The sequence below is a fragment of the Moschus berezovskii genome, chromosome 9, assembly GCF_049115385.1.
Source record: "Moschus berezovskii isolate FMDL1 chromosome 9, NW_MosBer_1.0, whole genome shotgun sequence".
NCBI classification, from domain to species: Eukaryota; Metazoa; Chordata; class Mammalia; order Artiodactyla; family Moschidae; genus Moschus; species Moschus berezovskii.
The window spans coordinates 66261264-66505559 of record NC_142468.1 but is presented as its reverse complement, the minus strand read 5'-3'; the positions used below and the strand labels follow the sequence as shown (position 1 = coordinate 66505559).

Genomic DNA, 244296 nt, shown 5'->3' with positions numbered 1-244296 from the left:
TTTGCAATAAAAGATATCAATATATGCATTATTTGTATAACTTCATCATGGATGGAATTTGAATCAGTGGTATAAACATGTTGCAGTCACTAAATATAGATCATCATCACAGTGAACCAAAATGCATAGTTGTTACGAAATGACAAATGACCACTAAAGGGTGAACTCACAGCCCATACACCAACATAATAAATTAATTATACAGATATATGTTTTCCTTCACTGCGTCATTAAAATTCCTGCCAGCCCCTCACCAAACATTAGAAAAACAGAGTCTTGGAGCCAATCTGTTGAACCAGTTCCTCCACATAATACACTATAGAAAATAAAGTGACTTTTTGCTCATTTTTAAGTAAACTTCATAAGCTTTAAAATTGTTTACAATGATGAAGGCAAACAATGAGGATATTTGAACATAATTAGAAATCCCTTGGGCTGGGGGCAGCACTGAGAACATAAGTTCATCTACAGTGCAGAAATCTGAGTCAACCTCAGGAAATGGAACTCAACAGGAAACGGGTTCTTTGGCAGAAAAGACCTGACTGGCCACTGCAGGATAGTCCCTCTGGCAGCTTGAGAGCCTAACTCTAGGATTTATGAAGTGGATAGGAAAAGGCTAGAAATGAAAAATCAATTTATCTTTGCTAAACTGGGGCCAATTGATTAGGGCAGAAGTGATCATCTTCTGTTTCCCAGACAAATGGCTCAAACTTTTCCAGAAAATCCATCCAACAGAATTATATAAGAAATAAAGGGAAATGCAATCATTTAATCATACTGGCAAATTTGACAAACTGAATACTGAAATTTCTAATCCTCACCCATCACTAGTTATAAATTGTTCACTAGAGTTGTATCTATTAATATTTCCTGATATTTTCTGAATGATAATTATTCAAGTAGAAAATCATGATTGTGATTCTGATACTTGTTCATGCCAATCCCTTATTGAAAAATCCAGGCTTTCTTATGTTACATAAAGATACCAAAAAACCTAACCCCAAATGTGCATCATCAATTTGCAAATATATTTTTATTTGCTTGCTTTTGCTGAACAGAAAGAAAGTAGGAAAACATTTAAACACATATGACCATGGTCACCAAAGGCAAAATAAGATAGTCTTTGAATGCATCTTTCAAACTTCTAACTTTATCCCAGAGACAACAGAAGCTAAAATATAAGATCTCAATTTCACTTCTGCCTTCTGTTTCATATTACAAGTTCTTGATATAAAAAGGTAAAAGCCAAGAAGTCTATGCACAGATTCAGGAGAGCTCTGTTATTTATAAACAAGATGGCTCAACCACAGCATGTTATATATAATAGGACACAGACCACTGATCACATGGCTTTTTTGGTTGGTTGTACGCATCGTCTACCCAGAGTTTATGAAAAATTTGCACACAGATAACAAATGAAGGATCTGTCTTACAAAGACATTAGAAGGTTACAGAACAGGCTTAAATCTGATTGTTCCAATTTACATCCAATGCTTCACTCATTGGGGGAATTTTTTTTACCTCATTCTATGGATAGTTTAAACAGAACTGCAACAGGTTTCTGAATTAAATACAGTGCCACAATCAAGAGATAAGTGAACTCATTTTAGAAACTTGCCTTTGTAAAATAGAAAGTATAATTTCAAAACCCAACAAAGCTAATCCTCACCATCAGAAGTGAGGATTGCAGGCTTTGTCACATCAGGGATAAATAATGAATACATTATCCTAACTGTCTACAGAAATTTGACCTCAAGGAAAAAAAGCTTTTCCATACCAGCAGAAATTTGCTGTAGAAATGGAAACTCCATAGAGAAATTTAATTTCTGACTGAAACAATAAATGCAACACGAGGGGCATTTCCTTAAGAGAGAAATATTAATAAAATGTTTACTTTTTAGGAAACTTTCTCAACTGAAGTATACCACATGGTTTCTGAATTCCTCTTTAGCTGCAAGGAAGACTATCACAGATCATTGAAATCTTGTCAGTGATCCATTAGCTAAACCAAATTTGGTGGAAACACCAAATTGTAGAAGAGTTAAAGAATATATAAGAATGCTCGCCAACTGCTTGATGTGACTTCACTTTTCAGATGATGGAGTGAAATGGGACAGGTGATGAAGGGAAATGAGTTTTCTGGAACTATTAGCAGAATCAGACACTTGGGGTGAAGAAGAAATTCTTTAGTGTTCTGGTACATAAAACAGATTAACCTATTTTTTTTTTCCCCTTTTAAGCATTTGTTTGCTAACTGAAAGAAATACTCCATTAAGGAATATTTTATTGATGTATGTGAATCTGGACATGGAGCAAAAGACCCTCCAACCCTTCCCCAGCCTTCAGCAAGGTCTCCATAATTTTTAATCAGTCTTCATTCCTGTCTTCATTCGTGATTGTTCCAAGGTGGAGCTGGAGCTCACAGTAACTGCCAGTTGAATCCAAATAACATCTGATTAGTTTCCTGGCTCCTGGCAATCTCTTCTATGATGCAGTGCTGTTGCCACACCAAATGGAGCTTCCGATACCGCTCACGAGATAAATGGAGGGGGTTGCCCCTCCTTTAGGAGAAAATAACAAAACATGTAAGTTTGAATCAAGTAACTGTCATATCTTTATTGTTTAAATTATACTGAATGTTTGAGATGCTCTTGGAACAGGGTGGAATCACCAGGACAAGGTTTTAAAAAGTATATTTTCTCTTCAACACTGATCACTATGACCTGGATCAGTCCCTTGGCTAATGAAGCAGACACCTACTTCTTGATTCAGAAAAATAGGTCAAGTATACCAGGTGACTCAGTGGTAAAGAATCTGCCTGCACTGCAGGAGATGCAGGAGACTCAGGTTTGATCCCTGGGTCATGAAGATCCCCTGGAATAGAAAATGGAAACCTAGTCCAGTATTCTTGCCTGGAGAATCCCATGGACAGAGGAGCCTGGCGGGCTACAGTCCACAGGGTCACAAAGAGTTGGATGTGTCTGAGCATGTATGCATTGTGCTAGGAAAGACCAAATACATTTGGGTTTCCCTGGTGGCTTAGATGGTAAGGAATCTGCCTGCAATGCAGGAGACCTGGGTTCGGTCCCTGGGTTGGAGATATCCCATGGAGAAGAGAATGGCTACCCGCTCCAGTATTCTTGCCTAGAAAATTCCAGGGACAGAGGAGCCTGGCGGGCTACAGTTCACTGGGTCACAAAGAGTTGGACACTACTGAGAGACTAACAATTTCACTTTCACATACCATGGGCATTATGGGACCTCATTTAAGTCGCCAGAAAGGTTTATAACTTGACTCAGTTCTATTCAATTTTGAGTGCTAGCCTAAGTGGGTCTTTAATGGCTTTTTGGCCTCATCCAGTTTATTCAGTTTTGATTTCTGAACTTATAATGGTAGACATTAGATGTGAGGTGTCACATTAAGCCCTCAAATTATATGCTGTTCCTCAGAAATATTTGGTTGTTATTGTCTTTATGACACAACAAACTTGCTGGTGATTAGCAAGTATTTAAATAAAAGTACTCCACACCAATTCTAAGGTCACACAGATTGTAACACTGTGTAACAACTAATCCAAAATGACCGAAGTTTGTCTATTGCCAATGATGGAAAACTGTGAGATTCTCAGTCTCGAGGGCCTCACATGTCTCATTGGGTTGAGTACTTTCATATCACCTAACTAATTTAAAAATTCTGCTTCTTCACACCTTCCTGGAACAACTCAGACCTATCTTCAATCATTAACTACTTTCACCACCTAGCGTTTTTCTTCCTGAATCCAAAGACCTCCTATATACAGGTTAAAAGCTGTTACAATAAAACACAATTTCCTTTATGAACAAAGAAATTCCAAACCTCATTTAATAAACCAATTCATATTGAGTAATACACTTCAAAAGAACAAACTTTCAGTTAAACAAAGAGAGACAGTTTACGGTAAGGGGAATCTAAACTTTATCTAGATGTTCTTTATTTTTCTCATACCCATGGGTGGTACTCCAGTTGTTAACATCAGTGAGTGAGTGAGTGAAGTCGCTCAGTTGTGTCTGACTCTTTGCGACCCTGTGGACTGTAGCCCGCCAGGCTCCTCTGACCATGGGATTCTCCAGGCAGAATACTGGAGTGGGTTGCCATTTTCTTCTCCAAACATCAGTGAAGGATATAGAAAATTTCAGGATTCTAAGTATTTTTGCTAATGCTTAGGAGCAAAGGGGGCTGACATAGCTGGCTAATAAAAAGTTTCAAGTATTACAATGGAAACTATGAATATACATTTTAAACCAAGCTCCCTCACTGGACACCACAGATTCTTTTTTCTTTTATATATGTTGATATATATAATTAATATATATAAATTAAACCTTTCAAGTAATTCTAAAGAAAGGCTGATTAAAAATAATAGAGGATTCAAATTTTAGGATGACTTGGGTCTAAAAATTTTGGAGAAGTTATTACCTCAATTTGTTTTCTGTGTTTTTAGGGGGCCTCCAGGGGCATATAGGATCTTGGTTCCCCGAGCAGGGATCAAACCTGTGTCCCCTGCAGTGGAAGTGGGGAGTCTTAGCCACTGGACCGCCTGGGAAGACCCTACCCTCAAATTTTGGAGAAGCACAAAATTGTTGAAAATTATCTGTTAAACAATTTAGGATAGCATCATATTTAACATTTTCAACTTATAGCTATTTAAAATATCTCTAAATATGTAACACTAGATTTTGTGTTTAAAGACCTGCTACCATCCACGTACAATAATATGAGTAAAATTTAAAAAAAAAACTTACTTCAGGCCAGGATCTGTTTCTCCATATTCATCTAAATAAGGGGCTGGATAGGCACAGCCTCTGGCTTTACCTTCAACCAGGACCACTCTACACTCTCTGATTCTGAAGGACAAAACAAATGACAGGAATATTAGGAAGTGCGTGTATGCAAATGACAGGCACTGCATCAAGTTAATCTAGAGAAAAGAAATGGCCACGGGTGTCTTGTTAGGAATTCAGTATAAAGATAATATAAACATAGACAAGTAGACTAAAGTGTGCTTTGTCTAAATAAAAGAAAATGAACATTGCTGTTTTTGTTGACGCTACGGGAAAGGATCCATGGATTTAGGGAAATGGGGTCAGCCAGTTCGTTCCGTCGCTCAGTCGTGTCCGACTCTTTGCGACCCCATGGACTGTAGCCTACCAGGCTTCTCAGCGCATGGGATTCTCCAGGCAAGAATACTGGAGTGGGTTACCGTTTCCTTCTCCAGGGGATCTTCCCGACCCAGGGATTGAACCCGGGTCTCCCGCATTGGAGGCAGACGCTTTAACCTCTGAGCCACCAGGGAAGCTGACTAAATATACTGAAGAAAGGAAAGAGGTTGTCCTGTCTGAACCATAGGTACCCTGGAAAATAGTGGCTAGGGTTGTTTCCGCCCTCTTTCCTGACCTATGACCTTGAGGTGGGGGAGGGAACTTAACCAAAGAACAGAACATCTCCTAGTCTGATAACCCTGGGCCAGAAGAAGGTCATCTATGGAAGTGTCATGCCTTTTCTGGTTAGAGCCAGCCTCTAGGAGTACACATTATAAAGAACCACTGCAAACTTGAAGATGCCTGGGACTCTTAGAGCAGAGAAATGGAAAAATAAAAAATAATGTTTGTGTAGGGGTAAGTTCTCTAGAGAGAAATGATAAAATAAACAGTTGGAATAGGTAGTAGGTGACTTGCTGTAGATTCCTTAAAAGAAAACAGATGTTTGAACATGGCTTCCATGCACTTATTCCCCTTGTTCCAACAGATGCTGAGAAGCAGTGATTATATATTCCCCAGTGTGTGAGATGTTTGGGTTTATGTAAACAGAAACTATATTACATAGAGAGAATGGAAAGAAAAAGCACACGCATTGACTTTGAATTCCCTCTCTCAGGAACCCTTCTTTCGTAGATATGAGAGATTACTCGTCTGTTCTCAGTCATTTGCTAATACACCAGGGAAAACAATGGTTGACTGACAGCAAAGTGAAGAAAATTAAAATGTTCAAAGGACAATATAAAGTAACAATTTACACGTCCTTTGAAAATGTAAGTTTTAAGACTCTAAACTCTTTCACTCTATTTTGAGTTTTACACACTAGCAGAATAATCAATATAAAGTTTCATATTTAAGGTTTTCCACAAATAATAAAAATGTGAATAGATTCCTATTTTTTAACTACTAATTTTTGAAACTATTTCAATTGCATGTGAATAACAAGTCTATGCTCTAACTTCTGACAGATCATATCCTATCAACATACTGTGCTGCCATAATGGCCTCTAGACTGGACTCAAATTCCCTCAGTTCATTATGAAGCATCCTACTTACTTTAGGAAAATGCAGACTCCAGCACCACAGTGAAGTGCATGAAAAATGCAAGCTCCCACCTCTTCCCCATTTACGATTTCTTGGCAACAAATGTTCTGAGAACATAGTATGGCTCCGCAGAAAAGACAGAGGACAGGGTGCTTTCGCTCGTCATCTGCAGACCGTGGGCACCTCAAAAGGGAAGAAAGCATTTAATATGATGGAGAAACAATAAAAGCAAGATAACCAGTTAGCAATGGATATATAATATTTAGCAGTGTTTCAGATGTATTAGCAGTGCTTTCAGCACTGGCAGCTTTGCAGTGAAGCAAGCTCTAAAAGACAAGGAAATGTTTAATTAGATGATTCTTCTTTAATATTTCTCCTTAAGACAACAAAAAGTCTTCTGATTAATCCATAGTAAGAAACTATTTTTGAATATGATTCTGGTGATTTCCCATAGAGTCTGGCAATTAAATATGCCTTGAGATTGAGATGCATTTAGAGAATTCAGTCTTCATTGGACATGACTGATTTATAGCCAATTTCCCCCCTCTGGATTGGTTCAGTCAAGTTTGTGTCCCTAATGTTGGCGCAATATGACCTTGAAGGTATATATAGCTGTGGCGGTTGTTTTAACCACAATTTTTAGTAAGGGTTTGAACATATTTCCCCAACTTCTTTGGAGTATTAAGATCTTTAGACTTGAAAAGGGGAGACTGCAGTCTTTGAGTTGAAGCACCTTCCAACCCAGAAACACAGTCAAGTCTTTGGAAGGAAAAAGTAACAAAGTTGATTTGCTTGAACTAAATAAGTAGTACTATGAGATTTGGCCATTTGACACAGTGATATGACAGATCTTTGCTATAAATGACCCCTAAGGGGTGTATCACTCTATATTAAAGTGATAATTGCTATCTCTGAAAAGGAGCGCTTTATATTCCTATCTGCTATATAATGGATATAAAGCAAACATCAATTTGCACAGCAAAAAATAAATGCAATCCCAGGAAAGATCTAGTGATGCCCACAGTTGGGTTAGAATAAAGAGCACCAACACAAATTTTTATTAGGGTATTAACAATTTATTCTCTGAAGTCCAGTGTCTTAGGCAAGATAAGAAAACCACCATTGTCTATACAGGAGCAGGGGGACTCTGTGCACAGGTATTCCATTCCTGTCTCCTACAGATGTGGGGATTAGTTTCACTTCCAGTATGTTGCTCTTTTTGGATAAAGCCAGCATTTTCTTTCACATTTAGCACAGAATGACTGAACTCCATCCTATAGAGGAAAATGGGGATGATGCCTAAAACACAGTCACTGAGCAGCCACACTTCTACCTAGAAATGATTCAGTTTTAATGAAAACTGGTAGTAAAAATAAAACTGGAAGAGAACATAATATTTATTTTCATTTTTACTTGAAACCAATAATATCTAATATCACCCAGGAGAATCTTCACTTGGATTAATGATTAACATTCTTCTCAGATCTTCCTAAGAGCCAACTGCATGACACTCTTGAATGAAGCCAATATTTATTCACTGGACCTCTGTGGTACCAATGCAGCCCTAAGATTAGGACAATCACTGAATTTGGATCTGGATGCAATCTTTGAAATCATCCAGCTAATTTTTCAAGGGCTGAGAGGTAAGTGATAAAACCACTTCTTTAGCTGGCTGACTTTAATCTGCATGAGACAAGCAGCAAGGAAGCTGATATTGAAGTAAATTCTAACTGGGAATAGAGGCTGAGGAATGCGCTGCCCAAGCTCCTGCTGGGTGGGCCAGTTATATCCCCTGGCTTTGTGGCTCAAATGCAATGGCTATAACTAAGTAAGACAATTTTGTTAGTCATCCTGTAGGGCTGTGATGCTCAGAGCAGGCCAAAGGAGGGCTCTTCAAGCCCTTAAAATGACCCTAAAATGCAATCTCTCCTTTGGTTCCTTCAAGTGACAGCAAGTTATTTAACATATAACTAAAGACTACTAATAAGTCATCTTACAGATAGAGGCAGTCACCTGGAATTACTAATTGGTATCCTTAAATTTGAGAGTTATTTATGTTTAGTGAGAGACCTAATTAGATTTACTAAGAAGTTTAGTTGTTGCACAATGCTTGGGAATATTATAAAACACCCAACTGAGCTTTGGAATTTCTGCAATTTGGGGACAGGATGCTTCATTAACGGTACATTCTCAACTGAGTCTTGAACAGGCTTTGATTTTCAGACTACTGGGATTCTTGCCTTTTAATTATAAGTTACTGCTACTTTCATGTCTGATTTGCTATGGGTGTTGTGTGTAATGCCATTGGAGCATCAAGGATACATAATTGAATCAATTGTAGCTTTGGGTCATTATTTCCAAGATGATGCACTATGATTCCAATATGAAATATTCACACACCGGTGGCTAGATATGAATTTGATTTCTCCATTCAGTGACATTTTACCGGTGCTGTGCTGTTCTTCATCTTATGCTAGTCAAATAACTTGCATCATATTAAAGATGGTAATTGCAAAATGAAAATTACTGTTAACTTCATAGAACATAATTTCATCATATAGAAATATGGGTTTAAGCTCATGTTGTTCTCTTACAGAAGTAACTAACAGGTAATTCACACATAGTATTAGCAATGAATATAACGTAACTTGTTTATACTGCTTCTCACTAGTCTTTATCAGACAATATTTTTTGATTTGGAAGTGATCAATGAAAGGGAAGAAGATAAAAGGAAGTTTGAGAAACACTGCTTTAGAACAGTGTTTAATCTGATTGAGGTGGGAGGAACATGGTGCCAAGAAAGGAGTGTATTCCTCTTTCCAGTACCCAGGCTCAAATCTGAATCACAGGGTTATCTGTCTTACTGTTATAATTACTGTTACATAATACTGGGCTTCCATATAAGATTGTGTCTGGAAAAAAAAAAGAATTCTTCAGCGTTATTTCAGTGCATGAAAATGGTCACCACAGTGTAATGCATGGAAAACAGTGTCTAAAAACACATGTATAAAAGATATTTCCAAGAGTGTTACTTGCTTGCGAAGCTGAGAACAGCGCGGTTCCTCTACCAGAACAACTACTAATCTGGTAAAAACTGTCTGAAGCAATTATTTTGGGAACTGAGTCTGGACAAACACTTGCAGTGTCCAAAGGAGTGCCTGACAGAAAAGAGGCTGGTAACTTTCAGCGAATTTTGGCATTTTATAGAGAGATTATCATCCTTATCCCCAAGCTCCATAGCAGGTAGCTATGGGGGTGGCTGCCCACAATCATGGTGCAGTGTGTTGCTGCCAAGGTGGACAAGAAGGACCTTGTCCTAAAAAAAATCAGGGTTGTAAGCTTAATTTTGCCTGACAGTTCACTGAGGGGCTGGCACAGGGACTGGCCATTGTTTCAACTCCCATGGGCTGAAGCAGCTTTCTTGGCAATGATGATAGTAGAGAGGATTTAATGAGGCAAAACAGTCTATATTTTTCATTCTCTTTTTTTTTTTTCTTATTGGATCCAGGCATTTAAGGAAATCTCTGTCAGTTATTGGCTGACCACAGAGATAATGGAACAGAGATTTTAGTTCCAGAACACACAACAGTGAGTAGAGTCTTTGCAAAAAAGGCTTGGAAAAGTCACTAAAACAAATGTAACTATAGCCTTTACCAGCAACAATGGCAGTTCCTAGGATGGGGGGGGCTCTAATTTCCAGAGTTATTACATGACAATACTCAAAATGTCCCATTCTCAGGAAAACTTACAAAGAAATGGAAAAGTATGGCTCACTCATAGGAAAAAAAAGAGATTGAAAGAAATTACCCCTAAGGAAGTCCAACACACTAAAAACAAAGACTTTAACTCTCTTAAATACGCTCTTTGAAAGAAACCATTGATTAAAAAAAAAAAACTAAGGAAATTAGGAAAATATATGAAAGAGTAGGGAATATCAGTAAAGAGTAATTATAAAAAGGAAACAAATGGAAAACACAATAGCAGAAATTAAAAGCTTACAAAGGGGTTGAATAGAATGCAGAAGAAATAGTAAATTTTCAGTTCAGTTCAGTGCAGTCAGTCAGTCATGTCCGACTCTTTGCGGCCCCATGAACTGCAACACGCCAGGCCTCCCTGTCCATCTCCAACTCACAGAATTTATTCAAACTCATGTCCATTGAGTAGGCGATGACATCCAACCATCTCGTCCTGTTGTCTCCTTCTCCTCCCGCCTTCAATCTTTCCCAGCGTCAGGGTCTTTTCCAATGAGTCAGTTCTTCGCATCAAGTGGCCAAAGGATTGGAGTTTCAGCTTCAACATCAGTCCTTCCAATGAATATTCAGGACTGATTTCCTTTAGGATGGACTGGCTGGATCTCCTTGCAGTCCAAGGAACTCTCAAGAGTCTTCTCCAACACCACAGTTCAAAAGCATCAACTCTTCGGTGCTCAGTTTTCTTTATAGTCCAACTCTCATGCATACATGATCACTGGAAAAACCAAAGCTTCTACTAGATGGACCTTTGCTGACAAAGTAATGTCTTTGCTTTTCAATATGCTGTTTAGGTTGGTCATAACTTTTCTCCCAAGGAGCAAGTGTCTTTTAATTTCATGGCTGTAGTCACCACCTGCAGTTTTTGGAGTCCCCAAAAATAAAGTCTGTCACTGTTTCCACTGTTTCCCCATCTATTTGCCATGAAGTGATGGGACCAGATGCCATGATCTTAGTTTTCTCAATGTTGAGTTTTAAGCCAACATTTTCACTCTCCTTTCACTTTCATCAAGAGGTTCTTTAGTTCTTCTTCGCTTTCTGCCATGAGGGTGGTGTCATCTGCATATCTGAGGTTATTGGTATTTCTCCCGGCAATCTTAATTCCAGTTTATGCTTCATCCAGTCCAGCATTTCTCATGATGTACTCTGCAAAAAAGTTAAATAAGCAGGGTGACAATATACAGCCTTGACATACTCCTTTTCCTCTTTGGAACCAGTCTGTTGTTCCATGTCCAGTTCTGACTGTTGCTTCCTGACCTGCATACAGATTTCTCCAGAGGCAGGTCAGGTGGTCTGGTATTCCCACCTCTTTCAGAATTTTCCACAGTTTGTTGTGGTCCATACAGTCAAAGGCTTTTGCAAAGTCAATAAAGCAGAATTAGATATTTTTCTGGAACTCTTGCTTTTTCGATGATCCAGAGGATGCTGGCAATTTGATCTTGGTTCCTCTGCCTTTTTAAAATCCAGCTTTCACGTACTGTTGAAGCCTGGCTTGGAGAATTTTGAGCATTACTTTACTAGCATGTGAGATGAGTGCAACTGTGTGGTAGTTTGAGCATTCTTTGGCATTGCCTTTCTTTGGGATTGGAATGAAAACTGACCTTTTCCTGTCCTGTGGCCACTGCTGAGTTTTCTAAATATGCTGATATATTGAGTGCAGCACTTTCACAGCATCATCTTTTAGGATTTGAAATAGCTCAACTGGAATTCCATCACCTCCACTAGCTTTTTTTGTAGTGATGCTTCCTAAGGCCCACTTGACTTCCCATTCCAGGATGTCTGGCTGTAGATTGGTGATTACACCATCGTGATTATCTGGGTCGTGAAGATTTTTTTTGTATAGTTCTGTGTATTCTTGCCACCTGTTCTTAATATCTTCTGCTTCTGTTAGGTCCATACCATTTCTGTCCTTTAGTGTGCCCATCTTTGCATGAAATGTTCCCTTGGTATCTCTGATGTTCTTGAAGAGATCTCTAGTCTTTCCCATTCTATTGTCTTCCTCTATTTCTTTGCATTGATCACTGAGGAAGGCTTTCTTATCTCTCCTTGCTATTCTTTGGAACTCTACATTCAAATGGGTATATCTTTCCTTTTCTCCTTTGCCTTTCACTTTCCTTCTTTTCATAGCTATTTGTAAGGCCTCTTCAGACAACCATTTTGCCTTGTTGCATTTCTTTTGCTTGGGGTTGTCTTGATCTCTGCCTCCTGGACATGTCATCCATCCATAGTTCTTCAGGTACTCTGTCTATCAGATCTAATCCCTTGAATCTATTTGTCACTTCCACTGTGTAACTGTAAGGGATTTGATTTAGGTCATACCTGAATACTAAACCATTTCCTTATTTTTTCAATTTAAATCTGAATTTGGCAATAAGGAGTTCATGGTCTGTGCCACAGTCAGCTCCTGGTCTTGATTTTGCTGACTGTATAGAGCTTCTCCATCTTTGGCTGCAAAGAATATAATCAATCTGATTTCAGTACTGACCATCTGATGATGTCCATGTGTAGAGTCTTCTTTTGTGTTGTTGGAAGAGAGTGTTTGCTATGACCAGTACGTTCTCTTGGCAAAACTCTATTAGCCTTTGCCCTGATTCATTCTGTACTCCAAGGCCAAACTTGCCCTTTACTTCAGGTATTTCTTGACTTCCTACTTTTGCATTCCAGTCCTCTATAATGAAAAGGACATCTTTTTTGGGTGTTAGTTCTAGAAGGTCTTGTAGGTCTTCATAGAACCGTTTCAACTTCAGCTTCTTCAGCATTACTAGTCGGGGCATAGACTTGGATTACTGTGATACTGAATGGTTTGCCTTGGAAACAAACAGAGATCATTCTGTCATTTTTGAGATTGCATCCAAGTACTGTGTTTTGGATTCTTTTGTTGACTATGATGGCTACTCCATTTCTTCTAAGGGATTCTTGCCCACAGTAGTAGATACAATGGTTATCTGAGTTAAATTCATCCATTCCAGTCCATTTTAGTTTGCTGATTCCTCAAATGTCGATGTTGACTCTTGCTATCTCCTATTTGACTACCTCCAATTTGCCTTGATTCATGGACCTCACATTCCACATTCCTATCCAATTCCAGGTTCCTCTGTAGGTTCCTAGTGAATTTTAAGGCAGGGCAATTGAAATTATGGAGTCAGAGGAACAGACCAATAAAAAAGGATGAAGAAAAAGGAACAGAGACTAAGGCATTAATGGAACACCATCAAGCACACCAATATACACATGCATTACAAAAGTCCAAGATAAACAGAGAGGAAGAAAATTTGAAGAAATACTAATAATGGCTAACAACTTCTCAAATTTGTTGAAATATACGAGTCTACACATCCAAAAATCAAACTGAACTACAAGCAGGATAAATTCAGAGATCCACACTTAGGCATGTTATAACCAAACTGTTAAAAGCCAGGACAAAGAGAGAAGTTTGAAAGCAGCTAAAGAGAAGCAACTTATCCCATACAAGAGATCCTCAATAAAATCAACTGCTGGTTTCTCATCAGAAACCATGGAGGCTAGAAAATAGTATGATGACACATTTAATGTGCTCAAACTAAAAAAACTATCAACCAAGAATCTGATATCTGGCAAAACAATCCTTCAAAAATAAGGAAGAGAGGTGGTCCTAAGATGGCGGAGGAATAGGATGGGGAGACCACTTTCTCCCGCACAAATTCATCAAAAGAACATTTGAACACTGAGTAAATTCCACAAAATAGCTTCTGAATGCTGGCAGAAGACATCAGGCACCCAGAAAAGCAGCCCGTTGTCTTTGAAAGAGGTAGGAAAAAATATAAAAGATAAAAAGAGAGGCGAAAGAGATAGGGATGAAGATCCATCAGGGGAAGGGAGTCTTAAAAAAGAGAGAAGATTCCAAACACCAGGAAACACTCTCACTGGCAAGTCTGTGGCGAGCCTTGGAACCTCAGAGGTTAACATAACCAAGAGGAAAAATAAATAAATAATTAAAACCCACAGATTACATGCCCAACGGTAACTCGCACAGGAGAAGCAGCGCAAGCACCCGCATCCGCCACTAACGAGCGGGGGCTGGGCAGGGAAGTGCGGGCTACAGTGCTTAGAGTAAGGCCTGAATGGCCTGAGGGCAATCTGAGGGAACTAACTTGAGATAGCAAACCAGACTGTGGGATAGCTATCCCACAAAAAACCCTAACCTAAGACACTGCCAGGCCCGCTCAGAGAACCAAGGACTGATCAGAGCTAGCCGGCTGTGGACTGGCCCATCCCCCGCTGGAGACAGGCAGGCGAGGGCAGCCAGAGCCAGAAGCGGGCAATCGCAGCACCAGAGAGGCATCATCTACCAAACTGCAAGCAGGCTTTGTTGCTAACCAAGACTTCTTGGGATTCTGGATGGTTGACACCCACTGGGAGGGTCACAGCCAGAGATCAGCTCCCCAGAAGAGACATATGGCACACCTGAGAAGGTGCGCCAGTTGTACACCCACAAAACCGGGTGGCAGGGACGGGGGAGGCGATAAGTCGCAGCCTTCAATTGGGGTTGACTGTGCTCGCCAAGCACCTGGTCACCTGAGCTGCTTGGACCTGGGAAGGGCACAAAACGCAGGCCCAATCGAGTGTGCCTTTGTGGATATCCGAGTACCTGAATCTGAGCAGCTTAGACCTGGGAAGTGCATACAACTCAGGGCCGGCCTCAGACAGTTCCCAGCAGAGCAACCTAGAGCCTAAGCAGTGTAGACAGGGAAAGCACACACGCCGTGAGCGGGGGCAAATCCAGTGGCCGAGACACTGCGAGCACACACCAGTGTTATTTGTTTGCAGTGTTCCTTTCTCCCCACAGCACAACTGTGAGCCTAAAAAAGTGTCCACCACCGCCCCCTTGTGTCAGGGTGGAAATTAGACACTGAAGAGACCAGCAAACAGAAGAAGCTAAAACAAACAGAGGGAACCGCCTTGGAAGTAACAGGTGCAATAGATGAAAAACCTGTAGTTAGCACCAACTACATGGGAAGGGGCCTATAGATCTTGAGAAGTATAAGCCGGATCAAGGAACTATCTGAAAATGAACTGACCCCACACTGTCCACAACAACAACAGAGAAAGTCCTAGATATATTTTTACTATTATCATTAAAAAATTTTTTTAAACAAATTAAAAAAAAATTTAAGTCCTCTCTTGCTCCTTTAATTTTCATTTTTATAACCTACTATTACTTTGCAAAAAAAAGACCCTATTTTTTAAAGCAAACTTCATATATGTATATATTTTATAATTTTTGTGACTTTGTTTTTTTCTTTAATATTTTATTTTTGAGAATCCAACCTCTACTCTAGATTTTTCATCTTTGCTTTTTGGTATTTGTTATCAATTTTGTACCTTTAAGAACCCAAACTTCAGTACCCATTTTTACTTGGGAGCGAGATTACTGGCTTGACTGCTCTCTCCCCCTTTGGACTCTACTTTTTCTCCACCAGGTCGCCTCTAGCTCCTCCCTCCCCCTTCTCTTCTCTACCCAACTCTGTGAATCTCTTTGTGTGTTCCTGACTGTGGAGAACACTTAGGGAACTGGTTACTGGCTGGATCTGTCTCTTTCCTTTTGATTCTCCCCTTTATCCTCCTAACCACCTCTGTCTCCCTCCTCCGTCTTCTCTTCTCTGTAAAACTCCATGAACATCTCTGAGGGGTCCAGACTGGGGAGAGCACATAGGGAAGTGATTACTGGCTAGCTTGCTCTCTCCTCTTTTGATTCCCACTCTTCTCCTCCTGGTCACCTCTATCTCCCTGCTCCCTCTTCTCTTTTCCATGTAACTCTGTGAACCTCTCTGGGTGTCCCTCTCTGTGGAGAAACTTTTCATCTTTAACCTAGATGTTTTATCATTGGTGCAGTATAGATGGAGAAGTCTTGAGGCTACTGTAAGAATAAGACTGAAAGCCAGAAGCAGGAGGCTTAAGTCCAAATCCTGAGAACACCAGAGAACTCCTGAATCCAGGGAACATTAATCAATAGGAGCTCATCAAACGCCTCCACACCTACACTGAAACCAAGCACCACCTAAGGGCCAACAAGTTCCAGAGCAAGACGTACTATGCAAATTCTCCAGCAACACAGGAATATAGCCCTGAGCTTCAACATACAGGCTGCCCAAAGTCACACCAAACCCACTGACACCTCATAAACTCATTACTGGACACTTCATTGCATTGAGAAGATGCAAGAAAGTTTAACAAGGACCTAGACGAAATAAAAAAGAGTCAATATATAATGAATAATGCAATAAATAAGATAAAAAACACTCTGGAAGGAACCAACAGTAGAATAACAGAAGCAGAAGATAGGATAAGTGAGGTAGAAGAGAGAATGGTAGAAACAAATAAAACAGAGAGGAAAAAAGAAAAATGAATTAAAAGAAATGAGGACAATCTCAGAGCCCTCTGGGACAATGTTAAATGCTCCAACATTCAAATCATAGGAGTCCCAGAAGAAGACAAAAAGAAAGACAATGAGAAAATAGATGAGGAGATAATAGTTGAAACGTCCCTAAAATGGGGAAGGAAATAATCACCCAAGTCCAAGAAACCCAGAGAGTTCCAAACAGGATAAACCCAAGGCAAAACACCCCAAGACACATATTAATCAAATTAACAAAGAGCAAACACAAAGAATAAATATTAAAAGCAGCAAGGGAGAAACAACAAATAACACACAAGGGGATTCCCATAAGGATAACAGCTGATCTTTCAACAGAAACTCTTCAGGCCAGGAGGGAATGGCAAGACACACTTAAAGTGATGAAAGAAAATAACCTACAGCCCAGATTACTGAACCCAGCAAGGATCTCATTGAAATATGAAGGAGAAATCAAAAGCGTTACAGACAAGCAAAAGCTGAGAGAATTAAGCATCACCAAACCAGCTCTCCAACAAATGCTAAAGGATCTTCTCTAGAAAGGAAACACAGAAAGGGTATATAAACTTGAACCGAAAACAATAAAGTAAATAGAAACGGGATCATACTTATCCATAATCACCTTAAATGTAAATGGGGTGAATGCCCCAACCAAAAGACAAAGACTGGCTGAATGGATACAAAAACAAGACCCCATATATGTTGTCTACAAAAGACCCACCTCAAAACGAGGGACACATACAGACTGAAAGTGAAGGGCTGGAAAAAGATATCCACGCAAATAGAGACCAAAAGAAAGCGGGAGTAGCAATACTCATATCAGATAAAATAGACTTAAAAAAAAAAGCCTGTGAAAAGAGACAAAGATGGACACCACATAATGATCAAAGGATCAATCCAAGAAGATATAACAATTATAAATATATATGCACGCAACATAGGAGCACTGCAATATGTAAGACAAATGCTAACGAGTATAAAAGAGGAAATTAACAATAACACAATAATAGTGGGAGACTTTAATACCCCACTCACTCCTATGGATAGATCAACTAAACAGAAAATTAACACGGAAACACAAACTTTAAATGGTACAATAGACCAGTTAGACCTAATTGATACCTATAGGAAATTTCACCCCAAAACAATGAATTTCACCTTTTTCTCAAGCACACACGGAACCTTCTCCAGGATAGATCACATCCTGGGCCATAAATCTAGCCTTGCTAAATTCAAAAAAATTGAAATCATTCCAAGCATCTTTTCTGATCACAATACAGTAAGATTAGATCTCAATTACAGGAGAAAAACTATTAAAAATCCCAACACATGGAGGCTGAACAACATGCTGCTGAATAACGAACAAATCATAGAAGAAATCAAAAAAGAAATAAAAATATGCATAGAAACGAATGAAAATGAAAACACAACAACCCAAAACCTGTGGGACACTGTAAAAGCAGTGCTAAGGGGAAGGTTCATAGCAATACAAGCATACCTCAAGAAACAAGAAAAAAGTCAACTAAATAACCTAATTCTACACCTAAAGCAACTAGAAAAGGAAGAAATGAAGAACCCCCGGGTTAGTAGAAGGAAAGAAATCTTAAAAATTAGAGCAGAAATAAATGCAAAAGAAACAAAAGAGACCATGGCAAAACTCAAATCAATAAAATTAGAAATGAAAATGGAGAGATCACAACGGACAACACAGAAACACAAAGGATCATAAGAGACTACTATCGGCACCTATATGCCAATAAAATGGACAACTTGGAAGAAATGTACAAATTCTTAGAAAAGTACAACTTTCCAAAACTGAACCAGAAAGAAACAGACAGTCTTAACAGACCCATCACAAGCATGGAAATTGAAACTGTAGTCAGAAACTTCCAGCAAACAAAATCCCAGGAACAGAGGGCTTCACTACTGAATTCTACCAAAAATTTAGAGAAGAGCTAACACCTATCCTACTCAAACTCTTCCAGAAAATTGCAGAGGAAGGCAAACTTACAAACTCATTCTATGAGGCCATCATTACCCTAATACCAAAGCCGGACAAAGATGCCACAAAAAAAGAGAACTACAGGCCAATATCACTGATGAACATAGATGCAAAAATCCTTAGCAAAATTCTAGTAAACAGAATCCAGCAACACATTGAAAAGATCATACATTGTGACCAAGTGGGTTTTATCCCAGGGATGCAAGGATTCTTCAATATCTGCAAATCAGTCAATGTAATACACCACATTAACAAATTGAAAAATAAAAACCATATGATTATCTCAATAGATGCAGAGAAAGCCTTTGACAAAATTCAACATCCATTTATGATAAAAACCCTCCAGAAAGCAGGAATAGAAGGAAGATACCTCAACATAATAAAAGCTATATATGACAAACCCTCAGCAAACATTATCCTCAATGGTGAAAAACTGAAAGCATTTCGCCTAAAGTCAGGAACAAGACAAGGGTGCCCACTCTGACCACTACTATTCAACATAGTTTTGGAAGTTTTGGCCACAGTAATCAGAGCAGAAAAAGAAAAAGGAATCCAAACTGGAAAAGAAGTACAACTCTCACTGTTTGCAGATGACATGATCCTCTACATAGAAAACCCTAAAGATTTCACCAGAAAATTACTAGAGCTCATTAATGAATATAGTAAAGTTGCAGGATATAAAATCAACACACAGAAATCCCTTGCATTCCTATACACTAATAATGAGAAAACAGAGAAATTAAGGAAACAATTCCATTCACCATTGCAACAAAAAGAATAAAATACTTAGGAATATATCTTCCTAAAGAAAGAAGGACTGATGCTAAAGCTGAAACTCCAATACTTTGGCCACCTTGTGCGACGAGTTGACTCACTGGAAGAGTCTGATGCTGGGAGGGCTTGGGGGTGGGAGGAGACGGGGATGACAGAGAATGAGATGGCTGGATGGCATCACCTACTCGATGGACATGAGTTTGAGTGAACTCCGGGAGTTGGTGATAGACAGGGAGGCCTGGTGTGATTCATGGGGTCGCAAAGAGTCGGACACGACTGAGCGACTGAACTGAACTAACTGAAAGAAAGAAAAGACCTATATATAGAAAACTATAAAACACTGTTGAAAGAAATCAAAGAGGACACTAATAGATGGAGAAATATACTGTGTTTGTGGATTGGAAGAATCAATATAGTGAAAATGAGTATACTACTCAAAGCAATCTATAGATTCGATGCAATCCCTATCAAGCTACCAATGGTATTTTTCACAGAGCTAGAACAAATAATTTCACAATTTGTATGGAAATACCAAAAAACCTCAAATAGCCAAAGCAATTTTGAGAAAGAAGAATGGAACTGGAGGAATCAACCTGCCTGACTTCAGGCTCTACTACAAAGCTACAGTCACCAAGACAGTATGGTACTGGCACAAAGACAGAAATACAGATCAATGGAACAAAATAGAAAGCCCAGAGATAAATCCACACCTATAGACACCTTATCTTTGACAAAGGAGGCAAGAATATACAATGGAGAAAAGACAATCTCTTTAACAAGTGGTGCTGGGAAAACTGGTCAGCCACTTGTTAATGAATGAAACTAGAACACTTTCTAACACCATACACAAAAATAAACTCAAAATGGATTAAAGATCTAAATGTAAGACCAGAAACTATAAAACTCCTAGAGGAGAATATAGGCAAAACACACTCCAACATGAATCACAGCAGGATCCTGTATGACCCACCTCCCAGAATATTGGAAATAAAAGCAAAAATAAACAAATGGGACCTAATTAAAATTAAAAGCTTCTGCACAACAAAGGAAACTATAGGCAAGATGAAAAGACAGCCTTCAGAATGGGAGAAAATAATAGCAAATGAAGCAACTGACAAAGAATTAATCTCAAAAATATACAAGCAACTCCTGCAGCTCAATTCCAGAAAAATAAACGACCCAATCAAAAAATGGGCCAAAGAACTAAACAGATATTTCTCCAAAGAAGACATACAGATGGCTAACAAACACATGAAAAGATGCTCAACATCACTCATTATGAAAGAAATGCAAATCAAAACCACAATGAGGTACCATTTCACTCTAGTCAGACTGGCTGCTATCCAAAAGTCTACAAACAATAAATGCTGGAGAGGGTGTGGAGAAAAGGGAACCCTCTTACACTGCTGGTGGGAATGCAAACTAGTACAGCCACTATGAAGAACAGTGTGGAGATTCCTTAAAAAACTGGAAATAGAACTGCCATACGACCCAGCAATCCCACTGCTGGGCATATACACTGAGGAAACCAGAATTGAAAGAGACACGAGTACCCCAATGTTCATTGCAGCACTGTTTATAATAGCCAGGACATGGAAGCAACCCAGATGTCCATCAGCTGACGAATGGATAAGAAAGCTTTGGTACATATACACAATGGAGTATTACTCAGCCATTAAAAAGAATGCATTTGAATCAGTTCTAATGAGGTGGATGAAACTAGAGCCTATTATACAGAGTGAAGTAAGCCAGAAAGAAAAACACCAATACAATATACTAACGCATATATGTGGAATTTAGAAAGATGCAAATGCTAACCCTGTTACGAGACAGCAAAAGAGACACAGATGTATAGAACAGTCTTTGGGACTCTGTGGGAGAGGGTGAGGGTGGGATGGTTTGGAAGAATGGCATTGAAACATATATATTATCATATGTGAAACGAATCGCCAGTTCAGGGTCGATGCATGTTATAGGATGCTCGGGGCTGCTATGCGGGGATGACCCAGAGGGAGGATAAGGGAAGGAGGGAAGTGGGAGGGGGGTTCGGGAGGGGGAACTCATGTACACCCGGGGCGGCTTCATGTCAATGTATGGCAAAACCAACCAATATAATATTGTAAAATAATTAGCCTCTAATAAAAATAAAAATTAAAAAAAAAAACACAGATAACTGGCAAAGGTAAAAAAAGCTAACATAAAAGCTAATACTATTGTAGTTTTCGATACAAAACTCTTTTTTGTTGCCTGTATGATTTAAAAGGCAAATACATAAAACAATCATTAGAAATCTATGTTAACAGGCACACAGTTATAAAAATGTTAAGTCTGTGATTTCAAGAACATGAAGAGGGGAGAAAGAATCAGGAAGGAAGAGAGTTAATGTATGCTATAGAAATTAAGTTGGTATTAATTCAAACTAAACTTGGGTTGTCATCCCTATGGACACCCAGCAAAGTTGCAGGGTACAAGATCAACAGACAAAAATCAGTTGTGCTTAAATACATCAGCAATGAACAATCCAAAAAGGAAATTAAGAAAACAATTTCATTTGTAGTAGCATTCAAAACAATAAAATACCTTGGAATAAATGCAACCAAGGATGGAAAGTCTTGTACTCTGAAAACTACAAAACATCACTGAATAAAAGCAAAGAAGGCATAAGCATGGAAGGCATCCATGCTCATGGACTAGAAGACTTAATACTTACTGTTAAGAAGACAACACTCCAGAAAGTGATCTATAGATTAATGCAATCTCTATTAAAATCCCAATTGCCTCTTTTGCAGAAAAGAAAAAGTTAGTTCTCAAATTCCAAGGTCGCACATGACCTCTAAGTAGTCAAAATAATAATGAAAAAGAAAAACAAATTTGGAAAGCTCTTATGTTACAACTTCAAAACTTACTTCAAGGCTACAGTGATTACAATGATGTGGTACTAGCATAAGGATAGACATACAGAGCAATGGAACAGAACTGAGAATCCAGAAATAAAATCAAATATGTATGACCAACTGATTTTTAAAATAGGTGCCAGACTATTTAATGAGATGGCAACAACAGTCTCAAAAAATGATGCTGGGGCAACTGGAAACCAGATGAAAGAAAGAATGAAGTTGTACCTCCAACTTTATTCCAAAAATTAATTCAAAATGGATCAACAGCCAAAAGAGAAGAGCTAAAACTACAAAATTATTTGGAAAAAACATAGAGATATATCTTCATGACTTCAGATTTGGCAATAAATTCTTATACCAACAGTATAAGCAACAAAAGAAAAAATATAAAGTGGACTTTTATATATCAAAGGACATTATGAAGAATATAAAAACAACTTACAGGAGAAAATATCTGCAAATTAAAGTCTGGTAAGGGTTTAATACTCAGAAAATAAAAAGAACTCTTAAAACTCAACGACAAAAAGAAATAGTTATAAAATGGGCAAAAAACTTGAACACACATTTCTTCAAAGAACATATACAGATACATAACAAGAACACAAAAAATGTTCCACATCACTGGTCATTAAGGAAATGTGTATCAAACCACAGTGAGCTACGACTGAAGCGACTTAGCAGCAGCAGCAGGATGGCTTTAGTTAAAAAAACAAAAAAACAGAAAATAGCAAGTGTTGATGAGAATATGGAGAAACAAGGGCCCTCATACATTCTTGTGGGAGTGTAAAATGGTGCAGTCATTGTGGAAGACAGTTTAGTGGTTCCTCAAAATATTAAACATAGGATTACCATAATGATCCAACATACTACTTCCTAGGAATATATAACCTAGAAAAATTAAAATATGTGTCCAACCAGAAACTTGCACACGAATGTTTATAGTAGCATTGTTCATAACAGTCTAAAGAGGGAAACAACCTAAATGCTCATCAATGGATCAATAGATTAATAAATTTTGGTATACACGTATACAACGGATTATTTAGCCAAGAAAGAAATGAAATACTGATACATCCTACAACTTGGATGAACCTTAAAGGGATGTTAATTGAAAAAATCCAGACATAAAAGGTCACAGATTGCATGATTCCTTTTATATAATGTATTCAGAACAGGCAAATCCATGGAGATAGAAAGCAGATTATCAGTTACTAGGGAACTGGGAAAGAACGGGATGGGGAATGATTACTTAGTGGATGCAAGGTTTTTCTCTGGTGTGCTAAAAATGTTTGGAAACTAGAGAGAAATAGTTACTGTACAATATTAGCAATACACTAAATGCCAATGAATTATACAAAATTATATGTTATGTGACTTCTTCGTCAATTAAAATTTGCTAGTGGTGGTATTTACCAAATGCAAGCTCAAAAAAAAAAAAAAATTCTTCTTACCTGAAATGAGAAGCTTGATTTAGGAGGCAGCTATAGTCATCAGGAAGCTCTATCAAACTATTTCTTTTTCTAGGGTACCTAGAAATGTAATTTAAATGGCAATGAATAAACAAGCCTAGGTCAAAAACAGACCAAGTAATAGAATGGTGAATGTTTTAAAACTAATGAGAGAAAAATTCCCTAGTGGTCCTGCTTCCAATGCAGGAGGCACAGGTTCAATCCCTGGTCAGGGCACTAAGATCCTGCCACATGGCACAGCCAAAAATAAAACAAAAACCTTAGGGATTCATTTTTGCAATCCATAGTAATTTCCACTGTTGTCTAGATTTATATAAACTTTTCAGTCTAGAATTCCAGATCTTTCATCAGCAGGTTTCCTTTCCAAATCCAACTCCTACTATTTCCTAAGACTAAATTGTTCTATTATTTCTATACTGTCTAGGAAGTAATATAAAGTAGCACTTAAAAACACAATCTTTGAAATTAAACAGGCCCAGTTACAAATCCTAGATTCTGACACTCGACAAGCCACTGAACCTAACCCTGTATTTGCTGGTCTGTAGGGAGGCCTGGCGGAGAGGGCAATGGCACCCCACTCCAGTACTCTTGCCTGGAAAATCCCATGGACGGAGGAGCCTGGTAGGCTGCAGTCCATGGGGTCGTGAAGAGTCGGACATGACTGAGTGCCTTCACTTTCACTTTTCTCTTTCATGTATTGGAGAAGGAAATGGCAACCCACTCCAGTGTTCTTGCCTGGAGAATCCCAGGGACGGGGGAGCCTGGTGGGCTTCCGTCTATGGGGTTGCACAGAGTCGGACACAACTGAAGCGACTTAGCAGCAGCAGCAGCAGGGAGGCCTGGCGTGCTGTGATTCATGGGGTTGCAGAGTCAGACACGACTGAGCGACTGAACTGAACTGAACTGAAACTGAGAATAAATATATTATGCTCCCTCAGTCATAAGGTAGACTATCAATTTAGTAACACATTTTGTTTGGGGATAGGGGTGAGGAGAGAAACAGTAAATACTCATGCTGACTGAAAAAATGTTAAATGTGAATAACAGTATCAAGGAACCTCAAAGGGCTGTTGAGAACTCAATTAGATACTGAAGCAAAACATAATATACTTAGTAACTAATACATGTTTGTAAGTGTTATTTTTCATTCTCACCATACTAATAACAAAAGCCTTGCATGTATGCCCTGGGAAAGGTCATTTGAATAATATGAAATTATTATTTCATATAAAGGTCATCTGAAATAATATGAATAGTATGAAATTCTCTCCTTTAAACCCCAATCAATTCAAATTCTGTAATTCCTTCTGTGTGCAGCAAAAATTATGTCCTCTAAGGCTAAACTTATATCATTAAGAATATTTACTCTTTAACTTTCTATTAGTATTAACAGTATATTCCATATATTATTACACTTTATCTTATCTCTTGAATTTATGAATATAAATAGACTATAAACTACCTAGACCAAAACCTGTATATGCTATATATCCTTTAACTCTCCAGGAGTAATGTTAGTTTAGTACCATGCTGGGGAAACAGCAGATGTCTAACAGACACATAATGACTTTTGTGAGGCTAATAGTCCTAAAATATGTACTCATCTTTTAAACCCTTCTTGGTGATGTGAATACTACTGCCTCTGAGCACAGAAGGTGGAGCTATAATCTCTAAATCGCTAAAATTGGTTAATACATATGAGAGGAAATGTTAGCATAGGTTTCAGGGAGAAGGTAATATTTAAATTGGTCCTTAATGAAGAGATGGATTTTGATTAAGCCAAAACTTAAACGAGACAGGGGGGCTGAAGAAAACTTTTGTTGAGTAGTCTCCAAGCATATAGAAAGGAGGAGATGGGGAAGAGGGAATAGTTTTACTTATATTTTCATTCTCAAAAGGAAAAAAAAAAGTGATTTACATGAATACTGTCACTACCCTCTCATTTTAATAAGTAGTAGCTCCAAGAAACCATCTCTTCCTTTGCCTTTTAACAGGTATGCATTAGCTTAAGAAACAGGAGTTGGTAGTGCCAGACAATTTAAGAGGGAAAGGACAGTCACTCCAAGAAAAAAATCAATTGTAGGAAGAATCGAATTTTCAGCAAGACCTAACAGAAATGTAAGAAATAGTATGCTGAGTGAGAATGAAAACAGACTAGAAAGCATACTCATCAGCTAACTACTTTTGGAAACACAACTTGTAGGGAAGGACTGAGAAGTAAAACCAACCTGACTGCAGTGCTTTTTTGCTTCAAACAGTTGAGTAAGGCAGGGTCTGTACACCACCTGTATGGGAAGCAGAGAGAAAAGCAAATGGGTCATCACAACTTTAGTGCAACATTCATCGAGCCATCCTCGCTAAGCCTCTCAGCCCCTCCTTCCCATGTACTCTCTGCTAGACTTCTTTTACCTTACATCTTGCCTCTTCTTTCTTCTCCTTTTCTTTTCTCCCCTTCTGTTTTTATGTCTTCCTATTTGCTGCTGCTGCTGCGTCACTTCAGTCGTGTCCGACTCTGTGTGACCCCATAGACGGAAGCCCACCAGGCTCCCCCGTCCCTGGGATTCTCCAGGCAAGAACACTGGAGTGGGTTGCCATTTCCTTCTCCAATGTGTGAAAGTGAAAAGTGAAGTTGCTCAGTCGTGTCCGACCCCCAGCGACCCCACGGACTGCAGCCTACCAGGCTCCTCCATCCATGGGACTTTCTAGGCATGACATCCCTTCTATCCCAAACTCTATCTGATAAAACTATTCCCATTTCCTTTCCTGAAATGCTATACAACGACAAACACTCCACGGCACACGTATGCATCCCACAATTGTTAAACACTATCCTGTGGTTTTGTTTTTGTTTGCTTTTGCGAGCGAGCTCAGTTGTGTCGAACTCTGCAGTCTCATGGACTGTAGCCGGCCAGGATTCTCTGTCCATGGAATTGTCCAGGCAAGAATACTGGAGTAGCGGATCTTCCAGACCAGGGATCAAACCCAGATCTCCTGTGTCTCCTGCACTGGTAGGCAGCTTCTTTACCACTGAGCCACCTGGGAAGTCAAACACTATCCTACCTACCTCAGGTTAAAATTACTCAGTTTCAAATGTATTTCTTGTTACTACCATCTAAAACAATTTTTCCCCTCCCCATCAAATTTCAGTAGGGGAAAACAAAAAACTCATGGGACATATTAAAATGAATATCAGAATAACTCATTTTAATATGTACCACAAGTCAAAATGTTTACATTTACCATCTTTTCAAAATTAGGTAGTTACTGAACTCCGGGAGTTGGTGATGGACAGGGAGGCCTGGCATGCTGTGGTTCATGGGGTCGCAAAGAGTCAGACACGACTAAGCAACTGAACTGAACTGAAAGCGAGTAGATATTAAAAGTTCTTATCACTAGGAAAAAATTTTTTCTCATGTGAGGTGACAACAGATGCTAACTAATTTTAGTAATCATATATGTATATCAAATCACTATGTTGTACATTTGAAAATGATAGTGTTATATGTCAATTATATCTTAATAAACCTTGAAAAAAAAGGCAACTTATGTAATTTGTTGATTTGTTGCTGTTATTGTTCAGTCACTAAGTCATGTCTGACTCTTTTGCAACTCCATGGACTGCAGACTGCCAGTCCCCACTGTCCCTGGAATGGAGTGGGTTTCCATTTCTGTTTCCATAATGATCCAGATCTTCCCTACTCAGGGATTGAACCTGCGTCTCCCACATTGGCAGGCAGGTGAATTCTTTACCACCAAACCACCAGGGAAGCTCCTAAATTTGTGTTAATAGACATTCCTTACTCTATCTTTTAACACATAATATGACCAATTATAGAGACTTTAAGTATTCTGTATTCTGTTCATTCCTATATTATTTAAATTCTTTCCAGTTTTACTAAAGTATAACTGACAAAACCTAAGATATTTAAAGTATACTATGTGATGATCTGAAACACTGGGAAAAGATACCCTTCCTCCTTCGATCAACACATCTATATCTCACATATTTAGCCCTTAAGGAGGGGGTTGAAGGAGGGGGCTAGAACATTTAAGTTCTAATCTCTTAGCAAATTTCAGTTATATAATACAGTCTAATCAACTGCATCATTAAGTTCTTAGACTTTGTTATTTCCATTTTTAAATAAAGATACGTTACTTTTACTAGCAAGAAAAAGCAATATAAAAATTTTCATCTGTATTAACTGGGTTGCTTTCCAAAGAAGGCAGTAGTTCTATCCCCCAGAAGGAATTTTAAGGCATTAAATGTATTATATATCTATTAATATTACTGAAGGAAGAGGAGAAATTTAATTTGCATGCAGCCAGGAACTAAGAATATAAAACTCCCACTACCTAACTTGCAACAAATAAGATTAATAAATACAATAAAGATGTATTTTAACATCTTTAAGTTCAAGTCAGGAACTCACACACACTGACGGGAATTTAAACTAATAAAACTGATGCCGTTTACTCAACAGTTGCATCTATATCAACAGAAATGCATACATATATTAAAAGACATCTAAAATAATGTTCATTGCAACACTGTTCATAAAAATGAAATGGAAATAATCCAAATACCTATCAATAGGAGAATGGAAAAGTAAATTGTGGTATATTTATACAACTGAAAATTATACAGAAATAAAAATAGCAAACTACTGTTACATGTAATAACATGAACAAATCTCAGAAATATAATAATCTCAGAAAAAAACCAAATAGACACACTTCAAAATAGCTTCACTAAAACCCATCAACCATCTTTTCATTCAGATATAGCCACTCAATGAGCTTTTCACAATCATTAAGGACAGTAAAAGGATACTGAAAACATACATTTTACTTTAGCCTTTGTGAGATATGAAATACCTCAAAGAAGAGCTGCCCTGTAAGTTTGTCAAATCTACTTTCAATAACGTCTCAGGCGTATATATTTCTGTATTTATAATTTTTCAAAGAAAGCACACTATACTGCCCAAGTACCTGTTACCAAAGTTTTTTCCAGCACTCAAGACTGTCTGATAGCATCCTGTCTTCCTATTTATCCTCCCCCAAATCTTGTTAATTTCTTTTTTAAAGGGTTTATCTATTACTAGAAAAACTATGCTCAGTATTTTAACAAGAGGGAATCTAATAACAGAAATTGGAAATAAAGGCAACAGAAAGGCTGAGAAGCCAACCAGGAGACAAAAAAGCAAGGCAACAAGAAGGTCAGTCAATAACAGGAAGCTACTACCCTTGCCAGGCTGGAGGAACAAAACAGTATTTTTGGAATGGTATCGTTGGAGCTAAGGGTCACTGGTGTGTATCAGATGAACCAGTGACCAAAACCACCTGCACTGGCTTTGCACTACAGTATCTACCTGTATGAATTATAACAGGAGGTCCTGGAAAGGAATGCAGATCTAACAAGCTACCACCAAATGGAAGAATTCAGGAAAATCAAAAGGAGATGCCAGTCCATACATCCCAGCAACCTCCCAGAATCCTTGCTAGACTCCATCTTGGCTGAGCGATGTAGGTGTCACCAGGAAGGACCCTGAGTCAGAGTGATAGGCCAGAGACACCCCGTAAACTAACTCAATTATCATAAAACCTGAGACATGGCAGAGCAGATCTCCTGAGTTCTCTTACCCTGCTGCTCTCCACCTGGGCGTCCCCTCCCAATAAAGTCTCTTGCTTTGGCAGCACATGTGTCTCCTCGCACAATTCACTTTTGAGTATTAGACAAGAGCCCACTCTTGGGCCCTGGATGGGGTCCCCCTTTCCTGCAGCAGGTAGATGCTGGAACTACAGTAGACTTGTCTGGTGGGAACTAGAGCCAGGGAAGAGCTATAGCTACTGTCAGGGATGCCCCACAAGGCAAAGAGAGGTGACCTAAACACAGGTTTCTCTCTTCCTCCTGGCTTCCAATATCCTGCCAGTGCCTCCCACAGGCTGAAGCCAACTTACAAAGGAGACTGGAAAATATGGCCTAGAGAGGTCAGTTCCCTGTCTTTCAGAGCAGATGATGAGGAAAGGCTTTGAGGCAAGCAGAGTCAGGAATGGTACAGACTTTGCATTTCAAACTTTGATGTTTTAACCTTAAACTAGAATGGCAAGCTAAAACTCCAACAAAATAAAAATAAAATTAGTATAACCTACTGTGATTGTACTCAAGACAAAGCATGGTACTGATTTTTTTGGATCCATCTGATTCATTTTTATCACACTGGAAATCAGAAGACCTCATGAGAAATGAAGAAACACGGAAAAGCACCCAAAAGGAGAGATGAGAATACAGAGAAAGATGGCCAGAGATGGGCAGACATTTACACAAATCCTGACTTGAGCACGCAGGGAACAAGACACCGATTAAAGAAAAAGGAGAAAAGAAAAGGGGAGAAAACTGAAATGACTAAAGGAAATCATGAGTGTGATACTGTGACTGATAATGTTAAAAAAAGAAATGAGAAGCCACAAATGAAATTACTTGGGCTAAACCTATGTCTATCAAACCAAGACTGAACACAAGTATGAGGGCTGGTAGCTAGGATAACTCACCACGTTTGGAGAGTTTCCAGGTTGGTGAACACATGTCAATTTGGGGACAGTGGTGTGCTCAGAGAGTGTGGAAGTTCTGCTCCGTTTTCCCCATACCTTGCCCTGTGTATCTCTTCTATCTGGCTGGCCCTGAGTTATATCCTTTTATAAAAAACGATGCCCTAGTAGGGAAAACGTTTCTCTGAGTTCTCTGAGCTGCTCTACAAATTAATCACGCTATATAACCTTTTGGTCAGCACAGGAGACAGCCTGGATTTGTGACAGCCTGGTTCTTTCCGAAGTATGTGATGTCAAGTTTTTAGGACTGAGCCCTCAGCCTGTGGGATCTGACACTATCTCCAGGTAGATACTGAGCTGAATTGTAGAACACCTAGCTAATGCTGAAGAATTACTTGTTGGATGTGTGGGAAAAACACCATCCCAAGTGTCAGAAATGGATGTCCAGATCTTTAATGGGGAAAACAGAGTAACACAATGAGAACTGACTATTAAAACCATGGTATATGTCAATTATATCTCAAAAAAAAAAAAAAAAAGATGGAAAATGGTGGTAGCAAAGATAGGGAGGGTTAGGAGACTAGAGATTTGAAGGGTAGAGAGTAAGCAAGCAGAAGGGTCAATTAAGTATGGGGGTAGAAAGAAATCTTTAATAAAAGAAAAGCACACTTCCCCATGGGAAATTTAAATGGATACATTTTTGAGTTACCAAATGACTTTTTAAAAAATTAATTTTTTTTATTGAAGGATAATTGCTTTACAGAATTTTCTTGTTTTCTGTCAAACCTCAACAAGAACCAGCCACAGGTATACATATATCCGCTCCCTTTTGAACCTCCCTCCTATCTCCTGCTCCAACCCACCCCTCTAGGTTGACAAGAGTCTCTGTTTGAGTTTCCTGAGACATACAGCAAATTTCTGTTGGTTATCTATTTTACATATGGTAATGTAAGTTTCCATGTCACTCTTTCCATGCATCTTACTCTTTCCTCCCCTCTCCCCATTCCATAAATCTATTCTCTATGTCTGTTTCTTCACTGCTGCCCTGTAAATAGATTCTTCAGTACCATTTTTCTAGATTCTGTATATATGTGTTAGAATATAATATTTATCTTTCTCTTTCTGACTTACTTCACTCTGTATAATAGGTTCTAGGTTCATCCACCTCATCAGAACTGACTCAAAGGCGTTCCTTTTTACGGCTGAGTAATATTACATTCTGACTTTTATTTCCTCCTCAGTCACCTTTCTTGGAGAGGTCAGAGGCACCCCACTCCAGTACTCTTGCCTGGAAAATCCCATGGACGGAGGAGTCTGGTGGGCTGCAGTCCATGGGGTCGCTGAGAGTCGGACACGACTGAGCGACTTCACTTTCACGCGTTGGAGAAGGAAATGGCAACCCACTCCAGTGTTCTTGCCTGGAGAATCCCAGGGACGGGGAAGCCTGGTGGGCTGCCGTCTATGGAGTCGTACAGAATCAGACATGACTAAAGCGACTTAGCAGCAGCAGCAGCAGCAATCACCTTTCTAAGATATGTGCAACCATATGAGATACGCTACTATTGTTGCCCCACTCTGGGTTCTTCTGATGCTTAACCGTGACTGTATGGCTGCTGACAACATGACTTATCCTTACTTCACCACCACCTCCACCACATTTAAAACTGGGATGAGACAGCAGCTGTGGGGAACTTAAGCACAATGATTGGCAGTCATGGTAGAACAAGTAGAAATCCTGGTGGCCCATTGCTGCTGGTCTTATACCCAACTTCTTCAGTGTGTGAATTAGGAACCTTGTGTATTTTTGCCACCCCCTTCAATTAATGGTAATCAATATAAAAGCTTAGCAAGTATTATAAATGTAAAATTTCCAAACTGTATAATAATCCAATAATGATATTTTATCCCCGCAGTACCTCTGGAGGAGGGGCCTCACAGTATCCCAATATTTCTGGAAAAGCAGGAACAAATTTGTGGGTAAAGATAAATAGCTACAGAGTGCATTGTACTCTCCTTCTGCAGCATCTACAAGAAAACAAAAATATATTTAATAAGTACATTATTCTTACCTGGTCATCCTGTGTCTAGAGTTTCTTCATTATTTATGCTCATTTCCATACTCTGACTATACAGAGTATACTTTGTACTCTGTAAAACTGTGGGTGACAAATAAGACACAGTGATCCTTTTAAATCTGAGTCATTTTTGAGTCATTCTCCTGATCAGACTTCTCCAACGTCAAACCACCCCCAAAATACAAAATACAAAAGTCCTTATCATGGCAAAAGGCCCTACCTGATCTGACTTCATCTCTTACCTGCCTCCCCCTGTTTATTAGGCTTCAGTCACTCATCTCTACTATTCTTTGATGACATCAAGCAAACACTTTGCATTTATTGTTCCGTCTGCTTACAATACTCTTCCTTCAACTCTCTATCCAGTTCAATACCACGTCTTTTTCTGATCTCTCTGCTCAATGTCTCCTCACAAGGAAGTCTTCCATGACTCTGCCCCAGCATTCTCTATTCTCATGACCTGCTGTATTTTTCTTTGCAGCACTTAGCACCATTTGACATTATACTATATGTATTTATTTGTTGGCTTATATTTCATCTCTTCTCAACAAAAGAAAGGACTTTATCTTATCCACTGCCATGTGACAGCACCAACAAGATAATAAATAATTTTTTAAAGAATGAAAACATAGATCTGTGCTGACAACCACTTGGAAAGAAAGCAGTACCCTATTTATACAGAATCAGAACAAACAAACCTACATCTAATGAGCCCTACTGAACAGAATTCAAGATAAAGAACCCTATTAAGGTTGACCTGAGAAAAGAACAAAAGAAAGCATCTCAAAGGAAATTTGATGACTCTTCCAAAATCATACAAACCTTCTGATTTTTACCCGTACAAAGCCACAAGGAAACCTTCTCTACCTTGATGTAGATTTAAGACAAGTAAAGAAGAAAGGAAATTATTCTGTTACTCAAATACACAGGGCCTCGGGTAACACAACAGGCTTTCCCAGCAGCATTTTATTTATTTCATAATAGATACAGTCAAATGTTCAAACTTCAAGAAACAGAGTATATTATAAAGCCAAACAGTTCTCTTTCTTTAAAGCCAATCAATCTTTATAATTTCTTATCTGTCCTGTACTGCATGAAGGCATTTTGTAAACTCAAATATAAAAGTTGTACATAGACAGGAGCCATGAATAGGTTTTGTAGATTATGAGGCTAATCTGGTTTCTGATCTCACCTTTTACCCACACCAGGGCAGGGGCACACACGTTTGGAATGAACACTGATGAAAGTGTGAGGAATAAAGAAGTGGTTTTGCCTGCTCTCACCCTCGAGGTTGAAGGTAACAAAAAAGTCTCTTATTTACTACTCTGTGATTTCATTTTCCTACTTACTGGTAAACAGTTCTTCAGGTGGAGTTACTCCAAGTAAATAGTGGAAAAACAATGCAGCACAGCGAAGATACGGGATGATGCCATTCTTCAAGGAGACCCATAAATACCAGCCAGGAATACCACACCCAATGCAGCTGAGAGGCAACAATTCCAGAAGAGAACAGAATACAAATCAGATGAACATCCAGATTGTAAATACATCCCCTTTCAAAAACACACCTCAGCATTAAATAATTTTTTATGCATTAATGTTTAAACATTAAAACAAAATATTTAATTAGCTATAGCTTCAGTCTTTAAATCTCCTAATAGTTTCTTAAAGCAAACCACAAATCTTGCATATTTTATGAGGTAGATTCTTAAGGGAAAGGACAACTTTTTTCTTTGTCCTAACCCTTGTAATGAAATGTGGAGCAAATGCATTTATCAGTAACTAACCAAAGCAGCTAAATTAGCTTAAAAAATTTAATACTTTCCTGACTTCTGTATTAAAACTGGTGATTGTCAGGGCAGTGAAACTAATAATCTATATGATACTAAAATTTTATAACACAAAGTGAGAACCTTAATGAAGACTATGAACTATATAGTTAATAACAATGTATCAATTCTGGTTCATCACCTTAACAAATGTACCACACAAATGAAAGCTGTAATGGAGAAACTGGTGATGAGAGGGAGGAAATTAAAATTATAATCAAACTTTTGGTTACTTTAAGCTACGAAGGAATCCCTGTACATTCTATGGGTTTTGACAAATTCTGTAAACCTAAAACAGCTCTAAAAAATAAAGTCTATTAACATAAAGATAAATACACATATATTTAGTACATAAACTGAAAAAAAAGTTGACTGATGAAGAAGATGAAAACAAAGAGGGAAACTTGGCAGCAGATGACGCTTGCACTTTTGGTTTTAACCTCTGTGTTGTCAATATATTTCACGTATTACTCACAACAGCCTTAAAAAAGCTTCTAAGTAGTTAAGTGTATTAACTGTATGAACTGCTTTAAAAAGACAACCTATTTTCAACTTTTTACATTTATTTAAAGTTTAACTGCTGCATCTTGTTAAAATTCTATCATCTTTTGCCTATATTCCTGTAACAGTTTATAAGAATAAAGCTGTGTCAAAACTTGTTTTCAGTCTCAGAAACAAATGAATGGGTAATTTTTATTTGTTGTTATTCCAAAAGCCTTTAACTGATTTTTAAAAACTGGTATTAAAATGGTTCAAGAGATACTGCCAAAAAGCTGAACAAAGATGTGGAATTATAAAACAATACTGAAATAGACTGGACTAATGGGCTGTTACTCACCCACTTGTATACTGAGAAACCTCTGCCAAGAAAGAAGATGCAGAACGAGCCTCTTCACTCTCTTCCTGTATTTCTGCAAGGGGGAGGCCTGAAAAAGAAATTCTGAAAGATAAATCTATGAATTTACTATTCAATTTATTAGTGAAACGTCAATTTCAGAATTCCCTGGTGGTCCAGTGGATAAGTCTACCAATGCAGGGGACACGGGTTTGATCCCTGGTGCAGGAAGATCGCACATGCCGTGGGGCAACTAGGCCCGTGCACACAACTACTGGAGCCCAAGTACCTAGAGGTCGTGCTCCACAACAAGAGAAGTCACCGCAACAAGAAGCCCATGCAGCACAACTAGAGAGTAGCCCTCCACTCGCTGCAATTAGAGAAAGTCTGTGCACAGCAATGAAGACCCAGCGCAGTTCAACATAAATAAAAATAAACAAATAACGAGTTCAGTATTTGAATATGATTTTTTGATTTGAGGTAAATTTTATAATGCAATAAAATACATAAATATTAAATGCAACACTTGATGAAGTTTGACAAATGCACACACCCATGTAACAATATCTTTTAAAATTAATCAACTATTTTTTTAAAGCAGTTTTAGGTTCACAGCAAAACTGAGTGGAAAGCACAGATTTCCCATATACCTACTGTTCCAAACACCTACAGTCTCCCCCACTATTAGCACCACTGGCACATTTGTTACAGCCTACAGTGACACATCATTATCACTCAAAGTCCACAGCTTACATTAGAGATAACTCTTGCTATTGCACATTTTATGGTGGTGGTTTAGTTTCTGTCGTGTCCGACTCTTGCGACCCCCATGGACTATAACCCTCCAGGCTCCTGTGTCTAAGGGATTCTCCAGGCAAGAATACTGGAGTCGGTTGCCATTTCCTTTTCCAGAGGATCTTTCCCACCTAGGAACTGAACCCTGGTCTTCTGCATTGCAGGCAGATTCTTTACTGACTGAGCTACCAGGGAATCCCTATACATTCTATGGGTTTTGACAAATGTATAATAGTTGTACCCACTATTATTGTATCCAGCAGAATAGTTTCATTACCCTGAAAGCCTTCTGCACACTGCCTATTCACCTTTCTCTCTCCTAACCCTTGCCAATCCCCACTGGCCATTTTACTAACTCATAGTTTTGCATTTTCCATAATGTCATATAGTTGGAATCATACAATATGTAGCCTTTTCAAATATGCTTCTTTCACTTAGTTGTATACACTTAAGATTCCTCCATGTCCTTTCATTGCTTAATAGCTCATTTCTTTTTAGAACTGAAGAATATTCCATTGTTTGGATGTACCACAGTTTATTTATCCATTCACAAGGACATATGGGTTGCTTCCAAGTTTTGGCAATTATGAATAAAGCTGCTATACACACGTGTGTGCAGGTTTAGTGTGGACCTAAGTTTTCAGTTCATTTGGGTAGGTATCAAGGAGTGTGACTGCTGGACTGCATGGTAGGAGTATGATAGTTTTGTAAGAAACTGCCAAGTAGTATCTCAAAGTGGCATTGATTTTATTCCTGCCAGCAAAGAATGAGAGTTCCTGTTGTTCTACATACTTGCCAATATGCAAATGCTGTCAGTGTTTTGGATTTTTCCCATTCTAATGAATGTATACTGTTATCTTGCTTCTGTCTTAATTTGTAATTCTCTAATGACACCTTACATCTATGGGGTCACACAGAGTCGGACACGACTGAAGTGACTTAGCAATGACACCTGATACTGAACATCTTTTCATATGCTTATTTGCCATCGGGATATCTTCATTGGCAAGGTGTCTGTTCAGGTCTTTTGTCCATTTTCAATGTTTTCTTACCATTGAATCTTAGTCCTTCTTTTCTTTCAATGTTTTCTTACCACTGAATCTTAGTCCTTCGTATATTCAGGATAACAGTTCTTTATCAGATGCATCTTTTGCAAATATGTTTAACCAGTTTGTGGCTTATCTTCTAATTCTCTTGATAATCATCTTTTGCAAAGCAGAAGTTCTGAATTGTAAGAAGTCCAGCTTATCAATTATTTCTTTCATGGATCGTACCTTTGCTGTTGTACCTAAAAAGTCATTGTATCCTCAAAATCACCTAGATTTTCTCCTATGTTATCTTCTAAGAGTTTTACAGTTTTGTATTTTACATGCAGGTCTAAAATCCATTTCTAGTTAATTTTTGGGAAATGTGTAAGATCTGTGTCTGTGTCTTACATGTGGGTATTTGGTTGTTCTAGCACCATTTGTTGAAAAGACTGTCTTTCCTCCATTTGTCTTCACTCCTTTGTCAAAGATTAGTTGATTATATTTATGTAGGTGTATTTTGGGCTCTGTTTTGTTCCACTGATTCATTTATCTGTTCTTTCACTAATACTACACTGTCTTTATTCCTACAGCTTTCCAGCAAATCTTAAAGTCAGCTAGTATCAGTCCTCTGACTTTGTTCTTCTCTTTCAATACTGACTTGGCTATTCTGAGTCTTCTGCCTCACCAAATAAACTTATAATTAGTTTGCTGATAATCAAAGAACAACTGGCAGGGATTCTGACTGGGAGATTATTTGGTTCATATTTAATTTTTCCGAATTTACTTTTGTGTATCTTCCTTCTTATACTGAAAATTCAGTTCCCAATGGCATTAACACAATCACTTACTTGATTTAAAAATTACCTAATTTCAAAATAATATTAGTACCACTGCTACTGCTACTGCTAAGTCACTTCAGTCGTGTCCGACTCTGTGTGACCCCATAGACGGAAGCCCACTAGGCTCCCCCGTCCCTGGGATTCTCCAGGCAAGAACACTGGAGTGGGTTGCCATTTCCTTCTCCAATGTGTGAAAGTAAAAAGTGAAAGTGAAGTCGCTCAGTCGTGTCCGACCCTTAGCGACCCCATGGACTGCAGCCTACCAGGCTCCTCCATCCATGGGATCCTCCAGGCAAGAGTACTGGAGTGGCTTGCCATTGCCTTCTCCGATTAGTACCACTGATACTACTAATTGAGTTCAAATTAAGATTTTTTTTTTTAGTTCCTCCATTATCAGAATACATCCTACTAGGAAAGTACAGTTGAAATACTGTTTTTTAAAGTCACTAAGCAATTTTTTTCTCAATATATTTCTTAGGTTCATTTGTTGTTTTCAACTGTCAAAAAATTATTTTTGCCATTCAGAATTTTTTTTAAGTATAATTAGAGTTCTAATATCAACTACATTAAAAAAAATTCATGAGAGCCTTTGCATAAATTCTTGTACTCTTAACAGTACCAGAGGTAACTGTTTTTCATTTTCCATTTATACTTCTGTCATTTCATTTAAAAAGAGCAAATATGAATATATGTAAGCATATATATGCATAAATACACATAAAATATCTTATACAAAGGGATTATAATTTCTGCTCTGTACCCTACTTTTTTTCACTTAATATCCTAGAGCTCACTTCTTCAGTAGATCTTATTTATTCCATTTTATAGCTGTACATCATTCTAATAATATGGGTACACCATAGGTTATTCAACCAATCACCCAGTTTTTTGTTATTCCAAATAATGCTACAATGAATAATCTTGTGCTTATATTCTTTCATATTTCTGCCAGTAGAGCTTTGGGGTAGATTCTTAGAAGTGGGACTGGTGGGTAAAAAGGTAGATGTGTATTTAATTTTGCGAGATACTGTTCTAAGATCACTTTAATTATCTGTCCTCTATATTATTTGAACTTTCAGTAGCCATTATTGACCAATGATACTCAAAACCCAATTCTGCTTTCTATTAAGAGCGGAATCTAAAAGGACAACTGTATCACAATTCCATGATGTTATATTACCCATGTATCTTCAAACAAGGATATATATATTTTTTCATCCAAAAAATATTCATTGAGTTCTTATTGGGTGTAACAAAAGTTGCCAAACATGTGAAGCTTATGAAGGAATATTCTGAAATTTGAATGTTCCCTATTCAAGAAGCTTACAGTAGGGATGCAGGAGAAGCAGGGAAAGGAGTGGAACAGCAGTAAGATATAACTATAAAATAAGACACCATGTGATAAATGCTATAAAATGAACCAAGTACTATTATTCCAGCTGGAGGAATGGACTGTGAAGAAAGCTGATCGCCGAAGAATCGATGCTTTTGAACTGTGGTGCTGGAGAAGACTCTTGAGAGTCCCTTATACTGCAAGGAGATCCAACCAGTCCATTCTGAAGGAGATCAATCCTGGATGTTCTTTGGAGGGACGGATGCTAAAGCTGAAACTGCAATAATTTGGCCACCTCATGCGACGAGCTGACTCACTGGAAAAGACTCTGATGCTGGGAAAGGTTGGGGGCGGGAGGAGAAGGGGACGACGGAGAATGAGATGGCTGGATGGCATCACCGACTCTGTGGACATGAGTTTGAGTGTACTCCGGGAGTTGGTGATGGACAGGGAGGCCTGGCGTGCTGTGATTCATGGGGTCGCGGAGAGTCGGACACGACTGAGCGACTGAACTGAACTGAACTGAACTATCAAAAGGCTCAGAGTATTTAGGCAGGGACAAACACTGGAGAGACTAATCTCCAACCCTGACCTTGAGGAATCTGAAAAAAAAAAAAAGGAGCGGGAAAAGCAGATCCAAATGGCCTCCCTTTGTACCTAGAGAGTAGCTGCAAGGGAGAGAATCAAGTGGTTTAGCTAATTATTCCTGTCACAGTTCTACCTTTCCCTTTAAACAGAATCTGAAAAGAAACAAATGAATGATCACTCAATAAGAGACATAATACAGAATGGTTAACCACAAGCATAATTAATTTTCCCAGTAAATCACGGGCAAATGTTATTTACAATTAACGATTGATGGGAGCTTTACCTGTGTCTATAGTAAGAAGTATCTGAAGCATGTGTGCCATGGTGATCAAATGGAAGAGATAAAGGTGGTTATAGGAAGAGCTAACTGGTGAAGGCTGCAGATCAACAGCATCATCCCAGTACAAGGATGGGAATGCTAACACAGTACCCACCTATGAGAGAAAATCGACATCAACATGGGTAGCAAAAGGACCAACACAAGTTAATCTCATAACTAAATGTAAAGAATACAAGATCCTGCACCGTGTGTGTTTTTAAATAACCACGATATTTTTCCTAATTATTCAACAGGATATTTTAGAATATAATATACCATAAACAGAGGATAAAAGCCATCATCAAACAGATTTATCCCTTTGCTGGGTTTACTTATTCTAGTTCTAGGTAATGGTCTCAACCCTGTGGTTTTAGGGGATTCAACATTACAACCATTTGGGGAGCTCTTAAAATAACATTGATACATAGGCCCCACCCTAGTCCAACCAAATCATAATATTGGGGGTAAGGTCCAGTTACCAGCATTCCTTTCAAGATTCCCATGAGAGATTTCAAAAGACAGTGGTGACAACCACAGGGTAGAGGATACTGGCTATCCTTGCATCCACAAAGTCCATGATCCTAACCTTACCACAGCTCTCTAGAAAGCTTGTCTTGAAGGAATGAAATCGTCACAGAGATGGAAAAACTGTACAAGAAATTCACAAAACAGTTGTCACTAACCATAGGTGTTTTGGGAAACACCTAGATGCGCCCATGGCCTGGTCCATATCATGAATAATTAACAATTTTAAGACAGCTCACACCATTATTCACTGCTTATAATGTAAACAAGTTGAGAAAAAGGGGAAGGGGGAAAACATATGATTAGAAAAAGTCTGCCTGTATAGACACTAACTAAATATAATCAACTAGACTACAATCTATTACAAAGTAAAGGGTAAATGTGGTTTCATCTTTAAAGTGATTTTGATGGTCTCAATCAAATCTGTATCTATTTGTAAAGGGAATGGAAAAAAGAGACTAAACTTTCAAGATCAGTATTTATAATCTTGAACAAAGAGCATAAATTTGAATGAGGAAAACACTTATAAACTTGAGTGACTTAAAAAGAAAATTTACTGAACACTTACCAAAACATGAAATAGATCTATGGATAGAAGGCAAGGTGTAGCTTCTGATTGCAGGTTAGGAAGAACAACTAAAAAACAAACAAACAAAAAACCTTAGTGTAATTCAGCCAGTAATACAGCAATGCAGTTAAATGTACTAGCATCTAAAACAAAACTTTTACAGGGTTATAATACACGAACTGATAAACTGGTCCATCGCACCTTTAAGACACGGGAACCATAACTAAAGATAAACTGAGAAAAGGCTCTAAAAAGCTCTGGATGCAATTTAATGGTTGAAAGATAAGATATAGGAGGAAAGGGTAAATAAGCTAGGATGACTGAAATAATAAATCGTTCGATAAGTATCACACTTGCTGAATGAAAAAGAATTACTTTTAAGCAATGTTCTCTACCACTTCCTACCTCCAACTACACATTTCTAAATATTCTGTGATACACGAAATACATGAACAAGTTTGGGGTTGGGGAGCAGGGAGAGCATGCAAATCGGTGTAAGTGAAAAGAGAATGGAGACAAACCTCCTGAACAAAACTAGACAACTGATAAGTGGAAGGAAATGCAGACAGCTCAAAAACTTTGCCTTTCTGATTTTGATCAGTCTCTAAATTCATAAGTCAGGGAAACAGTGATAAGGAAGTGAAATCAATAATTCAAAACAATAAGTGTTTATACATACATAACCGTGAGAATTAATTATATTTAAATAAAGCTATCATTTGGTTAAAATGAGGGAGAGAAGATTCTTTTCAGACTAGGTCAATTTCTTAACCCCAAATCCAAGATTCTGAACAAAAAACATAAAAGTTAAGAGCATGGGCTTTGGAGTCAGACAGAAATGGGGTCCAATACTTCCTATGACTATCTGTCACAGGCAAGTTGACTTCTCTAAGTCTCCAGTGTATACAGGATTGTTGGGAGGTTTGTTAACTTGTACATTCAAAGTACTTAACCTGAGTGTGGCATACAGTAACCACTATAAACACTATTAATACTGGCTCTATAAAATAAACTAAAGTGAATACAGGGCTCTGCTGTTAACTAGCTATGTGTTCTTTTTCAGTAATATTTTCAATACATTAGTCAACATGTTCATGACACAACCAACACTACCTACCTTATTTTCTTCTCAGTGCTAAAATATTTTGCTCCCAGGACATTTTAATAACTCCTAATTCCTTGCCCTGATTTTATTATCTTTTCAGTCAGTAGAATACTCTGTCATCAAATTTTGCTTACAGGCAGTTGTGAAACTTTTTTGTTCCCAGATGCTAAATGTATTTATTTAAAAAATTCTCTGAAATCAAGTTCATTTTTGGCATGCATATTTTCTTCCATTGGTAAAATCTTTCATTTATGCTAAATTAAATATCTCAGGGAAACTTAAGTGATATAGTAGGAGAAGCATAGGTTTTATGGTCAAGCTTGGGTTCAAACACTAGTTCTGCCTTTTACTGGTTTTATGACCTTGGTCAAGTCACAGAAGTTCTCTGTGCCTCAGCTTCTTTATCTGTAAATTGGGGAAATGATAATTTCCTTGAAGAATGGTAGTTAGAAGACATGATTATATAAAAAGATCCTTGTATAATGTACAAGCATCATTGTACAATGCCTGGCACACACATGGCAATGAACATTGTATGTCCTATTACTATTGGAGTATCAACATGTTAAAACTATATTCATCATCTTTCACATAAAACACTCTCTATTGTGGACTTCCATATTTCTTTCAATAGTCTAGTTATTCATTTTAATTCAAAACCTTGTTTCTACCCTTCCCAATTGCCTCCCTAATTTGTGCTACTATGTGTGTGTGTTAAGTCGCTTCAGTTGTGCCTGACTCTTTGTGACCCTTTGGACTGTAGCCTGCCAGTTTCCTCTGTCTGTGGGATTCTCAAGGGAAGAATACTGGAATGGGTTGCCATGCCCTCCTCCAGTATGCTACTATATACAGATACATATGTTACTTCTAATTTTTCCTTTTCCCAACCCAATCTATACAATATCTAGCCTTAGAATAATATTGTTCAAAATATTTCAAAAATCCCCAATAACCTAAAGTTCAAACTTCTCACTGGGGCATTTAAGACCTCTTTTTATCAAAACAACTTCATGTTTCTCTATCTATAGCTGCCACTATTCCTATCAAACCTGTCTATTTGAACTTACCACATGCTTTCCTACACCCTCAATCTCTGTTAAAATTGTGCTCCTGGCTTGGAATGCTATCTCTGTTTCTCTCAATGTATCTTTATATACCCTGTTAGAGCAAAAAAACAGCAGAGCCCCCAGAGTGATCTCTTTCTGTCTCAATTCGTGAAGCACATATTTTTACCATACATCCAGCATTTGTCTATTTTATAGTGTGAGTTTTCACAGAGGTTCTGCTTCTTTAATTCAATCATGAGTATTACAATGGCAGGGACCACATCTTGTACCTCTGCATAGAGTTTACAGCCCTAACACCTTGCAAATAAAGATATTCTCGCTAATAAATTTTCACATGACAAACTTTTACATAAAGGCACAAAGATATATTACAGAGCAAAAGAACATCAAGTTTATTAGTTACTGTCAATTAGACATTCCGTTCCGTTCCGTTCAGTCGCTCAGTCGTGTCCGACTCTTTGCGACCCCATGGACTGTAGCCTACCAGGCTTCTCCGTCCATGGGATTCTCCAGGCAAGAATACTGGAGTGGGTTACCATTTCCTTCTCCAGGGGATCTTCCCGACCCAGGGATCGAACCCGGGTCTCCCGCATTGGAGGCAGACGCTTTAACCTCTGAGCCACCAGGGAAGCAGTTTCTGCCATCTGTGATGATGTTAGTCTCCTTGCTTGGTATTTATTTTGAGGTGTTTTAAACATTGAGATGGTTAGATAGCATTCACCAACTCAACAGACATGAATTTGAGCAACCTCTGGGAGATAGTGAAGGCATGTGGAAACCTGGCAGGTTGCAGTCCATGGGACATGGACAAAGAGTTGGACATGATCTAGTGACTGAACAACAATCAACAAATATTACAAATCCCATAATCTGTGATGAATGTAAAAGCAAGAAGACTATTTGGCAGTGTTGGTAAAACAAGGTATCCAAATTATAACTGAAATGAAAAGAGGTAACAAAAATTAAAAACAAGCGAAACCAAAATACTACTATTCAAATAGATTAAACTGTTAACAATAGGAAAAGATCCTAAGAACGAGAAGCATGTGTAATATGTGAAAAATTCTGTGCCTTTGCAACTGATCAGTAAGAAAAAAAGTAAATGAAAAAAGAAAAAAAAATTAAGTGTGTAGTTAGGGAATAGCATTAATGTTAGATTACTATCAGCATGAGGTTAATTCAGGAGATAGCTGGAAATTAACTGGAAAATATAAAAGGTTAGCACGGTGGAAGTTCTAATGAAACTTAGGTGACAGCTTTGAATGGAGCCATGGAACCCCCATGTCATTAGTGACAGAAAGCTGCCCAGTAAATGCTCCCTAAGAAGTTTGTGAGACTCAACAAGGAGGAAGGTGACCTGTTTCAACAGACTTTCAGGATAAAATAGCTGGTCAACTTGGGGAAACAAAGTCTGTTTTCTAGCTAGAAAAAATTATGCATTCTTTTAAACCTTAAAAAGAGTGAATGGAAAGGGAGGAGGGAGGTGGGAGGGGGGTTCAAGAGGGGGAACTTATGTAAACCCGGGGCGAATTCATGTCAATATATGGCAAAACCAACCAATATAATATTGTAAAATAATTTGCCTCCAATAAAAAATAAATTAATTACTTAAAAAAAAAAAAGAGTGAATGGTTCTCTTATTTGGTAGAAACACACCAAGGAATCGTAAGCTTAAACCTCTTTACCGGTGACATAGTTAATTTTTGAATAAAAAGACATAAAGAGGGTTATTTAAGCTTGACCTATTTTAGATGCAAAGGACCTTCTGTGGTGCAAATACCTAAATGGAAATGCAGATAATCAAAATGAAAGTCAAATCATTCTACTATACATAACCTCTAATTTTTCTTTTTATTTTCACAGTGAGACCATCACATGAGCTTAGCTAATTTCTAGCTTATTAGAATCTAAAAAGAAAAAACAAACAAACAAACCCAACTCAGCTGATGTAGCCTGTCTCTCAAAGAAAAAGGCATGCATAGACCCACAGTCTGAGATTACCATAATTAGCACTTTTATCATTTTTATATGACTTTGATACACACCGGAAAAATGACATTTTTAAATGACCTATCCACATTACTGCTCCCTTTTCTAGCCAGACTGAGATACTAGTGATTAATACTAAGGATGTTAGTGATTGTGGATGTTGGTGCAAAAAGCCCTTGGGTGGGTATAAGGGATACAAGTTGACAACATTTGGAAAACACTTGGTTTTAAAAATTAGATTGCAGGTATTAGAGGGCAACCATGTATTTTGTTTTCTTTTTGTTTTTTCTTTTGTAAGGTTGCGGTAATGAGTGTCTGACATTAGTGTAGTGTGTTGTTTCCTAATACACTGCCAGAAATGCAATGGGAAAAAGACATGCAAATAACATAATAATTCAGAAAAGATTATACCTGATAGAAGACGAATCAGATGTTTCTGTATCAGGACCTGAGAACAGGTAATCCTTTGTGCAATGGCAAACTGCATTAATGCTTTCAGACCATTATGCTAAATTGTAAGAGAAGGGAAGATAAAAAAGATAAGTGAAGATGAAAGACCTAAGTCATTCACTGTATAAACCAATCCCACTCTGTAAGAACTAGTGTAGACTTACTATATACATTACTGCAAATTTAGTTACAATATTTTTAATACTTCTAAAAAGTTTTATCACCTCACTGAATTCTGTAATAGATTTTCCCATGACAAAGAAGTATTAAAGATACAATCATCTCAATCTAAGTACTCATTTCCCCCAGAGTCATTCTCTTAAATGTCTAGCCTACATCATTCTATTCAGGCCTGTGCAAATACATGTCTTTGTAGAAATTCTAAAATGATGGCAGAAAATCACTGAATTCAGGGAACAAATCTTCTGCTTCCCAGATGGAAGGATGGGAACTCTAGGGAAGCACGTGGTGGACTCCAAGTCCCCTAGGCCAGCTGTCAGAAAATAAGAGGAAAATGGCTAGGTGAGTGGTCCAGGGAATCCTCAGTTGCCCAGTTTGTTTTCACAGGGCTACTGAGCATACTTCTTAAGTACTGTTTGCAGGGTCCCCAAAGTTATAAGGCTTAGGCCTGAGGCAGGAGTATAGTTACAAAGAATCAGAATCTGCCTGTGAAGGAGTCATGGCTTAGTTTTATTCTGGAGTTCAGTATGAAGATTCATCTGAGTTAAGCCAGCATTACTACTTAATGTTACATGATGATGCAAAATTAGTGAGAAGGAAAATATAGGAGACATTAGGGTTCTGATTTGGAAATAAATGGAGAGGGAGATAAAAAGTAACCAAGTATTACTAGAAATCTTTCTGTGAATTACATTTAACCATCAAGACTGAATAAACTCTCCAAAGTGTATATAATGTTGGCCTTTCCGTCTCCTATGAGTTTGAAGTAGCTTTAAAAAAACCAAAACAGAATTCTACTTTTACAGAAAAAGAAGTGAATAAAGATTTTTTAAAATGGTAAATGTACTGAGGACTCCCTAAAAAAATACACCATGTGTACCCTGTTGGACTACATACCTGTCTATTCTGAAGTGCTCCAAACAAAGGTTTTCCTTCGTCTCCCAATAGGTTTTCTCAAAGAGTAAGAAAAAGAAAAATAATAAATTTTGAATACTGCTACAACTGTATACTTGGTTTCTGTCTATCAGATGTTCTTTAATTATATTTTTGACCAAATTTTCCCCTTCAAAATTTCATGTTTAAGTCTATGCCAAGATTTCCACATTTTTGAGCGATAGATAGGACACTGCAGAGGCAATGTAGATCATGGACAAACTGTTTTCATAAATAATAAAGCCCCTGGAACAATCTATAAAGAACACTCAGGAAAAACAAAGCATTCTGCTTCATTTATCCTCCTTTTAACATCTCTTCTATGCAAAAAGAAAAATCAATTTTAATTGAAGTATAGTTGACTTACAATATTATATTAGTTTCAGGTTTATAGTAATTGGATGCTTTTATAGATTATATGCCATATAAAGTTATTATAAAATATATATATTCCTGTGCTTCATATTACTTCCTTTTAACTTTAAATATACTTCCTTGTAAGTATTATATTACTTCCTTATAATAATGTTATACCTAGTAGTCTTTACCTCTTAATCTCCTTCACCTATTTTGCTCCTACCCCTACCGCTCTCCCCTCTGGTAACCAACAGGTTTGTCCTTTGTGAGTCTGTTTCACTACATTGGTTCATTTGTTTCATATTTTAGATAGCACATATAAATGAAAACATACAGTATTTGTCTTTCTCTGCAAAAAAAATTAATTTTTAAAATATAGTTGCAACCTATTTTGTTAAAACAATACATAAAACAAATGTAAGTAGCTTTATTGTTCTTTTAAGTACTATTAAAAAAGAATTAGATTTATAGAATAGAACAAGGTGAAGTTGAAAATACAAAAAACCCATGAGCTCAGAAATATATTTTGCTTTGTTATCTAGGGTATTTATTACTGAATCACTCTTATTTTCACTGATCTTTGGCAGCAAACACATCTATGAGGCTGAAAGGCTTATTTCCTATTTTCCTTTTCCATTTTTGAATGGACAGCAATAAAAGACCCTCCGTTTTGATTCCTCAACTATTTTTCATAACTATGCCAACACATCCTGCATATGTCTCACCACACCCACAGGAAGTGAGATAAGTTAGCCATTTATGTACTAGGAATAAAGCACAACCTAATATCCACTGGATGGAAAAAGCCCTATAGTGAAAACAACATAACTCTATTAATCAAATAATTTCCAATTACTATGTTACAGAAACACATATGAAGAATCAGTTTTATTCTCCAATGAACTTCTCATCCATTCTATGACAAAACTGTCACTTCTGAAAATGTTCAATGCCTAAATATAAATCTCCAATTCCTAATGCTTGTGTTCCCCAAACAGTCAAGTGTAAAGGTACCTTTACTGGCAATCTGCAGATATTTAATAGATCACGACTCCAAAAGAATGCTTAACATTTCATATCAAATTGTTCACATTCCATTTAAATCTCATTCTCCCCTTTTCTCCTTTTATTTAATAACAGTAAATTTAAACCTGTGTATTTATTTTTTACCCACAGTTTAAGTCTGATAGGTTTGGAAATGACTCCTAAAATCTGTTCACAGAGACTAATGCTGGCATGCACAAAGGGTCTGTGAAAGACGTAGCTTTGTGCTACTTAATTCAAATCATGAGACAGTGTCCTTTTACAAAACTTTATTTAAATGAAGAAAATGTGGTAGAACCATTAAAAACAACTTCCAAAAAATACTGGAAAATGAGTCTGAAACTGGCTTAAAGACAGTATGAAAGAATTACAATTCTTAAATGTTTTTCATGTAGTACTCTTATCTTGTGACTGTCATAAGCAAATATATTATTTTAAAAATTTGAGTGATTCTTCACTGCTTCATTTCCCCTAGCTTTAATGAGATATAAGACCATGTAAATGTAAGGTGCATAACCTGTTGATTTGATACACTTTTCTCTAAGAAGCTTTTACCATGGCAGAGAATCTAACAGTAGGCTTCCCTTCAGATTTGGGAGGTTTCTTGCTGTTAATCTCTTTCTCCTGATCACTTCAGTCTTCCTTTCTCTCTCCTGGTAATTTTTTAGGTGGTTTGGTTTACCTTTCTTTTTTCTCTCAAAGTATAAAAGAAATAAAAATTACTGGATATTTCTGGGTTGATTCTCCTTCCTTTGCTTTTTCTTGTATCTTCCATTGTTATACTGCCACCTTTTAAATATGGCTTGCTTCACGCTGTCCCTTTCAAGTATATTTAGTTTTCTGTTACGTATGCCCATTTTTGTAGTTAAAAGATATAAAAACAAAATATCCTCAAACTAAATGGCATCATGCCACCTAATCTACCGATATACCAAGAGTCCTTAAACAAGTCAAAGTATTCCAGGCCATTAGGTTGGGAAAAAAGGAATAATTTTTGATCAGTCAGTGTTAATTCTGTTTCTATAAAAGTTCCAAACCAGTTTTCTTATAGGCTTTACCAATTGCCTGGATAGTAAAAGCACATGTACTCCAGGTCATCATGGGAATTCGAGGATCCGTTTCATCAGGAGGCACTTTCAATCCAATTCTATAAATTGTTGTGGCAAAGAGAAGGACCATTTCCTTGATGCTATTAGAATAATTTAACCTAAAAATAAAACAAGAAAAATTTAAATAATGATTTAGTAAAAGGGGCTACCTACTGAGAAGTCCACTTAGGTACTGAAGCAAGAATTTAACTTCTTTTGAAGGTTTATTCATTAAGAAAAAAATGGTGAAAGCAGAACTGCAACTCCTATGGGTAGAAAAATGTATCTGACCAAATGGTAATGACCCAGATAACTTCTTATAAAAGATGCAGTAAATGATCACAGCAGAAAGGGTTGAGGTCCAAATTAAGAACAGGCTAGAAGTGACTTAGCAGCAGCAGAGAGAGGATTAAAAATCAGAGGAAACATATCTGACATAAATTTCAGTATATGAAAAGAGACCAAGAAGTACTTCTGTGCTGATAGGGGTGTATGTGTGTCTGTGTGTATATATAATAATCCATGTACTAGCAATGATAATTTCTGGTTTCCTGAACTTCTATTTGTAACAAGTAACAAGTATTTTCCGGAGAGGCAATGGCAACCCACTCCAGTACTCTTGCCTGGAAAATCCCATGGACGGAGGAGCCTGGTAGGTTGCAGTCCATGGGGTCGCGAAGAGTCAGACACGACTGAGCGACTTCACTTTCACTTTTCACTTTCATGCATTGGAGAAGGAAATGGCAACCCACTCCAGTGTTCTTGCCTGGAGACCCAGGGACGGCGGAGCCTGGTGGGCTGCTGTCTATGGGGTCGCACAGAGTCAGACACGACTGAAGCGACTTAGCAGCAGCAGCAGCAGCAAGTATTTTCAGTAGTGATGGGATATACAATGTAAACAAAGATCACAACTAGAAAAATGAACCTCAGATATTATTCATTAAATAATAGTATCTGATTTGGTTACATTATATTTTTCAAAGTGTCTTCACATAAATATCTTTTCAATAACCTGATGAGGTAAATTAGGAGACTACTGTCTCAATCTTACAAACAAGAAAATGAATTACAGTGGGGGTGGAGTGACCTGAAACTCCTCAGAAGTCACAGAGCAAGTCAGATGTGACTTTAAGTCTCTTAAATTCTGCTCTTCCTATAGGTGGAAATATATAAAAATAGCATTTTTATTGATTAAAAATAGTTAATTATAGGCATGGTTTGTCCTGCTGCTGCTGCTGCTGCTAAGTCACTTCAGTTGTGTCCGACTCTGTGTGACCCCATAGACGGAAGCCCACCAGGCTCCCCTGTCCCTGGGATTCTCCAGGCAAGAACACTGGAGTGGGTTGCCATTTCCTTCTCCAATGTGTGAAAGTGAAAAGTGAAAGTGAAGTCGCTCAGTCGTGTCCGACCCCCAGTGACCCCACGGACTGCAGCCTACCAGGCTCCTCCATCCATGGGATTTTCTAGGCAATAGTACTGGAGTGGCTTGCCATTGCCTTCTTCATGGTTCGTCCTAACACGTATTAAATACATATTATTCTATCTCAAATCACTTGATATCAGTACAAATAAAACTCTAGGGAGATGGAAACAAGATAAAAAAGGGATAAACAAAACACTTTCACAAATAAAGCAAGAAGGTAGAAAGGAAGAATTGTTCTTCACTCTTATTTTCACAACCATTTACAAACTTCTCTTGTTTAGATACTTACGAAGACTGAACTCCATAACTCAGAATAGAATGGAACTCAAGAGTAGAATCACCCATTCCTTGATCAAACAGGACTGGAATTGCTGGGTTTTCTCCTTACAAATTAAAAGGAAAAAGAAAAAAAATCACGGGAGTTTAGTGTGACACATACTTTTTTCAGCTTTTGTAAACTATATACACTTTAGAAATTTTGGATAATGCGAATAAGCAATAAATAATCATTCAAAATATTTCCACCCAGATAATCAGATAGCATGAGGGTGATACTTTTCTATTCTCCATATAAATGTTACACATGTAGATTCTTTTTTCTTAAAAGGATAATAACTCTAGCACCATTGGGTATCTTGATTTTTCATTAATAGAGCATATATATCTTCCACATCAGTAACTGTCCCTCTATATTTCTATTTTTAGTGAATGCATAGTACTCTGTTAGTAAGGCAGCATAATTTAGTGAATAAGAGCATAGGATCTGGAGCCAAGTTGCCTGGGTCTGAATCCTAGCTCTGCTAGTGACTATTACTAAGACCTTGGGTGAATACTAAACCTCATCAAAATTAAGACTGTCATTCCCACAAGTGCAATGAGTTGTTTTCTTCCTGGTGGTTCTTGAGATTCTTCATCTTTGGTTTCCAGAAGTTTGGGTACGACCTATCTAGGTATGCTTTTAAGTTTATGTGTTGGAAGTTCACTGAGCTTAAATTTATAAATCGAAGGCTTTCACCAATTTGTAAAGTTTCCAGCTATAATTTCTTCAAATATTTTTTTCAGTATCATCATTTTTCTTTTCAGGACTTCAATAACACAAACGTTGGGTTAAAGGGAACAAAAGAAAGTTCCATATGTCCCTAAGGCTATATGTTTTTCTCCATCACTTTGCTGTCAATTCTTCATTGCATAATTTCCCTTATCTAATTTCAAATTCACTGACTCTTATCTCACCATCTCCATTCTACTACTGAGCCCATTCAGTTAATTTTTCTTTTCATATAGTATTCTTTCAATTTTGTTATCTCCGTTTGGTCCTTTTTCTGTATATATACATTTTTACCCCCTCTGCTGAGAACGTCTGTCTTTCCATTCACTTCCGTGAATGTTCACCTTTAATTCATGTTTCATGATTATAAACCTGCTTTAAACTTTTTGTCTGAAAAGTTCAATATTTAAACATCTCAGGTTGGCACTTGGTTGATTGTTTCTTCCTTGAGAGTTGGTCAGATCCTCCTGGTTCTCTGTACCTTGAGTAATTTTGGATTTAGTTCAATTCAGTTCAGTCACTCAGTTGTGTCCAACTCTCTGCGACCCCACAGAATGTAGCATGCTAGGCTTCCCTGTCCATCACCAGCTCCAGGAGCCTGCTCAAACTCATGTCCATCAAGTTGGTGATGCCATCCAACCATCTCATCCTCTGCTGTCCCCTTCTCCTCCTGCCTTCAATCTTTCCCAGCATCAGGGTCGTGGATATTTTGAATATCCATTAAAAAAAGGTTTGCATTAAAATTCTCTGGAAAAATGTGCCTTTTTTGTTGTTGTTCTAGTAGGCAACCGACCCAATTAGGTTCCATAAGTTTTGTTTCACTCTATGAGTGGTGGTTCCAATGTTAGTTTTCAGAGCCTTTGTTAAGCTGTTTGGGTCTGCCAGTACATGTACTACTCAGAACTTAAAACTGGGGCTTGAGTGGTGGTTTAAAGTAGTTTCAGTCTCAAGGCGGCTTTTACCCTTCTTTGGGCCTGTTCTGCACCTGTGTACGTTGGAGGTGAGCTCAGGACTTGTGTTGGTCTCAAAAGTAGGAGATTCCTTTTCATAGCGCTCTCCTTTCTGGGATTTCCCCCTATTCTCTCCAGCTGCAGGGGGCCCTGTTTCCCATTTCCTCTAGTCAAAATGATCAATTTCTTTCAGCTTTATAGTCCCCTGTGCTGTCATGCAGATTCACATGACTGGAGTTAACCTTGGGATGAAGCTGTGAGGCAAAGAAATGGCTAAGACTCCACACTTCCAATGCAGGGGGCACAGGTTTGATCTCTGGTCAAGAAATTAGGATCCCACATGCTGAGTACTATGAACAAAAAAATTAAATAAAACAAAACAAAAACACCTAACTGGGAATTAAAAAAAGAAAAGAGGAGTCACCCCCAGTTTTTGGAACACAGTGGCCCCATTTCTCCCAGTTCTTTTGGCCAATAAGACTGATTTTCTCTTGGGATTTTAGATGTCTATGTGGCCACCATGGCAGTACAGTTCCATGACTAGAGATGGCCTTGGGAAAGAGCCAAAACAGAAAAAACAAAACAAAAACACGTGCAACAGGAATTCCCTTTACACTCTCCAGCTTCTGAGGAGCTTTTTCTCAAGTTCTCTGGCTAAAAAGACGGCATCTCTTCTGGGTTTTTTTATTGTTCATGTCCACTGCATAGTTCTGTGTCTCAGGCTATGCCGAGGTCAAAACTGGGGAATAAAGGAGGGACAAAAAACCCCAGGACACTCACTGCCTATACGAAACATTCCTCAGATTTGTACTTCCTCCCCTTGGCCTAAGGAAATCTCTATTTCCTAATATTTAATGAATCTGTATGTGCAAACCGTATTTTAGAGCAAAAAGTACTTTAAAAAATAAAGATTCTGACACTTAAATCTCAAGCAGCTAAATATAAAATAATTTTAAGCAAACCTTTAGCATGTTTCATATTATAACCTGTTATTCTGGCCAGAACAGTCTGTATCCATCGTTCCAGGGTCAAAAGTTGAGCAAGAGGTTCTGTATTCTCACTGAAAATTGATATTTGAAAGTTATTAAAGCCATTGGCACAGGTCAAACTGAAAAGCTGAATTTGTAGGGTCTTTTTGTGGATAAATAACTTTATGAAAAAGCCAAACTCCTCCAGATTAGCTTCCTAGGTCACAGAAACACACGTGTCTAAAAATGTAGTTTTGGGAGGGAGGAGAAATTTTAAAGTACAAAGAATAAGATAACACAATTACACCCATTTCCTGGAAGCAATAGATAAATGTCAGTAAGTGAAATCACCCTTTCAGCTGCTCAAGTCAAAAACTAGGTGTCATCACTGATGTATATGATTCCCTCAAATCCCATATTCTAATCTATCAGCTAGTCTTAGATTTTACTTTTTAAATATATCCCAAATTGATCACTTCTTTCTATCTCCTTCATGATTACCCTAATCCAAGTTATGTTATTCCTCACCTGGACTACTTCAGTAGACTGTTCTTCCTGCTTCCACGATGGTGTTTCTTTATTATCTATGTATTCATCAAACAACAGCCAGGAAGATTTTAAAAATGTAAATCAGATCATATCACTTCCCTATCCAAAACATTCCAATGGTTTTCCATTACACATAAAACACAATTCTAATTTCCAGTCTTGGCTCATAAGACCTTTTAGGATCTGGTTCTTTGCTTGCTCCGTCCCAAGCATACTGCCTTCCTACTGTGCCTTGAACTTGCTGCCTTCTTGCTATGTCTCCATCATGCTGATATGTTCCTACTTCAGGGTCTTTACTCTCAGTGTTGCCTGTGCTTAGAATTCTCTTCTTTCAGAGAACAGAACTGGTGACATAAAACAAATGTTACTATCTCAGAGAGGAGCTCTCTGCTGACTCGGTCTATAAAGAACCTCATGCACTGGTCTGTCCTCTGGCTCTTTATGCTTCTAATTTAGTCTTTCACACTATTTCTCAGTACTCAATACTCCATATTTATATGTTTATCGTTGGGCTCTCTTCTCTGTAATACAAATTCCATTGCACAGGAGCTTGATCCAAATGAACAACAAAGGTGGACCAGAAATGGTGTTATTAAAAAGAACTATAAAGTAGAAACTTGTCTACTTAAAGAGTTTTAAGTGAAGTTAAAATATACAATGAACTGTGCCAAAATTCTTATTTCTGGGCACAAATCTGACCTAAGAATTTTTTCAGTTCTCAGAAATGAAAGTATACTCTGATTTGTTATAATCAATTTCTTTAAAAATGCTAGCTTATTATTAGCTTTGATAAAGTTTTTTATATGCCCTTAACTTTAGTATTTGGTGGTGCTTTAGTTGCTAAGTCATGTCCGACTCCTGTGATCCCATGAACTATAGCCTGCCAGGCTCCTCTGTCCATGGGATTCAGGTTATACTCAAAATGACTTTCTAACAAAAGAGGCAAATATATTCCTACTATACAGGTAAGTTCAAATGCCTAATAAAAAATGTTATGTATAATTATGTTTTTCAGATCCTAAGTAACAAAATTGTTACTACAAGTGTCCCAGGGCTTGAACAGATCTACCTGTAAGGATCAGTCTAACTTTAGAAAGGACTGCCCTGAAACATCCTATTCTTAAAGATATCAAGGAAAGAAAGTGCTGAATATTCTTTAGAGAATAATTTACATGTTGATAATTCTTACTTGGGAAAGCACTGTGTAAAATAGGCTTGCACAGGCTAACAAGAAGTTATTACTTTATTTTATTATGATTTATTTTTTTTTATGGTTGTGGTTATTGCTGCTGTTTAGTCACTAAGTCATGTCCAACTCTTTGTGACCCCATGGACTGTAGCCCACCAGACTCCTTTCTCTATTGGACTTCCCAGACAAGAATACTGGAGTGGGTTGCCATTTCCTTCCCCAGGAAATCTTTCTGACCCAGGGATCGGACCCAGGTCTCCTGCATTGACAGGTGAGTTCTTTACCACTAGCCAACCTATGTATAGTTAGGTGAGGCTTTAGAGTTAGATCTAGGTTCAAATCCTTGGTCTGTCTTGGGACAAGTAAAAGCCACTCATAGTCTCCAATTCCTCATCTTTAAATGGGAATAAAAGTACCTACTTCATTAGACTATATTGAGAATAAAAAAAACATATAGTGAAGAATGCTTACAACATGTTAGTCAACAAATAAATCTTTCTGATGACACCTTCTTCCTAAAAGATGACATTCTATGTCCTAGTACACTAAGTGGAAGACAATTCAAAATTATGTTTTCTAATGACATGGAATAATAGAGACAGAGCAACTACTTACTGGCCCTGACTGCCAGTCCTACCACCTTTAACTCCTTTGTTGTGGAAACATGTTAAGTGTTTTATCAATAAAATAATTTTCTTGAGCAAAACTAAGATCACTACAAATTCACTGAGTTAAAAAAAACTAATAGCAACAATAAATATTAATACTACTATCATCATGTAGAATCATGAGAATATTGAAATAAACAATTAAGTGTTCTAGCTGTCATAAAAAACTAATAGTTATTTGCTGTTAAATTCCATTCGCAGATGGTCAGAATATAAGTTTAAAAACTTATTCTGAACACTAAAAAACTATTCATAGATGAACCTGTTGTTTTCATTTACATTTATAGTTAACATTTTGTCCCTATCTCTATAACTACAGCATTTGGGTCTTTAGAAAATAGAATAAAAATAATAATACAAAGATCTGAAGAGTAACCAAACTCCAAATAGCAACTCTAATGCTGGCAAAGTACTCTAAGAAAGGAATAGATATTCTTTGCAACTTTTTTCTTTCTCTGAGTGCTAAGATAGAGAGAAAAGTTCTATTGCTTTAGTGGCTATTAGAAGAAAGATGCAAAACATGTAGACAAATAAATAAACATTTCAGTTCTTTAAGAAACCAAAAATTGGGGCTTTTATCAATTTTAAAATTTGAATCCAAGTAATAAAATGGATTAGTATGTTACTTTAAATTGTAAGAAAAAAAGAAAGAAAAACTCATAATCTAATCAAAACAGTCACAATGAAAAAGATTAAAGATAACTTAAAAAACATTAACCAAAACATTAATTTAAATATACCTGCTTATCTTTTGATGTTGCAAAGGAATAATGGGGATCACAGTATTGCACAGAGACTTGCACAGAGGGCAAAGATACTCTCCACTCTCCAAGTCGAAAAGATCAACATGTATGCGCTGCTGAGAGCTCAGCTGTACAGCTTCAAAATACCTGAAAAATTCCAAGACACAGGTCCATTCGAAACTACACATTTATCTTTGCTCTAATCCAAGTGAGAAAATCTGGAATTTTTGCCTCAATAAACATCTTTAGAATCTACATGCAAAAATACACAAATTACAGAAGAAATAGCATGCCCATTCTTTTGGGGGTAAACTAGAGGACACATCAGGGCAGAAACAAATTTAAAATAGTTTTACGGAATTATATTGATAAACCTGTCTCCTGCCTCAACAGCATGGAGATATACAATATGGACACTATGTCCCTCTGTTTCCAATGACCAAGCGAAGTAGTAAGTGCAATTATAGGAAAATTATGTATTTTAACCTGATGCCAAAAAGGTAAACCTGATATAAAATATTTCCCAAGAAAAATATTTCTGCATTTTTATCTCTTCCAGACATATAACTAGAATTTCATGTCCTATTCTATCTCAGAGGTATTTTTCACTGTATGTTTTGAGGGGAATCGGATTTTTATAAGGATAACTACTTTTTATACAGATACTGATCAAGAAAGACTGATTCCTTTGGTAAAGAAAGTACAGTGAAAAATTTTAAGTTGATAATTTTACACACCAATTTCAAAGGGTGATACTATAATGAGTATCATGCAAACAAAATTAATAATTAAAACTGCTTCAATTATTCAAATAAGAAAAGTAGACATGAGAAAACATGCCTTTGTGTGGCCTTTAGAGAACTTCAATATTCCTAGCTTCTTTCAAGAACATGTCAGAAGGACAACTTACTTCTGCCAGCACACTGCATGCATTACGTGACCACAGCTTCCTGTGTAAGTTCCATATGCCAAGTCTGCATCCATGAAAAGTGGGTCCATGGTTTCTGATACGAAAAGACAAAATATGAGGTATATGTTCATCTGTTCTACAATCATAAAAGGAAACCAAACAAAAAAGAGGTTCTCACCTCTAACATTCTAATCATAAACTTTCTTAGGAATGTTCAAGAATATCAGGATAGTAGAATATATATTCAAATAGTTAAGTAAAAAGAGGAAAACAAAGCTAGACTTCACATGTGATTAGTGTGGATTAATGACAACTACTATTCATAATGTATATTTTTATCTTAACATTAAGTTTCAAGTTGCATTATTTTGGTTTCATTAGGTTTCAAGTTGCATTATCTTGGTTGTTGAAGTGATATTCTATGATTCAAGCACAATTTCTTCATCTGTAAACGGAGCAAATATTGATACCTAGATCACAGTGCTGTTATGAGCAGTAAGTGAGTGAATACACATAAAGCACTTAATCAGTGCCTAGCACACAGTGAGTAGTCATTAAATGTTAGCCTTTTTTCACAACTGTGCTGTAAGTATGGTAATACAGTAAAATGTTTGCTTCCTTGTATTTTCCAATGGCTTTGTAATAATAAAAGATCCTGTTAATTTAAAAAAAATTAGCCTTTTTTTATCACTTTTATTTTTCCAAAGGTATTTAAAATAAAGCAGATCACTCCTAATGTGATGTAAGAATTATTTAATATAGCACATTACCTAACTAGTACTCCAGCCAAGAAAACGTTTAACAAGAACCTAACCACATGGCAACAATCAGACAAATCCTCAATGTAAAAAACACTGTACAGGACAACTAACTAGTTTGTATTCTCCAGAAAACTTATTATCACAAAAAAAAAAAAAAAAGGAAAGGCAAGTGACTATTTTAGATTAAAACAGACATAACAAAAGCAACATATGAAACATGTCTGAATCCTAAATGGAAAAAAAAGTCTGGCTTAAAAAAAGACTCTGAGGACAGTTGGGAGAAATTTGAATATGGATTTTATATTAAAAGATATTCCTGAATTACTAATTTTCTTAAATGTTATACCCAGTATGGTAGACAAAGAATATTGGCTAGATTAGTTTTAGAAAATACACATGGAAACATTTAGGGATGAAATGCCATGAATTCTTATTTTCAGATGGTTCAACAGAACAAAATGGAGATGGAAGGATAGACAGACAGAATGAACAATGTGGCCCTGTGCTAACCAAAAATTTGAAAAATAGACAAAGGAGCCAACTTGGTATGTAAAAACTTAAGAATTTTACAAATGGATAAATTGTGATCTGACCAAATAAGGCTAAATACAACCTCACCTTTCAGACAGTAATTTTTCTAATTACACAGGAAAGAAAAGAAATGCTCAAAAAGACATTTATTAAACAATACATACCCCCTGAGAGTTCTATGGGTTTTCCCCTGTGCTGGGTTAAGGCGGTGGATTTCTGGACACAGGCTGATAATACCATGGCATTATTTTCTATTTTCACCTCTTGTTCTTCTTGGCAGAGGATGCATGTCAGCACCTCCTTTTCAGTAATTGATGGACCCCGTTTAGGACCCAAAGCAATTCTAGAGTAGTCACTGACTGCTGGGGTGCTACCAAGAGAAACGGCCAGAAATGAGGACACATGCTTTGGTCACCTGTCTTTATATTTTGGTAGATTTTAAGTAACTATTGGGCAAGAACTTTAAGAACAAAAATAATAAAATAAAAGTTATACTTATAAATATTACCTTAAAATCTCCCCCAATTTTTCTGACTTTTATCAGTTAATTTGCTTACTAGAAAATACATTCTGTGTTGCAAAGTGCAAAAAAAACCAAAACCAAACAAACAGATCACACAGTAGAATGTGTATTACAATTATACTTAACTTTAAACTGATATTATAAAAGTAATGCACGCTTATTAAGAAATTTTGGAAAGTCTAGAAAAGTATAAAGAAGAAAACAAAAAGCATTATATTCTCACAACGTAGAAATAACCACTTGTGTATTTCCTTCCAGTCTGCTTTCCAGTTACAATACTTTTTACATAATTAAGATCACATTATATATAGAGTCTGTGTCCTGTTTTATTTACTTATATCTTAGCTATTTTTTCATATCATAAAAATTGCTTCAGAAACATTATTTTTAAATGGCTGTACAGCACCCTCACTCTATGTACCATAACAGTTTTATCCTTTCCCACTTATTTGGCATTTAAATTTCTATTCTACTTTGGTAGCTATTAAAATTAAAAACATACGTCTTAATGATTTAGCAATTCATAAGATCCACTCAGTGTGTACAATAATAATAAAATAAATAAGAGCAAATATTTACAAAGCATGAATTTCAATATGAGGCACTGTTTCAAATACTTTAAAAGTTATGCTACATCATTGAATCCTTTCAACTATTCTATAAAGTAGGTACTATTATTATCTCTGTTTTTCAGATGAAGAAACTGAAGCCTAGAGATGGCATGAGACTTAATGATTCATCTAGCAAGTAATTGGGCAAGGATTTAACCTAGATGATCTGATTTCACAGGCCATGCTGCATAATGCTGCCTATCTATCTGCACAAGAAGCTCCCTGAAATATTATGTATCATTGAACAAACTGGAAATAAATGAAATGGTCATCATCAATGTAAGTGAAATTATGTAATACAGAACACTATGCAGTTTTTAAAAAGTGGGTCTCAGCTAGGTGTGGTCCTACATTCTAGGAGGCATCTAGCAACATGTAGGTAAAGTTAACCTTTTGGTTACTGAAGGCCTAGGGGACACTGCTGGACTTTAATGAGCATGCTAAACGTCCTACAATTTATCATGAAAAAGAACTGCTGCCCAAATGCCACTGGGCTTGTTTTATATGTGAGAACATACATATACAGATTTCCAAGACATAATATTAAATGAAAATGGGAAACTGAAGAATGATATGTACCTAATGCCATTTATGCAAATAAAACAAAAGGTTGAATGACACATTCCATGGCTACATATATTTGTATGTAACAGCACAGTGAAAATTCTCATAAGATAAACAGAGTAACTCTGAGGGAGGGCAAAAAGGAGTGCAGGATTTCGTTCAGTACTCAAGACAATATATTTGTTATCCTGGGATAGGAAAAGCCTTCTTAAACAACTAAAACTCTAAAAAGCCGACAAATCTCTCTTTATTAACACTGAAAGTTTGCTATACCTAAAATTTCATAATTAATTTTAAATAAACAGGGAAAAATATGGGAAACATGGAACAAACTTTAATATCTATAATTTTAAAAGACTTCTAGAAATCAGTAAGATAAAAGTAAAGGACCCAATATAGATGGGCAAAGGATACTTGGAAGACAAAATGTAACAGGCTAGTGAATAATCATAAGAAAAGATGCTCAACCTAGTACTAACTCATCAGGGAATTTCAGAATAGCACAAATTTATAATCTTGAGTATATCAAATATTTTCAAGTGCTGATAATTTTAAGTATTGGTGAGAATGAAAGAAATAGGAACTTTTCATACACTGTTGGGAGCAGACAACTGGTGAAACTACTTTGGAGGGTAATGTGGTAGTGGCTATTAAAATTTTAAATACTTATAATGCAGTCCTTTCATTTAATAGATTCCACCCTAGAGAAGAACTTGCAGAATTGCAAAAGGAGACAAATAAAAACATTCTGACACATTGTATTATGGGAAAATTGGGAAATAAGGGGGAAAAACACCTTGTGTACAAAATCTGATAAATACTGTATATCTATAATATGGAATACTATGCAGCAGTTCTGAAGAATGATGCAGAATCTATACTCCAGATCTATCAGTATTGACATGAAAAGATTTAAAAGACAGAGTGAAAAAGCAAGCTGAAGACAAAGTATGATAAAATTTTAAAAAGCCACTAAAACACACAAAACAAGATTCATTATTATTCACATACACATGTTTACTAATGTGTAGAAAGACACCTAGAACAACAGTTATTTATAACAATGGTTACAGATGAAGGACCAGGAATGTAGAGCATGGTTAAAGGGAACTTATTGTGTTACTATGAATTGTTCTCAATGAGAACACATATATTATATGTACAATATATACAATCAGGCAATAAAAATATTCTGAAAGCATTAGGGACACTAATTCTGAGTACATTTCTGCTTAAACCTCTCATTTAAATAAATATACAATAGTTTCTTATTCATTACTTTACAAATATTATATTGTTAATATGTAATATTGAGGGGGCTGGGACTTTTACTTGCTTTAAATTTTGTGTTAGTTTTTAGTTTTACTACTGCTGTCATCCCAGGAGAGTTTACCATCATATATACATATTTTAATCTTTAAAATATTGAGTCAATAATCTTGGTGATTCTTTGCCAGGGTGCTCAGCTTCAGGATTACAGATGTATTATGTATAGCATAATGTTCCTACTGTTATTGTAAAAGCATGATTTCCTAAAAGTATCCACAACTCACATCATTTTAAAGAGCATTGAAAGCTTGTTTTTAAAAATAAGCAGAGAAGGTATTTTCAATGTTTTAAATTGGAATGCTTTCAAAGTACCATTATTTTGCCTCCTCGCTTTTCTTACTGTATCTAAATAACAGCCCACAAAGCACTGCTTTCAGAAAGTTAACTCATTTCCCTAAGAGCACACCATAGTCAAATAGTCAGAAAACGAGATTAACTGATTCTTATTCCAATGTGCTTCCCAGGTGGTGCGGTAAAGAATCCGCCTGTCAATGCAGAAGATACAAGAGACATGGGTTCCATTCCTTGGTCGGGAAGATCCCCTGGAGGAGGAAATGGCAACCGAGTCCAGTATTCTTGCCTGGAGAATCCCATGGACAGTGGAGCATGGCAGGCTACAGTCCATGGGGTTGTAAAGAGTCAGACACAACTGAGCACACACACATGCATGCATATTCCAATGTGCTCTCCATGACTATAACTCTAAGCACTGTCTTCTTTTTTAGAAAAAAAAAAAAAGAAAAACTAACATGGTGAACAGCTGTTTTTGTTTCTTCCCATTCTATAGTAACAGCAGTCATTTTTATTGGAATTCATATAAAAATAAGGTGGAATATATGAACGAGAAATGCACCTCAAAAAGCCCCCGCATACAAGATAACAGGAGTTGATCTTTGCTGTTTCCATCTTCTTATCTTCTTGTGTGTAAAGATTCCTGACAAACTTTACTGAATACTTTAACTGCGTATCAACATAAAATTACATCCACTAAGATGTTTCACTGTGCCTTTGCTAGCTTAAAAGTAGTGTAATTGCTCTTACTTTAAAATATATTTTGAAAAGACACTGTTTAAAAGTGAATATGTAATTTTTCCTCCAGGAAAAACTGAATTGCTAATTTTTGGTTTTGCTTTGTTTTACCTCTCTTCTTCCATAATGGAGTCTTCTTTACCAGACATTTCTGACGTACTATCATACATGAGTTTGTGAGTTTCAATGAAGTTTTTCTGTAAGGCAGACATCTGAGCCATGATCTTCTGGCGATGCAGCCTAGCAGCTTCAGCTTTTCTTTTTCGTTCTGCTTTTTCTTTATCATGAGTAATCTGAGTATTAAGAGACCACAAAAAGTAGGTAAAATCCATTGTTAAAATTACATATACTATTCAGTTAGGAAAAATTTCCTATAGTAAACCTAGATTCAATCTGATGTTTCAAAATCAACATACGGGTTTCATTACATCATACAACAAACCGCTCTTTTGTTTACTTCAATACTTTAACTCATTAAAAAAAATGTTAACTTATAAGGCCAAGTTCCTTAAATATCTAACAAACTGCCTTTCATATTCAATGCAGGTATATTAAAAAACAAAATTAAACAGTAATTCTGAATCACCTGTCAACCATTTAACGACTGACATTTAATCAATTTAAAATCAACTTGGTGATGTCTAACAGTTACTCCTAGACCCACTGCTAAGAAAGAGAATTTTAACAACATTACTGAGATATATTGACATCTTTTTACTTATTTTAACTTAAGACCAGTGTTTTTCTTTTAGAAAAGATGGTTAATAACCACAGGTAAAAATATTTTAACAATTTTAAGACTGGAATCCTCAAAACCTGATTCATTATACTATGGAAAAATTTATAACCTACATATTACTGCATTTTATTGAATCTAAGATGCAACAGTCAGAACTGTACATGGAACAACAGACTGGTTCCAAATAGGAAAAGGAGTACGTCAAGGCTGTATATTGTCACCTTGCTTATTTAACTTATATGCAGAGGACATCATGAGGAACGCTGGGCTGGAAGAAGCACAAGTTGGAATCAAGATTGCTGGGAGAAATATCAATAACCTCAGATATGCAGATGACACTACCCTTATGGCAGAAAGTGAAGAGGAACTCAAAAGCCTCTTGATGAAAGTGAAAGAGGAGAGTGAAAAGGTTGGCTTGAAGCTCAACATTCAGAAAACAAAGACCATGGCATCTGGTCCCATCACTTCATGGGAAATAGATGGAAAAACAGTGGAAACAGTGTCAGACTTTATTTTTTTGGGCTCCAAAATCACTGCAGATGCTGATTGCAGCCAGGAAATTAAAAGACGCTTACTCCTTGGAAGGAAAGTTATGACCAACCTAGATAGTATATTAAAAAGCAGAGACATTACTTTGCCAACAAAGGTCCAAGGCTATGGTTTCTCCCGTGGTCATGTATGGATGTGAGAGTTGGACTGTGAAGAAAGCTGATCGCCGAAGAATTGATGCTTTTGAACTGTGGTGTTGGAGAAGACTCTTGAGAGTCCCTTGTACCGCAAGGAGATCCAACCAGTCCATTCTAAAGGAGATCAATTTTGGGTGTTCATTGGAAGGACTGATGCTAAAGCTGAAACTGCAATACTTTGGCCACCTCATGCGATGAGTTGACTCACTGGAAAAGACTCTGATGCTGGGAAAGGTTGGGGGCGGGAAGAGAAGGGGACAACGGAGAATGGGATGGCTGGATGGCATCACCGACTCTGTGGACATGAGTTTAAGTGAACTCCGGGAGTTGGTGATGGACAGGGAGGCCTGTCGTGCTGTGATTCATGGGGTCGCGGAGAGTCGGACACGACTGAGCGACTGAACTGAACTGAAGATGCACCATAACCCTGTGTCCCACTAGGAATGCTGCTTATTAAATAATAAGGCATGGATTGTAAGACATTCCAATTTCTGATATTAAAATACTTCAAAAATTAATAAAATATGGTATTTTTCAACAGAACTCCACTGAAAAGCAATTCCTCTGCTTTTCCTATATACCTTACAATAAAAAGGTTCCTTGTAACTATCAGAAGCAGCTCCCTCATGCCAGTGAAGTTCAAAGACAGAGATGAACATCTCTGTCATTATAATGTTATTACCTCATCATTTTTAATAGAATCTGATCCTGATGTAGTTGTTACAATTAAACAAGATTTTTCTCTTAATCGCTTCACGGTGTCAAACATCTGTGAAAAACAGATGAAATGTTAAAAAAAAAGTTGGTTAAAGTTTGGTTAAATTGAGCAGGAACAGAAAAATTTACTCATCTGATTTTGTCATGTTTCCAAATGTCTTTGACTTAAACTTAAGCTGTTCACACACACACTCACACACACACACACACGCATACACACAAACATATAAATACATAATAAGGAGCAATTCAGCTAAGAAGTTTGAAGATAGCAAAAATCAGCAGAATCATTCTGCAAGAATACGCATACCTCTGTTTTCTAGGGGAAATTTTTTTTTTTAATTCAAACAACATTGCTAGTGCAAAGACATAAAGACAAAGATATAATGTGGAAAGTGAAATCTTTTCTTCCTGATGATAGTCTCTCGCGCCCAAATCAACTAAATTTAAAGATAATCAGCATTTCTTTGCAGGAAAAAAAATTAGAATATATATTTCTTTATATATATTCTCATAAAAACTGATCCTACTGATTATATGTTGTTTCCTACTTTCCATTTTCACTGAATCATTTATCTTTAGAGGTGTTTGCAAGTAGCTTACACAGATCTATCTTGCTCTTTTCATGTCTGAGTTTTACGGTTTTATTGACACAACAGGCATATGTGTTGTGTACTTGTTGTCTTCACTGCACAGCCTGCCACAGGGATTGGTGACTTGGGTGGCCAGCTGGGCTGTTCTCTCCACAACTGTTTTGCAGTTCTTGGAGGAGACAGATTTGTTTGTACAATAAGATTTGATGTACAGTAAGATTTGTTGCATACAAGCAGCACCTCAAGCTCCTCAATGTTACGGACCAGGACCTTTCAGAAGCCACTGGGTAGCATGTGCTTTGTTTTCCTGTTGCTCCCAACATTATCTGGCCCTAGAGTCTTCTGGCATCCCACTGTCAATGCCTCTGGTTTTCTCTAGTTACATTTAATTTTGACATATTGGCCTGACTGGTGCCAGATGAACTTCTTGGTCCTCAGGTCCTCTTTTTGACAATCTTGGGCTTTATGAGAGTGGCCATGATGCCAAGTAGGAGATGGCTACTTCCACAGTCAGTGCCCAGGAAGAGCTATCTCATTCTTTTTTTTTTTTACTTTGTTTATTTGGCTCTGTGTGAACTCTTAGCTGTGGCATGTGGGATCTAGTTCCCTAAGCAGGAATCAAACCCAGGCCCCCTGAATTGGGAACACAGAGTCTTAGCCACTGGACCACCAGGGAATTCCCTCATTCTTTTTATTAATAATAAATATTAAGATTTCAGAAGATAGCACATCCATAAAACTTGCAGTATTTATATTTTGTTTTTTCTTTTTTTTCAGTATTTATATTTTGAAAGAACTTCAGTTTCATGTGGGAAAACCTCCCACAAGGAACTTACGAGAAAACTTTAACCATTTGGATAAAATATCGAATGTTTATAAGATCAGACATCTGTGCTTTTCATATAGTTTGACAATGAACTTTGGTATATAATAGAAAAATAAACTTTCAGGGCCAGATCTCCAATTTATAACACAATTTACATAGGATATAAATGTTGGACTAAATGATGGTTCAGTTTACTTTTTGTTAATTGAGGTTATCATTGGCTTATAACATTCTACAGGTTTCATGTGCACAATGTTGTATTTCTACATCTCTGTACACTATAGCATGCTCACATCAAAAGCTATGATACAGTTTGACTCCCTTTGCCCATTTCACTCTCCCCTTATTCCCTTCCTTCTGGTAATCTCTACTCTGTTCTCTGTATATATGTGATTGGTTTTGGTTTGATCTATTCATTTATTTATTTAATTTCATCAATTAATTCAATATTCCACATATGAATGAAATCTATAAAACAGTTATCCACTTCACTTCTTTTGTTTTTGTTTTATGTTTTAAAATTATCATATTGATAAGTTTAAGAAAAATACTAAATTATCATGAAATCTACTTTAAGAAAAATCTTGGTAATAACATGATCTTATAGTTACATATCAAACTACATCACACTTGTTTAAGACGTATTTCTGATTAAGTAATCAAAAGGACAGACTGCTTGAATTACAAAGCAGTACAAAGATCTCCAATTGATATAAATGTGGCAAAAACCACTCTATATTATAATTATCAAAATAATATCTAGCTGATAACAGAAAAATATTTTAATAAATACAGTGAGAGGAAACTTCATAACCTTGGTTTTATGTTTCCATTTGGAGGGTTTTCCATTAAAGTAACATTCCTGACCTCTCGATGCCTCATCAACTTCTCCCCAAAGGTACTGCCATCCACTCAATAGTTCAAGCTCCAAGTTAAACCATCTTTGATTTCTCTCATTCCTTCCATCAAATCTATCAGCAAGTTCTATAGCTCCTACTGTCACATTATATACCTGAATCAGTCCAGCTTCTTGCCATCTGCCCAGTAGCCTATGTCATGCTCATTTCTCATCAGGTTTACTGCAGTCATCTTTTAATGGTGTTCCTGTTTTTATTCTTGTCCCTACAATCCATTTACCCTTGATCTGTAAGATCCTATATGATCTGGCCCCTGGCAACACCTCTGACTTTGCTGCCTACCTTTCTCTACCTCTCCCATTATGTTCCAGTTACACCAGCCTTCTCTGTGGCCACCTCAGAGCTTTTGCGTTGCTGTCTCCTCAATCTGGAGTACTTTCCCAGATTATTTTAAGACTAGCTTCATGTCATTCAGTTCCAAGTTACTACCTAAAGCCAGCTTTTTCTGATTACACATATAAAGTTACCCCTACTCATCTACTGAATTATCCTGATATTTTTTTGTTTATTGTCTGTACCTCAATGTATACTCCATGATAACAAGCACCTTATCTGTCTTTTTCAGAGCCTAGAATTGAGCATGGCACATAGCAGGTTTACAATACATATTTATTGACTAATAAAATAAATTTTAATTTATTAAAAAGAGCCCTCCATTAAAACATAGGGAAATTAGTATTACTAACATGCAATGAGTTGACTCACTGGAAAAGACTCTGATGCTGGGAGGGATTGGGGGCGGGAGGAGACGGGGATGACAGAGAACGAGATGGCTGGATGGCATCACCGGCTCGATGGACATGAGTTTGAGTGAACTCCGGGAGTTGGTGATGGACAGGGAGGCCTGGCGTGCTGTGATTCATGGGGTCGCAAAGAGTCGGACACGACTGAGCGACTGAACTGAACTGAACTGAACATGAAAAATTACAAGTGACCATGAAGATCAGTAATAAATAATTTTACAATTAGCAAATACTATAATTTAATCTTAGAGGCAAGCAGAGGATTCTTAAATATTTAAACCAAAATATGATTCGTTTATTATTAGGTTTACCTGGAGTATCCATGTAATCATGTCCTTCTGGCCTTCTAACTGTGGAATCCCCTTGAGTTTTTCCAAAAGCATTTGTATATTCTGAGCATTCATGGCTGAACTTCCCAATCCTTTTTTAAAACACAAAAATTCTACATCATAGACATGTACTTCATAATTACATATAAATTTTAATTTACAGTTAATGTTATTCACATTGATTAAGTTTGGACTCAATCCCTTAACTGCATTAATTTTTCAATGGAAGAAACTGCAATCACACGAAATACCAAATACTAAATTAAATAACTTGAAAACTGAAATTACTTAAGGTCTCTCTTGTACATTTTCTACTGGGTCTGCGAAGTGAAAACTACCCTTAGTGATCTGTCTCTTGCCTTTCCTCTACTTTGCTCACTGTCCAGTAAAAATACTTACTGAGAACCAAAGCTCCCAAAAATATGGAAGTGAGAGCTGTCACATCTATAAATTGAATAGGTTTAGGCTGTATGCAAGAATCTAAAAAAAAAGTGTTTAAATAGAAAATGAGATGCTTTTCTCTTATTGATTTTATAAATCAAATGTTCCTAGAATGTGCTCTGAAAAAACTGTCTTAATGACGTAGCATTTAATAAAAATCTAATCTAAACCTATCCTGCTCTTCCAGGTTGAAAAACACATTATCATTCACTCAGACTTCTGCAATCATTTTAAATTCAGAAACATCAAAACTTTCATAGATGGTACTGTGAATATTATGGTTGATATAGCAGCATATATTTGATAATACTGTGACAAGGAATGAAAGTAAGAAACCTTCAACGTATGCAGCCCCCACAAAAGGTGGGTGAGATTGTGCAGTAAAAGGATTGTTGTGAGGATTAAAAAACATTATTTGCACTATTGAAAATTTTAAAAACTAAAGATGCTAGGAAAAGATTTAAAGCAATTTCAGAGTTTTCTGTCTTAAGGACTAACTAAACTTTATCAGAAACCCTCTTGCACTATTGGTGGGAATGTAAATTGACAGAGCCACTATGGAGAACAGCATGAAACCTAGGAAAACTATCATATGATCCAATAACCCCACCACTGGGCATATACCCTGAGAAAACCATAACTGAAAAAGACACATGTATGGTGGCTCGGAGGTTAAAGCGTCTGCCCCCAATGCGGGAGACCCGGGTTCGATCCCTGGGTCGGGAAGATCCCCTGGAGAAGGAAACGGTAACCCACTCCAGTATTCTTGCCTGGAGAATCCCATGGACGGAGAAGCCTGGTAGGCTACAGTCCATGGGGTCGCAAAGAGTTGGACACGACTGAGCGACGGAACAGAACATCCTAATGTTCACAGTAGCACTATTTACAGTAGGACAAGTAAGCAACCTAAATGTTCATTGACAGATGAATGGATAAGGAAGATGTGGTACATATATAAAACGGAATATTACTGAGCCATAAAAAAGAACACAGACTAGAGTCTGTTCTAGTGAGGTGGATGAACCTAGAGCTTATTATATAGAATGAAGTAAGTCAGAAAGAGAAAAACAAATATCATATATTAACATATATATATGGAATCTACAAAAACGGTACTGATGAGTCTATGTTCAGGGAAGGAACGGAGATGCAGACAGAGAACAGACTTGGGGACACAGTGGGGAAAGGAGAGAGTGAGGCAAATGAAGAAAGTAGCACAGATATAGGTACACCACCATGTGTGAAATAGACAGCTGGTGAGAAGTGGCCCAACCAGCACTCTGTGATGATCTAGAGCTGTGGAATGGGAGGAGGGGAGAAAAACTAAAGAGGGAGGTGATATGTGTATAATTATGGCTAATTTGCATAGCTGTATGGAAGAAACCAACACAAAATTGTAAAGCAATTTTCCTCCAATTAAAAAATAGATTAAAAAAATAAACAAGTGGGAAAAAAACTCTTATCAGAATTAAACTTTCAGTTACAAATTTGCAATTAGCTGAAACTGCTGAAAATGATACTAAAACATACTTGAGGCCTTATGGTAAAAGTCAAATGTCACTTCTTCTTCAGGAGATGTTTGAAGCTGTTGCTTTTCTTCTAGTAAGCCCAATGCTAGAATGTGAAATGCCTGAAAGAGGAAAATAGGACAAGATCTTTAAAACTGTGCTTCTTCAGGTAAGTATATTTTAAATAGAGGTATAAAAGTAATCAATCTGATAGGTAAAAAAATGTGCAAAGTTTATGAACAAGCAGTTCACAGAGAAAGAAATGATATATACACATATGAAAAATGTTCAACATTGGGAGTTCCCTGGTGGCCTAGTGGTTAAGATTCTAGGCTTCCAATGCCTTGACCTGGGTTAAATCCCTGGTCAGGGAAGTTCCTGCAAGCTGCATGACACAGTCAAAAAAAAAAAAACATTCAACCTCACTTAAAGAAATGTAAGTGAAACAAACAAGATCATCTATTTTTCACCTATTAAAATGGCAAATTTTAGAGCTTATTATAAAACACTTATAAAAGTGTTAGGAAGCAGGCATTTCTCATCACACTGGTAATGGGAAAGTAAACCAGTATAATGTTTTTGGAAGTCAATTAGACAATATCTATCAGTAATGTAAATGTACAGACCCAGAACTAGGAATCAGTGTGATAGATTCACTTACTTAAGTATACAAAGGTATTTATACAACATTCATTTTAGTGTTCTTTATTATGTGTGTGTGTGCTCTCATGAGTAGGATTATGTTGTTTAGTTGCTAAGTCATCTCCAACTCTTTGGAAACCCCATGGACTGTAGCCTGCGAGCCTCCTCTGTCCATGGAATCTTCTCAGCAAGAATACTAGAGTGGGTTGCCATTTCCTCCTCCAGAGATTGAAGCCACATCTCCTACACTAGCAGGCAGATTCTTTACCACTGAGCCACCTGGGAAGTGTTCTTTGTTATACAAAGACCTAAAAACAACCTAAAAGCCTATTAATAGGAGATAGTTAAATGTGTCACAGATGTCCATAATGGAATATGAAGCTACTGAGCATGTGTTAGGCCTATATGCACTAATGTGGAATGACATTTCCACATTAATGTGGAAAGACACAAACCTTTTAGATAGGGGGCTAGAAGGCAGAGAGAAAAATTTTAACTTTTTATTTCAAATATGTCTCTATGGGTTGAAAGTTTTACTGCATTTATTTACCACAGTTATTGAAAAAAACGTGAGACACACATAGAGTATGACATCATTTACAGCCTCTAGATAAGTAACAGTCAAGGAAATTCAGTTAGGCAGGTGCTAAATAAATATCCAATTACAGCTACCAAAGGTGACATTATTAAGTAACTTATCTATAACAGTATGGAGAAAAAAACAGTTGCTTCCATTTAATGAGCTAAGTCTCAAACAACTCTATGAAACAGTACATGTGAAATAAAAAATATAGGAAACTAACTGTAATACGATAATGACATGCCAATTTATTATTAGCAGGAATAGGCCTTTTCCATTTTTCCTCTGCTTTTATTTTTTTTAATGTAAATGATTCCCAAGAGTAAGGATCCTAAAAACCTGAGACTGTGTCACAAGGAAATCTGCGCCACATCTAAGCTGTTTCCAATGGCTTTTAGGTCTCAGGTGCTCTAGCTGTGGTTCTAACTGAAGGTCAGAAAGGTAGACTAGGGATCTTCTCCAAGCCCTCAAGACCTCTATGAAGTAGAGAAAGTATCTGAAAGAGAGAAAATATTTTCAGTATACATACCATCTGGAGCATTCCTTCAGTCCACAAGTTAGAATCTGGATCTACTGCCCGCTCAAATATGGTCCTGAGAATGTACATCATGATATCACAATTGAGAAGGTTAACTGCTTTGCTGAAAGCAGGGCAGAATTCAGGAGGTGGTGGTGGTGGTAATGCTAAGGTGGGTAGGAGATCAATATCAGAAGAGACAAACAGTTACTATTTTATTTGGGTTATCTGACATGCTAAATTTCAAATATCAGAATCATATACTATATGCAAAACAACACTGGATCTTTGTTATCTTGAAAGCACTGAAAACATCAATACTATGGGAAATATGAGTCACTATGTAAGTCACTCAAAATAAACTCCATTTGTTAAAATTTAAAATTGTATCAGCACTGATGTACGCTACGTGTTAATATGTCAACAAGAAACAAAGGGTTCTTTGCATTCCATTAGTTGCTCACTTAAAAAAACAACAAAAACAAAACACTATTTGCTTTGCTGCTACAAAATCAGAATACAAAGTCATTCAATTTAGAATCTCACTTTTTACCTTCATCTTTGTTTTCCTGTTTTCTCCTTTTCTTCTGCATATGTTCAGCCTATACACAGTAAAAAAAAAAAGGCCTATCTTAAAATATAACACTTGACAAGCATGAAACAAATGGAGTACTCTGAAGTAGGCAGGAAACCTACCAAAATACTTTACATACTGAAATATGTATTCAAATGCTACCTTATTCCAGAAACAAAATCATCGTCCTAGGGAAGGTCACTGAAAAATAGATGGTAATAATCCTCATCACTAATTTAGTTCCCCATTTCTTTCAGTCAACAATATTTACCTAGTGTATCTATTATATACAGGGCATTGTACTAAAAACTGGAAATTATTCATTTTATAACAACAAAGCCAGACATCAAACTTAACTGAATGATCTAACTTAACATCACTCATCACCTTAACTAAGTGATCTAACTTAACATCACCCTTAATAGGACAAACATTATGTGTCTACTCATGAGATACAATATGTCACTTATGTAGTATTCTTGCTCCAAAATGCTTAACTTGAATCTACTCATGGGAATAAAATTAAACATATTCAGAATATTGGATATTCTAAAAGACAACTAGCCTATACTAGTTGACATTGACAGAAATGTGAATTTATGAAAAACAAAAAAAGGCGAAAAGAGTATTCCCAATTAAAGGAGATTATACAAACATGACAGCAAATGAAGTGCATGATCTTTGACTGAATCCTCCTACCTGAACACAACTATAAAGAATATTTTTGGTATAATCAGGAAAATTTGAATAGTGACTACATACTAGATAGTATTATTGATTCAATTTTAATTTCTTGGGCAAGATAATGCCCTCTAATAATGAAAACCAGTATGAAATTACAGAAAAACCAAGCAATTGTCTATGGAGTTGGAAAGCCTAAAGCATTTTCGGTTTATTTACTGAAAAGGGTAACTTTTCATACCTTGCTATGCTGTGTTTTGGAGTAATGATAAAAGTACATGTTAAAGTCTTTCAGTGATTCATCCTTCAGTTCATAAACTCCATGGCCTGATACACCTGGTTTCCTAAAAGGACAGAAAATACAGAGGTGAACTGCACTGCTCTTAAAGTACAGAGTAACAAAAAGTAAGAACCTAAAAATTAATCTTAAAGTCAAGAGAAAGAAAACAATCATATCTCATTCAGATTGCTTAAATTGAATGACAAATTTCATTTCATGAAAATAAACTAAAAAATTTAACACTGTAAGCTCAAAGTCCTGGTAACAGTTGTGTCTCATAATTATGAAATTTAAACAAATATGAAAAAGTTTATTTTATATCATGTAGATCTGATCCCATGCCCTACTTAAATCCCTAAGGCTTTGTTTTTAGCCTCTGAAGCCTAAGACTGCCTACTCAACTAAAGCCTGCATTGTCTAAGGCAAAATCTAAAATAGTAGTTAAGATATCATGTCCTTAGGAAATTGTAAATGCAAATAAAATAGTGAATCCTCTATAGAGAACTATAAGGAAAAAGACTAAAGCCAAAAGGAGTATACTGCACATTAAATGGCTTTTGCTCTCTATCAAAGTAAGTGAAATATCTTACTGAATATTATTAGAGCATAAAAAAAGCTATATTCTATTTTTAAAGGTATTTGACACTAGCAATTTATCTATGAATTCATGACAATAACAAGAAGAAATTCATTACTAGTATCAATTATTTTAATTTCAAGAATTAAGCTTTTAAAATCTTATTTCCATTTTACACATCTCAAAGAATCAAACAATTGCAAAATATTTTAATCCAAGCAGAGAAAAATTTTAAATTAGTATACAAAATGAAAATTTAATAGAATAAGTGAAGTCATGGCTTAGAATTTATGGGAAAGAGACTATCAGAAAGGTTTACTTATTAAGTCACCTAACATAAAAGTGGATATCTCTCAATGATTTGCCTAAAAATACTCACTTCTTCAGCATACAGGTACTAACTGCCTACAGTCCACCCCTAGATCTCACCCTTTCTGTCTGTACTTGGATTTTGTTTTTAGGAGTTCAGGACTTCGGAACTTCTACAAGAATTCAAATTACAAGACAAAGATTGACCTACCTTTCAGAATAAGCATAAATAAGTACTTACTTAAAAGTGGCCACTTTGTTAATGACATTCTCTAAGCCAGTTTCATTATTTTCCTGTTGAAATAATATTTTTGTCATTTTTACCTTCACATAATGACTGTGTTTTCTCTTACTGTGAACTGAAATACCCTTTCAAAGCATTTCTGAGTGTTTTAAAAATAATTCAAAATAAGATCAATTTCCAATATTTAAAAACTAGGTTTAAAACTTATTAGCTTTGTTTTGAGGGATGGATTTCTTAACAGAGGTAAGATGCCAGTATAAACTGTTTAAGGAAGAAATTTAGTCTAAATTTGCCCTCAGATATGTATACACATATAACCAATAATTCAAAGAAACTGTTATTTTCTTTATCTAGTATGTTATTCACCCACATCATTTAAGCACATGTCCATGCTGAACTAATCCCTAAAACCAAGGTAACAAAATAAATAGGATCTATGGTAAAACACATATATAGATATCAAAATATACTCTGGCTTCTGCAATTATAATTTTTTTAAAATTGGCTTAAACATTTCATTTAACAAAAAAATTTTCTTTTACTTTTTGGCAAAGCTACATCCCATGTGGGATCTTAGTTCCTCAACCAGGAATAGAACCCAGGCCCACTCCAGTGGAAAGGCAGAGTCCTAACCATTGGACTACCAGGAAGTCCCAACAAGGAAACTTCTTTTTTTTTTTTAAATGAAGTCATTTAAAATAAGGATAAGGTCTTAGTCAATATACTAAAGCAAGCTCATAGGTTCCTATAGTTCTGCAAAAATTAAGATATTTAGCCTCCTTTAAATGAGTCCCTTGTACTGCAAGGAGATCCAACCAGTCCATTCTAAAGGAGATCAATCCTGGGTGTTCATTGGAAGGACTGATGCTAAAGCTGAAACTCCAATACTTGGGCTACCTCATGCGACGGGTTGACTCACTGGAAAAGACTGATGCTGGGAAAGGTTGGGGGTGGGAGGAGAAGGGGACGACGGAGAATGAGATGGCTGGATGGCATCACCGACTCTGTGGACATGAGTTTAAGTGAACTCCGGGAGTTGGTGATGGACAGGGAGGCCTGGCGTGCTGTGATTCATGGGGTCGCGGAGAGTCGGACATGACTGAGCAACTGAACTGAACTGAAAAATGTACTTGAAAACAGTGAAAAGTAAGGGTATACATTAAAGCTTGCTACTTTTTGTGAAATATGGTATGTATTTTTTTGGTATTTATTTATGGTATTTATTTACTTTTTGTATGTATTTATTTAAATATGGTATGTATTATTTTTGGCTCCAAAATCACTGCAGATGGTGATTGCAGCCATGAAATTAAAAGAAGCTTGCTCCTTGGAAGAAAAGTTATGTGCAACCTAGACAGCATATTAAAAAGCAGAGACATTACTTTGCCAACAAGGGTCCATCTAGTAAAATCTATGGTTTTTCCAGTAGTCATGTATGGATGTGAGAGTTGGACTATAAAGAAAGCTGAGCGCCGAAGAATTGATGCTTCCGAACTGTGGTGTTGGAGAAGACTCTTGAGGGTCCCTTGGACTGCAAGGAGATCCAACCAGTCCATCCTAAAGGAGGTCAGTCCTGATATTCATTGGAAGGACTGATGTTGAAGCTGAAACTCCAATCCTGTGGCCACCTGATGCAAAGAACTGACTCATTTGAAAAGACCTTGATGCTGGGAAAGATTGAAGGTGGGAGGAGAAGGGGACAACAGAGGATGAGATGGTTGGATGGCATCACTGACTCAATGGACATGAGTTTGAGTAAACTCCGGGAGTTGGTGATGGACAGGGAGGCCTGGCATGCTGCAGTCCATGGGGTCCCAAAGAGTTGGACATGACTGAGTGACTGAAATGAACTGAACTGATGGTATGTTTATCACTATTGGTATGTGAAATTGTTTTTAGGTGGCACAGTTATATATCCTTAAATTTTTGAACAGTTATTCATTTATCTTAACGTGTATTAAGAAAAAATTAATCTAGAATGTTAAATCTACTATTTCATTGTATTGTTGCTTAGAAAGATGCTAAGGAAAAATGTAAGTTAATTTTAAAATGTACTAGTAATTTCTAAAATTGGAAGACAGGTGTGCAGAAATTATGAAGGTGATATGGTTAAAGTCTGAGAATCAGTTAACAGTGAAACTAGAAAAGCACTATGGATATTTTGGAAGAAAAATGACCAAGAGTCAAGGCTTATTTCAATTCTACTCTCTGGAAAACCTTGATAGTAAAGGTAAGTTTAACCTCTTATAAGAATCATTGTTCTGATGCATAATTTTAAAATATGTGCTAAAAAATATGACTTATAATCTTTAGGATTACTGCTTAAATATCAACATTACTGAATGTAAATATCACCTGGGACGGCCATGAGAATGCACCCTGCAGACCTCCAGTTAGAGGAACAGAGACACTAATGCAGGCTCACTCAGGGAGGCATGGGAAGGCATCAAATCTTGACTGGACTACCCAGCAGTCCAGGACATTCCTACCTAATCTTCCTTCCCTCTTTCTTCATCTGGAATAGGACTTGCACTACAGTTTGATGGCTCCCCCAGCCTTTCCCAGCTCCCTAATCAATCCTCTCAGTCACTGCTCCTAATAAAACCTTAAATGTTTTGTCTTGACATCCGCTTCTCAGAAGACCCAGACTAACATGCCACCCAAATAGTTTCAGTATTTCACAAAGTTCTCTTTTCCTCTGGAGAAAATTTATGTTAAAATAAAAAAATTAAAGAGTTTATTGCTCTAAGGTGTTTTCTAGATAGCCAGAATATCTCTAAAATGTTTTCTAATGCCCCAAAGCCCAGAATTAAGGTTTATAGAAGACTCTTGAGAGTCCCTTGAACTGCAAGGAGATCCAACCAGTCCATTCTAAAGGAGATCAATCCTGGGTGTTCACTGGAAGGACTGATGCTAAAGCTGAAACTGCAATACTTTGGCCACCTCATGTGACAAGTTGACTCACTGGAAAAGACTCTGATGCTGGGAAGGATTGGGGGTGGGAGGAGAAGGGGACGACAGAGAATGAGATGGCTGGATGGCATCACCGACTCTGTGGACATGAGTTTGAGTGAACTCGGTAGTTGGTGATGGACAGGGAGGCCTGGCGTGCTGTGATTCATGGGGTCGCAAAGAGTCGGACACGACTGAGTGAACTGAACTGAACTGAACCACTAAAAAATTAATGGTGAGAACTTTATATCTGAAAATCAAAATAGATTTTCCTAAAACTTCAAGAGCTTCCAATTAGAGAAACAGAAGAAACTATCCCATCTTGATGTGAATGGAGTAAAAAAACAAAACTGGACTTACATTCTCAGGTAAATTTTTGGCAATGGCACTGTGTGGCATGGGTTCAATACAAAGCAAGTGAATAATTTCTCTCATTGTGACCTCTTCTTTGGTCACATTTCCCACTCCAGGTACGTAACGCTCTCCTAATACAAAAATGAAAAGAAAAAGTAAGAGTTAATTGCTTTCCACTTAAATCAAGAACACAACATTAAAATCAAATCTGTGAGAGTGACCAAAAGTTATTTGAACATGTTTCTAAACCTGAACAACAGTCTATATGCTGAAAAAGGAAGAAAATTACAGAGATCTGAGTAACACAGGGCTTGTCTTAAACATACACACATAAATATACACACACTCAAATATTATAAACAAAGCCTCTCAATTAAATAAGCATGTATTACCAATCAAAAAACAAAAAAGAGGGTAGTGGCCATCATGGGGCAACATGAAGTTAAAAGATGCTTGCTTCTTGGAAGAAAAGCTATAACAAGCCCAGACAGCATATTAAAAAGCAAAGATACCAATTTGCCAACAAAGGTCTGTATAGTCAAAGCTATGGTTTTTCTAGTAGTCATGTATGGCTGTGAGAGATGGACCATAAAGAAGACTGAGCTCTGAAGAACTGATGCTTTCTAACTGTGGTGTTAGACTCTTGAGACTCTTGAGAGTCCCTTGGACAGCAAGGAAATCCAACCAGTCAATCCTAAAGGAAATCAATCTTGAATATTCATTGGAAGGACTGAGGCTGAAGCTGAAGCTCCAATACTTTGGTCACCTGATGCAAAGAACTCACTCATTGGAAAAGACCGTGATGCTGGGAAAGATTGAGGGCATGAGGAGAAGGGGATGACAGAGAACAAGATGGTTGGATGGTATCACCAACACAATGGACATGAGTTTGAGCAAGCTCCAAGAGATGGTGAAGGACAGGGAAGTCTGGCATGCGGCAGTCTATGGGGTCACAAAGAATCAGACACAACTAAGCAACTGAACAACAGCAACAAAGGATCATGAAACAACAACTTTTCTTTCAAGATCTTCCTCAAGTTTGTCTCTACTTGTTATTTAAGAAAGAACAAAGTAAAAACAAAAAGACAAAATACTTAAAAATGTCTCTACAGGCTAAATGACAAAACAGTAATGTGTGTCAGGAATGGATACTATTTCCAGCATGCCCATATGATCAGATTTCTATTTTTTAATCTCAATAAACTGCCAAATGGAGAGAGAAAATAGCTAATTTTAACTATGGGAATGTCACTGGTATCAACAGCATCTAATTCCCAATGCCTCAAGCAGGCTTGATATATTTGATCTAATGTTACAGTTTTCAATAATTCAAAATCAATACTGATTTTCAATACTACATGTGTACAAAGTCTCGTGATATCTATAAGAGGGTAATTAGAGTACAAAGACAGGATTTTTTTTTGTGTGTGTAAGAGATCTGAATTCTACAAATCAGCAAAACAATGACATTTTGTTAATTTAATTCACTCTCAACAGATTCATTACTCTTTAAATACACTGTAATTTTCAATTTTTCACCAGAACAGTACCCTCTGTAAGTTTCATGCTAGAAAGAATCTTAGAGATCATGTAGATGACTTTTACACTTTACAGATCAAGAATCTGAGCCCCTGAAAATGTAAATGGCATGCTCTTGATAGTTTATAGCAAGGTCAAGATTAGATCTTATGATTCCTAATCCAAATCTTACTGATGTTTTCTCTGTAATATTATCAGAGATTTTACACACACATATACTTTTTTAAAAATGATGGCTCTTAAAAGTAATAAACTTGGAAATGTAGCAAGTATTAACTAAAAATAAAGTGACATAGAAGGAAGTATCCAATGAATTTAGGTAAATAAAATAACAGCAATATAATAGCAATAGTAAAATAGTGAAAATACAAAATACCAAAACCTATTGACAATTCTAATATATGGTATTAATAAGCAGTAGCAGAAATTCTTCATAGTATTCCAAGAACAATCACAAAAATTCCCCTCAAGTTTTTGTAATCTACATGAGTTTGCGTGAACTCCAGGACTTGGTGATAGACAGGGAGGCCTTGCGTGCTGTGATTCATGGGGTCGCAAAGAGTCAGACACGACTGAGTGACTGAACTGAACTGAACTGAATAAAGTATATCATCAACTTAAAAATATTTTGCACATTTTTAACTTGTCCATTTTTTCCAGAAGTTTCCTACAGAATACTCTGGAATTATTTCAGAAGAGTTGGTGCCTGGAAGATTTACATCTCACATGGCAATGAAGGTTTACCACACTTTCCGCTGAGACAAGCAGCTAGTCCAGCAACTAGCTCCTGACAAACAGCAAGTAAAATAAACCCATGTTTTCAGATTTGGCTAATGGTTAGAATCCTTACCAGGAACTATTAATACAAAGCAGTGTCTCCTACAGTAAAGTAAGAAACAAGAGCCAGAATAAGAAGTTAAGAACTTTTACACAGCTGGTAAAATGAAGAGATTATAATATAGAATATATAAAAGCAGAAGTAAGGCCAATATTGGCACAAAGTAATTTAATAGAACTGGATGAAAATACATCTTACTTAGATGCATATTATATTGAAATTTTACATATATAAAAAAAATTTTTAGCACCTAGCATATACTTGGAGAAGGCAATGGTATCCCACTCCAGTACTCTTGCCTGGGAAATCCCATGGATGGAGGAGCCTGGTAGGCTGCAGTCCATAGGGTCGCTACTAGTTGGACACGACTGAATGACTTCACTTTCACTTTTCACTTTCATGCATTGGAGAAGAAATGGCAACCCACGCCAGTGTTCTTGCCTGGAGAATCCCAGGGACGGGGGAGCCTGGTGGGCTGCCGTCTATGGGGGTCGCACAGTCAGACACGACTGATGCGACTTAGCAGCAGCAGCAGCATATACTTATTTTACATCTATGTTTCTAACTAGGATAATTATATTCCAGACCTCTACAAACAAGTCCAAACAATTACAAATCAGGTATTGAAAAATGAAGATGTAATAGCTGTGCTTTTCTAAAGGTGAGTTTCTAAACACATCAATCACATTAGTCACATCAATCTCTAGTATTCTCTGCTATATTTGGGAGAAGAACAAAGTAAGTTAGAGTTCTTACTAATGTTCTGTCTATAAAGTAACTCATGCTCTGTTTCAAAACATCTTTTACTCTTACCCACAATATAGATGAGGACTTGAAGCATTTCTTCTATTAAGGTATTATACTGCTTAACCAAATCCTGTAGAATTATAAAAGAAAAAAATTAGTTACATAAGAACCAAAAGCTGCCATAAAACACACATTTTTTTTTCAGGATCAGACTGACAGTCAGCCAATCCAGTATTTTCTTTCAGACCACAACAGCAGAGAATTATGCGATGAATAATTCCCTTTTGTTGACTTCAAATTCTACAAATTCACAATACTCGGCATGTAATAAGAACTCAATAACAATTGCTAAATATTATTATTGTTTTTATTATCCTTATTACCCATCAAGCCTTCAGTCAGCAAAACAATTCTAACCTTAAACTTTTCCTGTACTATGGCTTCCTTCTTATCAGGGTTGGTGAGACAGTGGCTACAAATACGTAACTAACGGCTATGGTGAGTGTACCCCTCCCTAAAACACCTGTTACTTAAATACTATAGTAAATTAGATACTCATTTTCACTGAGTATAAAAACATGACTAAAAATTAGCTTTGTATTTTGTATCCCATTCTTCGGGTCTTTGTAAGTGACTTCTAATTTGAAGAATAAAATAATGTAATTCATAAATTACAAAGGCTACTTTATAAACTGGTATGAAATATTAAAACAATGAAGAGGTGATAAAACTCAAGAGACAAACTATAAACTGAAAAAAGGTAATAAATACAAATAAAGAATATCTTGAGTAAATAAGGAACTTTTATAGAAACAGGAAAAAGGTGAAGGACAGGAACAGATAACTCACACCAAAATGGGGGGAAAAAAAAGGTCAATAATCATGAAAACAAAGTCAACCTCACTGATAAATAAAAAACTTCAAATGAAAATTAAACACCATCTTTCACATATTAGATCAACAAAGTACCAGTGCCATTATAGATGTATATACTGTTAGAGAGAGTCAGTTTGACAATATCTGTTCAGGAAACATAAGAAAGGGCATGCTGCATTCTCCAGCAAATCTACTCCTAAGAATTTACCTTAACAAAATAAGTAGGCAAGTATTTAAACCTTGAGGTGCAGAGATGTTTATAAGAGCAAAAAATATAAAAAAACCCCTTCAGCAATCGGAGACTAAAGTATAATGCAATCATAAAGTGCAATATTACATAGCCATTAAAAATTACATTAAAAAAGATGATGCAGTTATATACTTCTTTAATGCAAAGAAAAAAAACCTATTACAATATTTCATTAAGTGCAGGAAGCAAATTGCAAAATAGCACACATGAAAGATTCAATTTTTCCTTTAAAAACAAATGACAACAAAACTTTAAAAGTGATCATGTCTGGGAGGCAGAGTTCCATGTGATTTTCTTCTCCTTTTCGTTAATCTATATAGTCATCACTCAGTATCCTCAGGGGATTCTTCCAGGACCCTTGCAGATACCAAAATCCACAGATGCTCTTATATATACTGACTAGTAGGTCAGGATTCTGCATCCATGGATATGGAGGGCCAACTACATTCTAATTTTTATAGAGTAAAAAGAGTATATGTGTGTATATTCAGAAGTATATGTATGTTTTATATGTTTGGAGATATAATATATAAATAATCTTATATGTGATTAAAATAGTTAACAATAATATGTTCTTTGGATTAATTTACATATCAGTTTCTATCACTTACCTGGTCTTTTATGGATATGGTCTTGTTAAAAGCATCAGCAAGTTCATACCTCTGAAGTACCAGTAATAAGAATCTGTTGGGATCCATTAGAGATGCACCAATCTGTGAAAGAAATCAAGTTCCATAGTTCTATGTATTAAATGGAGAAACATTTTGTCTCCAGTAGTAGAGCTATGAGAAAAATTATAAAGTAAATCTGCAGAAGATAATGTAGCAGTCCCTTCTGCTTCTATGATTGTATATTCATCTCAACAGTGAGAAAAACTTTAGTAAATAAAAGTGTAATACAATAATATAATAAGTTATAAAAAAGTTATTATGTTATAATATCTTCTCCTATTATAAGGAATATAGGAAGGAAAGTTATGACACATAATCAGAACAAATTTAAATAGGTACCTGAAGCATAATGATATCTTTATCGTACATTTCTTCCCTGCATTTAACATCTTGGTAATAAAACACCTATAAAATAAAAGGTAGAACAGAAACTAAAAGAATCATTTTACTTCAAACAAAATTCTCAGCAAAAACTATTCTTTAATTTTTTTCTAAACTAGAAACCCGAAGAACTATTTTGTAGCAGGAGAAAAGAAAAGCTGTAAATTCATGAATCATTTTAAGGGATTTGGGAGGATGATGTGAGAAAATATGGCATGAAAATACTTCAGAGTTTAAAATGCTCTATACTAGTTATTATTCTCAAAATGTGTAACAAAATAATTGACTCCCCCCGCTCCATATTCAATTGTGAGAATTTCCTCAGTAGCTTAGCAGTAAAGAATCTGCCTGCAGTGCAGGAGACCCAGGTTCAATCCCTGCATCAGGAAGATCCCCTGGAGGAGGAAATGGCAACCCATTCCAGTATTCTTGCCTGGGAAATTCCATGGACAGAGGAGTCTGGTGGGCTATAGTCCATGGAGTCACAGAGTCAGACATGACTGAGCACAGAAAAGCATACTAAGTTTAAAACACCAACTTCAATAAAAGTAAACCAAATTTCTACAATCAATCAATGCCATTTTTCTCCCAAGCAGTATCTTTACAATCTGTTTCTCCATCTTTCAGGAAAAGCACTTCTTATTTGCTCCAAAACAGAGGGAAAAATTGTAAGATGCCGTTCAATTAAGACTGGTGGTAGGAAGTTTACAGTTTCTAAGTAAGATAATCTTCAGTAAAGATATATATTAGTGGGATAGTTTCTGGTGGTACTACCAGCTTTCACCTGACCTATCCACTTAACAGGATTAAGGAAAATGTCCATATGGTCACTAGAACTTCCTTGAGTTTACACAAGAGCTAGAAAACAAAAATACTGAGCAGAATCCAGGGATACAAATTAAATTTATATTAATAAAGGAAAAAGCAAGCAGAAAAAGAACACACAATATGAATAATACGCCTTGCCATACCTGGCTAATGAGAGAGAGTCCATTTCTTCGCCACATCTCAGCAACAACCTGGGCAACCAATACCAGACAACGCAAAGGATATTCAACCAGTACCTCTACTTGAAAATCCTCCTGAAACAGAGTGAGATCAATTTCAATATTTCTCAGAGGTTTGGATGCTATGGCACTATACATTGCTTCATTTTCTCATCTGTAAAATGGAAGGGGTTGAACTAGAGGACTCCAAGTCACCATGACTCAGGTTTCAATGTTCTATGACACAGACATAAAATTATTAACTGGGAATTATTCAGGTAGGTTTCAAAACATCTTTTTCTCCACTCAACCAAGAGGTATTTAGAAATAGAATATAAGCAAGTCAGAATTTAATAGTCACTTACAAAAGGCACAAATTCATGCAGTCTTGAAACAGCACCCAGCCTGCTCAAACGCACATGAAGACCTAAAAGTTAAAAAATGGAAAAGATGAGAAAGCAATAAACCCAGTTGATTTGTTTCCCAGTTAATTCATCAAGTTTGAAAACTTGTCAAATTTAAATATACATTAATTGAGCTTAGATATGACACCTCAGGAAGAAGGCACTGGTGACCCACTCCAGTACTCTTGCCTGGAAAATCCCATGGACGGAGGAGTCTAGTAGGCTGCAGTCCATGGGGTTGCTAAGAGTCGGACACGACTGAGCCACTTCACTTTCCCTTTTCCCTTTCATGCGTTGGAGACGGAAATGGCAACCCACTCCAGTGTTCTTGCCTGGAGAATCCCAGGGATGGGGGAGCCTGGTGGGCTTCCATCTATGGGGTCGCACAGAGTCAGACACGACTGAAGCGGCTTAGCAGCAGCAGCATGACAACTCAGAATGCAAAATTTTGATTTCTAATTTTGAAACACAGTATTACTAACATATTTAAGATCCTACACTGTATTATTTTTATATATATAAATACTATGCTGCTTCCTAAGAAATGATTTTCCTCACAAACCAAGTTTCAAAAGAAATAAAAACTGTATAGCACAGGGAACTGTATTAAATATCCTGTGATAAACCATTATGAAAAAAGAATATACAAATGTGTGTGTGTGTATCAGTTCAGTTCAGTTCAGTCGCTCAGTCATGTCCAACTCTCCGCGACCCCATGAATCACAGCACGCTAGGCCTCCCTGTCCATCACCATCTCCCAGAGTTCACCCAAACTCATGTCCACAGAGTCGGTGATGCCATCCAGCCATCTCATTCTTGGTCGTCCCCTTCTCCTCCCGCCCCCAACCCTTCCCAGCATCAGACGAGTCAACTCGTCGCATGAGGTGGCCAAAGTATTGCAGTTTCAGCTTTAGCATCAGTCCTTCCAATGAACACCCAGGATCGATCTCCCTTAGAATGGACTGGTTGGATCTCCTTGCGGTACAAGGGACTCTCAAGAGTCTTCTCCAACACCACAGTTCAAAAGCATCAATTCTTCGGCGATCAGCTTTCTTCACAGTCCAACTCTCACATCCATACATGACCACGGGAAAAACCATAGCCTTGACTAGACGGACCTTTGTTGGCATACATGTATATATATGTATATATAACTTAAGTAATTTTACTGTCCAACAGAAATTAAACACAGCATTGTAAATCAATAAAATAAAAAGAAATAAAAACTAATCTAGGTATTTCTTTTTGTAAAAATAGAAGTGACATAAAATCACATGTAAATTATATCACATACAAAAATTACCTAAAAATGATATCAGCAATCTGAACACAGGTGCTAAATCTATAAAACTCTTAGAAAATAACATATGGAAAAGACTTTGTAACATTGGATTTGATAACAATTTATTGGATATGACATCAAAAACATAGGTAACCACGGGAAAAATAAATTAGATTATACCAAATTAAAAACTTTCGTGCATCAAAGGACATGAATAGAGTGAAAAGGCAACCCACAGAATTGAAGAAAATATCAGGAAATCATATATCTGATAAGGAGTTAATATTCAGAATATACAAAGAATTCCAATAACTCAACAATAAAATCTGATTAAAAAATAGACAAAGGACTTGATCAGACATTTCTCCAAAGAAGAAATACATATGGCCAGTAAGCACAGGAGACAATGCTCAATATCACTAATCATTAAGAAAATGCAAATCAAAACCACAGGAGATACCAGTTCATACTCATTAGGATGGTTATTTAAAAGAAAAAATAACAAATGTTGATGAGGATGCAAAGAAACTGGAACCCTTGTGCACTGTTGTTGGGAATGTAAAATGGCACAGCTGCCATGGAAAATAGTATGGTGGCTCCTCGAAAAATTAAAAACTAGAACTACCTTATGACCCAGCAATACCACTCTATGGGTGTATAACTCCAGAACTGAAAACAAGAATTCAAACAGATATTTGGATATTTGTGTTCATGGCAACATTATTCAACAATTATCAAAAGTTGTAAGCAATCCAAGCATTTACTGGAGGATGAACAGATAAACAGAATGTGGTATGCATACTACAGAATATTGTGCTGTGCTTAGTCGCTCAGTCATGTCCGACTCTTTGTGATGCCATGGACTGTAGCCTGCCAGGCTCCTCTGTCCATGGGGATTCTCCAGACAAGAATACTGGAGGGGGTTACCATGCCTTCCTCCAGGGGATCTTCCCGACCCAGAGATTGAACCCAGGTCTCCTGCATTGCAGGTGGATTCTTTACCAGTTGAGCCACAGGGAAGCCCAAGAATACTGGAGTGGGTGGCTTATCCCTTCTCCAGGGGATCTTCCTGACACAGGAACTGGGGTCTCCTGCATTGTTGGTACATTCTTTACCAGCTGAGCTACCAGAGAAGCCCACTATGGAATATTATCCAACCTTAAAGGTGAAGGAAATCTTACACACATCACAACATGGATGAACTTTGATAACATTATGCTAAGTGAAATAAGCCAGTTATAAAAGGATACAAGTATGATTTCACTTATATGAGATACCTAGAGTAGTCAAGTCATAGAGACAGAAAATCTCTGTAGTGTACAAGGAATGAGAAGCTATGTTGAATGGGTACAAAATTTCAGATTGGGAAGATGAAAAAATTTCGAATATGCATGGTGGTGATGGTTGTATAACAATGTGAATATACTTAACACCACTGAACTATATACTTAAGCATGATTATGTATATATATTTTACCACAAAAATATTAATACATACACTTCTACAAAGTTGTTAAAAGAAAAAAAAAACTGACAGGGCCAATTTACATGAAAAAGCAAATCAAAGGATGATTAAAGAAAATCTATGATTTCTTTCTTTCAGTGATGAAAGGAATAGTGACAGAGTCAACAACTGGTGCAATCAGACAGACAAGAGGGTGAAAAAACTGCAACAAGATTTTCCACATAGGTTAGGCATATAAGTTACCAAGTTGGTCCTAAAGTGTATACTATGAGGATCCATGAGTTGACCTAGATAACAAAAGATCCAGGTAGACAAACACCCTGACATGTCTGGTCACAGCTCTTTGAAGGACAGTGACAGTTCTTAACTGCAGTATCTGATCTAAGTATGTGCTCACAAAAGCAGTACTGATTATAATATGACTATCTACAGAAAACAAAGCTAACAGAAACATGCAAGAACCAAATAAATACTCACCAGCAAGAGTCCTAGACAGTGGCAGATGTATGCTTACAAGATCTTCAGATACTTTGTAGGACTTAGTTTCCAAAGAATGACCACACAACTGTATTACTGTTTTGCTACTAGATTTGAAACCTGTACTACACCTCATCACAGCTTTGTGACATTCTTTATAAGCCACTAGTAAGAGTTCTTCCTAAAAGGAAAATAAGAATGCAAATAAACTGATAAGTTACCTACTTTATTATTAATATATCATTTAATAAATATTTACTATTAAATAAATACAAGCACAAAATTGTTCTATGTGTTATTAGAGCTACCTCAACAGGATCTGCAAACCTGTAGGAAACATTAAGACAGCCAGATAGACACACATACACAATCAAAGTAAAAAATTGCAAGCCAACTAATAACTCTAATAGGGCAAAAAAAGAAAAAAAATCACAAACAATTGTGAACACACATTTGTAAACATAGCTTTTGCGTGGGGTCTGAAAGAATACGCAGCTTAAGCATGGGGGGAAGATGGAGAGATGGTAGCAATGTAAGCAGAGATACAGAATAAACAAACAGAAATAAGGGGAAGTACAACTCCTATTCAGGGAGTGGAAAAGAATAAAATCTGGATAAATCAGAGGGCTTATGGATAGAATTAATGAGCCAGTAAACTGGAAATATGCATTGGCGCAGTCATGTGAATTTGAAAAGACTTGAGAGTATCCAATGTGTAATAACACAGTCAACGTACTGATTCAAGAAGAATTAGTGGGTGTCACTGAAGATGATGGATTGGAGGGGGCAATGTTAGAAGACGAGGAAACCAACAGAAAGTTTTAATACTAAGTTAACTGTAAGGTGATAAGGAACTCAGCAAGGGTGGGGGCAGTCATGGGGAAAAAGAATAAACTTACAGGAAATAAGTTAGGATTATAAAACAAATTTAGGAGGAGGAAGACTCAAATCTGGGTGAGAATGGGAGGGAGATGAGTCAAAGGTCACTTTTTAAGAGCATTTCTCACATGGGTTTTATTTTTAAAAAAGAATTCTATAGTTAAATAAATTTTGGGACTATTCCTCTTAGAAATGATTGATTAATCCATTGATTTATCAAAAGGTTTGAGAAGTTCAGTGGTTTAAAAAAATGTTTGATTTTGTTCAACCTAACGTTTTTCAATCTTACCCGAACACAAAACATTTTTTTCCCTCAAAGGTCTGTTAACATCTAGCACACAGAACTCAGTAGCTCTCAGATTTCCTGTATGGATGAATGCATGAATCATGGTGTTATGAACAGAACAAGAAAGTCAAAAAGGGAAAATGCAAGCTGGAAACAGAATGAAATTATGACAAATCAATTAACTATATATTGAGTTTGAAACAGAAATGTAGGATCTAAGCAGTCATGTGCAACACACAAACACAAGTGAGAATACAGCTTGGGAAAGTTATGAAGTTTTAATTGAGGTGGCAGAAATAAAAGATCTGTAAGAAAGAGAAGAAAATATTGGGGAATGTCTCTTTTACTAGGCAGAAGGAATTGAGGGGGAAAAGGCAATCATTGATTGAAACGGGTAAACAATAATAGAAATATTAGGATAAGAAGGCTTGTGAAAATCTGAGGGAAAGAGAATTTCAAAATGATTAATGTTCTCAAAAGAACACAATGCTACAGGTATTTAAGGAAGAGGGAAAAGACCTGAATTTGGTTACTAAATAGATCCTTTGAAATTTTTTCAAGACAGTTCCTATTAATTCGTAAGGACAGAAGCCTGGCTCTAAAGCAGTTTTAGAAACTAAAGAGTGGCAACAGCATATGTAGATGACATCAGATGATAGTAAATGTAGACATCTGCAGGTAACAAGATGAACACCACACACTGACCTCACCTCCAATGATTAACCATGCCCTCCACAAAGGTGAGGAGAGCCAAAAAACATGTGCTGTGACAGATAACTGGACAATATTTCCTGTCCTTACTGTTCTATGCAGCTACTGCGTTAGATTAAAGTCTACTGTGTCTGTGAGTGTAGCTGCCACTCTGAACACCAACTGCTGGTGGTGCAACAGAAAAGGAAAAAAGGGAGACAGAAAACTGTTTATAAGGTAGCAGTGCTGAGGGTTCTTTTATTCTCATTGTTTTTAAGGACAGTCCTGGTGTTTAAGGCAGATAAAGAGTAGGAAATACCAGAGGAAACTCCAGGAAGAAGTAATATAGATTGAGACCAAGAGCCTAGGTAGAGACAACACTTTTAGAAAGAAAGAGGTAAAAAGAAAGAGACCAATAGTGAAGATATATGCAGAAACTCAGTGAATAGACTATAGTGAGCGGTACAGAAAAACTGGAGAAGATGAAAAAATTTGACTGAGATAATGTTAATTTTCTCAGAGCAGAAATAAATAAGGTCATCTTCTCAAAAGGGAATCTGATTAGGATTATGTGTTTAAAGAGGGTTATGGTCTAAAATTATTGTTTAAGGAAAAACATTAGTTTTATATTTTAAAAGTAATATTTTTAATGGTTTAACATATATAACAAGACTCTTGATTGAATAGTCACCCACTTCCATTGTTGGACTATTTAAAAGTCTAATCTTAATTTTCATATTATTAATATTCATGTCCAAGGAAATAAATTTAATTAATTTATTAATTGATTAGTGTGTGTTGTATTTTCTAAACTCCATTCTTCCCAACAGTAAATGGAATACCATGGAGAACATTTTCTAACTAAGTGTAAAAAACAAATTTAATAAGACGATTCAAATATATAAGAAAATATCAGAATAAAACTTTACATCAAGGAAGTTGCAATATAAAACTGTGCTATTAACCATTAGAACACTTAAAAAGGCACTGATTCTACTAAGAAACTTTACTTACATCACAAGCACACCATTCTTGGAACATTAGTAAAATATTCTTCAACTGCATCTGTATAGCAATGGCAGCCTCCCAGTCAGGATCTACTTCTATGTGTTGCCCAACTTGCCTTCTGATTTCTTCCATTCCCTATAAGAAAAGAGTAGTTAATATACATACAGAGGCCCTCTTTCTTTGCTCCTCCATTGGCAAAATATAAAATCATCAAGGTTCATACTCCTGTATGCTTAAGGATTTTTTTTAAACATGGCTATCTAAGTCAGAATGCATGGGTTCAAACTCTCACTCTGTCACTCTCTAGCTGTATGATCCTGGTCAAATTATTTCTAAGCTATGATTCCCTTGTATGTAAAATGGGGATAATAATAGTAACTTCCTCATAAGGCTATGAGGCTCAAAAGAAATAATGTGTGAAAATATTTACAACAGTTATAGTATACATTAATAAACATTAATAGTAATAGCAGCAGTTAATTAAGGTCTTTGAAAGCAGGATCAGTGAGGCAGTGTTTAAATTTTACTTTTACTTTGCTACAGTTATTCTTCTTCAAAACCATAATTTGCTCAAAATATGAAAAATCGGGATTAAATTTTTAAAATAAATTTATCTTACTGATGTACAGAAGATCTATCATACCTGCATACAGGTAAGAATCTTCAAAAAAGATCGAAAGCCTTCAAGGAACTGCATTCTTAATCTTTCTGTCCATACTGTGGGCTTGCTGATCAGGATATATCTAATATTTCAAGAGACAAAGAAACATTTCACTTTCCTATTTTGAGATAATTTTAAGGTTCTCAGGGCTATAGACAATGTTGATTCATCAAAATTATGGATTCTAATTTCTTACAACTCTAGGCAGCACTAGATTTATGCCAATAAAATGTGAATGCTCTACCAGAGGCAGATGTAAAAGCTAAAGCCTGACTTCCCCGCTCAAAAATTAGGCTGATTAAGTGAACCTAGAAGGAAACTAGCTGGTCACAGATGGATAATCACAATACAATTTTTCTAGAAGAAATCATACCCTTTAGCTAAAGGACCAGATGAAATTCCCTCAGTCTCAAAATACATGTCAAAACTACCTGTGCAGGATGCCTGCTGTCTGTGCAAACTGTTTCAGTATATTCTATAAGTTAAAAACTAATTTTATTCATTAAAATGACACACTTTTACCCCTAAAGCATGTAGTCATAAGAATTATAGAAAATTTGCGACGCATATAGTAGTTTGGCCTGAGGATTCAATACCTTTTATTGTTGCTCCCCAGTATGACTAGAGATTTTCAATTTGGTGTGAATATTCTGGTACTGGTTACCAGAGCCATTCAGTCCTGCTATCTGATTTCAGTACCATAGATAAACTACTGCTGGTGGGTCAGGAAATTTGTAACAGACTTCCTACCTCCAGGCATTCTTTGCCCTGATCCCAGAAGAAGGATATAAACACCTATGTCATACTGGCTTACATATCAGAATATATTTGTTTCAAAAGATAAACAGACCCAATGTAGCCTACAATTTATAAGAACAATACTTCTTTTGGCTGTAAAGAAAATGACTGGTTTCACGTCCAATGGGAACAAGGTTTACCATGAAATAACTTCTCAGGAAGGAATAATTAATAACTGATAAAAATTATTTTGCACTCAGTCAACCCAAATCAATTCCTATTACACAACAGGTATCAGGAAAAGAAATATAGATAACATACCCAACCCTTGAGGTTCACAGTGTAGAGGGAAAAAACAGATATGTATCCTGAACACTGTAATCCAAAGTTAAGCTCCCCAAAAAAGGGCACAAAGGGAGTAATGCAGAACATAAAAGACAAGGCAAAAAGATGGATGAAAAATTAAGTTTTATTTGTAAAGATAATAAGGACTGTGGTTTAATTTTTCCCTTTCTTTAAATATCCATTAATATATTCAAAGTTAAAATACAATCATCTGGACTTTATCAAAGAAATAACTTTAAAGTATGTTAATTATATTCTAAACTTTCCCTTTAAAGTAAAAAAGACTAAAGTTTAAATTCTACCACAATGAATAAATGGCATCAAAGTTTGGCTGTTTTCTAGAGCACAATGCTACTCAAAAGGTTGGTTCACACACCAGAAGTATCAGCATCAAGTAAATCTTGAGAAATGCAGAATCTTGGGTTCTAGTCAGATCTACTCAGTCTGCCTTTTAACAAGCTCCTGCAATGATCTGCATTCATATTAATATTTGAGAAGCACTGATTTAGAGAAAAGAATTTATGTTTCTAGTTTCTAGTGATGTCACAGAGTTTACGCCTGACTCCTGTAGGAGACCTAGGAAGTAAAGAAGATGCAAGAGACAGGAAGAAAAGAAAAGAGTAAGGAAGAAAAGAAAACAACTAAAAGGCATTAAGTATTCGTGGCTATTTCTGATTTAAAAGGGTTTCAGGAAGAAGTGGTGAATGAATAAGGCTATGGGGAAATAATGACTACAAAATTTCTACAATGAGAGACTGAGAAATGGGGCTCAATAATTACTTGTAAAATGAAGGGCATATCTGATTGGTGTTTCAGGCCAGGTTTCAGAGAAGGCGCTGTTGCTGTTTATATAGTCTGTGAGTCTACTTGATGTAGTGAAAGGAACATGAGTATTACAGATAAATAGTGCTAGGTTCAAATCCTGCCACTTACTAGCTTTTTGACCTCAGGCAAATAATTATAATCTACAAATAAAGAATATATCACCTGCCTTATGAGAACATTGCAAGAATAAAATGAAGTAAAATGAGTAAAGCTCCTTAGCACACAATGGTTGCTAACAAATAACACAGGACCCTTGTGAGAGTGAATTAAATAAGTCCTCAAAAGACATTAGATTTCCCTTCTCCTTGTCATTAGAGATATGTCTACTTATATAAGGATGTAGGAGAGAAGTTGTGAGGATTAGAAGGGTGGGAAAACTTTAAAATTACCTTCCCAACCAAGGACCATAAAGCTTTACCATAGGGGTAGGCTTCCCAGGTGGAACAATGGTAAAAGAATCACACCTGCTAATGCAGGAGACAAGAGAGATGCAGCCTAGAGGAGGAAATGGCAACCCACGCCAGTATTCTTGCCTGGAAAATTCCATGGACAGAGAAGTCTGGCAGGCTACAGTCTATGGGGTCGCAAAGAGTTGAAGTAACTAAATTATTTACTGCAGAGAATAACTATAGTCAGAGATCCACAAAATAAAATAAAATATGGTAAAATAATGATGTGATTATGCACTACTTCTCTGGATAGAAAAGTAACTGTTATAAGAATACTTCAGAGTAAAGTACAGTAAAGAGATTTTTCCTATACAGCAGACCAAAGGAATGACAAATAGAATAATTTAACACTAAACATTAAGTACTGCCATTTGGAGTTTTTGTATATTTTTTGTTTGTTTTGTGTGATATAAATTATGTATAATTTGCAAATCACACTAGCTAAATGGTAATTCACTACTAAACTCATTGCCATCTCAACTTGTACTGAAGATATGATAACATAATAATTTACTGAATTTTAAAGAATGAATTACATGTTATAATTATGTTTAGAAACTGAGGAATTGGAAAAGATCTGGAAGTATTTTTCTCAGTATTGCCAAGGATCCAATGAATAGTTTCAGAAATTTTGTCAAATGTATTTTTCTAACTAAACTATTTCTAGGTTGGTTTGGAAACTTGTTTCTATCCCTTTATACCTTACATGGTCACTAGAGGAAATGGAAAAAAGTAGAGTGATTTTATGCCCCAAGGGACAAGAATAAATAATCATATATATCTCAGAGCTCTTTTTTTAAACAGCAAAGTAAATGAAACATATTTTGTCAATATATTCTTTTTTTTTTATAGGTAATGTAATTTTATTACAAATTTCAGGATCTAAAAAGTAACCTGTTACACTGACTAAGGTAGCTCTGAGATGCCCTGTCTCAGGTACGGTCCTGTTAGTGGCTCAACCTCACAGGAGAAGAGACACAGTTCCCCCGCCCGCCATGCGGGGCGCAGGCAGTGCACGGGGCTATGCCGTGTCCACGGCACACGCCGACCACAACCACCGTGGCCATCACTCTGGCATCTGGGCCGTGATGAGCTCCATGTGAAGGACAAGCAGGAACCTCAAAGGTGGCCTCTCTCCTGCTTTTTAACTTCAGTGGTATTTAGGAGACTGTGTGCTGAAGAAGAGTATGTCCCCTGGGCTAAAGCCCAGTATAGGAGCTCTTACTACAAGCAGGAGACAAAAGAGGGGCCGTGTGACCAGTGAGAAGTCTGCGGCCAGAACCCAGGCTAACCCAGGCTACAGACAGTGACTGTTGGAGAGATATCCCTGCCAGATGGCCACCAACAGAAGGGCTGGAAACCACCTCGGGAGGTCAGCCAAGCTACCCTCCTGCTTCTGTACAAGAAACAACTTGCCCACAGTCACGGGCACGGCCTGGGTCTCCTGTCTTATATTTACTTTTTAAAAGACTACAGGCAGCATCTTTATGAGGGGAGCTGAGGGAAGCATTGGGCAAGCCCTCTCCATGGGCTAGCAGGGACCCGGGCGGGGAGGGCAGGGCAGTACCTGAGAGGCGGTGGAGACCGCAGAGCACTTCGGCTGCGGGACCGACGGGAAGAACAGAGGAGCCTGGAGGAGGGGTCATAAAGCGCACGCTCTTGGCAGAGGGGAGGCTCCAGGCCGGAGCGTGTCAGCAGCCGGGGGGCCCACAGTCAAGCCCTCCTGCCTGGCCCCCCAGGTTCCCACGAGAACCCTCTGCCTCTGAGGTTGTGGCTCTCATGGGACGCGTTACCCCGGGGATGTTTGGCAACACTGGGGGGTGCTGTCACCAAAGGGGAAGGTGCTACAGGGGCTGACGGGGGAGGCCACGCACCCTTGGGGGCACAGGCGCTCACGGCCCGGGTTGCCCAGACGCCACAGAACAGGTCGAGGAAGCACTTTACACCCTAGACCCTGAATCTCAGAGGAGCCCAGGCCAGCAGACCGCACATGCAGCCTCTATCTCAAGCCCCGACAGGCGGGCCGCCCCTGCCGTGCTGACCCAGCCCCCTCACCCCAGAGCGTTCCGCGAATGTCCAACCAGCTGCTACCCATTCGGATTCAGTCGAGACAACTAACACCTTCCTCCTTGTCTTCTTTCTCCTGGGTCGCGAGTCCTGGCAGCAGGTCACGGTGGACCCCAGGAGGAAAACCTGTTTCTTCCGCAGAGCCAGTGCCAACCCGACCGCCACTGCTAGGATGGCCATGGCAGCCGCCCCTCCCAAGAGCAGCAGGGACTTGCCCTCGGGCAGTGGGCCGGCCTTCTCGAGGTCGTTAAAACAATTTTTTGAAGTTTATGATTTATTGAATACTTTATATAGCATAATCCTTACGGTAGTCACCATCTATTTTAAAAGAAATAGAAATTTATTTCCTTTTAGGTTCAATGATCCCAAATATGATCTATCATGTGATTTCAATTTCAGTTTAAAAGGAAACTCTATTCTCTTCAGGGAGAATATTTAATAAACCTTGGATGAATATCTATAACTTGATCATATGTATGAAAAAGGGAGGTAAAAAAATTCACATCAACAAGACTGTTTGAAACTAACCACAAAGAGACTATGCAAGAGAGGCAGAAGCAAAATGCATACGGGGAAGTGAGTGGAAGGCATGGTGACTATGATGGAGATCTATTTAATGATCCCAAAAAACCCTAGTTCCTATGAGAGGCCCTTCCTCAGTACCTTCTTTATTGACCTGATTTTAACTCTATAAGAAGCCTGCACTTAAGAGATTTACTGACAGTCACAGTTCTTTGTACTCATCATCACTAGATAACCAAAAAGATCAGATGTTTATTTATAGGATAGAATAATCCAACTGTTTAATAGGTACCCTCACCTTTTGACTCGAACAACTTACTTTAGATCACAAATTACTGCATATACTCTTCCCAATTTGTCTTGGCTATAACCCTGGAAGTTGAATTTACTGTTCCTATCCAAATACTCAGGCAAAACTTCCAGGAGAGTTTCAGTTATGACAGAGATAACATTCTGCTCTTCAATAAGATGTCGAGCCTGTAGAATATGTCAAGAATATTGTCATTAGTATTAACTCATTAGTGATTTTATCTATTCATTTGGTTAGTATATCATTTTGAGTAAATGTTTGCTGAGCATCAAACACAGTCCTTATTCTCACAGAATAACAATTTTTGAGAAATTATTTTCTAAAAGTTCCCTACCTCTCAGTAACTAGAAAACACCTGTCTGAACACCCCAAGCCCATTACACATGTTACTGACATGAATGTTTACCACTATTAATTATACAGTGAGTGAAGTAGAACAAACAGAAATACTTCACGCTTCTATCATATACGTTATGTATTCTGACATTTCCCCCTCACTCACAATTCAATTTCTCTTTCATATCCTTTTCTCTGGGCTTTGAAAAGAGAAAGCGGAAACCAAACTATCCATAAGAAACAGCAATGGTAGTAGTACAAAAAGGAAGCAGAATCCTTCACTCTCCTCCCAAGCCTTGCAGCACCATCTCCTGCAAATGCCTGACAGTCATATTCTCCCCTAGCCTTGCTGTATCTTAGGCTCTCCTCTCACCCCCAACAACAACAAGAGTAAAGAACAAAAGACTAGCAAAAAATACTTTTTTTTTTGGTATTAATAAGGCAGTGCTCCTAAGTTACTCTGCTGCTGCTAAGTCGCTTCAGTTGTGTCCGACTCTGCGCGACCCCAAAGGCAGCAGTCCATCAGGCTCCCCTGTCCCTGGGATCCTCCAAGCAAGACACTGAGAAACCAGCTCTGGTATTCCCCTGCAGAGATGAGGACTTTCAAACCAACTCAGAGCCATCACTCCCACTCCATGAGTTACCTAGTCCCTGGGAACCATTAAAGTATTCACATGCTGATACCACTGAAGAATTATTCAATTTTCCAAGCGGAATAGAACATAGTGACTCAGAAATTGTTTTAATTCAACATTAAATAAAAATTCTTTAAAAATAAAACAAATGTTACTTAGAAAGATTGTCAAGACTGATTAATACATACCAAAGTAGGAACAGTAAACATCTGAACTGAGAGTGCAGTTATAGAGATACTTCTGTCATGATCATCACTGATATAGTCTTTCTGGAGCTGCTTGTAATACTGAAAGATACAACAATAAGTAGAGAAGCAATTATAAATGACTAATGAAAACTTTTAAAATCCCAATTTTAACAGCTGCTATATTTGTTTCTATGTATAAGATGGCAAGTATTGTAATACCTATTTATTAAAGGGATATACTACAGTCAACAAAAATTTACTAAAAAAGCGAGTAACAAAAGATCGAATAGAAATTCAGCTATCCAATTTAGTATAGTAAGAAATAATGATTTTTAAAAACAAAACACACACATACACACAGAGGTAAAAATCAGAGAAGACTACAAAGGTGCAATATATCCTTTCTCCAAAGAGAATCTGGGGTGATCTTTAGCAGATCTTCTTCCCAATGAAATACAGCAGGGACTTTATTAAATGTATTTAAAAACTGATATGACCCAGAAAATCAATCATCAGATTCAATCCAGCCTTAAACAGAATGATGCCAGCTGTGCATAACTTCTTATCCATATTAGTGCATACCAGATGAAAATCAACCCTGATATCTTGTGAGAACAAAAACAATAATATATCCAGTCATGCCTCAAGCAGCTATTATATGTAAGCACAGTATTAGATCCTTGACCTACATATTTAATTCCATCCATTAGAATTCACACGAAGTTTAACAGGTAATCTTAAGGAGGGTGAACTGCTGTTGTATAAAGAAAAAACTTCATTTCAGATCACATACCTGGTCCTTTATTCTACCTCTAAAGAGTTTTTGAAGAATAGAGTTGATAATTTGAGTTGTCATCACCTTTCAAGAAACCAAATATCTTAGCTGCTTTTATCAGTCTAATTATAAAATGCAGGAAGTGCAAGTATCTTATCCCACAGTATCATTTACCTATGATAACCATTATTTCATGTTCTGCTTCCAATTCCATTCTGATTCTACCTCTGTCCTACGTTTTGCAGAATTTTGTGCAACTCAGAATAAACTAACAAGTATTTCTTGCATACCTCCATATAAGACAAAGTAGATTTAAAGAAGTACATGTTCTAACTAATTTAACTTGAGAGACAGACAAGAAAATACAACAGTATAAGGGATATACAACAGATCAACAAAACAATATTAAAAAGCGATAGAAGCAGTCCCAAGAAGGCGGAGGAATAGGATGGGAGGAATAGGACACTTTTTCTCCCACAAATTCATCAAAAGATCATCTGAATGCTGAGCAACTTCCACAAAACAATTTCTGAACACTGGCAGAAGACACCAGGTACCCAGAAAGGCAGCCCTTTAAAGAAGGTAGGACAAAACATAAAAGATAAAAAGAGAGAAAAAAGAGTTAGGAACAGAGACCGGTCCTGGGGAGGGAGTTGTGAAGGAGAAGTTTCCAAACAGTAGGAAACTCTCTCACAGGTGGGTCTGTGGGGAGTTTTGGAATCTCAGAGGGCAACATAATCAGAAGCAAAAAAAACAACAAAACCCACAGAATATGCGCCTAAACACAACTGCCAGTAGAAAAGTAACCCAAACGCTTGCGTTTGCCACCAGCTAGCAGAGGCTGGACAGGGAGGTGCAGGCTGCATAACTGGTGCTTAGGGTAAGGACTGGGCCTGAATGCCCTGAGGACAATCCGAGGGAGCCAACGTGAGAGAGCAACCCAAACTGTGGGATCGCCAGAGATGAAAAAAAAAAAGAACTTTCCCGTGAAAGGCTCTAAAGTGCAGCCTGTGCAGCTCACAGAACAAAGGATTGAGCCAGTACCAAAGGAGAGCTAGCCGGCTGTGTACAGGCCTCTCCCCTCTGCTGGAGGCAGAGAAGCAGGTGTGTGACAGCCAGAGTTGGAAGGCAAGGGGCTGCTCCAATCTTGGGCCCAGAGATGGGCATCCTCCACCAAACTGTGAGCAGGCTTCCAGTTGCTAACCATGTCTTCCTGGGATCCTGGATGGTTGACATCTGCCGGGAGGGTCACAGCCTGAGATCAGCTCCCCAGAAGATACATGTGGCACACCTGGGAAACCACATGGCTGGGACTGGGGAGGTGATTAAGATGCATGGCCCACCCGGGACAGTGCATTTACCAAACACATGGTTGCTTGGGCTGCTCAGAGCTGGGAAGGGCACAAAACGCACGCTCAACAGAGTCTATGCCCTTGCAGAGTACCCAAGAACCTGAGCAGCTTAGATCTGGGAAGTGTACAAACTGTAGGGCCTGCTTTGGACAGCACCCCTGCAGAGCACCCTGGAGCCTGAGCAGTGTAGACCTAGGAAGTACATGCTGCCGTGAGCTGGGGCAAACCCAGTGTGGTCCACACACTGCGAGCACTCCCCACACATGCCAGCAATAATTGTTTGCAGTGTCCCTCCCTCCCCACAACACAACTGAACAAATGAGCTTAAATAAGTGACCACCTTCGCCCCTTGTGTCAGGGCAGAAATAAGACACTGAAGAGACTTGCAAACAGAGGAAGCCAAAATAAAGAAGAGGGAACAGCTCTGGAAGTGACAGATTAAAACCCTGTAGTTAACACTGACTAAGCACTGGAGAGGGCCTTTAGACCTTGAGAACAAGTACAAGCTGGAACAAGGAACTATCTGAAACTGAACTGACCCCACACTGCCCACAACAGCTTCAGAGAAATTCCTAGATATATTTTCACTATTATCACTTTTTCATTTTTTTAAACTTTAACCTCTTTATTACTCCTTTAATTTTCATTTTTATAACCTACTATTACATTGCAGAAAAAAAAGACCCTATTTTTAAAGCAAATTTCATATATATATATTTTATAATTTTTGTGATTGATTTTGTTTTGTACTTTCAATATTGTTTTTTTAAAAGTCTAACCTCTACTCTAGATTTTTAATCTCTGCTTTTTGATATTTGTTATCAATTTTGTACCTTTAAGAATCTTCAGTATCCATTTTCACTTGGTGGGATTACTGGCTTGATTGCTTTCTCCCCTTTTGACTATCCCTTTCCTCCCCCAGGTCACCTCTATCTCCTTCCTCCCCCTTCTCTTCTCTTAACTCACACTTAACTCCGTCAATCTCTCTGGGTGTTCTGGGCTGTGGAGAGCACTTAGGGAACTGATTACTGGCTAGACTGGTCTCTCCCCTTTTGACTGCCCCTCTTCTCCTCCTGGTCACCTCTATCTCCCTCCTCCCTCTTCTCTTTTCTGTGTAACTCTGTGAATCTCTCTGGGTGTTCCAGATTGTGGAGAGCACTGAGGGAACGGATTACTGGCTAGACTGCTCTCTCCACTTTTGATTCCCCCTCTTCTCCTCCTGGTCACCTCAATCTCCCTCCTCCCTCTTCTCTTCTCCATGTAACTCTGTGAACCTCTCTGGGTGTCCCCTGCTGTGGAGAACTGCTTTACCATTAACCTAGCTGTTTTTTTCATCTGTGCTGTATGGATGGAGAAGTCTTGAGGCTACTGTAAGAGAAGGACAGAAAGTCAGAGGCAGGTGGCTTAGCTCCAAAACTTGAGAATATCAGAGGACTCCTGATTCCAGGGAACATTAATAGACAAGAGCTCACCCAAAAGTCTCCATACCTACACTGAAACCAAGCTCCACCCAAGGGACAAGTTCCAGAGCAAAACACACCACGCTAACACTCAGCAAAGCAGGAACACAACCCTAAGCATTAAAAGACAGGCTGTCCAAAGCCATGCCAAACCCATAGACACCCCAAAACTCACTACTAGACACATCACTGCACTCCAGAGAGAAGAGATCCAGCTCCACCCACCAGAACACAGACGCAAGCTCCCCTAATCAGAAAACCTTGACAAGCCACTAGCCCAACCCCACCCGCAGGAAGCAGGCTCCACAAGAGTAAACACAAACTTCCAGCCTACAGAAAAGGCACCCCAAACACAGCAATCTAAACAAAATGAAAAGGCAGAGAAATATTCAGCAAATAAGGGAACATGATAAACGCCCACCAAACCAAACAAAAGAGGAGGAGATAGGGAGTCTACCTGAAAAAGAATTCAGAATAATAATACTGCTGATCCAAAATCTTGAAAACAAAATGGAGTTATGATAAATAGACTAGAGACGAGGATTGAGAAGATGCAAGAAATGTTTAACAAGGACCTAGAAGAAATAAAGAAGAGTCAATCAATAATGAATAATGCAATAAATGAGGTCAAAAGCACTCTGGAGGGAACTAACAGAATAACTGAGGCAGAAGTCAGGATAAGTGAGGTGGAAGATAGAATGGTGGAAATAAATGAAGCAGAGAGGAAAAAAGAAAAAAGAATTGAAAGAAATGGGGACAACCTCAGAGACCTCTGGGAAAATGTTAAACACCCCAACATTCGAATCATAGGTGTTCCATAAGAACAAGACAAAAAGGGCATGAGAAAACACCTTCCCTAAAATGGGGAAGGAAATAGACATCCAAGTCCAAGAAACCCAGAGAGTCCCAAACAGGATAAACCCAAGGCAAAATACCCCAAGACACATATTAATCAAATTAACAAAGATCAAACACAAAGAGCAAGTATTAAAAGCATCAAGGGAAAAGCAACAAATAAGACACAAAGGGATTCCCATTAGGATAACAGCTGATCCTTCAATAGAAACTCTTCAGGCCAGGAGGGAAAGGCAGGACATACTTAAAGTGCTGAAAGAGAAAAACCTACAACCAAGATTACTATACCCAGCAAGTATCTCATTCAAATATGAAGGAGAAATCAAAAGCTTTACAGACAAGCAAAAACTGAGAGAATTCAGCACCACCAAACCAGCTCATCAACAAATGCTAAAGGATCTTCTCTAGAAACAAAACATAGAAAAGGTTTATAAACTCAAACCCAAAACAACAAAGTAAATGGCAACGGGATCATACTTATCAATACCTCAAATGTGAATGGGTTGAATGCCCTAACCAAAAGACAGACTGGCTGGATGGATACAAAAATAAGACCCCTATATATGCTGTCTACAAGAGACCCACCTCAAGCCAAGGAACACATACAGACTGAAAGTGAAGAGCTGGCCAAAGATATTTCATGCAAATGGAGACCAAAAGAAAGCAGGAGTAGCAATACTCAGATAAAATAGACTTTGAAATAAAGACTGTGAAAAGAGACAAAGAAAGACATTACATAATGATCAAAGGATCAATCCAAGAAAAAGATATAACAATTATAAATATAAATGCACCCAACATAGGGGCACCTCAATACACAAGGAAAATGCTAACAAGTATGAAAGGGGAAATTAACAGTCACACAATAATAGTGAGAGACTTTAATACCCCACTCACACCTATGGATAGATCAACCAAACAGAAAATTAGCAAGGAAACACAAACTTTTAATGATAAAACGAACTGGTTAGACCTAATTGATATCTATAGGACATTTCACCCCAAAACAATTAATTTCACCATTTTCTCAAGTGCACATAGAACATTCTGGAGGATAGAATATATCCTGGGCCATAAATCTAGCCTTGGTAAATTCAAGAAAATTGAAATCATTTCAAGCATCTTTTCTGATCACAATGCAGTAAGATTAGATGTCAACTACAAGGAAAAAACTATTAAAAATACAGCATATGGAGGCTAAACAACATGCTTCTGAATTACCAACAAAGCACAGAAGAAATAAAAAAAGGAAATCAAAATATGCATAAAAAGAAGTGAAAATGAAAACATGACAACACAAAACCTATTGGGTTCAGTAAAAGCAGTGCTAAGGGGGGCAGGTTCATAGCAACACAAGCTAACCTCAAGAAAACAAGAGAAAAATCAAATAAATAACCTAACTTTACACCTAAAGCAACTAGAAAAAGAAGAAACAAAGAACCCCAGGGTTAGTAGAAGGAAAGAAATCGTAAAAATTAGAGCATAAATAAATGAAAAGGAAACAATGGAGACTACAGTAAAAATCAACAAGACTAAAAGCTGGTTCTTTGAGAAGATAAATAAATAGACAAACCATTAGCCAGACTCAAGAAAAAAAGGGAGAAGAATCAAATCAACAAAATCAGAAATGAAAATGGAGAAATCACAATAGATAAAACAGAAATACAAAGGATCATAAGAGACTACTATCAGCAACTATATGCCAATGAAATGGACAACTTGGAAGAAATGGATGAATTCTTAGAAAAGCATAACCTTCCAAAACTGAACCAGAAAGAAACAGAAAATCTTAACAGACCCATCACAAGCACTGAAATAGAAACTGTAATAAAAAATCTTCCAACAAACAAAAGTCCAGGATCAGATGGCTTCACAGCTGAATTCTACCAAAAATTTAGAGAAGAGTTAACACCTATCCTACTCAAACTCTTTCAGAAAATTGCAGAGGAAGGTAAACTTCCAAACTCATTCTATGAGGCCACCTTCATCCTAATACCAAAACCAAGGATGCCACAAAAAAAGAAAACTATACACCAATATCATGATGAACACAGATGCAAAAATTTTCAACAAAATTCTAGCAAACAGAATCCAACAACCTATTAAAAAGATCATACATCATGACCAAGTGGGCTCTATCCCAAGGATGCAAGGATTCTTCAAAATTTGCAAATCAATCAATGTCATACAACACATTAACAAAATGAAAGATAAAAACCATATGATTATCTCAACAGATACAGAGAAAGCCTTTGACAAAATTCAACATCCATTTATGATAAAAACTCTCCAGAAAGCAGGCATAAAAGGAATATACCTCAACAAAATAAAAGCCATATATGATAAACCCACAGCAAATTTATCCTTAATGGTGAAAAATTGAAAGCATTTCCCCTAAAATCAGGAACAAGACAAGGGTGCCCGCTCTCACCACTACTATTCAATATAGTTTTGGAAGTTTTAGCCACAGCAATCAGAGAAAACAAGGAAATAAAAGGAACCCAAATTGGAAAAGAAGAAGTAAAACTCTCACTGTTTGCAGATGGCATGATCCTCTACATAGACAACTCTAAAGACACCACCAGAAAATTACTAGAGCTAATCAATGAATATAGTAAAGTTGCAGGATATAAAATTAATACACAGAAATCCCTTGCATTCCTATACACTGAGAAAAGAGAAAGAGAAATTAAGGAAACAATCCCATTCACAATAGCGACAAAAAGAATAAAATACTTAGGAATAAACCTACCTAAAGAAACAAAAGACCTATATATAGAAAACTATAAAACACTGATGAAAGAAATCAAAGATGACACAAATAGATGGAGAAATATACCATGTTCATGGATGGGAAGAATCAATATAGTGAAAATGAGTTTACTATCCAAAGCAATCTACAGAGTCAATGCAATCCCTATCAAGCTACCAATGGTATTTTTCAGAGAACTATAACAAATATTTTCACAATTTGTATGGAAATACAAAAAGCCTTGAATACCAAAGCAATCTTGAGAAAGAAGAATGGAACTGGAGGAATCAACCTGCCTGACTTCAGACTATACTACAAAGCTACAGTCATCAACACAGTACAGTATTGGCACAAAGACAAATACAGATCAATGGAACAAAATAGAAATCCCAGAGATAAATCCACGCACCTGTGGACACCTTATCTTTGACAAAGGAGGCAAAAATATACAATGGAGAAAAGACAATCTCTTTAACAAGCGGTGCTGGAAAAACTGCTCAACTACCTGTAAAAGAATGAAACTAGAACCCACTTTATAACACCATACACAAAAATAAACTCAAAATGTATTAAAGATCTAGATGTAAGATCAGGAACTATAAAACTCCTAGAGGAAAACATAGGCACAACATTCTCTGACATAAATCACAGCAAAATCCTCTATGATCCAGCTCCCAGAGTAATGGAAATAAAAGCAAAAATAAATGGGACCTAATTAAACTTAAAAGCTTTTTTGCACAATGAAGGAAACTATAAGCAAGGTGAAAAGATAGCCTTCAGAATGGGAGAAAATAATAGCAAATGAAGCAACTGACAAAGAATCTCAAAAATATACAAGCAGCTCATGCAGTCCAATTCCAGAAAAATAAATGACCCAATCAAAAAATGGGCCAAAGAACTAAACAGACATTTCTCCAAAGAAGACATACAGATGGCTAACAAACACATGAAAATATGCTCAACATCACTCATTATCAGAGAAATGCAAATCAAAATCACAATCAGGTACCATCTCTTGCCAGTCAGAATGGCTGCTATCAAAAAGTCTACAAACAATAAATGCTGGAGAGGGTGTGGAGAAAAGGGAACCCTTTTACACTGTTGGTGGGAATGCAAACTAGTACAGCCACTGGAGATAAGCATGGAGATTCCTTAAAAAACTGGAAATAGAACTGCCATACGACCCAGCAATCCTACTGCTGGGCATACACACTGAGGAAACCAGAACTGAAAGAGACACGTGTACCCCAATGTTCATCGCGGCACTGTTAACAATAGCTAGGACATGGAAGCAACCTAGGTGTCCATCGGCAGATGAATGGATAAGAAAGCTGTGGCACATATACACAATGGAATATTACTCAGCTATTAAAAAAGAACACATTTGAATCAGTTCTAATGAGATGGATGAAACTGGAGCCTATTATACAGAGTGAAGTCAGAAAGAAAAAGACCAATGCAGTACATTAACGCATATATATGGAATTTAGAAAGATAGTAATGATGACCCTATACGCGAGACAACAAAAGAGACAGAGATGTAAAGCTCAGACTTTTGGACTCTGTGGGAGAAGGCGAGGGTGGGATGATTTGAGAGAATAGCATTGAAACATGTATATTACCATACATGAAATAGATGACCAGTCTAAATTCGATGCATGAAATAGGGCACTCAAAGCCGGTGCACTAGGACAACCCAGAGGGATGGGATGAGGAGGGAAGTGGGAAGGGGCTTCGGGATTGGGGACACATGTACACCCGTGGCTGATTCATGTCAATGTATGGCCAAAACCACTACAATATTGTAAAGCAAATACTCCAATTAAAATAAAAATTTTTAAAGAGCTATAAATTTGTATATTCTAGCCTCAGATATGGAGAAGGAAATGGCAACCCACTCCAGTGTCCTTGCCTGGAGAATCCCAGGGATGGGGGAGCCTGGTAGGCTGCAGTCCATGGGGTCGCTGGGAGTCAGACATGACTGAGCAACTTCACTTTGACTTTTCACTTTCATGCATTGGAGAAGGAAATGGCAACCCACTCCAGTGTTCTTGCCTGGAGAATCCCAGGGATGGGGGAGCCTTGTGGGCTGCCGTCTGTGGGGTCGCACAGAGTCAGACATGACTGAAGTGACGCAGCAGCAGCAGCCTCAGATAGTTAAGTATAACTCTTAGCCATCAAATTTCTGCCTTCTTTTAGCATGTATATATATATCTGTTCCTTTTCCCTGCTGTTCTTTCAACTAGTCACTGTTCTTGTTACAATTTTAACTACAATTTTAAATGATTAGAAAAGATAAATGTACTCATAATTGTGACAACTTCCTATTGATTTGTCCAAGCAAATAACAGGTCATTTTCCAAATATCTCCTCTCTTAGGCTACTGTTTTCATACTTCCAAATGTGAAGATAAATGATGAACTTTTTGAAAAACAAATAAGCTGTAAAATTAAATTCCTGCTCTGTAATTATCCCCTTTGTTTCCATTATCTCACTTACAAAATGGTTTTCTATTTTCACTTGCTGACATCTGTTTATAAAGAGCAATTACCTTCACAAATTCCATAGCAAAGAATTTTTTGTATTCCATTTCCATAAAAAAACTGCTGAAGATCAACTCGTGAAGGATCTTACGGGCACCTAAAATCATTTTGGGAAGAAATGGGAGGAGCATTGCCAAGGCAAAGAAAACATTTTAGCTATTAGTAGTGGCAGAACACTATAAAAATATTTCACATGCTAATAGACTTCAAGGACTCAAATATAAGTGGCACTTATCACGTTAATATTTAAGAACTAGAATTTAAAATACATACATGTAATGCCTTTTCCCTTATTTTCTGTACCCCTCTCACTGCTGTACCTTACTTCATCCTACTTCGCCCAGCCTTTCTCCATTTCTTTTCATTCTGTCTTACTAAAAACTACCCTATGTACCATCCCTTCTCCATCCCCTTTAGCCTTTCTCTAACTTTTTACTTTTGGATCTTTGTTTAGATTTTAAAAATGAAAATTAACATGGCTTTTATAATGGCATTACTACATCAATACATACATACTCTGTTTTACTGGTTCTGACTAAATGAAAAGGCACTACAATTAAAAGGCAATCTCCCTGGGTTTTAACACAGAAGAATACATATTGACTGGTTAATCTCACCCTGAAAATATAATACCTCATCAAGTTAATTGATTTAATAAACAAAAGAGATCACAATTCCACTTTACAGCTATAATATTCCTTTGCTTCAAAGCAAGAAGCATAAGTAAAGATCTAACTACCTTTATAAAGCTTTGCATCCCAAAGCATTAACCTGCTTATGAGACAGGGATTCTCAGAGCCAGGTTCTTCTCTAAGGCAAGCTTGGCAAAAGATCTGTCTGAAGTCACCTACAAACAAAAGAAGTTACATAGTTTTTGTTCTTAAAGTATTTCTCCCAAAAATAATTTCCCATAAGAACATATGAAAAAACTAACAGTAAATCCTCTCATACTTGATGTCAAGAATAATTCTGTCAACATCAAAGAATCAAGAGCCAACAAAACATTATTAATAGCATTTGAAATGCAATACTGAAAATAATCAAAATGCATAAAAAACAAACAACAATCATTTTACTTTATACTTAACAACATTTTAAAATCTATGGCTATTTAAAAGGACAATATTTTATGAAAAATAAGAAAAACAGGCTATATGCTTACTTGAGTAGCTCATAATTTTATTCATCCAGGACCCCAGACGCAAAGCAAATTTCTGATGAGCCATAACCTCAGAGTGTAATACTTCTACATGAAGTGGATGTTGAGAGACATTTTCTGAATGACTCTACAAATGAAAGGAATATTGGAAACAAACTAGTTTTTAAATTTTTCTTTTAAAAGTTATCTATTCCTTAAAAAAACAAATCATATAACTGTTACATTTTCAAATCTCTGGGTCTAAATGCTCCAAACTTATGTTATCTTAGGATGTTAAACCACTTCAACAATATAACTGTTTTACTTAGGCTCTTGTACATTCCTCTTAACATTTTCATTTTGACCCTAATTCAGAAAATTACCTTTATATCTTCCTTTGCTTCCTGGCAAGCAGCAAAAGCACCTGCTTTAACAGCCCGACGGCCCTAATTATAGACAAACATGGGAATTAAGTAGTAGATTGACAATCCCAATCAATAAGTAATATAAAACCCAAAGACCCAACCAGCTCTTAATTATTAATCATTCTTGACCACCTAAAAATCCTAAGATTGATAACACCTATAAGATAAACAGAAATGTTTAGCATTAGCTACCTTCATGCAGCTTTAGAACTTTCAATGCCATAGTAGAGAATTTCTATACTTTAGGGACTCAGATTTCTTGCTTCATAAGAATGTCATTATTTACTTATTGCAGTGTACTCTATTAGATAACAATAAATTAGGTTTAATAAACTACTATCATTAATATATGCCTTAGATACTTTTCATGAGTGAAACTGAAATTCTTTAACATGTGTTACATAACACACACGTAGTCCACTAGTGGGTTAAAGGTATGGCCTAACGGATACTGACTTCTCAAGTCCTAGAATCACAATACCAGTAACTAGTGTCGTGATGCTTCTTCCACTGTCTTCCACTCCTCTTGAGGGTAGGGATTAGGTTAATATTTCTTCTGCCTATCTGAAGAACACATTTTGCTTTGGATGGGTGTTAAATAAAAGTTGAGTCATGTTATCAACATTATTCTATAAATAGTTTTAATAAATAATGTTAAACTAACCAACTTTTCAGGATTCATGTATTTAGTCATTTATTCAATAATTTACAGAAACAGAACTAAGGTTGAGCTGACATTCTTAACTGCTCTTTGCCAAATATATTCAGTAACTTTCTATTTAGACTAAAAAAGGAAAATAATAGTCATCTAAAACTGTAATATACACACACAGAAAAACCAAGTTTCAACCAATTTACTTAGGCTATAAGGAATAAATGAAGAGCATGGTTGTACCTAACACACTACTAAAGCACTTGGCAAGGGCTACAGAGCTACTTCACAACACCCAATTTCCAGGAAGCTGATGAAGACAGCATAATAATTCAAATGAAACTCACGAACCTCTTTGTCTATGGCAGTGGTATGCAACTGGGCCTCTGAAAGCTCACAGTCAAGAGCTCTTTGTAGACTGTATATGACATGGTCATATGAATGGTGTTCGTCATTGAAAAGGACACAGTAGTATCTATCATTTTTCTCCCTGTTTAAAACAAAAAATATTCAGACACTGCAACAAATAAGCTAAGGAAAACTAAAATAAAAAATAAAATAAAAAATGCCATGTGATGAGTAGCACTGTGTAGTTTCCTATATATGAGAAAAGTGAAAGTGAAGTCGCTCAGTCGTGTCCGACTCTTTGCGACCCCATGGATTGCAGCCTAAGAGGCTCCTCTGTCCATGGGATTTTCCAAGCAAGAATACTGGAGTGGGTTGCCATTTCCTTCTCCAAAGTACCACTCTAATACTAGTATAGGAAATGATTTTAAGTGGTACAGTGCCATAAAATTTTAAAACTCTGATAAAAGTATCAATTTTTCCATGTTTATCCCCGAATTCTTCTTACTTTCAGAAGTAATATGTTATTCTCATTAAGTGGCAGTATGTCTTTAATACCATTCATAACTCTTGCTAATCTCCCACTCTGACAAAGGGAGATAAGCCTCAGGCTCAGAACTTTCAAGCAGGGAATGATAAATAGTCAAGATTTCACTAACATTTAGTTTTTATTTATTTTTGTTTCTACCTTGTATTTATTTTAAGTAATACTGGTTTTATAGTACATTTAAGTTTTTTTTTTAAGGTGTATAGATTTTAAGTGCCAGCACTACCATTTGACTGCAAAACCTCAGACAAATCACTTAAGCATTTAATCTTGCTGAGATGATGATATCTTTTCCGTCTCTAAGAAGAGATGTATAATATCTCCATTTGAGTGTGAGGACCTTAAAAAATACGTGAAAATGGTTGTTGTGGGCTGCTGCTGCTGCTGCTAAGTCACTTCAGTCGTGTCCGACTCTGTGTGACCCCATAGATGGAAGCCCACCAGGCTCCCCCGTCCCTGGGATTCTCCAGGCAAGAACACTGGAGTGGGTTGCCATTTCCCTCTCCAATGTGTGAAAGTGAAAAGTGAAAGGGAAGTCACTCAGTCGTGTCCGACCCTTAGCGACCCCACGGACTGCAGCCTACCAGGCTCCTCCATCCATGGGAGTTGTGGGCTACAGCTACACAAATGTCAGAAATTAATACCAGTTTTAAATAGTTTATAATAATCTTCCACTAAATAGTCAATTGATCCTCATAACTCTAAGAGGCAGCTTTTCTCAAGCCTCTTGTAGCTTAGGAAATAAGAGACTCAAAAAGACTTCTCTTTCGTCTCAAAGCCAATAAACAATGAGAATTAGAAATCAGATCTGTGAATCTGAAGTACAGTGCTGTCTACATACATGACCACATTCAAGCAACCCACCCTTTTTAAACAGGCAGACTGCCAGAATTATGTTTGCCAACACAAAATTTCTTAAAGCATTTAACTGATGCTATCAATGTACTTGAAATTAAAACTTTTTTGGACATTATTTCTGATGACCTTTATTTTTCCAAGCAGTTTATGGTCCCGTAAAAGTCAAAATGATACCCCTGGAGAAGGAAACGGTAACCCACTGCAGTATTCTTGCCTGGAGAATCCCATGGACGGAGAAGCCTGGTAGGCTACAGTCCATGGGGTCGCAAAGAGTCGGACACGACTGAGCGACGGAACTGAACTGAACTGAACTGAATGTCTTTAAAAATTGAAATTCTTAAGTCTCTCTCCTAAAATAATACAAATAAACCCAGTAAACTCAAAAAACTGTATTTAGATTTGTGAAACTCCTAATATTACCAGGTAGAAAAATTCCCACAAGACCCAAACTGTATTTCATATCAGGTCTGGAATTCTCTTTCGCCGTTTGTAAATTAAGAGCCAATACTGCTGTCACTAAAAGACCTATGGTTGTTGGAAATTGCTGGGCTTTAGCTAAAAACAAAAAACCTCTCAAATTCCTACACGTGAAATAATCCTAGATCCCAAAGCACAGGACAAAGGGATATCTCCTTATTCTGACCATCAAAATTTTTGATCAAGAAAAGTGATAAAGATCTGGACTAATGGGAAACACACTGTTCTGAAGTCCCCACTTTAGTTCACGAACCTCTCAGGGAACCTGGAAGTTGGTCCAGGCCAGGATCAAACTGGACAATTTACTTCCTTGCTGGGATGAATGGCTGCTAAGTCCTTGTAAATCATTTAGAACAACACCCCCAAAATGTTTTTTCTTAAAAATCAGAAGCTCCTGATTAAGCCCTTCTTTTGCCTTAACTTCTGTATGATGTCTTAGCAGAGTATCTCATATAAATGGACACTTTGGAAAAATTCTCTATATAAAATTTTCATAATGATAGTTAAGATAAAGCAGTAGATAAAAGACATTTTTCAAATACTCATTCTGCAATATAAATAACCATCGTGAAAACTTCCCCCTTTATAAAAATCCCCCACCTTTTCTGGAGTTCAGGAGGCAGTTCTTTTTCTTCTTCCCATATAGTCATTTCTACAATGTATTTTATCACTGAAGGGAATATTTTCCTGGCTTGGGCAATTACCTCTTCATTCAACGGACAGCGTAAGTTCTGCAAGAAAGTATAGAAAAACATATTCTCAATGTTGTATACAAGTAAGTGGATAAGAATGATAATTATAATGTTCTTATAATTTATAAGAACAATATTAATGAGTTCATTTACACCATGCTCCAGGAATGAATTTAACTTCAGCCCAAGAGGTTGCTGTTAACATTGTTTAGCTGAATTCCTTGTGGCCAGGTTGGTGCTACAGATGACAGAAAGGAAAGGAGGCAAAATCATGGGAGCCTCCCTTATGATGCTCTTCCTTATGAATGTTCTTCTCTGCCTGAGTAAACTAATCATATCAGAGAACAACAAGTTATAGCGTTTGGTTATTCCCTACAGTTTACAAAAACATTTCTTATTTAATTTATTCCAGCCGATCCTTACAGCCACTCTGTTAAGACAGAAAATTTATGGTGTTTAAAAGATAAAGATTCCATCTAAGGACTTCCTGGGTAGTCCAGTGGTTAAGAATCTGCCTGCCAATGCAGGGTCATGGGTTTGATTCCTAGTATGGGAAGATTCCATACGCCTTGGGGCAACTAAACCCATGTGCCACAACTATGGAACCCCATGTGCTCTAGAGCCCACACACAGCAACAAGAGAAGTCACCACGATAAGAATCCTGTGCACTAGAGAGTTGTCCCTGCTTGCCACAACTAGAGAATACCTGCTTGTAGCGACAAAGACCCTGCACAGCCAAATATAAATAAATAAATATTTAAAAAAATTTTTTTAAAAAAGATCCCATTCAAGGTCAAAGAGCCTCTAAACAGATATAAAAAGCACTACTAACATCCAAGTCTTTTGACCTTCATGGAAAAAAAAAAGTTCATTTCTTTAAAGAATACCACTTCCTTAATAGGTTTGTTCAAACCAATTAGCTAAAAAAAAAAAAAAGAATGCATTTAATTGCTCTGCATCATAAACCTTAGTGAAAGGCAAGTCAAAACCATAGTGAGATGTCTTTTCATACCTGCTAAGGTGACTATTCTCAAAAAGGCAGATAACAAGTGTTGGCCAGGATGCAGAGAAACCCGAACCCTATACACTGTTGATGGAAACGTAAGATGGTACACTTTGGAAAAGTCTGAGAGATGCTCAAAATGTTAAGTATAGTGACCTTATGATCCACCAATTCCACTCTGAGATATCTACCCAAGAAAAATGAAAACATATATCCACACAGAAAACTTGCACACAACTCATAGCAGCATTACTCACAATAGCCAAAAAGTGGAAACAACCTAGATTTCCATAGACTGATGAATGGATAAATAAAATGATGCATAATCCATACAATGGAATATTATTTGGCCATAAAAATAAACTACATGCTAAAAAAAGTACTAAAGTATATGGGTGAGTTTTTTAATACAGTATGAAAATCACAACTTAATAAGTTGTTTAAGCAAAGCAGTAAGCAGGAAAACAAATACAGTAGCTCTTTAAAAAGACACACACATATACACACATAAAATCCAACAGAAATTCAGTAGAAGGCTTTAATATTCAATTTTTTAACCTACCTGCTATACACCATACTAATGAACTGTATTTTATTCTGTGGTGACCAAAACATTAATCTACACATTTACTCTTCTGCACCTATTCTTCCTCACTCCCCAATGCTTTATTATTTTCATTTCTACCATCTCTTCAATATGTCACCTTTTCTCTGGAGATTTTACTCAGAAGCTTTCGCTAGAAAGAGAAAAAGAGTGCCAAAGGTACTAAGAGCAACATCAATCCACTACGTTCCTATTTCTTATCTTCTTTAGCTTTAGAAATATTTCCTTTCAATTCTGAATCAAAGTAGTCTGAAATGAAAAGTTAGAAGAATACACTTATTACTTCCATACTATATCAGAAGCTAAGTTCTTCAGAAGAGTTCTGGTAAGTAGAGAAGAAACTTTTAAATAAATCATTTATAGCTTAGAAAATAAAAAGGTCCATTAAAGGGAACAGGGTGATAATCGAAATCGATTTTTAAAAAAACCTTAATAATAAACCCAGAAATGTACTACAGAACTAGAAAGAAATTTCCCTTAAACATACTTTTAGAGATATTGCCAAATGCTGGACTATAGGCTGATTGGTATTCGCCAGGTCTAATTACACTGGGTAAACCCCTATTATGGCTGGCAAAATGCCACACACCTGGCAGAGTATGGATTTCACATTCACCAAAGCAGAGACAAAAGAAATGTGAAGAACAAAGGACTCTTGGGGGCAACTGATTAGTTATATGCTAGCTGTAAGTATGCTCTCACATTCAGATCATGAATCTGTTCCTGAGTATTCAGATTTGCGGGCATAACAAGCCTGAATGATCTATTTCTTTTTGAATCTAATTATAAATCCAAAGAAATCCAAGAAGATCAGGTTAGTTCAGGACTAAATTCAGAGTTCTGAGGCCATATGACTTGGGAAAACCACAAACAGACTGGAACCCCATGAGGTAGAAAGAAGGAGGCTAGTTTTGTAAACTTGATGAGCACTTAGGTTGATTCAATATCTTGGCTACTGTAAATAATGCTGCATGAACATAAGGGTGCATGAATATTTTCAAATTAAATAAATTTTGTACATTTTTGTTAATTTTATCTTTGGATTGTTCATTACTTATGTATAAAATACAAGAAATTTTTTATCTCATATCCTGCAATTGTGCTGAACTTGTTTATTCTAACAATGTTTTAATGGATTCCTTAGGATTTTCTATATACAAAATCACGTCATCTGTAAATAGAGTTTTACTTCTTCCTTTTCAATTTGGGTGCTTTTTATTTCTTTTTCTTGTCTAACTGCCCCAGCTGGAATGTCCATTACACTCATCCATTACACAGTGAATGGATATTCACTGTGGCAAAGCAGAATATGCCTTACTCCCCATCTTAGGGGGAAGTATCCAAAAGTATCCTAAAACTGAGTTTTAGGTTCTTTTGATGCAAATCCATCCTCACTAGCCTACCTCACCTGTTCCCTAACTCATATCTGGAATCAGGTAGTTTTACAACAAGCCCTGGTTTCTTTTAGTGGAAAATGGTACTTAAGAGGTCAAAATATAGACCCCTAGGGATAGTCAATGTTTTAGAGTTATCAGGAACAGTTTAAAGAATACAAAAACTATTTATTCCTTATGTTTTAAAAAGGATTCTTCTGTGAAACCATTTGAGCATGGCATTCTTTAGGAAGTACTTGTGACAACTTTTTAAATTTCTTCAATGGTTATTAATTGTTTTAAGTTTTTTCTGTTTTTGAATAAATTATGACTATACTGTTGGATAAAATAATCTATTTTCAAATGTCTTTGCACAGAGTCATATAAATAGCCTTTTATAATCCTCCTATATCTGTGGTTCTATGGTCATTTTCCCATTCTCCTTTTTAATTGTCTCTATCTGGGCTTACTCACAGTTTTTTTCTTGATTAGAAGGTATAGTGGATAATATGTTCGTTGATTTTTTTTTTTAAGAATAGCAATTACGGAATTTACGTGTCAGTTCTACTGTTTTCTAATTCAAATGAAATAGATATCCTCCTATTTCATAATAACTACTTGCATTCACTCTTAGGATAATATATTGTTTATTCTTACTTATCAAATTGACTGCTTAACAAACAAGTATTCTGAGTTCATCTTTTCAGTGTAAATTCAATCCTTTAGAGAAATATGGAATCAAACCTTTATCAATTTATCAAATATTTAAATCCTCTAGAATCAAATATAACTCCTTACATTTAAACATTAGAACATAAAATCAGGATTCTCGATCAGTTTAACCCATACAAATAACATTTATTTCTATTTAATTTCATCAAGCTTAAAATAGCAATTAAAAAATAGTAATATTCTTACCTCTTTTGTGGTACCTGCTCTTCCAGGTTCATGACTTATACAAAAAGGACCAGTTTTCCATGCTTCTGTGTCCCCACAGTCACAAAATCCTCCTCCAGTAGAAGTATGCATCTGACAAATGAAAAATGTGTGTCTTAATTTCAAAACATTTTACAAAGCAAAGAATGATAAAGATAACTCAAATAATACATGTTTCCTGCTATTTCAACCTTAACTGCCTTTAATGTTATAGATAAATATCAAAAAATATTTTGATAACAACAAAAAAAATTCTCAATACTTCAGTTCAGTTCAGTCGCTCAGTCATGTCCGACTCTCCGCGACCCCAGGAATCACAGCATGCCAGGCCTCCCTGTCTATCACCAACTCCCGGAGTTCACTCAAACTCACGTCCACAGAGTCGGTGATGCCATCCAGCCATCTCATTTTCCGTCGTCCCCTTCTCCTCCCGCCCCCAACCTTTCCCAGCATCAGAGTCTTTTCCAGTGAGTCAACTCGTCGCATGAGGTGGCCAAAGTATTGCAGTTTCAGCTTTAGCATCAGTCCCTCCAATGAACATCCAGGATTGATCTCCTTTAGAATGGACTGGTTGGATCTCCCTGCAGTATAAGGGACTCTCAAGAGTCTTCTCCAACACCACAGTTCAAAAGCATCAATTCTTCGGCGACCAGCTTTCTTCACAGTCCAACTCTCACATCCATACATGAACATGGGAAAAACCATAGCCTTGACTAGATGGACCTTGGTTGGCAAAGTAATTAATCACCACAAAAATGGACCTTCAAAACTGATACATTTTTGAAATACACTCAGTTTTTAAATAGTTTTTAAAACATATTGTGTCATGTGCAAAAAAAAAAAAAAATCTATATGACACCCAGAATGCTTGAGTAGATTTTATGATTAGACTTTTTAAATCATTATGATGATACTGGCATAAGTACTTAAGAAATGTATATTTCCATCTATATTAATATCCTACAGCAACCAAAACTTAATACAACATTTTTTCCTTTGAGGGTTCCTGTAAAAAAAATTATCTAAAATATAGCAGCTTAGATAGAGAAGGATGACAATGACCTGAATTTGAATCTTCCCCAAATCTCCCCCCTCCAAATTACACAACCAACAAGGAGAACAAATAAAGCCACACGACTCATGTCTGCAGGATTACTGGGAGTCAAAAAAATAAATACCACAACCTTCAAATGACTTCTTTTATCAGAGTTTCTGTTGCCTATCATTCAAGCATGTGGATACAGACAATAGGAGAGGGAAGCTAAAGAGACTCCATTAAAGAGAACAGAGGGGTATAAAGGACTTAAATCAAGCACAGACAAAATCACATCCCAGAAGAGAAAGCTCAATGTTAAGGAACAAATACTGAACACAGATTGGGACTTGGTGGTTCACAGGGAAAAGAGACTGAAAGTGAGCAGGACCAGAAGTGCCCACCTCCAAGAAGCATTATTTTTGAAGGAAAATCAAATACATTTAAAAAGGTGGTAACCCCTTATAGAACATGACAGTAAATGAAAGAAGGAAAAAAGAAAGCTTAAGAATCCTATAGAAACAAGAGAGAAACAAGACATGCCAAACCCTCCCTTCACTTCACTACCATCACCAATACCATCTATAAAAGAAATTACACAGAAGAGGGTAAAACTAACAGAAGAGAGCATCTGTGAACACTATTCATGAAATGAAATAGAAAAAAAGTACACCATATCCATATGAAACTGTTGCCAAAAAAAAAAAAAAGCCCCAAAATGTAAATAAGAGACAAAACTCAATTATGAAGCTGGAAGAAAATACAATGCTCTAAACTGAATTACCCATCCTAGAATAAGCATTAAAAACCCTTAATCAGATTAAGACATCTTTAATCATAAACACAGAAATTAAAAACAGAAATGGACAAAAAAGAAATAAATGAGACTGGAATGAACTCAGGGGAAGAAACAGAAGAAAATGATATATCAGAAGTAAATAGCATTGAAACAAGTCAGGGAAATAAGAGAATGAAAGTAAGATGAAGCAAACAAACAACAGGGTCAGAGGGAAAATGGTTGAAATAGAAGATAGGCCTAAGAAAGGTAGATGAGCTTAACTGCAGTCACCAAAGAAAAATCGAAACAATGGAACAGGGATAACAATCTAAGAAAACTTCCTGAAAACAAAAGGCCTTAATCTACACAGTGAAAGGGCCATGAGTGACTGAGAAAAAACTCAGTATGATCAACTCCAAAACATAACCTCCTAAAACTATTAGACTTTAAAGATAAAAGCCCTGAGGTTTTGGGCAAAAAGAAGATCTTAATAACATAATCACAAGAAAATTAGACTGGCATCAGACTTCTCAATAACAATACACGAAACAAGACAACAGTAGAGCAGCATTTTCAAGAAAAGAAAGAGTAAACCAAGGATATTATCTACAGCTAAGCTATAAAAATACAATTTTGAACATGCCAGAACTAAAGGAACACTGTATACACACGACCTTCCAGAGGGATCTGTCTGAGCAGTGATCAGCAAACTTTCTGTATAAAGGAACAGAGAGTAAATATTTTAGGCTTTGCAGGCCATGGAATCTCTTTTGAATTACTCAGTTCTACTTTTGTAGTGAAGCAGCAGCCACAGACAATAAATAAATGAATAAACATAGCTATGTCCCAATGAGAATTCATAGGCACTAAAATTTTAAATTTCACATAGTTTTCATTTATCATGAAATATTATTGTGAGTCCCTTGGACTGCTAAGAGATCAAACCTAAAGGTTTGATCAAGAGTCATTCCTAAAGGAAATCAGTCCCGAATACTCATTGGAAGCACTGATGCTAAAGCTGAAACTCCAATCCTTTGGCCATCTGATGTGAAGACCTGACTCATTAGAAAAGACCCTGATGCTGGGAAAGGTTAAAGGCAGGAGGAGAAGGGGAAGACAGAGGATGAGATGGTTGGATGGCATCACCAACTCGATGGACATGAGCTTGAGCAAGCTCCAGGAGTTGGTGACGGACAGGGAAGCCTGGCGTGCTGCAGTCTATGGGGTCGCAAAGTCGGACACAACTGAGCGACTGAACTGAGAACTGATTATTCTCTTTATTCTTTCTCACAGTATAAAAATCAGCTTAGGGGCTTCCCTGCCAGTCCATAGGTTAAGCCTCTGCACTTCCACTGCAGAGGGCATGGATTCGATCCTTGGGCGGGGAACTGAGATCCCACATGGCTTGTGGTGTGACCAAAAGGAAAAAAAAAAGAATAAAAACCAAACTTAGCTTGCAGGCCATATACAAAAATAGATGGTGAACTGTATTTGATCCACAAACTGTAATTTAATGAACCTGAGAGAATGAGCCTCAGCTGACCAAGCAGTGACTGGGGAAACTTCAGAGAAAGGATAGTTGGTAAATATTTTATGTATGTAATTGTAGTGCTAAGAACAAATCAAAGGGCTTCCCCATTGGCTAAGTGGTAAAGCATCCTCCTTCAATGCATGAGACATGGGTTCAATCCCTGGGTTAGGAAGAACCCCTGGAGAAGGGAATGGCAACCCACTCCAGTATTCTTGCCTGGAAAATCCCATGGACAGAGGAACCTGGAAAGCTACAGTCCATGGGGTTGAAAAAGAGTTGGACATGACTTAGCGACTGAAAACAACTAAGAACAAATCAATCATGTTGATGTTCGGGAGAAATCAACACAATACTGTTAAGCAATTATCTTTCAATTAAAAATAAATTTTTTAAAAAAGGACAAATCAAAGGTGTTGAAAGATACCTGGATAGTAGAATGTAAACTTTATACAACCTCACAATCAGAAAGACAACAACTGAAAAAAATGGGAGAAGGGAAAGAGAAAGCATTAGATTATCAACTACAAAGCAGGTAATAGGAAGAAAGCAAAGATACCATTACAACTGACAAACTAGACAATAAAAAGTTAAGTAAGGGAGTAAAAAGGAACTAAAGGCACTATAAAAATTATTACTACAAATGTTGCTACTAGATCAAAGGGAACAAAATAAATTAGAATATACAAATCAATTTTATATACTGAGGAATGCTAAACTCATTCATAATTACTAACAATGTAGTTTCAAATCAAAGTAAAAGCATAAACTTTAGTATAGGGAATGCCATGGAAGCCAGGCATAAACTACAGAAGCATTAAAAAAATTTCTGGCAAACATAACTACATATAAATTAAAACGTCATTAAGGCAAATGACAGCATAAGTCAAGTTTAAAAGACAGAAAATAGATTTTATACACTTAATTTATGATCCAGCAATATTATTCTGAGGTTACCAAGAGAAATGAAAACAAACGCCCATATATAGACTTGTATTTGAATGTTCATGGTAGCTTTATTTAAAAGCTGGAAATAAGTCAAGTATTCATCAAGTGACGAACAGGTACTACATTGTGGCATTTCCATACAATGGCATACTACTAGGCAATAAAAAGGAACAAATTGCTGATATATGAGAGGCGCTCAAAGGGATTATATTAAGTGAAAATAAACAGGCAGGAAACACCACATAGTATATGATTTCACTTATACGACATTCTGAAAAGCCAAAACTACAGGGACAGAAAACAGTTCAGTGAATGCCAGGAGCTAGGGGTATGTGAGCAAGAGGACTGCCTGCAAAAGGGCACTAGAGAACTTTTGGAAATGATATACCTGTTTTATATCTTGATTATTGTGGTGGTTTGTTGTTGTTGTTCAGTCACTAAGTCATGTCCAACTCTTTGCGACTCCATGGACTGCATGAGCAGGCCAGGCTTCCCTGTCCTTCACTATCTCCCAGAATTTACACAAGTTGATGTCCATTGAATCAGTGATGCCCTCCAACCATCTCATCCTCTGATGCCCCCTTCTTCTCCTGCCCTCAGTCTTTCCCAGCATCAGGGTCTTTTCTAATGGGTCGGATCTTTGTATCAGTGGCCAAAGTACTGGAGCTTCAGCATCACTCCTTCCAACAAATATTCAGGGTTGGATTCTTTCAGGATTGGCTGGTTTGACCTTCATGCTGTCCATGGGACTCTCAAGAGTCTTCTCCAGCACCACAGTTCAAAAGCATCAATTCTTTGCCGCTCAGCCTTCTTTGCAGTCCAACTCTCACAGCCGTACATGACTACTGGAAAAGCCAGTATATAGCTTTCACTATACGGACTGGACCTTTGTCAGCAAAGTGATGTCTCTGCTTTTTAATACACTGCCTCGGTTTGTCATAGCTTTCTTCCAAGGAGTCAAGTGTCTTTTAATTTCATGGCTACAGTCACAGTCCACAGTGACTTTGGAGCCCAAGAAAATAAAATCTGACACTGCTTCCACTTTTTTCCCATCTATTTGCCATGAAGTGATGGGACCAGATGCCATGATTCTTAGCTTTCTGAATGCTAAGCTTTAAGCCAGTTTTTTCACTCTTCTCTTTCACCCTCATCAAGAGGCTCTTTAGCTCCTTTTCACTTTCTGCCGTTTAGAGTGCTATCATCTGCATATCTGAGGTTACTGATATTTCTCCCAGCAATCTTGATTCCAGTTTGCGATTTATCCAGCCCGGTATTTTGCATGACATACTCTACATATATTAAACAAGCAGGGTGACAATATAGAGCCTTGACATACTCCTTTTCCAATTCTGAACCAATCAATTGTTTCATGTCCGGTTCTAACTGTTGCTTCTTGAGCTGTATACAGGTTTCTCAGGAGGCAGGTAAGGTAGTCTGGTGTTCCTGTCTCTTTAAGAATTTTCCAGTTTGTTGTGATCCACGCAGACAAATGTTTTAGCGTAGTCAACAAAGCAGATGCTTTTCTGAAATTCCCTTGCTTTTTCTATGATCTAACAGATGTTGGCAATTTGATCTCTGTCTGGTTCCATTGCCTTTTCTAAATCCAGATTGTACATCTGTAAATTATAGGTTCATGTGCTGTTGAATCATAGATTGAAGGATTTTGAGCATTACCTTGCTAGCATGTGAAATGAGTGCAATTGTGCAGTAGTTTGAACATTCTTTGGCATTGGCCTTCTTTGGGATTGTGATGAAAACCAACCTTTTCAAGTCCTGTGGCCACTGCTGAGTTTTCCAAATTTGCTGACATACTGAGTGCTGTACTTTAACAGCATTGTAGGCTTTCCTGGTGGCTCAGATGGTTAAGAATCTGCCTGCAATGCAGGAGACCTGGTTTCGATCCCTTGGATTGGGAAGATCCCCTAGAAAAGGGAATGGTCACCCACTCCAGTATTCTTTCCTGGAGAATTCCATGGACAGAGGAGCCTGGCAGGCTACAATCCATGGGGTCACAAAGAGTTGGACACAACTGAGCAACTAACACTTTCACACTGTGGTGGTTACCAAACTGTACGTGTCTATGAAAACTCATGGAACTGCACACTTAGAAAGGTAGATTTTATTGTATATCAATTATATCTTTAAAAATCTAACTTAAAAATGAAAAATTATTAAAGACAAGCATATTAAGATAATATTTGTGAAGTATTTAACATAGCAGTAAGAAAAAAGCAACAGAAAAATAAAGGACAGAAATAGGCATTACACAGAAGAAATTAAACATACAATGAAAAACGAAAAGATGTTTGTAATACTAGTAATGGAAGTGCAAATTAAAATAATGAGATAATTTGACTACTAACAGATTGGCAAGAAGTAAGAAGACTGATTAAATAAACTTGGGGACAGGTATAGAAAAAGACCATTCTCATAGCCTTTTAATGGGACTGTAAACTGACATAGCAATTCAGAAAAAAATTTGGAAAAATCTATAAAAATTTATGCACACATCCTTCAAGCCAGAAAATATACCTCTCAAGAATCTAGTGGACATGAGTTTGAGTGTACTCCAGGAGTTGGTGATGGACAGGGAGGCCTGGTGTGCTGTGATTCATGGGGTTGCGGAGAGTCGGACACGACTGAGCGACTGAACTGAACTGAACTGAACTGAAGAATCTAGTCTAAAGCACTCTTGAATATATACTTTGGTGTATAACAAAGGTTTATGTATATGTTGCATTATTGGTTGATTACTGCAAAACTGGAAATAATGTAACTACCTAGAAAAGAGGGATAGGTTAAGTATATAATGACATACTCCCACAAAGGAATACATGTAGCAATTAAGCAAGGCAAGAGTTATTATATGTAACAACACAGAACTATCTCCATGATACATTAAATTATAACAAGTTGCAGGGAATTCCCTGTTGGCCTAGCGGTTAGGATTCTGGGCTTTCACTGCCATGGCCTGGGTTCAATCCTTGATCAGGGAACTGAGATCTTGCAAGCTGTGCAGTATGGCCAAAAAAAAGTTGCAAAACAAAGTTCATAGTAGGATCCCATTTATACACACACACACACACACACACACACACACAAACATACCTCCTAAACATATAAATATATATGTTTATAAATATTTAAATAAAGATCTGTAGGGATGTGTACTAAATCGTGTTTAACAAAGAAAGTATGATGGGACAGAAAGACAACAATAATTTTTATCTGTATTCTTCTGTATTATTTGAATTTTGAAAAAGTAAGTTTTATTGCATTGCCTAAGTAAATAATTTTGTTAATGCTGTTGCATTTTGAAGACAATATATAAATTCTCATTATGTAGAACTGATCTTAAGATATACCCTGATTGTTATTTCTATAATTAAATCTTAGATATCAGCCCTGCCTATGATCCTAATACTTCCTATGATCTGCCCTTTTGATTCTAACATTTGATTTCAACAAATGTCTGTTGAAGGACTTCCATGGTGGTCCAGTGGTTAAGACTGTGAGCTTCTAGTGCAGGGGGTATAGGTTTGATCCCTGGTCAGAGAACTAAGATCCCATATGCTGCATGGAGTGGCCAAAAAAGAAAAAAAAAATAGTAATAATCTTTAATAGTGGGTGTTTTTGTTTATTTTCAGGATAAAAAGGCAGAGTTTACTGAAAAATTTTTTTCAAGAATGTGCTTCAGTATATTCTGTTTTTCATATTTACCTTTTTGCATGTAAGAATGTTTATGTGCTACTCTCTAAACAAATTTCAGTTATAGAATAATACAGTGTTATCAACTACAGTCATTATGTTAAAAACCTTAGATTCTCAGACCTTATTTATCTTACTGTAGTTTTTTAATTAATTTATTTTTAGTTAGGTTGGGTCTTTATTGCTGCACTTAGGCTTTCTATGCTGTAATAAGCGGGGACTATTCTCCAGTTGCGTGGCATGGGCTTTCTCATTGCAGTTGCTTCTGCTGCTGCAGAGCACAGGCTCTAGGCCCACGGGCTTCAGTAGTTCCAGCACATGGGCTCAGTAGTTGCAGTGTGTAGGCTTAGTTGCATCACAGCATGTGGAATCTTCCTGGACCAAGGATCAAAACCACATTACCTGTGTTGGCAGCCAGATTCTTAACTACTGTACCACCAGGAAGTCCCTTTACTGTAGTTTTTAAGGGATAAACTACTGAAAAATTGGATATCACAAAGAAGGGGTACATTACACACAGTAGATCAAGCTCAAATTTTTATCTCTGTTCTCAAAAAGTTTGTGTTTGGTTCTATGCTTCTACTTTATTTTCAATTCTCATCTTAGATTCGGCAAGATCATAGCAAAAAGTCTTTGGTATGGGATAGCAATTTTAGACAAAAGAGCTAGATCAAAAATTCAAATTGGGGTTCTTTGATATTAAAATTTATATGAACACATGAACACATTTTGGGGGGGCTTCCCTGGTGGCTCAGACGGTAAAGAGTCTGCCTGCAGTACAGGAGGCCAGGGTTCGATCTTTGGGTCGGGAAGATCCCCTGGAGAAGGAAATGGCAATCCACTCCATTATTCTTGCCTGGAAAATCCCAAGGATGGAGGGGCCTGGTAAGCTACAGTCCATGGGGGCGCCAAGAGTCAGACACGACTGAGCAACTTCACTTTCTTTCTTTTTTTTTCAACTATTTTTGTGCCTGCAAAGTCAGATACTATCAAGCAAACTGCCATGTCTGATCCACAATCCTTTTAAATTTTTAACTCAAAGACAAATAGGAAAATTCAGTAAATTTTAACTTTCCAGATGTTCTCAGAAAGTTATAAAACACAGTTGGATAATCTATTTACCCCAAATGAATTACCTATGTGTGTTGTGAGGTAGCAATGAAAGACTATGATCTTCTGTGGTGGTAACACTCTCAATGCAGAAGCCTTCCCTCTTCACATGAAGAGTGTGAATAAGGGATGGAGAGTCACCTTTCACTACTGCATCAGCTATTGGTGTTTTCACAGTATTTTAAATGCCTGATTTCAAGTTTACAACAATACCAGTATTTATCCTGAAAGGTAATCACACGCTCCAAGTAGCAGAACTTCCAACACGTTCTCTAGGAATAATCTGCAGTTCTTTTTTTTGTGGGGGCAGGGAGAGGTGTGGGGTGCGCTTCATGGCTTGCAGGAACTCAGGTCTCCAACCAGGGAATGAACCCAGGGCATGGCAGTGAAAGCGCTGAATCCTAACCAGTAGACTACCAGGGAATTTCCTAATTCACAGTTCTGAATCATACTTCAGAAAAAAATTTGCAGCAGTGCAGGATTTATTCCTACTCCACCATGAGTATTATTGCATAGATCTCTACAGGAACTTTAAATTCTGCTGTGAACTTTAAGATTGCTATGAAAGATGTATTTTGGGGAACACTGAGTACTCCATAAGGCAGCCATTAGCGTGATTTGAAATCAATCTTCAACATGAGTAGGTCTGGACAGAGACCCCACACCATCTCTGTGCGACAGTCCCACTCCCTCCACAGTGCTGGGGACAGCAAAAGTTGTTCAGCACTATTCTGTGCCTAAAGGTTTTTCTTGGTGCTTTCTTCACACAGTACCAGATCTTGGGTCTGCATCCCCATCGTTATCCTTTTCTTTCCCTTCTCTGCAGCAAAACATATCCCTTCTTATTTCTTCTAATCTTTTTTTGTAATGGCTTCATTTTTTTTATTGTGTTTTATTTAAAAAGAATATACACAATATATAGGTGAGTTACAAAGTAGAATAATGAAATGAACACCACTGATTCAGCATCTAACCCAGGAAAATATTAATACTGTTGCCAAGTTCCCTGTGTGATCATCCATTTGACATGGAGGTTATTGTTACCTGAACTGTATTTATTAGTCATTCCCCTGGTTTTCTTTAAAAATTTCACCACATCTAACAGGCATTTCAGAGAGATTCTATCACTTATTCCCCCACCAAAAGTCTTGTTCTTTACACACACTTTTGAAGGGTAGTATTTTTAAAAACTTACAAACATAATTTTTTATTAGTTACACAATAGTCCATCCTCCTAATAACACAAAGATTCCTGAGTAAGTCATACATGCACCTTTTATAAGAAGAGCTCTGCAAAAACCTAAAGATGATAAACTTAAGGATGCGTCACAAAGGAGTGCTTTGTGGGGCAATGTAGACTGTAAGCTTTCAATACTGAAAGATAGCTTAGCGAAGAGGTTCCCAAATTTAACAGACAAGTTTTACCAGTCAACAGAAAAAATCAGAAAAGGAAGGAATATGATGAGGTCTTCCACAGAGCTGCTAAGTCACTTCAGTCGTGTCCGACTCTGTGCGACCCCATAGATGGCAGACCACCAGGCTCCCCCATCCCTGGGATTCTTCAGGCAAAAACACTGGAGTGGGTTGCCATTTCCTTCTCCAATATGTGAAAGTGAAAAATGAAAGTGAAGTCGCTCAGTCATGTCTGACCCTTAGCGACCCCATGGACTGCAGCCTAACAGGCTCCTCCATCCATGGGATTTTCTAGGGAATAGCACTGGAGTGGCTTGCCATTACCTTCTCCGTCCACAGAGCTACATGTATGCAATTTAAAGACCTGCTTTTTAGTCTGAGATTATCCTACTTCCTTGGAATTAAATTTTCTTTTTCTTCATAAAAATATAGGAGATGGTAAGGATTTTTTGGTTGCTATTCATGTGCTCTTTTAAAGTTAAAATTGAACTTACTTAGCCAAATAAAAATTTGTAAACCCTATGTCTTACCCAAAGTCTTCTGAAATTGTGCTGGCCCATAGAATCCCAAAGCTTGGCAACCTCACTAAGACCACAATGTAATACTATTCTATATTTACCAGATTGGCTAAAATTTAAAAAGTTGCCAATACCAAATCTTGCAAGAATGTGGAGCCATAGGAACTCCCATATACTGCTGAAGAACTTACAAATTGGTATAACCACTTTGGAAAACAGTCTGACATTATCCACTATGACTATATATACTATATATACTCTAGAACTCAGCAATTCTATTCCAGACATACACCCTGGACAAACTCCTGTACGTGTGTACCAAAATACACAAATAAGAATGTTCACAGAAAAATTGTTTTAACACAGTAATAGTCCAAAATTGGAAACAATCTACATATCCACATACAGTACAATGAATAAAGACAATGTGGGTTATCAAACACTATAAGGTAAATGGATAAAACATATACATATATAAATACACACACACACACATATATACATACATATAATGCTGAGTGAAAACTACTCAACAAGAGAAAGGTACAGAATGACTCCATCTATACAGAATTCAAAAACAGATGGAAATATTCAATATGATTTGGGTGATAAGCTAAAAGGAAAATGAAGGAAACTGTTATCACAAAACACAGAAGACAGGTTATAGCATAAAGTGGGAGAGAAGGATGGTGATCCAGAAGGAGGCCCCTGAGAGCTGGCAATGTCTCATTTCCTGACCTAAGGCGTGGTTAGAAAGGTGTTCACTTTATAGTTATTCTTTAAGCTGTTAATATGCTTTACACAATCTTTTGTGTAAAAGTAATGTACTTAAAAAAAATAAATTGTAAGGGGCTGTCTCTTGAGGTAGCAGATACTCCATCACATATGTTTAACCAGAGCTAAAGGTTCACTATCAGATGTGTTACAGCAGGAACTCAAGTACTCATCAGGAATTTGGACTAGCTGGCCATCAGTCTCCTGCCAATCAAGAGATTTCATGCATCTATTTCCATACCTTGTAACGATGATTTTTATGAACACTATTCTGGAAGCAGTCCATACAGAGTACACATGTTGGATCAATTGCACAGTCCCTGAAAAAGATTAAAAATCAGGTGCCAAAATTTAGATGACTCCCACTGATGCTCAAAGTATAATGATGATATAATGTGAATCAATTTCCTATATGATACACAAACTGTTTATGAAAATACTTTAAAAATTGAATTCCAAATAATGTTGGCCTCTTTCTGGCCATATTTGAATATATATGTTTGGATGTTTGGTTTTACTTCCAAAATTATCCTCATTACTTTGAGCTTTCACCTGGTGTCAAACTATTAAATTACACTTCAAAATTAGCTTTCTGGTACGTGATTTGGTAGCACATACACCAAAATTATTTTTCTGAAAAAATGATCAGTTTTTCTTCACTCTCTGCATCATCTTATCCTATTACAATTACAAATGTATTTTATAGGCACTGGTAAATAAGGCTTGGTTAAAGACAAAATTCCTTAGAATGTAAGCAACATAAGGGAAAGGATTTTAAATTATTTTGTATAATGATATGTCCCAAGCATGTAGAGCAGTGCCTGGCACATGATAAATATTCAATGAATATTTATTGAATAAATTAAATTCAATCTTTCTTAATCTCTTCCTTAATAAAAACTTTTAAAATGTAACACTTTATTTAATACTTTCAGGGAAACATTGACAATAATCTAAACAAGTGCAAAGGGCAAAATTAATTTTTAGAATATTTATTTAGAAAAGCTGAAGCGATGGAATTGGGCAATGTTAAAACTGAACTTTTAAACGCTAATAAGTAAAGACTGACTAATAACAGTTTCTAAAATATATATGATCTACTAACTTATTCACAGCAGGATTTCCAAATCTCAGCAGTACTGACATTTTTAACTGAATAATTATTTGCTGGGGATACAGGAGACTGTCCGGTGTACCATAGGATGGTTAAGCAGCAACCCGGCCTCTATCCACCAGATGTTAGTACCATCCCCCTAGTTGTGACAACAAATGTCTTCTACTATGCTTTAGTTGAAACTGACCAGGCTTCAGCTAAAAGTACTTAACAAGATAAATGAAACTGCTGTATAGCAAAATGGTATACAAAATACAAAAGTTGAATTTTTCCTGAGACAAGAAGAGAATAAAGAAATGTAGTATGTTCTAAGGAGAAGGCAATGGCAAGCCACTCCAGTACTCTTGCCTAGAAAATCCCATGGATGGAGGAGCCTGGTAGGCTGCGGTCCGTGGGGTCGCTAAGGGTCGGACACGACTGAGCGACTTTACTTTCACTTTTCACTTTCACACATTGGAGAAGGAAATGGCAACCCACTCCAGTGTTCTTGCCTGGAGAATCCCAGGGACGGGGGAGCCTGGTGGGCTTGGCTTCCGTCTATGGGGTCACACAGAGTCGGACACGACTGAAGTGACTCAGCAGCAGCAGCAGCAGCAGCAGCAGTATGTTCTAAACAACTGTTGTGTGTGCTTAGTCACCCAGTTGTGTCTGACTCTTTGTGACCCCATGGACTGCTAGGCTCCCCTGTCCATGGGGATTCTCTAGGCAAGAATACTGGAATGGGTTGCCATGCCATCTTCCAGGGGATCTTCCTAACCCAGGGATTAACCCCAGGTGTCCCACATTGCAGGCGGATTCTTTACCAGCTGAGCTACTATACACAAATCAGTCAAATCTAGAATTACAGTGAAACAAAAAGTAATTCTCTGTATTTATAAAATCTGAAGATTCACATTCCTAACCTAAACAACTTCTAATAAAAGAAAAAATAAAAACAACCCCAAAAGTGCGATTAAGATCTAAAAGTTAAAAAGTTGCAGGCAAGAGTACAGAATAAAAAAGTTCTCTGTGTTACCATGCTGCTTAAGTCCTTTCGCAAAAGGCAAAAAGCCTAAAGCCATTTCCAGTTTCCCTACCACTGAACTCTTCTATCCAATTAAGTTACAAATGCTCTGACAGGTTCTTTGATACCAAATGTCACTTGGTGGCAAAAAAACAACCTGAAATGACAAGGGACTATAGATTTTATTTATACCACTTGCTGTGAACAGTCATAGATTTCTTACAAAAATGCTGTGTTTGATTATAGGATCCTGCCCTAACTCTACTGGGGAAGTATTCAGAATTCTGAAATACATGTGGCACCAAGAGTTTCAGATAAGGGTGTATGGACTACATTACAAATAAGGCAAAAATCAATCACTTCTATACTTTCAGAGAACAAGAAAAAAGTGAGAGAACTGTATAAGTCGTATATTCAAAAATAAGCTGTATTAGCCAAAACAAACTTACAAATACATAATAAAAGGAAGTTAATTAAGAAGAATGAAATACAGCTAGCAATACACCAAGAAAGGTACATCATAAAATAGGCACAGAATATCAAGCTCTAATTAGCAACCAATCCTGTACATTTCTAAATCTTACCTACAAGAATATGTTGTCTCTCCACTTTTGAAAACCTTCCCACAAAGCTGAAATGCTCCACTGTGCTTCAGTTTCTCTAAGCAAATATCTGGATCTTCTCCAAATAAGTACCATTCCAGTGGAGTGAATATTGACCTTTGTATGCTCTCTTCCTGCTTTTCCAAATCTGGGTCCATTTCAGCAAAATAAATTTCAGGCACCACTTGTGCCAAATAGTTCAAGAAAGTAGTATAAAAATCAATCTGTTGATCCCACCACTGAAAAACAAAACAAAATAAAAATTAAACTTTGTTACAAGTTCCTTCTTAAAGATCTGGGAGCACAAGTAATGGTACAGATAATGGCATAATTCTGTAGTTTCAGAGAAAGTGATTTACAGTACATTCTTTTTTTACCCTTCACCAACACAAAAGGAACTGGAGTGCTGGAGAAGACTCTTGAGAGTCCCCTGGACAGCAAGGAGATCAAACCAGTCAATCCTAAAGGAAATCAACCCTGAATATTCATTAGAAAGACTGATGCTGAGGCTCTGATACTCTGGCCACCTGATATGAAGAGCCAACACATTGGAAAAGACCTTGATGCTGGGAAAGATTGAGGGCAGGATAAGAAGGGGACTACAAAGGATGAAATGGTTGGATGGCATCATCGATTCAATGGACGTAAGTTTGAGCAAACTCCAGAAGACAGTGAAGGACAGGGAAGCCTGGCATGCTGCAGTCCATGGGGTCGCAAAGAGATGGACAGGACTGAGCGACTGAACAGTAGCAAATACAAAGGAAAGTAGGTGATTTTTTTTTTTAAAGAAGGACTTGGAAATAAGTGGTTGTCCACATATAGAAAAAAGAAGTGCAGCTATAGCAGATGAGAATTACTCTTCTCTGCTGAAGTAGCCAACTCCTGGTGTGTGAAGGTGATTCCATTATCAGTCAGAGGCTGTAGCGATAAAATGTTCCCCATACCAGTAGTTTAATTATTTTATTTTTTTCTTCCAGTTTTATTGAGATGTAATTGACATACAGCACTTAATGAGTTTAAGGTGTACAAAATAATTATCTGACTTACATACATCATGAAATGATTACCACAATAGTTTTGGTAATATCCATCATCTCACACAGATATAAAATTAAATGAATGGGGAAAAAATGATTTTTCCCTTGTGATGAGAACTCTTAGGATTTACTCTATAATAGTTTAATTATTTAAAGGAACCATAGCATTTAATGAGAGATCAAAATGAATGAGTGCCAGAGTTTTAGAACACAAAAAGCACTCACCATAAAACAAAAAAAGATAAATCAACTTCAGCAAAAAAAAAAAAACAAAACACACCTTTTGCTCTTCAAAAGAAACTGTTACAGGTGGCTTTTTGCCATGCTTATTTGCACAGGAAAACATGCTCAACATCATTAGAGAAATGCAAATTAAATTGGCAGTGAGATATCCCTATAAAACTTATCAGAGTGTAGGTAAAAAAATAAAATAAAAATTTGGCAATACCAAGTATCAACACAAATGCAGAAAACTTGTAAAGAAAAGGGACTCAAAATGTTATACACACACTTTACAAGAGTTCAACAGTTTCTCACAAAGTTAAATATATACTTACCATATGACCCAGCAATCAAACTCTTAGTTATCTAACCAAGAAATAAAACTTATGTTCACAAAATACTTATACTTGAAAGTTATAGCAGCTTTATTCATAATTGCCCCAAACTAGAAATGACTCAGTTGTCCTTCAACTGGCGAATTATAAACTGTTTGTACATCCAAACCACAGAATATTCAGCATACTCCTTTACTGCTCAGCAATAAAAAGACTGAATTATCAAAACATGCAACATCAAAAGAAGTCAAACTCAAAAAGATTATGTACTACTGCTTCTTAGTAGTTGGGACCTTGTTCATGTTGACAGCATATATATGAACTGAGCAAAGCCCATCTCTGGGCCAAATTCCTGACTCCCATTATAAGTGGTTTTAACAGACACTATATGTAGATTCCAATAATGCCACCTTTGTCTTCAATCAAGCAAGAGAGCTTTTAAGTACCCAGCAACGCCCTGTTAAAAGACATTCATGGATTACTCATTGGCAATTTGGCCTTAAATGTGAGGCCATCACCTCAAACCACCCAGCCAGCCCAACATTTTTAACGCCATTAAGTAATAGCAGTCTTGAAATAGAGGCAGGAAAAATAGAACTCTCTACTCTCAAACCAACACTGAAAATTGAGTCCCAGTTAATGGACATCACCAGATGGTCAACACAGAAATCATATTTATTATATTCTTTGCAGCCAGAGATGGAGAAGCTCTATACAGTCAGCAAAAACGAGACCGGGAGCTGATTGTGACTCAGATCATAAACTCCTTATTACCAAATTCAGACTTAAATTGAAGAAAGTAGGGAAAACCACTAGACCATTCAGGTATGACCTAAATCAAATCTCTTACAATTATACAGTGGAAGTGACAGATTCAAGGGATTAGATCTGATAGACAGGAGTACCTGAAGAACTATGGACAGATGTTTGTGACACTCTACAGGAGGCAGTGATCAAGATCATCCCCAAGAAAAAGAAATGCAAAAAGCAATATGGTTGTCTGAGGAGGCATTACAAACAGCTATGAAAAGGAGAGAAGTGAAAGGCAAAGGAGAAAAGAAAAGATATACCCATTTGAATGCATAGTTCCAAAGAATAGCAAGGAGAGAAAAGAAAGCCTTCCTCAGTGATCAATGCAAAGAAATAGAAGAAAATACTAGAATGGGAAAGACTAGAGATCTCAAGAAAATTAGAGATACCAAGGGAACATTTCATGCAAAGACGGGCACAATAAAGGACAGAAATGGTATGGACCTAACAGAAGCAGAAGATATTAAGAAGAGGTGGCAAGAATACACAGAAGAACTGTACAAAAAAGATCTTCATGAACCAGATAATCACAATGGTGTGATCACCAACCTACAGCCAGATATCCTGGAATGGGAAGTCAAGAGGACCTTAGGAAGCATCACTACAAACAAAGCTAGTGGAGGTGATGGAATTCCAGTTGAGCTATTTCAAATCCTAAAAGATGATGCTGTGAAAGTGCTGCACTCAATATGCCAGCAAATTTGGAAAACTCGGTAGTGGCCACAGGACTGGAAAAGGACAGTTATTCCAATCCCAAAGAAAGGCAAAGCCAAAGAATACACAAACTACTGCACAATTGCACTCATCTCAAACGCTAGTAAAGTGATGCTTAAAATTCTCCAAGTCAGGCTTCAGCAATACGTGAACCGTGAACTTCCAGATGCTCAAGCTGGATTTAGAAAAGGCAGAGGAACCAGAGATCAAATTGCCAACATCCGCTGGATCATCAAAAAACCAAGAGAGTTCCAGAAAAACATCTATTTCTGCTTTATTGACTGTGCCAAAGCCTTTGACTATGTGGATCACAATTAACTGTGGAAAATTCTGAAGGAGATGGGAATACCAGACCACCTGACCTGCCTCTTGAGAAACCTGTATGCAGGTCAGGAAGCAACAGTTAGAACTGGACATGGAACAACAGACCGGTTCCAAACTGGGAAAGGAGTACATCAAGGCTGTATATTGTCACCCTGCTTATTTAACTTATATCCAGAGTACATTATGAGAAACGCTGGGCTGGAAGAAGCACAAGCTGGAATCAAGATTGACGGGAGAAATATCAATAACCTCGGATATGCAGATGACACCACCCTTATGACAGAAAGTGAAGAAGAACTAAAGAGCCTCTTGATCAAAATGAAAAAGGAGAGTGAAAAAGCTGGCTTAAAGCTAACATTCAGAAAACTAAGATCATGGCATCTGGTCCCATCACTTCATGGCAAATGGATGCGGAAACAGTGGCTGAATTTATATTTTTGGGTTCCAAAATCACTGCAGATGGTGATTGCAGCCATGAAATTAAGACGCTTACTCCTTGGAAGGAAAGTTATGACCAACCTAGACAGCATATTAAAAAGCAGAGACATTACTTTGTCAACAAAGGTCCATCTAGTCAAGGTTATGGTTTTTCCAGTGGTCATGTATACATGTGAGAGTTGGACTATAAAGAAAGCTGAGTGCAGAAGAATTGATGCTTTTGAACTGTGGTGTTGGAGAAGACTCTTGAGAGTCCCTTGGACTGCAAGGAGATCCAACCAGTCCATCCTAATGGAAATCAGTCCTGGATGTTTATTGGAAGGACTGATGTTGAAGCTGAAACTCCAATACTTTGGCCACCTGATGCAAAGATCTGACTTATCTGAAAACACTCTGATGCTGGGAAAGACTGAGGGCAGGAGGAAAAGGGGACGACAGAGGATGAGATGGCTGGATGGCATCACTGACTCAACAGACATGGGTTTGGGTGAACTCCAGGAGTTGGTGATGGACAGAGAGGCCTGGCGTGCTGTGGTTCATGGGGTCACAAAGAGTCGGACGTGACTGAGCAACTGAACTGAACCAAAAGGACTTAGAAGGAGACGTAACAGTAGCTGATTTTAGGACTTACTATAAAGATATACTAATAGCGTGGAATTAGCACCGGCGTATATATATATTTATCAATGGAACTAAGAGAGTTTAAAAATGAATCCACACATGTAAATAAAGTGAAGGCAAAAGTTGCTCAGTCGTGTCCGACTCTTTGGGACCCCATAGTCCATGGAATTCCCCATGGCCAGAAGACTGGAGTGGGTAGCCTTTCCCTTCTCCAGGGGATATTCCCAACCCAGGGATCACACCCAGGTCTCCCACGTTGCAGGTGGATTCTTTACCAGCTGAACCACAAGTGAAGCCCAAGAATACTAGAGTGGGTTGTCAATTGATTTTTTAAAAAAGGAACCAACATAGTTTAAAAAAGACAGCAATTTTCAAAAATTGGGGCAGGAGTAATTAGATATCCTAATGGAAAGAAATTAACTTCAACCCACACTTCACACCATACACAAATATTAATTTGAAAAGGATCACAGATTTAAATGTAATAACTAAAAGTGTAAAATTTCTTGACAAAAACATAGAAGAAACTCTTTGACATCCTCTGGGAGGGCAAAGATTTCTTGGACAGGGCACAAAAAGCACTAACCATGAAAAAAAATGGATAAAATAGAATTAATCAAAATTAAAACTTTCTGTTCCTCAAAATAAACGTGAGTAACTGGTATCCAGTTCTGCTACTCACTGTGCATTTTTCAAATTTTCATACAATCAGACTGTGAAAGATAAATTTTAGAACAGATATATATTAAAATGAACATGGCCCCACTTCTTAAATTGAGCTACTGCTTCCATGAAATTACACAGAAATAGGAGGCAACTATGAAGTATATTTATCAGATACTAACCCAACTTGCCAACAGATGATAGAGCACCCACCCACAGCTATCTGCATAGCTGAAGTCCTGGCCCTTTTGGCACAGGAATACCCTGATCCCAAGAAGTAGGACTGACTGTTCAGGCCATTGGGTAATGTTACTGAAGCGAAAACTATCAAGGGAAATGAAAGAATCCTAGAAAAAATAATAGGGGTGGAAAACTAGGACTCTTCAGTCTTTAAAAACAAAGGCTAGATAATGTTTATAAAATCATGAAGTTCTGACAAGGTGAACACATACTTGTTCACTGTATCTTACAGTAAATAACAGGTGCCCCTTTGAAGTGTTAAAAAACAATTTTCAGGACAAAGAAAAGGAATCAGAAATCTATTCAACTACAATAAACTCATAAAACTTGTCTAAGGAGTTTTATAAGCTGACATATAATTAGAATTAATCATTAACAGGGGAAAGGCATAAATCAAGAGACTGCAACTGACATATGCAGAGTACTATATACATAAAATAGGTAACAAATAAGAACCTACTGTATAGCACAGGGAACGCTACTCAAAACTCTGTAACGGCCTATATGGGAAAAGAATCTAAAGAAAGAGTGGATATATGTGCCTGGGTGTGAGTGTGTATGTGTGTATATACACACACACATAAAACTGATTCAGTTTGTATACACCTGAAACAAACACAAACACAAAGTTGATTTATAGTATAAATAACTATACTCCAATAAAAATTTTTTTTAAAAAAGAATTTGCATAAAGTTCCATCACAAGTAACTAAGGAAAGTTACAGATATTTGATTATATATAAGGCTGAGTTTGCTCTCCTGAAGCCCAATATGCCTCCATAAGTTCAACTCTGTAAAACTTTATGTAAAACATATTATATTAAAATTATGTACTATTGTAGAAATTAGCCTGTCCTCTCAGAAGGACAATTTTAATAATTGTTAAAATTTTTAATTTATATAAACTTCGACTCAGAAATTCCCACTTTGAGCAATCTGTTCCTCAGGTAAACTCAAATACTTAAAAAGAAATATATACAAGTATTTTATTTGCAGGATTATTATAATAATAAATGGCTAGAAACAACTTAAACGTCCCATAACAAGAGCTGAATAAATCATGGCACATAAATTCAATGCAGCCATTATAAAAAAGGGAGGGGGCACAGGTTTAAATGTACTAATATAAAACAGTCTTTAAGCTATATGGTTAAAAAAAAGCAAACAGTAAAAAACAGTGAATATTGTATGCAACCATTTATAAAGAAAGATGTGAAAAGAAGGAGATATATCAGTGTATGCTTACATAAGAGTAGACAATCTCTGTAAGGGTTCAAAATACATTGTTAACAGCAGAAATAGGCCTATACTTATTTTTCACTGTATAAACATTTTTACTATTTAATTTTTTTTTACCATATGTATTATCTATCAAAAATCATTTTAAAGTTTTTTCAATCTACACATTTCATGTACAAAGTCATTTATAACACGAAAAAAAAATCTGAATGTCCATCAATAAGGGAATAATTTAAAGAAATGGTGGAATCTATCATTTAACCACACCTATTCAACTGAAAAAATAGATATATATATATTCCATTGTGTCCACTATATCGCTTATAACTGTGAAAAAACAAAGTCCACCTAAATGTTTATCAGTAAAGGGTACATCCAAAGTATTATATGCAGTCAGAATGTCATAAAATACTGTAGACTGAAAAAGTTTAAAATAATATAATTTCATTTTTGTAAAGGCAAAAACAAATTTCTAAATGATATTTATACATTTCTATACATTTGAGTTTCCTAATTCAACATGTACATATATGTAGAGATATATGTACATATCTGTATAGATACATGTATCATTACGTTTCCTAAACACAGAATAAGTGTCTAGAAAGAGAAATATCAAATTGTTAACAATGGTTATATGGAGAAAAGAACAGAGGGAAAGGTCTCAGAATTTTCACTTTTTACTTTAAACAATGTTATACTGTTTGACCTTGTTTGACAAGTGTCAATAATGCAATCAAGAGGGGGGGAAACAAAAATGCTAAAAAACCATAGGAGATACATCCATTAAAATGATGCCAAAAAGTCTCAAAGTGTCTCCCTTTAAGATACTTATTAAGAACAAAGGGAAAAGGTAGTAACTATAGAGAAACCTTGCAGATACCAACTTAACCAAGTGATTAAGATAAATATCACCAGTAATAAGAAATAGTGATATCAAGAATCCCTTAATATGATATACTGAGGATATGGTACCATCTTTATGTTATTCTTGCCAAAAATATATACCCTCCTTCCAAATGTAAGAGAATATCCAACCCAAACCGGGAATATTGTGCAAAGTAACTGCTCAATATTCTTGAGCAGTCTCGCTGAGATCATTAAAAATAAGGAAAGATCAAGACACTGTTACAAACTGAAAGGAGACGATGGAGACACTGAGGCACTGTTACACACTGGATGAAACAAACAGGTGGGAGGTAAGGTGGGAGCCTTGATAGGATCCTGGAACAGAAGAAGGTCATTAGTAGGAAAACTGGCAAAATGTGAATAAGGACTGTTGTTTAGTTCGTAGAAATATTAACTTCCTAACCCTATTAACTGTACTACTTTATGTGAGATGCTACCATTAGGGGATGCAAGGGTTAAGGATATAATGGAATTGACTGTGCTATTTTTAAAGCTTTCTTAAAGTCTAAAATGAGTTCAAAATAAGAAGTTTGACAAAGATGATATTGACGATGTCTATTTCCACCTAGTAGAAAGGCAGTAAAGATATACAGGATATTAAAGTAGGTTACAGAGTAGCATATATAAAATCTCATTTGGTTATACAGTATGTATATTAACATGGGGAAAAATTTAGTAGGAATATATACCAAATGTCAACAGTAGTGAGTAGTGGGATTTTAGCATATTTTCATGGAATTTGTATGTTTGCTTACCTAATAACATCTTTACACCGATTCCATCCATATTTGGGGAGCAATTTTTTAATTATAAAATTAAAAATATTTTACTAAAACCTTTTTTTAAAAAAATAACTAAACCTTCCAATATTCTAACTTTAATTTTTATAGGGTACTCACAAACCAACAACTCGTGTTTGCATATCTGACAATAACTATAACTAGAAGATTTAACATTCTATGTTGTACCTGAAATTCTTTTCTTTAAAGAGCATTTTTAAAAAAATTCTCTATATATTCAGTACTATACACCAAAAGCCTTTTTCTGTCCTATCTAATTATGGAAGGCACAGAACTAGTTTCTAGTTTTCAAGAATGTTTTTAAGAACATGAGAAACGAGAATCACCAAAAACCTCAGGGATGTATTCTGGTTCAATTCCTTCATTTAAAACTGAGTTATAAGGAAAAAGTAATCTGGCTTGTCCAAGACTGAATACTAACTATCAGGGTCAGGAACAGAACTTAGTATCCTGACTCTCAGTGTTCAGTGCTCATTCTACTTAATCAAATATAAATACATAATTCATTTAAATTTACCCATAAGACTTGATCAATTTCACTTTAATAGTAAAACAAAAAAAAGCTTTGTCTTCTTTTTAAAATTTCCCTCTAAATAAAGCCTCTTTAGCTAACAAATGCCTAACATTCATGGATACCACTAAATGTTCTTAAATTTTATCTCTGTCATTACACATCTCAGTCTGAGGAACTAACATTGTAAAATGCTATCTTTACAGAATTGGCTGATTTGGATAGAATCTCTGGGTGTTGATTCCTTCAACACCTTCTCCACTGACTTTACTGCTAGCTCTCTATCCTTCCACCTCACCTCTTCCTTAAAGTCCATTTAGCTCTAAATTCACCTCCATGAATACTTCACTAACCAACCTAAGGAAACTTCTCTCTCCCATAAGTCCAATACAGCACTGACTAAAGGAGGTACACATTCAGAACCTACATCTTTGGTAGATAACATTAGTTACCTTTAAATGAGGACATCAAGCCCCTTCAACCAGACTGTCAGCTCCCTGAGGGAAGGTACTTTCCTTCCAAATCCTTGTATCCCCACAAGCCTATCTCAAGTACTTAATACAAGTTCTCAGTCATTGCTGAAAGTTATGGACTTCTTGCTATAGCGAGAGAACAAAGCAAATGATATTAAATCTTCCAAAACTATTTACAAATTCTTACATCAGATAAACTACAATTACACTGTTTCATAAAAATTCTCTCCTAGATGACTGCCGCAACTATGAAAACCTTTTTTCAGCTAAGGTTTCTTTCTTTTTTTTCCTTGATAAGAAAAACTATTCAGGATGTACTTTACTGAGTGACATGTTCAGGAATTACATGTGACTGGAGTAGGTTTGATTTTGTTCTTTGGTTGGTTGCTTTTAGTATTTTCTCCAATTTGAGACATGATTAAGAATTTTAAATTTTCATGTTCAGGGGAAAAATCTTTTTTTTTTTCAATATTTAGATAAGGGAAGACTTTCCTAATCGACTGTTCTGTGAAAACAAGTTCTCACACACTTAAATTCTCAAACATTCCAAATATTTTCCTTGTCCCCATGGAGATTAAAGATATTCTTTCGACTCTGACCCAGAGACTGGGATGCCTATTTGGGAACATCAGTCTGAAAATGGAACTTACTTTAAGTATAATAGTTCCCTTTTGTTCAAATCACAACTTACGCTTCCTGAGATAACTGATGGACATCAACAGTCTTCAGAGGGCCTGTAATTCTGTTTCTAATTCCCCTGATTTAAAGGCATAACAAAATCTGGAGCCTGTAGAACTGTTCATAGCAAGTACTGGATTTATAACTGGAACACCTCTAGGAACCAAGAAAATTTTTGGTTACACTAAAATTTTTTGTAATACTATCTGACAGATTTATGAAGTTTAAAAACAAGCAAACAACAAAAACCCTAGTTCACCCACTTATCCCACAGGGAAATTGTCTATATCTGATAATCAGCTCCCTAAGCCTATCTGAAGACTTCCTCTCAGCCAGCTTCCATTCTTACAGTCCAAATTAAAACAAAATCTACCATCCTGTAAGTTTTAAGTTATGCTGTCTGGAATAATCCAACACAAATTACTCTGCTCTTTCACCCAACAACCTATCAAATAAACGAAGATAAATATTAACTCCCATTAGTCTCTTTATTCCAGGGCTAAGAACAGGAATGTAGAAACTAAAGAAAACTTGTTCATTCCTAGAAATGAAATTTAGCCATCCGTAAAGACGGGGGATCCAGACCACACTCCATGTTGATTCACATGAACATGTTTCACAGAACACGTTCAAATGTTTCACATGTTTTACATGTTTCACAGAACATGTAAAATATGCTTCAGTATTTCCCTTATCCTGGACACTAAGCTGCTTAAAGAGATTTTTTTTTTGCTTGCTTGCTTTGTTTTGGCAGCCATATCATGTTATGGCTTAGTGAGTATGCAAAAAACTAAAAGCCTCAAATCAGTCACATACAAGAGATTTAGTCCTACACATAAATACCCAGTCCTAAACATAAGGCTTTATTTCGATGGCAATTAAATTTCACCTTGTTAGTTTTAATGCAAAATCTAGCCTAAGGAGATTTTGTGTGTGTGTGTGTACTATAATATTATTATATCTGTTAAGCCTTATATTGTTTGTACATATGGTAAGTCTACTATGTCTTCAAGGCATTGATAAAATTGTTGTTTTGTTGCTAAGTCATGTCCAGTTCTTTTGTGACCCCATGGACTGTAGCCCACCACGCTCCTCTGTCCACGGGATTTCCCAGACAAGAATACTGTAGTGGGTTGCTATTTCCTTTTCCAGAGGATCTTCCTGATCCAGGGATCAAACCCAGGTCTCCTGCATTGGCAGGAGGATTCTTTACCACTAAGCCATTAGCCAGAATCAAATGTACAGTAAGCGTGACAAATAAGGCCCCTCTTTCTTCTTCCCTGTTGAAATAATATACATATATGCATGCTGTAAGAATTCAGTCTTTGAAAGCATCCCATCCCTCCTAAGCCATTCTCTTCCCTTTCTTCTCTAACCATAGGTTCATGCTCCAATTTTCAAAGCTCTCCTTAAAGTCTCTGGATGAATGAAATCTGGTTTCCTATACTATGGGGTACATATCTCATATTCTCTTTCTACTGTGTTGAATTAATATTTCCAAATAACCCAAAATTCTTTTTCAGAGTATGTGTATATAAAAACATACATGGATAATTAACAGATTTTTTCCTCCTGTGGCTAAAGTCATTTCTAGCTTATCCAACTACACCAAAAGTTCAAAGGATTTGTAAAAGATAGTCCATAAAGACACATTAAGTGGTTAGAGCCCTACTCCTCCAAAAAAGTCAAAGAGACTTCATTCTGAAGAACAGCATTAAGTAAATTCTTTGAAGGAGAATTATATTTAAGTGATGAACAGCAGACTCCATTCTGGACAGGGCCTATGTCATTCCTGAATAGCAAGTAGGCACTTAGAGAAGCACAATAACTCTTCTGAGACCTTTCAGTAGCATTTATTCAGTACATTGTATTTCCATAAGCTCTGAGCTTACTACAGAGTGTAACAACATTTTAAAAAAATAAAAGGACTGTAACAAATGCTTTTAAATAACAAACTCACCAAATAACTATTGGTTCTTCAATAGGAGGTATGTTAAACCACATTATCTTAGAAGAACACGTAAGAGTTCATAGGAACCATTTGGGACTAAAGAGGCCTTAATAGTCTGTTTTAAGCCATCTGAGTTAAAAGTTTAGAGAAAACTGTTTCACAGAGCCCAACATATGATTAACGTCTTCAAAGAAATCTAAGGTAACCCTCAAAGCCAGCACACATAAAGAAAGGATGGGCAGATACTACATTGGTTCATCCTGTGTCACTGGTTTCTACATGCATCTAGCCAGACAGACTCTCTATGCACTGCTGAGAATAAAAACCTCTTTATTTGTAGGACAATGGCTGTTATTAAACATAAGCAGTCACTCTCAAGCACCAGCTCATCTATAGTAAGTTACTAGAAGGACTGAAGCTGTCACTCTTGTAGTTTTAGAACTTCATTTATGACTCTACAGAATTTGGTACTGAAAATCAGAATTTTCCCTAGCTGTCTACAACAGAAATTAGGAGATTCTAATGGAAGAAAAACAACAGGCACTAGGCCCTGCTATGATCTGGTGGGAAAGGGCTTGAGTCTGGACTCAGTACTTTATTTCATCTTCGTCTTCTTACTCTAAGTGTGTTCTTACTACAGAAAGCTGTGCTCTGGCCTAAAACAATACAGACACAAATGTCTAAGGAAAAATGCCTCCACACTGAAAATGGTATACAACTTCTCACTCCTTCCTCTCTCACATTTTAGAGTCAACTGTCAACAAAAGACTATGTTATCTTTTAAAGATCCCCTACACACACTCACTGGAAAAGACTCTGATGCTGGGAAAGGTTGGGGGCGGGAGGAGAAGGGGATGACAGAGAATGAGATGGCTGGATGGCATCACCGACTCTGTGGACATGAGTCTGAGTGAACTCCGGGAGTTGGTGATGGACAGGGAGGCCTGGCGTGCTGTGATTCACGGGGTCGCGGAGAGTCGGACACGACTGAGCGACTGAACTGAACTGAACTGAACACACATGAGAGTGTAGATAACTTTTCTTTGATTTTTCATAATGATGACTGCACAAACATAACAATAATAAACTTGGGGAAAAACAAACAAACCCAAATATCCCCATTTGGGCACAAAATAACTTCAGCAGCAATAGAAATGTCCTTTATCCTAACATGGTGGTAATTACACAGGTATATACTTTTATCAAAACTCATCAATCAAACGCTTCAAATGGAGAATTCCCTGGCGGTCCAGTGGTTAGGACTTCATGCTTCTTTCACTGCCAACGGCCTGGGTTCAATCTCTGGTTGGGGAACTAAGGCCAAAAAAACAAGACCTAAAATGGAAGCATTTTGTGTACATAAATCATACCTCCATAATGTTGATACTTTTAAAATCCTTCCTCAATTTTAAACTTTTAAGCCTCATTATCTCTTAACCCCTTCAACTCCTACTACTTTGCTTCCACTTATGTCTCCTCATTCTTTCCCTCATTAATTCATTAAAATTCACACACTCAATAAAAAATTTGAAGCACTGTGCTCAGTATCAGAGATACAGACATGAACAAGAAACATTTCATGTTCTTAAGGAGTTTACTATCTAGAAGGACAGACAGACAGTAAACAGGCAATGCTGTGTATAGCCCGAGACATGCTACGTACAAGAGGAGTATGCAAAGGAATGCACAGTGGTGCATCCAACCTGGCTCTCTAACCACAAAAAACCTGATGTGCGTCCAAATGTTTCTGAAACTCCAAAATTCCCCTTTGTGACCATAATCTTCAGTCCTTCCACTTATGTCAATTCCATAATCTTTAACACCTCAAATCCTGCCAATTCCCCCAGAACTCCTGTTTTGGCTTTCCTTACCTCCTGTTCATCCCAGACTCCAAGGTTAGCCACTATCCTAATATGTTCCTCATTCACCTCTCATCTTCCATCCACAATCTCCCTCCCCGAGTCATGACAATCTTGCTAAAACAAATCACTTACGTAGATTCTCCTTTATTCACTGCTGCTGATGCTAAGTTGCTTCAGTCATGTCCAACTCTGTGCGACCCCATAGATGGCAGGCCACCAGGCTCCCCTGTTCCTGGGATTCTCCAGGCAAGAACACTGGAGTGGGTTGCCATTTCCTTCTCCAATGCATGAAAGTGAAAAGTGAAAGTGAAGTCACTTTGTTCGTTAGGAGTATATAAATGTCTGCTGTATCAAACATATACCAGAACAGATCACTGAACAAGTCAAACATGATCCTTTCCTTTATGGAACTTACATCCTGGAACGAGAAACAGACTTTTTTTTTTCTTCATAAATAGACATTTAAACAAATAAAGACAATACAGCAATTACAGATCATAAGTACAGTGAGGGAAATAAACAGAGTGCTTTGACAGAGAATGGTAAGAGGAACCCATCTTTAGACAAGTATCAAGAAAAGGCAGAGGAAAGACACTACAAAGAACAGCAAGCAAAGGCACAGCCCTTGAAGTAAGACAGAGATTGGATTTATTTTAGAAACTGGGATAGCTGAAAGTGGATGAAGAAAGTAACAGAAATAAGGGGAGATGGAGGGACTGGATCAGGCAGGATCCTGAAGAACTTGTAATGAGTTTAGATTTTATTCCAAGTAGACAGGAAACCACCGAAGGATTTAGGCAGGAGATTGACATGATCTGATTTAGTCTTTAAAAGATTACTCTGATTGTTCTGTGGAGAATGGACTGGAAGAGGGCAAAAACAGAAGCTAAGAGACCAGCTAAGAAACCACTGCAGTTGCCTAGGCAACAGAAGGTGGCTAGGACTAGAGAGGTGCAGTGGAGAAAGAATGGTCTGTGTTCATGAGCTGTCAGGGAAGCATCACCTACTGAGTCAGCTATAACAAAACTTAATCTGCCTCCCTTCTTTGCCCTCCCCGAACTTGATCTTTCCTCACAGTATATGACAAAGGCATGGTCATGAATGCTCAAGTCAAAAACTGGGGATCCAGATGTCGTGTTTCTTTCCTTTTCTCTCTTTCCGAATCCATAAACAAATCTTTCTACTTCTACCATACTTCCAAAATCTCTCTCCAGTCCATCCATCTTTATCTCCAGTGACACTGCTCTAGCACAAGCCACCATCAGCTATGGCTTGGTTATCGTAGTTGCTTCCTAACTGCTCCTCCATCTGAAACGCTTTTCAGACATCCAAGTGGATATATCAGGAAGGCAGTTGGATCTGTGATTGTGGTGCTCAGAAGTGAGATGACCCAGAGATATAAATTTGGGAACTGAATGAATACAGATGGTATTTAAAGCCACAGAACTGGATGAAATCACATGGACAGAGGATGAACACAGGGAAAAGAACAGAGTTTAGTACTGTATCAGGAGGCATCTTTTGAGATGGACTAATAAAGAAAATCCAGTTAATGAAGACAGAAGGCAGAAGTTCTGCCAGACCACTCCACATATTATAAATTCCCAACCGTTGTCAGTCTTCACTTCCTAGACCCAGTAAACCACCTTCTCTCAGAAACTACCCTCTATGACATGGCACTACTCTCATCTCCTACCTGCTTGGCTGCTTCCTTTCTAGGTCCTTCTCACTGCCTATCCCTGAAATGTAATCATTCCTGTCTCCCTCTTCTCCCTACTTCCTCCCTCTCTCTCCAACTGTCTCTCTCTGTGTACGTACACACACACACTTCTCAAAGATCTTATCCATCCTCACAACCTCAACTATCAACTCCATACTGAGAACTTCCAAATTTCTCTGGCTAAGCCTTAACTTTAAGTATGGCCCACACACCAGGACTTCATTCAAAGGGCATGGCATGCTTGGGAAAATGAAACTTCTCAGACCCCAGCCCAGACCTACAGAATCAAGTCCCCTAATGATTCTTAAGCAATGGCTCATCTAATAAACATCCAATAATTCATACCCATTATTTCTAATATTCTAAAATTCTAATTTGTAAGGGCTCTGACCTTACAAAGAAAAGAAGCGAAAAGCAAAGGAGAAAAGGAAAGATATACCATTTGAATGCAGAGTTTCAAAGTATAGAAAGGAAAGATAAGAAGGCCTTCCTCAGTGATCAATGCAAAGAAATAGAGGAAAATACTAGAATGGGAAAGACTAGAGATCTCTTGAAGAAAACTAGAGATACCAAGGGAACATTTCATGCAAGGATGGGCTCGATAAAGGACAGAAATGGTATGGACAGAAGCAGAAGATATTAAGAAGAGGTGGCAAGAATACACAGAAGCAGAAGATATTAAGATATTAAGAAGAGGTGGCAAGAATACACAGAAGAACTGTACAAAAAAGATCTTCATGACCAAGATAATCACGATGGTGTGATCACTCACCTAGAGCCAGACATCCTGGAATGTGAAGTCAACTGGGCCTTACTACATACAAAGCTAGTGGAGGTGATGGAATTCCAGTTGAGCTATTTCAAATCCTGAAAGATGATGCTGTGAAAGTGCTGCGCTCAATATGCCAGCAAATTTGGAAAATTCATCAGTGGCCATAGGACTGGAAAGGACTGGAAAAGGTCAGTTTTCATTCCAATCCCAAAGAAAGGCAATGCTCAAAGAATGCTCAAACCACTGCACAACTGCACTCATCTCACACACTAGAAAAATAATGCTCAAAATTCTCCAAGCCAGGCTTCAGCAATACATGAACCGTGAACTTCCAGATGTTCAAGCTGATTTTAGAAAAGGCAGAGGAACCAGAAATCAAATTGCCAACATCTGCTGGATCATTGAAAAAGACAGTTCCAGAAAAACATCTATTTCTGCTTATTGACTATGCCAAAGCCTTTGACTATGTGGATCACAATAAACTGTGGAAAATTCTGAAGGAGATGGGAATATCAGACCATCTTGACCTTCCTCTGCAGGAATCTGTATGCAGGTCAGGAAGCAACAGTTAGAACTGGACATGGAACAACAGACTGGTTCCAAACTGGGAAAGGAGTATGTCAAGGCTGTATATTGTCACCTTGCTTATTTAACTTATGTGCAGAGTACATCATGAGAAATGCTGGGCTGGAAGAAGCACAAGCAGGAATCAAGATTGCCAGGAGAAATATCAATAACCTCAGATGTGCAGATGACACCACCCTTATGGCAGAGAGTGAAGAAGGACTAAAGAGCCTCTTGATGAAAGTGAAAGAGGAGAGTGAAAAAGTTGGCTTGAAGCTCAACATTCAGAAAACTAAGATCATGGCATCTGGTCCCATCACTTCATGGCAAACAGATGGAGAAACAGTGGCTGACTTTATTATTTTGGGCTCCAAAATCACTGCAGATGGTGACTGCAGCCATGAAATTAAAAGACGCTTACTCCTTGGAAGGAAAGTTATGACCAACCTAGACAGCATATTAAAAAGCAGAGACATTACTTTGAAAACAAAGTCCATCTAGTCAAGGTTATGGTTTTTCCAGGAGTCATGTATGGATATGAGATTGGACTGTAAAGAAAGCTGAGCGCTGAAGAATTGATGCTTTTGAACTGTAGTGCTGGAGAAGACTCTTGAGAGTCCCTTGAATTGCAAGGAGATCCAACCAATCCATCCTAAAGGAGATCAGTCCTCTGTATTCATTGGAAGGACTGATGTTGAAGCTGAAACTCCAATACTTTGGCCACCTGATAAGAAGAGCTGACTCATTTGAAAAGACCCTGATGCTGGGAAAGATTCAAGGTGGGAGGAGAAGGGGACGACAGAGGATGAGATGGTTGGATGGCAACACTGACTCAATGGACATGAGTTTGGGTAAACTCTGGGAGGTGGTGATGGACAGGGAGGCCTGGCATGCTACAGTCCATGGGGTTGCAGACTCGGACATGACTGAGCAACTGAACTGAACATTCTAATTGCATGTTATGTGATGTCAGAAATTTGAGAAACTTCATGCCTGTTGATAGCAATATGACAAAAAACAAACATTCTAAGAAGGAAGTTTGATATAAGAAAAATAGAAATAATAATACCCAGGGACAAGACTCTAACGGAATTGGTACGATTTCTTAAACCTTTGTAACTGTCCCATATTTACTATTTTTGTTTTCCCCTGCCTCCCAATGGTAATTTAAATTCAAATTATTCAAATGTTAAAGAATCTCTGTGCCTGTTTTGCTTAATGGAAAAGAATAAGTAAACTGGAAAGCTTGTATCTTACTCCACAGTCAGGATAAAATTGAAGATGGTATTTTTTAAAAGAAGAGGAAAGTAGGAAGATGTCTGGTGTCCTAAAGTAGGTAGACAGATCCAAGCCAAAAGAGTAATCTGGAGGCTTACCAGTCACAGGTCTTCATTCACCCTCTCTTGTACTAAAATTTGAGCACTTACCAGTGTCTCTAGAGTGTGAATAACCTGAAGCAACTACATTTCTCTTGTCATCTACCTGCTGTTGCTAAGCTAAGTCACGTCAGTTGTGTCCGACTCTGTGCAACCCCATAGACGGCAGCCCATCACGCTCCGCCGCCCATGGGATTCTCCAAGCAAGAACACTGGAGTGGGTTACCATTTCCTTCTCCAATGCATGAAAGTGAAAAGTGAAAGTGAAGTCGCTCAGTCATGTCTGACTCTTAGCAACCCCATGGACTGCAGCCCACCAGGCTCCTCCATCCATGGGATTCTCCAGGCAAGAGTACAGGAGTGTGGTGCCATTGCCTTCTCCAGTCATCTACCTACTATCTTGCAAAACTCAAAGTCTTGCCCAAAGAAATCTGATGTATCTTGAAGAGTTTGCAACATAATTCCAGCTGGACTCCTGTACCATTATCTACTGTTCTAAGTAAATCCAGTCCAGAATGGTGAGGTTTTTATTGCATCACCTGCAAGGAATAAACGCTTGTCATCTTTAGCAACACAAAACTACAGTAACACTTCCGATCACTGCACAGTTTCTCCACTCCTTCGAAGATGTAAAACGCACAGGTTTACATTATGACCAGATGTTTCAGCTGCTTCTAAAGTTTTCCTATCTTCTCACTTATCATCATCCCAAACATATGCTTCCTCCTTTAATAGGGTGAAAAGAGGTTGAACTGCTACTTGGGTTAGAGGATGGTTGCAAGCACTGCCCTACCTGATGGCCAAACCCTTATTCCAACTTCTTCCCCACCTGATTTTTATCTTCTAGCCAGTCTCTGCAGTCCCTGAGGTGGACTCTTATTTCTGGAGCTCACTCTGTTCTCTCATAAAACAAAACTCAAGTGTCTGCAGGGGTAAAATACTTTAAAAAGTACTTTGATTAAAACTGCAAACCAAAGAAACATCAGAAAGAAGTGCACATCCCACACTTTTCTACATGCACTAATAAAGGCCAATCAATAAAACTCAACATCAAGCAGTGACCAATATTTGAGTATTTTCTATGTTATCTCCCCACTAGGTGCCTGGGGGCATCCAGAACATTCCCAAGTGTTGCCCCCTACCTCTTATGCTCTTCAGTCAGCTTTCTTCCAGTAGTCAGACTATTGACTCAAATTTACTATCTCTGCCTTCTCATCCCCCCCTCCCCAATATAAGGGAAAACTGTTGATGCCGATCTTAATTAATGGTATCGCTCTGACCTGAAATGTCTGAACATCTCTTGTTCACCTTTAAAAAACAACGGCAGAAGACGGGTTTCTCTACTGAGGACTGGGCCTGGGTTCTAAAGATACTACGGCGATGTACTACCCACCGTATCTTGACATGAGTTGACAGTGGCAGCATTCCCTGCCACTATCAGGCCCCACCCAAGCAGCTATGCAATACAACACTAGGTGCTGCGTCCTGGACTCCTATCGTGGGGAGGGGTTAACATTGCGTCTATCGGAAAATGGCTCGTCCTCCAAAACCCCCATACCAGATCATCTAATAACATTACTATTTCTCTCCACGTCAGGACAGAGACATGCTTGAACTTGTCAAGGCTAATAAATTACAAAGTCATTATATTCCAGTGACCTGGCCAGCAGGAAGGTGAGTGATGACTAACTTTTTATTCTGTGGCTTCCATCCAGATCAATCCATACGACTCCCCGTTCCCGTAGCTACCATAAAGGGTGAAGCCCCGCATCCTCCTGAGCGCGGTAGGAAGGGACTGGGGCGGGGGTGGGGGGAAGGTTACAAAAGGAACTGGCCTTCAGGGACTTACAGACGCCAGTAGCTGAGGGGTCTGCGGCAACTCCGTGCTGACTTCCATCCTCTCTGTGTCCCCAGCCTCCTCGTCCGCCATCTTGAGGGAAACTGACGCCCGCAGTTCCAGACCCCCCGCCAAAGGCGAGTGGAAACCTGTGGCCGGTCCCAGAGACAAGGGGCGACACTTTTACGACGGCCCCTGAAGTTGGGTTTGACGCAGAATCGAAGCGCGACTTCCGGTCCGATTCCCGGAAGCAGGCGTCATGGTTGGTGCGGCTGGAGGCTTCCCCTGTTTTCTTAGTCACTGGGCTTGGTGGCTGAGTGAATGAGTGTACTGCTGGTTTCCATGCTGGGAACTGTTGCATCTACGAGGTAAAAAGCAAATTCAACGTCCATTATGAAAGGAAAGAAAAAAATACAACTGTAGAAGCTAAGTGAGAACCCGCCATGGGTCTCTTTCTGGTCGGGTTGTTGTGGGTGTGTTTTGCTTCCCGAAGTACCTGCACTGGTTCTCCTGAGCCCACAAAAAAAAAAAAACAACCCTCAAAAGTTAAGCTCTCTTTAGGGATGTAACCTGTGGGCACTTCCACATGCGCGCAAGAAAGCTTGTACCCCAGCAGTTCTTGGGAGAGGTGGAAGAAATAACGAAAAATTGGAAACGTAGTCATTCATCTGTAGAGGAAAGACGAAATAAACGTGGTGTGTCCGCATTATGGAACATCATGTAGCTCTTAAAAAGAACAGAGTAGCTCTATGTGATACGGTAAAGATAAATGGGAGGGGAAAGCAAACAGGTTGCCGCAAACCACGTTTTGGCGCTTAGCTACATTTAAATAGCTACATTTTAAACGCGAAAGAAACAGTTTGAAAGGGAAGAGACCAAACGATCAACGATTCTGAGAAACAGGAGAGTCTTCTGTAGTGTACTCAATTGTTGACAAAATAAGTAATTTTAAAATGTATTTTTTAATAAAAGGAAAAAATAAAGTTCCTAACGCTCTGGAAAGAATAAATAGTAATTAATTATTTGGGAAAAGATTAAATTAGATCTTTATCTCACATAGTATATAAAAATAACTGAGGTGTTAACTGCTTTAAGAAAGTAAGAAGTAAATACATTTTATAGTATTGGGATGGAGAAGGATTTTTAAAGCATGACAGAAAAGGCAGAAAATATACAATATAGGAAATATTAAAAGGCAGAAAATAGAGACAAATAATATAAAAAGACTGGGTGCATGCATGCATGCAAAGTGGCTTCAGTCGTGTCTGACTCTGTGTGACCTCGTGGACAGCAGCCCACCAGGCTCCTCTGTCCACGGGATTCTCCAGGCAAGAATACTGGAGTGGGTTGTCATTTCCCTCTCCGATTTAATCGCTGTCAGGTCTAACTATTTGGAACCCCATGGACTATAGCCCACCAGGCCCCTCTGTCCATGGGATTTCCCAGGCAAGAATGCCATTTCCTTCTCCAAGAAGACTGGGTACGTAATTTCAAAAAAGATAGGCAACTTCATCAAAATTAAAAATTTACACATAAAAATAAACAAATTTTAAAAGTGAACAAAAACCTGGGTAGAAATTCCTACACACTCATAACAGACCAAAAGATACAATCCCAAGAAGGCTTCCAATTTTGAAAATGGACAACATACATAAATACTCATCAATTTTTATAAATATATGAAAAAAACCTAACTAGTAAGTAAATAAATGCAAATTAAATAAAAATGGAATTCACTTATTGCCTGTAAATCTAGTAACCTTTTTTTTTCCTTAAAGATAATCACCGTTGTTGATAAGTGGAAGGGTACTTCTATATTGTTATGTAAAATGCAAGTGTAAATTGGTAAACTGCAGGAAAACAATGTGGCAATATTCAGGATTCTTTTTTATTTTAAATGTGTACTCCTTGGCTTTGCAGTTCCATTTTTAAGACTATATCCTGGAGAAATAATTCAGGATGCAAGTGAAGTTTTAGCTACATCATTATTGGCAATGGAGAAAAATTACAAATAACTTAGATGCCCTCAATAAAGGACACTGGCTAAACTATGGTCACACGTACAATGTAATACTCTGCAGCCTTTAAAAGTACTGTAGAACCTTGGTTCTTAAAGTGTGGTGCACAGACCCCATGAGTGTTCCTAAGATTGGGAAAGTTTGTGAGGTAAAAACTTTTTGTGGTAATGGTGAAGAAGTTATGTGCTTTTTTTTAGAAAAACATGTTGGTATTTGTAATTACTGTTGAAGAAGCAATGGTGGGTGAAACTGTTGGGCACAGCACAAAATAAAGGGAGTGACACCAACAGCAACTAGTCACCGAAGTCACTAGTCATTTCTTCACCACCTTTCTTTCGCTTGCTTAAAAAGGATGGGGGTGGGGAGGGTGAGGAGCCTGTTTCCCTTAACAATGTTCTTGTTGCAACAGTAAAAATTACTAATTTTGTTAAATCTCAATCTGAGAGTCTTCTAATATTCTGTATAGTGAACAGGAAAGTATACATAAAGTTTTTCTGCTATATCCAAAGTGTTATGGTCGACTTGAAGAGAAGCACTTCTTTGATGGAGTTGCTAGCTGAACCAGCCACCTTTATCGTGGAACACTATATTTATTTAAAATAGCTGACAGATAATCTACCGTTATTCCAACTTAGGTATTTGGCAGGCATTTTGTCAGATATGAACACATAAGCCTTTCTCTTCAAGGAAGATATTTTTTTGTCTGCAATAAAATTCTAGCTTTCAAGTGAATGTTTTGTGGAGAACTTGTGTCTGCTGCTGTGACTTTGACAAAGTCTTAGTGAATTTGGTGGGATATTAAAACATAATATTGTGTTCAGTTCAGTTCAGTCACTCAGTCGTGTTCGACTCTCCGTGACCCCATGAATCACAGCACGCCAGGCCTCCCTGTCCATCACCAACTCCTGGAGTTCACTCCAACTCATGTCAATCGAGTAGGTGATGCCATCCAGCCATCTCATTCTCTGTCGTCCCCATCTCCTCCCACCCCCAATCCCTCCCAGCATCAGACTCTTTTCCAGTGAGTCAACTCGTCGCATGAGGTGGCCAAAGTATTGCAGTTTCAGCTTTAGCATCAGTCCTTCCAATGAACACCCAGGATTGATCTCCTTTAGAATGGACTGGTTGGATCTCCTTGCAGTCCAAGGGACTCTCAAGAGTCTTTTCCAGCACCACAGTTCAAAAGCATCAATTCTTCAGTGCTCAGCTTTCTTCACAGTCCAACTCTCACATCCATACATGACCACGGGAAAACCATAGCCTTGACTAGACGGACCTTGGTTGGCAAAGTAATGTCTCTGCTTTTTAATATGCTATCTAGGTTGGTTATAACTTTCCTTCCAAGGAGTAAGTGTCTTTTAATTTCATGGCTGCAGTCAACATCTGCAGTGATTTTGGAGCCCCAAAAAATAAAGTCTGACACTGTTTCCACTGTTTCCCCATCTATTTCCCATGAAGTGATGGGACCAGATGCCATGATTTTCGTTTTCTGAATGTTGAGCTTCAAGCCAACCTGTTCACTCTCCTCTTTCACTTTCATCAAGAAGCCTTTGAGTTCCTCTTCACTTTCTGCCATAAGGGTGGTGAAGTATTGACATTTGGAAGATCCATATAAGTCAATGAACCAGTATTTTCTAAATGACAAATACAGGATGTTATGAAATCCAGCATGGGTAAAAGATCTGTTCAAATTGCTAAATAGACTAGTAGAATTCAATGTTATGGAGTACAAAAATTTCAGTTTCCACATTGAATTAATCTTTAAGATTTTGCTATTGGACCAGTTCTGGTGTAGCTTCAAAGAGTAACAACCACACTTATCTGAAAACACTCCTGCTTTTTCCAACTATGTATCTGTTTTGAGGCCAGAGTTTCTTCATATCTTTGAGCAAAAACAACATATTACAGTAGATTGAATGATGAAGCAGATATGTGAACCCAATTGTCTTCTGTTAAAAAGATTTGCAAAAACGTAAAACGTGGCCACACTTTTTGTTTGTTTTGGAAAACCTGTTTTTCATTTACAAATGTTATTTAACACCAATTGGCAGTTTATTTTAGACAAATTGTTATTTGTAAATTTTACTCAGTTTTAGTTTCTAATACAGTAGATATCAACAGATCAACATAAACAGAAAAATTTTGAGTTACCTAAATTTTAAGAGTATAAAAAGATCTTGAGTCCACAATTTGAGAGCCACTGTCATAGAGGCATTCTTGTTGACTTGGGATGATATTGGCCCAACATATTGTTGTGTGGACAAGCCAAGTTGCTAAAACAGTATGATTCTATCTTGGTAAGACAAATGCATCTAGATATTTAATGAATACTAATCACCAAAATGTTAATCTCAGTTACCCTGAGTAGCAAAATTGTGGAAATTTTATTTTTCTACTTTGTGTATTTTCTTATTTTTCTTAAAATAAGTGTTTATTATTTTAAAATTTAAATCTACCTCTTTTTTAAGTTAGAAAGATTGCTGAATACCCAGTTAGCTAACTAGATAGTAGATATAGATACCCAATCTATCCAGATCACAAATCTCCCTGCTAATGTCTTCCCTGATCTAGCCCATTGTGGTGGGGTCTTTGCCTCCTCTTAGAGGAACTAGTGGCTCTACAGCTCTAATCTGTTAGTTCCTTAAGTGCAGGAACCAAGCCATATACATAGAAATGTCAACTACTATGTTAAAGATATTGATGCATGTTAAAGTTTAACTTTTGGGACGTCCCTGGTGGTCCAGTGGCTAAGACTCTGCTCCCAATGCCAGGGACCAGGATTTGGTCCCTGGTCAGGGAACTGGATCCCACGTGCCACAAATGAGAGTTTGCATACTGCAGCTAAAGATGCTGTGTGCCACAACTAAAACCCAATGCAGCCAAATAAATACATAAGTAAATATTTAAAAATTATATACAAACTCTCAAAAGAATCCTATAATTTTGTTCCTCTTATCACCATTGTACAGTCAAAGAAATTATAGCTTGAACAAGGGAGGTTACTTGTTCAAACCTGAGATTGCTGCTGCTGCTGCTGCTGCTGCTGCTAAGTCGCTTCAGTCGTGTCCGACTCTGTGCGACCCCACAGACGGAAGCCCACCAGGCTCCCCCGTCCCTGGGATTCTCCAGGCAAGAACAGTGGATTAGTAAGTAACAAAATGTAGATTCAAAACCTAGGTCTGGGGACTTCCTTGGTGGTGCAGTGGGTAAGACTCTGCCTGCCAGTGCAGGGAACACAGGTTCAATCCTTGGTCCAGGAAGTTTTCGCATACTGAGAAGCAGCTAAACTCATGAGCCACAACTGAAGCCTGCAAACCTAGAGCCTGTGCTCCACAAAGAGAAGCCCACATACTGCAATGAAGAGTAGCCCTGCTCTCCGCAACTAGAGAAACCCTCACAAAGCATTGAAGATCCAGCACAGCCAAAAAAGAAAACAAAGAGCCTAGATGTGACTGGCTTCAAAAATTGTGCCTTTGAGCACTTCAGTCTCCTACCTTCTATTTAAGAAAGAGATAAGAAGAAGGAAAGAAAGAGGGCAGAAGAAAGAAACTTAAGTCTCTTTTACCTCTTTCTATGTTATAAATGTCTTCATTTCCTGTTTAGGTAGTGGCATGAATTAAGAAAGCATATATGACACTTTGTCACTATCAAGTGCCATACAGATGTATCACATTGTTACAAATGTTTGATTTGTTGATTAAGAAACTAAGTATCTGTTTACCTGTTTAAAAACTATCAGGTAACAGAGAGGTAGTACAACTCTTGTATCCTTTCCTCTTTAGCTCTTGCTCTGTATGCTCCATTGATCCAAGAGGCTTCCAAGATACCTATCTTAAGGGTTTTTTTTTTTTTTTTTTTTACTATATTTTGATGCAGTCATTTCCTTTCCTAAGAATGCATATGAATTTGGTAGTATTATCTTGGGCCAGAGGAATTGTAATTATATGTGAGCTATTTCTGTATTAATGTCTTACAGGGATATAATTTATGGCCTTTATGTATGAAGCTCTAAAGATGGGAGCTGATGATCTCAGAACAGAAGGCAGCTTAGGCCCTCAGGAGCAGAATGGCAGAGGACAGATACAGAGGAGCTTAAGCTTTTGAGAGATGTGGGAAATGACAAACCTAAGCTGCTGATGACTGAAAGGGCTTAGGCTGTGAACCCATGAGAAAATCCATTAACCCCAAGTGTATTGACTCAAGTGCTCTTTAAAACAGTTTTGAGAAGCAAATTTTGCTACAGTTCTCATTTTAGAGATAACAATGGGTCAAAGAGGTTTTTAGATTTGCCTAGTCAATAAACAGTGACAGAGCTGATTGCAGCACAGATTTCTCTGAGGTTCTTAGCCACAAGACTGTATTGCCTGAAAAGTGTGACTTAGCCTGAAACCAACGGGTACTCCTGGAGAAGAGATTGTGACAAAGGAAAGGTAATAGTGGAAAATAACTCTGTGAATAAAGTAATAAAAGAAAGGGCAGTGACTTAAAAGACCTGGGTAGGTGGGGTGAATCATGTGAATAAAAAACCAGGGAGACCCCAAAAAGGCTGCACAGGATTTAAATGAATGTGTTACCTTTACCGAGAATTTTCCAAAACTGCTTTATTGTTTCAGTAAGGCTACAACTGAAGACAGAGGATGAAAAAGATGAGAACAGAATAATGTTTTTTGGGGGGGAGAAAAAAGAAGAATTGAGTGAAAGAAGTGGAGATGAGGCATGAAGAAAGCAAGGACTTGTGACCTGCGTTGAAGGCAAATGGAGTTGGATTACAGAAGAGTCTAAAGACCTTCCCGGCACGAGCCAAAATAAGGCAAAATGAGCAGACAAGAAGGTGAAGTGAGCAGACTCGTGAAAGGAAAAGGGGGATTTAAGAAAATTAGTGGAGATAGAGAAGATAAGCTCTTAACAAACTCATAAAGACATAAAGTAGGATAGTGGCTGTTAGTGGCTCAGGGGTAGGGAGGGAAGAAGGACGAATTAATGTTTCATGGCTACACATGTTCAGTTTGGAATGCTAAAGAGTTCTGAGGAAGGAAGGAGGTGATGGTTGCACAACAAAGTGAATGTATTCAATGCCACTGAATTGTACACTTAAACTTGTTCAGGTGTGAGCTCACTCAGTCATGTCCTACTCTTTGTGTCCCCATGGCCTGTGGCCTGCCAGGCTCCTCTGCCCATGGAGTTTTCTAGGCAGGAATACTGGAGTGTGGTGCCACTTCCTACTCCAGGGGATCTTCCCAACCCAGGGATTGAACCCGTGTCTCTTATGTCTCCTGCATTGGCAGGCATATTCTTTATCACTAGCACCACCTGGAAAGTCCTCAAATATTGTTAAGGTGTGTAAAACAAGGAATGTTACCAACCATTCCAGTTTGACAAGAATTAAGTTGCAACCCACTGCAGTTTCCAACCCTGAAGGGAATTTAAAATGGAGAAAAATAGGAAGCATTCTGTGCTTTGGATATAAGGACACCTAAATAGTTAAGATGCATATCTAACGAAAGCTTTCAATGACCCCAGATTCTTGCATTTTCCCACATGTAGAAAAGCACTAAAATCACTCCCTTGAAATATCTGTTCCTTGTGATTAGCAGTGATCTTTGTATGCCTGACTACATGTTTTTCACAGCAAAACATTCGCATATATACTGACTACTTCCTTGCTTCTTCACATCAGTTTCTTAGAGCTATCTGAGATGCTGTCTCCTGGGCTATGGTTCTCAGCAACGTCTGTGAATAAAACTGAGACTTACTGCTCTTAGGCTGTTTGAGCTTTTCAGTCAGCAGATATATAATGTGTACAGGAGTCCTGGGTTCGATCCCAGGGTAGGGAAAATCCCATAGAGAAGAGAATGGCTACCCACTCCAGTATTCTTGCCTGGGAAATTCCATGGACAGAGGAGCCTGGTGAGCTATAGTCCATGGGGTCACAAAGAGTTGGACATGAATGAGCAGTTAACATATGTATTTTGTCACAGTTTTGAAAACAAAAATCTTTATAATAATCTTTTGATTATACTACTTTAACTCTCTATGGAAATTGAAACCATGCCCCACAGTGACAGGAATAGAATAATGTAGTTACACAGGTAGTTGTAGAAGTCCCAGTAGGGGTCTATAGGTAGAGAGGGAAACCTAGGGAACTTTGGGAGACCACTGTAAGTTAATGATAGCTCAAGAAAGGTATTGGAACATTGTGGAGTGAAGCCGGCTTGACTAACTGTAAATCCATAAATCAAAGCATGAGATATATCTCAGGTCATTAGGTGAAAGAAAAAAATGTTACCACCCTTTTACTGATTTGAATCTGCATGCTGATAGTCCTAGTTTGACCTCATAGGGTCAGACACTCTCATGCCCAATATGAAGGAGGAGCTAATGATGTAAACCTGATGTCTGTCTGAAGAATGAGGAAGAAGGCAGTCTTTTCCCCTACCCTGCTTTCCTTTGATTGTAAAATTGTAATGTTTGCCTGGAAAATCCCATGGGCAGAGGAGCCTGGTAGGCTACAGTCCCTGTGGTTGCAAAGAGTTGGACACGGCTGAGCGAGTTCACTTTCACTTTCAATTTAGCTGGATAGATCCCCTTGCCTGCACACTTGCATCACTTACAAGCTTCCTATATTAATAAATCTACTTCTTGCCATCATTTTGCCTCTTGCTAAAGTCCTTCTGCACTGAGATTCAAAGAACCTGAGTCTCAGTAATTCCAGACATGAGGTGAGTGATTCTAATTAAAAGACCATGGGTTCAAGTCCCAGTCTGGGTTTAGACTGGGTTTGAGTCCCAGTCAGAGATGCACAGTTTCAATAGAGTTAACAGAAGTGGATAACTGATAAAAATTGTTGAGCTTGTCTTATGGAATAGCAGATGGGGTAAAACTGCTATGCTTATAAATGGCCTTCATTGATTAAAGTCACTTTCTTTCTTGTTAATTGCATACTTTCCTAGCTTCACACAGCCCAGTTGTTTTACAGGAACTTGGAGTTAGCTCTTGCCCAGTGCAAGCTAGCCCTGGACTGGTTAGGTCCATTGACCTTTAAAACTCAGAGTGGGCAAGTGTCTGAAAAATAGCTTCTTGATATCAGAGGGGCGGAAAACGCCACCTTCCAATCATGCAAAGCAGTTCCATTTTCAACATGCAGAAACGTAACCCAGATGTAGCTGCACGGAATACATATTACCTCACCTTTTCCCCTACCTCCAACCACCTTTCCCCATGCTTAAGACCACCCTACTAATCCCATAATATCACCGCCTCCCCCCTCCACCCCCGCCTTTGTGAGGCAGATCTGAGACTTGTTCTCCCATTTCCTCACCTGGCTGCACTGTGAACAAACTCTCAGTCATAAAGCTCAGAGTCTCAGTGTTTGGCTTACCGTGTGTCAAGCAAATGGATCTCATTGAGTAATAAGATGACTTCGAAGAACAGTGACTTAATACAATTTCAGATTTTAAAATAAGGTTAGTTTAAGAAATAGTGATCTGATGATAATTTTTACAACTCATGTTTATAAGTCACATAGTTCAACATGTGTATTGTTGACAGTGTATATTGTATTGTGAAATACCCAAGTGATAAATTTTCACTTTAGTTCTAGGAAATTTTCTTTTCATGGTGAATTACTACTTGCTCACTTTATGAGATTACAAGAAATCTAGCTTTCTTCTTTGACTATCAGGAACTGAGAACCAACTTTTATACTAATTTGTAGTGATTAGCTGGTCAAATCAGTATGTCTTTGGAGAATCATTTATCATCATTAAATAAATAAATTCCTGTTTCTTGTTAAAATTAACTTCACTTGTTAAAATTAATTAATTTTTAAAGAATGAAGCAAAGATGAATACTTTTAATGATAAAAGGTACTCTTCACAGAGAAGATAGACATCCTAAGCCATTGGATACCTAAAAACAAAGAAGGATAGCTACATAAGGCAAAAATCAGAAGAAATGTAAGGGAAAAGAAAAAATTATATAATCATAGTGAGACACATTAACATTTCTCTGAGAATATTTTATCAAGTGCAGAAAAAATAAGAATAGGAGCATCTTGAGGGATATCATCAATAATTTAAATAAAATAAAGATTTGTACTTATATTAATCAAATTCAACACAAATATATTTAAAATTTTGTATCTTACACGTTGTTATTTGATGTGCCTAGGACATTTAGAAAAACTGGTAAAAATATAAACATTACTACATTTTGAAAAGTAGAATTCTTTTGTGTGTGTGTGATTCAGTTACATATACACATATATTTGAAATTATTTTCCATTATAGGTTATTACAAGATATGGACTATAGTTCCCTATGTTATACAGTAAACCTCTGTTGTTTGTTGCATATCAATTTTTTTTTAAATTAGGAATCTAGCATTTTGTTCATACTGAGTCAAATAAGTGAAATAAAAATGACATAAATTTTTGAGTTAGGCAAAAATTCTTAAGTTTTCTAAAATATATATACTATACATAGTATATATGTGTATACAAAAGCTTTTCTACTGTGACTGATAAAGGCTTGAAAAGGAACATCAAAAAGAAAAAAAAGAAATGGAGAAATTGGAACACATAAACTAAATGAAATGGGAGCACTGAATATGAAATAGAACAAGTGAAACAAACTAGATAAAAGTAAAAGATTCTCATATAGTCCAGTTGTTTTTAACATGGCTGTCCATTAGAAACATATCTGGAGCTCTGGCCAAAACAATGCAATACCTGGGCATTAGTATTTTTATTTATTTTTTTTTTTGGCATTAGTATTTTTCAAAAAAATTCCAAGATAATTTTGATATGCATCTGGATTCTAAAAAGTGATTGCCGGTTTTTCTATTAAATGATAGTTTTGGTGATATTTTTCTGTTGACCAATCATGATACAATGGTATTAAGTGAGTAATAGTTACATAATCACAATAGTAAAATATGTTTATCAGTTTTCACAATCAATAGACAAGAAATAAAAGATAATTACAATTGCAAGCATAGTGGGAACATGATTAACCTAACGGTATAAAATAATCACCTACAGTGTGGGGGGTCAAGCGGAGTGATGTGGTAAGTGGCGGTGCACATGTGCACTTGTTCAGTCTAAGCCAGTCTGTGTCTTTGGTAGATGCATTGAATCTGTTTACATTTAAGGTAATATCAAAATGTATAATCCTAGTGAAAGTGAAAGTGTTAGTCACTCAGTCGTGTCCGACTGTCTGCGACCCCATGGTCTGCTCATGGAAATTCTCTAGACAAGAATACTGGAGTGGGTTGCCATTCCCTTCTCCAGACTATCTTCCCCACCCAGTGATTGAACCTGGGTCTCCATTGCAGGCAGATTCTTTACCATCTGAGCCACCAGGGAAGCCCCCTGGTAATAATTTTATTACTGTTTTCTTAATTGTTTTGGGTTTATTTTCTGTAGTTTGGTCTTTTCGTTCTCTTGTTTCCAGTGTAGAGAAGTTCCTTTAGCATTTGTTGTAAAGCTGGTTTGGTAGTGCTGGGTTCTCTTAACTTTTGCTTGTCTGGAAAGCTTTTGATTTCTCCATCATATATGAAGGAGAATCTTGCTGGGTAGAGTATTTTGCTGGGTAGAGTATTCTTGGTTGTAGTTTCTTCCCTTTCATCACGTTAAATATATCATGCCATTCTCTTCTGGCTTGTAGAGTTTCTGCTGAGAAATCAGCTGGTAGCCTGATGGGAGTTTCCATGTATGTTTTTTGTCATTTTCCCCTTATTGCTTTTAATATTTTATCTGTGTCTTTAATTTTTATCAGTTTGATTTCTGTGTGTCTTGCTGTGTCCCTCCTTGAGTTTGTCCTGCCTGGGGCTCTCTGTGCTTCCTGGACTTGGTCAACTATTTCCTTCTCCATGTTAGGGAAGTTTTCAGTTATTATCTCTTCGAATATTTTCTCGGGTCCTTTCTCTCTCTCTTCTCCATCTGGGGCCCCTATCATGTGAATGTTTGTGTGTTTAATGTTGTCCCAGAGGTCTCTTAGGCCATCTTCATTTCTTTTCATTTTTTTTTTTTTCTATATTCTGTTCTGCAGCAGTGATTTCCACCATTCTGTCCTCAAGGTCATTTATCCTTTTTTTTTGCTTCAGTTATTCTGCTGTTGATTCCTTCTAGTGTATTATTGATCTCTGTTTGTTTGTTCTTTACTTCTTCTAGGTCTTTGGTAAACATTTCTTGCATCTTCTCAATCTTTGCCTCCATTGTTTTTCCAAGATCCTGAATCATCTTCACTGTCTTTATTCTGAATTCTTTTTCTGGAAAGTTGCATATTTCCACCTCATTTAGTTGTTCTTCTGGGGTTTTATCTTGTCCCTTCATCTGGGACGTAACTTTCTGCTTTTTCATGCTGATTAACTTTCTGTACTGTGGCTTCCATTTTAGTTGCTGTGGGACTGTGTTTCTTTTTGCTTTTTCTGTCTGCCCTCCGATGGAGGAGGCTAAGAGGCTTGTAAGCTTCCTGGTGGGAGGGACTGGTGGTGAAAAAAACTGGATCTTGCTCTGGTGGGCAGGCCTGGCTCAGTAAAGTTTTAATCCAATTATCTCTGGATTTATTTAATCCAGAGGTTGCACTGCACTCCTTCCCTGGTAGATTTTTTGGTCTGAGGTGACCCGGCCCCCATGGTCACCATGGTTGGGTTAATGGCAACTTCCAAGAGGGTTTATGCCAAGGGGGACCTTCCCAGAATGCTGACCGACAACTCCACAGGAGACCCTCCAGTACTAGCAGGTAGTTTAGTTCAGTCTTCTGTGGAGTCAGTGCCCCTTTCCTGAGTTTTGATGGCGCGGTTTTGTTTGTGCCCTCCCAAGATTGGAGTCTCTATTTCCCCCAGTCTTGTGGAAATCTTGTAATCAAATCCCACTGGCCTTCAAGGTCAGATTCCCTGGGGATTCCTAGTCCCTTTGTTGGATCCCCAGGCTGGGAAGCCTGACATTGGGTTCAGAACCTTCATAACAGTGGGAGAACTTCTTTGGTATTATTGTTATCCAGTTTGTGGGTCACCCACTTGGCGGTTATGGGATTTGATTTTATTGTTGTTGTGCCCCTCCTGCCAAACTTGTTGCAGCTTCTTTGTCTTTCTAGATGGGGTAGCTTTTTTTGGTAGGCTCCAGTGTCCTCCTGGAGAAGGCAATGGCAAGCCACTCCGGTACTCTTGCCTAGAAAATCCCATGGATGGAGGAGCCTGGTAGGCTGCAGTCCTTGGGGTCGCTACAAGTCAGACATGACTGAGCGACTTCACTTTCACTTTTCACTTTCACACATTGGAGAAGGAAATGGCAACCCACTCCAGTGTTCTTCTTGCCTGGAGAATCCCAGGGACGGGGAGCCTGGTGGGCTGCCGTCTATGGGGTCGCACAGAGTCGGACATGACTGAGGTGACTTAGCAGCAGCAGCAGTCAGTGTCCTATTGATGGTAGTTCAACAGTTAGTTGTGATTTGGATGCTCTTGCAGGAGGATATGCGTGCACATCCTTCTGCTCCACCATCTCCTAACTATGTTCACTTTTGTTACTGAACAAATTTCATATTCACTGGTGCACAGTGAGGCCAAGTAAATAAAAATATTGGGACTCGGAGCAGAGAAAGGATTATTGCACGGTCAAGCAAGGAGAATGGGTGACTCATGCTCAAAACCCCTGAACTCCCTGTTGGTTTGGGGGGAAGAGTTCTTATAGGCAAAATTGGGGATGAGGGCTGTAGGATGTGTGGTTTCTTCTGATTGGTTGGTGGTGAAGTAACAGGGCAGTATTCCAGGATTCTTGAGCTCCCATCTGAATTTACCATCCTCCACCTGGGTGGGAGCTTTAGTTCCTGCAGAGGAACACAAAGGTATTGTTATGTATATATTTCTTCATGAGGAACCATGACCTTGGAACTCAGGCGAAGTCAAGGAGGCGGAATGGAGCCTGACTGAAAAGAAACAGACACAGAAAGCTTTTGTACCCTAGAGAACCCCATAAGGTCCTGCTCAGTTTCACTTTAAACACCTTGAGTGAAGCAGCTTCACTCAGTGTAATTCAGTACCTGAATTTCAAACTGATCACCTTTGTAACTTTAAACCATGTTTTTCTGTCCAAAATGTCTATTCCTATCCATCATATAACTTCTTGTTGTATTCCATTTCTCAAAAATGACTTTCATATCTTTGAGGTCTTGTTGTTCAATCACCCAGTCGTGTCTGACTCTTTGCAACCCCATGAACTGCAGCCCAGCAGTCTCCTCTGTGCATGAGGTTTTCCAGGCAAAGAATATTGGAGTGGGTTGCCATTTCCTACTCCAGGAGATCTTCCCTACCGAGGGATCAAACCCACGTCTCCTGTCTCCTGCATTGGCAGGCAGATTTTTACCACTGCGCCACTTGGGAATCCCCTAAATGCTGTTAGTTAAAAGTCACACAGTCTGATATTCTGTTATAGCAGCTTGAATGGACTAAGACATCCATGTTGTGTATGTGTGTGCTCAGTAGTGTTCCACTCTTTGAGACCCCATGGACTGTAGCCTGCCAGGCTTCTCTGTCCATGGGATCCTCCAGGCAAGAATAACAGAGTGGAATACTGTTTCCTTCTCCAGGGGATCTTCCTGACACAGGGATTGAACCTGCATCTCCTCTGTCTCCTGCATTGCAGGTTGATTCTTTACCACTGAGTGCAGTGTTAGACAAAATAAAAAACTTTATTCATATATGTCTCTACACACACAGTATAGCCCTCGTTTTTTCATCACTAAAATTCCAAATTTTATCATTAACTTTTAATCGTCTTCTTTAACTGTGTTCTTCCTTCAAATATCCAACTGAAACTGTGCAACTCAGATTGGGACTTGAACCCATGTTCTTATGACTGAGATCACACACCTGGTCTTAGGACTTAATGAAGCTCAGCTTCTTGATGTCTCATGGCAGAAACAAAATAATAGGTAGAAATTGCTAGGCAGTCAGTGTAGGACTCTGAGATCTCATTCTTGTTTTCAATACACATCTTGCTCCATTAACCTAAAGCTATACCCTTTGTCCCGAATTCCTGGAATGTGTCCTTGGTCTGATAAATTATCAGCACTCAGATCCAGGGAAGGGCAGTAATTAACTTCCCATATACCTGAGAGAAAAACAACTAGTGATCATTAATCCTTAGCCCACACATCTGGTCCATTGTAAAATGGCTGAAAGTGAAAGTTACTCAGTCATATCTGACTGTTTGCGACCCCATGGAGTATGCAGTTCATGGAATTCTCCAGGCCAGAATACTGGAGTGGGTAGCCTTTCCCTTCTCCAAGGGATCTTCCCAACCCAGGGATCAAACCCAGGTCTCTCGCATTGCAGGGGGATTCTTTACCAGCTGAGCCACAAGAGAAGTCCAAGAATATTGGAGTGGGCAGCCTATCTTTTCTCCAGCAGATCTTCCTGACCCAGGAATTGAACCAGGGTCTCCTGCATTGCAGGAGGATTCTTTACAACTGAGCTATCAGGGAAGCCCGTAAAATGGCTAGGGGTCATGAAAAAGAGAGGCAACTTAATATGAGAATCAGGAGAAGCCATAAAGATGTTAAGCTAAACATTGTGACCTTTAAACTGATTGGTTAAAAATGATGTATTTTAAGGACAGGAGCCAACCAAAAATGTACAGATTAATACTAGTAAGGATATTAATCTGGGAGGCCAGGCCTCCCTGTCCATCACCAACTCCCAGAGTTTACTCACACTCATGTCTGTCGAGTCGGTGATGCCATCCAATCATCTCATCCTCTATCGTCCCCTTCTCCTCGTGCCTTCAATCTTTCCCAGCATCAGGGTCTTTTCCATTGAGTCAATTCTTCACATCAGGTGGCCACAGTATTGGAGTTTCAGCTTCAGCATCAGTCCTTCCAATGAATATTCAGGACTGATTTCCTTTAGGATGGACTGGTTGGATCTCCTTGCAATGCAAGGGACTCTCAAGAGTCTTCTCCAACACCACAGTTCAAAAGCATCAGTTCTTCAGTGCTTAGCTTTATTTATAGTCCAACTCTCATGAAAAGACCCTGATGCTGGGAAAGATTGAAGACGGGAGGAGATGGGGATGACAGAGGATGAGATGGTTGGATGACATCACCGACTCAATGGACATGAGTGTGAGTAAACTCTGGGAGTTGGTGATGGACAGGGAGGCCTGGCTTGCTGCGGTCCATGGGGTCTCAAAGAGCTGGATACGACTGAGTGACTGAACTGTACTGAGCTGAACTGAACACTCACATGCACACATGACTACTGGAAAAACCATAGCTTTTACTAGATGGACCTTTGTTGGCAAAGTAATGTCTCTACTTTTTAATATGCTGTCTAGGTTGGTCATAGCTTTTCTTCCAAGGAGCAAGCGTCTTTTAATTTCATGGCTGCAGTCACCATCTGCAGTGATTTTGGAGCCCAAAAAAATAAAGTCTGACACTGTTTCCACTATTTCCCCATATATTTACCATGAACTGATGGGACCAGACACCATGATCTTAGTTTTCTGAATGTTGAGCTTTAAGCCAACTTTTTCACTCTCCAATTTCACTTTCATCAAGAGGCTCTTTAGTTCTTCACTTTCTGCCATAAAGGTAATGTCATCTGCATATCTGAGGCTATTGATATTTCTCCCGGCAATCTTGAGTCCAGCTTGTGCTTCATCCAGTCCAGCATTTCTCATGATATACTCTGCATCATTACTCATAGTGTACTCTGCATCATTACTCATGATGTACTCTGTATTAAATAAGCAGGGTGACAATATACAGCCTTGATGTACTCCTTTCCCAATTTGGAACCCGTCTGTTGGTCCATGTCCAGTTGTAACAATTGCTTCTTGTCCTGCATACAGATATCTCGGGAGCCTGGTCAGGTGGTTTGGTATTCCCATCTCTTTAAGAATTTCCCACAGTTTGTTGTGATCCACATAGTCAAAGGCTTTAGCGTAATCGATAAAGCAGAAATGGATATTTTTCTGGAACTCTCTTGCTTTTTCAATGACCCAACGGATGTTGGCTATTTGATCTCTGATTCCTCTGCTTTTTCTAAATCCAGTTTGAACATCTGGAAGTTCATAGTTCAAGCACTATTGAAGCTTGGCTTGGAGAATTTTGAGCATTACTTTGCTGACATGTGAGATGAGTGCAATTGTGCAGTAGTTTGAGCATTCTTTGTCATTGCCTTTCTTTGGGATTGGAATGAAAATGAACTTTTTCAGTCCTGTAGCCACTGCTGTGTTTTCCACATTTGCTGGCATTTGAGTGCAGCATTTTACCAGCATCTTTTATTATCTCCTAAAAGATCTTGGACCTAGTTGTTTCTAATCAATTTATGTCATGTCTTGGGGCTGTGTCAATACTTGTAAAGGTTGTTCCTGCCCACTTCCTTCTTGTTTCACAATCAGTCAAATTCGGTAGTTTCTATCTTTACAATCCTTCTTTTCTAATCTCAGTGTCCCACTCTTTCTATGTTAGGGCTTTGTAATTACCCACTACCTGGATGTCTTGGTCCCTTCCCCAGTGACTCGGCAGCAAAGAATTTGCCTGCAATGCGGAAGACACAGGAGACACAGGTTCCATCTCTGGGTTGGGAAGATCTCTGGGAGGAGGAAATGGCAACTCATTCCAGTATTCTTGCCTGGAAAATCCAATGGACAGAGGAGCCTGGCCATCTATAGTCCATGGAGCTGAAAAAAAGTTGGATATGACTTTGCGCTCACACACACACACACACCACGGTTGTCTTTGTTCATTCACGCTGCTATAACAGTATCACAGACGGAATCGTTTTTAACTAACAAATTTATTTCTCACTGATCTGTAGGCTGGAAATTTAAGATAAGGGTGCCAGCTTGGTCATGTTCTGGTGAAGACAGTCTTCCAGGTTGAAGACTGCTGACTTCTTGCTGTGCCCTTAAACTTGGGTGGCCACAGTCCACAGTGGCTTGAAGCAGGACTTTGGTTCCTTAGCCAGGATTGAAGTCAGGGTATGGCAGTGAGAGCCCTGAATCCTTGCCACTAGACCAGTAGAACCAGTGGCCAGTAACAAAGCCTTGGCCAGTTGGCTTTGTAGAAATGAATTTCCACAAAGAGATGGAAAGTAGTGAAGCAAGTACAGTGTTTAGAGAGGAAAGAGTACATGTGGCTAGACACACACGAGTGGTCTCAAAGAGAGTCATGCCCTCCTGGTAGTTTGAATCACTTATATGGGGCATTTCTTCCCATTTCCCTCTGGCCAATCATCTTGCTTTATCTGGGTTTGAGTCCATATTTGGTTTACCTCAGGGTCCTCCCATGTGTGGAGTTTCCATGGTGGTTCAGTAGTAAAGAAGCCACCTCCACTGTCAGAGATGGTTCAATCCCAGGGTTTGGAAGTTCCCCTGGAGAAGGAAATGGCAACCCACTCCAGTATTCCTGCCTAGGAAATCCCACAGACAGAGGAGCCTGGTGGGCTACAGTCCACGGGGTTGTAAAAGAGTCAGACACTGCTTGGTGCCTAAGCAACAATACCTAGCCCATAAGAAGTATTTTTAAATGTATTAAACGAATGGCACACCACTGTTTTAGAGCATTGTGTAACCAAGCGCACATGAAATCAGGTTTAAGAAAAAATTTTTCTCACAAAGTATATGGATGAAATCTATAGAAAACTTACAGCGACGTTGTTGATAATCAGAAGGGACCAGAGGAAGCCACCAGCCACTTTGTACAGCGATTTAAAAAGCGTCCTCATACAAACTTTGATTTTCACAACAACCCTGCAAAGTACGCTCTGGAGGTATTATTAACGCTGGTTTACGAGGAAACCCACCACCTAGGTCAAGCGTGATTGACTAAGGCGGAGCCGGGACGCTCGCCTCCGCCTCCCTGACCTAGGATCCTTCCCTGCCGCGCCTGGGCAGCCGCGAGTGGCGCTGGGGGACTCGGTTTCCTTTTCTTCCCGTGTCACGTTTGCACACCGATCCTAAAGGCGCGGCCCGCTGGCAGGTGCACGGCCAGGCGCAGGTGCAGGCAGCGGCGGAGCAGCCCGGCGCCCTAGGCCGCGCGACCCTAGAGTCCGGAAGTGCAGCCACAGCAGTTCCCTGCGGGCGCCGCTGGGTCCCAGCCCCGGCCACGCACAGGAGGGCCGCGCTCCGGCGGGCTGAATGGCCACAGGGCTGGCCGTCAGGGTTGTCGCCGGACTGGTGGCCGCGGCCTTGGCGGCAGTGTTCTTGGAGCACTACGGCCTGGCAGGCCGGTCTTCATCACTGCCCCAGCCCCGCACTCCGCGGAGCCCGCATCCTGCGCCGGGTCCCGGAGCCAGCAACATCTTCTGGGGTCTGCAGGTGACGCAGCGGGCGCCCAGGCTGGGGTGGGGGTGGTGGTGGTGGTGGTAGTGGTGGTGGGGCGCATGGGGTTTCAGAGCGGGCACCAAGCGGTATGAGAGGCCAGCAGTTTCCACCGGGGGCGCGACCCGCTCCTGTTCCGGTCCAATCTCTGCGTTGGGGGCGGGGTGGTGGTGGTGGTGCTGCTGCTGCTGCTGCTCGTGCTTGGTCCCCCATGGGGGATCGTGAACGCTCTGAATCTTTTCCTTTTTCTTTCCGCCGGAGAGAGCCCCTGGGTCGTCTCGGTCTGTGCCGCCTCTTCCTGACTCAGATCTCTCTGTTCAATACCCGCTTTCGGCAGATATCCGACATTCACCTGAGCAGGTTTCGCGATCCAGGCAGAGCTGTAGACTTAGAGAAGTTCTGTTCTGAAACTGTTGACGTCATTCAACCAGCTCTCGTCCTAGCAACAGGTAGGGACGATTGCCGTGCTGTCCTGTTGTCCTGTGGTCCCAATGGTAGAATGCAACCAGTGCTGCAACCTTTTAACTGAGGTGCGTTAGGAAAACTTTAGCTGCAGCCTCAGGTGAGCCCCCCTCCTGTAGAGGAGATGGGATATTGTAATTTCCTTTACCTGTGGATAACGAGTCAAGATCAGGGCCAAATGACTTGCCATAGCAAGGTTTCGTCCTAGCGGTAGAAGCAAGGCACGTGATTCTCACGTTAGTGTTCTGTCTGCAGGAAAGGCATTTAACCAGGAATGAAAAATTCTCATCTTCTGCTTATATTCTTGTTCTTTTTTAAAATTAAACTTCTCCATTTTCTTTGCAGTATTAATCGATCTTATACCGTCAGTTGTTTGATGGACCCCTTTTTTTTTTCACCCCTTCCTACTTCTGTGACTTGGTTCCCTGGAGTGTTCAAACCCCAAACCGTTTGCTCCCAACTGTGTTGAAGAAGCAGCTAAAGGAGCGTCTATCCTGGCCCTTGGGAAATTCTTCTTCCACCTACCTTACAGAAACATCTCTGCCGATATGATGAAGTCCTCATTTTATGGATGATCTCAATTTCAAATGCTTAATTTCCTGGAAATTTTCTATTTCATTTTCCAAGCTACACCTTCCAGATTTTCTTGCTGTAAAATTAATACTTTGTTAGATCACACTTCCTGATTGGGGGTTTGGAAAATTAGGTTGCCATAGATATTAGGCAACTGCCCAAAGTGTTCGAATTTATTATTAAAGAGTTTTCATTTTATCAGAGTTTCAAGATGCATTTTGACGGCTCTCTTTAAAGGTATAATTTTCACAACCCATTTCTAATGTAACAGGAGGTTAAATAGGCACTTGTTGACCTGACCTGTAAGAAACAAAAAATCCATGCTGAGAATCTTGTTTTATTTTTTTTAGGCTGCACTATGTGGCATTTGAGATCTTAGGTCTCTAACCAGGGATGGAACCTGTGCCCTCTCCATTGGGAGTGTGGAGTTTTAACCACTGAACTGCCAGGAAAGTCCCAAGAATCTTATTATTATTTTTTCTGAGAATCTTAATTTAGGTGACTTGCTTTGGATGCAGGTGGATTCATAGTGGTTATCCTTAAACATGTTGAGTACTTTGAATATCTTTGTTTTTCAGTGTGCATTAAAAAATAGTTGAACCACAGTCCAGCTTTACTTTGCATTGTGATTACCTTCTTTTGTACACCTACAGGAGACCTGACAGATGCCAAAACAAAGGAAAACTTGGGATCCATGCAGCAAGAAGTAGAATGGCAAACTTACCAGAGTATTCTGAAGAAGACAAAAGTCACGCAAAAAACCAAGTGGCTCGATATCAAAGGAAATCATGGTCAGAGTGAAGTCCTACTTATAATTAAGACGAGATCTTTATAGGAGCCCAGATTCTCCAATTTAAATAGTAAAATTATAAAATGGGACATTGTAACATAAGTTTACATACACTGAAGACCACAACTAAGAAATACAATTGTAATGTGTGATTTTAAAACTTCATATGTCACTATTAGGCCTTGAGGGGGACGTTGGTATGGTTTCTTTCTTCTTTACATGGAAGAAAAGCATATAGCAAAATCCTCAATTTCAAATGCTTAATTTGAAGGAGGATGTTTAAAAAGATATAATTTTGCCAAGTGAAAGAAGCCAAATCCATAAGTCTATATACTGTATAATTTCATTTGTATGACATTCAAGAAAAGGCAAAACTATAGACAGAGAACAGATTGTGGTTGCCAAGGGTTGGAGATAAGGAGGCTGACTACAAAGAACCATCGTGAGATAAGTTTTGGGGGTGAAGATACTGTTCTGTGTCTTGAGTGTGCTTATAGATACATGACTATATGCTTGTCAGTATCTTTAGAACTGTACATCACAAAGATTGAATTTTGCTATATATATTTAAAAATTTAAGTGACAAATATATCCACATATGCATAGAGAGAAATGGAGAACTCCTTCCCAATATTTTAGATTGTGATTTTTACGTTAATAAGAAAATGAGCTATTTTCCAAGAGTCCTGATGGTAAATTTGTTTGTTTCATAAGGGTTGACTTTCTTTTCGGTTATTTAAGTATTTCATTTGTCTGCTTCATTTTGTTATTCATTGCTGATAAATACCTATTTATAGATTTTTTCAAAAGGTATATTTATAAATTCTCTCTGGTGAAATACACAGCTATTAGTTAGATCAGAAAATGCTCTCTATAAAAACAGCTGATCCTTTGCTCACGGCAACTGGAGAAAGCCCATGTGTACAACAAAGAAGACCCGGTGCAGCCAAAAATAATGAACAGATAAATATTAAAAAAACAAAACAAAACAGTTGACCCTTGAACAGTGTGGAAGTTAGGGGGACCAACTACCAGGCAGTTGAAAATTTGGGTATAATTTTGCAGTTGGCCCTCTGTATCTGCAGATTCCACCAACTAAGGATCTGTAGTACTGTGATATGTATTTATAGAACAAAATTCACATGTAAGTGGATTTGCATAGTTCGAATCTGTGTTGTTTAAGTGTCAACTATAGTTCTTACAAATCGGCCAGAAATTATAATTAAAGATAGGGTTCTGGCTTACAACTTTCTCTGGTATGTTTACATTCCCTTTTTTTTTTCCTGATCTTAATTAGGGGTACTGGTCAAATTCTTTTGCAATAAAAAGCAAATCTGTGTATATCAAAGTTTTCCAAGCCAAACTACTGACGTATTTTAAGTAACAGGTATCAAATGGAGTTTTGTGATTAAATAATTTGGATAGTCTTTTGGAGTTCATAATCATTTAATTTGACTTGTATAGGCATAAATGCTAATGGTATATATATGTGTGTGTGCATCACCGACTCGATGGACATGAGTTTGAGTGAACTCCGGGATTTGGTGATGAACAGGGAGGCCTGGCATGCTGTGATTCATGGGGTCGCAAAGAGTCGGACACGACTGAGCGACTGAACTGGACTGAACTGATGCATGTATACACACACACACACACACACATATATACACATACATAAATCTTTATTAAGATTTAACTGTAACAGCGAGTTCCTTGGTGGTCTAATGGTTATGATTCAGTGCTTTCACTTCCGTGGACTGAGTTGAATCCCTGGTCTGGAAAAAGATCCTGTAAGCCATGCCATGGGGCAAAAAAAAAAAAAAAAGATTTAACTGTCACAGAGTTGTTCTCTTAAGCAAGAGGATTATATACATGATAATGTTTCTTTTGGCCTAAATTGAATCTACAGCTTATTCTCTTAAGTTTATTAGAAATGTAGTGGATTCTTGGAAGTCAAAACTGATAAACAATTTTAGCTATTGCAGTCAAGCAATCAAGCTCTATGAAATTCTATTTCCAGATAAGTATTCTATGATGTCCTTAACCTTTTTGCTTACCATTATATAACTTCTTTATTACTGAGTCTTTTTAAAGATTTAAGAAGAGAGGGGCTTTGGCCTTATTATCAAAGTCATCTGCTGTTTAGAAGTCCTTGACATGGATCCATATATCAGCCATGAATCCAGTTCCTTCTTGACTTCCAGAGTCACATGATTAAAATAATAGCAACAGTGGTCCAGTTTTACAACATCAAATTGATTTATTCTGAGTAATGCATAATTCAAAGTACTTATTCTTCTTCAATATACTAGATGCCTTAAATAAGTTTCCAGATAATCTGAATTCTATTAAGTTATCAAGTTTTAAAAATTAGAATTAAATGTCAGTCTAATTAATTGACATCTGTCATCTAAAGTGTTATTGAAAGAATTGTCATTTTTCTTCAGTCATTAACATGTTTGCATTTTTCTTTTTAATATAGATGATGTTTGCTCTTTTCTTTTTAATTAGATGCATTCAACATTCCAAGTCTGGAGAGTGTTGAGAATTATTACAGGTACTGTAATGAACAGAAGATAGACAACAATGTAGAGTTTGTGTTACAAAGAGGGTACAGTCAATTCACTTAATGGGTGATAACATTTTTTAACTGAGAAAAGAACCTCTGATAATTTAAAAATGGAGCCTTTTAGTTGTTTATCATTATTATTTTGGTGATTCATTTGTGTTTGTTTGCTTAGACCACCCTTTATTCTTTTCATTTTGTATAATTTAATGCTTTTTGTTGGTTAATGGTACTATTAAAATTTTATGCAGACTTTTTTTTTGCTGTTGATATACAGCAAAAGTCATTTAGATCAGAGCTTGTCAATCAGAGTACTGTGGACTTGAAGAATACTAAGCTACTGATTCTCTTAGCCTCTGGGGTGGCTGAAGAGCCCAGTTGGTCTCTTCTGGGTGCTTTGTCCAATATGTCATACAAATTTTTTTTTTTTAACTTATGTGCATGAATATGAAAAAGGCAATGAATATGAAAGGATCTTTGAATCAGAAAGCCAATTTTCTAGTTTCAATGTATTAGAATTCTTCTTTTGGCTGTAATTTCACTTTTTGTTCCTGTAGCTTTGTTCTACTTTGTCAGTTAGTCAAGTAGTGAGTATTAAGAGTCTATCATTAGTTGGCTAGTATGAGAGAAACAAATATGCCCTCTATCTTCAAGTGAGTCTAGCTAAGGTAGATGAAAATTGTTCAGGAAATGGTTAGAAAAGAACATAAAGGAATGGCTGATGAACTGCTAGATTATTTGTTACACTTAATTATCACTATGAGAAATTAGAAAAGGCAGACATCAGCATGGGGTAGACATATAGCAGACTTCATTTTCCATTTTTGTATTTCATTGAGATATAATTGACATATAACATTATGTAAGCTTAAGGTGTGCAGTGTGTCAGCATGATTCATTTATATATTGCAATATGATTATCACATAAGGTTAGCTAATATCTCTATCACTTCACATAGTTATTGTTTCTTTTTTGTGGAGTAAACAATTAAGATCTGGTCTGTTAACAACTTTGAAGTTTATAATACAGTATTTTAAAATTATAATATCTACACTGTGCACTAGATCTATTTATCTACTAGTTGCAAGTTAGAAAAGACTTTGTAAAAGTAGTGAAAATTGTGTCCAGTCTTAAAAGATGGGTAGCCTTTGGAGGAGTAAGAAATTCTGAGGGGTATATTTTAGGCAAAAGGATGAGTATAAACAGAGCTTTAAACACTAGAATGAGGTTTTGAGTGCAGTAAGAGGAGAGTGAGAAGTTTGGCTTGAAGCTCAACATTCAGAAAACGAAGATCATGGCATCCGGTCCCATCACTTCATGGGAAATAGATGGGGAAACAGTGGAAACAGTGTCAGACTTTATTTTTTTGGGCTCCAAAATCACTGCAGATGCTGACTGCAGCCAGGAAATTAAAAGATGCTTACTCCTCGGAGGGAAAGTTATGACCAGCCTAGATAGCATATTAAAAAGCAGAGACATTACTTTGCCAACCAAGGTCCATCTAGTCAAGGCTATGGTTTTTCCCGTGGTCATGTATGGATGTGAGAGTTGGACTGTGAAGAAAGCTGATCGCCGAAGAATTGATGCTTTTGAACTGTGGTGCTGGAGAAGACTCTTGAGAGTCCCTTGGACTGCAGGGAGATCCAACCAGTCCATTCTAGAGGAGATCAATCCTGGGTGTTCATTGGAGGGACTGATGCTAAAGCTGAAACTGCAATACTTTGGCCACCTCATGCGACGAGTTGACTCACTGGAAAAGAGTCTGATGCTGGGAGGGATTGGGGGTGGGAGGAGATGGGGACGACAGAGAATGAGATGGCTGGATGGCATCACCGACTCGATGGACATGAGTTTGAGTGTACTCCGGGAGTTGGTGATGGACAGGGAGGCCTGGCGTGCTGTGATTCATGGGGTCACGGAGAGTCGGACATGACTGAGCGACTGAACTGAACTGAACTGAAGGACTTTGATGCTGGGAGTGATTGGGGGCAGGAGGAGAAGGGGACGACAGAGAATGAGATGGCTGGTTGGCGTCACCGACTCGATGGACGTGCGTTTGAGTGAACTCCGGGAGTTGGTGATGGACAGGGAGGCCTGGCGTGCTGTGATTCATGGGGTCGCAGGGTGTCGGACACAACTGAGTGACTGAACTGAACTGAAGGAAATTGTTATCATCAGAATAAAAGTTCATTTTGAGGATTGATAAAACATTGGATAGAGTGTAGAGCCAGTTCATGGTGGTGTCAAGTGACAACCATAGAAATTTAGATGTGATGGGTAATAATAGTTTATAGTCCAGTATAGGTTCCCAAGGAGATTAGCAACATAGGAAAATAGTATTTTATAAAGGGCAGATACATAACAAAATAGAGATAGGGATAAAAAGGAAAAGGGAGAGATTGGAGTTGTATAGACTAAGTAGAAAAATTCTACAGTAGTCTAACCATCATAAGGAAAAGGTTGGAAATGAGTAGAAGACCTGTCTGAACGAGGATCATGGATATGGGGATGGTGACATGAATCTGAGGATGAGAGCTGGTTAACGGATAGAGTCACCGTAACATAGAAGAGGGGGTTGTCCTCTTTTGTTAAAGTGAGAAAAGAGAAGGACAGAGATGACATCTCCCACTTCTTATGAACTGTTTGTATCTTTGATGGTGATTATGGGAATGGGCTTAAGGGACATTTCCAAATAATTAACAGGATTTAGGGTCGCACAGAGTCGGACACGACTGAAATGACTTAGCAGCAGCAGCAGCAGGTTCTGATTAGTAATTGGGAAAAGTCAAATTATTAATCACTTTAAAGTTTCTTACCTTTATATTTTTGTTTCTAACCACTAAAATTTATCTGGATTTAATAAATGACATTTAGCTAGAGATACAGGCATTATGGAAGTATCATATGAAAGGAAGGGAAAAATGGAAGGAAAAAAATCTTGAGGTTAAATCGCGATCTCTAGAATGCCTCAGAGATGCCAAAATCCAGAATTCAAAGACTACTGTATATTTTAACCTCTGCTTTCAAATACCTGAATTTTATTTTAGATTGTTGGATTTTAATATGTCAAAAATGTATGAAAGGAAACAATACATATGAGATTATAAGATCTTGAAGAATAACTGAAAAAAAGCAGGAAAAATATCAATACAAATTTTAATGAGAAAAAAACCGTGGAATAGAAATTTTAAAAATATCAGGAAGAGAGGTAATAGAACCAATTGACTATCAATTGTAATATCTACGACAGTATGTTTATGATATATTTGCTAGTTGTTGCTTAAAAATAGCTCCCTGATGGCACATTAAATTTCAGAAGTTTATTTGTATTTCTTTCACATGTACTGTTAGGTAAAAAAAAAATATCATATAAGACACTCAGATATTTTCTTATAATGTTCTGACATTTGGATCATAAAGGTATGCGCCAAATATTGGAGACGGAAATGGCAACCCACTCCAGTATTCTTGCCTAGAGAATCCCGTGAACAGAGGGGCCTGGTGGGTTGCTGTTCACAGGGTTGCACAGAGTCGGGCATGACTGAAGCAACTTAGCAGCAGCAGCTCCAAATATAATCTCTCGTTTCTTTCACGTTTATTCAACAGACACTCACTGTCCACTCACTGTACACTCTGTTACCCATGCTTTCGCCTTTCTCTTCACTCTCCAACTTACTGGACACCTGAATACTGTTGATACTTGAGGTGATGAGGACTTTCATTACTGGATGTGGACCCTGTGTATGTTTTCAATATATTTTTAGAAACTGAAAAAAGATTTACTGGTTCTGACTGAACATTTTTCTCCTGGCTCAATAACTTCTTTGCAAGGGTTTATTGTGACTTAAGCCTTTGCACTCCCATTTTAAGAACTCAACACTTTTGTATCTCACTACACCAAGAATTCTGCTAGGTACTTAGGAGACCCTCACTACAATATTTTTGGCTTAGTGCTAGTGGTAAAGAACCCATCTGCCAATGTAGGAGATGTAAGAAATGAGGGTTTGATCCCTGGGTTGGGAAGATCCCCTGGAGAAGGGAATGGCAACCCACTCCAGTATCTTTGCCTGGAGAATCCCATGGAGAGAGGAGCATGGCAGGCTACAGTCTGTTGGGTCTCAAAGAGTTAGAAACAACTGAAGCCACTTAGCACACATGCACTACAACTTTTAATGATTGATAAGTACCATTTCCTTGGATTCTGATTTCTCTCTTTAAAATGTTTAGTGGACTGCTTAAATTAGCCACCTACTTTTATGCTTTGCTTGGTGACTTTGTTACTGATGAATATGTTTGCCTGCATCTTTGGAGACAATAGGAAAAAAATTTTAATTGATTTATCCATTGTGGGTCTGGTATCTAGTTTTGTGTATTTCTCTGTCAGATCATGGAAATTTCCTTTACAAATGGAGTCAAAATATAGTGTGATAGTAGGGCAGGAATTTAAATGCATTCTCTCTTATGATTGCACTAAAGCTTTCTTGTCTTGTATTTTTTTAGGAAGTATTCTGCCGTACGGAGGGATGGCTCTTTTCATTATGTCCACAGTACTCCCTTTGGCAACTATTCTTTCATCTCTTTGGATGCCACCCTTAATCCAGGGCCTAAGAGACCTTTTAATTTCTTTGGAATTTTAGATCAGGTACAGTAAAAATCCCACTTCCCTTTGCAGCTAACCTATTTTATTTTTTTCAGATACACGTGGCTCACTTAAAGTATATCCTAGGTAAACAAATTCTTATCTAGAAATACTTGAGAAAAATTCTACTGTGGTTTTGGGTATGGGAGATCAATCCTGGGTGTTCATTGGAAGGACTGATGCTGAAGCTAAAACTCTAATACTTTGGCCACCTCATGCTACGACTCACTGGAAAAGACCCTGATGCTGGGAGGGATTGGGGGCAGGAGGAAAAGGAGACGACAGAGAATGAGATGGTTGGATGGCATTACTGACTCGATGGACATGAGTTTGAGTGAACTCCGGGAGCTGTTGATGGACAGGGAGGCCTGGTGTGCTGTGATTCATGGGGTTGCAAAGAGTCGAACACGACTGAGCGACTGAACTGAACTGAACTTTATTGACTCCTTCAACACTATTATTGCTATCCCTATTCTTGACCCAAAACCTGGGAAAGGAATAACTCACATTTTATATCATGAAATTAAAAGGCGCTTGCTTCTTGGAAGGAAAACTATGACAAACCTAGACAGCATATTAACAAGCAGAGACATCTCTTTGCTAACAAAGGTCCATCTAGTCAAAGTTTTGGTTTTTCCAGTAGTCACGTCATGTACAATGTAAGAGTTGGATCATAAAGAAGTCTGAGTGCAGAAGAATTGATGCTTTTGAATTGTGGTGCTGGAGATGACTCTTGAGAGTCCTTTGGATTGCAAGGAGATAAAACCAGACAATCCTGAAGGAAATCAACCCTGAATATTCATTGGAAGGACTGATGCAGAAGTTGAAACTTCAGTATTTTGGCTACCTGATGTGAACAGCCAACTCATTGGAAAAGATGCTGATGCTGAGAAAGATTGAAGACAAGAGGATTAAGGGAAGAGGAAAAGGGGGCAGCAGAGGTTAAGATGGTTACATAGCATCAGTGTCTTGATGGACATGAATTTGAGCAAACTCTGGGAGACAGTGGACGATAGAGGAGCCTGGCAAGCTTCAGTCCATGGGGCTGCAAAGAGTTGGACATGACTTAATGACTGAACAACAGCAGTAAACATTTATTGAATAGGTACTAAGTAGAGCATGCAGTTTGCAAGGTGCAGGGCGTACAGCTTTGTTTACAATATGGCATATTCCTATATCCCCAAAGTTGCCATTTCTAACTAATGGTCTATGGGTTTTTTTTGGTAAGAGAAGGGCAACCATTGAAGTAAATACGTTTTCTTTTAAAGTATCTTTTGTAAGCTTGATGAAAATTGTTGCTGGGTTGAAACTGGATGGAAAGTCACATCTGGGAACCTCTAATTATGTCTTGGTACAGCAAATGTCAACTCATTAACGATTATGTGCATGTATGTAAGACATATGTACCCATTTGCAGGGGTGATAAGATCAAGTCCTTGGCCTCTTAGAATATTTAATCTACTGTTGGGACTTAAGACCTGTGTAGAAATAACTATACTGAAAAGCAGAATTGTTAAATGCCGAAAAATTCAAAGTGGTATGAGGGTTCAAAGGAACATGAACAAAATATTGTTAAATGCATTGTGTTTATTAGCCATTTTATTAAATGAAAATGTATTTTGTTGACTATCTACTGAGTGTCTTCAGACAGTCTAGAGTTGATTAACTTATTATTTTAAAGCCTACCCCATAGAATAGTGTTTTCTAAGGTATGATTTGATAATCTGCATGAAAAACAGCTATTTTGTAAAATGCAGTTTCTCAAACTTTATCCAAGACTTACCAAATTAGAAAACCTGAAGTTAGGACCCAGGAATTCATTGCTATAAGCACTTCACAGATAATATTAATGTATATATATGTACAAGTTATTTCAGAAATTATCTTCATGAGTGATAATTTACATAGAATAAATGCACTCATTTTGAGTATTTGAAGGATTTTGACAAGTGTATGTACTGATATAACTCACTACAATCAAGAGAGAACATTCCATTACTATAGAAAATTCTGTTGTGTTGTTGATCTTCACCTGCGGTTCTGGGGAACCACTGATTGGTTTTCTGTCAGTATAGATTAGTGCTGTTTGTTCTAGAATTTTATGTAAATGAAATAATACCGTATGAACTCTTGTGTCTGGCTTCTTTTGCTTAATGTGTCTCTAAGATTCATCCATATTACTGTGTTTCTGCTTTTTTATTGCTGAGTAGTATTCCATTGTACACATATGGATATACTGCAGTTTTTTGATGGTTTCTAGTTTTTGACTATTATGAATAGAATATGATGAACATTCTGGTACAAAGCTTCCTTTGGATATATGTACATCTTATTTTATAAGGTTAGTTTTGATATCCTCTTTATTTATTACACTGTGGTATACAGGGCTGAGAAGATTAGTGGTTCTTCTTTATTTGCACGAAGAAATTTAGAACTAAAGAAAGAAATTTATGTAATTTAAAGATTATTCTTTATTTCTGTTTCCTTATCTGTCAAATGGGAATAATCCCTGTCCTAGTTAGTGCAAACTTATTTTTAGGATCAAATGAATTATAATGTATGTTTAAACAGTTTGAAACTTACAAAGGTCCATACAGGTCATTGATTAGTCAAGTTTAAGCCTTAGACATAATATACTTATTATAAAACCTCAAGGGAGTTGTATAATCCATTGACATTAGATTTCAGCCTGAGCCCTCATTAAAGCTCCTCCTACTTTTCTCTGATTTCAGAAACAGATGGAGGCGCTTTTGTTACTGGCCAAGGAAAGTAGCTGGAGCAACCACAGTATTTGGTTTGGACACTTTACAACATCCACTGTCCTTTCTCCATCACCAGGACTTCGGTCAATAATGAGGTGAGACACGCTTCCAAAATCAAGATTGTTTTTAGGTCTTTTCTGTTTTCTACCTATTATGCTTTTCTAAAGAGGTATTTTTATTAACTTGGCATCACAAGCAATCTTTGTTCATTTAATTCATTTGCGTTTTTTTGGTTAGTTCGGCTACAGCTTATTTGTGTGGGCATCTTCATACCCTTGGTGGACTCATGCCTGTTTTGCACACTCGTCACTTCCAGGGCACTTTGGAACTTGAGCTAGGAGACTGGAAGGATAACAGAAGGTAAGGGAACTACCCCACAAAATACAACTTACACGTGTAAGTTTTGCTAAAGCAATAATAGTTTTCTGATCACTACCATGAGTGATCCCAGTTAAGGAAAAACTTGGTGATATCTCTCTGTTTTTGAAGGGAAATATATATCTGGCAGTCTTTATCCTTATGCAGAAACCTTGTTGCAGCAGTTATGTTTGCCATTGCTATGTTACATTGGAGTTTCAAATGCATCCTCTCGGAAATAATTTTCAAACTGCAGTGTACACAAGCTCTTAGAAGAACTTATGAAAAATAAAGATTACTAGGCCCTCACTCTAGAGATTTTGGCTGTGTTGGTCTGGGTTAGGACACAAGAAACTACTTTTTTTCAAAAAGTCTACCAGGTGCTCAAGAGACTATACTTTGCGAAACATTAGGGCTAGAAATATGTCATATCTTCCCCTAAATTTTGTATTTGCCTTTCTAGTTACTGCTGCAATATATTAGTGATTTAAGTTCTTCAAATAGATTATAGTTGGTTTTTATTAAGGTTAAAGTCTTTTAAAAATTATTATTATTAAGCATGTTTAAAATTGTAGTATAGTTGTACGATATTGTATAAGTTACAGGTATACAATATAGTGATTCACAGTTTTTAAAAGTTACACTCAGTTATTATTACAAAATATTGGCCATATTCCCTGTGTTGTACAATATCCTATAGCTTACTTTATATGTAATAGTTTGTACCTCTTAACCCCTTGCTTCTATCTTGCTCCTCCTTTCTTTCCTCTCCCCAGTGGTAACCACTAGTTTATTCTCTTTGTCTGTAAATCTGTTACTTTTTCATTATATTCCCTAGTTTGTTGTAGTTTTTAGATTGCACATATAAGTGATCTTGTACAGTATTTGTCTTTCTCTGTCTGATTTATTCACTTAGCATACTACTCTCCAAGTCCATCATTGTTACAAATGGCAAAATTCCATTCTTTTTTATGGCTGAGTATTATTCCATTGTATATATACCATATTTTTATCTATTTTTATGTTGATGGACACTTAGGATGCTTCCATGTCTTGGCAGTTGTAAATAATTCTGCTATGAACATTGGGGTGCCTGTCTCTTTTCAAACTGGATATATCCTCAGGAGTGGAAATGCTGGATCATATGGTAGTTCTAGGGTTAAAGTGTTTTGAGGAGAAACATAACTTATTTATCAAAATCATACAGTATAGTTGAATATATATTTATTGAGAAGAATGCAGTATATATTTGAGAATAACTATTTAAATGCAAGTATAAGTATAGATAACTACCATCTCATTGTTTTATATCAATTGCTATTTAACTTTGTTAAACCCAGTGCTATGAAGATATTGGATACTCAGTAAATATTTGTTAAGCTGAATGTTATCTTGCTATTTTTAACTACAGTTGACCTTTGAACAACGCAGTCTGAACTGTGCAGGTCCACGTATACTCGGATTTTTTTCACAAAGTACTTACTACAGTACCTCACAGTCTGTGGTTAGTTGAATCCATGGGTGCAGAACTGAGGTTATGGAGGTGTGGCTGGGAAGTCATACTTAGATTTTCGACTGCAAGGGTCAACTGTACTTCCATTAATTAAAAAGCAGTTTTATATCCTGGAAAGTACTTATTCATTTCAGTTGGCTTTTCTAGAAACTGTGTAAGAGCTAAGCTTGAAGCCTCTAATTATTTGGCAACTGTAATTACTTTGATTTAAGGGATTAGATCTGATAGATAGAGTGCCTGATGAATTCTGGACGGAGGTTCATGACATTGTACAGGGGACAGGGACCAAGACCATCCCCATGGAAAAGAAATGCAAAAAAGTGAAATGGCTGTCTGAGGAGGCTTACAAATAGCTGTGAAAAGAAGAGAAACGAAAAGCAAAGGAGAAAAGGAAAGATATAAGCATCTGAATGCAGAGTTCCAAAGAATAGCAAGGAGAGATAAGAAAGCCTTCCTCAGCGATCAATGCAAATAGAGGAAAACAACAGAATAGGAAAAACAAGAGATCTCTTCAAGAAAATTAGAGATTCCAAGGGATCATTTCATGCAAAAATGGGCTCGATAAAGGACAGAAATGGTATGGATCTATCAGAAGCAGAAGATATTAAGAAGAGGTGGCAAGAATACACAGAAGAACTGTACAAAAAAGATCTTCATGACCAAGATAGTCACGATAACGTGATCACTGACCTAGAGCCAGACATCTTGGAATGTGAAGTCAAGTGGGCCTTAGAAAGCATCACTACGAACAAAGCTAGTGGAGGTGATGGAATTCCAGTTGAGCTATTTCAAATCTTGAAAGATGATGCTGTGAAAGTGCTGCACTCAATATGCCAGCAAATTTGGAAAACTCAGCAGTGGCCACAGGACTGGAAAAGGTCAGTCTTCATTCCAATCCCAAAGAAAGGCAATGCCAAAGAATGCTCAAACTACCGCACAATTGCACTCATCTCACACGCTAGTAAAGTCATGCTCAAAATTCTCCAAGCCAGGCTTTAGCAATATGTGAACCGTGAACTCCCAGATGTTCAAGCAGGTTTTAGAAAAGGCAGAGGCACCAGAGATCAAATTGCCAACATCCGCTGGATCATGGAGAAAGCAAGAGAGTTCCAGAAAAACATCTATTTCTGCTTCATTGACTATGCCAAAGCCTTTGAAGGTGTGGATCACAATAAACTGTGGAACATTCTGAAAGAGATGGGAATCCCAGACCACCTGACCTGTCTCTTGAGAAACCTGTATGCAGGTCAGGAAGCAACAGTCAGAACTGGACATGGAACAACAGACTGGTTCCAAATAGGAAAAGGAGTACATCAAGGCTGTATATTTTCACCTTGCTTATTTAACTTATATGCAGAGTACATCATGAGGAATGCTGGACTGGAAGAAGCACAAGCTGGAATCAAGATTGCCGGGAGAAATATCAATAACCTCAGATATGCAGATGACACTACCCTTATGGCAGAAAGTGAAGAGGAACTCAAAAGCCTCTTGATGAAATTGAAAGAGGAGAGTGAAAATGTTGGCTTGAAGCTCAACATTCAGAAAACAAAGATCATGGCATCTGGTCCCATCACTTCATGGGAAATAGGTGGAAACAGTGTCAGACTTTATTTTTGGGGGCTCCAAAATCACTGCAGATGCTGATTGCAGCCATGAAATTAAAAGACGCTTACTCCTTGGAAGGAAAGTTATGACCAACCTTGATAGTATATTAAAAAGCAGAAACATTACTTTGCCAATAAAGGTCCGTCTAGTCAAGGCTATGGTTTTTCCCGTGGTCATGTATGGATGTGAGAGTTGGACTGTGAAGAAAGCTGATCGCCGAAGAATTGATGCTTTTGAACTGTGGTGTTGGAGAAGACTCTTGAGAGTCCCTTGTACTGCAAGAAGATGCAACCAGTCCATTCTAAAGGAGATCAATCCTGGGTGTTCATTGGAAGGACTGATGCTAAAGCTGAAAGTGCAATACTTTGGCCACCTCATGCGACGAGTTGACTCACTGGAAAAGACTCTGATGCTGGGAAAGGTTGGGGGCGGGAGGAGGAGAAGGGGACGACAGAGAATGAGATGGCTGGATGGCATCACCGACTCTGTGGACATGAGTTTGAGTGTACTCCGGGAGTTGGTGATGGACAGGGAGGCCTCGCGTGCTGTGATTCATGGGGTCACAAAGAGTCAGACACGACTGATCGACTGAAGTGAACTGAACTGTAGTTACTTTGAACTAAGACCTGCCTGTTCATGATGGTGAGGCTGTGGGCTGGACTAGAATTGCTTTTTACCAGGTAGCCGTCCTAAACCGTGTTCAACTTCTTGATCTCTTATATATCCTACAGTTGCAAGTTAAGTCATGTTAATTATGAAACCATTTCCTTTCTTTCTCTTCCTGCCTGCTCTCCTGTGTTCCACCCTAGGGTTTTACCTAGAGTTTGTCTTACTGAAAGAAACTAACCTTTATCTGCCCTTATAAATGTTTAAATTTTATTATGTATTGTTCAGTCACTCAGTCGTATCCAACTGTTTGTGACCGCATAGACTGCAGCATGCCAGGCTTCCCTGTCTTTCACCATCTCCTGGAACTTGCTCAAATTCATGTCCACTGATTCATGGGGTCGCGGAGAGTCGGACACAACTGAGCGACTGAACTGAACTGAACTGAACTGAGTCAGTGATGCCATCCAGCTGTCTTGCCCTAATATTATGTATTAGTACAATAGAAGAGTTTTTTTTTTTTCTTCCAGCTTCACTGTGCTGCTTGTGGGACCTTAGTTTCCCAACCAGGGACTGAACCTATGCCCTCAGCAAAAGAAAGTGCAGAGTCCTAGCCATTGAACTGCTAGGAAATTCCCTGGAAGAGTTTTGAAAAACAGTTAGTATATTAGTAATATTAGACTAGGCTTTGTTGTGTATGCAGATACATCTAGAAATATCAGTTTCTTAACCCAACAGATGTTTAGTTTTTTTTTTCATTTTTGTAAACTCATACTGGGAGTATGACTCATAGTATGAGTCAGGGAAATTCGCAGCCACAGGGTAATTCTGGGATTCAGACTTCCTCCATCTTATAATGTGACTATTTCAACACCTCAATTCCAGGGCAGGGAAGAGAGCATGGAGAACTCATACCCACTCTTAAGTACTTTGGACCAGAAGTACTTTGTACTTAAGTACATTGGCCAGAACTAGTCACATGGTCCAAACCTAATACCAGGGAGACTGGGAAATGCAGGGGAGCACATGGAATATTTGGTGAGCACTATTGTTTCAGCCATAGCTAATCATTTTTCTCCTCAGTTTTAAAAGTTAGAAAATACAAAACTTTGCTTACTCTTTAATGAATAGTTATACCTTTCAATGTGCATTTAGAAAATCAAGACCACTTAACTTTTGCTATTTTCTTTGAAATTATAAAAATAAATGTTTTAAAGAAGAATTAAAGGTTTCTAATTGTGCTCATTTTAATATTTTATGTAGCATTGTTGATAGGATGAAGAATGTTAGATGTTAGGCTTATGATGAATATTTTAGGTTCAAAATAGTCTTAAAGTATAGAAATCAAATGATTTAATTCAATTAACATTTATTTAAAAATTAAGAGTACATGCTATATACCAGGCATTATTTTAGGACACAGTGAAAATTCATTGTTTCAATCAGATTCCAATTGTGACAAATGTCACGTATGACACATAAAATGTAAAAGTGAAAGGCGCAAGGAAAGAAACAGGGACCATGTTATTTACTCTGCATTCCAATAAGTCATCTCAGAAAGTATAGTTTTATATTTTTACCTTTGTTCTGTTTTTATCCTTCAGTCCCTCTTAAAATATGAAATGAGTAAATTACCTCATTGTTCTCTGGTTTCTAGGTACCGGATCTTTGCTTTTGATCATGACCTCTTTAGCTTTGCAGATTTGATCTTTGGCGAGTGGCCTGTGGTTCTTATCACTAATCCTAAGTCACTTCTCTATAGCTCTGCTAAACATGAACCACTAGAAAGACTCCTTCACTCAACACACATCAGGTATGTAGCAATTTTTCAGAATTTACTTTTAGTTTGTTATTGACAGAGAATAAATTGTTGTGATTGCATTCTCATGTGAAAGCTGTGAGATGCCCCACTTTAGTTTTATCAACAATCTAAACATTTTATACATTGCCTACTATTTCATTCCCATTCAGTTAAAAAATACATAGTTTTTAAGCTGCTGAAATTAAAAAAAAATTTAGAAACCCACAATTGTACCATTATTGTTTCTTTTATTCCACCTTTTGTATATGCATGTTTTTACATTGCCATAATCATAATGTATCTATTCATTAGTATCCTACTGTAACAAATTTATATCATAGATCAGAAATATATATTTTAACATTTTGCTGCATAGCCTCTCAAAAAAGCAAAAGCTGTATAAACCTTATGGAATTGAAAATTCATTTGGCATATGAATTTGACAGTATATGTCAATGGAATATTTTTTCTTTTTTAATTTTTTCTGGCTCTGCTGTGCAGCATGGGGGATCCTGGTTCCCCAACCAGGGATTGAACCTATGTCCCTTGCAGTGAAAGCATGGAGTCTTAACCACTGGACGTCCAGGGAGGTCCCAACTTATTTTTTATTGAAGTCTGGTTGAATTACAATGTTGTGTCAATTATTCCTGTACAACAAAGTGATTCAGTTACACATTTAAATACATTCTGTTTCATTTTCTTTTCCATTATGGTTTATCACAAGATACTGAATATAGTTTCCAGTGCTGTACAGTAGGACCTTATTGTTTCTCTATTCTATATATACCAGTCCAACCCTCTCCCACTCCCCTCCCCCTTGGCATTCTATCTCTATGTCCCTGATTCTGTTTCTGTTTCATAGATAAGTTCATTTGTGTCGTGTTTTAGATTCCACATATAAGTGATATCATAGAGTATTTGTCTTCATCTTTCTGACTTACTTCACTTACGGTGATAATCTCTAGTTGCATCCATGTTCCTGAAAATGGCATTATTTTGTTCTTTTTTATGGCTGAGTAGTGTTAAATAGAATCGTAATGAAACATTACCATTCCTTTTGGAAAGAGACTTATAACCTTTTGCAAACATAAGGACACTTGTTTTAATATACTTTTTAAAATTTTATTTTGCAAAGTAGCATGACATAACTTTTGGAAAATAGGGTAATGGGATTATATGTGTATTCCTGTTCCAGCCCCCACCCCCTAATAGAACTATTGTTAACATGAGTTTTCTTTCTCAGACATTCTCTTTCAGGCATGTATTTACATAGTCATAATCGAGAGTCGGACACGACTGAGCTACTGAACTGAACTGAACTGAATCATAGAGTACAGTGTATTCTAATTCCGACCTTTTTTCTGTCAACAGAGAGAATGGATCATAGTATATAGAACTATTTTCCTACCTTCCTGGTGAACTTTTAGATTTTCTTCTAGTTTGAGGATGAACATCTGATGCATATAGATTCTTCCTTCATTTGAATAATTGCTTTCGATAGAGTTCTAGAAATGGGATTCCAGCTGAAATAGTTTGAATTCCCTTGTGACTGTTGATAAAGGTTTTCTAACTACTTTATTTTTTTGCAACTAAAATCATTACTTTTTTAAAAAAAATTTGGTAAAATATACATAAAATTTCCCATGTTAACCATTTTTAGTGTACAGTACTTTCATATTGTTGTACAACCATCACCACCATTTGTTTTATCTTCCAAAACTGTAACTCTGTACCCATTCAACACTAACTCCCTATTCTCCCTCCCTGCAGCCCCCAGCAACCATTATTCTACTTTCCGTCTCTATGAACTTGACTACTTTAGGTACTTCATATAGGAGAATCATATATCTGGCCTTTGGTGACTGGCTTCTTTCATTTAGTGTAATGTCTTCACCCATTTTTTTTTTTAAGATTTATTTGTTTCTTTCTGGTTGCATTGGGTCTTCACTGCTGCATGGGCTTTCTCTAGTTGCAGCGAGCTGGGACTGCTCTCTAGTTGGTGATGTGCAGGCTTCTCACTCCAGTGGCTTCTCTTGTTGCGGAGCACAAGCTCTAGGTGCACAGGCTTCAGTAGTTACGGCCTACAAGTTGTGTAATGGCTTAGTTGCTCTGAGGCATGAGGAATGTTCCCATTCCAGGGATCGAACCCATGTCCCCTGCATCAGGAGACAGATTCTTATCCACTGTGCCACCAAGGAATTCTGTCTTCACCAATTTTGAAGCATGTATCAGAATCTTCTTCTTTTTTAAGGCTGAATATTATTTCATTGCACGTATATACCATATTTTGCTTATCCATTCATCTGTTGAGGTGGCTCAGTTGTCAAAGAGTCTGCTAGCAATGCAGGAGACCCAAGTTTGATCCCTGGATCGGGAAGATCCCCTGGAGAAGGAAATGGCCACCCACTCCAGTATTCTTGCCTGGAGAGTCCCAAGGACAGAGGAGCCTGGTGGGCTATAGTCCATGGGGTTGCAAAAGAGCTGGACACGACTCGATGGAGATGAGTTTGAGTGAACTCCGGGAGTTGGTGATGGACAGGGAGGCCTGGAGTGCTGTGATTCATGGGGTCGCAAAGAGTCGGACACGATTGAGCGACTGACTGAACTGAACTGAACTGAGCAACTAAAACTACCAGCCTATTCATCTGTTGATAGACACTTTTGCTTCCACCTTTTCACTATTGTGAATAATGCTATGAATGTGTGTATAAATATATGTGTTCCAGTCACTGCTTTCAGTTCTTTTGGGTATATATTCAGAAGTGGAATTGCTGGATCATTTGGTAATTCTATGTTTAATTTTTTGAGAAACTGCCATACTGTTTTCCATAGTGGCTGTGTCATTTCACATGCTCACCAGCAGTGTACAAGGAACCTGATTATTTTTTAAAACAGGTACTAATTTATAATGTTACCAAGAAATAGGAGTGCAGATTTCACAGAACCCTTATCATTATTGGATACTGTACTTTTTAAAATATTTACTCATTATTCTGGAAAAAAAGGGTACCAAGCTGTTTTATTTCTTTTGATTACTAGGTAAGTGGAACATATATCTCTCGGTTATGTTTCTTGATAGGAGCTGGATATCAGATTTAGATTTAGAGTAGTTTCTAACTTCTCACTTTTTCAGGTTTGCTGAGTTATACAACTCCAGAAGCCACCGTTAAAAAAGAAATCAGATCATATGAATAGTGTCGTATGAACAGTTGCAGAGTGTAATGGTCTGTTTTACAGTTGCCCTTCAGTATCTCTGCGCGATTGATTCCAGGACCCCCTGCAAATACCAGAGTCTTCAGATGCTCAAGTCCCTTATGTAATATGGTGTAGTATTTGCCTATAACCTGTACTTCACATCTTACCTAGATTACCTATGGACTTTTCTGGTGGCTCAGTGGTAAAGAATCTGCCTGCAATGTTGGAGATGCGTGTTCAATCCCTGGGTTGGGAAGATCCCCTGGAGAAGGAAATGGCAACCCACTCCAGTATTTTTGCCTGGGAAATCCCATGGACAAAGGATCTGCTGGGCTATATTCCATGGGGTTGCAAAAGAGTTGGATACAACTTAGTGACTGAACAATAACAGATTACTTAATAATACCTAATACAATGTAACGTCTGTGTAAATAGTTGCTGGTGCAAGGCAAATGCAAGTTTTGTGAAATTTTTCTTTTTTGAATATTTTCAATCCATTGTTGGTTGAATCCACAGGTTCCACATCTCAGGAACCTGAAGATCAACTGATAGAAGGTTTACTATACTTACATCTTTTCAGGTTATAACAGGGTTATTCTTTATAGAAACAATGGCAAATACCTAAAACCATGCATTTATGCTTTCATTTTAGAGTCTTGGCCTTTTCCTTATCCTCCATTACTTCAGTTGCAGTTAAGATTGATGGAGTTCATTTAGGGCAAGCTAGTCATTTGTCTGGTCCTATTTTCATACTAAAGTGGAACCCGAGAAACTACAGTAATAAGACACATAACATAGAAGTAATCGTTCAGGTAAGTTAGTAATTTTCAACTTGGTATGTAAATGCTTAGTAGCCACATTGAACTTTGATTTTTTTTTTTTAGTCAGTTGATTAAGATGAAACTAAGTAAAAAATTTTGAATACATTGGATTTAATACGTTCTGAACATAGACACTCAGGAGCAATTCTGCTGTTAGACTGAAAACTGGGCAGAGAACATGAGTGTGCAACTACCAACTACAGTTCCCTCTTTTTTAATCCCAGGGAATCATTCTTTTGCTTTCTTCCAACTTTGGCCAGAATTTCCCCAATATACCTAAAGATAATAGAATAAGTCAGAGAACATGTATTTATGCGTCCACACCTTTGATTGCTGTACTCATGGGTAGGATGTGGAAGGAGGGGATGTTCTCCTTAATGTCTTTCATATTAGAAGTTGGCTTATTTTAAAATGACTTGAAGATATAAGTACACATAGTAAAAAAATTATTTTTACTATTTTGAAAGCCTAGGATAGAGAAGTTTCAAGGCATCAAAGAGATTTTTTTTGGGAGGAGTGGGCATTGATAGGGTGTGCAGTGACTGCCTGCCTATCCCTTTTGTGATTCAGCTTGTGGGGCATTTAATTCAGCAGACCTGCCAGAGTAGAAAGTGATCCTCATTACCAAAATAGAGCAGTTTTATCAATATACTGAAACGCGTTAGGTGGTAGACTGTGCTAAAAAATTAGTTTCTGGGAAAAAAAAACCTGTCAATCTCTACCACACTATGGTTTGATGACAGTTTGAAGCTGATCTTTTAATGTTAAGTCTGAGTTTGAAGATTGCCAAGTAATCCTTCAGAAAACACATGTAATTAGTCTCATCTTTTTTATATGTGTGTCTCAGAGAAGGATTTTGAGCAGGAAGGAGCTATTTACTGAGCTTCTTCTAAGACACTTAGGATTTTTTTTTTTTTTTTTTTTACTAAATCCATGTAGCAATGTTCCATGATGTAAGTTTTATCCCCAGTTCATAGACGAGGAAACAGGAGAAGGCACTTTGCAGTGCCACCCATCTGCTTAGAAGGAAGAAGAAACTCATGGGTAGGATGTGGAAGGAGGGGATGCTCTCCTTAATGTCTTTCATATTAGAAGTTGGCTTATTTTAAAACGACTTGAAGATATAAGTACACATAGAATAAATTGTTCCCTATCTTTACAGTCACGGGGAAGAAGTGAGAGCAACCACAGGAGACCTGCTCCTTGCAGGAAGGTAGAACTCCCAAATCTTTGGATTGCTTGTTTTATAAGGAAGAAACCATAGTTCACTTTCCTCAAAACATTCCTGCCTGCTTAGTTGAATCCTTAGTAAAAATGTGAAATAACATATATTTTTATATGTTTCATATTTCTTACATTTTTGAGATGTAATTTATATTTGCTGCTGCTGCTGCTAAGTCGCTTCAGTCATGTCCGACTCTGTGCGACCCCATAGATGACAGCCGACCAGGCTCCGCCATCCCTGGGATTCTCCAGGCAAGAACACTGGAGTGGGTTGCCATTTCCTTCTCCAATGCATGAAAGTGAAAAGTGAAAGTGAAGTAGCTCAGTCGTGTCGGACTAGTAGCGACTCCATAGACTGCAGCCCACCAGGCTCCTCTGTCCATGCGATTTTCTAGGCAAGAGTAAAACCCCATATATTTAAGAGTACAGTTTGGTGAGTTTTACTTACTTACACATCCTTGAAACCGTTCCTACAATCCATACCATCTGTCTCCCTCAAAAGTCTTCTTATGCCCTTTTGCAACAGCTTTCCTTCTACCCCCATTTAAGGCAACCACTGATCTGTTTTCTGTCTATATGAATATAATTCTAAGAAATTAGTCTACTGAATACTAAAATAGGGAACCTAGTCCCCTTATTCCGGAGAAGGCAATGGCAAGCCACTATTGCCTAGAAAATCCCATGGATGGAGGAGCCTGGTTGGCTGTAGTCTGTGGGGTCGCTAAGGGTAGGACACGACTGAGTGACTTCACTTTCACTTTTCACTTTCACACATTGGAGAAGGAAATGGCAACCCACTCCAGTGTTCTTGCCTGGAGAATCCCAGGGATGGGGGAGCCTGGTGGGCTTCCGTCTATGGGCTCGCACAGAGTCGGACACGACTGAAGTGACTTAGCAGTAGCAGCAGCAGTCCCCTTATTCATCAGTGAGAAAATTCTGTCCTTTTACATACAGATTTACATATAGTTTGCATATAGATAAGTTTATATAGTTTACATATAGATATTTGTATTTACAAATATAGTTTACATATAGATAAGTCTGAGAGAAAACTTCATGGGAGAAGACACTGATTTATTTTATCTATGCATGTATTTATTGAATATCTGTACATTTCCAGGCAACCTAGTACCAACTAGACCTTTCAATCAGTTCTCAGTGTGGTTCCTGAAGTAGTAGCATCAACATCACCTGGAAACTCATTAGAAGTCCCATCTCAAAACTATGAATCAGACACTCTGGAGATGGAAGCTAACCCTATGTTTTGACAATCCCTCCAGGTGATTCTGATGTGCACTAAAGTTTGAAAACCAGAATGTAAGATTATTGTGCCTGCTTTGCCCATTTAAAGAGTAAACTCTAGAAATCTCTCTCAAAGAGAATCCTTGCATTAAAATAAGAACTTAAAAAAAAAACCCAAAAATATGTAATTCAGAGTAAGAACATTTGAGGAATAAAAGTTTGATAAACACCAGTGCAAGTTCTTTTTGCTAGTTTAAAGCTTTTCACGATAGGGAATTTTTTAAATAAATGCAAGAGATAATACTATAATGAATTCCCAACTTAACGAATAGCCGAACTTTAAAGATTATCAACTCATGAACAGTCTTGTTTCATCTATACCCCATCTACTTCTCTGTGTACCACAATGTTATTTCATCTGTGTAAATATTAATATGACAGTATGTATCACTAAAAGATAACTATTTTTAAAAAGTAATGATAATACCATATCACACCTGAAAAATTAACACTTATACCTTAATTTGAAACTATCCAGCTAATGTTGCAGTTTTCCCATTTTGTCATTTATATTGCATTTGTTTGGTTCAAATCAGAATTCAGACAAGGCTCAAATATTGCATTTAGCTGATTTGTCTTTTCAGTTTCTTAATCTGTAGGTTATCTTTCCATCCTCCTTCCTTTTTCCCCCTTGCAATTTGTTTGCTTTGGAAACTGGACCTTTTATCCTCTAGTGTTTCTGTATTCTGGATTTTTTCCATTTGTATCCATGTGGTATTACATAGTATGATTCTCCATCCCCTCTAGTTTCTGTAACTGGTAGTTATATTTTAAGGTTTGATCATATTTGAGTCTGTTTTCTGGCAGGAATACTTCCTTTGGTGTTTTATGCTTTTATCAGAAGTCTATAATATCTGGTTGTCTCTCTTTTAACAATATCAAAATTGATCACTGTATGTAGATATTGTTGACCCTACACAGTGGTGTGCTGGTAAATGTTTAACTACTAACTTGGGGCATGTTTGAAGGGACGAACTTGTTTTATCCCAATTTCCATAGTATAAATATTCCTCCTGTAGCTGGTTTTAAGCTACCAACACATTAGCTGGTCTGCAGAGTTCCTGAACATGTAGCAATTGGCCCTTGTCAGACAAGTCAGTGCCAGCACATTGCTGGCTTATCCTCCATTCATTATGAAGTACCCAACCAGCTTTTCACTGTGGGAATTCTAGCACCTACTGAGAGTCTGAGACTAATACATTATTTCATTGGAGTTATAAAATGGTGATATTCAAATTGCCACTCTTACTTATATGAGTATTAATTAGAAGATTCCCATAAAGAAAAAATTTGCCTCACCTATTTGATCCCCAGATACAGAGTTCATATGGGAAAGGCAGGATAAAGTCTTCATTCATCCTCCACCTTCCCTTTTCTAAACCTGCTTTCAGAATAATGAGTTCTCTACCGTCTGCCAAAGGTCACCAAATGAGTCTTTTAGTATCATTATGAAGTCATAGTTTAAAAAAACGTGGTTGGTATTTTTCACTCCATTGCATTTATTTTTTTTTTGATGCTCAATCGTCCCATCTTTGGCTAGTAGGAGCCTCTTTAAGTTGGACACTAAGTCCTCTGAGTGACGGAACGGAACGGAAGTCCTCTGATACAATCCTAATAGTCCTTGTTACATTTTCTTGCTTTCTGGTACAAAGATGTTCCAAGGCCTCGTGTATTTCTTACTCAAAAATTAAAAAAAAAAAAAAAAAGAATTGGAATCAGCTATTTCTCTAAAGACCATTGGTTTCTTGTAGTGGGGAATTTTATTTTGAGTCCAAAATCTGGGCACTAGCCCAGCTAGCTCATTACTGTTTTTATGTCTTTTCAATAAACAAAGGGAAATACAGATTTGTTTTTTTAGGACTACTTTGTGATATACACTGATATTTCCAATTCAAATCTAGAATCACAAAGTTTAAAAGAAGTTTTATTTGAAGTGCTCATATGTTCACCTGCAACTACAACATTGTTAATCAGCTATACCCCAGTACAAAATTAAAAGTTTAAAGTGAAAAAAAATAAAGTACGAAGATACTCTGGAAAAAAAATCAATTTCTCATAGGAAGACTCAAAAATAAATGAAAAAAGGTGTCACTTATTCTGAGATAATGGACGAAAATTATTGGAAACTTAATCCTGGACCATTGTACATATTGAGGGTTGCTTTCCTCTTGTGCTTATTACTAGGATTCTGCTGGAAGAAGTAAGAGTGTTCACCACATATTTTCAGCTCGAGAGGATATTCATCTCAGATTTGATCCCCTGGCATCATTTATTCTCCTAACTGACCATTGTACTGTGGTGAGTAAATTCAACTTAGTATTATATATGTTTTTACTAGATTTGGTAGGTCTAATGTCATAAATAATATACTCGTGATGAGAAAGCAGAACCTTATCAACTTAAAAGTTTAGTTGTTTGTCTAGAAGAATACAATGACTTTAAAATTGATTTGAATTAAAAGAAGAGGAGACACAGGACATGTAGTACCTGTTCTGGAACCTGGTTCTAAGTAATGACATAAAGCAAGGATCACTAAGGGAATTATAGGAGCTGTGCTAAATTAGGATATTTCAAAAATATTTCTTCCCACATAAATAATACATGCTTAATATAGAAAAACTGGAAAATTTAGAAATAAAGTATAATGAACCCCACATCATTCTTTTATCACACTAACCATTAGAACCATTGTATTTCTCCTTAGAATACTATTTGTTTATTTTTCTCTTATTTACATTTGGATATAAGTTTTTACTGTAAAATGGTAATATACTTTTCATTCTCTTTTTCCATTTGATTTCTTCTACTGAGGAATTTGTTTTGATGATTTTCTTACATCAGATTTGTTTTATAAATGATGCTTATTGGCTGTATTATATTGTCATAGATATACCTTAATTTATTTGACCATTTCCCTATTGTTGAGCATTTGTTTCCAGTTTTTCCCTCTACTGTAAACATATTGCTTGTTTCTGCATTTAATAGTTTTCTGGAAATTTCTGGAAATGAATTGTTGGATCAAAGAATGGACACATTATTCTACATGCTTCATTTATTTATTATATAATTTATATAATTACACAGATTTTAAAATTATTTATTATATTTGTTGTTTTTGGTCTCTTCTCCCTCATGAAAAGATAAGAATGTCTTTTTGGTATGCCTAACACAAGTAGACCCTCAAATAAGTATTTCTTGAATGAATAAATTTTTTTGTTGTTTTTTTTTAGTTTTTAATACACTGTCAAACTGTCTTTCAGAGAATATTTGGCAATTTACAGTCTGGTTTCCTCAGATCTCCCTCTCCTGGGTGTTAACATAAAGTGCACTAAAATGTTGAGAAGAAAATTTAAACCCCTTTCATTTCACCTTCCAAAGATAGCTTAATATCCTCTTATATCCTCACAGACTTAATGTGCATTACTTATTATTTTAATTTACTTTTATTACTTGTGTGATTGAACATTAAAAAATATGCCTAATGGGCATTTGCATCTCATTTTTACAAATCTTCTTTTTTTTTTGGTGATTTTTAATAGTCACCTAGATCAGGCTTTGAAAACTTTGGTGTACTTATGAATCACCTGGAAATGTGAATAAGAGGCTGATTCTGATTAGTAGAGCTGAAATGGGGCCTGAGACTCTGCATTCCTAAGAGGCTCAAGGTGATTCCAGAGATTACCTGGGGCCTGTCCTTGGAGAACAAGAACCTAGATTACATGTCTCTTTACTATGAGTTAATCTTCAAGTGAGTGATTTCCTGGTGGAGAAAGCATAAGGAAATGCAGTCTCCGTTCATTCAGCTTGTGGTGTACTGCATACTGTTTTTTTTTTCCACTTTTATACTTTTTAAAAAAACTTTTTATTTTATATTGGAGTGTAGTTGATTAACAGTGTTGTGCTAGTTTCAAGTGTACAGCAAAGTGATTCAGTTATACATTTACATGTATCTATTTTTTTTCAAATTCTTTTTCCATATAGGTTGTTACATAATATTGAGCAGAGTTCCCTGTGCTATACAGTAGGTCTTTGTTGATTATCCACTTTAAATATAGCAGTATGTACATGTCCATCCCAAACTACCTAACTATCCCTTCTCCCCTTCTGCCCTCCCCCTGTAACTGTAAGTTTGTAACACTCTTTTAAGACTTTAAATAAAACAGCACAAATTATACTTAACCTAGTACACTGAAAGTGGACTATTTTAATTTGATTTTATGTAACTGTAAGAGATTATTTAGTTTCAATGTTGGTCCAGGTATCCAAATCTTAAAAGACAAATGCTGAGGCAACTTATCTTCTTTGCTGCATCAGATTTTCAATTCTCTTTGACTGTATATTTTTCTTAGATAGTCATTTCTCTTAATAATGTCATTTCCATTTGTGTTAAAGGGGCTGTTTATAAAAACTGAAGATGTAGCCATATGTCTGTTCCATGTTAATTTCTCTTTGTCTGCAGGCCCGGGTCATATTTGTGATGATTGCGCTGATGCAGCTCATTGTTCTCATTATTTTTCGGTATCAAGCATATGCAGAGCATAACGGTTAGTCACCATGGGTTCCTTTTATTCTTAGAAGGCCTTACTTTTATGCATCCCATAATCTCCTGACTAAATAAATACCAGTGCAGACTGTCTTTGCCTGAACTCTGTGAGGTGCATCCTTCAAACTATCGTGTTCACTTCAAACCCCCTTTTCCGTACCATTTTCTCCAACCATTCCAGGTCATAATGAACTTTTGTGTCTCTGAATCCCAAGAGTCCTTCCTAAGGATTAATTCTGTGCTTAACCAGCAATCACCTTGTTTATATCACAACTTCAAATGTATATATTTTCTCCTCAATCAGACTCATGTTCCTCAGTATAGGAGTTTTTGTTTAGTACTTCTTTTCTGTTTTCTACAGCACCCAGCTCTGAGTTTGTGTATTACAGACAATAAATATTGACATTTGTTGAAGTAAATATTCCTTATTCCTTCCTGGCTTGGATGAAATCCCAGGAACATTGTGGGGAAGGGGAGGACTGTAGTAAAGATTAAAACATAAGATGGTTAACTGCATAGGTAGTATACATATCCTACTGAATGTTTTCCTGCTTATATATATTTTAAAAAATTCTGTGAAAAAGTTCAAAAAGCATTATTGCACAAAATGTAAATAAATAAATATTGAGGGAAGCCTCAACCTCATGTGGTACTACCAGTATTTTTGTATAGTTATTTAAAATTCACAACGTATTTTTACTTATATTATCTTAATCTTACAACAATCCTGTGAGGGTAGGTATTATTGTTTCCCATTTAAAGACTAGAAAACTGAGGATTGCAGAGTTAATGTAGGTTATCTAGTGTCTTACAACTAATAAGAGTCTGACTCCAGGTCAGTTCTTTTCTGTAAACAACACTTCTCAATCTGACTACACCTTAGAATGCCCTGGAGAACTTTTAAAATCGCAGTGTCTACACAGTACTTTCAGTGCTTACACAGAATGTCTGCGGGTAGGACCTAAGCATCAGTATTTTTTAAAGCTCCTCAGATGATTCCAGTGTGTGGTAGGGCTGAGAAGCACAGCTCTGTCCAGAGCAGTATTTCTCAGTCCTGCTGCCTAGAATCCCCTGGGTTGCTGCCTCAACTCCCCTCTTTGCCAGGCCAACTAAATCAGAATCTCTGGAGGGTGAGACTTGGGCATGAGTATTTTCTAAAAGTTCCCCCAGGTTATTCTAATGAATGGTTCAAGTAGAGAATCATTTCTTAAAATGTAGAGCATAGCTGCCTCTCAGGCTAAAGAATGCTATATTTAAAATAAATAAACAATGATGATGGATGGATACGTGGATCATCCCCTGAGGAGTACCAGGCTGGAACGAGAGAGGGATGAGCAGGAAGGGTGCAACACACAGGGTGAGAAAGGCCGCGCGGCGTCAGGCTTCGTCTGTGACCGTCTGTCGGGTTGCACAGTGTTATGAGTGTAAAATGAACGTGCTGGTCTACTAGGGAAGACCTGCCGTTTAACTTCTATCAGGCTGTCTTTCCCTGGGGCCAGTCCTTTAGACAGTTTGCCCTCAGGTGTTGCTCAGTGTGTCCTGAGCTTCCCATCACAGTCTTCTGATACCTGGTATACGACCAGCCGCAGACCAGTGAAATGGCTGGCTGGGCTGAGGATCTGTGATGCTCTAGTCTGTGGCTGCAGAATAAAGCCCTGGCGCTTTGGCTTTCTGGCACTGTATTTTCAGAGGTGTTAATCTGGAGATCTTTTAGGGATCCCTTTCAGTTGAAGTAAGAGGATAACTGAGTTAAGAGCTGCATCACATATAGGAAGGGAATATTTGGACAGATATTCATGGTAACTTTAGATATTCATACTTAAGATTAAAGTTTGATATTTGCCTTTGAGAGATATATATATAGTTTAAAAAAATTTATTGGAGTATATTTGATTTATACTGTTGTGTTTCAGGTACACAGCACAGTGATTCAGGTAAACACATGCATGTGTCCATTCTCTCTCAGGTTCTCTCCTCATGGAGGTCATCACAGAACACTGAGCAGAGCTCCCTGTGCTGTACAGTTGTTGCTGTTCAGACACTCACTCATGGCCAACTCTTTGTGACCCTATGGATTGTCACACACCAGGCTTCCCTCTCCATCACCAGCTCCTGGAGCTTGCTCAGACTCATGTCCATTGAGTTGGTGAGGCCATCCAACTGTCTCATCCTCTGTGGTCCCCTTCTCCTCCTGCCTTCAATCTTTCCCAGTATCAGGGTCTTTTCCAGTGAGTTGGCTCTTCACATCAGGTGGCCAGTATTGGGGCTTCATCTTCAGCATTAGTCCTTCCGATGAATATTCAGGACTGATTTCCTTCAGGATTGACTGGTTTGAACTCCTTGCTGTCCAAGGGACTCTCAAGAGTCTTCTCCAGGACCACAGTTTGAAGGCATCAGTTCTTTGGCTCTCATCGTTTGTTACTGTCCAGCTCTCACATCTGTACGTGACTACTGGAAAAACTATAGCTTTGACTACAGACGTTGGTTGGCAAAGTAATGTCTCTGTTTTTTAATATGCTGTCTAGGTTGGTCATACCTTTTCTTCCAAGGAACAAGCGTCTTTTAATTTCATGGCTGCAGTCACCATTCACAGTGATTTTAGAGTCCAAGAAAATAAAGTCTTGTCACTGTTTCCGTTGTTTCCCCATCTATTTGCCATGAAGTGATGGGATCGGGGGCCATGATCTTAGTTGAGTTTTAAGCTAACTGTTTCACTCTCCTCTTTCACCTTCATCAAGAGGCTGTTTAGTTCTTTGCTTTCTGTCGTAAGTTTGGTGTCATCAGCATATCTGAGATTATTGATATTTCTCCCTGCAATCTTGATTCTAACTTGTGCTTCTTCCAGCTCAGCATTTTGCATGATGTACTTTGCATAGAAGTTAGATAAGCAGGGTGACTATAGACAACCTTCATGTACTGTTCTCCCAATTTGGAACCAAAGCTGCTATACAGTAGATCCTTGTTGATGATCTGTTTTATACATAGTGTGTTGGAATAGGAAATGGCAACCCAGTCTGGTATTCTTGCCTCGAAAATTCCATGGATGGAAGAACCTGGTGGGCTACAGTCTGTGGGGTCGCAAAGAGTAAGACATGGCTGAGCACACACGCACGCACACATTTAGGTTGTTTCCATGTCTTAGCTATTGTAAATAGTGTTGCAGTGCACCCAGAACACTGGGTGACCTTTGACTTACTTTGATATAACTTTTGGAAGTTTCTACATTCGGATACTAAGTCTCATGGAAACCAAAGACTTGATCATTTTTTGAGCACAGAATATTTATGTGTGTGTGTGTGTGTGTGTATGTATCTTGCAACTACACCATTGCTTTGAACTTCTCTGTAATTCTAAGTGAAATGGCTTACCAGAATTCCTGCCAACTTCTGATTTAAAGTCAAGTCATCCATATTACAAACGATTTGCTGAAGATGTAGTAGATAGCCATTGGAAGTCTTCTAGAAAATATTTTAAAGAACATGAACTTTGAATGTGTTTACTGGATTTTTCAAATTTATTCTGTTTAGGACTGCCGGGATTTATAAATTTGACGTCATTTTCCCTTCATGTCTTGAGCAAACTAAATATCTCCTACTATTCTGTGTTGTTGCTGACCCTGTATACAGTGCTGGGTAAGTCATTTAGGAAACCTGAAAATTGTGGAGAATTCTGCCCAAGAATGTTTGAGAATTTTCACATTAGCCATTTAGGCTCTGAGGAGCACGATGCCTGGCACGTGGCTTCTCCATTTCCTGGGGCGTGATCTGGGGGATACAGATGTCCTAACTTAAAGCGCATTTAATCAACACCACGCTAACTCAAGGGTGCCGAGAGGACCGTGACAATCAGTATTTGTGTAGAAACTTATTAGAAGACAGGAGTTCCGTTTAAACATCGTCTCCTCAGAGCAGCCTTTGATCATATGAAAGTTTTGTCCTCTAGTTCACCACACTTTATTTCTTTCATTACTTTGTCAGAATTTGTGATTATCGTCTGTGTATATCTTCTCTCCCCTCATTAGAATATCAACTGATGTCTTATCTATCCTGTTCCTCTCTATGCGCAGCAGTAAGCACGATGCCTATTATGTAGTTGAATGACTCTTCACTACCATGTGACTCCTAAGCACTCAGCTCAAAAGAGAGAGAAGCCGAGATAAGCAGTGAGTTCAGGCATCTGAGCTCTTCTCATATTAATTATTACACTCAATATGGACAAAATCACTTTAGTCATTTATGGAAACAAAGTCCTGTGAGTCTCTTTTTAAAACTTTTTACAAATGTTCTTTACTAAGAGTCATTTAGGAGTTAATATATCTTTAGTCTATATTTTATACGTTTAGTCCATCTTTCGGAGAAGGCAATGGCAAGCCACTCCAGTACTCTTGCCTAGAAAATCCCATGGATGGAGGAGCCTGGTAGGCTGCAGTCCATGGGGTCGCTAAAGGTCGGACACGACTGAGCGACTTCACTTTCACTTTTCACTTTCACACATTGGAGAAGGAAATGGCAACCCACTCCAGTGTTCTTGCCTGGAGAATCCCGGGGACGGGGGAGCCTGGTGGGCTTCCATCTATGGGGTCACACAGAGTCGGACACGACTGAAGTGACTTAGCAGCAGCAGCAGCAGTCCATCTTTGGACTTTTATTTCCTCATTAGTTACTCTCACCAGAGAACAGAAGGTAGTTAAATAAAAATATGACCCTTTACAATTTTGTATAACAAGCTATGGCAGATTCCCCTTTGGAGGTCGGTTTCCTTGTTAGAAGATGGGTTGAGGCTGTTTCAGGCACTTGTTTTCCACTAGGACCAAAGCAAGTGATTTGTTTCCTGACTGTAAAGGGAAACATTAGAAGAGGAGAAGTTGTTTCATTTTTAAAGGTTAAAACTTAAACTAAGATGTATCTAATGGAGTATATATAATATATATCTGAGAAAATTACCTGTGACTTTTTAAAGTTGAACTCTACTCTTACCAGCAAATGATAGTATTGCATTTTGAGAAGGGAAATCTGACTGTCTCTTAATCACTCCTGACAATATAGTAGTTCCAGAAGCCTGCACATTGAGAAGGAGCAGTAAATAATAACAGGGAGTACAGAAAAGTCATTCTGGCATTGCAGCTGAAAAATTAAAGTGAGTTAAGCTATGAACATGTTAACCCAGAGTATGTAGTTGATGTACAAAGTAAGGATTGTGGGTCAGCAAGAAAAGGATGAAACATATTCATTAATATTAATAAGAAAGATAAGTACATTTTAGAATGATTAAAGTGGTTGAAGTCTTATTGCTTAAAGGAGTAAATTTCAGTTATCTGGAAAATTAAGTATGGTGTCGATGGAGTACCTCTTTGCTTCTTAAAGGAAAGTAAATGCATTACTGTAATAGAATCTTCTAAAATTTGTGAATGTACTCCAGTCTGTTACTGGAATCTATTCCAGATATAGCACTTAGGCAATTTTATAATCTAGAGAAACAGGGAGCAAAAGAGCAAATAATTGGTTAGCTGGGATATTGGGTACAACAGAGATTAACAGAGAAGAAAAGCTATGCAAATGAATGCTTATAGATGACTCGTCCCATATTTCTTCATTAGTCCTAAAATGTATCTTGTGATATGTGTAATCAGAGTCATAGTTATATAAATTCCTTTCCTGTCCATTGCCTCTTTCAGGCCCATGGTTTGTTGGTGAAATCACTAAAGGCAAATTGGGCTGCTGCTTCTCCTTTGGGATCTTTGTTGATGGACATTTCCTACAAGGCAGTATGACGTTTATAGTTGGAATTCTCCAGGTAAGAATTAAGAAATACAATTTAAGAACATCTTGGTCTTGCTGGACTAATTGCATAACAATTATGAATTATATCCCAAATCCCAAATTAAATACCACAGATCATGTGTCCTTACTTACCAGCAGGGCAGTCTTTAGTATTTGGTGTTTTATTTGTTTTTATAGTGCTTTCCAAGCTCTTTCTTCCACCACTCTTGTAAGCATCTAAGATACATTTTTGGCAGGAGGGTTTATAAGAGGTGAGAGAGGTTTTTGTTGTTTATTCACTGTGCTTTTACATCTACAAACAGTGAAAGAAGAGACTTATGGTAGAATAAATGATAGACCTCTGGGTAAACCAAAATTGGTTATGATAATGAAGAAGGAAACTATTTCAGAGGGAGGAAAAGAAAAGTAGACATACAAGAAAAGTGGATCAGTTACCCAGTGTAAGCTTTCTAGCTATCTCAGCAGTTCACTTGTTTATGAAAACACTGATATATTAGGTTTACATTTGAACTGAGATTTCTTTAGAACAAACACAAATAAAAAACCCAGACCTGTAGCAAACCTCTGTAAACAGGTTTGAAAACTGTTTACCTAACAATTTATTTATTTATTGTTCTCACCTAATGGGGCTAATGGATCAAAATCTGAGGTGATGATCTGAAGTTTTATAAGAGATCCAAAAACACTGTTCAAAATAAGTTCACAGCCTCATAAGAGGACAGTAAAGCATGATCTGCAGACAAGTAGGGAAGATCTCTGCCTAGTGAACACTGACCACAAGCCAGAATGTTCTGGTTAGCAGCATTTCATATGTGACGAGATCCAGGTCTAGTTCAGTTTTCTATTACATAGATGGAGGCTGTCTCTCAGGAGCATCCTTCAGTTCAGTCCCTCAGTCATGTCTGACTCTTTGCAACCCAATGGACTGCAGCACGCCAGGCTTCCCTGTCCATCGGCAACCCCCGGAGCTTGCTGAAACTCATGTCCATCGAGTCGGTGATGCCATCCAACCATCTCATCCTCTATCGTCCCTTTCTCCTCCTGCCTTCAATGTTTCCCAGCATCAGGGTCTTTTTCAGTGAGTCAGTTCTTCGCCATTAGGTGGCCAAAGTGTTGGAGCTTCAGCTTTCACATCAGTCCTTCCAATGAGTATTCAGGACTGATTTCTTTTAGGACTGACTGACTGGTTTGACCTCCTTGCAGTCCAAGGGACTCTCAAGAGTCTTCTCCAACACCACAGTTCAAAAGCATCAATTCTTTGATGCTCAGCTTTCTTTATGGTCCAACTCTAACATCCATATACATAACTACTGGAAAAACCATAGCTTTGACAGCAGCATCCTTATTCCAACTAAAATCTGAGCTTTACCAAAAGGTGGGTTTACAGTCATATTTTAATAAATAGTATACCAAGAATGGATTTTATGTATCATCTAGGCCCATAGCTCATAAATCTATTATATCTCTAACCTAGACTTCTCTCCTCCTCAGGTGCCTGTATATACAACTGGCATTTCACATCTTCCTTAGATATCTCACGGGAATCTCAACTTAATATACCTCTAACAGAACCTTTCATTTGTATCCCCAAACCTGTTTCTCCCCAGTTCTTCTCAGTTTCAATACATTATTTAGGATGCATCTTAAGTTCCTCCCCTTCCCTCACACTTTTTATCTAGTTCATCAGCAAGTAGCACTGTGCATGTCTTTTCTCTGTCATTCTTACCACCATTCTTACCTAATCATATTTCTTTATTAAAAAAAACTATTTGGCTGAGTCAGGTCTTCATGGCAGCGTGCAGGCTCTTCGTTGCGTCATGAGGGGTCTCTCCTTGCAGCACTTGGGCTCCAGGTGTGGTGCTTGGACTCTGGAGCACAGGCACTCAGTAGTTGCGGTGCATGGGCTTAGTTGCTCCACGGCGTATAGGATTTAGTTCCCCAACCAGGGACCAAACCCACATCCCCTGCATTGCAAGGTGGATTCTTGCAGTGAACCAGGGAAGTCCCCAGTAATTATTTCTTGCCTGGGCTACTACAGTACCCCCCTAACTGGTTTCCCATTGTTGCTCTTGTCTCCCTGTTGTCAGCTTAAAACAGATCCATGACATGATCTGGGTCCTGCTGACTGCCCCCAATTCCACCTGCCTTATCATGTTCCAGGCCAACAGGAGGGTAACGGCAGATGGGCCCATCTCTGGGCTTTTTATTTGTTCTTCTGCCTGGAATGCTCTTCCACTGACTCATTTCTGTCCTTCAGACCTCAGAGGGCCCATCTCCCGTTGCCCTGTAACCAGTTATTTTCTTCATTGAATTTATCACCATCTGTAATTATCTTCCCCCTCGTCTTTTTTGGGGGGTTGGTTTCCTCTTCTCTGTCCTAGAATGTAAGCTGTCTGAAGCATCTTTTCTGACTTGTTCATCAGTGTGTCCCTTGCCTAGAGCCTTGCACAGTGCCTGCCACATAATGAGTGCTCAATAATTATTTGGTGAATGAAAACTCATATTGTAGTTATGGTTGGATTATAAATCTTAAATCTTCTAGTTTGTATTCCAGTATTCATTATGTTACTTCAATTACAAATGCAAAGTCAAGAAAAAATATTGATATCCAAGTTCCCCCCTCACTCTGCCAAAAAAAAAAAAGAATACTTGTATGTATGTGTGTGTGTGTTTGTACACAGACATATATATTCATTTCTACCTTAAACATTTGAGGGCTTCAACAGAAATGAAATGACACTTGCCTTTAAGGTGAACAGAAGGATGCAGGCAAATAAACGACTTTGACACAAGTGTGATTAAAGCATAAAGGATCAGTTAACCCCCAAGAGAGAAAGCAGCATATTTTTAGGAGCCACCAATAATGTGTTAGTGAGACCTGACTCCACCAGGGCTTAATAAGCTAATAGTTCTGTTCTGTTCTTTCCAGCTGGTGTTTTTTAACATCCCCTTGATGGTTTACCTGTGTTGGATTTTGCTGCAGCGGTGCTTTGGTCACAGCTTCAGGTCTCATCTCCGTCAAGGAAAATACTTGAAAATTATACCTGTTCATCTACTTATGTTACTGCTGTACATCTGGCATATTTATTCCTGCTACTTTCTTCATATGACATATGGCACTCTAGCTTTATTATTCTCCCCTTTACGGACCTGGTTGACACTGGCGACACCTGTTCTCATTCGTTGTGTTTGGACACTGAACTCTGCTGAGCTTGGAACCTTCATAGTGCGGTTAAAAAGTCACTTGAGCTCCTGAAGTCTGTATCTCCTCATCCACCTCTGTAGCCCAGGCCTCTGCCTCAGCAGCAGGCGAAAGGCCAGTATTGATGGGCAAACTTCAGGGAGCTGCTGTTCCTTGGACACCTGGGAGTTTGGGGGATTACCTACTACTGATTCTTGCAGAATGGACTGCAGAAAATTCTGTATATAATGCCGTGATTCCTTCTTTCCCCAAGAAGGGAAAGGGTTGATTTCCTTTTGTGAAGAGAAAGCCTTTATCTAGGAGATCCACAGGGCAGGGGCTGATATATGGGAGTATCTGAGGCCCACTCAGTGTGTTTTTTAGATAGCTCATGTAAAGTACCTAGCACAGTGTCTGGAACTTGGCAGCCTGTAAGGAGGCCACTTTAGGGACAGGGAACGTGCAAACTTGGACCTGACCCTGACTACCCTTGATTAGTTCCTAGTCCTTTCTTCAACAGGATTATGGACTCTCTGTTTCCTCAGTCAGGGGTGTTTTCAACTAATCAAATACCAATAAATGAAGGATGAATAAGAAACAGCTCGGTTTGGGTCTTGCCTGTGTCGCTGGAGCGGGAGTGAGGCGGGGCTTTTGAGAGCGGAAGGGGCGTGGCTGGGCTTCCGAGGCGGGGCAGGTTGTTGTCGAAGCGAAACTGTGGCCTGGAAGAGGACCTGCGGCAGCGGTGCGGCTCCAGAGGCCGCTGTGAGGGCTTGGTCCGCTGCCTCCTAACGCGGTGCTGGGATGGAGAGCGCAGCTGTAGCTGCAGCCCCAGATCCCACCCTGGATCCGCCTCTGGAGCAGCTTCGGCATCTGGCCGGGGAGCTGCGGCAGCTGCTTCCTGGAGTGCGGGGTGAGCTGACCCAGCGGGGACGGGCGACCGCACGGCCGGGCTTGGGTGGGAAGGGGCCAGGCCTTGGCGGCCGCGGCGGCTGCCCGGGCGGAGGAGGTGGGGCCGGGAGGTCGTTCCGCTTACCTGTGCTCTTTCGTTTGTCGCCGCCCGGCCCACACCCCGCACCCACCAGTCGGCGAAGCGCAGGAAACCACCAAGGAGTTTGATCGGGAGGCCTTTTGGAGAAGACTCAGTGAGTGCCTCCCCGATTGGAGACTGCTGTCTCATCTCTTCCCGCCTCCTTTCCTTCCTGCTTCCCCCCCCGTCCCGGCCTCTCTGCGGGGATACTCCTCCTAACCCATCCTTGGTACCTCCGAGGTGGAAATAGAAAACACTGATTTTTGGAGTTGTTTTTGAGACGTCTCAGCGGGCATGGGTGGAGAGGGAACGCATTATCTGCACAGGCCTTGCAGCCGTTGCAGCCTTGTCCTTTTGGCACTAACATGTTGGCTCTTGCCACCTGCTGTGTCACCCCCCCAGATGAGGCAGCTGTGACAGTGTCAAGGGAAGCCACGACTCTGACCGTAGCCTTCTCTCGACTTCCACTGCCATCTCCACAGGTGGGCTTCACTTTTCTAGAATTCTTGTGCTGCTTCAGTATTCCTTAGGAAGCCTCTCATTTTCTTTCCACCTTTTTCACTCAAATCTGGGGATTTAATTTCCTCAATCTGTCGAGTAAGATGAAGTTTGTCAAACCACAGCATTGTTCTGAAGATCAGCTTGTCAGATGCAGTAGTTGTCATGGGGTAGATGGCTCTTCTAAATATTGATTCATTCTGAGGTTCATCCTGGTTATTTCCTTTCTGACATTTTTAAAAGTACTTTCTGTTTGCTAAGTGTTTTCACATGCATGATCCCTTTCTTTTTTTTTCTTTCTTCATGATCCCTTTCTGACATGAACAGGCAGGCTCAGAGGCTCAGTTTAAAGTAGATAAGTAGTGGAGCTAGGTTCTATCTGATGTTTGAGCTCCACCTTTTCTATTAGACTACATAATACTCGTTTGTACTGAATTATTTTTATACTTAATTTTAATAATGTAGACAGTATAAGGTTCAAAAGATATCAAAGTTAAATGTGCTGAACAGTTTATATCTCCTGTCTCTGGTTCCTTTGGTATTATTCCATATATATGCTATGCATATTCACACTTAAATGCATATGGTTTCTTCTTTTTACACGTGTGATTAAAAGTTTCTGTTGAGAAATCAGCTGATAACCTTATGGGAGTTCTCTTGTATGTTATTTGTCACTTTTCCCTTGTTGCTTTTCATATTTTATCTTTGTCTTTAATTTTTGTCAGTTTGATTACTCTGTACATGCTCAGGACAGTGGTTTTTTCATTCGTAGATGAAAAATTAGAATATGGCTTGAATTATATGTATTTGAATCATGATTGTTTTCTTAGGATCTCAGCACATTAATTCTGCCAAAGAATGGGTGTTTTTTTTTTTTTTAATTCCAGTCCATACAGCGTGGTATTTTTACAAAATTATATGTTTGGATGTTGAAACAATGTCAAATTGGCATAAAAGTTTCTAAGTATTCTCAATCTTTGTACCTATCCATCTCAGACTGGTAACAGATCATTTATGGACTGGCACCAATCTCGTAGATCACATTTTGCGTAGCACTGGCTTGGAATTTAGCAGAGCAGTGAGGACAAGGAAGATAAGGGAATGCCAGTGACTGCCTCGAAGGAAAATAGTCAGCATTGAGCATTGTAAAGTCCATTCTAATTTCCTTTAGGTATACTGAGATTCTGTTAGAGACAGACAGAGAGACAGACACAGAGGCAGAGAGACAGACAGCTGGTTAATGGTCTAAGATGGAGCTGACAACTTTTCTGTAACGGGCCAAATAGTAAACATGTCAGGCTTTGCAGTCCAGCTACTCCACTCTGCCTCTGTAGTGCGAATACGATTATAGACAACATGTAAACGCATGATTGTGGCTGTGTCCCAGAAACATTTTATTTGCAAAAACTGGCAGTGAGCCGGATTGGGCCCTTGGGCCCTAGTTTGCCAACTCCTGGTCTAAGATATGGTGAATACCTCAAAGCCAATCACAGATATCTTGGGATATAGATTATCAGGGATGTTTTTCCTAGTTTCTTCATGTCTTATTGAGTTTCTGCTCAGTATCTGGTATCCAGCTAACTCCTCCCTGGTATGTGATGAGAACAGCACAGGGCCTGATGCATAATAGGACTTCAGAAAATGTTTGATGATGCTGTACAGATGTCTGCTCTTTTCCCCTGTAGATGGCTTGACCACATTGATCTAATCCATTTCTTTTTTTTCTTTCTGAAATTGGCTTATCATCTCATAGGAAACCCAGAGGTTCTGTGAACAAGTGCATGCTGCCATCAAGGCAATTATCGCAGTGTACTATTTGTTTCCCAAGGATCAGGGTAAGCCACTCCATACACATAAGTGTTCAGTTTATGGGGTAGATCTTTGCTAATGTGACAGCTTATGTCCTGAGAATTTTACCTTTTCCTCAATTTGAGTAGGTAATGTAACTTTCTCCCATTAAGTGCAGTCAAAGGTAGTTATATAAGTGACCTCTGTAAGTAAGCCTTTGTGCTAAAGTTCAGATCCTGTGTTCTCATGTCCCCTGCCTTACGTTTTTAATTCTCACTGGCTTCTCTGTCTCTAACTCATTATAATCACCACAGATACTGCTTGGTTATCAGTGCCATCCCCAGGCTCCTCCTCCTCATCACATGCTGTTTCTGAGCTCCCTTATAGGTTAAGTAGCCTCCAGCTCTGCTTGCATATTCGTGTCTTGATTATTATCAGGTTACAATTATAAATGAATACATGTCTCATGGATCTTCAGGGTTACTCATGTGGTTTAAACTTGAAGTGTTTTATCCACAAATGTCAAGAGATCACTATTTTTAAAAAAGTTTATTATTTATTTGGTTGTGGCAGGTGCGCTCTTCAGTCTTTGCTTTGGCATGCAGGGTCTTCAGTTGCAGCATGTGAACTCCTAAGCTGTGGCATGTAGGATCTAGTTACCTGACCAGAGATTGAACCCTGGCCCCTGCATTGGCAACATAGAGTCTTAGCCACTGGACCACCAGGAAAGAAACTACTTTTTAATGAATGAATACGTGCAGTCATGGAACAATTTTGTTCCAGATCTCTTTTGGAAAATACCACTAAGAAATGGTGGGAGGAGCAAGCAAATGACATGGGAATATACATGAGACCTGGGTTTTGTGTTGGCACTTCAGTTAAAGCATGTGGGTGCACATTTCCTCAAATTCTGTAGGGCTTAGATTCTCCGGAAGACTTTCCAGACTTCTGGAGAGATGAATAGGCTGCTTAGTCTTTGGGTCTGGCTACAGGCATCACCCTGCGAAAGCTGGTGCGGAGCGCCACTCTGGACATCGTGGATGACATGGCTCAGCTTGTGGAAGCACTTTACATCAATCCAGCTCAGAGTAGTGATGCCATAGCTGGAGTTACTGGGTAATGGGGTTCTTTGGTTCTGGGGGAGGGGGAAAGTCATTTTAACAGCAAAGTTACTGATAACTGAGATTAATGACCAGCAGGAAGGACCTTTGTAGGAAACAGGAACCCAGTTATTGATATATCCTTATTGATTGCTTTCAGCAGCCGTGAGAACCTGATTTCCTATAACAGTGTCTGGGATGCGTGCCAACATGTCCCTCAGATCCCAAAAGGTGGGTGAGAGTGGAAAGTAGACATTGGCTCTGCTGGCCAAAGCTGACAGACCTCACATCTAACTGCCGGTTTTATAGTATGTATGTATCTTTACTTACGTAAAGAACTTAGTGAAACAGGTCTAGTTTATCGCCGACATGAAATGATACGTATTAATTCTTGTTGCCAGTCTTTTTAGTTCACATAACTTTTAGACTCAAACACCTCTGGCTGTGGCTCTCTCTCTTATTGAATAGATGTGGTTTCCTCTTCTGGTCCTGCCTCAGGGGCAGTATTCTGGGGACACTGAAGCAGTTACGGGGTAGAGCCTGCTAGGCCGAGAGCAGTGGTCATGCCAGGGCACCACGCTGAGAACCGGCATGTGACTGTTGTAGTTCTTCCTATGGTGAATGACAGAAAGCTTTTTACCCCCTGTCTGGGCACCCAGAGGATGTATGTGAGAAGAATTGTACATTCAACTGCTGCCCTTGTTTACTGTCCTTGGCACTCCCTTCAGATGAGCACACTGTTGCTTTTTGCAGACTCAAGAGAATTGTTGGGATTCTCCACTAACTGGTGCTTCTGATTCTTCACTCATAGATAACAAAGCTGCAGCCCTTTCAGTGCTAACAGAGTGTGTGGATCTTGTGAAGGATGCACATGAGGAGATGGAGCAGGTGAGAGGACCTCTTTCTTTGATGGTCATTGGAAGGCCACTCTGTGTCTAGTAGATGAGAATTGGTTCTAAAGAGAGAAGATGTGTCAAGCGTGGACCACATGGGTCCCCCCTCACTCCCATCCTCCATCTCCTGTCTCCCCGCCCCATGTGGGGGTGCGATTTGTACCATTCCTCTCTGTTCCATTGCTGCACTAGGAGAGTTAGAACAGCATGTGTGAGGTGATTCAGCTCTGTAGCCATTTAGGGAAATAGCTGGCTGAAGTTTGGGAACAACCCAGACGTGATGCTGAAAGTATTAATACTTGGTTTTTTTTCTGGCATTCACATATATCATATTGTATCTTAGGCTGTGGAAGAATGTGACCCTTACTGTGGCCTCTTGAATGACATTGCAGAGGACAGCTCTGACAGCCGTGTTGATGAGGAGGATATATTGGGATGTCCAAACAATCGGGACTCATATTGGTCAGAGGAAGACCAGGAGCTCATAATCCCATGCCTTGCACTGGCGAGAGCATCCAAAGCCTGCCTGAAGAAAATCCGGCTCTCAGTAGCAGAGAATGGGAAGAAGGATCAGGTGGCCCAGCTGGATGACATTGTGGACATTTCTGATGAGATCAGCCCTAGGTAGGTGTGACCTCCACTCAAAACCTCCCAGCAGCAGCATTCTGATCTCAACTTGTGCCGTCACCTGAAGGTTTTTCCCCATCTTTTTGTTTTGAAAGTTTTCAAACCTGTAGGAAGGGTTATAACGTATTGTAGTGAGTACCTGTACTTCCGTCTAGGTTCACTTGTTGTTCACTTTTTTTCCTGTATTGGTTTATTTCTCTGTAATTAGATGTGCCTTTTTAAAAACTGAAATCGATGTGCTGTTTTTATCCCTGAAGCATTCGTGAGTAAGTTGCAGACATAAGTGACGTTTTCCCCTGAATATTTCAGCATGTATTTCCTAAGAACAGTTTTAGTATTACATTTAAGAAATTTACATTGAACATGTGTTTGTGTTTGTTAGTCGCTTAGTCATGTTCTACTCTTTGCAACCTCGTGGACTGTAGCCTGCCAGGCACCTCTGTCCATGGAATTCTCCAGACAAGAATATTGGAGTGGTTTGCCATTCCCTGATGATAAAGGTTATACTGAATATAATAATATTATCTAATATTCAGATTTCCCAAATTGTCTCTAAAACGTCTTCTATAGCATTTTTGTTTGTTTGTTTAATTCAGGGTTCTGTCAAGGGGTCATACTGCATTTGGTTGTCTTCTCTTTGGTATCTTGCAACTAAAGCAGTCCCTGTCCTTTTTTAGCTTTTTTTGTCATTGACATTTAAAAATTTTGTAAATTTTCTTGACATTTTTAAAGAATCCAAGTCAGTTGCATTGTAAAATATCCAGCAATCTGGATTCGTGTGGTTGTTTTCTCATAATTATATTCGGGTTAAACATTTTTGGCAAGAATATCACTTAGTTGAGTGTTTCATGCTTTACATTGCATCATATCGGAAAGGCACATGGTATTAGTTTGTCCTCTTTTTGGTGGTACAGCACTAACTTGATTGCTTGATTAAAGTGTGCCTACTTTAATGGCATTCAGGGATGAACCCTGCCTATATCAGTTATTAAACTTATGGTTTCAGATCCTAAAATTTTTAACTGAATTAATAATATCCCATCCTACTGGCCAAGGGAGTTCCCCCCATCCTCAACTTCTATTAAAACAGGGTATGTATGTATTCTGTAAATACCAGTTGAATTGGTTATTTATTGGTTACCCAGTTTAAGGAACTGATGCATTTCTGGGAATTATTTCCTCGTTGCATCCTTAGTTGTATCCTGGAGACCACGTAGTTGAGCTTTGTTCCTTCTTGGTTAATGGTTATTTTTTCTTTCTCCCTTTAGTGTGGATGATTTGGCTCTGAGCATTTACCCACCTGTGTGCCCTTTGACTGTGCGAATCAATGTAAGTACTGGCTTTGAGGGAATAGCTGCAGACCTAATTGGTAGAATTTCAGTAATTACTGGTATTTTCTTAAACTGTGGGGAATATGTTTATTTGTTACACTTGGATGCAAGCACAATAGTAATGTCACAGTGTTTGTGCCTGATAAATATTTGTTGAATTTGAATTCTGATAGCAGTGAGCTCTGATAGTACTCTCTCTTCCATAACCACTTGGGTAATCGTTTAGAAAAACCCAAAGACCTTAGAGGGGCTTCCTAGGTGGTGCTAGCGGTAAAGAACGCACCTGCCAATGTGGGAGACGTAAGAAACATGGTTTGATCCCTGGGTCAGCAGGATCCTTTGGAAGAGGGCATGGCAACCCACTCCAGGATTCGTGCCTGGAGAATCCCATGGATGGAGAAGCCTGGTGGGCCACAGTCTATAGGTTCGCAAAGAGTCAGACACAGCTGAAGTGACAGTATGCACGCACCCAAAGACCTTAGAAAACCATGCCTTGAGAGAAATTAGTACAGTGCTTTAGGATTCTTTCACCATGAAGTTACAAGTTTCTCATTTCCAGTATTGGCCAAAATAGGTGAATAGTCTAATAGAGAATACTCTAATTTAAAATATTAGAATATGTTTAATATTTATTCTAATTCTATATCTATATTCTAATATCGACATATTATGTGATTTAACCGTGAGTCATGAAGGGTTAAGCTCTTTATAAAAATCTGATTTTATTGTTTTCTTTGAACTCCTAGGTCCTGTGCTAGAGTTCTGTTCTCTTATTTTTTATAAACTTTAAGTTATTATGTCTCATTTTATTGGAAAGAGAAGTAAAATTGTGGATAGCTTATATTTTACCATCAGATGTATCAGTTCTAATAATATTTGGTAAATTTGTGGAAATTATTAATAGAGTCATCAAATGTGTCTTCACAATGTGGAAACACCTTGGAGTAGAATTAGGATCCTTTTGGACATTAACTTTTTTTTCCACATTCACTTTTTAAAAATTGACTTCTGAAGAAGTAAACATCCTTAGTAATATGCCATGTCAGTTACCTAAAAGCAGTTTTAAGGAATGCGTGGTATGCTGGTAGGATACATACATCCTCATGTTACCCTGTTACTGGTATTCTTAAAATTTTAAGTTTTTTAAAAAAACCTAGTTGTTTCTGCTGTATATATCCTGAACTATCAGCAGTTAGGACAAATTTAGGTTATATTTTTCCTTTATTTGTTTTCTTTAAAAAAATTTTAAATATAAAAAATCTTATAAAGATACTATGGCAGCAGTATTAATAAGATTTTGCTAAATAGAAAGGAGTCCATGATCCTGCCACCTAATCAACATTTTTATTTTTGACTGTTTCCTCCAAGGTTTTTTTTTTAAATGACTTATTACTTGAGTATTAAAATATTGTAATATTTTAACTCTCCTCCTTCCTTTTTTCTCACTTTCACTTTTAAAAAATTGACTTCTTGTCCCACCTCTGCTGATAGTTCAGGATATGTATAGCAGAAACAACTGTTTTTGTTTTTTTTAACTTACAGAATTTTAAGAATACCAGTGACAAAATAGCGTGAGGATGTATGAATGCTACCAATGTACCGTCCTTTCCTTAAAATTGTTTCTAGGGTAACTGACACGGCGAATTGCTAAAGATGTTTATTCCTTAAGTCAGTTTTTAAAAAGTGAATGCGAAAAAAAAGGGGAAGAGAGCTAAAGTATTAAGTATTTTAATATTCAAGTAAAATATTTTTAGCTCTACCCCCCCCCCCAACTTTTTCCTCCTTTCCTTTTTTCCCCCCTAAATATCTGTTTTATTTGTTTGGCTGTGCTGAGTTTTAGCTATACCCCGAAGTATCTTTGGTCTTTGTTGTGGCATGCAGGATCTTTTAGTTGTGGCCTGTGGGGTCTACTTCTCTGACCAGGGGTTGAACCCAGGCCCCCTGCATTGGGAGCTCAGAGTCCCAGCCACTGGACCTCCAGGGAAGTCCCCTATCCTTTCCTTTTTGTGATAGGGCTCAGGGTGAGTAACTTCTCTTGTTTCTTTTTTTTTCTAGTCTGCAAAACTTGTATCTGTTTTAAAGAAGGCACTCGAAATAACAAAGTGAGTATGAAGACTTATCCCGAAATAGCTTTTTGAGAATAAGCCTGTACAGCCATTCTCAACTCCCAAACCCCCATCTCAAAGCGTCGAGAGTGAGTATGGTATTTTCTCTCAGCTTTGCTTATGGAGCAGCTGAGACCCTTGCCCTCTTTTACTGTAGTTTTCCCTGTGTCCCCTTTTGAGGATAGGTCTTTCCCTTGACAGTGTAATAAATTTAACTTCTCTTTTCCCCGTTGCATTTGCAGAGCAAGTCATGTGACCCCACAGCCAGAAGATAATTGGATTCCTTTACTTATTAATGCTGTTGATCATTGCATGAACAGAATCAAAGAACTCACTCAGAATGAAGTTGAATCATGAATTTCAATCCTGGTTCATTTGAACTCTCTTCTCTTTCTTACTGTTACAGCCAAGCTCTGATGTCTGCTTTGAGAATGGAGCTAGGATGCTTTCTGGATTAGAAGGGAGTATCTGTACTTACTAAGAGACACAGTTACCAAAGTTTGGTGATTAGGCCAAACTGGCAATTATTTATAAACCATATGAGTATATTTTTCTGTGCTAGATACAAAAGACAATTACATGAGTTTTTCTGATTGAGTTGCCTCTCAGAGATCCCTGGGGAAGCTGCCATATTCCCTATTCAATAAAATGTGTCATTGTCAAAGATATATTTTAGCATGTTGCTGAATATTATTCTTCCCAGCACGTTCTTTTGAATGTTCTTCCAGTTTGTTCCATTACTATATTGTTATTGAAGGGCTTCCCCAATGGCTCAGCAGTAAAGAATCTGCCTGCGATGCAGGAGACACAGGAGACAAGGTTCACTCCCTGGGTTGGGAAGATCTACTGGAGAAGGAAATGGCAACCCACTCCAGTATTCCTGCCTGGAAAATTCCATGGACAGAAGAGCCTCACAACTGAGCACACAAGAGAGAGTTCTGTTGGTGTTGAGCTTGTGAAAATTATTAAGTGTGTTAGTCGTTCAGTCATGTCTGACTCTTTGTGACCCTGTAGACTTTAGCCTGCCAGGCTCCTCTGTCTTAGCGATTTTCTAGGCAAGAATACTGGAGTGATTTGCCATTTCCTTTTCCAGGGGATCTTCCCAACCCAGAGATCAAACCCGAGTCTCTTACATCTCCTGCATTGGCAGGCAGTTTCTTTACTGCTAGTGCCGCCTGGGAAGCTGGAAAATCAATAAAGTGAAACCTTATTTAAAATGGAGTCGAGAGGCCAGAAGGAGGAGCTCTCACACAGTATTACTCTAGGTAAATAACAGGAAGGATTGTCAGTTATAGACAGGAATGGTGTACATTTTATCTCCTCGAGGAAATTGACCCTAGCTACTAAGCTAACGAGAACCCCTTATCACCCTGAACTCTCGCTTTCCTCCATGAAATTTTGTTCAAAACAACTGCTCCCAACTTCCTCCCTTTCCTTCCTTCCTTTGTGGCACTTGGCTGTGGTTTTTACTGTCGCTGGCTTGACCCTAATTGCAGTTGTTTGTTGTTCCCAAATAAACCCGTTTTGCTGGTAAAATAACTGGCTGTTTCATATTTTAGGTCAACAAGCTCAGTTGTTAGGTGTGTTCACTGTATTGAACAGACTTATTTTCCTTATACATATTTATATTGTTCTCTGTTTTGTATTGCCTGTCCCCAAATATAAGTACAAAATTTTTATAAATCAAAAAATTTTGAATGTATAAGATTATAGAGTTTTTGTAGTATTAAGGGCCTCTTCAGTTAATCCTTTTGCAAAACCATCACCGGTTAATTATATTTTTGCATCAGTCTGGAAGATCACGTATTGGAAAGCAAGGTAAACCTGGAAAGTAACATCTTAGAAAGCAGGGTGTACAGTGCTATCCCTGACTAGGCCTCATGCCTGTCCTACAGGTCTCCGCACTTCTTCTGGGCGTCCTTTGTCTTGTGTAGATGTTCTTCATCACATCAGCCCATCTGACATCCCCATGGTCTGTTTAGGCGCACTCAGCAACAGTCGCTGTCCTGTTTTTTATTCCCACCACCCCTTCTTTTTTGTTATGTTCACTAATTTGTTATATTTTTTAGATTCCACATGTAAGTGATATCATACAGTGTTTATCTTTCTCTGTCTGACTTATTTCATGTAGCATAGTAGCCTGCAAGTCCAGCATCCGTTCTTTGGAGAGAATACTGTGTACTTGAAGCTGAAATTCTTTGAGTCAGGAGTTTTACTTTACTTTAATAAAGTGCCATTCTGTACTTGTTCACAAGTATTACAAAGAAAAGGAACTAAAACCGAGAGTATCAAAGCAACAAAATGGAAACAATGAAACAAATGTTAACTTTGTACAAAAGGAGTCCAGTTTTTTTATAGGTCCTATTTTCTTTATACTTAATAACTGCATATTTCTCTACTAGACCAAATTCATGTTTTTAACATGACACTTAATTGTGGAATATTTACTCTTTCATAATATTCAACTCTAATAAGGACTTATCCATAGCTAAATATTGAAGATCATTCTCCACTCAGGTCTTATGCTGTGTATTTTATAACTTTCTTTAGTCATCTCTGGATCTTTAAGGATAATGGTCAGGGATGGCATTGACCAGTATAATCAGGATTGTCTAAAAATCATATTTTTATTTAATATTGTCCCATTTCATCAGAAATACAAGGGTGCTTTAAATATTAGGTTATTTTCCTTACCTATAAATTAATGTATGTATTGATGAATAGTAAATGGTTATGAAAAACCCTGAACTCAAAAAAATCTTAATTATCTGAATACCTTTATAAAGGCTTTTTAAAAAAATTCCTGGAGCCCAATAGTTTCTATTTTAAGACAACTAGTCTTCATAGGTGCCTTGAGCTGGGGTGACAGAAATGAGTGTTTTTTCTGTTGATTTCTGAGAATATAAGTTTTTTTGAGGTGGGGAATCTAGTTTTGTTCTTGGTCCTCTCCTGCTTAACCTGAGCAGAGAATCATTTGTCTGATAAGCAAAGTTTCTCTTCCCAGCATGCTTGGTTTTAGATTGTAGATTGAGGAGGTGGTTGGGGAACGTGATACTGGAGCTGGAAGTTTAAGCTGGAGGTTCAGGGGCTACCACCGTGATGGTTCTGAAGTTGGTTAGGTTCTGGAACATGTTGCAGTCCATTTCCACAGTGAGCCTCTGGTGCCCCACCTTCATTGGCATGAACTCGAGTTGGGTGCGCAAAGTGTTTCTGGGCTGCACCGAATTCACTCTGAAATAGAAGAAAAGAAACGTCCTAGTTCAGTCTCAGGGCCATTGCTTTGCTGGTCCCAGTGAATCTGATCCTTACCTGCTTACAGAGGTGGACCCTGAAGAGATAAACATGTAAGTACCCAGCTGTTAAAACAGGAGGTTTGAAGGGGGTGGAAGGCAGGAGCCTCCATGGTGAGCAGCTGTATGGTTGAGATGAGAAACATCCTATTCCAAGGGCTTCCTGGTTGCATCTGTTGTTTCATCACCTGTGACTTCAGTCTGGTCCCATTCTTGGTAATAGTAGGCTTGTGAAAACTATGGTTTTAGAATCCTCGTTGCTAACTGCAGTGGGTGTAGTGGGCATACTGAGATGTCAGGATGCCAGCAGCTGCTGTTTGGAGGCCTGTCAGCAGCTTTCTTGTCTACCTGTGGACCTTCATATGGTGACTGAGCACATAGTGCAGATTTCTTTTGAGAAGCTTTGCCTTACAATCTATCTGGGAGACCACAGAAGTCTGGTTAAATGCTGGCAGTCCTTCTGTCAACTTACGGCCAAGAGTGACTGACTGAGTTTCTTGAGGCTGAGGTGGTGGCTCAACAACCACACAACCTGTCAGGGACCTCGGGGTTGTAGGAATAGGCATCGTGAACTCTAAACTGTATGTGTGTGTTTAGTGGAGGATGCTGTGGACCTCACGAAAGAAGGAGCAATGATTAACAGAGATACTGGCAACATCTAAAGCCAACAAGGTGCTAATAACCTAGATTATACAGGGTTTGTATGTATGAATATATGTGTATATATATATACCCACAGATCAACAAGGAAAAAAGGAACAGCAAAAAAAAGTGGGCAAAGTTAAGGAACTATACAAAGGAGGAAATGGAAAAGGCTAATAAACATGAAGAGTTGCAAATTAAAACAATGATGAGATGTTATTTTATTCCTGTTAGACTGGATTAAAAGAGAAAACTGCGTATTGCCAAGAATGGAGGAATGGTAAGAATATAGAAGCTGTCAAGTACTGCTGGAGGGAACTGCAGCTATTCTACAAACCAATCTGGTAGCATGTGGTCAAACCAGGTCTTATCCTATGTCTCAGCAACTCCATTCCTGTGCATTTACCGCCCCCCGCCCAACACACAAATTTTCAAGCAGGTGTATCAGGGAATATGTGTATTTGCGGTGTCTGAGAGTTGGAGGCACTGTGGAGGGGTGTGGTGGGAAGCAGGGGTATACGTGACGGAGTAATTTGTAACAGAAGCAATGGACGACCTGTGGATGAGTGAAAAACTGTTCTGAGTGAAATGAATTAGACCTAACATTTATATAGTTTAAAAATACAGGCTCAAGAAGCAACAGTACACATTGTACACATACTAAGACAAGGATCTGAGAGAATGGGAGTAGGGAATAGGAGTAAAGGGAATGTGGAAATGAAATTCTGTGCTGTGTTGTCACTGGTAGAATGCGGCTCCTGCCTGTGATGTTCCCTAACCCCCTCACCTGCGCTCATCAGGAATCCCCAGGCCCTCTCTGCATGACCAGGGCCTCAACCAGCATCAGGTGCCCAAGGGGCACAGAGCCCCCCTCTCTCCTGTACCCCAGTAAACATTGGTGGCCCCAGGGTGAGAGAGGCCCTGATCTTTTAGTTCAACTCTGGCAGGTATTTGCTCTGTCTTCATGGACATAGCAAACAGAGTGTCATCAGTCTTGGGTTCCTGCCATTCTTTACTATTTGAGCCACCAGGGAAGCCCAGGTTCTTGCCTTCCTAACAGGTTGAGACACTTCTGTGGGATGAGAAGCTTGTCTCTTACCTGTAGCTCTTCTCTCTGTGAATGAGCCCCCTTCCGAAGATGGAGATCACACAGTCTTCCAAGGGAACATCGAGGGGGTTATGGATGCTGACCAAGGCCATCAGGGGCTGATGTTGCTCTGCTGTCTCTGGCATCTATGGGGGATCCCAAGAGCATAGAGCTGTAGTCACGCCTTCCCCTCCTGGCTACCCTCCTGAACCCTTTCTTGGTTATTCTCCTATCTCTACCATCCTCACCTAAACATGACTGCTGACTTCCCTCCCCTCTACTTGGTCTTCTGAATGTACTCTCAGCCTTGATCCATCACTGACAACACTGATGGTGCCTTTCCTTCACTTGGAAACCTTGGAAGGTTTTGCATTGTCTTCAGAATTCAGCTTTGGTTGGCCTTCAGAGCCCATCACAATCTAAGCCCAATCTATCCCGGGCTCATCTGTCCTACCCCTGACTCCGCCCTAGCCTCTGTGGGCAGTTTCCCAGCCCCAGCACAGCCCGCAGGCTCCCTTCCTTTGGGCCTCTTTACTCAGTCTTCCATCTGCAATGGCCTTCTCCCTCCTCTGCACTGAAAGCTCACCTGTTGTTCAAAGTCTGACACAAATGCCACCTTCTCCATGAGGTTTCCCCAAACCCCCAGCCGGAAATAGGCCTCTTCACTTCACTTGTGCCAGAGTGACTTTGCTCCTCTGAAAGCTGTTACATAGAAGACCACATGTGGTGGCACCCTTGCCCAACTGTAACCCCCTCCAGGGCAGAGACCAAGTCACATTCATTTTGGTCCGAGTACACATGTGGAAAGAGGACTGGACTAAGAGCCCTAAGCCTCTAAGACAGGCCATTTTTATGATTTGTAGGCATGATGCTTTCCTCCTCTGAATAATGGGAAGAGTTCACCTCCCAGGGCTGTTGTATTAAAAGAAGTAAAACGTGAAAATACATTGGTATTGTATAAAGTGCTAAATGATCTTTGTAAGTTTGGAGGCAGCCACTGAGAAGACTCCAATTTTAGAAACCTTTACTTAAAGTGGAAAGATTTAAATCTTAGTTTCATATATATAAGAAATCATCTCTTTCAAGAGAAGGAGCTCTCAACCCAGCATTTCCTGATAGTTTCTTCAGCACGGTCACCTGCTCTGAAGCTTGAGGGGCTCCGTTCTTTCTGAATGGCGACCTGAATAGCAGCAAACACAGCGATTTGGGGAAGGACCGGTGCCTACCTCGATGGCAAGGTGTGGTCTGCAAATGGCGATGTCTTGCTGGGCGAAGCAGGTAAGGCTGGAGTGCGTTGCCATGACAGTGAGTCTGAGGAAGCTATTCTCTGGCAGGCTTTGTTCAAAATTGGAGTTGAACAGGGAGGTAGAGATTTTCTTAGCTGAAACACGTAACAGGGGGAGTCAGGGCCCAGGAGTGAGTGCACGTGCCCCAGAGACAAGCAGTGGTTTCACACATGACTCCCAGGAATCAGGGCCTCACTGACGCCAGAAAGATGCCTCATTCCTCACAGCAATTTCAGAATGAACTCGCTCAAGAACCCACCCAAAAGGACTTGGCTGGCGGTCCAGTGGTTCGGACTCCGTGGTCCCAAGGCAGGGGGTCTAGGTTCAACCCCCAGTCAGGAAACAACAATTCCCACATTCCACCACCAAGAGCCCGCATGCTGCAACTAAGACCAGGGGCAGCCAAAATAAAACAGACAAGCAACCCATCCAAGGCCAGCATCAGCATCATGGGCACAACACTCTTGGCTCTGGAAAGGGCCCTGTGGACGACAAGTGGAGCCTCAGTCCCCTTGTCTAGTAATAACACCTACCTGGCGGGATGGCTTCTGGTTCTTGAGACAGTTGTTAAGTGCTGGCCTCAGACCTGCCGCCCAGTCATGGCTGAATATATGCTTGCTTGGTCCCCTCCCCTTCTCTGCTTCTGTTCTTTCCCGTTTGCAGAGAAAATGAAGCCACCCTTCCCTCCTTGCCACTGCCTCCAGGGCGAGGCCCCCCTCTGTGCGCAGATCCTGTCCTCTGCTTTTTAGATCAGTGCTCCATCCCAACCCCACCGCTGCTTAGCTGTGTAACTGTGGGCAGTTTATTTAACTCTCTGTGTCTTGGTCTCCTCATCTGTAAAGTGGGATGATAATGGTTCCTGCCTCACAAGGTCATTATGAGGATAAATGAGATAATGCATACAGAACACTTAACATCATGTTTGCCGAAAATAAGTGCTCAATAAATGTCAGCTATAATTATTCTAGTTGTGTCTCATTTCCTCAGAGGTTGCACCATCGATTATAACCCATCTCTCCTGAGGCTTTGTCTTTTTCTCTCTATTAATTCTTCTTCAGCATATAAGCAGGTTCTGCTCTCTATCATCTTAAAACAAAGAACACCTTCCCTCTCCCGAGTGTCCCCGTCTGCCACCCAGCCTCTCTTCTTTTTCCATCCATTCTTCCAGGAAGGACTGCGTACCTTGTCTCACCTCCTCAGCTCTCGGTCAGTTTAAGCCCCAGGATCCTACTGCTTCTCCACCGACCTCCCTGTCAGTAGAGGCTTCCCCACCTTGACCTCTCCCAGCCCCTCCGCTGGCTGTGCTGGGCTCCCCCTCCTCCTCTCTGACTTAGTCTCTCACTCTAGGTCTCCCTGTCTGGTGACTGCACGCTGGTGCTGCCTGGGTTTCCTCCTCACCCTCTCATTTTCTCAGCCCTTCCCCACTCTCCCCTGCCCCCATCCAAGACTTTATCCAAAATACCAGGTTTAGGTTTCCAGCTGCCTACTGTCCATCACAGCTCAGATGTCTTCTGGGATTTCAAACCCAACATGCAACAAACAGAACGCGTCACCTTTCTCCCCAAACCTGTTCTTTCCCATTGGCCTTACTTTAGAGGCTCACCCAAACTGGAAGAACCTTCTAGCCACACACACAAGTTCAATCTAGCCCACTTCTATAATATGACTTCATCTGAAAAGTTTTGCTAGTTTACTTTGTCCTTCGATTTTTTCAAAACCTTCCAACTTTAATCTGTGGTTGTTGGATACACATTAGATACACATTAGAATCATATGGGAAGCTTTAAAAATTCCCAATGCCAAGCCACACCCCAAGTCAATTAAAACAGACTCCGACAGAGAAACCTAGGAATCAGTATATTTAAAGTTCTCAGGTGATTCAACATACAGACAAGGTTGAGATACATGACTCTAATATGACCCCTTCCATTCCATTCTACCAAGAGTTCTTTTTCAGAAATGAATTTCTAATCCCTTTGACTCCTCTGGTTAAAACCTTTTACCAGCTCCGCATTGCCCAGAGAATAAAACCCAACTCTTGAGCAGCATCTACAAGCCACTTCAAGATCTGGCCCAGTCTGGCTCTTATGCAACTCCCCCACTCCACTCCTCCCACTCTTGGAAAGGGAACAGGGTGGAAAGACTGGAGGCAGGGGGACCAGTCAGGAGGGAGCTGCAATCATGTAAACAAGCTCTATTCCACTGATTCTCTTGCCTGCACATTGGAGTCACCCAGGGACTTAACAATATTTTTGATGTTTGGGTCAAATTGTTGAGTTTCTGACTTAATTGGTCTGGGGTGCAGGCTGAGCATCAAACTTCCCCCAGTTGGTTCTTACATGCAGCAAAGTTGGAGAACTTTTCCATGAGAACTAGAGCAGAACTAGCTGCTCTAGTCCAGGGAATTTCAACCCTAGAATAACACAGGGAGCTCTGAAAAAAGTCCAGTGCCTGGATCTGGCTCCAGATCAATTACATAAGATTCTCAAGGAGGAGGAAGAACCTGGGCATATGCCCCTTCTGCATGGATAGCCCATGACTCACTTCTCTGTCTGACACTGCCTTACTCATCCTTCAAGACCCAGGGCAGCCTGATTTACCTGGGGGCAGCCTGCTCCTGCCTGGGAGAGATGCTAATCCACCATTGTACTGTGTTTACTTCGTCAAACACTTCTTACCCTGCTCCATAGTCTGTTTACTCAAACGACTACAATCAGAATTGTGGGTTTTGTTTTTCCTGCGTGAAGCTCAGTAAATATGTATTGAATGAGACAGAGCAAGCCCATCAGGAACTAGAAACCATGTCTTCAAATCTGCAGGGGTTGCTGTATGGCTGCTGCCATACAGGTGGGAGCTGGGTGTGTAGAGTGTTGGGAAGGGGCCCCAGAGAGTTACCTGAGTTGGCACTGAGTGTAAGGACAAACTTCTTCCTCCAGAGCTTGGCAGCAAGGACGCCATTGTAGTACACTGCCTGCAGCCCAACTGCCAGCTGCACTTCCTTCTCCTGGTCCCTGGGGTTTAACAAATTCACAGAGAACTCTACATTCTTTCCCAGGGCTAGGGAACTCGGTGCTTTCAAAAAGAGATGTAGAGGATCATCAGTCTCACAACAAGGAGGATAGATGTCACTATCATTCTTGTGTTTCATTACGTATTTCTGGACTTCCTCCAGCACCACTTTTTCTTGAGAAGATCCTGAAGAATGGAATAAACAAAGCAGGCCTCTTACCCAGCAGGTATAGACCCTTCTAATAAAAGCTCAGGATTAAGGTTCATTGACCCACTACTGCTCAAATTTGCCAAGGCCACAAGAGCCTTGCAAACCTCTTGCACCACATGTAGTTAAAAGAAAGGTTTGTGTTAGACAAACTCACCACAGATACAGTGTGTCTCTTCCAAGTCACTCAGGGGTCAAGTTCTTCAAGTAGTGTGAATTTGCCCCTTGAATGGTGGGAAAGCTAGTTTTTGCACAAGTTGCAGGAACTTGTATTTTCCTAAGTGAGGGAGTTTGGACTTATTCCAAGGGAAATGGAGGCCATGGAATATTCTGGAGCAGGAATATTCTGTCACATAAATATATTTGTGTCCTGGGAAGCTCACTCTGGAAACTGTAGGTTAGAGATGGAATAATGATGGGGAAACTGGAGGCAGGGGTCCAATTAGGAGGCTACTATAATCCTCTAGAAAAGAGATGAAGAGGCCCTGAGAGACCTGCAGGCAGTGGGGAAGGAGATGAGGAGATGGGGGTGAGGGTGCCATTGGGCGGCTCAAGAACAGTGCAGGCCTCCTTGTTTGGACAAATGGGAGGCCAGTGCAGCGGGGCACTCTAATAACTAATGTGGAGGGGAATCCACAGGGAGGGTGGGGAGTGTTGGAAAACAGCAGGAGACAGAGAATATTTCCTGGCAGCTGGGCTTGGTTTTTCTTTTGTCTTTGGCCATGCCACATGTGACATGTGGGATCTTAGCTTCCCAACCAGGGATTAACCCCCGGCAGTAGAAGTGCAGAATCTTAACCACTGGACCACCAGGGAAGTCACCTGGGCTTGGTATTAAGTATTCTGTTCTATAGCAGTGGTTCTCAGCTGGGGACAATTTTGCCCCCAGGGGACATTTGGAAATGTCAGGAGACATTTCCGGTTGTCACAACTGGTGGTGGTGGTTGAGGAGGGGCTGGCATCTAGAGACCAGGAAGGCTTCTGAATGTCCCAGGTTGCACAGCCTCCCAGAGAGCAAAGATATCTGGTCCAAAATGTGCATAAATTCAAACAGGGCTGAGCAGTCCTGTTTTATGTGATGGGGAGTGGACAGCACGTCTCCCTGACCTGCATGTGTCTGGCCCATTCCTTTCCCTCTGTTGCTGTTTGGGGCCCTCTTCCGCCTGGTGCGTGCATGCTAAATTGCTTCAGTCGTCTCCAACCCTTTGCAACCCCACAGACTGTATCTGTTCAGTCTGTCCATGGGATTTTTCTGGGCAAGAAAACGAGTGGGTTGCCATTTCCTACTCCAGGGGATCTTCCCGACCCAGGGATCGAACTGGCATCTCCTGCATTGGTGGGCAGATTCTTTACCTCTGAGCCACCTGAGAGGCCCCCCACTGCCTGGTACCTTCAGGATACTTGTAGTTCTGTGTGATGTCCTCACGGCGGTCACAATCCACATTCTTGGTGCTGATATTATTGCCAAAATACTTAGTATTGCAGTCAGTCAACTCCAGGGTCCCGTCCTCACGGCACCTCCAGACCACACATGAGGCATTTATTGAGGCAAAAATGTCTGCTACTGCAGGGGTCAGCTGCACTATCCCCTCCTTGACCGCTCTGACTGGGACCAGATCACAGGCCTCCAGGACTGAGGGAGAGAAACGTCAGTGAGTGACAGGAACCACACCCAGACCTTGGCTTCGGTCAGAGCAGCCAAACCTCTGTCCCCATCCTAACGCCCTATTGCCCCTCTGCTGGAATCAAGGTCAGAGGTGGGCACTAGGCAGGGTTTCTGAGGGCACAGAGGAGGTGAAGCTCACTTTTAGTGACAAAGCTTTTTGGTCATGGTCTATGGCAGGCGCCCTCTCAGAAGTTGGACGAGACCTCAGAGTTACAGGATACATGGGAGTTCCTAAGCCAGCTTGAGCGCAGACATGACAGGAGTAGGCTGCCTTTGTTGAGCACTTCCTGCGTGCCTGGCTCTGTGACTGTTCTGTTCCTGGGGGGCCTTGGGCCAGCATCCCACTGCTCACCATCAGTCCTGCCGCCCCTTCTGTTTTAGGGGCTGCAGACCCACTATGGACCACCTGCTGCCCCTGCTTCCTCTCCAAGGGACTCCTTGTACTCTTGCAGCGCTGTGTAACCCAGGGGTCCTAGGCCCACCCCAGGCTTTACCTTCACCTCCTTTAAGAGCACTTGGGTATAGAATCTGCCATCCGTCATAACCCTCAGGCAGAGCAGGCCGGGCCATCCAGCACTCTGTGGAAGTCTGGAAGATCCTGAAGCAAAAGGAACAATACAAGTGGGGGAAAAAGTCTGGAAGCAGCCCTGGAGATGACAGAGCTGATACTGAGTGGCTGGGAGGACACTGCGGACGAGTCGTTCTAACACTCCCAGGAAGGGGCGTGCATCTCACAGTCACCCTGACCTTCAGAATCCTGCCTTCCAGAATCCGGAAGGCCTATTCAAAGCAGGGCTGCTTGGGGTGGGGGGTTCCCGTGGATGACAGCCTGCGGCTTTGGAGCCCTTTCAGGTCTGGGACGTCAGGCATCCCCTTTGGGCTTCTCACCAGGCTCTGCCTCTGTTGCCTTCTCCATTCTGCAGCCCCTCCTCGTTGTAGTACTCATCTACCAGCAGGCCCCCGCCGGTGCCCTGGGCAGAGGTGAAGGCGGTAACGACACGGGCAGGGATTCCCAGGCCTCGCAGCACTGCAGGCAAGCGGGCAGAGGGTCAGGGCACCAGAGAGGCCTGGGACCGGGGGATGGGGTCTACGGCTAGCGTTCTCAGTGTCTCCTCTGGACACCGGGCACTTTCATGGTCCTAAATGCCAGGTGACATTGTGGAAAGAAGGGGCACAGGAGCTGACACCCGCCCACCCTAGGCTACATGCAGGCCAAGTAATGAGAAACTGACAAGATACACAGCAGGTGGAGTGGACAGCGGGGGGCTTCAACAGAGCGCTGGGACTGGCTTTTCCGGGGCAGAGGCAGGGAGGAGCTTTGGGGAGTTTGGGAGCAGAGCTGGCCAGATAGGCCCAACTTTGCTGAATCTGGGAAAAGGAACAGAAGTTGGTTGGGAGGAATGGCTGGGGAAAAGCCCTCTTGGCCAGATGGTGCATGGGAAGCAGGCACAGGTGTGGTGGAGGTGGGGGATGCTGCGGAGTGGAGGCAGTGGCTGCTTTTGGAGATGTCATGGGGCAGGGGGTACCGGGCAACCCAAGAAGCAAGGCAGACCCTCTGTGCGGTAGCCAAGGTGACTTGCCTGGGTGTGGCAGGCAAGTCTGCTCTGTACCTGTGCAAGCGACAGCTGCCAACACCCAGGCCTGACCCTCGTACACGGGCCTCCCATGACCAGTGACCCACTGTCGCAGGATGGGCACACTGCCCCGGCGCTTGTTCAGCAAGGCCCTTTCCTCCGTAGTCTGGATCTTCGCAGTGGGCAGGACAAACTTCTCCTTAAGAATGTGCAGCTGTTTGGGGAAATGTGTGGATGTTTATGGGGGTGAGTAGGGAGGGCTTCGGAGAAGGCAATGGCAAGCCACTCCAGTACTCTTGCCTAGAAAATCCCACGGATGGAGGAGCCTGGTAGGCTGCAGTCTGTGGGGTCGCTAAGGGTCGGACATGACTGAGTGACTTCACTTTCACTTTTCACTTTCACACATTGGAGAAGGAAATGGCAACCCACTCCAGTGTTCTTGCCTGGAGAATCCCAGGGACGGGGAAGCCTGGTGGGCTTCCGTCTATGGGGTCACACAGAGTCGTACACGACTGAAGTGACTTAGCAGCAGCAGGAAGGGCTTGGGCTTCTCAGGTGGCGCTAATGGTAAAGATCCCGCCTGCCAATGCAGGAGTTGAAAGAAACATGTGTTCAATCCCCGGGTGGGGAAGATCCTCTTGAGGAGGGCATGGAAACCCACTGCAGTATTGCCTGGAGAATCCCACGGACAGAGGAGCTTGGTGGGCTATAGCCTATAGGGTCGCAAAGAGCTGGACACAACTGAAGTGACTTAGTATGCCTGTAGCAAGGGCTCATCAAAGTTCTCCAGGCATGGTGAACAGATCACCTGTATGGAGATCACCTGGAACTTGTTAAACCTGCATGTTCCTGGGCTCCACCCTTACCCACTGGGATAGTGTCTGGGAAACCTCCTTTTTAACAAGCCCTCCAGAAGCAGGGGTTCGTGAGCCATGAAAATGAAAGTGTTAGTCGCTCAGTCGTGTCCGATTCTTGTCACCCCATGGACTGTAGCCCGCCAGGCTCCTTTGTCCATGGGATTCTCCAGGCAAGAATACTGGAGTGGGTTGTCATTGCCTTCTCCAGGGGATCTTCCTGACCCAGGGGTTGAAACCTGGATAGAACCCAGGTCTCCCGCATTGCAGGCGGATTCTTTACTGTGTGAGCCACCAGGGAAGCCCATAGTGGCAAATGAAACTCAGGACACGAGAGCAGCAGGAGGGCTGCACCTCGCTGGAGGCTTTCACTGTTCCTTGGTCTGCCTGGCTCCTGATTCTTCGAGTGTTTGCACCTGGGGCCTTGAGGCCCACGTTTCCTTCTCCTCGCAGGCTAGCCCTGTCCCTCACCACCTCCTCAGAGGAGAGGATTAAGCCACATGAGGAAAGAGAGAACACATTACTCCTGTGAGAGAACTTTTGAAGGACAATAGGAAAGGACCAGGCCACCTTCGTGGGAATAATTTAGAAATGAAAACAAGTTCCTTTGACTGCCTTATCCCCAAACCACAGGTAAGATGGAACTGACCCCCTTCTTCCCAGGCTGGGGGTGAGGAGGCAGGGAGAGGGAGGTCTCAAGGAAATCCAGGTCAGTTTTAGTCTTCGCTGGCTTGTGACCTAAGGGAGGACCCCTTCCTGTCATTCCTCTCCCCTCTGGCTGCTACTGTCTGCCCCTCCTCACTCAGACCCTCCTCCAGGGACTGTCCCCTGCACTCTGGGAGGAGGGGACCATTCGTGAGTAAAAAACTTCTGGGGCCCTAGATGAGGGCAGCTCTGGCAGAGGACTGCTGTCTCATCTCCCCGCTCTCCCCACCCTGTCCTCACTCACCAAGGCGCCCAAGACTCGGGCCACATGCACGGGGTTGCCCCACTTCTCCACCTGATTGTCCACGGTCAGTAAGCTCAAGCCAAGGTCGATGACATCCTCCTCGAGCTGTAAGGACCACACAGGGCCACCCATGATGGAGGGTGTGCAGGTCAGCCACTCCTCCCACAAGTCAACCCTGTCCTCTTGTCCTTCTCCTTGACTCAGGCTCCACTCCTTCCTGCCGTGTTCCTAATGTTCTGGCTTTTCCCTCTGCCCCAGGGCCCGGCACCTCAGCCTTTTGCCTCTTCTGTTGTCTGACTGCTCATAGTGTGGGCTTTTGAGCACCAGGGCTCTGTCAAGTCCTTTCATTTCTACAGTTTTTCATGTAATTAGCTCCCACAGCTCCTAACAGGGCTGTCCCTGTGTCAGGGTGGATAAAATGGCAGCTCCTGCTTGGGAGGAGCAGAATTGAGGAGTGAGGGAGACACGTGGCCACTTAGGCTGCAGATCTCAGCAATGTGGCTGAGGCTCTAGGAGAGATGCCAACCCAGGGAGCACAGTGGAGAGTCACTCTGCCTCTGGGGGCTGGGAAAACTTTCAGAGGGCCTTAAAAGATGGGCAGGCATTTTCCAGGTGGTAAGTGAGGGAAGGTATTCCTGGCAGAGGGAACATTCAGCCTGCACAATCGAGGAATGACCAGCAGCTGAGCCATGGAGTCGGGGATAGGGGGCTCTTGGGGAGAGGAAAGCAGTGGCCTGGCTGTGAAGAGTCTTATGTGTCAAGCCAGAGGATTTGGTTTCTATCCTGTAGATGGTGAGGATTTAACAGAGGCTTCATCTGCATGGTCTTTAGGAAGATAACTCTGGTGGTTGAGGAGGTCTAGTGTGGCCCTGAGGGGATCAAGGTACCACGTGGCTGAACTTGCATGAAGAAATGGCCTCATGACCAGAGGCTTTGGACTGGCCTAATCTGTTTGACTTGAGCACTGAAAGTTATAGGGTGATCACTGCCTCCTCACCTTCCCTGGAGGCCCCCGTACCTGGCCAAAGTCCCAGGGCTCGGCCTGGATGCAGTCAGCTGTGCCCAGGAAGATGAGGCCATTCTGGTTCAGCAAGTACTCCCTGCGCTGAGCTTCATTCCCCAGGAACACAGCATCCTCTGGAGAGAAGCAGGCAGGGATGAGGGACTGGGATTCTAGGTGTGCCGTCCATTTCCAGGCCTTTGCCCTCCCTGCTTAGGTGAGATTCTGCTGCAGGCCTTTCCTGCAGCTCCAGGCCTGGTAGAGACTGTGAAGGAAACCTCTCTTTTCATCCCATACTGGGACCAGGCCTCCTCTCTGGTGAGAGTGGGGAAGGGGATGAGAACCCCTGGGTCAGCCACAGTGGCTTTCATGGTCAGCCAACAGACAGGAATAGGCCAACCTTAAAAGGCCTACTGGTTCCCAAAGAAACCTGCTCCTGAACTGAGAGCATTTGGCAACAGGCCAGGGGGCTTCCCAGGGGGCCTGCTATGTCTCTCCCACAAGTTCAACCAGAAAAAAAAATGTTTCAGAAAAACCAAACAAGTTGGCAGATGTGAGCAGAAGGGAAGACAAGCAGGGTCAGAGGGAGAATGGGGCTGTGTGTGTGTGTGAGGGAACAATGGGAGCCACCTGGTGTGTCCAAGGGGGTCTAGAACTCCTATGGTCTCTTCCTGCTGCCTCTCCTATTATCTTCATCAAGGGTTGCCTGGGGGTGGGGGTTTGAAGGAGGCCATCACCCACTCTAGGAAGCTGGGAGCAGCTTGGGGACCTTCTCTGCTTGTCAAGTGTCTCTCTCTGCCTGTTGCAGGGGGTGAAGTAGGGAGTGGTTGGACTGATTCCTGGAGACTAGAATGAGAAAAGGATTTCCAAACAATCCTCCCAGGCATCCAACTAGGATGAGGGTACTCAAATTAACAGAAGGCTGGGATATTAGATATCAGGAAGCCCTGAAAAACCTTGGACAGAAAATCATAGAATCATTTGCCCAAGGAGCCCTGGGCCCCTGCCCCTCCATCCTGAGTACCATCTGTGAAGTCAGCTGGACATTGTCTCTTTGGAAATTGCTTCAAACTGGGGAGTTTGCCCCAGGCTCTGCAGACTTTGGGAAGTACATTATCAGAGCACAGGTATGACCCTTCTTCTCAGCTTGGGTGCATCCCCTCCCCTGCTTATGAATAGGACTTTGACTTTCACTATAGGGTGTAAAATTTCCTTTTGAATCTAGTAAGTATGGTAAAATGAAACTGAGTCCCAGATAATCTCTGAAAATCTCTAACTCACCTCCCAGATGGGCAGTGCCAATACTTCACCCTTGGCCAGACAGACACCTTACCCTTACAGAGAGGCCTTCCCTCACCAGTCCCAACAAGCCAGGTGTAGAGGCAGGAATCCTGGCATAGAGTCAAGACTGTGAGCTCCCTCTGAACCAAGGCCTGTTCCAGAACTGTATTTCTGCATCTTTGCTCTGGTTGTCAGGGCCTAGCTCTGGATGTGTGCTCAGTCAATGAGGCAAGTACAGTAAAGCCTTAGTTTTGGAGGGAAATGGCTTGAGGGTCTTTCTGGCAGTATGCAGAGAGCCACGGGCCCTTGCTCAGCTGAAGGGGCCTTGAATCCATACTCACCCACATGGGGCAAGGGCACTTCAATGGACACTAGTTCTCCTCCATTGTTCCACCTGCCAACCCCCTTGGAGCAGGAATGAAGGGCCTGGACTGAGGACATACAGGACTATCTGAAGGAAGGGGCCACCCGAGGACTCCAGGCTGGGCAAGTGAAGTGGAGTCAGGGAGTTACTGGGACTCAGGTGCTGTATAGGAAGGCCGTTTAGCCCTGGGATCCAGGGGCTTCAGGGGAGATTTCTTCTACTTCTCCTTGTTCCCAGCCCTGCCTCTTTGTCAAGGCCCAAAGGCCCCCTTTGGGCTGGCAGTGAACTTGTGAAAGGAAAAGGCTTGTCTGGGGTAGCAAGGATGGGCAAACAGGAAGAAACTGTTTTCCAGTCCTCTCAATAACTGTTCAGGTAGCCCAAAGGATTAAGGTGGGGGGTGGCGGATTCAAAAAGAAGACAGACTAAGTCTTCAGAATGGGAAGGAAGAGGAGATGTTCTCTTGGCTTTCATTTGGGGCATGTCAACCATGTCTAACGACTTTTCTAGATTAAATAGTCCTGACAACTAGAGCTGAGCTTTGCCAGAGGTGGCCACCGGCTGGGCCTCAGGAGGCCACCTGACCCCAGGAAAGTCCATCCAGAGGCTGCTGAGCTAGGGAGACTGGTTGCTCATTTGTTGCTCTAGGCAGGTATTTGGATGGGTCATGGTGGAGAGAGAGAGTCTATAGTAAGGACAGAACTAACAAATAGAATCAAGAAGGAAGATTTACTGTGAAGCTAAAACTGAAGCTTTGGGTCCCTCACCAGCACAGAAACCCCCTTCAAGTCAGGGAGGGACCTAAGCAATTCAAAGTTCCATGTTCTTTTTCTTAAAGAGGATCCCCCAAATTATTTAAAAACTCAGGTCCCGCAAAACCTGGATTCACCATGGAGACAGACTATGGGAGCCCAGGGAGGGATCAGAGAAGCCTGTCTCGCAGGCCCCTTCTTATCCTGAAGTGCTTTCCAGCTCTTGGCCCCTATCCTGTTTTCACAGACGGCAGTTCTTCCAGGGTCACCTCAGTGAGTGCTGTGACTAAGTAGCCTCTGCTCTCAGTGGGAAGCTCTGGGTTTCTTCCAGCAGGTGACACCTAGTCAGGACCCAGGGTCTGAGAGGCCGTTCATCCAGGGAGCAGTTTCCATGGTGGCTCTAGAGGGAACTGTCCCCTGGGGCCCCGGCTCCAGGGCCTTGAGTCTTGTGCAGCCCAGGCTGACCCAGGTCCAACTCACCTCGATTCCAGGGGTTAAAGAGCAGTGTGAACTGGCCCAGGCATTGTTTCCTGCCCGAGACCTGCAGCAGGAGTGAATAGTGGCCAATGATAGCATCTGCAGGTGTGGTCACAGAGATAGTCCAGGACTGCTCATCTCTCTCCTCCACCATTGCACTCCACCACTTCCGGTCCCCCAGACTGGAAACTGAGAACGTGGCTTGGGTCCCATTGGCCTTGGAAGGCTGCTTTCCTGCAGTCACACAGAGATGAATTGGTCATTTGGAACCCTTGGTCACAACTCAGAGTAACAAAATGAAGTATCACAAAACTGAAGTAAGTGAAAATTAGATTTGGAGGAGAATGAAAGCCACCCATCAAGAAATGGGGGTCAGAAAAGGGTGAGGGGAGAGCACAGGTCCTTAGCGCCCATGGACATCTAGAAAAGGTACATAGTGTATAACATTGGTGTTGTCATATCTCCTTCACTGGACTGATGTGAGGTCTTAATGAGCTATTTCAAGTAAAGCCCTTGGCTCAAAATCTGACATGTAGTACAGATTCAGCAAGTAGTAGAAATTAAATGTTATGTTTAGCCTAGATTAAACCCCATTCAGGCTTTTCTACAAAACTGATTATATTTGCAACAGAGAACTCCTTAGTGATAATGCAGCCAAGCAACTTCTGAATCATGATAAATGATACTTATTATGCATATTATTGGGCTTCCCTGGTAGCTCAACTGGTAAAGAATCTGCCTGCAATCCAGGAGACCCTGATTTGATTCCTGGGTTGGGAAGATCCACTGGAGAAGGGATGGGCTAGCCACTCCAGTATTCTTGGGTGGCTCAGATGGTAAAGAATCCGGTTGCAATATGGAAGACCTGGTTTCGATCCCTGGGTTGGGAAGATACCCTGGGGAAGGGAATGGCTACCCACTCCAGTATTCTGGCCTGGAGAGTTCCATGGACAGCGGAGTCTGGCAGGCTACAGTCCATGGGGTCACAAAGAGTTGGACACGAATGAGTGACTTTCACTTTCACTTGCTTGCATATTGTCTCATGCTCACAGGATTTCTCGAGGCCCAGGTGCCGTGCGAGCCAGTTGCCCCTTGTCTCCCTGAGGTGGGGCTGGAGAAAGAACCCCCTAGTCCTACTGCCAATGGAGCTGAGGTCAGTCCCACTCACCAGTTTGTGCAGTGAGGGCTACCTTCTTCAGGGCACGCAGAAAGGTGTGGACTGGAGCCTGAAAGTGCAAGCTGATGGTGAAGGGCTGCCCCCTCCTCACGATGAGCCGCTGGGAGCTGATGTCACTGGTGTGGTGCTCTGCATTGTTTCTCGCTGCCTGGAAGTCACAGCTGTTGATCCCCAGGCCTGTTGTGGAAAGAAAGAAATCCTGGAGACTAGGTCAATGTGACAACATCAGTAAAAGCAGAGACCCTGGAGTCAGAGATGCAGGGTTCAAATCCTTGGCTCAACTTACTAGCTGTGCTGTCTCAAGCAAGTAGCTTAACCACTCATCCTCAGTTTCCTCTTCCTCAGAATACCCGTCCCTCCTTTCAGGGTTGTGAAAAGCAAATGAGGTAACGTACATAATATTCTCAGCCCCGTGTCAGACACATAGTAAGTTCTTCTTACTACTGATAATAAGAAGAATGCTTGTTCTCATTGTTGACCTCCTTTTCTGGTCCCAATTCAAGAGCAATGAATAAAATCCAGAATTTTGCTCACCCCTACTCATTTTTGTCAAAGAACACAATGATCATTTTTAGAGCTAATTTTGAAGTCACTGAGTCCAGTTCCTTTGTTTTACAAGTGAGAAGAGTGAGGTGCAGAGAGCAGCTCCCTCGAGACTGTGTGTGGCTTTCTCCTGCTGCTGCTGAGTCGCTTCAGTCGTGTCCAACTCTGTGTGACCCCATAGACGGCAGCCCACCAGGCTCCTCCGTCCATGGGATTCTCCAGGCAAGAACACTGGAGTGGGTTGCATTTCCTTCTCCAATGCATGAAAGTGAAAAATGAAAGTGAAGTCGCTCAGTCGTTTCTGACTCTTAGCGACGCCATGGACTGCAACCCACCAGCCTCCTCCGTCCATGGGATTTTCCAGGCAAGAGTACTGGAGTGGGGTGCCATTGCTTTCTCTGGTGGCTTTCACCTAAAGGCTCATAAAACCCACAGTACCATGCAGCCCAGAAAACCCCCCCTACAAGGAGGGGGCCTGTGAGTATTAAGAAATTCTCCCAGGCAATTTTCACTTTATAACAAGAATTTGTAAATATGCTAACAGAGGCTAAGCTTTCTGCATCCTCTGCTTCTGCCTGTTTCCCTGCTTGGTGTCTGCCTCTGTCCCTTTTAGTTGGATTCCCTGACCATGCTGTGCTCTGCTGTACTAAGTTGCTCAGTCATGTCCGACTCTTTACGACCCTGTGGACTGGGGTCCATGGGGATTTTCTAGGCAAGAATAAAATGGTGGGTTGGTATGTTCTCCTCCAGGGAATCTTCCCAGGCCAGGGATTGAACCCAGGTCTATGGCATTTAGGTGGATTCTTTACCATCTGAGCCACGAGGGAAGCCCTTGAATACTGGAGTGGGCAGCCTATCCCTTCTCCAGGGGAACTTCCTGACCCAGGAATTGAACCCAGGTCTCCTGCATTGGAGTCGGATTCTTTATCAGTTGAGCTACCAGGGAAACCCTGGTTTCCCTGACTCCTGCCTCCCTTCTCTCCCACTTAGCTTTGAGGCTATGACACCCTCATGCTTTCCCAGGTTGTCTACCAGATGGATCACAACCCAGTGAAAATAGTCATGTTAGGATGATGCTGGGATAAGAGTATGAATCTGTTTAACCACCATCACCACCTTATCACCATCATCACAACTATAACCAATTTACCACCACCAACCCAGTCGATTGTCACTCCATAGCCACACCCCCAGCACCACACCACCATTGCACCCATCACCACTTCCCACCATAACCCACCTCTGTCATCTCCACTGCTGCCTTCCCCACCAGAGTCACACAAACACCACCTCCCCTACCACCAGCACCAGCGACCAACTCGCACACTTTAGCTCCTCCATCATCAGCACTATGCGTTTACTATTCCCCAGACATAGCCCTACCACCTCCACCTCCACCACTATTAGCATCCCCTAACACCTTCAACCATTGTTGCTCATCATCACCTCTGCTACCATCCTGCTTATTTTAATGAAAGCATAATGATAGAGAAGCTACTGAGAGCCCAGTGAGCCCTGTGGAGAGCTGTCTTGGCTCACCTTGTCCCATGGCTGCAGGCTGCTCTTATCCACTTGGTTACTGGAAATGCTGTCTTGAACTATTGCTCTGAGCTCCCTCTCTGAATCTGTCTTCCAGACAGAAAATGATGATGGGCACTTTTGTTGGCTTAAGAATCTGTTAAGAGTGGCATTTCCTTCTACTCCACCTGTGTGCTTCCCCACATGTTTGTGTTTCCTGCTGCCTCCCCTCTGGTATCTCTTGGACCAGCTGCTGGAGTTCCCCGTTCTCCTTTATCTCTTGTACCAGGCCCAGACGGGGGTATATCTGGAAGTAAATTGCGGGGGGGGGGGGGGCGGATCTGCTAGTTGGAGAAGCCCAGATAAATGTCTAAGCATCTAGCTTCTGGGGCCTCAAGAGACCCTCAGAGATATTACCTGGATGACACTGGAAGACTCTGGAATGAAGTCCATATCCAACTTCAGATTCAGGCCCTAAACATGTCATAGGTTTTAAGTTGTTAGATGTTCATGGACCTTTCTGATAGTATAAAGAGAGAGAGCGTGTGTGTCTGGGAGTCGTCTGTGTGAAAGAAATTAGGGGGTAGAATTTGTTGGTGAAAAATAAATGTCCAAAGAGCAGAAGCAAGATTTGTGGCTCTTTCAAGCCTGCTGGGTCTGGCACACTCTATCAGAGAAGGTTTGGCACTCTGTTGTTTTTCCTATTACTACTTGTTTTGTCAACAAGGAGACAACACAGGGGAGGATCTCCTACTTGGTTTCCTTTGGCCTCCCAGGTTTTATCTGGGCTTCTGAGACTGTGTCACTAGAAGCTCTCTCAGACACAGCTGGACTGGCCTGCACATATATGGCATGTCTATGGAAGGATATAGAAAAAACTGCAAGGACCGTTGTTTGCCTATTGGCAGGGGAGCTTAGAAATGGATATAGGAATGTGATTTTTCTGCTGTTTACTGGTTTATACTTTTCAAACTTTGAACCATTACCCATGAAGAATCTCATTATTCAAAAAAGGGAGCTATTGCTTCTCACTCTTACCAATAAAGATTCTTCATGAGAAATGAAAAGGGAATTTTTCTTATTATTTGAAGATGATATAATTTTTATCTGGAAAATGTGAATCTACTGAAAAATGATTATAGGAGACAAGATGATTTAGTGAGATTATCTTAAGTTTAATGTATTCACAGTAAAAATACTAGCAAGTTTTTCCTCTGAAACTGAAAAAGCTGATTCTGATGTTCAAAAGTAAATTTCTAAAAGATCTAAAATATGATCTGAAAATATCTGACGTTTAATGATCTAAAAAATATCTCTTATTGGAAATATAGTATGGCCAGGCTTCCTAGATATTAAAATATATTATGACAGTACTGTAATTAAAAAGTAGGTAGACCAAAATGTATGTATTAAATATGTACTAAGTGTGGCAATTGGAGAAGGAAATGGCAACCCACTCCAGTGTTCTTGCCTGGAGAATCCCAGGGATGGGGGAGCCTGGTGGGCTGCCATCTATGGGGTTGCACAGAGTCAGACATGACTGAAGCGACTTAGCAGCAGCAGCAGCAAGTGTGGCAATTAAGTAGGAAAGATAAGAATTCATTAGTAAATGGTTTGGGGATAATTAGCTTCCCAAAATAAAGTCTGTTTGCAACTTTGCACAATACACTCCAATAAATTCCAGATGGATCAAAACTCTAAATGTAAAAAATTAAATCCTAAAAGCACTAGAAGAAAAGATAAGAAACTTATTTTTGAGTCAGCATGGAAAAGGCCTTTAAAGATATTACAAAAACTCCAGAAGCCATAAAGAAAAGATTGATAAATTTGATTCCATAACAATTTTTACATGGGAAAACTTATAAATAAAGTTAAAAGATATACAACAAGTTGAGGAAAATCTTTGAAACTCATATCACAAAGGGTTACTTTCCTTAATGTAAAAGGTTCTCGCAGATTAAATAATAAAAGGACAAGAAATTAATAGAAAAGTAGATGAAGGGTATAATGGGTAATTCACAGAAAAGAAAGTTCAAATGTCTCTTAAGTACGTGAAAAGATGCCCAGCCTCAATTAATATAAATACAAAATAAAACTGCCCTGGCATATATTGTTTTTCACCTATCAAATTGGCAAAGATAAAATAGTTTCACAACTCTCTAAGTTAGGGACAGCTTGGGGAAATAGTTGCTCTCTCAGTGTACTGGTAGGAGTGTAAATTGGCACATCTTTATACAGGGAAATTAAGTAGTATCTACCAAAACTTTACATGCTTATACTTCTGAATTAGCCATTCCACTTCTAGATATTTTATCATGCAAATAACCAAATGTATAAAATGAAATGTAGAGAAGTATATCCATTGCATTGGAAGTTATAATAGCAAAATTTTGAAAACTACCTAAGTGTCCACAGATAAGGCACTGGATAGACAAATTATGGGACAAGAATTTAATAGAATACTATACAAGCATGAAAAAGAATGAAGTAACTGTATAAATTGATATGGAACAATCTCCAAGATACACTGTTAAATGAAATAAGCAAGGTATAGAACAGTGTGAACAGAATGCTACCTTTGTAGAAAGGGGTGTGTGTGTATGTGTGTGGGTGTGTGTGTGTGGCAAATATATATGGCTTTGATTGTATTTACATAGAATATTTCTGAAAAGTTATTGCTTCTAATAATGATAAAGTTATTGATTTTATAGGAAAATTCAATGCCTGGGAGTAAGGAAGGCTTTTTTCTTTATACTCTTTAGTATCTTTGTACCACAGAAATATATTATGTATTAATATTTCAAAAAAATAACAAAAACTTACAACAGTAAGAAAAGCAGACCGGAAGACCTTTCACCACTGTGAGCCCACTACCTGGGAGGGCAACAGTAGAGTCATGGGCTGGCTCCATTTTTGGGATTCTACTTCTGGCACTAGCAAAAATAATCTTCTCTTTCATCATACAACTCCCATGGAGTTTCACAAATACCACTCTCTGGCAATGTTTCAGTTGGGCCACTTAAAAAATATTTTAAAAGATTTATTTACACTGGGTCTTAGTCGCGGTGTGTGGGATTTTCAATCTTCTTTGGAGCATGTGGGATTTTATTTTATTTTTTTTTAAGTTGTGGCATGCAGGATCTAGTTCCCAGGCCAGGGATCAAACCCATTAGGAACTTGGAGTTTTAGCCACTGGACCACCATGTGGAGGTGGGCCACTTTTGGAGGAGCTTGTGGTGAGACAGATACTGTTGCATTTTGGTGGAGCTGGGAAAAGGACAGTGGGAAATGTGAGAAGGGAGGGAGGGAGGAGGGATCATAAAGGTCCGTCCTGCTTCCTCCTGCTCCCACACCTTTCAACGCCCTATCCTCTGGCAGAAAAACAAACCTTCAACTGGTGTGTACCCAAGAAGGATTCGCTAATTCATGTGTGACAGATTTATTTATTGAGCACTATCGTGATCAAGGCTATGGTTTTTCCAGTGGTCATGTATGGATGTGAGAGTTGGATTGTGAAGAAAGCTGATCGCCGAAGAATTGATGCTTTTGAACTGTGGTGCTGGAGAAGATTCTTGAGAGTCCCTTGGACTGCAAGGAGATCCAACCAGTCCATTCTGAAGGAGATCGATCCTGGGTGTTCAGTGGAAGGGCTGATGATAAAGCTGAAACTCCAATACTTTGGCCACCTCCTGCGAAGAGTTGACTCACTGGAAAAGACTCTGATGCTGGGAAGGACTAGGGGCGGGAGGAGAAGGGGATGACAGAGAATGAGATGGCTGGATGGCATCACCGACTCGATGGACACGAGTTTGAGTGAACTCTGGGAGTTGGTGATGGACAGGGAGGCCTGGCGTGCTGTGATTCATGGGGTTGCAGAGTTGGTCACGACTGAGCGACTGAACTGAACTGAATACAGTAATGAATTAGTTGGGAGTGTTCTTGTCACCAAGGAGCTTATATTCCAGCAGGGGCAAACAAACATTATTAAGTGCATACACCATTAATTATTTATTTGCTGTTGTGACAAGTGCTATAAAGAAGTTTTGAGTTCTAGGACCTGGATGTGGAGGTCAGGGAAAGCTTCCTGAGAAAGTGATCCTTAAGTTCAGAAATTGGAAGGATAAATAGGAGTGAGCTAGGCAATGGGACAAGGGGAGGGGTGGGAGGAGGGAAGGCCCTAAGGCAGTGAGCCATTAAAGGAATGCCATGAAACTGGAGCACAGATTATAATGGGAAAAAGTAAGGGAAGGGCTCCTCTTGCAGAATTGAGTTAAGGATTTTCAATTTTATCCTCAGATCACTGGAGAGCTACTGAATGGCATAACAATCAGATTTGCATTTTAAAAATTCCACATTGGCTCGATAGAGAGAATAAATTATTTAGAAGGGGGGCAAAAGTGGAAGAGAGAGGACCAATAAGGAACAACTGTGATGATTCAAGGGAGAGGTGATGGTGGCCTGATCTCCTGTTAGTGAGGACAGAGGCGGACAGCTTTGACAGAAATATAGGAGGTTAAATTGGAAAGATATGCTAATGGACAGGATATGGAGGGCAAAGAAGAAAAGATATTCAACATGAACCAGGTTCAAATAAATTATGCTGGTCCATTGCTTTATAAAGCACTTTCACAGATATTATCTCATATGATCTGAACCTCAATCTTGTAAACTCAGTAAGGGGGATCATTATTCCAATTTTATTGGTGAGAAAACAGGTTCAGGGAGTAAACATGTTTATTTTTATGAATGAATTAATGGATAAATAGATTACCATTTGCCTTTTTCAGAAGGAATTTGATGG

General features: G+C 39.0%; 4 protein-coding genes and 1 pseudogene across 10 annotated transcripts; 2 read left to right on the top strand and 3 right to left on the bottom strand.

Annotated features, from left to right (window-relative positions):
• Nucleotides 1-1480: 1480 nt before the first annotated feature.
• Nucleotides 1481-151735, bottom strand: UBR1 (ubiquitin protein ligase E3 component n-recognin 1). Its single transcript, XM_055435348.2, has 47 exons — nt 151400-151735; nt 131274-131530; nt 128814-128892; nt 116745-116855; nt 112754-112884; nt 110278-110416; nt 109233-109295; nt 108874-108997; nt 108451-108558; nt 107720-107808; nt 97975-98073; nt 96825-96982; nt 91542-91641; nt 90905-91033; nt 88036-88216; nt 84773-84834; nt 84393-84503; nt 83380-83445; nt 82981-83082; nt 81310-81373; nt 78126-78250; nt 74811-74863; nt 73645-73747; nt 72702-72750; nt 72161-72315; nt 70432-70531; nt 68443-68552; nt 65018-65104; nt 63022-63203; nt 59019-59224; nt 57563-57656; nt 56650-56799; nt 53498-53595; nt 50827-50920; nt 49085-49233; nt 46590-46645; nt 45474-45570; nt 40902-40969; nt 39773-39923; nt 34910-34997; nt 33592-33725; nt 32084-32192; nt 25850-25906; nt 23604-23681; nt 6352-6522; nt 4783-4884; nt 1481-2561 (listed from the first exon to the last, which is right to left on the bottom strand). Exons 1-47 carry the CDS (start codon nt 151478-151480, stop codon nt 2420-2422), a joined length of 5262 nt encoding a protein of 1753 aa, XP_055291323.2. The 5' UTR covers nt 151481-151735; the 3' UTR covers nt 1481-2419.
• On the bottom strand, nt 65120-68435 carry LOC148776474 (large ribosomal subunit protein eL32 pseudogene; annotated as a pseudogene).
• On the top strand, nt 151633-209049 carry TMEM62 (transmembrane protein 62). Of its 6 annotated transcripts, none has more exons than XM_088839748.1 (14): nt 167505-170725; nt 171066-171177; nt 172417-172554; nt 175065-175110; nt 179621-179762; nt 182492-182616; nt 182759-182881; nt 188368-188418; nt 192254-192413; nt 197133-197246; nt 199408-199492; nt 203019-203123; nt 205166-205284; nt 208201-209049. In XM_088839748.1, the coding sequence occupies exons 1-14, from the start codon at nt 170546-170548 to the stop codon at nt 208525-208527; spliced, it is 1827 nt and encodes a 608-aa protein (XP_088695874.1). In that variant the 5' UTR covers nt 167505-170545; the 3' UTR covers nt 208528-209049. The 6 variants fall into 6 exon arrangements, with proteins under 6 accessions (XP_088695878.1, XP_088695877.1, XP_088695879.1 ...); XM_055437187.2 differs by having other exon boundaries at nt 167510-170725; nt 188263-188418; nt 208201-209048; XM_088839752.1 differs by lacking the exons at nt 167505-170725; nt 175065-175110 and adding an exon at nt 151633-151755 and having other exon boundaries at nt 188263-188418; nt 208201-209047.
• Nucleotides 209050-209133: 84 nt separating this feature from the next.
• CCNDBP1 (cyclin D1 binding protein 1) lies at nt 209134-218485 on the top strand. Of its 2 annotated transcripts, none has more exons than XM_088839755.1 (11): nt 209134-209362; nt 209535-209594; nt 209882-209961; nt 211731-211812; nt 212758-212881; nt 213029-213096; nt 213677-213753; nt 214102-214382; nt 215654-215714; nt 217772-217818; nt 218064-218485. In XM_088839755.1, exons 1-11 carry the CDS (start codon nt 209254-209256, stop codon nt 218176-218178), a joined length of 1104 nt encoding a protein of 367 aa, XP_088695881.1. In that variant the 5' UTR covers nt 209134-209253; the 3' UTR covers nt 218179-218485. The 2 variants fall into 2 exon arrangements, with proteins under 2 accessions (XP_088695881.1, XP_088695880.1); XM_088839754.1 differs by having other exon boundaries at nt 213026-213096.
• Nucleotides 218486-220889: 2404 nt separating this feature from the next.
• Nucleotides 220890-239706, bottom strand: EPB42 (erythrocyte membrane protein band 4.2). Its single transcript, XM_088839747.1, has 13 exons — nt 239517-239706; nt 237426-237611; nt 236261-236491; nt 233405-233523; nt 232387-232491; nt 230620-230797; nt 229898-230036; nt 229504-229607; nt 228734-228976; nt 227022-227321; nt 224067-224221; nt 222853-222986; nt 220890-221052 (listed from the first exon to the last, which is right to left on the bottom strand). Exons 1-13 carry the CDS (start codon nt 239524-239526, stop codon nt 220890-220892), a joined length of 2067 nt encoding a protein of 688 aa, XP_088695873.1. The 5' UTR covers nt 239527-239706.
• Nucleotides 239707-244296: the final 4590 nt, after the last annotated feature.

Excerpts from the sequence above, each read along its gene's own strand:
- CCNDBP1 (XM_088839754.1), top strand. The coding sequence starts at position 209,254 with ATGGAGAGCGCAGCTGTAGCTGCAGCCCCAGATCCCACCCTGGATCCG. Across the intron at positions 209,363-209,534 it reads GCTGCTTCCTGGAGTGCGGG|TCGGCGAAGCGCAGGAAACC; the intron begins GTGAGCTGACCC and ends CGCACCCACCAG. Across the intron at positions 209,595-209,881 it reads GGCCTTTTGGAGAAGACTCA|ATGAGGCAGCTGTGACAGTG; the intron begins GTGAGTGCCTCC and ends TCACCCCCCCAG.
- UBR1 (XM_055435348.2), bottom strand. The coding sequence starts at position 151,480 with ATGGCGGACGAGGAGGCTGGGGACACAGAGAGGATGGAAGTCAGCACG. Across the intron at positions 81,374-82,980 it reads CCATATCCATAAAAGACCAG|GATTTGGTTAAGCAGTATAA; the intron begins GTAAGTGATAGA and ends ATAATTCTACAG. Across the intron at positions 68,553-70,431 it reads CTTTTACCATAAGGCCTCAA|GATTGGGAAGTTCAGCCATG; the intron begins GTATGTTTTAGT and ends GTTTTAAAAAAG.
- EPB42 (XM_088839747.1), bottom strand. Across the intron at positions 236,492-237,425 it reads AGCCCTCACTGCACAAACTG|GAAAGCAGCCTTCCAAGGCC; the intron begins GTGAGTGGGACT and ends GTGTGACTGCAG. Across the intron at positions 229,608-229,897 it reads GGCAACAGAGGCAGAGCCTG|GATCTTCCAGACTTCCACAG; the intron begins GTGAGAAGCCCA and ends CTTTTGCTTCAG.
- TMEM62 (XM_055437187.2), top strand. The coding sequence starts at position 170,546 with ATGGCCACAGGGCTGGCCGTCAGGGTTGTCGCCGGACTGGTGGCCGCG. Across the intron at positions 170,726-171,065 it reads ACATCTTCTGGGGTCTGCAG|ATATCCGACATTCACCTGAG; the intron begins GTGACGCAGCGG and ends CGCTTTCGGCAG. Across the intron at positions 179,763-182,491 it reads TCTTTGGAATTTTAGATCAG|AAACAGATGGAGGCGCTTTT; the intron begins GTACAGTAAAAA and ends CTCTGATTTCAG.